The 262,711-nt window shown below is 39.2% G+C and overlaps 1 protein-coding gene and 2 long non-coding RNA genes across 6 annotated transcripts; 1 reads left to right on the top strand and 2 right to left on the bottom strand.

The window, feature by feature from the left end:
- Positions 1-50,391: 50,391 nt before the first annotated feature.
- LOC127536121 (uncharacterized) lies at positions 50,392-191,635 on the bottom strand. 2 transcript variants are annotated; one of them, XR_007945102.1, is made up of 5 exons: positions 191,527-191,635; positions 54,170-54,212; positions 53,545-53,600; positions 53,070-53,449; positions 50,392-52,963 (listed from the first exon to the last, which is right to left on the bottom strand). It is a non-coding gene; the product is annotated as an uncharacterized LOC127536121 (long non-coding RNA). The 2 variants fall into 2 exon arrangements; XR_007945101.1 differs by lacking the exon at positions 191,527-191,635 and adding an exon at positions 56,254-56,362.
- LOC127536113 (uncharacterized) lies at positions 162,609-182,793 on the bottom strand. 3 transcript variants are annotated; one of them, XR_007945086.1, is made up of 6 exons: positions 181,618-182,793; positions 180,837-180,897; positions 180,434-180,498; positions 179,290-180,189; positions 179,000-179,187; positions 162,609-162,690 (listed from the first exon to the last, which is right to left on the bottom strand). XR_007945086.1 is itself a non-coding variant. In XM_051955598.1 (5 exons), exons 4-5 carry the CDS (start codon positions 179,741-179,743, stop codon positions 178,178-178,180), a joined length of 1,464 nt encoding a protein of 487 aa, XP_051811558.1. In that variant the 5' UTR covers positions 179,744-180,189; positions 180,434-180,498; positions 180,837-180,897; positions 181,618-182,793; the 3' UTR covers positions 171,469-178,177. The 3 variants fall into 3 exon arrangements, 2 of the variants coding, with proteins under 2 accessions (XP_051811558.1, XP_051811557.1); XM_051955598.1 differs by lacking the exon at positions 162,609-162,690 and having other exon boundaries at positions 171,469-179,187; XM_051955597.1 differs by lacking the exon at positions 162,609-162,690 and having other exon boundaries at positions 171,479-179,187.
- Positions 191,636-219,613: 27,978 nt separating the features above from the next.
- On the top strand, positions 219,614-220,540 carry LOC127536266 (uncharacterized). The gene is made up of 4 exons (XR_007945261.1): positions 219,614-219,780; positions 219,898-219,985; positions 220,068-220,173; positions 220,452-220,540. It is a non-coding gene; the product is annotated as an uncharacterized LOC127536266 (long non-coding RNA).
- Positions 220,541-262,711: the final 42,171 nt, after the last annotated feature.

Below are 262,711 nucleotides of genomic sequence, written 5' to 3'. Positions count from 1 at the left end.
GTTTGGTTTGCTCCCTTTCCTGTCAATCAAAAATCTTCCAGCTCAGGCCTAGTTACGTAGATTTCGTACCCTTGGACCTTACGTGTTTTCTGTATGTGTTGCTTTGGTATAGCTTCGTAGTTAGCTGGCAACTTCTTTTGCTCTTTTTTGCAATCTTTTTTTACATAATGGCAGATAAAGACCCAGGGGGACCCAGCCGTAAAAGAAAGCCATTTTTTGAGGTCAGAGAAAATAAAAGACAACTGGATCGCGAGAATGCAAAAACAAAAGTGATTATAGGCGAGTCATTTGGGCGATGGCGTCAGCTCAAGCAACAAATGGACCTAAAGACAGATGCCTTGGTTGCTAAATTCCTTCTGGACAGGTGAAATGATATATTGATTATTGATTATACTGCGGCTGTAGGCAACTTCACGAGTGCTACGCAAGTTTCTGGAGGGGGCGTTTCTTCGTAAATGTTAAGAGGGGGGAGGTTAGAGCGGTGAGGGAGAGGTTGTATGTGCGCATGCGCATGCTACTTTCAAAGTCGTAGGAAATTAAATCTCCTCTAATGCCTTTAAAATAATCAGTTAAGATTAAAGATTGACTGTTGATTTCATTGCTCAGTTTATAACTGACATCTATCAACTGAACTTTTCATAGACTGAAATTAACACTGACATGGGTTAGTGTTTTTTGTTTGTTTAAACTTGCTTACTCTTAACCATGGTGATTAAAAAAACCACATTCATCAATTCATACACGAGGAAAGGAAAAAAAGTCAACTTTAAGGATGACTGAGTTGAGAGATGAAGTCAGATTAGCAACAGAACAAAAAAAAATTGAAATAAATTTTAAAAAATCACAATACATTTCATTATATTTACATGTCTCGCTTTTTAAAACAAATTGTCTTAATTGAAATGATGCACTACATTTACTTATATAAGTAATTAAAGAATCCGACTACTTCTTATTGAATAATCAAAACACATGCCATTTACATATAGAACTCATTTACACATGTAAGACGTTTTTAGATTAATTCTGATCATCATAGTACACAACAATATACTTACACACATAATGACACATAATTTATTCTAATTATTGTTTACCATTATATATTAACAACAATGTTTTCATGGAAATATTTTCCAAATAGTATCATTTCAATATCACCCGAGTTTCTATAGATCAAATGTATTTAAATACTAACTTTAAGTCTAGAAGGTATTTAGACCTAACACTGGCAGTCTGATGTTTGTCTCACATCAGAGACTTCAGTGGAAACTGAAAATTTGGCTCAAGACCCTCAAAGATGTTTAAATTATGATTTGAAATATTGGAAAACAAATTTCAATGAGAATGTGCAACCTTGAAGCGTCCGACATCTGAATCCTTTATTCTGATCCTTTTGTTTCCTTTTCCTTTCCTCTAAAACCAGGGTAACTAGTTTTCAATTGACGTCTAGATATATTACTAAATAGTTTTGATAACAGTCGAATTCATTTTTAATAAATAATTCTAAAGTTTGAATAAAATCTGCAAATACTTACTTTTATTAGGCAAGCTGAAACAAAAGGGCGCTGTTAAATGAGAAAGATCGTCGGTGCTGTGTTCACAGAGAACTTCCGCAGTCTGATTCTTGTTGTTGTTCCCAGTCTGTGTTTGCTCCACCACCTGGATACTCCCTGTGACGGTGCTCAGCAGCGTGACCAAAAAAAAAAAAAAAAAAAAGAATTTACTTCCTCTAGTCTTCAGACATGATTCATGAACGAGGTATTTCAAACTGTGCTGCCTTGCTAGTTTCACTGTATGTCTCCTGATTTACTTTAAGTTCTAAGCACAGTATGAAAAATACTACAGTGTTTGTATGAATTTTGCTCATGAAACTGATGCAACAACTGGTTAAAGTAAAAATGTAGCGAAATTCATTTTCTGAAACGGTTTGAAGTTCTTACTTGTACCTAGCCATTAAAACAAAACAAAACTTAAGTAATTAAACTTTTGCAAGCTTCTGGTTTCCACATAAGTTCTAATAATTATTATAAAAAGAATTAAACTATCCTTATAGTTGAGTCAACTGTTTAAAATAAAGTACATATATTGCTATTAATCCATCAGTAAAGGTTTTTAATATGTATTTACTACTGTTTTTAACAAGATAAATGTAGTTTTGTATGTGACAAAGAAACACAAGTATCTACCTTACAACAACTTGTCAGAACAAGTTTCCAGGTTTGTTCACTTATGTTTACTGCTGAATCATGCAACTGGTTTAGTCATGTGGCAAGGTTTCGAAATATCTCACTCTGAACACGTAGCACCACCCCAGTGCAGTGAAGGAGACTGGAAATATGTTTTATGTAAAATAAATATGTTGAAGCACAGATGATTTTGGAAAAATGTTTAGTCAGGATTTGTGTCAGAGGAAACTTGAAATTTGAGTAATAATATCCATAATGTTAACTGTCCCTGTAGTTGTCTATGTACATCATATGATTGGTAAAATTAACTGAAAAATACCAAACTGAGGCATATCAGGGTACGACTTCTTTACTCAAAGACTGATATTTTCAAATAGCTTCAATTTTACAACAGCATCATAGAATTCCGAGAAATAATTTCTGACTTTTTGTGTATCTGTACCACAACAGGATTTTCAGTGGCCCCATCTTGTTCTATGAAATGTTTCTGCGGGCCCCCGTTGCAAATATGAGATTTAGAAGGACTGATTTATTGAACTGAATGAGAGAAAATCAACACTGAGGAAATGTAACAGGGCTTGAGCAATGCTGACGGTGTTTACCTCCATGTTGTAAGTTTGCAGGTGATTCCAACAGTATGTGCCTGCAGAGCAGGAAGCTGCACCGACCTTACGGCCACACATTTAAAGCATCTTTATAGACAGTTACCACAATAGATAATCACTAAAGTGCACAATTTATGACTTAAACGCACAACATATGGTTTTATAGGATGATTTCACTCAAAATGTACTTAGAATTTAAGAGGTATATTCAAGGAGTATTTCACCTTTATTTTGGCCCCGGTAAGTTTGTCTACAGAGGCTGAACTTTCAGGACCACATCAAGTATTCTACACAAAGCACTACTTCATATCCTACCTAAGATTTTAAAGGTTTAATTCACTCAAATAGTACTCATTACAATATCATAAGTTGGTTGCTGAGAGCATTTGGATAATTTGTGTAATTATCAGATAAAATAAAAATGGAATCATCTGTAATGGCCTTTGTGGTGTCTAGATCTCAAACAGGACAGTCTGAAAGGACTTCCACAGCAAAATCTCTGATCTGTTACCTCCTGATAGACACAGAGACAGACATTAACATGCATAAGCAGATAAAGCACTGATCTATCTGATAAATGACACATATTTCACTTTTTTAACTTTGTAAAATATATTTTATTTTTGACATTTCATGCCACTATACTCCTGTCTGAAGTGAGCACCACCTCTTTATTTTTTCAACTCTTTTTCCAGTCTGCTACAAAATTCTTTCACTTCACTGAAATATTAGACAGACAACATTATCACTGCAGGGTTGACAGAAATAAAAATGTACATTCACTAACACTGGTACTCCTTAATTAAGGTGACAACTACTTCTATTGGTAAATACTTAAAAGCATTTTAGGACATTGTGTAAATTTTTAAAAATACATCTTTTACTTTCACCTTTGATGGTAAACCGGACCACAGACCTGCTCAGCCTCCTGTAAGGACAGATTTTACTGAACAGACAGACCATATATGATGAGATACCAACAGAAAATGGTTCATTTCTAAACAATGTTATTTATATATACCATTTTACAGCAGAACAAGCCATGCTAGACAGGTACATACACAAGTAGTGTCATGAAAGGTGCTATTCATACAGAAACAATTATTTTCTGGAATTCAGGTATTCTTTTAAAACGCAGCCACAAAATGTTATGTCCACTTGGTATAAAATTATAATTATGTTATGATTAAATGCTCTTTATAATTCCAAATTATCGTATAACTGTGTGACTGTGAACTCAAATAACCCAATGTACCCAGTAAATTTCCATGATCTAACTTTGACTATGAAAATATAACAAGTTGAAACTGGCTGCTCAGAAACTGATAATACCAGTTTAACTTGTTTATGTGCGTGCTTAAAAACTAAACTGTTTCCACCTATTGACAGTCACTCGTTCAGACTCTGCTCTGTCTTGCACAAGTAAAACTTTGTCTTGACCTGAGAGACGACTGTGAGTATTTATTTGGAGAAGTCAGGATTCCACTGGAGAATTTTTCCTGACACCACTGAAAATAATATTACTAACAAAGGCCCAAAGTGAATCTTTTCTGAGTCGGTCGTCAATGATGACAAAACAGGAACATTTTCAAAGTACCAATAAATGCTGCTCCGTTTCCTTTGACTGGACAATAAAGTCCAGCAGTCAGTGACAGTCTGCATGTGGAGAGGAACTTCCTGGGTAACGTCTCTCTGTAAACTGGTTTAAAGGTTCCCTGGAGCAAGCTTCTGGCTTCATCAGTCCAAACCTGTTGTCATGCCTTTCAAACAGCAAAATTCAATAAAATATTGAATGGGAAAAAGCTAATACATTGATGAACAAACTGACATGCATAAATACTCTCAACAAAGACTGCCATCTACTGCCTGATGAATTTAGTTTCCAGATGTTCTCTTGACATGGTCCTGATAGTGTGTTACTAGTTTGAGGGATCAATTTGCCGTTCCACTTTACTAAACTAGATAGATTTTATGAAATTGCGTTATATTTATGCACTATGGTTCAAAGGGAAATTTTATAGCATATTTGATTGTATTTTTGCGGTTACTTACACAAAACAGAAACAATCATGGAAAAAGAGATGAATATGACAAGTAATAAATGTTAACTTGTCAGAACTGAACTGCAACTCTGCAGCCCACATTTTACCCACAATCCACCAGGACACTCTTGATGGACCATACAGATATAATTTGTCAGGTTAGTTTCTGCTAATGCAGTGTACTGTGTTGAAAAAGTCATTGTAGTATCAGCGCAGTATGCAGTCCAATAAAGTGTCTGAACGTTTTCCTCCACAGTTTTTAACAAAACTAATGTCATGTTGTTTTATAGGTGACAGAGACAGAATGGAGAAGAGAGCAGTAAAGCGCAAACTGTAAGAACCTGTTTTATCTTTTTTTTAAAAATTCTGCTCAGACTGGTTTAAACAAGTTATCACATGTAACAGCACTCCCTTCGTTGGTATGAGTGATGTGAATAGTTTCATTGTGTTGTAAAGTTTTGAGATTTCTCTACTAAACTGAACATGTAGCCTCACCCAGTACAATTAAATGGGTGGAATTTGTCGCACTGCTGAAAGTGTGATCATTTTTTGAGGACTGAACCACTAAGCCTAGTACATTGAGACAGATTGATCAGAGGGTAAAACATACAAACAGAAATAAAGAAGTGTCATACCCATCAGTCCCACTCCCACTTCTTGTCAGTAGTTGTTGCCCTTCCTGTCTAGTTTCTACCCTTTAGGGACCGTCATATTTTATTGACCTTTAATCATTTCCTTGTGTATCTGTGTAAATATAAGATTGTATATAAATTATTGTTGTCTTAAATTATTGGTTAGCTATGTTTTGTCATCCTGTGTTTGCTCCTCTGACCTGCTCTGTAACAAGAGCTGAAATCTGTTTTAGTAAAGTCCATTAAAATAGCCTTTTCTATCTTTCAGTTCCACGGGTCAGCCTTTGCCTGATGTACCATCATGCAACAGAAAAAATGGTAGACGTCACACATCTTTTACATACAGTTGAAATGCAACACAAAGTGCTTTACAACAGTTAAAAACATAAAAAACAAGAAAACCCATCCTTCCCTCCCTCCATGTATACATATATGGACCATAGACTGTATATAAAGATATATACAGTCTATAATATGGAGACAACTACACATGCACACACATGCACGCCCACACACACACAGACACACGCACACGTGAGCACAACGTTGTGTAGACAAACAAGAAGTTCGGCATCACAAAAATAGCAGCAGCAGAAGAAACGCTGAACAAAATAAAGACGGAACAGACCACAAGGTGGCACTGCAGGACTACAATGTCTTCTTAATACATAAACAACACTGTGCAGGACAATAATAATACAGTTTATCAGACATTTACAATCACCATTGGTTGTTGATGGCGAGTTTATAATTTCACTAGATTTATAATACTGTATACTGTGTATGTAATAACGTGTCAATAATTCTTATAGTGTGTAGTTTTAGTTTTAATAACAATGCACATACTGTTTTAGACCTTGTCTTTTTTATTCATTATTGCTTGCCAAAGGTTTATTACATTTTAATATAGCACTATGAGCTGTGATGTTTTACGCAACGTAGTATAGGCAAAGGGGCAGTCAGGGCTGCTTCATTACAAAATTTCTGTCATATCAGAATCAGAAATACTTTATTGATCCCCAAGGGAAAATTGCTTGTGTTACAGCTGCTTCTATTCAAAAATGTTAAAATATATTCAGAAGTTCAAAATACAAGAATTAGTTAGTATCAAATATAAGCAGAGGTAAAAAAAAAAAAGAGCCAAAAGTATTAAAAAATAAAATTTAACTTTCTACTAGGATATATATGCATATACAGTGTAAAAATGACAAATTATGCATTATTGCTCAGAAGTACATGTTGCACATTTCACATTATTTGCACAGTTCAAATGAATGAATTATAACAGTTTTTTAAAAAAAATATATATATATATATATATTAACCAGGAAAATGCAACAGTGGACCTGTTTAGATGTGTATCAAAACCAAGAACATCAATTCTAATTGTGTGATGACCCAAGATAGACCTTTTCATTTAAAGACAGACTGATCATTTCAATGCTTTATGATACTGAAGGTGTTTCAAAAACTAAAAAGAAATAAGGACATACACCCAGCTCAGGACAACAAACAGAACACTGCACCAATATTTCTGGGTGCCATACTGTACATACCTGGACAACATTTAGTAGTATTAAAATAGTAAGGCTCTGACATTAATCTGCCATTCTTAATCAAACACGTGAAAGTTGGTATGTAATGTTGGAGCTGTATGTGCTACTCTGTAGACTAAAGCTGTGCAAACTGAAGCTTTTATCCTCTGCAATTTCTCTGCATTGTGGACTCATCTATATTCTAAAAGGTTGAGAAAAATTTCATCTGTATTGTATATCTTTACAATGTTCATAAATTGTATTTCCACGTAGGTCATCTTCCCCTCTGAGAAGGGGGCTGTCTTCTTAGATTCATTTGGGGAATCCCTCACCCAAATGAAGTCATGCCACGCAGTAACAAGGTAAATAATGCTACTTCTTAAAAAATATCTTAGCACATTGCATAGCACATATTCCAAACTGAATTTAAGACACGCTAAATATTGTTGTCTTTTGATTTTGTAGAGCATTCCTAAGAGGCAACAGATGCGATATATCCAGAGCGGCTGTGAGCACTCTACCCCACCCAATCCAAAAGGATTGTACATCATGTGGCTTGTTCTGCTGTAAAATGGCATATATAAATTACATTGTTTAGAAATGAACCATTTTCTGTTGGTATCTCATCATATATGGTCTGTCTGTTCAGTAAAATCTGTCCTTACAGGAGGCTGAGCAGGTCTGTGGTCCGACTTACCATCAAAGGTGAAAGTAAAAGATGTATTTTTAAAAAATTTACACAATGTCCTAAAATGCTTTTAAGTATTTACCAACAGAAGTTGTCACCTTAATTAAGGAATGCCAATGTTAGTGAATGTACATTTTTATTTCTGTCAACCCTGCAGTGATAATGTTGTCTGTCTAATATTTTAGTGAAGTGGAAGAATTTTGTAGCAGACTGGAAAAAGAGTTAAAAAATAAAGAGCTTGTGCTCACTTCAGACATGAGTATAGTGGCATGAAATGTCAAAAATAAAATATATTTTACAAAGTTAAAAAAGTGAAATATGTGCAGTTTATCAGATAGATCAGTGCTTTATCTGCTTATGCATGTTAATGTCTGTCTCTGTGTCTATCAGGAGGTAATAGATCAGAGATTTTGCTGCAGGAGTCATAGAGCTAATTTACCTTTGTGTGTCTAGCTTTTATTTTTATTTACTGTTGTATAAAATATATATCTGCCTCTGTGTGTACTGCCTCTTTCCAACCTTTCAGACTGTCCTGTTTGAGATCTCAACACCACAAAGGCCATTACAGATGATTCCATTTTTATTTTATCTCATAATTACACAAATTGTCCAAATGCTAGTCTTAGCAACCAACTTATGATATTGTAATGAGTACTATTTGAGTGAATTAAACCTTCAAAATCTTAGGTATTATATGAAGTAGTACTTTGTATAGAATACTCGATGTGGTCCTGAAAGTTCAGCTTCTGTAGACATCGGGGCCAAAATAAAAGTGGAATACTCTTTGAATAAACCTTTTCAATTCCAAGTATATTCTGAGTGAAATCAGCCTTTAAAACCATAAGTTGTGCGTTTAAGTCATAAATTGTGCACTTTAGTGATCATCTATTGTGATAACTGTCTATAAAAAATGCTCTAAATGTGCAGCTCGGTGCAGCTTCCTGTTCTGCAGACACATATATACTGGAGATTTTGTCAGACGTTCAAATCAGCAAGAGAGACAGATAATCAGTTGTAGACTGACAGAGATTTTTCTTGTTCATGCATGTAAAATTATGATGATTTATGCCCTCATGAGAAAATTTAAAAAAAAACTAATTACACCGGCTGATCTTCAATTCAGCAAATGCATCTGCGCGTACATCAGCCTAAACCATCGACTGTCGCCACAAAAAGAAAAAACAAAGAAAAACAATCTTCATTCCCCTAATGACACCTCTGATCAATCATAACTGAAGTCGTTGTTTGAGGTTGAAGTCGATGAAGGTGGTTCTGGTAATTCATCGCTTCCCTCAACGCAACAGGAGATCATGACGCACAAAAAAATGATTTTCTGTTTCCATAGTTTATTTATACTGAAAATAATTCACTGTTGGCTTCCAAACGTGAACTCATTTGTTTCATTTTCACTTTTAATTTTGTTCAGACAGAGCTTGAACACAACAAACAGAGACAGCTGGGATACAGATGATCGACAGAGTGATTTTTATTTATGTTGACAGTTTTTTAAAAAGAGGAAATGACACAAAGAGAAAACAGAACATGCTGAGTGTACAGAAAATAGAGCTTTAACATGAAACAATTTTTAAAAAAAATTAGAAATCATGTTTTTATTTAACTTGTGTCTCTTTGTTAGGGAGAGAAATACAGTTGCATAAACTACATAAAGTTTTTCTATATTTTACACACTCATGTAATGGTAATGCAGTCACATAGATAAATGTATGAACTCTGAGATTTAAAAAATCATGGTAGAAAAAGTCATCAGAGCATTCAAAAACAGGAATTTTTGTGATTTACAAAAACACACATTGCTGACAGAATGGCAGGAACAAAAGAAATGTTTGTGATGGAAACCTGAACTAAAGATCACATAGGGAAGGCTCACAATAAAGAACTTATGAGGACAGTTCTGCTTCAGTATTTATTTCAGATATAGTTGTTTTTTCTTCTTTCTTCTCTCATTAATCATGTGATGATTTATCTGCTGTCCCTGAATATCAAAGTGGATATAAAGTAGTTCAAACCTGCAGCAGCTGCAACAGGAACATGCTGCTGACACACTGATGCTTCAATATTAATTCAGTATTAATGATGAAATTTATGATAATATATCAGTAAAAATCTGTACTGTATATGCCATAGCAGTACTTTAACATTTTAACCATATTTTGCTGCAAATATTTATGGGCTTTTCCTTCAGTAAGATTTTCCAGGCAGTACTTTTACTTGTAATGAAGTATTTTTACATTGCTATTTTGCCATTTTTGCTGAAGTAAATTATCAAACTTTTTCTGCCACCTCTATAGTTGTGTTCTACTGAGGCATTTAGGATTACCATGATCAGCATCACTGACAACCTTAATGCAGATTGAAACAAAGAAAAGAACACACAAAGGCATCACAAATAGACATGGAAGTTAAAAATTCAACTTGAGACTGAAAATAAACTTGTGAAACATGAAGTGATGCAGGGTTTTTTTTTTTTTTAGGTTTTTTTGAACTTCAGAGGCACTTTGTGAATGACTCAAAATACAGTTTTGTGACGTTTAAAAATGTGAAATATAGTTTCTTTTGATAGATATGGAACTTAACAATTCTCAGAGTTAAATGAATTAACTGTGATCTTTTCAACTGTATTCTATCATTGTAGAAAACCATGTGATTGTCAGAGATTGTACTTTTGAGGGGACTGAATTTTCACACACTGTTACTGTAATATTTTAATAGATTTATCAGATTTCAATATCCAATAAATCCCTTTTTAAGCTGTCTTACTTCTAGGGGTGTAGAATTCACCATTCCATGTATTAAACTGGATCATGTTTAACACTTTCTTAAGTTCCTGAAGAACGTGTTTTACACGTATTTTACATGTTCTGCATTCACAATTTTGACAGGCTTGTTATGTTTGCGATCAATATATTCTGGACTGTTAGTAAGTACGAGGAGATGATAAATCGTGCTCTGTTAATTCTATGATTACACGGTGCAACAGTGGACTTTTCTTGATGACAACAGATGACATTATCCTCCCTCTTCGAGACTATTCTGCTTGAGGAATGTAGAAATGACCATCCCATTTGAAGTGGATCATGTTTAACACTTTCTTAAGTTCCTTAAGAACATCTTCTCTGGCTCTCTGTATGTTCTCAGGTGTCCATGTGTGAGATGTTGGTTGTGATTGCTGTTTAACTTCTCTTTCATTTTTTAGCAAGTTGCTCAAACTCTCAGCTTCAGCACAGTTTCCATAGGGCCACTCTCTAGTTTCATCTGTGTTCAAGCCAAACAAGTTACCACATGATCTGCAAGGAGGCATTTCCTCTATATTTCCTTCTCTTTTGAATTCAAAAGCCTGACACCTGACATAGGTAGGTATTTTGATGGTTCCATCAAAGTAATTCTTCTTAGAGTATTTCTTCTTTTCCTTTGGATTGTAGGTCATCACTGCACCAGCTACATAATCATCCCAGGCACTCAAGCATGAGGCAGCAATCATGATTCTCCCTGCAATACGACCAAAAGTGGGCATGGAGACTCCATAGTACCTGATTGAATCCTTGGATTTCTGAGAGACACAGATGCGGTTGGAAACCAAATGCTTTGATGGAACACCACCCTCCACATCACTGATGAACTGCTGCAGTTCGTTTTTTAGTTCCTCTTCATTCTCTTGTCCAACTAGGAGGACCATCTGAAAACAGTCACAAACAATGCCAAGCTGTGACTTTATGTTCACAAATTACAATGACGCACTTTAAAAGTTTATACAACATTACAACGAAGAATTTAATCATCTTCTGACAATCTATAACCTTACCATGTCAAGCACACATGAAAATGGACTCCTCCTGGGCAGTTGGCAGGAATAGAGTTCAAATGGACGAGGGTAGCAATACTTCAACGCCTCTAAAACACCATCATCTGTCAGAATACATTCTGGGGACATTGGTGGATCGTGGATCTTTCCCATAAAGAAGATGCTGTGAAGAATCTGTACTCACACACACCCACACACACACACACACACACACACACACACACACACACACACACACACACGAACATCACCATCTATGTTGTATCACATGTCCCATGTTGAATTATGACTCCATCCAACGTACCTCATCCACTAACAATGAAGTATTTTCTCGAGTCTGGACATTCAGTTCAGTCATTTTATCAATAATTACTCGAGCTTTCTTTCGGAACTGTTCGTCGCGTGGCAAAAATTCTTCCCTAAAATAACAAACATTGGTTAAATTAACAAGACTAAACAGCACAATGCAGTGATGAATGTTTGTGTTTTAGTAATTAGTTGACTTACCTTTCGTTCTCTCTCGCAGCCTGGTAAAAGTACAAATAATACAAAACATTATCAAATTACACAATTCTCTGACAATCAAAAACTCAATTAGCAATGTAGATTAACCATCAAGATATTTCTATCTATACATATATATAAATAAAACACTGACAAAAAAACATTGAATAGCAGCGACTCACCATTGTACGTTCCATGGAAATGAAACTATTTCCGTCCTTCCTCTTCATTCACTCTATGACTTCTACCTGGGCTGGTTTCCTTGATATGATGCAACTTGATCTGTGATGTATGTTTTCTGGAGGTGTGGCAAATTTACAGCAGCAGGAAAACACCTACCGGTACTTGTACAAATGAAATAAGTTCATACAACTTCTGAATCAGTCTGCTCTCCTCTTCTGCTAATTTTTCTCAAAAATCTCAAAAGTGAGTAAGTTGTGACTGAGCTACTTGGTAAGTTGATGTAGAAAAGACATCAATTTATTGTGGTTTGATTTGATTGAATTTCTCGACGGGGATAAATAAAGTTCTTGTTTTGTATTATGGTTTTCCAATTAGTGCATAAAAATTCAGAAGCAGAATTCAGAAAGTTAGACACTCAAAATTTCCTGGGCGTCTCATCACTTAACATGTTCCAAAAAACTTTCAAAAGAAACCTACGTTCATGACTGTGATGTGAACTTTATGCCTCACCTCACCCATCCCACCTACGCTAAATTCAATCCACAAATAGGATCATGAGAAATGGATTGCTTTACTGGAATGTCGTACCCCCTGTTTGCTCAACACTACGCAGAGTGGGAAGCCTCTGGTTCGTGTTGGGCAACACTGGCAAGAAATCATAGAAACATACGAAGACCACACACACCTGTCAGTTTCTCTGTTAAAAGAAAATGTGTTTACACCAAGAACACATTAACTGCTGGAGAAGTACAATAGAGTGATAAACATTAACATGAATATAAATGCACAATATACCAGGTTTTTTCCTGTGTGACAGAGGGTTTTGTGTAGCAGGGTGTGGTAGCAGGTAGATGCAAATAAACAGCAGATGTAAAATTATAGGTCATTTCTTCAGCATTCATGGGTACGAAGAAAGAAAACTGACTTGTGTTGTCAATGGTAAATCATTATAATGTATATTTATTATTCAGCATGGTGGCTGATGTTGAAGTTTTTCCAAACAATAAACATTTCACAGAGAGCTATATTCTATTTAGGGGAAATCCTGCAACTGATCAAACAGGTTTGGGAACTCCTCAGGTGTGAATCCTACTATAATCAAGCTCACTAGGGGTTAAGAGGGTTGTACAAGTTACACAAAAGACCTTATGGACAAAAACACGCCGTAAAATTCCTATTTATTAATATTATTTTCCACTTTCACCAAGTTGAATGTTTTAACCAACATTAGTCCCGTTCATTGTGACCAAATATTCATTGGATTCATCAGTATTTTAACCCTTTACAGTTTTTCTCGATCGGTAACACGCATTTGTTGAAACTGAAGTCACATGTTCAAAACTCTAAACACAGTCTGCAAAAACAGCAGTCCATGTGGACCCAACTGTGAATCACTTTCCATTGCTTTTACACAAAATGCATTCAGTGACCATGTGATGGATTGAAATACCTATAATACGAGCAGTATTATTTTTCAATCCCTGATCATTGAATCCTGCTAATTGAGAGAAACCAGTTTATGAATCCTGATAATTGAGGGCATCCAGTTGATTCCATGGTTCATTCTGTTTCAGTGAATGTTTGATGTTGATTGCAGAGGTCTTAGGACAGTAATTGTCATGCAATTATGATTTATGTCTAAGATACAATTGTAACAGCAGTTACCGGAGGATGCCAGCAGGGGGAGTTTCAATTTGTTGAGCAAGTTCACGGTACACTCCATGCTCCTCTCAGTCATTATACACACATGGCCAAGCAAAGATTGTGTCCGTGCATTCTTGACTCATTGCTCCCCTTTTCAGGTATGAACTCCTCAAAAATAATAGTTATTGTTCATAAGAATGTTGGTTGAATGTACAGACGTTACCAGGAGATGAGTTGTGATGTATATGACCATGTTTTGTGAAGTTGTGAAGTGAAATAACTGACGGCGATTCAGTGAGCCACATGAGCTAACCCGTTTCGATGCTAACAAGCTACATTGTCATCTTCAAGATGGTCTGTAGTTATGTTTATTCTTGTTGTGTTAAATGTTGGGCTATTGTAATGTTTAATAGAGTAGATTGATGGATTTACTGATGGTTTGATATGAGGATGATATGAGTTACACTGCAGTGCTTTGTGTTTTCCCGCATAGCCATTTTACCATGCTAGTATGTTTAGTTTGTATCGTCAGTCCTGTTGCTGCGTTGCTTGTGTTTCAGTCGTTATACACACATGGCCAAGCAAAGATTGTGTCCGTGCATTCTTGACTCATTGCTCCCCTTTTCAGGGCTTTTACAACCACAGCCACCAACATTCATGAACTCTTTTTTCAGTTACTAGTTCACCACCTGCAAAACACTAGACTTTTACAGAGTATTTTTCAAATGCTTACACACTCTGTTCAAAACTGTTAAAAACACAATCAAAACAGAATGATGGGGAAAAAACACGGGGAATTTCTGCTGCAGTCACAGTGAAAAATTGAAAATAAAAATAAATAAAAAGATTAGTTATTCCAAACACAGCTGAGTGTAGTTGTCAGCTGAAAACCGATTCAGGTGATCTGTGTTTGACCTCATCAGAAACCATATAAAAGGAGATTCTCAAAAAGGTTCTACCCACAGTGTATTGCCAGAGAAAACATGAGATGTGACGTGGATGGAAACATGAGTCCAAATGCAGACGACAGGGTGTGAATGTTACAGTATGCATGTGGTTGTTGGTTTTTTAGTTTTACCTCTTGGTTTCTATTCTGCCCCTTGAATTGTGAAATTCTGCATTTTTTTGTTTACAGTAAACTTTTAATTTTTTTGAAAAGTCCCAAAGTACCGATGCAAAGGCACAGAGAAAATATGTAAATGTTGAAGTAAACTGCTGCATTCCTGTTTCATTCTAGTTTCAATATATTACAATGATTGAGAACACTCAAAGTGCAAAGATCTTCTTTTATAGTAAAATACTGATTTATCTAAAAAGAAATCATTCAAACTTGAAAGATTAAAATTTCCTTTATGTAATGCTCTGTGTTGTTGGTATTTTGTGGTTCAGTGTCCTAAGAGTGACAGTGTTTGTTTCAAAAAATGAGACTATTTGCTGGTGTTGTGGTTGGATGAGCTTATTTTGAGACATGTATGAAGTGTTTTGTTGGTGAGAAACAGTTTTGGGGATGAGATTAACTCTTTAGCTGAGACACATTATGGAAATGCAGGCTGTGTTAAAAGTTTTAAAGATGTGACTTCAGTTTGGACCAATGCTCGTTAGCATTTGAAAAAAAACTGTAAATGCCAGTTTAGTTACAAGGTGTCACTACAAACACAAATGTTCTTTTATGCTCCAATTTATTTATGATCATCACAGTCTGATATGCTAACGAAAAGCAACGACGTCAGAACCACTTCCTCTAAGCTCATATGGATGTCTGGCAACATTCACCTAAATGTGGGCAAAAAAATGTGAGTGGATGGATGTCTTGTGATGTGCAGTCCATTTTAATTTTTAACTCTCTAAACGTACACCTAGACACAAACACACACTTCAGTGTAGACACACCACACTCTGACATCTCCGACAAACCATTTTAGTCACATACATGCAGTTACAGAAAGCAAACACAACAGCAACAATTTTTAATAATAATGAATTTTAATAATCAAAATACATTCTTTCATATTTACATATGTATTTTTTAAATTCTTAAAAGTAAATACAGTGCAACATTTTTATTAACAAAAATATTGCACTATATTTACTTATATAAATCATTTAGGAATCAGATCACTTTTTATTATCAGATCACTTTTTATTAAATATAATCTAAATGCATTACATGAACACATAGAATTTGCTTACTCAAGTAAGACATTTTTAGATTAATTATGAGAATCATAGTACACAACAATATACTTACATACACAATGACTTACATACACATTTTTTTCTAATTATTGTTTACTATCATTTATTATAAAAAATTTTCCGTGGAAATATTTTCAAATAGCATCATTTCAATATTACCAGTATATTACCAATTTTGTTTTTATTTGTAAGTGTGTGTGCACGTGTAAAAGTATTTGAGGCTCAAAATAATAAATAAATAAAACAAAAATAATAATAATAACTGAGATCTACCTTTGGTCGTCACATGATCCACGTAGATGTCCCTCACTGCCCAGACGTGTCCTGTAGCTCAGCGCTAGCACCGCTAGTCTAGAAACCGGAGACCCGAGGGAGGACTTCAACAACTGATGGTCCTGATGGTGAGCAGGTTTTGCAGCAGGATTCGTTTGTGCACGATGTATTCTCGATTACTGACAACATTATCACTGCAGGATTGACAGAAATACTGGTAACACTTAAAGAGGATACATTCACAGACATTGGTCCACTTTAACGAAGGTGGCAACTACTTGTATTAGTAAACAGTTAAAAAAACAAAAATATTTTAGTGCGTTGTGTAAATTTTAAAAAAAAATACATCCTTTACCCTTACCTTTGATGGTAAGCAGGACCACTGAAGAAGACCTGCTCAGCCTCCTGCAGGGACAGATTGTCCTGCATAGACAGGCCATATATGATGGCCTACCAAAAGAAAACGGTTCATGTTTAAGTAATATAATTGACATATACCATTTTACAGCAGAGCAAGCCATGCTAGACAGGCAAATACACAAATGGCGCCATAAAAGGCTTGCTATTTATGTAGCCTATAAAAGTGCAGGAGCAGAAACGTGTGTAATTGTATTACATGGCAAAGCCTACCTCTGGAAAGAGAACACCACAGATGAACAGCACTGCATCTGTAAAGCTCAGTTGTATTGGTATTCTGTGCAGTACAGTCTCTAAGAATGTAAAAAGCTTGTCCTGTTGTTCCTCACTATCCAGGTAGACAGGCATCTGGCAACAAGACTTCTGATGAATCCAAGTAGAGAATTTGCCACCAAGTACATCCTGAGGGCAACCCAAAGTACAGAAACAATGAATTTCTGGAACTCAGGAATTCTTTCAAAACACAGCCAAAAATGTTCTGTCCACTGATAATATTACTAACAAAGGCCCTAAGTGAATCTTTTCTGAGTCAGTCTGCAATGATGAGAAAACAGGAACATTTTCCAAATACCACCAAATGCTGCTCAGCTCCCCTTGACTGGATAATGAAGTCCATCAGTCGTGCTTCCTTTGCAGTGCACTCAGTCTCAGCCTGCATATGGAGAAGAACTTCCTCAGTGACAGCACCCCGCCTTGGCACTCTGTAAACGGACTTCAGGGTTCCTTGGAGCAGGCTTCTGGCTCCGTTAGTCCAAAAAGCGAACCTCTTGCCATACCTTTCAAACAACAAAATTCATCTAATATAAATAATGGTGGAAAAAAGCCAACACAGTGATGAAAAAAATGACATGCACAAATACTCTCGACAAAGACTGCCATCCAGTCTGATGAACTTAATGTAGTTACCAGATGCTCTACTGACATGGCACTAATAGTGTGTTATCAGTTTGTAGAAGTGGAAGTGAACCCCTAACTTGCAACTAAAATTCATATACACGTTTTGTTTCAGGCTGTCGTACCCCTCTGTTTGGAAACGCTCCATGACAAGAAGACACCACCACTTCTGTATCAAAGGCATGTCCATCTGAAAGCAGAGTGACAATAGAAAGAAAAAACTGAGTTCAAAATGTGTCCTTCTCTTCAAAATGAATAGTATGTGGCAACAACAAAAGCATTTGGAGAGAGCAGTTTCTTCTTTGTGTAAACTTTTTTAAAACTAACCTCCTGGAATTCAAACCCTTGGTTTGTGACAATGGAAAGTGTATACTGTAACAGATAAGATGGAAAACAAAGCATTTTATTTGCATTGTTGACAGAAGCTTAAACATACACGAAAACTGCTGCTTTCTCCATTACATGATGACTTCTATATGAAGTAAACAATAGTATTTTTGAGTAGCTAATTATGCTATTTTTGTCACCGCAATATCAACCCCAGTCTTCTCAGTCCAGCTCCCAGGATCAATTTGCTGAGCAAGATCTCTATAGAAAAAAAACACAAAATTGAATTAAAGGATGTTTTGAGATTGTAGTTCTTCAGTGCTGATGCAAGTAAGCCTACAATGGCTGCCACATGTTTCAAAATCTATTTTACAGACTAAAAGTTCTGTGTGAGGTTAAGTTTTAGCAGCACCATGAACAGATGTTCAAAAAAGATTAAGATTCTATCCTGAAATAAGTGAAAATATCATTGATAAGAAAAGACATTAAATCATATGAAACTGATGCTGTGACAACCACTGAGGCATACCACAATAAGAAAGTGGTGAAAACAAACCATTACAGCAGACCTGGGCATCATACGGCCCGCGGGCCACATCCGGCCCGCCGGATGACCCTGACTGGCCCGTATGACAGACCTGGGCATTGTACGGTCCAGGCCACATACATTTGGTTGACTCTGACCACCAGTGTAAGGTTAACTGGAAATTACAAAATAAATGTAGCACCCTCCCAGTAACAGGCATGAGGCATGAGGTCTTCAGTTTAAAACTGAGTTTACTCGATCCTCAGAAACCCGTGAGAACTGGGTTAAAGAGGAAAAAATAAAGAGTATAAATAAAAAGGAATGCAAGTATGTACAACTCAGCTACAGCACATCACAATCAGAACATCACAGATTAGCATACACATTCCCACACTACAATATTAACAGCTTACATTAACACTTACGCACGTCATAAAAGAACAATCTATAAATTTACCTCGTAGGCTGCCTTGCTCTAGTGGGGGTCTAAATCTTCCTCTTTGTCTTATCTTGTCCTTGTCTTGGTTTGTCTTTTATGTTCACCTGTTAATCTTTAGTTACTCTTAGTCTGCTTTCTTCTTCAAGTTTGCTTCTGTGGCGGAAACAAAGGTACGGCAGCAATTAGTTCTGCACGCCATAAACTAAAACTGCTGATGAGAGGCAGTTACAATAAACATACTTTCTAATTTCACCTCATTCATGGACTAAAGCTGCACTACTTTTACTAGGGTGACCATATTCTGTTTCTCTGAAAAGAGGACACACTTATAGCTCGGGGTTTTCCGTGGGTCAGGGGGCTTTCTGTGCTTCAAACTTAGTTAAACAGATATTCTGAATTCCCCAGAAAAGAACACTTTACCTGGATATGCAGAAAAATAGCCCAAAACACTCACAAACAGTTGCTTTATAAATAATATATTTATTAAAGCAATTCTCCTAAACAATATAATCAGTCACATACAAGTATGGCATACTCTAGTCTTTAATAGTTATTGACTCAAGTTGTGTAGGAACACATGTATTCAGATGTTTAACAAAATAAGAAATAATCATCTCTCTTAAGTCTGACACTTACACCTTAGTTAGGAAAAGTGAGGTAGAGTATCATTCTTCAAAATAACCTCCCAATTATCAATTATGTAAAAATAGAAATAATGCCTCAAAATATTAAACAAAAAGAAAAAAGAGAGGTAGCCTATTCTTCAATGTCCATTTAGCCCATTCTTCAAAATAATGTGTCTTATGGCAAATGAAAAAAATATAGAAATAATGCCTCAAGTCAACAGTCCTTTTTTCCTTCTTTTTCCTTTTCTTATTAGCTACAGAGACATAAGTCCCAGCTTTGCAGACTGTACATTCTGCCTCCCATTTGACACGACCCGGACGAAAACAGGGGTACTTTTTTTGCATTTCATCAGTGAAATGACATTTGCGTTTCGGCATTTTCTTTCGGTTCGAGTGTTCTCTCGCAGTGTGCCTACCTGCCTGTCAGCCTGCGAGGAAGCGAATCTCCAGCGCCGTGGCGCGCGCCGGCGCTTCAGAGACGCGGCGCTGGCGCTCCGCAGCGTGTGCAGTGGAAATTGTCTGATAGAAGAGAATGGGTTCTAAGTGCTGCGCAGTACGATTCAAGAGCGCGGCGCTGCGCAGCGCGTCGGTTTCGCGTTATGTGGAATTTAGGGGATCAAAAACCCGGACATTTGAAGGATTTTATAAACACAGGCCGGACAGCCTCTCAAAAGAGGACATGTCCGGGCAAAAGAGGACGTATGGTCACCCTACTTTTACTGTGAAGTTGTTTTTTGTTTTTTTAAATTATAGTGATGTAATACGTACATCACGTGATTGAATGTTATCACAAGACGACTTTAGCCCTCAAAACGTCCGCTCAGGCTAAAAAAAGAAAGTTATATACTGAATGTAGGATTTTCAACAAAAATTGGACAGCTAAGTATTTATTTGCTGAAGTTGGAGGTAAAGCCGTGTGTTTAGTTTGTAGGGAGCAGATCGCCGTGTTTAAGGACTACAATTTGAGTCGGCATTACCAGACGAAACACGGGGAGAAGTATAAAAATTTGACTGATGCTGACAAAGCGCGAACATCGGAAGCTTTGCTAGCTAAGCTGCAAATGCAGCAAGGCTTTTTTACCAAGCTCCATACATCCAGGGATGCAGCAATCAAGATCAGCTTTGTGATATTCCACAAAATAGCCAAAAACAGAAAGCCATTCTCGGAGGGTGAGTTTATGAAAGACTGCATGGTAGACTCTGCAGCACGAATATGCCCTGAAAAAAAAGCCGCATTCGAGCAAGTCCTGCTGTCCAGGCGAACCGTGACGAGAAGGATCGAAGACATTGCAGGGTACGGAATCTGGAGCTACAGATGCAAAGTGAAGTGCCAAGTTTTGACTTTTTCTCCTTGGCTTTGGATGAGAGCTGTGATGTCCGTGACCCAGCCCAACTACTGGTATTTATCCGTGGAATAATGCTGGACTTCAAGATTACGGAGGAGCTGGCAGCGATGCGGTCGTTAAAAGGGATGACGACAGGGAGTGGTCGTCTCTTCACGGAGGTAAATGTGTGTATGGACAAGATGGGACTGAAATGGGACAGACTGGCTGGTGTCACCACAGACGGTTATCCAAATCTTACAGGAAAAAATGTCGGACTTTTAAAACGTATGCAGGATAAAATGACTGAAATTGACCCAGATCAGAAATTGGTATTTTTACATTGTATTATACACCAACATGTGTTGTGCAAATCAGTGCTAAAAATTAACCATGTTATTGATGTTGTTACTAAAGTAGTAAACTTCATCAGGGCACGGGCACTAAATCCCAGACAGTTTGTACCACTTCTGGAGGAGCATGAGACTGAGCACAGTGACATTGGCTACCACACTTCTGTCAGATGGCTCAGCCTGGGCAAAGTGCTAAAAAGAGTATGGGACCTGAAAGCACAGATTTGAGAGTTTTTTGAGACGAAAGGCAAAGACATCTCAGAGCTTTCAGATGAGGACTGGATGGCAGATTTTGCATTTGCTGTTGATGTGACTGCACTGATGAATGAACTGAACACCAAGCTGCAAGGCAAGGGCCTTTTTGTTCATGAAATGCACACCCTGGTGAAGGCTTTCATGAGAAAGATACAGTTTCTATCAAGACACTCTCACTCACATGCAAACCCTGAAGGAAGTGACACCATCAGCTGATCACCCTGCAGGTACTCAGCCATGCTAGGAGCATTGCATGGTGAGTTTTCAAGGCGATTTGAGGATCTCAGAACAATGGAGGATGAAATGCACATGATTTCCTCTCCCTTTACCTGCAGTGTGTAAAATGCACCCAGTGATGTTCAGCTGGAACTCACTGACCTGCAGTCTGATGTAGTACTGGCAGACCACTTTAAGTCAGGATCTCTGCTGGATTTCTACTCTTCTCTCAAGGAGGAGAACTTTCCAAACATTAGAAGACATGCTGAGAAAATGTTTGTTCTCTTTGGCTCTACCTACATTTATGAACAAACATTTTCAGTGATGAAGTTTACAAAATCCAGATATAGATCCTCTCTCACTGATGATCATCTGTCAGCTGTCCTTTGCATCTCCACTTCAGACATTCAACCTGACTTTGATGCAGTCGCTAAAGCCCAGCAGAGATTAGATTTCTCTCACTGAACCAGAGAAAAGAATTTAAAAACACCAAATGAGGTAGTTAGACCACAAATGTATGCATGTTAAGGCACCAGATAGCAGTGAACTGGGACACTTTATTTGGAAGCCTCTTTCTCAAAATCACAGTTCAGTGACAGTTCAATATTTTGTTTCTTGCTTAATGTTTGGAGCACAAAGACAATATTGTGATGCCTTTAAAATGTTCAGAACCTTTACACAACTTTCCAACAGTATATGAAACTCAAAATGTGTTTTGGATTGAATGTGACTGAAATGTTCAGGAATATGAGTCACAAATAGTAAAAAATGTCAACATTTTGTCTACCATCGTTTTGAGAAATTTGAGTGAATAAATTACATTTTTTTGTAAGGGAACCTCACCTGTTCATTGCGTAACTTTACGGGTACGGCTATATTCGTGCAGTCTCTGGCTCTGCAGACATACGCTTCTCACGCAACTGCCTCTCATCAGTTATAGCCGCTTGTTAACCACACAGCGTGCTGAGAGAATAAAGTATGTCAGGCTTCTTTTAGTTTCTGTATGTTTCTATTGTCATGGGGAAAGTGCATCAGAGACATGTATTATTTTACTGTCAGTGAGCTGCAGTGTGTTTCCTGTGTTTCTAGAGGCAATGAGGCATAGGTTATTTTATTCTACTAAAAATATGTACATGCATTTTCACAGAATTCTGGACTATTGCAGTATAAATACAATAACAATGACAATCAGAAGAATTTGAATTGTGATTTTCTCAACCTCTCATTTAAACATATCAGTACTTGTTTATAACATTTGTATATATAGACACAAATTAAATATAATATGCATAAATATAAAGTATATAACTTTTATAACTTTGCTGTCTTGCACAAAGTGGATAGTCAAACTGAATAAAAGCACAAATACATTTAAATACATGATTTCTGTATCATTTATTTATTTTTTACTTCATTAGTAGCACTATATATAATAAAGAGAAGATTATGAATCAGCACCATGAAGCAAATTCATGGCTACACAGTATATGTCTGGGATAGGTATGACATTTAAAAGCAAGGACTCCAGGCAGAGCATCCACAGTTATACAGTCCAGTGTCTAATGGTGATCTAAATTCACCTTCAAAATAATAATTTGAAGGGCCCAATCATGGCCACATCAGGGTTTGAACTGCTGACCTTCAGAGCAGCAGTTCTAACACTTCACCATTGCACCACAGCTTCTACATTTCAGTGTTGATGAATATGGGTTGGTGAAAGTAGTTTTAAATTCTTGCCAGTACTATTACCAAAACCCTTGTCTCGCTCTAACTTCATGCATTTTAAAATAACAAAGTTAAAATACAAACAAATAAAAACATATTAATATTTTACTGTAGGCCAATGGAATAGGTAGGAATTAATAACACTTGAAAATATGGTAAACTTTTTGCTTTAATTGAAACACTGATAAACATCCAGAATACAAAGCTCGAAGAACAGACATGAGGTCACAAGCAAACACTCAGAATGGAACTAAATATCAAAACACATCGCCTAAAAGATTTACCACAGAGGCCTAAAATAGTTATAGTAGTAGTAGTTAGCTTCTGATTTTCTGTGGGTAACCCATCTTCAGTGTCCCTGTCTTTTCTTTTAATCAAAGAGGTTATTTTCCTCGCATTATTACTTTTGACAAAAAATTCTTGTCTGTTTTGTAGTGTTTCTCTCCGTTTTTATTTAAATGAGAGAAATTATAGAAGAAATGTTAACATCAATATCTTAATGTCTTTAAATAACCATAGAATGAAAATACAACACAACCTAAATGTGAACCATTAAAAAGTGTTTTGCTTTTTTTCTACCCTTCTTCTTTGTTGTGAGTTCAAACAAAGGTTTCCAAAACATTTTACAAGAAGCCTACTTATTAATTCACTCCATATGTCCATATTTTGTATTTATTTATGCAGTACATATTTTTACTGATATAATCAATTCCATCTCTAATGATTAATATTAAAGCATCAGTGTGTCAGCAGCATGTTCCTGTTGCAGCTGCAGGTTTGAACTACTTTATATCCACTTTGATATTCAGGGACAGCAGATAAATCATCACATGATTAATGAGAGAAGAACAAAGAAAAAAACAAGTATATCTGAAATAAAAGCAGAACTCTCCTTATAAGTTCTTTATAGTGAGCCTTCCCAAAGTGATCATTAGATCAGTTTTCCACCACAAACATTTCTTATATTCCTGCCATTCTATCAGCAACTCGGTGTGTTTTTGTAAATCACAAAAATTCCTGTTTTTGAATGCTCTGATGTCTTTTTCTACCATGATTTTTTAAATCTCAGAGTTACTACATTTACTGTATCTATGTGACTTCATTACCATTACATGAGTGTGTAAAATATAGATAAACTGCCGTGTTAGCTGTTCTGGGCTTCGGGGTCTTTCACACTTGCATGTTACATGTTTGATCAGGTCTCACCAGCTCCTGTCAAGTTCCACTGTTGAGCAGATGGTGAGACTCTTTTCAGAGTCTAAACTCACACTAAACCCACTCTCCTTTTCTCCAGTATCTTCTTCTGGCCTATTCTATTCTATACTGTCAAGACATCCACAACTATGGCGTTCAATACTGTTTATTTATTTTTGATGTTTTTTGTTTTGTTTGTTTGTTTTATTGATGGCTAATTAATAATCGGGAATAACACAGCACCTGACACTCTTCAACTGTAATAGCACCGCTTGCTAGTTCCTATCCCTGTCTGTCCTGTTTCATCCTGTCCACCCTTTATGGTAGGGAGGTTAAGTGACTTTTGACTTCAATTCATGATGCAAAGGCCCCCTTTGGTATGGAAGTACCTTAGGGTCATACAAGTAAATTTATACTAAGACACAAGTGAGATCACGCTTTGGCGGCCATTTTTAAAATGGCCACCGACCATCCTTGAAAGGCCCATATCTTTGCTTCTGTTATAGCTATAATGGCAAACTTGGTGCCAAAGTGTACATTTTTGGGGTCAATGAATCCAATAAAATAGGTTTCAAGACCAAAAAAAGAATGATATTCTCCTCACCATGACAACTGAAGGTAAAATATGCAATTTATGAAAAAAACACGTACCAAAAACACAGTCGAATCAAAACTCAATAATTTGCCCGTCCCAGCGCAAGCGGCGCTTGTTGACGTCTATTGACGAGTTGTGGGAAATGTCCCAGTGCAATAAATCAAGCACACCTACTTGCTATTGGCTGCTATTGGCCATAGCAGTTGCTGTGTTAGGGAAAGTAGACACACATGCGCACTCACGTACTGCTGATTGAACGGTACATAGCAGGCAGCCGGGCGGCGTACTCTTAGATAACGGTGGAAGAGCAGCGTACCATCACCTGGTCTTTTTCTGGTCCTGCGTACCGCCACCAGGTCTTTTCGCCGGAATGCAGTACCAGACCGTTCTGGCTTACTTTCACCCTTGTTGTTATATTGTGAGGTACGTTCCATGTGTCCCCTTTTAACTCTGAGCACCTGCCCCTGGAAAGGTCTCTGCATGGCCCTGTCCGGCAGGCTGCACAGTTCTGCAGTAATTGGTGCTGTTGTATCACGGCTCCTGGGTTCGAACTGGAGTCTGGTAACTTTCTTTGTGGAGTTAGCATATATTCTGTATGAGCAGACTGGTGTGTACTTTGCAGTGTACTTAGCATGTTGTCATCAAGGGGCCCACCTCCACGCAGCTGATGAAGCCTGGAGACAAGAGAGACTTGATGTCATACTGGATATTTAGCAATCTAGTATGAAACACCAAACTGAATCTTCCATTCATCCATCCATCATCAATGCACCGCCTAATCCTCATTTGGGTCACAGAGGGGGCTAAAGTCAATCCCAGTTGACTTAAGCCTGTTTTATGCTTACCGTGTCCACAAGGTCCGTGCCTCCTCGAGCGGCCCTTCTCATGCAGACAATTTCCGCGTCGTGCACCTCCACATTTTTCCAACTACGCTTACAGAGGCGCGTGGAAAAACATGGCAGAGCACCAGGACCTACTCGTAGCTGAAGTCCAGAAATACGTGCACGTATACCGTTCATCACACAGAGATCACCGTGACAACCAGGTTATGAACAATTCATGTGTGAAATAAAAACTAACTGCTGAAATGCAACTATTCTGTAAAATGCCATGTTGTAAGTGGGGTAAACAATGGCAAACTTCTTCTACTTCAGTTTAGTATTAGAGTAGACTAGGTAGACGTGTTTGCAGTACACTGCCCAATGCAGTTTGGGAGCAGATGCCACGCGGACTATAAAGTCACACAAGATGTGACAAACTACCACGATCACATTCACACCTATGGAAAGTTGTCTTGACAAAGTTTAACTCAAAGATTGAACTTCTCACCAAGCATAAAAAACACCCACCTCTGTTTCTCTTTGCCAAGTAGGAGGTTCTGCAGGAGTCTGGACTTCTTTGCTTTCACCCATTTCTGATGCTCTTGGTCCAACTTTTTGCCCACAGGACCTTTCCTCACCTCAGCCCAGTCCTTCTCAGTCTACACATATATATATCAGAAAAATGTTGTCAAGGACCATTTGTCAGGATAATCAATCATAAATAATCTTGTTGCTTGTTCCCAGTAAATGACTGTAACTTCTCACCATATCTTTGAAAGCCTCTCCCTTGTAAAAGGTCTTAGATGAGGGAAAATCTATTCCATCAGAACATAGCTGATCAAGGCTTGAAGCCACCAGATGCAGCTCCTCTCCATCGTAAGCGTAAATGTTTTCGTCCTCGCATGTCATCAGGACAAGCTGGTCACATGGACATGATGTTCCCTCCGCTACACCTACAACCTGCATGTTCACTATGTCTGGAAGGTAGAACTTTCCCCATCCGTTCACCTCATCATCCTTCTCACTGTAAATTGTGTCCTCCAGGTGACCTACTCTCAGTGTGGCACCAACTGGATTCTGTAAGACGAACCTCTTGTGTCTGTGTGTGGACATCCAGTCTGACACTGATACCAGGTATTCTGCACCTGTAACATATGGTGGACATGAAGATTGGATGAAAGATGGAAATTACATCAACAGTTCTTTTTTAAACAGCCAGTAAAAGATATGTGAAGTCTACCTATTTTTCCGCTGCATGATGGTAAATCAGACACAGCTAAAAGCTGACCTGTGGAACTGAAAGACAGAAAAGACAATATTAATGGATTTTACTAAAACAGATTTCACTTCTTGTTATGGAGCAGGTCAGAGGATCAAACACAGGACAACACACAGCTAACCAATACTTGAAGACAACAATAATTTATTTACAATATTATATTTACACAGATACAGAAAGAAATAATTAAAGGTCAATGAAAGATGATGATCACTGAAGGGCAGAAACTAGGCAGACAATACTGAGGGACAACAACGACTGATTAGAGCTGGGGGTGACGGACATGACACTTCTTTATCTGTGTTTATGTATTTTACCCTCTGATCAGTCTGTCTCAATGTACTAAGGCTTAGTAGTTCAGTTCTCAAAAAATTTCCACACTTCAAGCCATGCAACAAAAATTCCACCCACTTCCATTGTACTGGGTGAGGCTACATGTTCAGTTTAGTAGAGAAATCTCAAAACTTTACAACACAATGAAACTATTCACATCACTCATACCAGCGAAGGGAGTGCTGTTACATGTGATAACTTGTTTAAACCAGTCTGAGAAGAATTTAAAAAAAAGAAAAAACAGGTTCTTACAGTTTGCGCTTTACTGCACTCTTCTCCATTCTGTCTCTGTCACCTATAAAACAACATGACAGTTTTGTTAAAAACTGTGGAGGAAAACATTCAGACACTTTATTGGACTACATACTGCATCAATACTACTAGAACTTTTTAAACACAGTACACTGCATTAACAGAAACTAACCTGACAAATTATAGTTGTGATCAATTAAGAGTCTCCTGGTGGATTGTGGGTAAAATGTGGGCTACAGAGTTGCAGTTCAGTTCTGAAAAAAATGATGCATTTCATAAAATCTATCCAGTTTACTAAAGCGGAACGGAGAATTGATCCCTTAAAATGGAATTCTAATGTTGCAATAAAAACATCTGGAGGACTACTTTAAAGGCATTATGGAGGATGTTTTTGTTGTTTAATTTGTCTGATTCACATAAAATGAATATACTGACCTTTAGTGGACTTGTATGTATGGTTTCTAAAAGAATTTTAAAAAAAAATAACTGTGGACATGGCAGGACCTGAAAAACATCAGCCAATCAACACGCTCGGACCGAGGCGTTTGGTTTGCTCCCTTTTCTGTCAATCAAAAATCTTCCGGCTCAGGCCTAGTTACGTAGATTTCGTACGCCTTGGACTTACGTGTTTTCTGTATGTGTTGCTTTGGTATAGCTTCGTAGTTAGCTGGCAACTTCTTTTGCTCTTTTTTTGCAATCTTTTTTTACATAATGGCAGATAAAGACCCAGGGGGACCCAGCCGTAAAAGAAAGCCATTTTTTGAGGTCAGAGAAAATAAAAGACAACTGGATCGCGAGAATGCAAAAACAAAAGTGATTATAGGCGAGTCATTTGGGCGATGGCGTCAGCTCAAGCAACAAATGGACCTAAAGACAGATGCCTTGGTTGCTAAATTCCTTCTGGACAGGTGAAATGTAATATTGATTATTGATTATACTGCGGCTGTAGGCAACTTCACGAGTGCTACGCAAGTTTCTGGAGGGGGGCGTTTCTTCGTAAATGTTAAGAGGGGGGAGGTTAGAGCGGGGTGAGGGAGAGGTTGTATGTGCGCATGCGCATGCTACTTTCAAAGTCGTAGGAAATTAAATCTCCTCTAATGCCTTTAAAATAATCAGTTAAGATTAAAGATTGACTGTTGATTTCATTGCTCAGTTTATAACTGACATCTATCAACTGAACTTTTCATAGACTGAAATTAACACTGACATGGGTTAGTGTTTTTTGTTTGTTTAAACTTGCTTTACTCTTAACCATGGTTGATTAAAAAAACCACATTCATCAATTCATACACGAGGAAAGGAAAAAAGTCAACTTTAAGGATGACTGAGTTGAGAGATGAAGTCAGATTAGCAACAGAACAAAAAAAAATTGAAATAAATTTTAAAAAATCACAATACATTTCATTATATTTACATGTCTCGCTTTTTAAAACAAATTGTCTTAATTGAAATGATGCACTACATTTACTTATATAAGTAATTAAAGAATCCGACTACTTCTTATTGAATAATCAAAACACATGCCATTTACATATAGAACTCATTTACACATGTAAGACGTTTTTAGATTAATTCTGATCATCATAGTACACAACAATATACTTACACACATAATGACACATAATTTATTCTAATTATTGTTTACCATTATATATTACAACAATGTTTTCATGGAAATATTTTCCAAATAGTATCATTTCAATATCACCCGAGTTTCTATAGATCAAATGTATTTAAATACTAACTTTAAGTCTAGAAGGTATTTAGACCTAACACTGCAGTCTGATGTTTGTCTCACATCAGAGACTTCAGTGGAAACTGAAAATTTGGCTCAAGACCCTCAAAGATGTTTAAATTATGATTTGAAATATTGGAAAACAAATTTCAATGAGAATGTGTAACCTTGAAGCGTCCGACATCTGAATCCTTTATTCTGATCCTTTTGTTTCCTTTTCCTTTCCTCTAAAACCAGGGTAACTAGTTTTCAATTGACGTCTAGATATATTACTAAATAGTTTTGATAACAGTCGAATTCATTTTTAATAAATAATTCTAAAGTTTGAATAAAATCTGCAAATACTTACTTTTATTAGGCAAGCTGAAACAAAAGGGCGCTGTTAAATGAGAAAGATCGTCGGTGCTGTGTTCACAGAGAACTTCCGCAGTCTGATTCTTGTTGTTGTTCCCAGTCTGTGTTTGCTCCACCACCTGGATACTCCCTGTGACGGTGCTCAGCAGCGTGACCAAAAAAAAAAAAAAAAAAGAATTTACTTCCTCTAGTCTTCAGACATGATTCATGAACGAGGTATTTCAAACTGTGCTGCCTTGCTAGTTTCACTGTATGTCTCCTGATTTACTTTAAGTTCTAAGCACAGTATGAAAAATACTACAGTGTTTGTATGAATTTTGCTCATGAAACTGATGCAACAACTGGTTAAAGTAAAAATGTAGCGAAATTCATTTTCTGAAACGGTTTGAAGTTCTTACTTGTACCTAGCCATTAAAACAAAACAAAACTTAAGTAATTAAACTTTTGCAAGCTTCTGGTTTCCACATAAGTTCTAATAATTATTATAAAAAGAATTAAACTATCCTTATAGTTGAGTCAACTGTTTAAAATAACGTACTTATATTGCTATTAATCCATCAGTAAAGGTTTTTAATATGTATTTACTACTGTTTTTAACAAGATAAATGTAGTTTTGTATGTGACAAAGAAACACAAGTATCTACCTTACAACAACTTGTCAGAACAAGTTTCCAGGTTTGTTCACTTATGTTTACTGCTGAATCATGCAACTGGTTTAGTCATGTGGCAAGGTTTCGAAATATCTCACTCTGAACACGTAGCACCACCCCAGTGCAGTGAAGGAGACTGGAAATATGTTTTATGTAAAATAAATATGTTGAAGCACAGATGATTTTGGAAAAATGTTTAGTCAGGATTTGTGTCAGAGGAAACTTGAAATTTGAGTAATAATATCCATAATGTTAACTGTCCCTGTAGTTGTCTATGTACATCATATGATTGGTAAAATTAACTGAAAAATACCAAACTGAGGCATATCAGGGTACGACTTCTTTACTCAAAGATTGATATTTTCAAATAGCTTCAATTTTACAACAGCATCATAGAATTCCGAGAAATAATTTCTGACTTTTTGTGTATCTGTACCACAACAGGATTTTCAGTGGCCCCATCTTGTTCTATGAAATGTTTCTGTGGGCCCCCGCTGCAAATATGAGATTTAGAAGGACTGATTTATTGAACTGAATGAGAGAAAATCAACACTGAGGAAATGTAACAGGGCTTGAGCAATGCTGACGGTGTTTACCTCCATGTTGTAAGTTTGCAGGTGATTCCAACAGTATGTGCCTGCAGAGCAGAAAGCTGCACCGACCTTACGGCCACACATTTAAAGCATCTTTATAGACAGTTACCACAATAGATAATCACTAAAGTGCACAATTTATGACTTAAACGCACAACATATGGTTTTATAGGATGATTTCACTCAAAATGTACTTAGAATTTAAGAGGTATATTCAAGGAGTATTTCACCTTTATTTTGGCCCCGGTAAGTTTGTCTACAGAAGCTGAACTTTCAGGACCCCATCAAGTATTCTACACAAAGCACTACTTCATATCCTACCTAAGATTTTAAAGGTTTAATTCACTCAAATAGTACTCATTACAATATCATAAGTTGGTTGCTGAGAGCATTTGGATAATTTGTGTAATTATCAGATAAAATAAAAATGGAATCATCTGTAATGGCCTTTGTGGTGTCTAGATCTCAAACAGGACAGTCTGAAAGGACTTCCACAGCAAAATCTCTGATCTGTTACCTCCTGATAGACACAGAGACAGACATTAACATGCATAAGCAGATAAAGCACTGATCTATCTGATAAATGACACATATTTCACTTTTTTAACTTTGTAAAATATATTTTATTTTTGACATTTCATGCCACTATACTCCTGTCTGAAGTGAGCACCACCTCTTTATTTTTTCAACTCTTTTTCCAGTCTGCTACAAAATTCTTTCACTTCACTGAAATATTAGACAGACAACATTATCACTGCAGGGTTGACAGAAATAAAAAGGTACATTCACTAACACTGGTACTCCTTAATTAAGGTGACAACTACTTCTATTGGTAAATATAAGCATTTTAGGACATTGTGTACATTTTTAAAAATACATCTTTTACTTTCACCTTTGATGGTAAACCGGACCACAGACCTGCTCAGCCTCCTGTAAGGACAGATTTTACTGAACAGACAGACCATATATGATGAGATACCAACAGAAAATGGTTCATTTCTAAACAATGTTATTTATATATACCATTTTACAGCAGAACAAGCCATGCTAGACAGGTACATACACAAGTAGTGTCATGAAAGGTGCTATTCATACAGAAACAATTATTTTCTGGAATTCAGGTATTCTTTTAAAACGCAGCCACAAAATGTTATGTCCACTTGGTATAAAATTATAATTATGTTATGATTAAATGCTCTTTATAATTCCAAATTATCGTATAACTGTGTGACTGTGAACTCAAATAACCCAATGTACCCAGTAAATTTCCATGATCTAACTTTGACTATGAAAATATAACAAGTTGAAACTGGCTGCTCAGAAACTGATAATACCAGTTTAACTTGTTTATGTGCGTGCTTAAAAACTAAACTGTTTCCACCTATTGACAGTCACTCATTCAGACTCTGCTCTGTCTTGCACAAGTAAAACTTTGTCTTGACCTGAGAGACGACTGTGAGTATTTATTTGGAGAAGTCAGGATTCCACTGGAGAATTTTTCCTGACACCACTGAAAATAATATTACTAACAAAGGCCCAAAGTGAATCTTTTCTGAGTCGGTCGTCAATGATGACAAAACAGGAACATTTTCAAAGTACCAATAAATGCTGCTCCGTTTCCTTTGACTGGACAATAAAGTCCAGCAGTCAGTGACAGTCTGCATGTGGAGAGGAACTTCCTGGGTAACGTCTCTCTGTAAACTGGTTTAAAGGTTCCCTGAAGCAAGCTTCTGGCTTCATCAGTCCAAACCTGTTGTCATGCCTTTCAAACAGCAAAATTCAATAAAATATTGAATGGGAAAAAGCTAATACATTGATGAACAAACTGACATGCATAAATACTCTCAACAAAGACTGCCATCTACTGCCTGATGAATTTAGTTTCCAGATGTTCTCTTGACATGGTCCTGATAGTGTGTTACTAGTTTGAGGGATCAATTTGCCGTTCCACTTTACTAAACTAGATAGATTTTATGAAATTGCGTTATATTTATGCACTATGGTTCAAAGGGAAATTTTATAGCATATTTGATTGTATTTTTGCGGTTACTTACACAAAACAGAAACAATCATGGAAAAAGAGATGAATATGACAAGTAATAAATGTTAACTTGTCAGAACTGAACTGCAACTCTGCAGCCCACATTTTACCCACAATCCACCAGGACACTCTTGATGGACCATACAGATATAATTTGTCAGGTTAGTTTCTGCTAATGCAGTGTACTGTGTTGAAAAAGTCATTGTAGTATCAGCGCAGTATGCAGTCCAATAAAGTGTCTGAACGTTTTCCTCCACAGTTTTTAACAAAACTAATGTCATGTTGTTTTATAGGTGACAGAGACAGAATGGAGAAGAGAGCAGTAAAGCGCAAACTGTAAGAACCTGTTTTATCTTTTTTTTAAAATTCTGCTCAGACTGGTTTAAACAAGTTATCACATGTAACAGCACTCCCTTCGTTGGTATGAGTGATGTGAATAGTTTCATTGTGTTGTAAAGTTTTGAGATTTCTCTACTAAACTGAACATGTAGCCTCACCCAGTACAATTAAATGGGTGGAATTTGTCGCACTGCTGAAAGTGTGATCATTTTTTGAGGACTGAACCACTAAGCCTAGTACATTGAGACAGATTGATCAGAGGGTAAAACATACAAACAGAAATAAAGAAGTGTCATACCCATCAGTCCCACTCCCACTTCTTGTCAGTAGTTGTTGCCCTTCCTGTCTAGTTTCTACCCTTTAGGGACCGTCATATTTTATTGACCTTTAATCATTTCCTTGTGTATCTGTGTAAATATAAGATTGTATATAAATTATTGTTGTCTTAAATTATTGGTTAGCTATGTTTTGTCATCCTGTGTTTGCTCCTCTGACCTGCTCTGTAACAAGAGCTGAAATCTGTTTTAGTAAAGTCCATTAAAATAGCCTTTTCTATCTTTCAGTTCCACGGGTCAGCCTTTGCCTGATGTACCATCATGCAACAGAAAAAATGGTAGACGTCACACATCTTTTACATACAGTTGAAATGCAACACAAAGTGCTTTACAACAGTTAAAAACATAAAAAACAAGAAAACCCATCCTTCCCTCCCTCCATGTATACATATATGGACCATAGACTGTATATAAAGATATATACAGTCTATAATATGGAGACAACTACACATGCACACACATGCACGCCCACACACACACAGACACACGCACACGTGAGCACAACGTTGTGTAGACAAACAAGAAGTTCGGCATCACAAAAATAGCAGCAGAAGAAGAAACGCTGAACAAAATAAAGGCGGAACAGACCACAAGGTGGCACTGCAGGACTACAATGTCTTCTTAATACATAAACAACACTGTGCAGGACAATAATAATACAGTTTATCAGACATTTACAATCACCATTGGTTGTTGATGGTCAGTTTATAATTTGACTAGATTTATAATACTGTATACTGTGTATGTAATAACGTGTCAATAATTCTTATAGTGTGTAGTTTTAGTTTTAATAACAATGCACATACTGTTTTAGACCTTGTCTTTTTTATTCATTATTGCTTGCCAAAGGTTTATTATATTTTAATATAGCACTATGAGCTGTGATGTTTTACACAATGTAGTATAGGCAAAGGGGCAGTCAGGGCTGCTTCATTACAAAATTTCTGTCATATCAGAATCAGAAATACTTTATTGATCCCCAAGGGAAAATTGCTTGTGTTACAGCTGCTTCTATTCAAAAATGTTAAAATATATTCAGAAGTTCAAAATACAAGAATTAGTTAGTATCAAATATAAGCAGAGGTAAAAAAAAAAAAAGAGCCAAAAGTATTAAAAAATAAAATTTAACTTTCTACTAGGATATATATGCATATACAGTGTAAAAATGACAAATTATGCATTATTGCTCAGAAGTACATGTTGCACATTTCACATTATTTGCACAGTTCAAATGAATGAATTATAACAGTTTTTAAAAATATATATATATATATATATATATTAACCAGGAAAATGCAACAGTGGACCTGTTTAGATGTGTATCAAAACCAAGAACATCAATTCTAATCGTGTGATGACCCAAGATAGACCTTTTCATTTAAAGACAGACTGATCATTTCAATGCTTTATGATACTGAAGGTGTTTCAAAAACTAAAAAGAAATAAGGACATACACCCAGCTCAGGACAACAAACAGAACACTGCACCAATATTTCTGGGTGCCATACTGTACATACCTGGACAACATTTAGTAGTATTAAAATAGTAAGGCTCTGACATTAATCTGCCATTCTTAATCAAACACGTGAAAGTTGGTATGTAATGTTGGAGCTGTATGTGCTACTCTGTAGACTAAAACCATGCAAACTGAAGCTTTTATCCTCTGCAATTTCTCTGCATTGTGGACTCATCTATATTCTAAAAGGTTGAGAAAAATTTCATCTGTATTGTATATCTTTACAATGTTCATAAATTGTATTTCCACGTAGGTCATCTTCCCCTCTGAGAAGAGGGCTCTCTTCTTAGATTCATTTGGGGAATCCCTCACCCAAATGAAGTCATGCCACGCAGTAACAAGGTAAATAATGCTACTTCTTAAAAAAATATCTTAGCACATTGCATAGCACATATTCCAAACTGAATTTAAGACACGCTAAATATTGTTGTCTTTTGATTTTGTAGAGCATTCCTAAGAGGCAACAGATGCGATATATCCAGAGCGGCTGTGAGCACTCTACCCCACCCAATCCAAAAGGATTGTACATCATGTGGCTTGTTCTGCTGTAAAATGGCATATATAAATTACATTGTTTAGAAATGAACCATTTTCTGTTGGTATCTCATCATATATGGTCTGTCTGTTCAGTAAAATCTGTCCTTACAGGAGGCTGAGCAGGTCTGTGGTCCGACTTACCATCAAAGGTGAAAGTAAAAGATGTATTTTTAAAAAATTTACACAATGTCCTAAAATGCTTTTAAATATTTACCAACAGAAGTTGTCACCTTAATTAAGGAATGCCAATGTTAGTGAATGTACATTTTTATTTCTGTCAACCCTGCAGTGATAATGTTGTCTGTCTAATATTTTAGTGAAGTGGAAGAATTTTGTAGCAGACTGGAAAAAGAGTTAAAAAATAAAGAGCTTGTGCTCACTTCAGACAGGAGTATAGTGGCATGAAATGTCAAAAATAAAATATATTTTACAAAGTTAAAAAAGTGAAATATGTGTCATTTATCAGATAGATCAGTGCTTTATCTGCTTATGCATGTTAATGTCTGTCTCTGTGTCTATCAGGAGGTAACAGATCAGAGATTTTGCTGTGGAAGTCCTTTCAGACTGTCCTGTTTGAGATCTCAACACCACAAAGGCCATTACAGATGATTCCATTTTTATTTTATCTGATAATTACACAAATTGTCCAAATGCTAGTCTTAGCAACCAACTTATGATATTGTAATGAGTACTATTTGAGTGAATTAAACCTTCAAAATCTTAGGTATTATATGAAGTAGTACTTTGTATAGAATACTCGATGTGGTCCTGAAAGTTCAGCTTCTGTAGACAAACTTATCGGGGCCAAAATAAAAGTGGAATACTCTTTGAATAAACCTTTTCAATTCCAAGTATATTCTGAGTGAAATCAGCCTTTAAAACCATAAGTTGTGCGTTTAAGTCATAAATTGTGCACTTTAGTGATCATCTATTGTGATAACTGTCTATAAAAAATGCTCTAAATGTGCAGCTCGGTGCAGCTTCCTGTTCTGCAGACACATATATACTGGAGATTTTGTCAGACGTTCAAATCAGCAAGAGAGACAGATAATCAGTTGTAGACTGACAGAGATTTTTCTTGTTCATGCATGTAAAATTATGATGATTTACGCCCTCATGAGAAATTAAAAAACAAAAAAACTAATTACACCGGCTGATCTTCAATTCAGCAAATGCATCTGCGTGTACATCAGCCTAAACCATCGACTGTCGCCACAAAAAGAAAAAACAAAGAAAAACAATCTTCATTTCCCCTAATGACACCTCTGATCAATCATAACTGAAGTCGTTGTTTGAGGTTGAAGTCGATGAAGGTGGTTCTGGTAATTCATCGCTTCCCTCAACGCAACAGGAGATCATGACGCACAAAAAAATGATTTTCTGTTTCCATAGTTTATTTATACTGAAAATAATTCACTGTTGGCTTCCAAACGTGAACTCATTTGTTTCATTTTCACTTTTAATTTTGTTCAGACAGAGCTTGAACACAACAAACAGAGACAGCTGGGATACAGATGATCGACAGAGTGATTTTTATTTATGTTGACAGTTTTTTAAAAAGAGGAAATGACACAAAGAGAAAACAGAACATGCTGAGTGTACAGAAAATAGAGCTTTAACATGAAACAATTTTTAAAAAAAATTAGAAATCATGTTTTTATTTAACTTGTGTCTCTTTGTTAGGGAGAGAAATACAGTTGCATAAACTACATAAAGTGTTTCTATATTTTACACACTCATGTAATGGTAATGCAGTCACATAGATAAATGTATGAACTCTGAGATTTAAAAAATCATGGTAGAAAAAGTCATCAGAGCATTCAAAAACAGGAATTTTTGTGATTTACAAAAACACACATTGCTGACAGAATGGCAGGAACAAAAGAAATGTTTGTGGTGGAAACTTGAACTAAAGATCACATAGGGAAGGCTCACAATAAAGAACTTATGAGGACAGTTCTGCTTCAGTATTTATTTCAGATATAGTTGTTTTTTCTTCTTTCTTCTCTCATTAATCATGTGATGATTTATCTGCTGTCCCTGAATATCAAAGTGGATATAAAGTAGTTCAAACCTGCAGCAGCTGCAACAGGAACATGCTGCTGACACACTGATGCTTCAATATTAATTCAGTATTAATGATGAAATTTATGATAATATATCAGTAAAAATCTGTACTGTATATGCCATAGCAGTACTTTAACATTTTAACCATATTTTGCTGCAAATATTTATGGGCTTTTCCTTCAGTAAGATTTTCCAGGCAGTACTTTTACTTGTAATGAAGTATTTTTACATTACTATATTGCCATTTTTGCTGAAGTAAATTATCAAACCTTTTCTGCCACCTCTATAGTTCTGTTCTACTGTGGCATTTAGGATTACCATGATCAGCATCACTGACAACCTTAATGCAGATTGAAACAAAGAAAAGAACACACAAAGGCATCACAAATAGACATGGAAGTTAAAAATTCAACTTGAGACTGAAAATAAACTTGTGAAACATGAAGTGATGCAGGGTTTTGTTTTTTTTTTTAGGTTTTTTTGAACTTCAGAGGCACTTTGTGAATGATTCAAAATACAGTTTTGTCACATTTCAAAAATGTGAAATATAGTTTCTTTTGATAGATATGGAACTTAACAATTCTCAGAGTTAAATGAATTAACTGTGATCTTTTCAACTGTATTCTATCATTGCAGAAAACCATGTGATTGTCAGAGATTGTACTTTTGAGGGGACTGAATTTTCACACACTGTTACTGTAATATTTTAATAGATTTATCAGATTTCAATATCCAATAAATCCCTTTTTAAGCTGTCATACTTTCAGGGGTGTAGAATTCACCATCCCATGTATTAAACTGGATCCTGCGTAACACAGCCCTAAGTTCCTGAAGAACATCTTCTCTGACTCTCTGTATGTTCTCAGGTGTCCATGTGTGAGATGTTGGTTGTGATTGCTGTTTAACTTCTCTTTCATTTTTTAGCAAGTTGCTCAAACTCTCAGCTTCAGCACAGTTTCCATAGGGCCACTCTCTAGTTTCATCTGTGTTCAAGCCAAACATGTTACCACATGATCTGCAAGGAGGCATTTCGTTTCCATTTCTGAGGCTAAAAGCCTGACACCTGACACAGGCTGGTAATGTGATGGTTCCATCAAAGTATGTGTTTATGGACGTATTTGGATTGTAGGTCATCACTGCACCAGCTACATAATCATCCCAGGCACTCAAGCATGAGGCAGCAATCATGATTCTCCCTGCATTACAACCAAAAGTGGGCATGGAGAGTCCATAGTACCTGATTGAATCCTTGGATTTCTGAGAGACACAGATGCGGTTGGAAACCAAATGCTTTGATGGAACACCATCCTCCACATCACTGATGAACTGCTGCAGTCTGTTTCTTACTTCCTCTTCATTCTCTTGTCCAACTAGGAGGACCATCTGAAAACAGTCACAAACAATGCCAAGCTGTGACTTTATGTTCACAAATTACAATGACGCACTTTAAAAGTTTATACAACATTACAACGAAGAATTGAATCATCTTCTGACAATCTATAACCTTACCATGTCAAGCACACATGAAAATGGACTCCTCCTGGGCAGATGACTGGAATAGAGTTCAAATGGACGAGGGTAGTAATGCTTCAACTCCTTTAATAGGTTTTCATCCTCATCATCTCTCATAATACTTTCTGGAGACACTGGTGGTTTGCGGATCTCTCCTAAAAAGAAGATGCTGTGAAGAATCTGTACACACACACACACACACACACACACACACACACACACACACACACACACACACACACACACACACACACACACACACACACACACACACACATCACCATCTATGTTGTATCACATGTCCCATGTTGAATTATGACTCCATCCAACGTACCTCATCCACTAACAATGAAGTATTTTCTCGAGTCTGGACATTCAGTTCAGTCATTTTATCAATAATTACTCGAGCTTTCTTTCGGAACTGTTTGTCGCGTGGCAAAAATTCTTCCCTAAAATAACAAACATTGGTTAAATTAACAAGACTAAACAGCACAATGCAGTGATGAATGTTTGTTTTAGTAATTAGTTGACTTACCTTTCGTTCTCTCTAGCAGCCTGGTAAAAGTACAAATAATACAAAACATTATCAAATTACACAATTCTCTGACAATCAAAAACTCAATTAGCAGTGTAGATTAACCATCAAGATATTTCTATCTATACATATATATAAATAAAACACTGACAAAAAAACATTGAATAGCAGCGACTCACCATTGTACGTTCCATGGAAATGAAACTATTTCCGTCCTTCCTCTTCATTCACTCTATGACTTCTACCTGGGCTGGTTTCCTTGATATGATGCAACTTGATCTGTGATGTATGTTTTCTGGAGGTGTGGCAAATTTACAGCAGCAGGAAAACACCTACCGGTACTTGTACAAATGAAATAAGTTCATACAACTTCTGAATCAGTCTGCTCTCCTCTTCTGCTAATTTTTCTCAAAAATCTCAAAAGTGAGTAAGTTGTGACTGAGCTACTTGGTAAGTTGATGTAGAAAAGACATCAATTTATTGTGGTTTGATTTGATTGAATTTCTCGACGGGGATAAATAAAGTTCTTGTTTTGTATTATGGTTTTCCAATTAGTGCATAAAAATTCAGAAGCAGAATTCAGAAAGTTAGACACTCAAAATTTCCTGGGCGTCTCATCACTTAACATGTTCCAAAAAACTTTCAAAAGAAACCTACGTTCATGACTGTGATGTGAACTTTATGCCTCACCTCACCCATCCCACCTACGCTAAATTCAATCCACAAATAGGATCATGAGAAATGGATTGCTTTACTGGAATGTCGTACCCCCTGTTTGCTCAACACTACGCAGAGTGGGAAGCCTCTGGTTCGTGTTGGGCAACACTGGCAAGAAATCATAGAAACATACGAAGACCACACACACCTGTCAGTTTCTCTGTTAAAAGAAAATGTGTTTACACCAAGAACACATTAACTGCTGGAGAAAGTACAATAGAGTGATAAACATTAACATGAATATAAATGCACAATATACCAGGTTTTTTCCTGTGTGACAGAGGGTTTTGTGTAGCAGGGTGTGGTAGCAGGTAGATGCAAATAAACAGCAGATGTAAAATTATAGGTCATTTCTTTAGCATTCATGGGTACGAAGAAAGAAAACTGACTTGTGTTGTCAATGGTAAATCATTATAATGTATATTTATTATTCAGCATGGTGGCTGATGTTGAAGTTTTTCCAAACAATAAACATTTCACAGAGAGCTATATTCTATTTAGGGGAAATCCTGCAACTGATCAAACAGGTTTGGGAACTCCTCAGGTGTGAATCCTACTATAATCAAGCTCACTAGGGGTTAAGAGGGTTGTACAAGTTACACAAAAGACCTTATGGACAAAAACACGCCGTAAAATTCCTATTTATTAATATTATTTTCCACTTTCACCAAGTTGAATGTTTTAACCAACATTAGTCCCGTTCATTGTGACCAAATATTCATTGGATTCATCAGGATTTTAACCCTTTACAGTTTTTCTCGATCGCTAACACGCATTTGTTGAAACTGAAGTCACATGTTCAAAACTCTTAACACAGTCTGCAAAAACATCAGTCCATGTGGACCCAACTGTGAATCACTTTCCATTGCTTTTACACAAAATGCATTCAGTGACCACAGCCACCAACATTCATGAACTCTTTTTTCAGTTACTAGTTCACCACCTGCAAAACACTAGACTTTCACAGAATATTTTTCAAATGCTGACACACTTTGTTCAAAACTGTTAAAAACACAATCAAAACAGAATGATGGGGAAAAAACACGGGGAATTTCTGCTGCAGTCACAGTGAAAAATTGAAAATAAAAATAAATAAAAAGATTAGTTATTCCAAACACAGCTGAGTGTAGTTGTCAGCTGAAAACCGATTCAGGTGATCTGTGTTTGACCTCATCAGAAACCATATAAAAGGAGATTCTCAAAAAGGTTCTACCCACAGTGTATTGCCAGAGAAAACATGAGATGTGACGTGGATGGAAACATGAGTCCAAATGCAGACGACAGGGTGTGAATGTTACAGTATGCATGTGGTTGTTGGTTTTTTAGTTTTACCTCTTGGTTTCTATTCTGCCCCTTGAATTGTGAAATTCTGCATTTTTTTGTTTACAGTAAACTTTAAATTTTTTTGTAAGGTCCCAAAGTACCGATGCAAAGGCACAGAGAAAATATGTAAATGTTGAAGTAAACTGCTGCATTCCTGTTTCATTCTAGTTTCAATATATTACAATAATTGAGAACACTCAAAGTGCAAAGATCTTCTTTTATAGTAAAATACTGATTTATCTAAAAAGAAATCATTCAAACTTGAAAGATTAAAATTTCCTTTATGTAATGCTCTGTGTTGTTGGTATTTTGTGGTTCAGTGTCCTAAGAGTGACAGTGTTTGTTTCAAAAAATGAGACTATTTGCTGGTGTTGTGGTTGGATGAGCTTATTTTGGGACATGTATGAAGTGTTTTGTTGGTGAGAAACAGTTTTGGGGATGAGATTAACTCTTTAGCTGAGACACATTATGGAAATGCAGGCTGTGTTAAAAGTTTTAAATATGTGACTTCAGTTTGGACCAATGCTCGTTAGCATTTGAAAAAAAACTGTAAATGCCAGTTTAGTTACAAGGTGTCACTACAAACACAAATGTTCTTTTATGCTCCAATTTATTTATGATCATCACAGTCTGATATGCTAACGAAAAGCAACGACGTCAGAACCACTTCCTCTAAGCTCATATGGATGTCTGGCAACATTCACCTACATGTGGGCAAAAAAATGTGAGTGGATGGATGTCTTGTGATGTGCAGTCCATTTTAATTTTTAACTCTCTAAACGTACACCTAGACACAAACACACACTTCAGTGTAGACACACCACACTCTGACATCTCCGACAAACCATTTTAGTCACATACATGCAGTTACAGAAAGCAAACACAACAGCAACAATTTTTAATAATAATGAATTTTAATCATCAAAATACATTCTTTCATATTTACATATGTATTTTTTAAAATTCTTAAAAGTAAATACAGTGCAACATTTTTATTAACAAAAATATTGCACTATATTTACTTATATAAATCATTTAGGAATCAGATCACTTTTTATTATCAGATCACTTTTTATTAAATATAATCTAAATGCATTACATGAACACATAGAATTTGCTTACTCAAGTAAGACATTCTTAGATGAATGATGATAATCATAGTACACAACAATATACTTACATACACATTTTTTTCTAATTATTGTTTACTATCATTTATTATAAAAATTTTCCGTGGAAATATTTTCAAATAGCATCATTTCAATATTACCAGTATATTACCAATTTTGTTTTTATTTGTAAGTGTGTGTGCACGTGTAAAAGTATTTGAGGCTCAAAATAATAAATAAATAAAACAAAAATAATAATAATAACTGAGATCTACCTTTGGTCGTCACATGATCCACGTAGATGTCCCTCACTGCCCAGACGTGTCCTGTAGCTCAGCGCTAGCACCGCTAGTCTAGAAACCGGAGACCCGAGGGAGGACTTCAACAACTGATGGTCCTGATGGTGAGCAGGTTTTGCAGCAGGATTCGTTTGTGCACGATGTATTCTCGATTACTGACAACATTATCACTGCAGGATTGACAGAAATACTGGTAACACTTAAAGAGGATACATTCACAGACATTGGTCCACTTTAACGAAGGTGGCAACTACTTGTATTAGTAAACAGTTAAAAAAACAAAAATATTTTAGTGCGTTGTGTAAATTTTAAAAAAAAATACATCCTTTACCCTTACCTTTGATGGTAAGCAGGACCACTGAAGAAGACCTGCTCAGCCTCCTGCAGGGACAGATTGTCCTGCATAGACAGGCCATATATGATGGCCTACCAAAAGAAAACGGTTCATGTTTAAGTAATATAATTGACATATACCATTTTACAGCAGAGCAAGCCATGCTAGACAGGCAAATACACAAATGGCGCCATAAAAGGCTTGCTATTTATGTAGCCTATAAAAGTGCAGGAGCAGAAACGTGTGTAATTGTATTACATGGCAAAGCCTACCTCTGGAAAGAGAACACCACAGATGAACAGCACTGCATCTGTAAAGCTCAGTTGTATTGGTATTCTGTGCAGTACAGTCTCTAAGAATGTAAAAAGCTTGTCCTGTTGTTCCTCACTATCCAGGTAGACAGGCATCTGGCAACAAGACTTCTGATGAATCCAAGTAGAGAATTTGCCACCAAGTACATCCTGAGGGCAACCCAAAGTACAGAAACAATGAATTTCTGGAACTCAGGAATTCTTTCAAAACACAGCCAAAAATGTTCTGTCCACTGATAATATTACTAACAAAGGCCCTAAGTGAATCTTTTCTGAGTCAGTCTGCAATGATGAGAAAACAGGAACATTTTCCAAATACCACCAAATGCTGCTCAGCTCCCCTTGACTGGATAATGAAGTCCACCAGTCTTGCTTCCTTTGCAGTGCACTCAGTCTCAGCCTGCATATGGAGAAGAACTTCCTCAGTGACAGCACCCCGCCTTGGCACTCTGTAAACGGACTTCAGGGTTCCTTGGAGCAGGCTTCTGGCTCCGTTAGTCCAAAAAGCGAACCTCTTGCCATACCTTTCAAACAACAAAATTCATCTAATATAAATAATGGTGGAAAAAAGCCAACACAGTGATGAAAAAATGACATGCACAAATACTCTCGACAAAGACTGCCATCCAGTCTGATGAACTTAATGTAGTTACCAGATGCTCTACTGACATGGCACTAATAGTGTGTTATCAGTTTGTAGAAGTGGAAGTGAACCCCTAACTTGCAACTAAAATTCATATACACGTTTTGTTTCAGGCTGTCGTACCCCTCTGTTTGGAAACGCTCCATGACAAGAAGACACCACCACTTCTGTATCAAAGGCATGTCCATCTGAAAGCAGAGTGACAATAGAAAGAAAAAACTGAGTTCAAAATGTGTCCTCTCTTCAAAATGAATAGTATGTGGCAACAACAAAAGCATTTGGAGAGAGCAGTTTCTTCTTTGTGTAAACTTTTTTAAAACTAACCTCCTGGAATTCAAACCCTTGGTTTGTGACAATGGAAAGTGTATACTGTAACAGATAAGATGGAAAACAAAGCATTTTATTTGCATTGTTGACAGAAGCTTAAACATACACGAAAACTGCTGCTTTCTCCATTACATGATGACTTCTATATGAAGTAAACAATAGTATTTTTGAGTAGCTAATTATGCTATTTTTGTCACCGCAATATCAACCCCAGTCTTCTCAGTCCAGCTCCCAGGATCAATTTGCTGAGCAAGATCTCTATAGAAAAAAAAACACAAAATTGAATTAAAGGATGTTTTGAGATTGTAGTTCTTCAGTGCTGATGCAAGTAAGCCTACAATGGCTGCCACATGTTTCAAAATCTATTTTACAGACTAAAAGTTCTGTGTGAGGTTAAGTTTTAGCAGCACCATGAACAGATGTTCAAAAAAGATTAAGATTCTATCCTGAAATAAGTGAAAATATCATTGATAAGAAAAGACATTAAATCATATGAAACTGATGCTGTGACAACCACTGAGGCATACCACAATAAGAAAGTGGTGAAAACAAACCATTACAGCAGACCTGGGCATCATACGGCCCGCGGGCCACATCCGGCCCGCCGGATGACCCTGACTGGCCCGTATGACAGACCTGGGCATTGTACGGTCCAGGCCACATACATTTGGTTGACTCTGACCACCAGTGTAAGGTTAACTGGAAATTACAAAATAAATGTAGCACCCTCCCAGTAACAGGCATGAGGCATGAGGTCTTCAGTTTAAAACTGAGTTTACTCGATCCTCAGAAACCCGTGAGAACTGGGTTAAAGAGGAAAAAATAAAGAGTATAAATAAAAAGGAATGCAAGTATGTACAACTCAGCTACAGCACATCACAATCAGAACATCACAGATTAGCATACACATTCCCACACTACAATATTAACAGCTTACATTAACACTTACGCACGTCATAAAAGAACAATCTATAAATTTACCTCGTAGGCTGCCTTGCTCTAGTGGGGGTCTAAATCTTCCTCTTTGTCTTATCTTGTCCTTGTCTTGGTTTGTCTTTTATGTTCACCTGTTAATCTTTAGTTACTCTTAGTCTGCTTTCTTCTTCAAGTTTGCTTCTGTGGCGGAAACAAAGGTACGGCAGCAATTAGTTCTGCATAAACTAAAACTGCTGATGAGAGGCAGTTACAATAAACATACTTTCTAATTTCACCTCATTCATGGACTAAAGCTGCACTACTTTTACTAGGGTGACCATATTCTGTTTCTCTGAAAAGAGGACACACTTATAGCTCGGGGTTTTCCGTGGGTCAGGGGGCTTTCTGTGCTTCAAACTTAGTTAAACAGATATTCTGAATTCCCCAGAAAAGAACACTTTACCTGGATATGCAGAAAAATAGCCCAAAACACTCACAAACAGTTGCTTTATAAATAATATATTTATTAAAGCAATTCTCCTAAACAATATAATCAGTCACATACAAGTATGGCATACTCTAGTCTTTAATAGTTATTGACTCAAGTTGTGTAGGAACACATGTATTCAGATGTTTAACAAAATAAGAAATAATCATCTCTCTTAAGTCTGACACTTACACCTTAGTTAGGAAAAGTGAGGTAGAGTATCATTCTTCAAAATAACCTCCCAATTATCAATTATGTAAAAATAGAAATAATGCCTCAAAATATTAAACAAAAAGAAAAAAGAGAGGTAGCCTATTCTTCAATGTCCATTTAGCCCATTCTTCAAAATAATGTGTCTTATGGCAAATGAAAAAAATATAGAAATAATGCCTCAAGTCAACAGTCCTTTTTTCCTTCTTTTTCCTTTTCTTATTAGCTACAGAGACATAAGTCCCAGCTTTGCAGACTGTACATTCTGCCTCCCATTTGACACGACCCGGACGAAAACAGGGGTACTTTTTTTGCATTTCATCAGTGAAATGACATTTGCGTTTCGGCATTTTCTTTCGGTTCGAGTGTTCTCTCGCAGTGTGCCTACCTGCCTGTCAGCCTGCGAGGAAGCGAATCTCCAGCGCCGTGGCGCGCGCCGGCGCTTCAGAGACGCGGCGCTGGCGCTCCGCAGCGTGTGCAGTGGAAATTGTCTGATAGAAGAGAATGGGTTCTAAGTGCTGCGCAGTACGATTCAAGAGCGCGGCGCTGCGCAGCGCGTCGGTTTCGCGTTATGTGGAATTTAGGGGATCAAAAACCCGGACATTTGAAGGATTTTATAAACGCCGGCCGGACAGGCCGGACAGCCTCTCAAAAGAGGACATGTCCGGGCAAAAGAGGACGTATGGTCACCCTACTTTTACTGTGAAGTTTTTTTTTTTCTTAAATTATAGTGATGTAATACGTACATCACGTGATTGAATGTTATCACAAGACGACTTTAGCCCTCAAAACGTCCGCTCAGGCTAAAAAAAGAAAGTTATATACCGAATGTAGGATTTTCAACAAAAATTGGACAGCTAAGTATTTATTTGCTGAAGTTGGAGGTAAAGCCGTGTGTTTAGTTTGTAGGGAGCAGATCGCCGTGTTTAAGGACTACAATTTGAGTCGGCATTACCAGACGAAACACGGGGAGAAGTATAAAAATTTGACTGATGCTGACAAAGCGCGAACATCGGAAGCTTTGCTAGCTAAGCTGCAAATGCAGCAAGGCTTTTTTACCAAGCTCCATACATCCAGGGATGCAGCAATCAAGATCAGCTTTGTGATATTCCACAAAATAGCCAAAAACAGAAAGCCATTCTCGGAGGGTGAGTTTATGAAAGACTGCATGGTAGACTCTGCAGCACGAATATGCCCTGAAAAAAAAGCCGCATTCGAGCAAGTCCTGCTGTCCAGGCGAACCGTGACGAGAAGGATCGAAGACATTGCAGGGTACGGAATCTGGAGCTACAGATGCAAAGTGAAGTGCCAAGTTTTGACTTTTTCTCCTTGGCTTTGGATGAGAGCTGTGATGTCCGTGACCCAGCCCAACTACTGGTATTTATCCGTGGAATAATGCTGGACTTCAAGATTACGGAGGAGCTGGCAGCGATGCGGTCGTTAAAAGGGATGACGACAGGGAGTGGTCGTCTCTTCACGGAGGTAAATGTGTGTATGGACAAGATGGGACTGAAATGGGACAGACCGGCTGGTGTCACCACAGACGGTTGTCCAAATCTTACAGGAAAAAATGTCGGACTTTTAAAACGTATGCAGGATAAAATGACTGAAATTGACCCAGATCAGAAATTGGTATTTTTACATTGTATTATACACCAACATGTGTTGTGCAAATCAGTGCTAAAAATTAACCATGTTATTGATGTTGTTACTAAAGTAGTAAACTTCATCAGGGCACGGGCACTAAATCCCAGACAGTTTGTACCACTTCTGGAGGAGCATGAGACTGAGCACAGTGACATTGGCTACCACACTTCTGTCAGATGGCTCAGCCTGGGCAAAGTGCTAAAAAGAGTATGGGACCTGAAAGCACAGATTTGAGAGTTTTTTGAGACGAAAGGCAAAGACATCTCAGAGCTTTCAGATGAGGACTGGATGGCAGATTTTGCATTTGCTGTTGATGTGACTGCACTGATGAATGAACTGAACACCAAGCTGCAAGGCAAGGGCCTTTTTGTTCATGAAATGCACACCCTGGTGAAGGCTTTCATGAGAAAGATACAGTTTCTATCAAGACACTCTCACTCACATGCAAACCCTGAAGGAAGTGACACCATCAGCTGATCACCCTGCAGGTACTCAGCCATGCTAGGAGCATTGCATGGTGAGTTTTCAAGGCGATTTGAGGATCTCAGAACAATGGAGGATGAAATGCACATGATTTCCTCTCCCTTTACCTGCAGTGTGTAAAATGCACCCAGTGATGTTCAGCTGGAACTCACTGACCTGCAGTCTGATGTAGTACTGGCAGACCACTTTAAGTCAGGATCTCTGCTGGATTTCTACTCTTCTCTCAAGGAGGAGAACTTTCCAAACATTAGAAGACATGCTGAGAAAATGTTTGTTCTCTTTGGCTCTACCTACATTTATGAACAAACATTTTCAGTGATGAAGTTTACAAAATCCAGATATAGATCCTCTCTCACTGATGATCATCTGTCAGCTGTCCTTTGCATCTCCACTTCAGACATTCAACCTGACTTTGATGCAGTCGCTAAAGCCCAGCAGAGATTAGATTTCTCTCACTGAACCAGAGAAAAGAATTTAAAAACACCAAATGAGGTAGTTAGACCACAAATGTATGCATGTTAAGGCACCAGATAGCAGTGAACTGGGACACTTTATTTGGAAGCCTCTTTCTCAAAATCACAGTTCAGTGACAGTTCAATATTTTGTTTCTTGCTTAATGTTTGGAGCACAAAGACAATATTGTGATGCCTTTAAAATGTTCAGAACCTTTACACAACTTTCCAACAGTATATGAAACTCAAAATGTGTTTTGGATTGAATGTGACTGAAATGTTCAGGAATATGAGTCACAAATAGTAAAAAATGTTAACATTTTGTCTACCATTGTTGAGAAATTTGAGTGAATAAATTACATTTTTTTGTAAGGGAACCTCACCTGTTCATTGCGTAACTTTATGGGTACGGCTATATTCGTGCAGTCTCTGGCTCTGCAGACATACGCTTCTCACGCAACTGCCTCTCATCAGTTATAGCCGCTTGTTAACCACACAGCGTGCTGAGAGAATAAAGTATGTCAGGCTTCTTTTAGTTTCTGTATGTTTCTATTGTCATGGGGAAAGTGCATCAGAGACATGTATTATTTTACTGTCAGTGAGCTGCAGTGTGTTTCCTGTGTTTCTAGAGGCAATGAGGCATAGGTTATTTTATTCTACTAAAAATATGTACATGCATTTTCACAGAATTCTGGACTATTGCAGTATAAATACAATAACAATGACAATCAGAAGAATTTGAATTGTGATTTTCTCAACCTCTCATTTAAACATATCAGTACTTGTTTATAACATTTGTATATATAGACACAAATTAAATATAATATGCATAAATATAAAGTATATAACTTTTATAACTTTGCTGTCTTGCACAAAGTGGATAGTCAAACTGAATAAAAGCACAAATACATTTAAATACATGATTTCTGTATCATTTATTTATTTTTTACTTCATTAGTAGCACTATATATAATAAAGAGAAGATTATGAATCAGCACCATGAAGCAAATTCATGGCTACACAGTATATGTCTGGGATAGGTATGACATTTAAAAGCAAGGACTCCAGGCAGAGCATCCACAGTTATACAGTCCAGTGTCTAATGGTGATCTAAATTCACCTTCAAAATAATAATTTGAAGGGCCCAATCATGGCCACATCAGGGTTTGAACTGCTGACCTTCAGAGCAGCAGTTCTAACACTTCACCATTGCACCACAGCTTCTACATTTCAGTGTTGATGAATATGGGTTGGTGAAAGTAGTTTTAAATTCTTGCCGGTACTATTACCAAAACCCTTGTCTCGCTCTAACTTCATGCATTTTAAAATAACAAAGTTAAAATACAAACAAATAAAAACATATTAATATTTTACTGTAGGCCAATGGAATAGGTAGGAATTAATAACACTTGAAAATATGGTAAACTTTTTGCTTTAATTGAAACACTGATAAACATCCAGAATGCAAAGCTCTAAGAACAGACATGAGGTCACAAGCAAACACTCAGAATGGAACTAAATATCAAAACACATCGCCTAAAAGATTTACCACAGAGGCCTAAAATAGTTATAGTAGTAGTAGTTAGCTTCTGATTTTCTGTGGGTAACCCATCTTCAGTGTCCCTGTCTTTTCTTTTAATCAAAGAGGTTATTTTCCTCGCATTATTACTTTTGACAAAAAATTCTTGTCTGTTTTGTAGTGTTTCTCTCCGTTTTTATTTAAATGAGAGAAATTATAGAAGAAATGTTAACATCAATATCTTAATGTCTTTAAATAACCATAGAATGAAAATACAACACAACCTAAATGTGAACCATTAAAAAGTGTTTTGCTTTTTTTCTACCCTTCTTCTTTGTTGTGAGTTCAAACAAAGGTTTCCAAAACATTTTACAAGAAGCCTACTTATTAATTCACTCCATATGTCCATATTTTGTATTTATTTATGCAGTACATATTTTTACTGATATAATCAATTCCATCTCTAAATGATTAATATTAAAGCATCAGTGTGTCAGCAGCATGTTCCTGTTGCAGCTGCAGGTTTGAACTACTTTATATCCACTTTGATATTCAGGGACAGCAGATAAATCATCACATGATTAATGAGAGAAGAACGAAGAAAAAAACAAGTATATCTGAAATAAAAGCAGAACTCTCCTTATAAGTTCTTTATAGTGAGCCTTCCCAAAGTGATCATTAGATCAGTTTTCCACCACAAACATTTCTTATATTCCTGCCATTCTATCAGCAACTCGGTGTGTTTTTGTAAATCACAAAAATTCCTGTTTTTGAATGCTCTGATGTCTTTTTCTACCATGATTTTTTAAATCTCAGAGTTACTACATTTACTGTATCTATGTGACTTCATTACCATTACATGAGTGTGTAAAATATAGATAAACTGCCGTGTTAGCTGTTCTGGGCTTCGGGGTCTTTCACACTTGCATGTTACATGTTTGATCAGGTCTCACCAGCTCCTGTCAAGTTCCAGACCGGAATGCAGTACCAGACCATTCTGGCTTACTTTCACCCTTGTTGTTATATTGTGAGGTACGTTCCATGTGCCCCCTTTAACTCTGAGCACCTGCCCCTGGAAAGGTCTCTGCATGGCCCTGTCCGGCAGGCTGCACAGTTCTGCAGTAATTGGTGCTGTTGTATCACGGCTCCTGGGTTTGAACTGGAGTCTGGTAACTTTCTTTGTGGAGTTAGCATATATTCTGTATGAGCAGACTGGTGTGTACTTTGCAGTGTACTTAGCATGTTGTCATCAAGGGGCCCACCTCCACGCAGCTGATGAAGCCTGGAGACAAGAGAGACTTGATGTCATACTGGATATTTAGCAATCTAGTATGAAACACCAAACTGAATCTTCCATTCATCCATCCATCATCAATGCACCGCCTAATCCTCATTTGGGTCACAGAGGGGGCTAAAGTCAATCCCAGTTGACTTAAGCCTGTTTTATGCTTACCGTGTCCACACGGTCCGTGCCTCCTCGAGCGGCCCTTCTCATGCAGACAATTTCCGCGTCGTGCACCTCCACATTTTTCCAACTACGCTTACAGAGGCGCGTGGAAAAACATGGCAGAGCACCAGGACCTACTCGTAGCTGAAGTCCAGAAATACGTGCACTTATACCGTTCATCACACAGAGATCACCGTGACAACCAGGTTATGAACAATTCATGTGTGAAATAAAAACTAACTGCTGAAATGCAACTATTCTGTAAAATGCCATGTTGTAAGTGGGGTAAACAATGGCAAACTTCTTCTACTTCAGTTTAGTATTAGAGTAGACTAGGTAGACGTGTTTGCAGTACACTGCCCAATGCAGTTTGGGAGCAGATGCCACGCAGACTATAAAGTCACACAAGATGTGACAAACTACCACGATCACATTCACACCTATGGAAAGTTGTCTTGACAAAGTTTAACTCAAAGATTGAACTTCTCACCAAGCATAAAAAACACCCACCTCTGTTTCTCTTTGCCAAGTAGGAGGTTCTGCAGGAGTCTGGACTTCTTTGCTTTCACCCATTTCTGATGCTCTTGGTCCAACCTCCTGCCCACAGGACCTTTCCTCACCTCAGCCCAGTCCTTCTCAGTCTACACATATATATATCAGAAAAATGTTGTCAAGGACCATTTGTCAGGATAATCAATCATAAATAATCTTGTTGCTTGTTCCCAGTAAATGACTGTAACTTCTCACCATATCTTTGAAAGCCTCTCCCTTGTAAAAGGTCTTAGATGAGGGAAAATCTATTCCATCAGAACATAGCTGATCAAGGCTTGAAGCCACCAGATGCAGCTCCTCTCCATCGTAAGCGTAAATGTTTTCGTCCTCACATGTCATCAGGACAAGCTGGTCACATGGATTTGATGAGAACATCACTACACCTACAACCTGCATGTTCACTATGTCTGGAAGGTAGAACTTTCCCCATCCGTTCACCTCATCATCCTTCTCACTGTAAATTGTGTCCTCCAGGTGACCTACTCTCAGTGCGGCACCAACTGGATTCTGTAAGACGAACCTCTTGTGTCTGTGTGTGGACATCCAGTCTGACACTGATACCAGGTATTCTACACCTGTAACATATGGTGGACATGAAGATTGGATGAAAGATGGAAATTACATCAACAGTTCTTTTTTAAACAGCCAGTAAAAGATATGTGAAGTCTACCTATTTTTCCGCTGCATGATGGTGAATCAGACACAGCTAAAAGCTGACCTGTGGAACTGAAAGACAGAAAAGACAATATTAATGGATTTTACTAAAACAGATTTCACTTCTTGTTATGGAGCAGGTCAGAGGATCAAACACAGGACAACACACAGCTAACCAATACTTTAAGACAACAATAATTTATTTACAATATTATATTTACACAGATACAGAAAGAAATAATTAAAGGTCAATGAAAGATGATGATCACTGAAGGGCAGAAACTAGGCAGACAATACTGAGGGACAACAACGACTGATTAGAGCTGGGGGTGACGGACATGACACTTCTTTATCTGTGTTTATGTATTTTACCCTCTGATCAGTCTGTCTCAATGTACTAAGGCTTAGTAGTTCAGTTCTCAAAAAATTTCCACACTTCAAGCCATGCAACAAAAATTCCACCCACTTCCATTGTACTGGGTGAGGCTACATGTTCAGTTTAGTAGAGAAATCTCAAAACTTTACAACACAATGAAACTATTCACATCACTCATACCAGCGAAGGGAGTGCTGTTACATGTGATAACTTGTTTAAACCAGTCTGAGAAGAATTTAAAAAAAAAGAAAAAACAGGTTCTTACAGTTTGCGCTTTACTGCACTCTTCTCCATTCTGTCTCTGTCACCTATAAAACAACATGACAGTTTTGTTAAAAACTGTGGAGGAAAACATTCAGACACTTTATTGGACTACATACTGCATCAATACTACTAGAACATTTTAAACACAGTACACTGCATTAACAGAAACTAACCTGACAAATTATAGTTGTGATCAATTAAGAGTCTCCTGGTGGATTGTGGGTAAAATGTGGGCTACAGAGTTGCAGTTCAGTTCTGAAAAAAATGATGCATTTCATAAAATCTATCCAGTTTACTAAAGCGGAACGGAGAATTGATCCCTTAAAATGGAATTCTAATGTTGCAATAAAAACATCTGGAGGACTACTTTAAAGGCATTATGGAGGATGTTTTTGTTGTTTAATTTGTCTGATTCACATAAAATGAATATACTGACCTTTAGTGGACTTGTATGTATGGTTTCTAAAAGAATTTTAAAAAAAAATAACTGTGGACATGGCAGGACCTGAAAAACATCAGCCAATCAACACGCTCGGACCGAGGCGTTTGGTTTGCTCCCTTTCCTGTCAATCAAAAATCTTCCAGCTCAGGCCTAGTTACGTAGATTTCGTACGCCTTGGACTTACGTGTTTTCTGTATGTGTTGCTTTGGTATAGCTTCGTAGTTAGCTGGCAACTTCTTTTGCTCTTTTTTTGCAATCTTTTTTTACATAATGGCAGATAAAGACCCAGGGGGACCCAGCCGTAAAAGAAAGCCATTTTTTGAGGTCAGAGAAAATAAAAGACAACTGGATCGCGAGAATGCAAAAACAAAAGTGATTATAGGCGAGTCATTTGGGCGATGGCGTCAGCTCAAGCAACAAATGGACCTAAAGACAGATGCCTTGGTTGCTAAATTCCTTCTGGACAGGTGAAATGTAATATTGATTATTGATTATACTGCGGCTGTAGGCAACTTCACGAGTGCTACGCAAGTTTCTGGAGGGGGGCGTTTCTTCGTAAATGTTAAGAGGGGGGAGGTTAGAGCGGGGTGAGGGAGAGGTTGTATGTGCGCATGCGCATGCTACTTTCAAAGTCGTAGGAAATTAAATCTCCTCTAATGCCTTTAAAATAATCAGTTAAGATTAAAGATTGACTGTTGATTTCATTGCTCAGTTTATAACTGACATCTATCAACTGAACTTTTCATAGACTGAAATTAACACTGACATGGGTTAGTGTTTTTTGTTTGTTTAAACTTGCTTTACTCTTAACCATGGTTGATTAAAAAAACCACATTCGTCAATTCATACACGAGGAAAGGAAAAAAGTCAACTTTAAGGATGACTGAGTTGAGAGATGAAGTCAGATTAGCAACAGAACAAAAAAAAATTGAAATAAATTTTAAAAAATCACAATACATTTCATTATATTTACATGTCTCGCTTTTTAAAACAAATTGTCTTAATTGAAATGATGCACTACATTTACTTATATAAGTAATTAAAGAATCCGACTACTTCTTATTGAATAATCAAAACACATGCCATTTACATATAGAACTCATTTACACATGTAAGACGTTTTTAGATTAATTCTGATCATCATAGTACACAACAATATACTTACACACATAATGACACATAATTTATTCTAATTATTGTTTACCATTATATATTACAACAATGTTTTCATGGAAATATTTTCCAAATAGTATCATTTCAATATCACCCGAGTTTCTATAGATCAAATGTATTTAAATACTAACTTTAAGTCTAGAAGGTATTTAGACCTAACACTGCAGTCTGATGTTTGTCTCACATCAGAGACTTCAGTGGAAACTGAAAATTTGGCTCAAGACCCTCAAAGATGTTTAAATTATGATTTGAAATATTGGAAAACAAATTTCAATGAGAATGTGTAACCTTGAAGCGTCCGACATCTGAATCCTTTATTCTGATCCTTTTGTTTCCTTTTCCTTTCCTCTAAAACCAGGGTAACTAGTTTTCAATTGACGTCTAGATATATTACTAAATAGTTTTGATAACAGTCGAATTCATTTTTAATAAATAATTCTAAAGTTTGAATAAAATCTGCAAATACTTACTTTTATTAGGGAAGCTGAAACAAAAGGGCGTTGTTACCTCCGCATGAGAAAGATCGTCGGTGCTGTGTTCACAGAGAACTTCCGCAGTCTGATTCTTGTTGTTGTTCCCAGTCTGTGTTTGCTCCACCACCTGGATACTCCCTGTGACGGTGCTCAGCAGCGTGACCAAAAGAAAAAAAAAAAAGGATTTACTTCCTCTCGTCTTCAGACATGATTCATGAACGAGGTATTTCAAACTGTGCTGCCTTGCTAGTTTCACTGTATGTCTCCTGATTTACTTTAAGTTCTAAGCACAGTATGAAAAATACTACAGTGTTTGTATGAATTTTGCTCATGAAACTGATGCAACAACTGGTTAAAGTAAAAATGTAGCGAAATTCATTTTCTGAAACGGTTTTAAGTTCTTACTTGTACCTAGCCATTAAAACAAAACAAAACTTAAGTAATTAAACTTTTGCAAGCTTCTGGTTTCCACATAAGTTCTAATAATTATTATAAAAAGAATTAAACTATCCTTATAGTTGAGTCAACTGTTTAAAATAAAGTACATATATTGCTATTAATCCATCAGTAAAGGTTTTTAATATGTATTTACTACTGTTTTTAACAAGATAAATGTAGTTTTGTATGTGACAAAGAAACACAAGTATCTACCTTACAACAACTTGTCAGAACAAGTTTCCAGGTTTGTTCACTTATGTTTACTGCTGAGTCATGCAACTGGTTTAGTCATGTGGCAAGGTTTCGAAATATCTCACTCTGAACACGTAGCACCACCCCAGTGCAGTGAAGGAGACTGGAAATATGTTTTATGTAAAATAAATATGTTGAAGCACAGATGATTTTGGAAAAATGTTTAGTCAGGATTTGTGTCAGAGGAAACTTGAAATTTGAGTAATAATATCCATAATGTTAACTGTCCCTGTAGTTGTCTATGTACATCATATGATTGGTAAAATTAACTGAAAAATACCAAACTGAGGCATATCAGGGTACGACTTCTTTACTCAAAGATTGATATTTTCAAATAGCTTCAATTTTACAACAGCATCATAGAATTCCGAGAAATAATTTCTGACTTTTTGTGTATCTGTACCACAACAGGATTTTCAGTGGCCCCATCTTGTTCTATGAAATGTTTCTGTGGGCCCCCGCTGCAAATATGAGATTTAGAAGGACTGATTTATTGAACTGAATGAGAGAAAATCAACACTGAGGAAATGTAACAGGGCTTGAGCAATGCTGACGGTGTTTACCTCCATGTTGTAAGTTTGCAGGTGATTCCAACAGTATGTGTCTGCAGAGCAGGAAGCTGCACCGACCTTACGGCCACACATTTAAAGCATCTTTATAGACAGTTACCACAATAGATAATCACTAAAGTGCACAATTTATGACTTAAACGCACAACATATGGTTTTATAGGATGATTTCACTCAAAATGTACTTAGAATTTAAGAGGTATATTCAAGGAGTATTTCACCTTTATTTTGGCCCCGGTAAGTTTGTCTACAGAGGCTGAACTTTCAGGACCCCATCAAGTATTCTACACAAAGCACTACTTCATATCCTACCTAAGATTTTAAAGGTTTAATTCACTCAAATAGTACTCATTACAATATCATAAGTTGGTTGCTGAGAGCATTTGGATAATTTGTGTAATTATCAGATAAAATAAAAATGGAATCATCTGTAATGGCCTTTGTGGTGTCTAGATCTCAAACAGGACAGTCTGAAAGGACTTCCACAGCAAAATCTCTGATCTGTTACCTCCTGATAGACACAGAGACAGACATTAACATGCATAAGCAGATAAAGCACTGATCTATCTGATAAACGACACATATTTCACTTTTTTAACTTTGTAAGATATATTTTATTTTTGACATTTCATGCCACTATACTCCTGTCTGAAGTGAGCACCACCTCTTTATTTTTTCAACTCTTTTTCCAGTCTGCTACAAAATTCTTCCACTTCACTGAAATATTAGACAGACAACATTATCACTGCAGGGTTGACAGAAATAAAAATGTACATTCACTAACACTGGTACTCCTTAATTAAGGTGACAACTACTTCTATTGGTAAATACTTAAAAGCATTTTAGGACATTGTGTAAATTTTTAAAAATACATCTTTTACTTTCACCTTTGATGGTAAACCGGACCACAGACCTGCTCAGCCTCCTGTAAGGACAGATTTTACTGAACAGACAGACCATATATGATGAGATACCAACAGAAAATGGTTCATTTCTAAACAATGTTATTTATATATACCATTTTACAGCAGAACAAGCCATGCTAGACAGGTACATACACAAGTAGTGTCATGAAAGGTGCTATTCATACAGAAACAATTATTTTCTGGAATTCAGGTATTCTTTTAAAACGCAGCCACAAAATGTTATGTCCACTTGGTATAAAATTATAATTATGTTATGATTAAATGCTCTTTATAATTCCAAATTATCGTATAACTGTGTGACTGTGAACTCAAATAACCCAATGTACCCAGTAAATTTCCATGATCTAACTTTGACTATGAAAATATAACAAGTTGAAACTGGCTGCTCAGAAACTGATAATACCAGTTTAACTTGTTTATGTGCGTGCTTAAAAACTAAACTGTTTCCACCTATTGACAGTCACTCGTTCAGACTCTGCTCTGTCTTGCACAAGTAAAACTTTGTCTTGACCTGAGAGACGACTGTGAGTATTTATCTGGAGAAGTCAGGATTCCACTGGAGAATTTTTCCTGACACCACTGAAAATAATATTACTAACAAAGGCCCAAAGTGAATCTTTTCTGAGTCGGTCATCAATGATGACAAAACAGGAACATTTTCAAAGTACCAATAAATGCTGCTCCGTTTCCTTTGACTGGACAATAAAGTCCAGCAGTCAGTGACAGTCTGCATGTGGAGAGGAACTTCCTGGGTAACGTCTCTCTGTAAACTGGTTTAAAGGTTCCCTGGAGCAAGGTTATGCAACACACCAAAAAAAGGGGTTCACCAGCCACACGGGGAAGCAGCACCGCCACCGAAGACACCAATCCAGGTGCTCAGCCTCTGAACCAGTACAAAAGAAGCACAATTAACACTCAATCAAAAAGGAACCAAAGAATAAACTACAGGCGATAACAGTTGCCTGTAAAGTAATAACAAAATCAAAGAAAAACATATATGTGACCAAAAATATACAGAACACAAAATCATTTCTAAACCAAAGAAATAGGGAATCTAAACAAATTAAACCAATACAGGCCACAATCAGGCAACACGGAGGAAGCAGCAGTCTGCAGCAACCAAGGCGAACCGTAGCCACGGCAAAGCAGCAGCAGGATAACAGAGCCAAATGGCCACTAAACACCCAAGGGACACAGAAGACACATGTTAACAGTACAGCAAATATATAAGATGATGCCTCACCCCAAAAACAGACCATGTACCTCCTGAAGGCTGCGTACCACGCACACGCACGCACGCACACACACACACACACACACAAGGAAGAAGGAGCACATCAGAAGTGGGTTAGACGCCGTAGCTTCAGATATATCAGGCCTTTAACATGCAAGCAGGATCCTCTTCTAAACGAACAATGCGTAAAAAAAATGACCAGTGACCTACCCGCAGCAACTCAAACGCCGTTACTGAACACTCCAGTGAGACACCTGAAATGTCTGAACCTGTTGTGGTATTGTTCTACTCCCCAGCAGAATCTGACTCCCCTTCGTGCGACTTACGTTTCACTCTGTGGCCACTTAACGGCTTTTCTGTTGTACGTTTACTGTTTTTTTGTTGTTGTTGTTGTTTTTACTGGTTTTTGAGGTTAAATCTGGTTAAATAGTGAATTGCAGACATGTTTTCCTGTTAAATATGATGAGGTGACAGGTCTCTCCTCCTCTTCTCATCCGTACATTCGCACCACCAGTGTCTAAATGCCATCGGGGGAGATCCAGCTTCTCTCAGCTTCACTGGTAGGAGGACATCAGGACAGGGTGTAATCGCCAAATGTTGTTCATATTTTAGGGTGACCATATTCTGTTTCTCTGAAAAGAGGACACACTTCCAGCTCGCGCGATACACTGTACATGCATGTTATGCTTTCTGCACAAACTGTTGAAACTCAATACAATCCATGACTTTTTGAGTTATGCCATTAACAGACAGACAGACAGACACATGGCCTGGCGGAGGTCTGCGCTCTCCGAGTGCTTTTCTAGTTTCCTTCTTTTTCCTTTTCTTATTAGCTATAGAGACATAAGTCCCAGCTTTGCAGACTGTACATTCTGCCTCCCATTTGACACGACCCGGACGAAAACAGGGGTACTTTTTCGCATTTTATCAGTGAAATGACATTTGCGTTTCGGTATTTTCTTTCGGTTCAAGTGTTCTCTCGCAGCGTACCTACCTGCCTGTCAGCCTGCGAGGAGTGAGTGAGTGTGGAGCGCCTCTGTACTGCTTTGTGATCTGGGGTTCGGCTCAAACTCCGCCTCTCAGAGCGTGTTTCCAAAAAAACATTCAACGTGAATGATAAATACACTGGTCTGTGACGCGCTCAAGCGAGGCAAGATCAAAAACCCGGACATTTGAAGGAGTTTATAAACGCCGGCCGGACAGGCCGGACAGCCTCTCAAAAGAGGACATGTCCGGGCAAAAGAGGACGTATGGTCACCCTATCATATTTCATCAGTGTTGTCAATAAAATAATTGCTGACTGAGAAAACTTTCTCCTTATTTAAAATCAGACTCCCCTAAGAATGCAAGACGTGGCACCAAAATACTTACTTTGTACTTATATATAAAGTGTTTAGTAGTATAGTACTTATGTATAAAGTCATTTATTATTGTTGTTATTTTATTGCACCAGTTAACAACAGAATAGAAAAGAATAGAAAAGAACAGAAATACTTTATTTATCCCACACCTGTTAAATTATTAGCTACAACAGCAAAGACACCAAATCACAACAAGTTTAAAAAAAAGAACAGTGTAAATTACAGTCTGTAAAAACAGAATAATCAAATAAAGGGCTAAAGTGATCACAGTGTGGCAGATTAAGAGCAGAATGACTGTTTTGAAACTATAACAGAAATATACAGGTTGAGTTAATTGTGCAGGTTGTATGATATGAAATAATAAAAATGGAGTCAGATTTTGTTGGATCAGTTAACAAAGTCTGACTCCCCTTTATATTGGGAATAAGACATGACACCCTCCGATTTTTTTTTTAACGGGAACATCGGCACCTCTGCTGCTGTTGTATAAGGTCTTGTGTACATGGTGGCTGACACTGAGTTTTTTGCTTGGAAATTGAATAAATGTAACACAATGCTATCTGGGTGATAAAGGAAAATATGACAAAAGAAAGAAGTCAGTGGACCAATCACACTCCAAATGAAAGGATGCCATCTTAGTGAAAGTTCTGTTTTTCTTGTATGACAATGAAGTCAAACATAATTCTTTATAAACTATTTACACAACACACACACACACACACACACACACACACACACACACACACACACACACACACACACACACACACACACACACACACACACACACATCACCATCTATGTCGTTTTTTGTCATTGTGGGGACATACCATTGACTCCCATTCATATCTAACCCTCACCCTAACCTTAACCCAGACCAAAACAATGGCTAACCCTAAAGAAACGTTTTTGCACTTTAACTTTTTCAGTAACAACAACATGGCCAAGAAAACACTGTTTAAACTTGTGGGGAGCGAAATGAGGTCCCCACAAGTAACATTGTTTTCGGTTTTCCTACAGTTGTGGGGACATTTGGTCCCCACAAGTATAGCCAGCACCTGACCACACACACACACACACACACACACACACACACACACACACACACACACACACACACACACACACACACACACACACACACACACACACACACATCTCAGTAACACTGAATATTGTTAAATTTTACTGAAACATTTAACAAGCATTTCATCAGTAACATTTCAAGAGATTACCTATGATTTTATTCTGTATCAGCTTTTCAAATGGCTCACTTTACTTCACTCACAACAAATTCATATGAAAATTTGAGGATTTCCAAAAATAACCATGAACATATCGGTCCTTAATAGCAGCGTTTTAGCAATCTCAAAACGATGCCTTTCCAGGTCCTCAGCTGACATTTTGAATTTAATTTCATTCTCGCCCTTAATGATGCTCCCAGCAAACTGAAAATAGAAATTAGCAAATTATTTTTAAAAAGTAATGTATTTATCATTGTTTATAGACGGCATAAAAGATGTAGTAGTACAGAGAGTTCACATAGGCATAAATGTTAGTTGATTTTAACAGTTGAAATCATTATAATTCATGCTAACGACTGCTTTCCCAAAAACACATAATATTAATGACTGATTTAGGAGCATTGTCCAAGAACTAATGTAACACTTAACTTGAGGGTGAAGATCCCACATGATGTACAATCCTTTTGGATTGGGTGGGGTAGAGTGCTCACAGCCGCTCTGGATATACCGCATCTGTTGCCTCTTAGGAATGCTCTAAAAATAAAAAACAACAACAATATTTAGCGTGTTTTAAATTCAGTTTGGAATATGTGCTATGCAAAGTACTAAGATTTTTTTTTTAAAGTAGCATTATTTACCTTGTTACTGCGTGGCATGACTTCATTTGGGTGAGGGATTCCCCAAATGAATCTAAGAAGAGAGCCCTCTTCTCAGAGGGGAAGATGACCTACGTGGAAATACAATTTATGAACATTGTAAAGATATACAATGCAGATGAAATTTTTCTCAACCTTTTAGGAAATAGATGAGTCCACAATGCAGAGAAATTGCAGAGGATAAAAGCTTCAGTTTGCACAGCTTTAGTCTACAGAGTAGCACATACAGCTCCAACATTACATACCAACTTTCACGTGTTTGATTAAGAATGGCAGATTAATGTCAGAGCCTTACTATTTTAATACTACTAAATGTTGTCCAGGTATGTACAGTATGGCACCCAGAAATATTGGTGCAGTGTTCTGTTTGTTGTCCTGAGCTGGGTGTATGTCCTTATTTCTTTTTAGTTTTTGAAACACCTTCAGTATCATAAAGCATTGAAATGATCAGTCTGTCTTTAAATGAAAAGGTCTATCTTGGGTCATCACACGATTAGAATTGATGTTCTTGGTTTTGATACACATCTAAACAGGTCCACTGTTGCATATTCCTGGTTAATATATTTTTTTAAATGTTATAATTCATTCATTTGAACTGTGCAAATAATGTGCAATGTGTAACATTTAATTCTGAGCAATAATGCATAATTTGTCATTTTACACTGTATATACATATATATCCTAGTAGAAAGTTAAATTTTATTCTTTAATACTTTTGGCTCTTTTTTTTTAACCTCTGTTTATATTTGACACTAACTAATTCTTGTATTTTGAACTTCTGAATATATTTTAACATTTTTGAATAGAAGCAGCTGTAACACAAGCAATTTTCCCTTGGGGATCAATAAAGTATTTCTGATTCTGATATGACAGAAATTTTGTAATGAAGCAGCCCTGACTGCCCCTTTGCCTATACTACATTGCGTAAAACATCACAGCTCATAGTGCTATATTAAAATATAATAAACCTTTGGCAAGCAATAATAAATAAAAAAGACAAGGTCTCGAACAGTATGTGCATTGTTATTAAAACTAAAACTACACACTATAAGAATTATTGACACGTTATTACATACACAGTATACAGTATTATAAATCTAGTCAAATTATAAACTGACCATCAACAACCAATGGTGATTGTAAATGTCTGATAAACTGTATTATTATTGTCCTGCACAGTGTTGTTTATGTATTAAGAAGACATTGTAGTCCTGCAGTGCCACCTTGTGGTCTGTTCCGTCTTTATTTTGTTCAGCGTTTCTTCTTCTGCTGCTATTTTTGTGATGCCGAACTTCTTGTTTGTCTACACAACGTTGTGCTCACGTGTGCGTGTGTCTGTGTGTGTGTGGGCGTGCATGTGTGTGCATGTGTAGTTGTCTCCATATTATAGACTGTATATATCTTTATATACAGTCTATGGTCCATATATGTATACATGGAGGGAGGGAAGGATGGGTTTTCTTGTTTTTTTATGTTTTTAACTGTTGTAAAGCACTTTGTGTTGCATTTCAACTGTATGTAAAAGATGTGTGACGTCTACCATTTTTTCTGTTGCATGATGGTACATCAGGCAAAGGCTGACCCGAGGAACTGAAAGATAGAAAAGGCTATTTTAATGGACTTTACTAAAACAGATTTCAGCTCTTGTTACAGAGCAGGTCAGAGGAGCAAACACAGGATGACAAAACATAGCTAACCAATAATTTAAGACAACAATAATTTATATACAATCTTATATTTACACAGATACACAAGGAAATGATTAAAGGTCAATAAAATATGACGGTCCCTAAAGGGTAGAAACTAGACAAGAAGGGCAACAACTACTGACAAGAAGTGGGAGTGGGACTGATGGGTATGACACTTCTTTATTTATGTTTGTATGTTTTACCCTCTGATCAATCTGTCTCAATGTACTAGGCTTAGTGGTTCAGTCCTCAAAAAATGATCACACTTTCAGCAGTGCGACAAATTCCACCCATTTAATTGTACTGGGTGAGGCTACATGTTCAGTTTAGTAGAGAAATCTCAAAACTTTACAACACAATGAAACTATTCACATCACTCATACCAACGAAGGGAGTGCTGTTACACACGTGGACAAAATTGTTGGTACCCCTCAGTTAAAGAAGGAAAAACCCACAATTCTCACTGAAATCACTTGAAACTCACAAAAGTAACAATAAATAAAAATTTATTGAAAATTAAATAATCAAAAACAGCCATTACTTTTGAATTGTTGATTAACATAATTATTTAAAAAAACAAACTAATGAAACAGGCCTGGACAAAAATGATGGTACCTCTATAAAAGATTGAAAACTATTTGACCAGAGTGACATGATTAACTCAGGTGTGTCATTTAATTGACATCACAGGTGTTTCCAAACTCATAATCAGTCAGTCTGCCTATTTAAAGGGAGACAAGTAGTCACCCTGCTGTTTGGTGAAAAGGTGTGTACCACACTGAACATGGACAACAGAAAGCGAAGGAGAGAATTGTCCCAGGACATCCGAAAAAAAATTATAGACAAACATCTTAAAGGTAAAGGCTATAAGACCATCTCTAAGCAGCTTGAAGTTCCTGTGACAACAGTGGCTCATATTATTCAGAAGTTCAAGACCCACGGGACAGTAGCCAACCTCCCTGGACGTGGCTGCAAGAGGAAAATTGATGACAAATTGAAGAGACGGATCGTTGGAATTGTACCCAAAGAGCCCAGAGCAACCTCCAAAGAAATTAAAGGTGAACTCCAAGGCCAAGGTACATCAGTGTCAGATCGCACCATTCGTCGTTGTTTGAGCCAAAGTGGACTTCATGGGAGACGACCAAGGAGGACACCACTGCTGAAAAAAAACTCATAAAAAAGCGAGACTGGAATTTGCAAAAATGCATGTTGACAAGCCACAAAGCTTCTGGGAGAATGTCCTTTGGACAGATGAGACCAAACTGGAGCTTTTTGGTAAGGCACATCAACTCTATGTTCATAGACTCAAAAACCAAGCATACGAAGAAAAGAACACTGTCCCTACGGTGAAACATGGAGGAGGCTCAGTAATGTTTTGGGGCTGCTTTGCTGCATCTGGCACAGGGTGTCTTGAAAGTGTGCAAGGTACGATGAAATCTGAAGACTATCAAGGCATTCTGGAGAGAAATGTGCTGCCTAGTGTCAGAAAGCTTGGTCTCAGTCGCAGGTCATGGGTCTTCCAACAGGACAACGATCCAAAACACACAGCCAAAAACACCCAAGAATGGCTGAGAGAAAAGCGTTGGACTATTCTAAAGTGGCCTTCTATGAGCCCAGATCTGAATCCCATTGAACATATGTGGAAGGAGCTGAAACATGCCATTTGGAGAAGACACCCATCAAACCTGAGACAACTGGAGCTGTTTGCTCATGAAGAGTGGGCCAAAATACCTGTTGACAGCTGCAGAACGCTCATTGACAAATACAGAAATCGTTTAATTGCAGTGATTGCCTCAAAAGGTTGTGCAACAAAATATTAAGTTATGGGTACCATCATTTTTGTCCAGCCCTATTTCATTAGTTTGTTTTTTTAAATAATTATGTTAATCAACAATTCAAAAGTGATGGCTGATTTTGTTTATTTAATTTTCAATAAATTTTTATTTATTGTTACTTTTGTGAGTTTCAAGTGATTTCAGTGAGAATTGTGGGTTTTTCCTTCTTTAACTGAGGGGCACCAACAATTTTGTCCACGTGTGTACATGTGATAACTTGTTTAAACCAGTCTGAGCAGAATTTTTAAAAAAAAGAAAAAACAGGTTCTTACAGTTTGCGCTTTACTGCTCTCTTCTCCATTCTGTCTCTGTCACCTATAAAACAACATGACATTAGTTTTGTTAAAAACTGTGGAGGAAAACGTTCAGACACTTTATTGGACTGCATACTGCGCTGATACTACAATGACTTTTTCAACACAGTACACTGCATTAGCAGAAACTAACCTGACAAATTATATCTGTATGGTCCATCAAGAGTGTCCTGGTGGATTGTGGGTAAAATGTGGGCTGCAGAGTTGCAGTTCAGTTCTGACAAGTTAACATTTATTACTTGTCATATTCATCTCTTTTTCCATGATTGTTTCTGTTTTGTGTAAGTAACTGCAAAAATACAATCAAATATGCTATAAAATTTCCCTTTGAACCATAGTGCATAAATATAACGCAATTTCATAAAATCTATCTAGTAAAGTGGAACGGCAAATTGATCCCTCAAACTAGTAACACACTATCAGGACCATGTCAAGAGAACATCTGGAAACTAAATTCATCAGGCAGTAGATGGCAGTCTTTGTTGAGAGTATTTATGCATGTCAGTTTGTTCATCAATGTATTAGCTTTTTCCCATTCAATATTTTATTGAATTTTGCTGTTTGAAAGGCATGACAACAGGTTTGGACTGATGAAGCCAGAAGCTTGCTCCAGGGAACCTTTAAACCAGTTTACAGAGAGACGTTACCCAGGAAGTTCCTCTCCACATGCAGACTGTCACTGACTGCTGGACTTTATTGTCCAGTCAAAGGAAACGGAGCAGCATTTATTGGTGCTTTGAAAATGTTCCTGTTTTGTCATCATTGATGACCGACTCAGAAAAGATTCACTTTGGGCCTTTGTTAGTAATATTATTTTCAGTGGTGTCAGGAAAAATTCTCCAGTGGAATCCTGACTTCTCCAAATAAATACTCAGAGTCGTCTCTCAGGTCAAGACAAAGTTTTACTTGTGCAAGACAGAGCAGAGTCTGAATGAGTGACTGTCAATAGGTGGAAACAGTTTAGTTTTTAAGCACGCACATAAACAAGTTAAACTGGTATTATCAGTTTCTGAGCAGCCAGTTTCAACTTGTTATATTTTCATAGTCAAAGTTAGATCATGGAAATTTACTGGGTACATTGGGTTATTTGAGTTCACAGTCACACAGTTATACGATAATTTGGAATTATAAAGAGCATTTAATCATAACATAATTATAATTTTATACCAAGTGGACATAACATTTTGTGGCTGCGTTTTAAAAGAATACCTGAATTCCAGAAAATAATTGTTTCTGTATGAATAGCACCTTTCATGACACTACTTGTGTATGTACCTGTCTAGCATGGCTTGTTCTGCTGTAAAATGGTATATATAAATAACATTGTTTAGAAATGAACCATTTTCTGTTGGTATCTCATCATATATGGTCTGTCTGTTCAGTAAAATCTGTCCTTACAGGAGGCTGAGCAGGTCTGTGGTCCGGTTTACCATCAAAGGTGAAAGTAAAAGATGTATTTTTAAAAAATTACGCAATGTCCTAAAATGCTTATATTTACCAATAGAAGTAGTTGTCACCTTAATTAAGGAGTACCAGTGTTAGTGAATGTACATTTTTATTTCTGTCAACCCTGCAGTGATAATGTTGTCTGTCTAATATTTCAGTGAAGTGAAAGAATTTTGTAGCAGACTGGAAAAAGAGTTGAAAAAATAAAGAGGTGGTGCTCACTTCAGACAGGAGTATAGTGGCATGAAATGTCAAAAATAAAATATATTTTACAAAGTTAAAAAAGTGAAATATGTGTCATTTATCAGATAGATCAGTGCTTTATCTGCTTATGCATGTTAATGTCTGTCTCTGTGTCTATCAGGAGGTAACAGATCAGAGATTTTGCTGTGGAAGTCCTTTCAGACTGTCCTGTTTGAGATCTCAACACCACAAAGGCCATTACAGATGATTCCATTTTTATTTTATCTGATAATTACACAAATTATCCAAATGCTCTCAGCAACCAACTTATGATATTGTAATGAGTACTATTTGAGTGAATTAAACCTTTAAAATCTTAGGTAGGATATGAAGTAGTGCTTTGTGTAGAATACTTGATGGGGTCCTGAAAGTTCAGCTTCTGTAGACAAACTTACCGGGGCCAAAATAAAGGTGAAATACTCCTTGAATATACCTCTTAAATTCTCAGTACATTTTGAGTGAAATCATCCTATAAAACCATATGTTGTGCGTTTAAGTCATAAATTGTGCACTTTAGTGATTATCTATTGTGGTAACTGTCTATAAAGATGCTTTAAATGTGTGGCCGTAAGGTCGGTGCAGCTTTCTGCTCTGCAGGCACATACTGTTGGAATCACCTGCAAACTTACAACATGGAGGTAAACACCGTCAGCATTGCTCAAGCCCTGTTACATTTCCTCAGTGTTGATTTTCTCTCATTCAGTTCAATAAATCAGTCCTTCTAAATCTCATATTTGCAGCGGGGGCCCACAGAAACATTTCATAGAACAAGATGGGGCCACTGAAAATCCTGTTGTGGTACAGATACACAAAAAGTCAGAAATTATTTCTCGGAATTCTATGATGCTGTTGTAAAATTGAAGCTATTTGAAAATATCAATCTTTGAGTAAAGAAGTCGTACCCTGATATGCCTCAGTTTGGTATTTTTCAGTTAATTTTACCAATCATATGATGTACATAGACAACTACAGGGACAGTTAACATTATGGATATTATTACTCAAATTTCAAGTTTCCTCTGACACAAATCCTGACTAAACATTTTTCCAAAATCATCTGTGCTTCAACATATTTATTTTACATAAAACATATTTCCAGTCTCCTTCACTGCACTGGGGTGGTGCTACGTGTTCAGAGTGAGATATTTTGAAACCTTGCCACATGACTAAACCAGTTGCATGACTCAGCAGTAAACATAAGTGAACAAACCTGGAAACTTGTTCTGACAAGTTGTTGTAAGGTAGATACTTGTGTTTCTTTGTCACATACAAAACGACATTTATCTTGTTAAAAACAGTGGTAAATACATATTAAAAACCTTTACTGATGGATTAATAGCAATATATGTACTTTATTTTAAACAGTTGACTCAACTATAAGGATAGTTTAATTCTTTTTATAATAATTATTAGAACTTATTTGGAAACCAGAAGCTTGCAAAAGTTTAACTACTTAAGTTTTGTTTTGTTTTAATGGCTAGGTACAAGTAAGAACTTAAAACCGTTTCAGAAAATGAATTTCGCTACATTTTTACTTTAACCAGTTGTTGCATCAGTTTCATGAGCAAAATTCATACAAACACTGTAGTATTTTTCATACTGTGCTTAGAACTTAAAGTAAATCAGGAGACATACAGTGAAACTAGCAAGGCAGCACAGTTTGAAATACCTCGTTCATGAATCATGTCTGAAGACTAGAGGAAGTAAATTCTTTTCTTTTTTTTTGGTCACGCTGCTGAGCACCGTCACAGGGAGTATCCAGGTGGTGGAGCAACCACAGACTGGGAACAACAACATCAATCAAACTGCGGAAGTTCTCTGTGACTGTTATCAAAACTATTTAGTAACATTCAAGACGTCAATTGAAAACTAGTTACTCTGATTTAAGAGGAAACGAAAACTCCACAAACAGAAGGATCAAAATAAAGGATTCAGTTGTCGGACGCTTCAGGTTCCACACTCTCATTGAAATTTGTTTTCCAATATTTCAAATAATAATTTGAACATCTTTGAAGGTCTTGAGCCAAATTTCCAGCTTCCACTAAAGTCTGTGATGTGAGACAAACATCAGACTGCAGTGTTAGGTCTAAATAACTTCTAGACTTAAAGTTAGCATTTACATACATTTGATCTATAGAAACTCGGGTGATATTGAAATGATGCTATTTGAAAATATTTCCATGAAAACATTGTTGTAATATATAATGGTAAACAATAATTAGAATAAATTTCGTATCTAAGTCATTATGTGTGTAAGTATATTGTTGTGTACTATGATGATCAGAATTAATCTAAAAACGTCTTACATACATTTTCAGATCTGAGGTCAGACTTCACTTTACCTACTTCCCACTTGTTTCGTTATTTCCAACTCCGTCATTGTGCTTCTACTTTGTTTCCAAGCTTCCCTTATCTTCCTGCTAACCAGCCATGGGATGATCTTCTAACTTTGAAACTTGATCAAAAATCTCTTATATCGAAGATATATGCACAATTGATGACATTTGATGGTGGTGTGGCTGTTAAAGCACAAGCTGGTTGGTCGCAAGAGTTGGGTTTAGATCTCACTAATGAGTTGTGGGACAAAGCTGTCCTTAGCATACGGTCTAGCACACCTTGTGCTACTTTAGAACTCATCCAGTTCAAAGTGGTACACAAAGCCCATTTATCAAAATCTCGATTACCGGTATCTGAAATCTATTCCAATGTTGCAGACCTGTGCGAAAGATGCCATGGTTCTCCATGTAATTTAAGCCATATGATTTTCTCTTGTCCTAGGTTACAGAAATTTTGGAGTGATTATGCTACGATTATGTCTAAGACTTTGGGGAGAAATATTGTTATGGGTCCCTTCATGGCGATATTTGGGCTCTCTGTTGACTCCTCACATATTAATCATACTCAGTCAGACGTATTAGCCTTTACGTCTCTTTTAGCAAGACGTCGAATCCTTCTATCATGGAAATCCCCCAAACCTCCATCCATCTCCCTCTGGCTTCAGGATGTTATGTTCTGCCTTAAATTGGAAAAAATAAGGCTCTCTGTAAGAGGTCGTTCCTCTAAATTTGTTCATAAATGGAAATCCTTCATAGATTATTTCAAATCAATGCAAACTTTACCCCCAGATTGATTCTCCTCACCCCCTACTTCCCCCTTTTCCCTTTTTTTATGTAGGTTTATTCTGTTTATATATTTTTATTTATTTTTATTTATTTATTATTATTATTACTATTATTGTTAAATCTCATTTTATTTTTATTTTTTATTTTATATATGTTGCTACCAATACTGCTCACATTGCATATTTGTTACATTTTAATTTTATTTAATTGTACAGGGACTATGTTCTACTGTTCATGTTTTTGATCCCCCTTGTGTGGGTTTGGTGTTGTTTTGAGTTGGAAAGAAAAAAAAAGAGTGGGATGTATAAAACATGTATATCACTATGTTTCTATATGTATCTACTGTTGCATTTCCTGGAAAAAAAGATTAATAAAAAAAAACGTCTTACATGTGTAAATGAATTCTATATGTAAATGGCATGTGTTTTGATTATTCAATAAGAAGTAGTCAGACTCTTTAATTACTTATATAAGTAAATGTAGAGCATCAGTTTAATTAAGACAATTTGTTTTAAAAAGCGAGACATGTAAATATAATGAAATGTATTGTGATTTTTTAAATTTATTTCAAAAAAATTTTTTTGTTCTGTTGCTAATCTGACTTCATCTCTCAACTCAGTCATCCTTAAAGTTGACTTTTTTCCTTTCCTCGTGTATGAATTGATAAATGTGTTTTTGTATCAACCATGGCAAACATTAAAGCAAGTTTAAACAAACAAACAAACAAACAAACAAAAAACACTAACCCATGTCAGTGTTAATTTCAGTCTATGAAAAGTTGACAGCTGATAGATGTCAGTTATAAACTGAGCAATGAAATCAACAGTCAATCTTTAATTTTAATTGATTATTTTTTAAGTAGTCTTCCAGATGTTTTTATTGCAACATTAGAATTCCATTTTAAGGGATCAATTCTCCTTTCCACTTTAGTAAACTGGATAGATTTTATGAAATGCATCATGTTTATGTGCTATGATTCAAATGAAAATGTTATAGCATATTTTATTATATTTTGCTGTTATTTACACAAAATAGAAAAAACAATAATGGAAAAAGAGATAAATATGACAAGAAATAAATGTTCGCTGGTGTCAGAACTGAACTGCAACTCTGTAGCCCACATTTTACCCACAATCCACCAGGAGACTCTTAATGGATCACAACTATAATTTGTCAGGTTAGTTTCTGTTAATGCAGTGTACTGTGTTTAAAAAGTTCTAGTAGTATTGATGCAGTATGTAGTCCAATAAAGTGTCTGAATGTTTTCCTCCACAGTTTTTAACAAAACTGTCATGTTGTTTTATAGGTGACAGAGACAGAATGGAGAAGAGTGCAGTAAAGCGCAAACTGTAAGAACCTGTTGTTTCTTTAAAAAAAAAAATTCTGCTCAGACTGGTTTAAACAAGTTATCACATGTAACAGCACTCCCTTCGCTGGTATGAGTGATGTAAATAATTTCATTGTGTTGTAAAGTTTTGAGATTTCTCTACTAAACTGAACATGTAGCCTCACCCAGTACAATGGAAGTGGGTGGAATTTTGTTGCACGGCTTGAAGTGTGAAATTTTTTTGAGAACTGAACTACTAAGCCTTGTACATTGAGACAGATTGATCAGAGGGTAAAATACATAAACACAGATAAAGAAGTGTCATGTCCATCACCCCCAGCTCTAATCAGTCGTTGTTGTCCCTCAGTATTGTCTGTCTAGTTTCTGCCCTTCAGTGATCATCATCTTTCCTTTAATTATTTGTGTATCTGTGTAAATATAATATTGTAAATAAATTATTGTTGTCTTAAAGTATTGGTTAGCTGTGTGTTGTCCTGTGTTTGATCCTCTGACCTGCTCCATAACAAGAAGTGAAATCTGTTTTAGTAAAGTCCATTAATATTGTCTTTTCTCTCTTTCAGTTCCACAGGTCAGCTTTTTGCTGTGTCTGATTCACCATCATGCAGCAGAAAAATAGGTAGACTTCACACATCGTTTACTGGCTGTTTAAAAAAGAACTGTTGATGTAATTTCCATCTTTCATCAAATCTTCACGTCCACCATATGTTACAGGTGCAGAATACCTGGTATCAGTGTCAGAGTGGATGTCCACACACAAACACAAGAGGTTCGTCTTACAGAATCCAGTTGGTGCCGCACTGAGAGTAGGTCCCCTGGAGGACACAATTAACAGTGATGAGGATGATGAGGTGAACGGGTGGGGAAAGTTCTACCTTCCAGACATAGTGAACATGCAGGTTGTAGGTGTAGTGATGTTCTCATCAAATCCATGTGACCAGCTTGTCCTGATGACATGTGAGGACAAAAACATTTACATCTACGATGGAGAGGAGCTGCATCTGGTGGCTTCAAGCCTTGATCAGCTATGTTCTGATGGAATAGATTTTCCCTCATCTAAGACCTTTTACAAGGGAGAGGCTTTCAAAGATATGGTGAGAAGTTACAGTCATTTACTGGGAACAAGCAACAAGATTATTTATGATTGATTATCCTGACAAATGGTCCTTGACAACATTTTTCTGATATATATATGTGTAGACTGAGGAGGACTGGGCTGAGGTGAGGAAAGGTCCTGTGGGCAGGAGGTTGGACCAAGAGCATCAGAAATGGGTGAAAGCAAAGAAGTCCACACTCCTGCAGAACCTCCTACTTGGCAAAGAGAAACGGAGGTGGGTATTTTTTATGCTTGGTGAGAAGTTCAATCTTTGAGTTAAACTTTGTCAAGACAACTTTCCATAGGTGTGAATGTGATCGTGGTTGTTTGTCACACCGTGTGTGACTTTATAGTCCGCGTGGCATCTGCTCCCAAACTGCATTGGGCAGTGTACTGCAAACACGTCTACCTAGTCTACTCTAGTATTAAACTGAAGTAGAAGAAGTTTGCCATTGTTTACCCCACTTACAACATGGCATTTTACAGAATAGTTGCATTTCAGCAGTTAGTTTTTATTTCACACATGAATTGTTCATAACCTGGTTGTCACGGTGCTCTCGAGGAGGCATGGCTGCTAAAATGACGTAATATGTCTGCACGGAGCCGCATGGACCTTGTGGACATGGTAAGCATAAGATAGGCTGAAGTCAACTGGGATTGACTTTAGCCCCCTCTGTGACCCAAATGAGGATTAGGCGGTGCATAGATGATGGATGGATGAATGGAAGATTCAGTTTTGTGTTTCATACTAGATTGCTGAATATCCAGTATGACAACAAGTCTCTCTTGTCTCCAGGCTTCATCAGCTGCTTGGAGGTGGCCCCCTTGATGACAACATGCTAAGTCAGCCCGGTCTCACGGGGATTCGTGAAACTGTCACGTCAGTTTTTGTTTCGGTTTCGTGCACACCAACACGATGTCGTTTTTCGTGCCGCTCACCACGAGCGAAACCCGCTGTGGTAATCACATCTGAAAGTGGTTTATACCGGCGGATTCATGACGATTTAAGCTGTCCATCGGCGTTTGCGGCCGCCGCTGCGGCCGCCGCTTCAGCCGCCGGACATTCTTTAAATTCCTATGCAAATTCGGCGGATTCATGACGATTTAAGCTGTCCATCGGTGTTTGCGGCCGCCGCTGCGGCCGCCGCTTCAGCCGCTTCAGCCGCTTCAGCCGCCGGACATTCTTTAAATTCCTATGCAAATTCGGCGGATTCATGACGATTTAAGCTGTCCATCGGCGTTTGCGGCCGCCGCTGCGGCCGCCGCTTCAGCCGCCGGACATTCTTTAAATTCCTATGCAAATTCGGCGGATTCATGACGATCTAAGCTGTCCATCGGCGTTTGCGGCCGCCGCTGCGGCCGCCGCTTCAGCCGCCGGACATTCTTTAAATTCCTATGCAAATTCGGCGGATTCATGACGATTTAAGCTGTCCATCGGCGTATGCGGCCGCCGCTGCGGCCGCCGCTTCAGCCGCCGGACATTCTTTAAATTCCTATGCAAATTCGGCGGATTCATGACGATCTAAGCTGTCCATCGGTGTTTGCGGCCGCTGCCGCGGCCGCCATTGCGGCCGGATGTCTGGCGGCCGCAAACGCCGATGGACAGCTTAGATCGTCATGAATCCGTCGAATTTGCATAGGAATTTAAAGAATGTCCGGCGGCCGGCCGCAAACGCCGATGGACAGCTTAGATCGTCATGAATCCGCCGGTATAAACCACTTTCAGATGTGATTACCACAGCGGGTTTCGCTCGTGGTGAGCGGCATGATAAACATGACGACATCGTGTTGGTGCGCACGAAACCGAAACGAAAACTGACGTGACAGTTTCCCGAATCCCCGTGAGACCGTGTTGGCTAAGTACACTGCTAAGTACACACCAGTCTGCTCATACAGAATACAGAATATATGCTGACTCCACAAAGAAAGTTACCAGACTCCAGTTCGAACCCAGGAGCCGTGACACAACAGCACCAATTACTGCAAAACTGTGCAGCCCGCTGGACAGGGCCATGCAGAGACCTTTCCAGGGGCAAGTGCTCAAAGTTAAAAGGGGACACATGGAACGTACCTTGCAATATAACAACCAATATTCATCAACACTGAAATGTGGAAGCTGTAGTGCAATGGTTAAGTGTTAGAACTGCTGATCAGAAGGTCAGCAGTTCAAACCCTGATGTGGCCATGATTGGGCCCTTCAAATTGTTATTTTGAAGGTGAATTTAGATCACCATTAGACACTGGACTGTATAACTGTGGATGCTCTGCCTGGAGTCCTTGCTTTTAAATGTCATACCTATCCCAGACATATACTGTGTAGCCATGAATTTGCTTCATGGTGCTGATTCATAATCTTCCCTTTATTATTCATAGTGCTACTAATAAAAGTAAAAAATAAATAAATAAATGATACAGACATCATGTATTTAAATGTATTTGTGCTTTTATTCAGTTTGACTATCCACTTTGTGCAAGACAGCAAAGTTATAAAAGTTATATATTTTATATTTATGCATATTATATTTAATTTGTGTCTATATATACAAATGTTTTAAACAAGTACTGATATGTTTCAATGAGAGGTTGAGAAAATCACAATTCAAATTCTTCTGATTGTCATTGTTATTGTATTTATACTGCAATAGTCCAGAATTCTGTGAAAATGCATGTACATATTTTTAGTAGAATAAAATAACCTATGCCTCATTGCCTCTAGAAACACAGGAAACACACTGCAGCTCACTGACAGTAAAATAATACATGTCTCTGATGCACTTTCCCCATGACAATAGAAACATACAGAAACTAAAAGAAGCCTGACATACTTTATTCTCTCAGCACGCTGTGTGGTTAACAAGCGGCTATAACTGATGAGAGGCAGTTGCGTGAGAAGCGTATGTCTGCAGCTGCAGAGTCGGAGGCTGCACGAATACGGCCGTATGTTAATATGTGGAATGCAATTCCAAATTATATATTCAAAAAATTAGGAGGAATTCATTTTTTACTTAAATGTAATTATAAAAATGACAAGATACCAATTCAATTATCAAACTTCCATAAACAGGCATTGCTTTCCTGGGGGCTGATCTACAAATGCGGCTTCTCGTCATCCAGCTGCTACATATGGAACAACCAACATATACAGCACAGAAACAAAACAATATTTTACAAATCTTGGTTTGATCAGGGAGTATTATGGGTCAATCAGTTAACCGATGAACAAGGACAAATCTTACCGTACAACCAATTTATTAACAAATGCCATCTCAAAATCTCACAAACAGAATACATTATAATTTCCAATACAATACCAATAGAAATTCTGCAGCTCCTGAAAGATTCCCAATTCCACCCTCTTACTCAGAAAAATGATGCCAAATTATTCATCCATAACATAGACATAACAACCAAAGGCTGCTCAAATAAATGTATCAGGAATCTCATTAAACCCTCAAATCGACTGGCACCCAACTCTTACTGGAGTTCATTGTATGGGAAGATAAACTGGAGAGGAGCGTGGCTGGTTGGCGAGAAGCTGCTCATTCACAATCAAGTCAAAGAAATATCATACAAAATCTGTCACAATGTATATCCGGCAAAAAAAAAAAAAAAAAAAAACCCTGGAGAGGTTTAAATTAAATATAGACTACAACTGCAACTTTTGCCAAACAGAACCAGAAACCATCATTCACCTCTTTTATCAATGCTCATACAGTTAAAACATCTGGAATCATATACAAAACCTAATCCATAACAAAACCGGACACAGGATCGGCCTCCAGGAGAGCCACATCCTCTTTCAGTTTGAAAATCCCTCCATACCTTACAATCTTTCCCTTTTGTTGCAGACTATCATCATGCTGGGCAAATTTCATATTCACAAAATGAAATGGGCAAAGAAAAAACCAAAGGAAAATACTTTGAAAATGAACTCAAACAGTACTTTAATACAATAACATCATTATCAAACAACAAAGCCATAAAAATTTCAGACTTGTTTATTAAATACTTAAAATTCCCTGATTTAATATAAATTTGTTTATGTTATTAATTATTAGTTAATTTCATCCTCTTCTGTTCACATATGGTTGTAATACTCTCTTTATACGACTCCTTGTGTTTATGCCCTTCGGGGATGAATGAAGTAATTCTGATTCTGATTCTGAATAAGTTGTTGTCACCACTTTGTGTTATTTTCTATGATCATTCTAAGTTAACACCCTGTACATCCTCTTTGTGTTAAATTAAAAAACAAAACAAAAAAAATCATGAATACGGCCGTACCCTTCCGGTAAGTTTAGAGCACTTTTTAAAGACAGCGCCACTTACCGCAATGGATGATAACTACAGTGCACAATCTATGTTTTAAACTGTGTTGACGCTAAAGGAAGTAACCCCATTTATCGCCATGATTGACGACGGTAAAGACGTGAGTACTAACCGTGAATCGTTTTATTAGATTAACTTTATAAAACAAATAAACGATAGGTTAGACTACATTTTGGGCTATGTTCCTACAGCCTGTGATGCATGTTTTGGACTACGTTGTTATAGCATGTGATGCATGTTTTGTGCTCTGTTTTGATAGCCTGTAATGCCGGGGTGGGCAATTATTTTTTCCATGGGGCCACATAAGAAATAGAAAATATTGTGGAGGGCCGGGCCAAAAGGCTGAACTCAATTCTACTTAATATTTATTGTATTTATTTATAAAAAGCAGTAAATAGCATTGTTTTGACACGCTGGCAAGAGTATATGTTAAAGTTACGCAATGAACAAGTGAGGTTGCCTTACAAAAAAAATGCAATTTATTTTCTCAAATTTCTCAACAATGGTAGACAAAATGTTGACATTTTTTACTATTTGTGACTCATATTCGTGAACATTTCAGTCACATTCAATCCAAAACACAATTTGAGTTTCATATGCTGTTGGAAAGTTGTGTAAAGATTCTGAGCATTTTAAAGGCATCACAATATTGTCTTTGTGCTCCAAACACTTAACCTTGCCAGCAAGTTGATTTCTCGCGATATTTGTGAGTTCACAAATCTCTCAAGAAACCATCTTGTACCGCTCCCGCTTTCACTGTTCGGACAGAGCCAAGTTGGTACGGGCCAATCACGCAGCAGTATTCGTGTGTGGGGCGGGATATCCGGGTGTGAAGACGACACCAAGCGCCAGTAGATCAAAACAAACATGGCAACGGAGGACAACGATTGTGTAGATGCTGCTATTAAGTCAGTTTTAGCCGAATCTCCTATCGCTTCTTTGAAGGAAGAACAACGAGAGGCTCTTTGCGCATTTCTGGATGGTAAAGATGTTTGTGCTTTTTTACCTACGGGTTTTGGTAAGAGTTTAATCTACCAATTGGCTCCGCTCGTTGTGAAGATCCCGCGATTGGCTAAAAACAAACCTGTCAGAGGCGGGACATACTGTTGCATTGTCCAATCCGTGCCTCTTTCCTCCGAACGGATTTACATGGAGCGGTCCCAGATTGATATTGTGGAGTACTATCAAGTACTACACAATTATTAATCTGGCTATTGCCAGGTTACCAAACATTAAGCAAGAAACAACATATTGAACTGTCACTGAACTGTGATTTTGAGAAAGAGGCTTCCAAATAAAGTGTCCCAGTTCACTGCTATCTGGTGCCTTAACATGCATACATTTGTGGTCTAACTACCTCATTTGGTGTTTTTAAATTCTTTTCTCTGGTTCAGTGAGAGAAATCTAATCTCTGCTGGGCTTTAGCGACTGCATCAAAGTCAGGTTGAATGTCTGAAGTGGAGATGCAAAGGACAGCTGACAGATGATCATCAGTGAGAGAGGATCTATATCTGGATTTTGTAAACTTCATCACTGAAAATGTTTGTTCACAAATGTAGGTAGAGCCAAAGAGAACAAACATTTTCTCAGCATGTCTTCTAATGTTTGGAAAGTTCTCCTCCTTGAGAGAAGAGTAGAAATCCAGCAGAGATCCTGACTTAAAGTGGTCTGCCAGTACTACATCAGACTGCAGGTCAGTGAGTTCCAGCTGAACATCACTGGGTGCATTTTACACACTGCAGGTAAAGGGAGAGGAAATCATGTGCATTTCATCCTCCATTGTTCTGAGATCCTCAAATCGCCTTGAAAACTCACCATGCAATGCTCCTAGCATGGCTGAGTACCTGCAGGGTGATCAGCTGATGGTGTCACTTCCTTCAGGGTTTGCATGTGAGTGAGAGTGTCTTGATAGAAACTGTATCTTTCTCATGAAAGCCTTCACCAGGGTGTGCATTTCATGAACAAAAAGGCCCTTGCCTTGCAACTTGGTGTTCAGTTCATTCATCAGTGCAGTCACATCAACAGCAAATGCAAAATCTGCCATCCAGTCCTCATCTGAAAGCTCTGAGATGTCTTTGCCTTTCGTCTCAAAAAACTCTCAAATCTGTGCTTTCAGGTCCCATACTCTTTTTAGCACTTTGCCCAGGCTGAGCCATCTGACAGAAGTGTGGTAGCCAATGTCACTGTGCTCAGTCTCATGCTCCTCCAGAAGTGGTACAAACTGTCTGGGATTTAGTGCCCGTGCCCTGATGAAGTTTACTACTTTAGTAACAACATCAATAACATGGTTAATTTTTAGCACTGATTTGCACAACACATGGGTGTGTATAATACAATGTAAAAATACCAATTTCTGATCTGGGTCAATTTCAGTCATTTTATCCTGCATACGTTTTAAAAGTCCGACATTTTTTCCTGTAAGATTTGGATAACCGTCTGTGGTGACACCAGCCAGTCTGTCCCATTTCAGTCCCAGCTTGTCCATACACACATTTACCTCCGTGAAGAGACGACCACTCCCTGTCGTCATCCCTTTTAACGACCGCATCGCTGCCAGCTCCTCCGTAATCTTGAAGTCCAGCATTATTCCACGGATAAATACCAGTAGTTGGGCTGTGTCACGGACATCACAGCTCTCATCCAAAGCCAAGGAGAAAAAGTCAAAACTTGGCACTTCACTTTGCATCTGTAGCTCCAGATTCCGTACCCTGCAATGTCTTCGATCCTTCTCGTCACGGTTCGCCTGGACAGCAGGACTTGCTCGAATGCGGCTTTTTTTTCAGGGCATATTAGTGCTGCAGAGTCTACCAAGCAGTCTTTCACAAACTCACCCTCCGAGAATGGCTTTCTGTTTTTGGCTATTTTGTGGAATATCACAAAGCTGATCTTGATTGCTGCATCCCTGGATGTATGGAGCTTGGTAAAAAAGCCTTGCTGCATTTGCAGCTTAGCTAGCAAAGCTTCCGATGTTCGCGCTTTGTCGGCATCAGTCAAATTTTTATACTTCTCCCCGTGTTTCGTCTGGTAATGCCGACTCAAATTGTAGTCCTTAAACACGGCGATCTGCTCCCTACAAACTAAACACACGGCTTTACCTCCAACTTCAGCAAATAAATACTTAGCTGTCCAATTTTTGTTGAAAATCCGACATTCGGTATCTACCTTTCTTTTTTTAGCCTGAGCGGACGTTTTGAGGGCTAAAGCCGTCTTGTGATAACATTCAATCACGTGATGTACGTATTACATCACTATAATTTAAAAAGAAAAACAACAACTTCACAATAAAAGCAGTGCAGCTTTAGTCCATGAATGAGGTGAAATTAGAAAGTATGTTTATTTTGTAATTTCCAGTTAACCTTACACTGGTGGTCAGAGTCAACCAAAGGTATGTGGCCCGGACCGTACAATGCCCAGGTCTGTCATACGGGCCAGTCAGGGTCATCCGGCGGGCCGGATGTGGCCTGCGGGCCGTATGATGCCCAGGGGCCTGTTTCACAAAGAAGGTTTTTTGAAAATTCTGAGTTTCTTAACCCTGAAATGAGGGAAACTCAGAGTTTTCTGTTTCACGAACTGAGGTAACTCAACCCTGAGACAGAGGGGTAACTCGAGCCTGTCTCACAAAGAGGGGTAAAATACTGATGAATCCAATGAATATTTGGTCACAATGAACGGGACTAATGTTGGTTAAAACATTCAACTTGGTGAAAGTGGAAAAAAATATTAATAAATAGTAATTTTATGGCAAGTTTTTGTACATAAGGTCTTTTGTGTAACTTGTACAACCCTCTTAGACCCTAGTGAGCTTGATTATAGTAGGATTCACACCCAAGGAGTTACCAAACCTGTTTGATCAGTTGCAGGATTTCCCCTAAATAGAATATAGCTCTCTGTGAAATGTTTATTGTTTGGAAAAACTTCAACATCAGCCACCATGCTGAATAATAAATATACATTATAATGATTTACCATTGACAACACAAGTCAGTTTTCTTTCTTCGTACCCATGAATGCTGAAGAAATGACCTATAATTTTACATCTGCTGTTTATTTGCATCTACCTGCTACCACACCCTGCTACACAAAACCCTCTGTCACACAGGAAAAACCTGGTATATTGTGCATTTATATTCATGTTAATGTTCATCACTCTATTGTACTTTCTCCAGCAGTTAATGTGTTCTTGGTGTAAACACATTTTCTTTTAACAGAGAAACTGACAGGTGTGTGGTCTCCGTATGTTTCTATGATTTCTTGCCAGTGTTGCCCAACACGAACCAGAGGCTTCCCACTCTGCGTAGTGTTGAGCAAAAAGGGGGTACGACATTCCAGTAAAGCAATCCATTTCTCACGATCCTATTTGTGGATTGAATTTAGCGTAGGTGGGATGGGTGAGGTGAGGCATAAAGTTCACATCACAGTCATGAACGTAGGTTTCTTTTGAAAGTTTTTTGGAACATGTTAAGTGATGAGACGCCCAGGAAATTTTGAGTGTCTAACTTTTTCTGAATTCTGCTTCTGAATTTTTATGCACTAATTGGAAAACCATAATACAAAACAAGAACTTTATTTAAATTTATCCCCGTCTGGAAATTCAATCAAATCACAATAAATTGATGTCTTTTCTACATCAACTTACCAAGTAGCTCAGTCACAACTTACTCACTTTTGAGATTTTTGAGAAAAATTAGCAGAAGAGGAGAGCAGACTGATTCAGAAGTTGTATGAACTTATTTCATTTGTACAAGTACCGGTAGGTGTTTTCCTGCTGCTGTAAATTTGCCACACCTCCAGAAAACATACATCACAGATCAAGTTGCATCATATCAAGGAAACCAGCCCAGGTAGAAGTCATAGAGTGAATGAAGAGGAGGAACGAAATTAGTTTCATTTCCATGGAACGTACAATGGTGAGTCGCTGCTATTCAATGTTTTTTTTGTCAGTGTTTTATTTATATATATGTATAGACAGAAATATCTTGATGGTTAATCTACATTGCTAATTGAGTTTTTGATTGTCAGAGAATTGTGTAATTTGATAATGTTTTGTATTATTTGTACTTTTATCAGGATGCTAGACAGCAGACAAGGTAAGTCACCTAATTACTAAAACACAAACATTCATCACTGCATTGTGCTGTTTAGTCTTGTTAATTTAACCAATGTTTGTTATTTTAGGGAAGAATTTTTGCCACGCGACGAACAGTTCCGAAAGAAAGCTCGAGTAATTATTGATAAAATGACTGAACTGAATGTCCAGACTCGAGAAAATACTTCATTGTTAGTGGATGAGGTACGTTGGATGGAGTCATAATTCAACATGGGACATGTGATACAACATAGATGGTGATGTTCGTGTGTGTGTGTGTGTGTGTGTGTGTGTGTGTGTGTGTGTGTGTGTGGGTGTGTGTGTGCGTGTGTGTGTGTGTCTGTGTGTGTGTGTGTGTGTGTGCGTGTGTGTGTGTGTCTGTGTGTGTGTGTGTGTGTGTGTGTGTGTGTGTGTGTGTGTGTGTACAGATTCTTCACAGCATCTTCTTTATGGGAAAGATCCACGATCCACCAATTCCCCCAGAATGTATTCTGACAGATGATGGTGATTTAGAGGAGTTGAAGTATTGCTACCCTCGTCCATTTGAACTCTATTCCTGCCAACTGCCCAGGAGGAGTCCATTTTCATGTGTGCTTGACATGGTAAGGTTATAGATTGTCAGAAGATGATTAAATTCTTCGTTGTAATGTTGTATAAACTTTTAAAGTGCGTCATTGTAATTTGTGAACACAAAGTCACAGCTTGGCATTGTTTGTGACTGTTTTCAGATGGTCCTCCTAGTTGGACAAGAGAATGAAGAGGAAATAAGAAACAGACTGCAGCAGTTCATCAGTGATGTGGAGGGTGGTGTTCCATCAAAGCATTTGATTTCCACTGCCATCTGTGTCTCTCAGAAATCCAAGGATTCAATCAGGCACTATGGAGTCTCCATGTCCACTTCTGGTCCTAATGCAGGGAGAATCATGGTTGCTGCCTCATGCTTTAGCGCCTGGGATGATTATGTAGCTGATGCAGTGATGACCTACAATCCAAAGGAAATGAAGAAATACTCTAAGAAGAATTACTTTGATGGAACCATCAAAATACCTACCTATGTCAGGTGTCAGGCTTTTGAATTCAAAAGAGAAGGAAACATAGAGGAAATGAAGCCTTGCAGATCATGTGGTAACTTGTTTGGCTTGAACACAGATGAAACTAGAGAGTGGCCCTATGGAAACTGTGCTGAAGCTGAGAGTTTGAGCAACTTGCTAAAGAATGAAGCAGAAGTTAGAAAGAAGTCAAAACCAACATCTCACACGTGGACACCTAAGAACATAAAGAGAGCCAGAAAAGCTGTTCGTAAGGAACTTAAGAGCGTGTTAAACATGATCCACTTCAAATGGGATGGTGAATTCTATGTTCCTCAACAGGGGCGATTCTAGGATCAGAGGTTTAGGGGTGCTGAGCACCCAGAGGTGCCCAGCCAGGCAAGATAAATTTCTTCATTGTTTTGTACATTTTAATGCAGTTTCACTCCCACATTTGTGAAAGAAAAGCATAACACTTTTTGAAAAGGTCTGTGACTAAACCATCCAATCTGATAAAGTTTATTTAAATGCGGAATCACTGCAAAGGAGGAATGCAATGGAATCTTAAAAGAAACATATCGTAGTCCTAATTTCTGGGAAAAGACGACTCATTTAGATACAGCAGCTCCTTAACATACACATAAACAGCATGTATGTTTCTGGAGTAAACCAGCCCCCTATACCAAGCACCAAAAACAAAAAAGCAAAACCAAAAATGGACCTAGGACTTATTTTTTGACTTTTATTTGAAATGTGATGCACAGCATTTCTTTCCCTGGTCTGCATGCTCTCATCTCCCAGAGTCTCTCCTTGTTTTTCTTTGTCATCTTAACAGTTACTGTTTAGCTTGCCACTATTCTCATTTTGTTTTCTTACCTGGTTCTTCCTGACTTTGCACTCTCTCCTCTCCTCCCCCTTTTTCATCTCTTCCTCTTTGGACTGACAATCATACACAAATAGATTGTATTCAGCTCGAGGAAAAATTATACAAATATGAAAAAATACCAATAAGAATACAAATAAATAACGTCCTCTCTCTCTCTTTGTAATGTCAATCTAAAGGCAAATAACCAAACAATGTGTTTTATATCTGATAACAGATATAAACACTGATACATTGATCCAACTTACATTACTCTTGATAGATAAACCATTTGATCTTACACTCTTACCTGAACCTGGCTCTTCAAAAAAACAATCTTATGTCCATGATGAGGCTGTCTGTCTGCACACACACACAATAGGAGTTATAATGTTAATGGGAATCCGGTCCGTTAGCTAGTCAGTAGCACCTTGGCTTTAATATTAATTCATGCACTGACACAACAACTAGCTTCTCTCAGTCCAATTCAGACACTGACCACCTGTAACATTTGCTAGCTAGAAAAAACGTAAGCTAACTCCTACCTAACAACATAAACAGTAACCTTTGATTAAATGCAGCAAAAATGAGGACTGGTAACGATAATAATGTGTTGGTACTGAGTGGTAGAAGTTCAAACCAGGTACTCACACCACTACAGCATATTACCTTCTGTGGGGCAGCGCTTAGCTCTGCAGGTAGAGGCTCAGAGCCCGAGTTGGGAAAGTTGAGCAGGATCAAACCATTTTGAGGCAAGATGGGGGGAGGGGGTGCTGTATTTTTGTTGTTAAAACATTACGTATCAACCAAGTACTGTATGTTTTTTTTTTACACTTTTCTGGTTTGTTAAAAGAAGGACATGCGACACCAAAAATAAAAATAAAAATCTTTTAAATTTTAGGGGTGCTGGGATTCAATTTGGGGGTGCTGAAGCACCCCCAAAAATGGGCTAGAAACGCCTATGTTCCTCAAGCAGAATAGTCTCGAAGAGGGCAGATAATGTCATCTGTTGTCATCAATAAAAGTCCACTGTTGCACGATGTAATCACAGAATTATCAGAGCACGATTTATCATCTCCTCATACTTAGAATATATTAATCACAAAAGTCCCAAGCCTGTCAAAATTTTGAATGCAGAACATGTAAAATACGTTTAAAACATGTTAACAATAAAACCAAACTGTCACCTGAACCAGAGTCAGTGCTTTATTTTGAGGCCTTAGTGTCTGTTTCACATTATCAGATTTGAATAGGAAAATAATTTCTAAATCTCATAAAAAATGTAATTATTAGATATTGAAATCTTGTAGGTGTCATTACAGTTTTTCTCGATTGCTAACACGCATTGGTCGAAACTGAAGTCACATGTTCAAAACTCTTAACACAGTCTGCAAAACAGCAGTCCATGTGGACTGAACTGTGAATCACTTTCCATTGCTTTCACACAAAATGCATTCAGTGACCACAGTCACCAACATTCATGAACTCTTTTCTCAGTTACTAGTTCACCACCTGCAAAACACTCGACTTTTACAGCACATTTTTCAAATGCTAACACACTCTGTTCAAAACTGTTAAAACCACAATCAGAACAGAATGATGGGGGGAAAACACAGGGGATTTCTGCTGCAGCCACATTAAAATCTATGGAAAATCATATCAAAATATTGACAATAAAAATAAATTCAAAAAATTATTTAATTCCAAACACAGCTGAGTGTAGTTGTCAGCTAAAAACCGATTCAGGTGATCTGTGTTTGGCCTCATCAGAAACCATATAGAAGGAGACACTCAAAAAGGTTCTACCCACAGTGTATCGCCAGAGAAAACATGAGATGTGACATGGATGGAAACATGAGTCCAAATGCAGACGACAGGGTGTGAATGTTACAGTATGCATGTGGTTGTTGGTTTTTGACCTTTATCTCTTGGTTTCTATTCTGCCCCCTGAATTCTGAGATTCTGCATTTTTTTGTTTACAGTAAACTTTCTATTTTTTGTAAGGTCCCAAAGTACCTATGCAAAGGCACAGAGAAAATACGTCCATGTTGTTGAAGTAAACTGCTGCATTCCCAATTCATTCTTGTTGCAATATATTACAATAATTGAGAACACTCAAAGTGCAAAGATCTTATTTTATAATAAAATACTGATTTATCTAAAAAGAAATAATTCAAACTTGAAAGATGACAATTTATTTCATGTAATGCTCTCTGTTGTTAGTATTTTGCAGTTCAGTTTCCTAAGACTGACATCATTTGTTTCCAAAGTGAGACTATTTGCTGGTGTTGTGGTTGGATGAGCTTATTTTGAGACGCGTATGAAGTTTTTTGTTGGTGAGAAACAGTTTTGGGAACAAGATTTACTGTTTAGCTGAGATACATGATGGAAATGCAGGCTGTGTTAAGAGTTTTGAACATGTGACTTCAGTTTGGACCAATGCTTGTTAGCATTTGAAAAAAAAACTGTAATGTGGTTCTTGTGTTGTAGCATATTTCTTTATCAGTAAAGATTTGCAAGAATGACACCACTTCTATTATCAGGCAGTGAAGCTTTTTGTGGGCTTCATAAAATCAGAACTTTCAGTATATCTGGTTTTATAAGTACAAACTTCTGATGATTCAACTTCTTGAGATACATCTCTGTGTGTACTAAGAACAGAGATATAAATGCATTCATAGAAAACACTTATAAACAAAAATTATTGTGGTGCAATCTCAGATTCATTAGTTGTTTTGATTGTATCTTCATGTAAAGAAGCTATTGTTTAATGTTTGATGCATCTTTCCAACCAACCTGAACACATCTCTGTGTAATACCACTGAATGTTAAATGACTGAAAATTGCATCGACATACAATGTTTGTGTGTGTGTGTGTGTTTTTTAAGCTGTAGAGTACTAGATAATGTGCATAATTAACGAGAAACTGGTTATTAAAAATTCAGGCCCCAAAGTACATCCATCCATCCTCAAAACACCGCTTTATCCTCATTAGGGTCGCGGGGGGTGCTGGAGCCTATCCTAGCTGACTTGAGCGAAGGCAGGGGACACCCTGGACAGGTCGCCAGTCTGTCACAGGGCTACATATACAGACAAACAATCACACTCACATTCACGGCCCAAAAGTACAGGTTCTGCAAAATGCACAGACAGATGACACTGGGAGAATCATTAGGAAAAGACTGGGATGGTGGCACAAAGGTAGAAGAAAAGCCTGGTGAGGAACATGTGCAAAGGGGGGAGTGTATAAACACTGAGGCAGGGAAGACAATCACACATGGGTGGTAGGAAGTAAGTAGTATATAGAGGACACCTTTGCGTGTGCACATGAAAATGCGCGTGCGCGCGCGTGCATGTGTGAGGGTTGAAAATTATGAATTATGGAATATGAATTATGAATTATGGAATATGAATTATGAATATTATAATAATGATAATAATAAAATATTAAATAAATAAAATGAATAAAATAAAACCCATCCCCCACTGCATGTCACATGCACGCACGCACGCAAGCACACACACACACACACACACAGGCATGTCCGAACATGCCTGCGGGGGAGAAAGAACAGTAACCACTGTAAAATGTAATTTTGCCTGTTTGTTATCTTAGCATATTATTTTTTGTCAGTTTGACAAAACGTTACTGAATTTGTCATGATAACGTAAATTTTCAAGTTGATAGTATCTCAACTACATAAAAAAACTGAAATTGAAATTTTAAGTTCACCTGAATTAGTAATCTATGTCAACTTGACTTTTGATACGGCATCTGCGTCATCACGTATTTACGACCCCTGTCCAAGTGCATTATGGGACACTGTCGGGCCACTTCGTGCTCTTTTCATCGGAAGCCAACTGCTCTGGACTACAATACCTCAAGCTCTTTTTAAGGTGAGTAAAATTGGTTGTAACTTCTAATTTAACCCTTGCCACCCGAAAGACGCTCTGGAGCGTTTTCTTGTTGCGCCGCGGTAATCAAAACAAAGCAGGAAAATGAAGCATCGGCGAGTCTCCCTTTGAACGTGTGCTGAAAGTACAGATTTTGAACTTTCTACCAGTTTTTGAATCATGTTGATCGGCCAAGTAAAACCAGAGATATGATCAATAATAAACGCCACATTTTTTACCGAACTTCACCGGAGCTATTTCCAGCGTCTTTTATGCGCGGCGAAATTTTGAACTTTGGACTCAGCGGAGAGTCCTCTCTGCTGAAAGCATCTGGCGAGAAACACAGACCTTTGGAGTGATGCTTGGTGTAGGAAGGAAAATGTGGACCAGACCTTCACAAAACTGGCGTTCTCTGGAGTAAAAACGCGAACTGGATTTCCCCAAAGGTGACTGAGAAACTTGGAGCTGAGTGACAGAGACGCTCTGACGGGGAGCGGCCGCACAGACACGCCCCCAGTCTCTGTGTTCATAGTAAGAGAGTGGAATGTTCTATAACAGGGGTCGGCAACCCGCGGCTCCGGAGCCGCATGCGGCTCTTTCAGCCCTCTGTTGTGGCTCCCTGTAACTTTGGAAAATAAATTGTTCTGCCTTTCAGGCGCGTTTCAATGCATTTTAATGTAGAGTTTTATTGTGAAATTACCGCTCTTATTTTGCCGTGTCACTCCACCAGATGTGTTGCTGGGGTTTTCCCCTGTGACATGAGAGCGCAAATTGATGCAGAGAAACAACACGGAGCTTCAGATTCCCAGACGTTTCATGCCTTTTTTAAATTTTACTCCTGGAGAAGCAACACCTGTAGTTTCACATCGTTTTGTACTCAAGAATGGCAAGCCTGTATATTAAAGCTCCACTCCAAGAAAGACACGTCTTTGAGTCAAAAGTACTCATGATAGGGTAATACACGTTACTCGCAAGAACACGGCAGCAGGTCAGAGAGTCAGAGTGTCGTCTTGGAAAATAGGGCAGCGACTTACCGGAGAAAAGTTATTAGCTTAGGATAAATAGATTTTACAAGTTAAATAGACATTCACAAAATATTGATTTCTAGCTAACATTACGTAACATATGAGGTCCAGGAGCAAAAATGACATTAACCAAGTAAGATACATATTAGTGGAAGGACACAATTAAAAAAAGGAATCTATCTAATTAGAGGCTTTGTAATTAATTAATCACGACTGATTAACAAAGGTATAGAGGTAAAAAAGCCATGTATGCAGTGTTGTCTTCATTCTAAATGCCAAAAGGATTTTGCGGCTCCCGGTGTTTTCTTTTCTGTGGGAAACGGGTCGAAATGGCTCTTTGAGTGTTAAAGGTTGCCGACCCCTGTTCTAGAAATACACAGAGGAGAGATGGCCAAAGTGCGGATTTGGAACTTTCTATCATTTTTTATTTATTTTTTAGTCAGGTGATAGTTATAACTCTTTGGGAGAGCAGCATGTCCTTCATTGGCTTTGGCCACAGATCACTCTCTGCTAGACACCAAAGATGCACAGAAAATGAAGATTTTGTTTCCGATGGAATATATTACTGCTACTACTACTACTAATAATAATAATAAAATAATAATAACAACAATTATAATAAAAATAAAATAATAATAATAAAACAACAATAATAATAACATTCATAATAAACATATTCTAGCAATGGAGAACACCAGGACTCTGGATTCTCCCTGTGGTCCTAAAGACTGTTTCTATTGTTTTTGTCATTGTATAGATTGTGGTGGACAGAAAAAGCTTTTTAGAATGGTAAAAATTCATTTATGTAAAATTTTATTGTGACTCCTCATGATTTTGTAAATAGTTGTGCAAAAACGCCTAAAAAAAATTCCTGCATTTTAGTGCAAATAGTGGTATATAACTGTGTTAACTGCTAAATTTGTACATTATTTTATGACAAACAATTTATATTTACATTATAAGTTCTGAAAAAGATTCATTACACATGTTTATGGTGTCCACAGCATAAAAATCTAACTTTTTTCTACTCGGATTTTGTATTTTTTCTGCTATTTTAGGTCAAGTGTGTCCATTCATTATATCAAAATGTCTAAATAATTATAGAATCACACAGGTGAGGTTGTGCTGAAAAAAAGATACCAAGCAAAGCAAGATCAACAGCTTTTAAGGTGAAATATAAAGGTAAAATCAGAATTTGTCAAAAACGGACCTAAACCCCCCGACGGGCCCTAAGGGTTAACCCTTGTGCTCGGAGGGGGCGTAATCGACCCCAGGTTCCAAGGAGACCAGACGTGGACACCTTCAGAATGTGTTTTTTTTAACCCTTATGCTCGGTCCCACCTCGGTTGGGGGGTGTAATCGACCCCAGCTTCCTAGGAGACCAGACGTGGACACCTTCAGAACGTGTTTTTTTTTTTTTAAATTAAAGTAATATTTATGTAAAAATAAATATCATGTCTCTCGTGCACTTACTGGATAGAGAGAGAGAGAGAGAGAGAGGGTGTGTGTGTGTGTGTGTGTGTGTGTGTGTGTGTGTGTGTGTGTGTGTGTGTTTGTTTTTTTCTTTCCGTGCATGTGTGCGTTAGGGTGCATCAGATTTACATGAAAAAAAAAACACTTTTATTTTTTTTGTTGTGTTGTCGGTGTTTAAGTTTTGTTCCATTATCGCAAAGAACTGTTCTGGTAAAATATTTTGTAAATTGAAGCTGATTTAGAGGTCCCCCGAGTCCTTGTTCATCATAGTAGCCGCCATTTGAGCTAAAAAAAAAAGGTCATAATTCTTGTTGTTTCTCTACTGTTTTACAAAATAAATGAAGAGAATGAGTCAATAGCTGTTCTAAATGAATACATTTATTAAATATTGATATTATAAGCAAACACAAATTAATTACAGAAATAATAAAGGTCGGAATTCAAGTCATGTGGGATGAAAGCTGAGGTTCCAGGCTGCTTCTGTCCTTGTTTGTGTTGTTTTTTTCTTTTCTTTTGACTCAACAGCAGCAGCGGCAGCGGGAGCGGCAGCAGCAGCCGAAGCATATGTTTCTTCCTGAGAACTATGTGAGCTCTCTTCAGTGGCAGAGTCTTCACTAAAGATTCCTTCAGTTCCTAAAGGTAGTTGCTAGAGGTACGGACCCGTACCCGTAGCCTGTGGCCTACGGATACGGCACTTTCCTTTTGCCAATCAGATGTGCGAGATCTGGTCACGTGACTCCCGGTAGACGCTGGAGGTACGGACCTGTAGCATCGGTACTACAGGTACGGACCCTAAACCTGACCCTAACACTAACCCTAACCTTAACCTTTGCTTACCTTTCAACAGTTTGCAGTGGTTAGCAGCTTCTTGACTCGCGAGACTCGCGTACGGGTCCGTATCTGTCTGGCAAATGGAAAGTGCCGTATCCGTAGGCCACAGGCTACAGGTACGGGTCCGTATCTGTAGACACTACCGTTCCTAAATGTAGAATCGACCATTACCATACACGGTTCCGTTTCTTTCTGAGCACGAATCCGCCGTTCTTCTTCAGCCTTTTGGCGAAAGATTCTCCCGGAAAGCTTTCGGTCATACTTTTTATCAAATGAGCCAAAGGATGCTGCTCTGTCGCCCCGTGATCGACTCTAGAAATCCTAAGTCGTCCTCTAGGGTTTTCATCAGGCTCTCTACATTTGATGGTCAGATAACAAATGTTGACGCTAGCAGGCGCATCATGTCTTCGAGACGACAGCAGAGTTGCCGGTGAGTTACGACGACTCTTGTCAACAGCACGCAATTTATTGTTGTCATCAAGTAGCTTTAGAATTTTCTCACATGCCCAGTGTTCTGTGACCGTTGGAACATCAGCCTTGGTGAACTAGAATGTGGCTACCTGCTGCAAAACTAGCTTGGCTATTGTAAAGCGACTTGTTGACCATGTATACCCTGGTTTTCTACCACGAGCAGCTTTATTGCAATGATACATCATGCACCTCAGTACTTATGAACAAGTAGGCAGTCTAGAACCAGTTATTACTGCATCATCTTCACAAATTGCAGGGCCAAGTCCAAATAAGTTGGAAGCCTCACGAGTTTTTATAGTAGATCTAGCTGATTTTGGAGTCTTGTCGGACCGCTAGGACCGACAAAACAGGACACATCAGCCGGTCGGACTGCTCCAACCTGGTTGGACGGAGTATAAAGAAAAAAGAGCCGGTCGGTCGGGGAAAACGAAAACAATATAAACATGACAGTGTCCCCCCTACCACATCATCATCATCATCACCACCACCATCACTACCACTACTACAACTACCGCCACCGGCACCACCACTGCCGCCACCGCCGTCGTCTACACGTGAAAGACATTGACCGGATTTTGTTTCCTTTGTCCATTATTCATGACCATGGGGCTCTCCTCAGCCACGGATAGCAGGTCACTGATAGAGGGTGCGGCGACGACGACGACGACGACAAGGAGACGGGGATCCAGGATGAGAGGGAGGAAGAGGAGGACAACGTGCTCCTCGTGCTCACACCCCGCTCTCAGGACCTGGGGAGACCCTGAGGCCGCAGCTGCAGCTGCACAACAGCAACGTTGACAAAGACAACAACGCCGACAGCGGCAACTGAGACAAGAATGACGAGAACAACAAAGAGAACAACGAGAACGATGACAAGAAGAAGAAGAAGAACAAGAATGACGATGAATAAAACCTCGAAAACCCCTCGTGAACGGGGGAAAAATGGCCGCTGCAGCTGCACAATAGCAACGACACCACCGTCACTGTCACCACCACCAATACCACCGATACCACCACCACCAACAACAACAAGAACGAGAACCAGAACGGGAACGGGAACCATCTCCTCAGAGTCCTAGGAACGAAACGGCCTCCTCCTCCTCATCCTCCTTTGGCCCTCTGCCGCCGGAGTCGGACAAAAGAAGAACCACCGAGGTAGTGCTGCGATGGACAATGCTCCAGCAGCAGCGGCGGCGGCTCAATCCCCGAGACGAGTACATCGGATCGGAACTCCTAATCACCTCCTGCCTCCGAAACATTGTTAAAAATGTACTGCCTGATCATTTAGTCACAGTCACCAAAGACGCGGCCAAATACATAGTCTCCACGTTCCTGGTGTTCATCCGCCCGGCCCAGAGATCCAGGACACGGTCGTAGAGATGACCAATCTCGAGGTGGAGGGTAGTCGAGGCCGAGGCTCCGAAACGACTGGAGAACAATGGACGTGACGGACGTGGTTTCGAGCTTACCTGGGGCTCACTCATTTCTGTCCGGTGTGTACAGGTCCAGAGGCAAGGGCCTGCAGCAGCAGCGGCAGCGGCAGCGGCAGCAGCAGCGGCAGCAGCGGCAGCAGCGGCAGCAGCAGCGGCGGCGGCTCAATCCGTGAGACGAGTACATCAGATGAGGCGAACCGACCCTGAGGAGGAGGAGGACGAGGAGGAGGAGAAGCACTGCGCCCGACGACGACGATGGAGACGAGGACGAGGGTGGCCTTCTTCTTCTTCTTCTTCTTCTTCTTCGCATCCACCCGGCTCCGGGACCCACGGCCTTCAGTGGCAGTGAGCGTTACGAGATGTTAAAGAAGATCAACGATGGTCTGGAGCCGCTTGACAAGGAAAGCAAAAAGTCAAAGGTTTCGGTGAAACAAGAGGTTCCTTTGCCCTCCAGTAGAAAGAGACAGCAGCAGCGGCGGCACCGGCAGCAGCAGCGGCAGCGGCAGCAGCCAGTCACAAATAAGAAAGAAAATTGCATGAAGCTTAAGTAATGACACCATGGTTGGTTGGTGTCACTTTTGAGCAGATATGCAGACAAAAAAAGAGACAGATGGGGAATCGAGGCGGATGGGGAATCGAGGCGGATGGGGATAGAGAATGTGTCATGAGACGGTTGGGGAATCGAGGCGGATGGGGAATCGAGGCGGATGGGGAACCGAGGCGGATGGGGAATCGAGGCGGATGGGGAATCGAGATGGTTGGGGAATTGCGATTGATCCTGTTGGGATTCTATCGTATCTGGTGTTTGTGAAGGGTCTTAGATTTGTAACTGGTGTCAAGGTGTGAATTAAAGAGCACAAATGAATAGAATACACCTTTTCTCTCAGAACACTGTCTATGTCTCACTTTTTTTGTCTGTCCTGTGTTTGCTTAATGTTTCACTTGGGTGTGCACAGCCCTCAATGGCATAATGTAGGAAACAGCTTGAAATACAAATGATAGGTTAATTTGCCATGAGGGCAGGTGATGGTCACAGTCACAAATAAGAAAGGAAATTGCATGAAGCTTAAGTAATGACACCATGGTTGGTTGGTGTCACTTTTGAGCGGATATGCAGACAAACAAAAGAGACGGATGGGGAATCGAGGCGGATTCAGAATTGATGTTGTTTCTGTGAGTTACAGATCATGTTGTTCTTTTATGATGGTCTTTATTGTTCCAATCTCGTACTATTTGTTTTTGCCTGCTCAATAAAGATATGCTGATTATACCTGTTTCTGGCTATCACGGTCTCTTTTTTTTTCAGTTGCGTTGTTGTTGTTGTTGCTCTCACAGCGTAAGCGAAGAAGCTGACTCTCCTCTCCTACCTGCAGGGGGTCCAGAACGACCCCCACGACCCCTAAGAAACAGAGAGCCCGGCTGACCCCCTCCTTCTTCCCTTCCTTCTCCCTTCTCCTCCTCATTATCCTCTTCCTCCTCTGACCGCACCGGATGATGATGATGATGATGAGGAGGAGGAGGAGGAGAAGGAAGGGAAGTAGGAGGGGGTCAGCTGGGCTCTTTGTCAGGGGTCGTTCTGGACCCCCACAGGTGGGAGAGGAGAGTCAGCTTCTTCACTTCCACGGGGTCCGGAGGAGTCCAGAACAACCCCCCCCCAAAAAAAACACCACCACCCTGTAAGAAACAAAGACCCCTGGCAGAGCCTCCCTTTCCTCCTCCTCCTCCTTCTCCTCCTTCTCCTCCTCCTCCTGTGTACCAAGTGGGGTTGGGGGTCCAGATCAACCCCCTAGGGTACATAAGGGTTAATGCAGCTACGAAAGTTAGAGCATATTTTGAAGGGAGCTGGTGATTTTTTTTCCTATTGTAACGTTAATATTTCTATGTAGCTATACTAGGTTATGCCCAGTCTTGCCAGAGGGTTATGTCGAACCTAGCTCGGTGAATTACAATTGTATTTTGCTGAAATCACATTTGGTGATTATTGAAGTAATGAAAAGACTAGGGGAGGTGTTTTTTGGTGAGTTATAGTTCTGTTTGAGTTTAAATGAAGCCCGTTAACATGACTTAACATGACGGTTAGACTCGGGAGAGGTGGGGGAGGGTGGGGCAGAGTGTAGGGGGAGCGCGCGCACGCGCGGAGGGGTTGCAAAGTGCCAACCTGCTGTGCTTTAAAACCCATTCGTTTCTGTGTAGCACCGGTATGCCGCTACGCTTCGGAACACATTAATTTCTATTGCTCCGTGTAGCACCAGTATGCTGCTGTGCCGAGCAAAGCGCAGGTCGGAGAAAGAGAGTTACTCGGGGTCAGATAAATAAGACTAGATACGCTACGATACGCTGATTGATATCTATGGTAACGATCATCTCGCTGCTCGGAGGTCAAAGTGGAGGAAAAGCCGCTCCTGCGTGCCTGTGGTCTGAATTCCCCGAATCATGGTAACTTTTCAGTTGTGTTGAGACCCAGAGAAAAGTTTTCATTATATCAACAGCAGTGCACAAGTCTTGCCCTTTCTATGTGAAGTGCTATGACATGGCATATATTGTGAATTTGGGCTATGTACACAAAATTGAATGGTGCTAAGGCTTGCTGCGTACTAGCATGGCTAGTGCTAATACTGGCTACTTAGCGCGGAAAAAATACACATTAGTTGTTGAACTGTTTGCATCAAACTGATCGCTTCCAGACTGAGAGGATTTTTACCGCCCTGCTGGAAGTTTTGAAAACTCAATCTATTTTGCTCTCTGGTCTGCGGCTCCCAGGAGCTGAAACAGGTGGAGAGAGCAGAACATCCAGCGTCATGTGCGAAATCTGCTTACTCTACACAATCCTTTTAGTATATATTTTGCTATCTTTTAAATGTTCACATAGAGCCTCACTCTATCATTGGGGCAACTGCTTTGACTCAGTACGCTATTAAACAGCAACTCTCAATATGATATCTTCATGAATAAATGTGTTTATATGTCAGTCAAACATTTTGCCTATATATTGTCACTGTTGGGGACCTGTATCTCCATATTTTTGTCATTTTTACTGAGCATATTTTCACTGTTGATCATCCTTTGCATTTGTCTGTGGGTTTTAGAAGTATTAAACCAGCATTCAATTATTTGTACTCTTATTGTGAGCATGCAGGATTCCTGCCCACAGTGATGATATGTGATATATAAGCTTTAGTGCCATGCTGAATCTTAAATAGATAGTTCAGATTTTTTTTTCTGGTTTGTCTTTTGTGGGACAGTATGAGATACTTGACAGCATATTAGTTACAGTAGATGCTGATTGGCACACTTCCAGTTTGGAAAAGCAGCAGGGGTTCTGGTGCATGAAGTTAAGCTATGTGTTGCTGTGGATAAGGTCAGCGGCAGAATGTATTTTCGACACAAGAAAAGCTCACCTAAACTCTATTTCAGTTTAGTTGTACACTATGTTTTCACCATTTTTACCTTGCCAGCACACAGCCTGGCTTAGGAGAGAGTGATATTTGGCCTATATAATGTCACTTTCCTATTAAAACATGCTGTCTGGTGGCAAATCAAAGCCGTGAAAATATTCTAAATATGGTCCATCCATCCATTCTCTTCATGGGGGGGTGCTGGAGTCTATCCCAGCTGACTCGGGTGAAGGCAGGGGTCACCTTGGACAGGTCGCCAGTCTGTCGCAGGGCTACATATACAGACACACAATCACACTCACATTCACACCTACGGACAATTTAGAATAACCAGTTAACCTCAGCATATTTTTGGACTGTGGGAGGAAGCCGGAGTGCCCGGAGAAAACCCACGCATGCACAGGGAGAACATGCAAACTCCATGCAGTAAGATTTGAACCAGGGATCTTCTTGCTGCAAGGCAAAAGTGCTAACCACTATCCCACTATGCAGCCCCTTCTAAATATAGTGTCTGCTTAAAAAATAAACATCAGTTTTGGTGTCTAAAATACATTTTGCAGCCGACCCTGTACGGTGCTTCCTACACTAGGACTCCAGCTTCTTCAAACTGGGGGCATGTGAACTAACATTAAAAGTACTAATGAAGACACAACCCCACTTAAAAAAAAATCAAAACTAGGGATGGGGTCGATCCGATCCAGTATCGTATCAGGTTCTGATACCAACGTAATTCACGGATTGGAGACTTCTGATCCATGAGCCACATCTGTCTTTTAATATTGTCTGCTGAAATGACTCCACAAGTGATTCCATGCTGGGTGCTCTGCTTGCTGGCTGCAAACTGTGGAATGGTCCTGAACAGAGGCGTGTCTCAGTGAGATACAGAGTGATGGGATTCGTTCATGAAATCCATTCCACAGTTTACAGCCAGCGAGCAGGCGAGCATTGAGCAGCACCTTGGCTAACCCGTTTGTCATCACTACATGTCCACTGTGTGGAAATACAGTAGAATCACTAAAAATTAACATTAAGATAATTAGAGAATTTACTCAACATTTGTCAGGTTTTAAAGGGATTTTATTTAGGCTCAGCTGCTGAAATGTGTTTGAAATGGAGATATTAGCCCCTTTTTGAAGAAATGAAAATTTTCAGCAAACACCAAATGTTTTTTCTAACAAATTGTGTTAAAGAAGTTTACCCTTTGTGTGTATCTTTCTTGGATTTATTAAATGTTGACAGTCAATTTGAAACCCTTACAGTTGCATATTTGTTTTCAGGATGGGATTTTCCCTGTGAACAGGATGTCCTGTTTTTCTTACTTCCTTTTCTGACCTTATACTTACCTCGAGTTGCCTCTTGGGACATACATGCATACATTCGTACATAACATACTTGCCTGTAGAGAGGAGTTTATTACAGCCTCATATAAAAACCACCAATAATAATAATATTAAAGTAACCAGAGCTCTGTTATCGGAATAGTATCAGTATCAGCAGATATCCAAATTGAGGCATCGGGATCAGCTTGGAAGTGAAAAAATGTGGATCGGTGAATCCCTAATCTGAAATATCCCTTTAAATTCTGGATGTTGTATTTAATTATTTTTTGTAAAAATGTACACTTGTTCAAAGTGTTTAAGTACAGATTAAAGCATTCTTTTGGACCTTAACTTTTTTTGGCCTTCTTTCAACAGGTTGAGGAAGAGTTGCACTCTTTTACGTCTGTCCTGAGGCGTGCTCTTTGCTGGGTCAGTATCTGATGAGGTTCTTTGAGCTGTTCAAATCAGAGTTATGTAAATGTTTAAATGCTGTTCTTCCATGCCTCACTCATTTCCCACAAACATGAGACTTGCATGGGTCGCTAAGTTTATCCAGTTAAATGATCAGATATGCCTTGAACAAATTATTAATTGGAAATGTGTTATAAAAGTGGTTTTTAACTTTGGGGTGGGTACATCACAGACTGTTATGAGGGGATCAGTTTGGGTTGTAGGAAGGATACTAAAATAATTAACATGAAAAGAAAATGCAGAAATGTCCATTGAGGTAATCTTTTGTGCCTCACAATTTAACATTTTTGAATACATAAAGTCAAGATGGAAGTAAGAAGATTTGTGAGATTGATACATTGATTATGATTAAGGTTTTTTTGTTTCTTAAAGATGTAATATATTAATATTATCTGGTTGCAAAAGTATATGTAATATTTGGCTTGTGTTTTTGTTCTTTTTGAGACAGTTTCATTATGCTGCTGCGAATCATCCTTAGTGAAGAAGACATTAGAAGAGTTACTATTGACAGCTTGCCTGAGACCATTTATGACTTGCACTCACTCTTAAAAACAAAACTTGGATTGGAAGGTGACTTGATTGTTCAGTTTCAAGACCCTGAATTTGACAATCAACTTTGCAATTTAAGCAACATTTCAGAGCTTCCAAAAGATAAAGCCACTTTGAAAGTGCATATCAAGGCTTGTGAATCACACAACACACACACAACACTGGACACAGCAAGCCTGTCCTCTTCTTCACTTGACGAGGGTTCAAGTGGTACACAAAGTCGCCAGCTGCCTCAACCATTTGTCATTCCTACCTTTTCATTTGATGTTGAATTCAAACTGAAGCAAGGAAATGAAGCATACTATAGGGATGGGACCCTTCTTGATGTGTCAAAAGACATGAAAACAGACATCTTAGACAAGTTAGCAGAGGCCATATATGTTCACAACCCCTACCCAACAGGAGAAGAGTATGATCGTGTTGCCCAAGCTCTCATCAACAAGCATCCTTGTCTGAAGGAACCGGGTTCTCTCAATGGGTGGTATTGCTGGAAGTTCAGTTTAAAGTTCAAAATGGGCAACTTCCGGCAGAAGCTTCGAGTGGCTGGATGCTCCGAGCTCAGAGTCAATGCACGTACCTCTGGACCAAGTCCAAAAAGGCTAAAGCGGGCAAAAAAATCAGAGGTGAATTTTCTTCCTGATTTTCCAGAAGGAAAAGCTCAGAGTGACCTTGATATCGAAAGATCAGCCATGGCCATTGAGATGAAGAAAAAAAGATTGACTGGAAGGAAATTGATGACATGATGATGTAGCGATATTGCCTTATTAAACATTAATTTAATAAGTATGCACTCGTTGATTGTAGTTTATGAATCGGGGCACCACCTGACGTCTCGTCAGGAAATTATTAATTAACCTTAATAAAAATATTATTAATTGATTGAAAATTTGGATTAGTTAGTCAGTCTAATATCTGAATGTCGAGAATCCTCGAAAAACATTGACCCCAGTCAACACATATAAATGCAAAAGAGACTGTAAATTGGTTTAAATGAAAGATATTTATTGACTAAAACTAATAACAAAACAGTGATTAATACAGTAATAAGTATAATGAGTGTGTGTGTGTGTGTGTGTGTGTGTGTGTGTGTGTGTGGGTGTAGGTGATGATAGATGTGTGTGTGTGTGTGTGGGTGTAGGTGATGATAGATGTGTGTGTGTGGGTGTGTGTATGTGTGGGTGTGTGGGTGTTAATTATTCAGATTTGCATTTCTAACTAGGATTATGGACTGAGTAATCAGACCGCTGAAGGTATGATGAGATGATTAATAATTTGGAAAATGAACGACTGATAAGTGACTAAACGGAGTTATTGAAAGAAGATTTTGGAAGCTATTTAACCCTTTGGGGACTGCAATTTTAAAGGTTCGCCAGTACATACATTTGTATTTTGTTCATTCTGATGTCATTTCTTGGAATATCTTGAAATACCTAATATCCCTAGAATCCTTACAACTTAATCTAAAATGGTATACATATAAATAAACCAAAAACATTAGGTAAAGGTGTTCAAATTGTGTTATAAATAAGAAAATACATAAATCGGAAATGTTTTTTTAATTATAATTACTAAATATGCACACAAAACCCATTGATCGAAATGATTTCCACATGTAGAAAAATAAATAAGAAATTTCTGAACACACCAGTAGTGATTTAAACAAAATACCTATTTTAGTTTTTGAGATATGAACATTTTTGTGTAAAAACTGCAGAGGCGTTTTTTTAGTTTGATCACTACTGCAGAACTAAGGCAACACTGAACATAGAAAATTGAACAAAATATTTTTTCAACAATATTGTTTCAACTATATTGGTTCATTCATTCAGCATTCATCATTTATTCAACTATATTATATACTCACACACAATCTCTCACTAAATCACACGACTTTCTCTCACCTAATCAAACTACTCTCCCTAAATCACACTCTACAGTACCCAACTCTCCCTATCACAATTCTAATCAATCAGTCTATCTATCTATCTAGCGAGCTAGCTAGCTAGCTAAAGAAAGAGCAGGAGGTATAGTGAGAGAGCTCTAGATAGCTAGCTAGCTAGCTAGCTATCTATCTTGAGCTCTCTCACTATACCTCCTGCTCTTTCCTCCTGCTCTTTCTAACCTACTCGCCACAAAGGTATTTTGGCGCCACACAGTGGTGGCGCGGAACAATTCCCGGAGTAATCACTCGAGTTTTTTTTTTTTAACATGTTGTAATGACGTAAATCATGTCACTTGAAAGACGGAAGTCTGTGCTTTTTGCAGCAAAAAGAATGAGCATTCTAGCTAATGTGGTTTTTGAGTTATATCAGTTTAAGCAGACCCAGAGCCTTAGAGATAGTAAGAGTTGCGACACTCCCATAGGGTGCCGTTGTACGCTTTCTTTCGGTCTACTTCCGGGTTGTGGAGGCTTGTTTAGTTCCAAGCACGGCTTCGACAGTGATAGACACCGTTCATTTGCACTGCAGGTCGTTGAGTATATGTGGAGGTAAGTTGATGAAATGCCTACCTCTTTTGAATTGTCAACTGCCTATATTTTATCAGAGGCTCTTTATGATGCATATGCTGAGCTTTATTTGTATTTGCGCAGCGTAATTATATATATTTTTTTATCTTGGTAGACGACCGAATTTCTGCTACTTTTTTTAGCTCGACTCTGCTGTTAGCTGTGAAGTTATCTCCAGGGATATATTGACGGATTAATTGTTGATGAGTCGCTACCTCTTTTTAATTTTAACGTCTTTATATTGTATCAGAAGCCCTTTGTGGTGCATACATTTATCTGTATTTGTGAATATTGGCAGATGACCGACTTTCAGGCATTGCCATGTGCTTGTTAGCTCTTCTTTGAAAGCTCCCTAGCTACATCGCTACCTCTTTTTAATTGCCAAGACTACGTCCTTTATATGAGACCCTTTATAATGCATAAACTTATACTTGTAAGTATTTAACAAATATATTTATTAATATCTATCATATCTATCTATCCGCCAGTATCCCGAGAGCCCTCACTGAAGACACGAAGACCCTCATTGTTTCTCCCATTGTCAATAAAACATACTATTTCATTCATCAAAGCGTAATGAGTTGTTATTCTTGAATATATATTTTGTGTATGTCTTAAAATGGTTATAGTGAGTCAAGTCCTGCCTCATCAGAAATGCCTGGACACTATCTGCTGAATGGACTGTTGTGAATAACTCCCAGACTACGGGTAAGTGAATCAGAGAAATATAGACATTGTCTGGAAATACAATAATCCAGCTGGGCAAAAATTAACATCTTCAATCATCTTACATTTCTGTGTAAAAGTCGATTTTCCATGCTAACACGAATGTGAAACATTCCAAACTCCAAAACCCCAAAAGTGTCTTTAATATGTCACCTTACGGCTCAAAATGTAAAACGGACATTTACATACATATTCCAATGAATTAATAATCAAACAAGTACTTGGAGGTGTGATTTTATTCCTTTTTTACCGTAAAATCGCCGCTCTCAGTCCCATAGAAGGAAATGACAGCGCTGCCTGTTTGGAACTATTCAGGCTTACATGAACCATGTGACCGCCCCGCTGCGAGAGCATGAGTGTCGCAACTCTTACTATCTCTAGGGCTCTGAGCAGACCTATGTAGACAGCGCGGGGGGGCGGGGCCGCCCGCGGCCGCCCGCGGGATGTCCGTCCCTTGAGGGTTAAGGAAGATTTCAAGCTATTTTGAGACGTCAACCCAATAATCCAGATCACACCAATGCGTTTGCTGGCTTACTTTGTTGGAGAACGGGTCGCTCAGAGTTTGTCGCGGCTGGGACCATGTTGCGTCTTGAACGGAACTTCAATCCTTGGCGGATCCCCGAGTCATGAAGTCTGTCGCTATGGCAACGTCTTAGCATCCTGCCTGCTGATGCTTTTGAGCGCCTCTGGTTCGGTTTGGGCCAGCTGGGTGGATCTCAGCAGATGGTGGAGAGCACGCAGGAATCGTTCGTCTTTCTCTGGGGTTGACTTGACCGAAAAATAGCTTGATAAACAAAACAAAACCGCAGGCTCTTGTCTATCTCTCCCGGTAGTTTTGGCTGTAGAGCAGATAGGTAAAGAAGCCTCTAAAAAAACTGTCGGAGCCGTGAAATGGAATCGAAATAATTCTTGATTAAAAATAATTGTCGTCAAACAAAAATGGACTTGATTTGTTTAAGTAGTGAGCGAAGATATCTATTCTTTGATTAAAAGGAAAAAAATGATTAAGAGTCGTGGTTAACAGAGGCCCGCTCGGTAACCAGGATGAGCTTAGAATAAAGAGAACAAAAGAAAAGTAAAGGCGCCAAAGAAAAAAACAGAAGAATCGCTCGGACGTAGTTCTGTAAGCGAGTTAGGAAGAAGAAGCTAAAGACGTAAGAGAGCGAACAACATGAGATGGCTGGTTTTAAGGATTTTCTCTGAGAAGGGGCGTGGAAGTGTCGGCGGTGGAGCGCAGCCTCCTTTGGCTCAGAGGGGAGAGATGAAACCGGATCAAATAATGATTAAAAATATTAAAACGCGCAAAAAGAACGATCTGTTTACTCCTCCATGGTCCTTACAATATATTTTAACCGATCAAAGATAAAATAAAACTGATTATACAAGCTAGTCTAAGAATATGTGAGTTCTAGTTTCTATTCAGGGTTCTCGCCAGCGCATTTCAGCGTAACGGGCCGTTACGCTGTCATAACGGCCCCGTTACACTGTCTAACGGGCCGTTACGCAGTCTTAACGGCCTGTTACGCTCAGTTTAAAAGATTACGCTGTGATTAGGACCGCTACGCCAGCGCATTTCAAAGATTACGCTGTTGTTATGACAGTGTGTTGCTCCGTCATGAGCGAGGGAGAGAGAGCAGCGTGTGTGTGTGGGAGGGAGGGGGAGGGAGGGGGAGAGCGAGTGAGACGGACGGACGGGCAGTCGGTGCAGTCGGAGGAGCAGAGAAGGTGTATAGTTGCTGGTTTGGCGGCACTGTGCGGTTCAGCTGCTGTTTATAGACAATAAAGGCTGCAGTGTTCTTCGATACGGCTGGGCTCCTGTGTCTTTGCCTCTACGGCTGCTGATGAAGTGAAGGGGGTTAACCCCAGGCTTCCCGACCATGGTCGGGGCCGAACAGGAAGGGTTAACACTGTGATTAGGGCCGCTGCGCTGTTATTTTGACAGATAATGCCATGTGCGTTTGTTTTTATCGACTGGATGCCTATCTAGGTTAATTTATGTCTCCCCACCTCAGCCGTACTTTCCTGTCGATTGACCCGTTCCCGTCTATTGCGCGCGTGCGCGCATGCAGGAGGACTGCCGTTACGCTGAAAAAAATCCTGGCGAGAACCCTGCTATTTATATGTTCGTGTGCATTCTAATGGTTATTATATGTATCACAGTGAAGACATGGTAACATACGTTCATACAAGGCAGAATAAAACAGTTTTCACTTCTTTGAAACCTGGATAAAGCGAAGTTTTATGGTTAATACAGAAAGAAACCTTGATAATGTCATGGCATTCCGACGTCAATAGGGGGCAATGTTGAGCTGTGGAAGCAAAATGTACTGTTCTTGAATAACACAATAGGTTTGATAACTTTTGATTTAAGCCAGCTAGAAAAATGGGAATTGGTTCAAAACGCATGTTGACATCTCACTATATCTTTTGTAAACACAGAATAACAAAATACATTTCTGAATATGAGTTTTAAGAAGTTCGGTGACTGGACAAAGGAGAAAATCTCTGCCAGCCTCTGCAGAGGTGAGAAGCAGGTCATTAGAATATTTATGACCCTGCTTATCTGATGGCAGACCGGGAGAGCAGCAGAGGTCCAGCTGCGAGGACACTTAGTTCATCAAAGCAGTTCTGTCGGTGTGGACCACAAACATTTGAATGGTAATTAAATTTAAAGGTGTTAACAGAACTCTGAAAAAAAAGGGTCTGTCTGTGAAGTTAGAAATACATGAAAGCATACATGTCCCAATTTAATACAGAAATAGTGATAGTCTGCAAAAAGGAGTCTCTTAAGCAATGTCAGATGTCGTCATAAACATGACTCTAGGGTGTCCTGGTGAATGGTCCTGGGTCGCATCTGGGATGATACAGGGCTCTCTCTGGTCATAAAAAAGCACTTTGCGTGTTTAGTCTGTTTAAGCTTTCTGAGAGGGGAGAGTTTTGTGGTTATCTGAGGAGGGGATTTCCTGTGGAATGTTTTGTCACTTAAAGCTGGATGTCTGACTACAATGAAAAGCACATTCTCTTTACGGAGAAAAGAGATTGTTGAGGATGAACCCCTTGTGGCACAAAGAAAGATGGCCAGCCTTGTTCTTTGAACGGCAGATAAAGTATTTTTGATTTGTTTTCTTGAATAAGATTTTGTTTGACAGGATACTTAGATTCTTTGAAGTAGGGCTGTACGAGGTGCTTGTCCCTGGTCATTGTATCACCTGCAGTAGGCATTAGACAGCGTGCTTGGTGTGAGAAGCTAAGGAAAGTAATTATTGTGAACATGGTCGGTAGCAAAACACATTTTAGAAACCTTACCTGTCTAATGGGAAGGTAAAGTGATGAAATTATTTATATCATGGCTCACCCATAAGCTGATACTTTAGTGGCTGCATTTTGCTGCTACTTTTGCTCCACAACATGTACATTGTCTAGCTTCCTCCACCGGTACTCCTGCTGCTTCCTCAAACAAGGTGCATGCTGACCACCATCTGCTGTAGGTAATACACTGACAATGGGTAAGTATCTGGCTGGTGCTTTCCCATTTCAAAAAATCTAAACTATCCCTTTAAACTTAAATCGTGCATGAATTGTTTTACACAAAAAGGAAGACTCGACGTGTGGAGTTTATGCAATGTCAGAGCATGCTCTTTGACCTATTTTTTTTTTTTTGCCCTCTTCCAACAGATCGAAGCTGAATTTGCCCGCCTCACATCTGTTAACCTGAAAGGCTCCCTCTTTGCCGGGCTGGACCAATATCTGTCAAGATTCCTTGAGCTGTACAAGGCAAAGACTGGCATACTGGGACTGACGAGGCTCACACACTGCCTGGATGAAGATGTAAGTGTTTAAAAGTTATTCTTCCATCCCTCCCTCTTTTGTTGTTTCTATCTTCAAGATCATAAGTGTTATTTCCACACTGTTCTGCAGTACAGATGTAACAGGGTCGATTATACATTAATATATGTATGTGTATATGGAATACGGTATATTTTACTTTAGTTATTGTGATAATTACACAAAATCTGTGTCTGTGGATTTGTTTTTGTTTGTTTTTGTTTCAGTTAATGCCTGACTAGTTGAGCCTCCTTGTCAGTAAGCGGAACTTTGGTTCGGTTTGTATTACTACAGCCACATTCTATGTAACACTGTCCTCTATAAGTGGCGTTTTCGCGCCGATTTTCTCGCCTTTTGTCATGAATCTCTGTGGGAGAGGGGCATGTGTTGTCGCGATCACTGACAGGAGGATTTTCTGTTAATATTTACATGTCGGGAGCCGGAAAATAAATGGAGACTGCCTCCAAAGAGATGCACGCCTGAGTCTTTCATAACACAACGCAGAGACAGAAACAAGCCGGTCACACTTGGTGCCGTGACGACCCGTCGCATCTCCGATCAGCGCTCGTCTGGTCCCCGGGGTTCGGCTGCTGTCGCCGGGCTCCTGTCGGCTACTCCTCCGTCCTCCGTCCTCCGTCTGCTGCTCCGCGGCGTTGGAGTCTGCGCTCGCTTCTGCGGGTGTGAGAGGTTTGCTGACCGATTCAAGGGTCGTAAAACGGACACTCGCCACCTGTTTAGGAATGTGTTTTGTTTTTTTTCTCTTTATTATTTTTTTTATCTTCGTTTCTTTCTCCCGCCATTTTTTTGTCATGTTAGTTTATGCTGGCGATACTGCTGTGACCAGCCAGTGAATTGAAGGAATAGTTTGATCACTGTAGTGTGGAAGGACAAAAAATAACTGTGTGAAGGACTAGTATCTGTTATAACTGGGGCAGAAACCTTGTTTTGACAGTGGGTTTGTTGTTCTCATCATCTGTTTTAGTCAAATATTTGAGAGAACATTTAGGTACAAAAATATAGGTTTTTATATATTTTTTTTTGCTGGTATTGCACTTTTATTACTGTATTGGTGTAGCTCTTTGAGGTGGATATTTTTGAGGTTCATGTTATGGATGGAAATGTGAATAATGTCACTTTTGGTGTGGGGAGGGGCCGGCAGGTTGCTGGTAGGGGTTGGTCGTTGTCCCCGGTGTTCCCTCATACATAGCTGATCAGACAGTTAACCCACCTTTGACCCCCACTGCTAGTTCCACCCCTATTTCCCATGCAGATCCCATGCCCACACAAGTCATGCCGGCTGATTTTTATGGGGACATGATTGCAAATCTGGCTAAACAGATTGGAGAAAACATTTCAGCCAGCATTAACACTATGCGTCAGCCTAGTACCACTCAGCCTCAGTCTCCCACCACCTGTCAGCCATCCAGCGAGGCTGGTTTGTCACATTTGAAGGTTGTTGTGCAATCAGACACCAGACCTCCACCTTATTTCAGGGGTGATCATGCTGATGCGTTCTCTGTTCATGAATGGGAGGACATGATGAGATGTTACTTAAATAGGATAAAGTGTGACAGTCCCGCTGAAATGCTTGACCTGATAATATCGAGACTAACTGGCAAAGCTAGGGACGTAGTGAAGGTTTCGCTCCGCAGCCGTCCTGAACTGAGTATAGCTGACCCGCCCACAGCTGTGTTTGACATACTGAAAGGTAACTTCAGTGAGCTGTCATTCTCTAACTTACCTATGAAAGATTTCTACAGCACCGTCCCCTGTGTTGGTGAGAGTGCTATTGACTACTGGATTCGCCTTAACAAGTCCATTGATGCTGCCGATGAGTGTCTTCGGAGGCGGGGTAAATCTGTGGAGGACCCCAGTGCTGAGGTGGTCTCGATGTTTATTAATCATTGTCCTGACCCCAGACTCGCCATGTCATTCCAGCTGAAGGTGCCTGAGCAGTGGACTGCAGCTGGGGTCCAGGAGCGTCTGGATGCTCACATGAGGAATGTGAGACAGACAGCAGCCCAGTCCCAATGCACGGTGGGTTTGTCGGCCTACAGTCAGAGGCCCTTAGCTGATTCTTTTCACCCACCTGACCTTAGCGTGGCCCAGCCCGCCTTAGTAGTGCACCAGCCGCAGCCTCCTTCTAACCCTCTTCTGGCCTCTGCCCCGGCCTGTGGTCAGCCCCACTCATACGGTGTTGTAGTGAACTCACGTGAGCCTGCATCCTCGTCCCTGCCTCCTTCTGCCATCTCTGTCCCAGCTCACCCTGCTGTTGATTCAACTACTGCCGATTCTGGTGTTCAACAAGTTGTGGCGATGTTTGACAAAGTTCTGGCCTTGTGCAACGCTTCCCTTGGAACCACTCAGAGGCCAGTCAGCCATCAGGCAGGAAATCGTCAGCCCGCCCCCCATCGAACTGGTCGACCCCGTAACCTGCAGGCTTCTGAGACCTCAATATGCAGGGTCTGTAGTTCCAGGGACCACACTACCCATGCACACTGCAGGCTTTATAGATTGTGCCTAAACTGCTTCAGTCCTGGTCACATCAGAAGTCAATGCCCGCAGGTCTCCCTTTCCCCAGGCACGCCACCACCTTCTCCCTCCAATGCAGATTTAAACTAGCCCGCCCGTGTAGTGAGAGGGGTAACATGGGCGGTACTGCTGACACCCTCAGTGATGTAAATGACTTGCAATCAATCTATGTGAACTGCTGTAGTAATCTTTCTGCTGACAAAACCGTTATTGTTGTGGGTTCACATAGAGTAGAGGCAGCTAGTGACTTGTTTTATGCTCCAGTAGTTGTTGGGGGTCAGTCTACATTGAAAGGGATGCTTGATTCTGGGAGCACGTCATGCACACTCAGTGCAGAAGCAGAGTCTGAGCTTAGGGCCGCTGGTGTTCTCCCCAATCCTCAACCTGTGCCTGAGAGGGTGGTTCTTGTTGGCTGTGGTGGCCTTACAACGCAACCTTGGTGTATCTATGACCTAGAAATTAAGCTTTTTGGGTCCAAATTCAGTGTGCCAACGTTTCTTGTCCCGGGGCAGAAAGACAAGCTCATCATAGGGAGCAATGTCATTAGACCTGTGATACAGAAGATGAAATCTGATGAGAAGTACTGGGAGCTGATCCACTCAAACACTTCAGACCCTGATTGTGAGCAATTTCTTCAGCTGCTCAGCTGCATTACACGTTGGTCTGGTCCTGATCTGCCTGATAAAGTTGGCACAGTCAGGCTGCGGCAGGCTGTCACTCTTGCACCACAGGGCGAGCATTTACTGTGGGGAAAGCTGCCCAGTAGTGCTCCTGTGTCCCCTGGGAGCACTGTCATTGTGGAGCCCACCTCCTCCCGTTCAGCTCCTAAAAACATCATTGTGGGACGGGTTGTTGCACCCATGTGGGGGGATCGTTGGGTCCCGATGAAAATCCTTAACCCAACAATGAAACCTGTGACGCTGCGCCGCAATGCAAAAGTAGCTGATGTGTTTCCTTGTGTGGCAGTGGAGGACCTTCCTCTATCCCAGGGTGTGGTTAGGCCACAGGCAGGTCAGTCAACTGACCCTAACACCAACTCAGCTGCCACCTCCACCCCCTTTCAGCAGCTTAAGGACTGTGGGTTGGCGGACATCAACCTTGAAAGTTGTGAGGTGTCCGATGAATGGAAGCAGCGGCTAGCTGAACTTGTGCTCGCCTATGAGGATGTCTTCTCCAAAGGCAAGCTGGATTGTGGGGAAGCAAAGGAGTTTGTCCACCGAATCCACCTTACTGATGATCGCCCCTTCCGGCTGCCATATCGCCGTGTCCCTCCAGCACACTATCATAAACTGAGAGAGGTGCTGTCTGAGATGGAGTTGAAAGGCATCATCAGTAAGTCAGTTAGCGAATATGCTTCGCCACTGGTCCTTGTCTGGAAGAAGTCAGGAGAACTGAGGATCTGCACTGACTTTCGCTGGCTTAATGCCAAAACTGTCAAGGACGCCCACCCGCTACCTCACCAAGCCAACTGTCTCGCTGCCCTTGGGGGCAACTCCTTTTTCAGCACCATGGACCTCACATCAGGGTTCTACAACATCCCGCTCCATGAGTCCGACAGGCGGTACACGGCCTTTACGACACCCTTAGGCCTGTACAAATATAACAGACTCCCCCAGGGCTTATGCAACAGTCCCGCATCATTCATGCGGATGATGGTCAGTGTGTTTGGTGACTTGAACTTCTCCAGCCTCCTATGTTATCTGGACGACCTACTTGTCTTTGCCCCGTCCGAGGAAGAAGCCCTGAAACGGTTGGAGGCTGTCTTCTCACGTCTCCGAGCCAACAACCTGAAGTTAGCGCAGAAGAAGTGCTACTTCCTACGCAGGTCCGTGAGGTTTCTTGGCCATGTGGTGGACAGTAGTGGTGTCTCAGTCGACGAGGAGAAAGTAAAGGCTATCTCGGCTTTCAGGAGAGAGGACCTCATGAACGAGGATGGCTGCACTCCATCTCAACGGAGGGTCAAATCCTTCCTTGGGATGGTGCTGTTTTATCAGCATTTCATTCCGGGCTGTTCTTCCATCGCCAAGCCTCTCTACACCTTGACTGCGGGGCAGAAGAGGAAGGCCAAAGGCTCCTTTGGTCGGAGACGGGCTGGCACCTTCCGAGAACTGACTCCTCAGGATTGGACTCCCGCCTGTGAGAAAGCGTTTGAGGATCTGAAAAGCGCACTCCTCAATAGCGTGGTGTTGGCACACCCATACTTTGATAGGCCATTCATTCTTTCCACCGATGCTTCCCTTGACGGTCTGGGTGCTGTCCTGTCGCAGGTGCCTCCTGGTGAGGAGAAGGCAAGACCAATCGCCTTCGCGAGCAGAACCCTCGGTCGGAGTCAAGCCAACTATCCTGCCCACAGACTGGAATTCTTGGCTCTGAACTGGGTGGTCTGCGATAAATTTAGCCACTGGCTCAAGGGTCACAGGTTCACTGTCTGGTCCGACAACAATCCGCTCACATACGTTCTGACCAAGCCAAAACTTGACACCTGTGAACAGCGGTGGGTCTCTAAGCTGGCTCCGTATGCCTTTGAGATTAAACACATTCCCGGCAGGCTGAATGTGGTGGCAGATGCCCTCAGCAGAGACCCATTTGTCAAGCCTCTGAGGTAGCGGCTGCTGTACGAGCCATACTCCGAGCTGCTAGACCAAGCAGATGATGTCAGCGACAGGCGTGTGCAGGATGCCTTCCGCCTCACATGCCAGCCACAGTCACTAGGGGGCCCCTCTCACTCTGCTGCCATTGAGGGTTCAATGTCTGAGGATGATGTCTCCTCCCTCCTCTCTTCTTTGGATGAGTGGGACTCTGCCCCCAGGCAGCGTGCGGCGTCCATGGCTGACCACCTGACCACTTTTACACCCCCTGGCCAGGACATGTTGCCGTCCTTATCTCGCGCTGAGCTTCAGTCACACCAGCAGCAGGACCCAGTCGTCTCATGGGTCGCTCACTATGTCGACAGGAAACGCAGACCTTCCAGACATGAACGCTACAATGAGAGTCAGCCGACTCTGAGGGTCCTGAAGCAGTGGGATAGGTTAACACTTCTGGAAGGCATCCTCTATAGGGTCACTAAGGACCCCTTGACTAGACAGAAGAGGTTTCAGTTTGTTGTGCCTGAGTCCCTGAAGGCAGATGCGTTGTCTGGTGTTCACGACCACGCTGGTCATCAGGGTCAGCCCCGCACACTCTCTTTGGCCCGCCAGCGCTTCTTCTGGTGTGATATGGAAAGGGATGTCCGCAATCACGTGAAGCACTGCCTCAGATGTGTGCTCAGCAAGACCCCCGAGCCTTCAGCTAGGGCCCCACTGGAGAGTATTAAAACTTCTGCCCCTCTTGAGCTCGTGAGCATCGACTTTTGGTCTGCTGAGGACAATAACAACAAGTCTGTGGATGTACTGGTGATCACTGATCACTTTACGAAGTTGGCCCATGCTTTTCCCTGTCAGGACCAAACCGCCAAGAGGGTGGCCAAGAAGCTGTGGGACAACTTCTTCTGCATCTACGGCTTCCCTCAGCGCCTCCATTCTGACCAGGGAGCGAACTTCGAGAGTGAGTTGATTGCCGAGCTCTTAAAGTTGTCAGGAGTTGACAAGTCACACACCTCACCTTACCACCCTATGGGAAACGGCAGCACGGAGAGGTTTAACCGCACCTTGGGCAACATGTTGAGATCTCTACCCCTTCGCTCCGAACAGAAGTGGCCGCAAATGATCCAGACCATGACCTTTGTATACAATTGCACTGTACATGAGACCACCGGATTTGCACCCTTCTATTTGATGTTCGGGAGAGTCCCGAGGCTGCCGGTTGACCTTCTCTTCAAGAACGTGCTCCATGATGTGACTGTGTGTGACTATGATGCTTATGTGAAATCTCTTTTGGAGGACCTGCACTGTGCGATGGCATTGGCTCAGAAGAACTGCACAGCTGAGCAGAAACACCAGTGTAATCAGTACAACAAATGGGTCAAAGGTCAGCCTCTGTCTCTCGGTGACCAGGTGCTACTGGCAAACAAAGGCATAAAGGGGAAACGTAAGCTCTCTGACAAGTGGCTGCCTGTTGTGCATACTGTGGTGGCCTCAAAACCTGCCCTCCATATCTACCGGATCAGGGACCCTGAAGGAAATGAACGTGTAGTCCACCGAAACCTGTTGCTTCAGGTCAACTTCCTTCCACTGGAGGACGCTTTGGATGATGATGATGCTCCTATGTCCTTGCCCGCCCCTAGTATGGCCGATAACCCCCCCGAATCTGTTTGGCATGAGACTGATATGTCTGGTTTAGACACTGCAGCTGCAACGGCTGGGCCATCCCTTGCGGATTCTCTGTCGAGCATTGATGACTGGGATATTGGTCGCACTGCCTCATGGGTACGTGAGCAGTCCTCCACTGATGAGCCCCTTGGTTCAGACTGTCCGTCACTCCCTGTTTTAGCGACCTCACCTATTAATGGTGACCCCGCCACTGCTGTGGACCCCCCAACAGCTTCCCCAGCTCTCCTACCGCAACCACCACCTGCCAGTTTGCCTCGAGCGTCTGATATTGACGGCCAACTTACTTCACGGTTTGGCAGAGTCATTAAACCAGTGTGCCGATTGATTGAGTCTATGGCACAACTTGAGTCCATTCTAGGGGTCCAGTCAGGATCCCGTCCTGTTCTTCATGTGTGAAATGTGTGAATCAGGGTGGCGTGTTATGATAAGCTGCTCTTTATGTTATTATAGTCACATGTTGCTGTATAGGCCCTTTCTTTTTTTTTCCTCACTTGTATCATTGGCCTGTGTATGTGTGGTGTATAAGGCACCTCACCTTGTCTATGGAGTGTTGTGGGTTCTTGCTAGGTGCCGAGCAATTCCCTCATCCTCCAATCCTTTTAATAGGAAGCTCTTCTTGCTGGTTCACGTATTTGGTTGTGGTTCTTAATGGCCTGCGTGCTATTGACAGTTGTTTTGCTGCCCAGATGTTTGTGTAATTCTGGGGGGGTGAGTGTAACAGGGTCGATTATACATTAATATATGTGTGTGTATATGGAATACAGTATATTGTACTTTAGTTATTGTGATAATTACACAAAATCTGTGTCTGTGTAGTGAATCGTGTTCTGCGTTGTGTTTGAATTTCGTATTAAACAACACGAGGATGGTAGCTTCGAACGGGACATTTATTTTCCTTCCCATGAGGAGTCGCCATAAAAAGAGAAAGCAATCAGAACAAAACACCCAATGTTATAAACAGCTTGACAAAAACACAGACTATATTAACTAAACAAAACGTTCCATTAAGGAAGAAAAAAAACAAGAAAACACAGAGAGTGACAAAAACACATACCTTCCCATGAGGAGTCGCCATAAAAAGAGGAAGCAATACACCGCTTTTCAAAATAAAATACTGACCACACTTCCGGTGATTATTAATCCTCCTCCCTAATGGACATACTAAAAAACTCATAACCATAACCGTAGTTAACAAGTCTCCCCACAGGATGTGACCAATATTCAACATATTATTTAAAAAAACCATAAATACAATAAATACAAATATAAACAAAAATAAATACAAATTCATATAGCGCAACAACATCAATCTCATTCTATTACATCTGTGGATTTGTTTTTGTTTGTTTTTGTTTCAGTTAATGCCTGACTAGTTGAGCCTCCTTGTCAGTAAGCGGAACTTTGATTCGGTTTGTATTACTACAGCCACATTCTATGTAACACTGCCCTCTATAAGTGGCGTTTTCACGCCGATTTTCTCGCCTTTTGTCATGAATCTCTGTAGGAGAGGGGCATGTGTTGTCGCGATCACTGACAGGAGGATTTTCTGTTAATATTTACATGTCAGGAGCCGGAAAATAAATGGAGACTGCCTCCAAAGAGATGCACGCCTGAGTCTTTCATAACACAACGCAGAGACAGAAACAAGCCGGTCACACAGATATACAATACAGTAGCAGAACATTGATGTCTGTTAAATTGAGAAAAAAAAGGAGCCAGTGTATTTGATTGAACTTAGAATCAAATCTTGGATTTTTAGGTGCCATCACATCCCAAAACTGTTGTCATAATTTGTGATGTGATGACGTTATGGTGTTTTAACCTTTTTAGAAATCAGTAATGGTAGGTTGGAAACCGTTTTCTTTGTGCATGTTTTGATGGGTGTGACCAAATAGTAATATTGATCACATCACAGTTCTTCCAGGATTTTGCAGCCATTTTTCGAGATTGTTGTGGCCGAAAGTGCCTGAATTCATGGCTACTTCTCTAAAGAATTGCGGTGAAAGTTGTGGTGATTGGACCACATTGCAAGACCACGCAAAATTCGCAGAGATTGTTTTTTTTTTTGCGCGATCGCAACATCGCGAATTCCTGGAGGGGCTGACATTAGTTCTTTTTATTGGTAGTCATGTGATAACATTTCATAGAATCCTGAAAGAAAGGAGTGCAATTTAACTGTCCAAGGAGATGGTGGAAACAGTAACTGGTATTTTTTCTGTTTATTTGTTTGTTTGTTTTAAATCAGAGCTCCATACACAAGAAGAGGATGGTACTTCTGCTGGGCCTTCCTTATTTTCTCAAGGAGGACCCCTCTTGTTTTTTCAAGACTGTGGAGGTAAGCATTGTTAATTTTTTGTTACAAGGTTTTTTTTGAGTGGTTGGTAAACAAATTTAAATTTTACAGTTTTTCTCAGTCGCTTTGGTTCATTTCTCAGATCAGAATTAAAATTCTCTAAACTCCTTGTTCAATCTTCACATCATCGTGTCACTTGTGTACATCAAAAAAGCAGTTTCTCGTTTTTTTTCAGCAAGTTGCAAATGCTTTGGTCCATCCATGCAAATGATTCTGTATAATTCTCTGCTATTTCCTACATTATCAATTGCTTTTGTCATGTTGATCAAAATGTATTATCATGGGTCTCTGTTGAATAGTCTCAACTTCCACAACATTTAGGCATTAATTCATCGCTTAAGTCTTTACATGCAGAATGGTTGAACATGTTATCATAATATGTCAGGTTTCTATACATTTCTATACATACACACCAATTCAGGACAGATTTTTTAAAAAAAATCTAAGTCTGTCCTTAATTGGTTAATTGCTCCCAGGTGAATCTTGACTTTCTCTAATGAAGGGAAATGTGTGAAGGGTTTGAATTTTCTGAAATCGTTCAGAGACACAAGAGAATAAATTTCTGATGTGATGAGAATTTGTGTGTAATTCCTACAGCACTGGAAGTACAGTTCTCCCTGAGGAGATTGTCCTATGTTCACATTTCTACTTTTATTTTTTTGTTTTTTTTTCTTTGTGCTATGCAGCGCTGTTTTCCTTTCTGTATCACAATGATGTGGTCTGTCAACAAATTACTTTACGAACAGTAAAAATGTAAATATGAATCTTATCTAGTCTCTTGCAATCAATCTCCCACATACACTAAGGTGTAACTTACAAGTTACAATAATTGACATCAAAACTTTAGCCATAGTTTACATCAGAAAATCCCTCCAGAGAACACTGTTCTTATGAGAACAAGACTAAACATTTTGACTGTATTATCCATACACAATAACACAAGGACTTGTCATTCTGATGGAACTGACATGTTCATTGACACAGATATTTACTTTTGAGAGATGAACTAAAGATTTTGAGCAAGAGACTGGCTTTTGCAGGTCATCCGTGGTGTTTGCTATTTGTACAAATTGTTTTGAGAAATCCACTAACTGTTGTGCAAATATCAATTCTGATCTGAGAAATGAACTAAAGCGACTGAGAAAAACTGTAACTGGGAACAAATAGAAATTACAATAGAGATGCATTCACTCCCTAAATATTTTCACTTTAAACTGAGATCAAACCATTCCCTTTCTGGCTCCCTTATAAGTGCCACAGATATATGTATACATATGTGTGGATGTGTATGCATACATAAATGCAACAACAAACTAAGATGGATAAATATGTTTTTGTTTCCTTCAAATACTTGTGTAGGCCACTGTGCTGTAGGAACTTACCAAGGTAATGAAAGTCGGTATTGTGATGGTGAAAAAGGGAGAAGACATCATTGACACATCAGTGGTCCTTGAGGAAGCAGTGGTCCTGTTTGATCTGATGGACATCCCGAGTGCAATTGTGATGCTGATGGGTCTTCTTTTTGCTTTAAACATAAACTATCCAAAAGAACTAAGGTACACATTTGAGGTCATTCAGAAGGTCCTGATGAACATTGGTGGAGGACAGTGTTCCTCACATGTGCATGGCTTGAGAAACAGACTCCTTCGGAAAACCATGTAAGACTGTTCTCTAGTTTTGAGTTCTTTTGTTCAGAGATGAGGTGAAAGCATAGATGTTGATTTATACCTTCCACAGTCTCGGCGAACAGCTCTCGCCTTCTTCAGAAGTGTCTCACTGACAGTGTGTGACTGGTCAACCGGCAGGTTTTGACAGCCGGCATATGCAGCATGCCCAGTGGAGTTGCCAGATCCACTGGGCCAACCACGCCCACGCTGTAATGGCATGCCGTGGTGAGCTCAACAACCTGACCGCCCCACCAGGCACACTGTGATCCCTGCTGTCCTATTTCCTCTGGAGTAGAGTGTCCCAGGTGTGGGAGAGCACCAAGCCCCGCACCTCCTCCCTGTTCATGGCCCTTTCCACACGTCACATGATCTCCCAACCCGGTCTCACAAGGATTCGTGAAACTGTCACGTAAATTAATCTATGGTTACGTGTGCACCAACACGATTTCTCATATTTTACGTGTTGCTCACAACGAAATTCAAACCAATGTATTTCAAGCGGAGGACTTTTCATGCCACTCAGAACGTATTTCAAACGAATATTTTTAATGTAAAAGCATTGCGAATCCAACGCTATATTTTGCATTACATCGTCCCATATATATAATGTGATGCCTTTATTTTTGCTGCAGGATTTGAGTATTTGAGATTAAAAAACGTTAGTGTTTGTTTGTTTGCAAACGGGTTTGATTTTGTTTTCATATCTGAATCTTAATCACACCTGAATAGAACGTTTAATTAATCAAATATTCCTCGTGTGTCATGTTTCTCCTCGGTCAGATTTAAGCGAGTTACGTAGGGCATTTTGAATTGGTATATTATATTTTTAATGTAAAAGCATTGCGAATCCAACGCTATATTTTGCATTCGCAGGGGCCGGCAATTAGATGTGGCTTCGGGCCAAAATTTGTGTAAACATTATTTGGCCGTTTGACCGACGGGCCGGTGCGCTGGTATTTATTAAATAATTTTGATGAGTGGGTATCTGATGTCTGTATAGCTCAGCACGTTAAGCAGGTGACTCATGTACAAGAGCTGGTCTTGGATGTGGGTTTGATTCCGGTCTGCTTTATTATAATATTTTGGAAGTTTTTCATACACAAATGCAGATTTCTAAACGGACTGCTGTAAAACTTTTTAACATGATTGAAGATATCAAACTCATGGACAACTCCTAACCCATTGGACATTCATGCGGACAGACTCCTGTTTCAATTTAAAAAAAACAAAACAAAACAAAACAAAACGTGCAGCACTTCGGCACCTTTCTTCTTCGGTGGTGTCTGTATAAAACAATGTCCAACATGCAAACAGCACACCTAGCGCCATGAAGCACAAAATGCAGGTGTAAATCAATGGGGTGCTGAACATAATAATATTCATAGCGGAAATAATAGATAATAATAATAATGATAGGTAATAGAATATTCTGAAATTAAGCTCGACTGTAGACAGGTATTTTGCAAACACATATTTCTATATAAAACTATATATATATATATATATATATATATAATATCATTTTCTGACATATCTTTTTAATATATATGTATGAATTATATTGATAGTCTATATGTGATTTATATAATAATTTTCTCTGATATATAACTTATCTATTACATATATATATATATATATATATATATATGTGAATGATGTTGATACTCCATCTATGATTTATATGTATTCATTTTCTCTGATATATAACTTCTATCTATTGTTTTATATAAAAATATGTGTTCATTAGTCAGTATTTTGTTTATATATGTGTATATAGCGTAATCATATATTGTCTCTTCAAATTATTAAAATAATTGACTTTGCTGCCATTATCTGCTTCTCTAACATATATTAGTGTGTGTGTGTGTTTACAGTGTTTGCAAAATATCTGTCTACAGTCGAGCTTAATATCAGAATATTCTATTACTGTTAATCCCACTATGAATATTAAAATACGCCGAACCATTTGTCCTGTATCATAGCTACATGTATGACGTTTGCAGCAAAAAAATTAAAAAACGCGTGAAAATCAGTTGAATATTCAGAGTTAAGATGGATTAAATGCGCTGTCAAACAGCGCTGAGTGGAGCGGATGACCGGACCAAGATGGCGGCCCCACCGCTCGTCAGCCCCAATAGGCAGTAGCGGTCGATGCGGCGTCTACTCTTTATTATGTCTATGGTGCTGAATGCTCTGCCAGATGGTACCATGTTGAAGTTTGGAGAATGGAGAACACACCTACTCAGTCAAATATTAGGTACCATCTGAAGGGTGAAGCACTGTATCTGTTTTCAAGGGTCTAGCCCCACGGGAACCCGCGTTTTTCAGCAGTGAGGCCTAGTTGTACTGAAGAAGCCTGAGGCCTTCAGACATGTAAAAAAAATTCCTGCTCGGTCATTTTTGGGTCTAGTGACACCAAATCGTACACGCTCCTAGTAGACCACCTCCTGACCTTGCATATTTTTTTTCAGAGAGTTTACTCAAAAGGGGCTCGATCATGGCCCTGTTTCTTACTCTACGGTTAACCCTTTAACGTCCAAATGCTTCAAAATGGGCTAAAAAGGTCAAAATCTCGCACAATCCTAAACCAATTTGGACCAAACTGCACAGGTTCTATATACAGAGGCTAATGTGAACGCTCATGCACGTTTCAGACCTCCAGGGGCCCTGAAGAAGGAATGAGGGCCAAAAACAACACGTTTTTTCATAAATGTCCCTCTTTTGCTCTCATTTCTCTTCTGTAACACTCAGAGAGCTGAAACCTGGGATCTGGTACCTCTGAAACATCTAAAATCTAAATCCACTGGAACTGTTTTGCTAGCCCCTCCCAAACCGGAAGTAGCTCCAGGAACGACCTAGAGACTTGTGCTTCAAATCAATTGTTCACCAAGGTCACCTGAATCACCCCTAAAAATTTCAGCTCATTTGATGCAAAAATGACCGATTTGTGGGGCTTCACATTCCAAAAATGTCAAATTTTGACCCTGCGCCAGGGGTCACAGGAAGGTCACAGAGACACCAAACCAGCACAGTTCAGCTCCAAATATAGCCTAGTATAACATACTAAAAGATCAGCCCCAGGGTCCCAGTAGAAAAATCTGACCAAGTGTTCATGTTGGAAAATCAGGTCTTGTCAGACTTTTAAACCCTGAGAGCCTTCTGCCAGTGGAATTAGACCCTGTCGATCCTCAGGGCCAGTGACCCCCTGATTAACTTACTCAGCTGTCAGGGAATCACCGGACCAGCTCTCCATCCTTCGGGTCCGGTCCTACTGCCCCCTGAGATCTTACTCAGAGGGATGCTGCAGAACTGTTAAGCTGGTTGACGAGGAAAATTCGCCTAGCTGTCTCACTGCCTTCATCCCTGCTTCCTCTGATAATTAATTTAACCGAGTAGCCACTTCGGTATAGTTAAATTTAACCACCAGACACACCTGTTAACGGCAGCTTTTCCTCTCATAGATCTGGCACTTGGTAAGTTGCTAGGTTTAATTCAGAGGTTATGGACATATAGACAACCTCTAGGATATGTTTATACTGTGCCAACCTGGCCCCCATGACTAGGTAACCTTTCAGAACCTTTGCTATTGTTATGCACGCAGTAATCTGACTTTTTACATCCAGAGCTAGATGTATAAGTATTCATTCAGGGATAAAAATAGCACTTGCAATTTGTTGTCTTTAATTGCAGAATAATGCTTTATTAATATAGTTTTAGCAGGGCAAAAGCATAGCCAATAAATCATCAGACAGTTAATCAAACATCACTATTCTTTCAATTGTTTAACACGACTCATTAGTGGAACTATGCGTTCATAAAAGAGAAGTAATATTCACCCAGATTACATAATTTGGAGGGAGAGCAGCTCGGTGTGGCCACACCCGGCTGCTCACCTGAGACCCGACAAGTGTTTGAGACCCGCCGGGGCCCAGGGGGAAGTGGACGGGGGTCCGGACCAGATTTAGATCTGCATATATCCATTTTTGTTGTTTGGTCCAGTATTCCTCACATGGAAAATAGAGTTCAGTAATGTTCCTTCAGACAGCATTATTTCCAGATCACAGTTCAGTAATCCTCCAACACTGCAGGAAACGCAGTACTTTGGTCCATAATTCCATCAGAACAGTTATTCCTTTGCAGATCATGTTGAATTCCCTGTCCGAGTTACGTGGTAATCATCCCCTGTGCTCAGACTGATGTCTGGATTGCACCCAGGCAGATACCCGCAACAATCTCCCAACTTGCATCTCGATCAGATGTAATTTATAGTTTACTGTATCTTTACCCCCTCCCAACTCACACACTTGCCCCATACACTGACCGCATGATCACCTCCACTTTTAAGGAACTGAAACTGTCTGTTTTGGACTGTCCAGACAGCCCATCTTGCCCCCTTGATCTCCCCTGTCTGCAACTCAGCACAGGCTCCTGATCAGGAAATGGAAAAGCGGATGTCAGCCTCTAACTGTCGCTGGCATCCCATTGTGCAATCTTTTGGACAATGTGTACAGACTTATTAAAAAAACCCAATCTATTTTGAGTTTAGCAATCTTTACGGTGAACATTTGACCCTAGTTCACTTAACTCGTGACTTCTCACCTCTTTACCAGGTTAAAACCCTCTTATTTTAACAGTAGTCAAACCTCTTTCTAAAACATCTCAGTTTTCACAGTGAGCTGCTGTTCTGACCTCTACACTGTTTCAACATTAAAGAATGTAAGAAATAGACACTTGGTTAGTTCAAACTCATTCATTAGGTTATGGCATAATCTGATCCTAAATCACAGGTTATAATATCACAATGTTCCCTTATTTAGCTGTTGTTCTGTCAGAGTCTCCCCTTTGTGGCTGATTCTGGGATCTCATATCTCCATGCTTCACAACAACCCTCACCCTCATTTTTTACCCAAACGGGACGAAATCTTAACCACAAGTACTAGGGCCCCCGGTGAGTCGGTATGTACAATTTCAGCCTCCTTGGTCAACAGGGGGCCAGATGGTACCTAATATTTGACTGAGTAGGTGTGTTCTCCATTCTCCAAACTTCAACATGGTACCATCTGGCAGAGCATTCAGCACCATAGACATAATAAAGAGTAGACGCCGCATCGACCGCTACTGCCTATTGGGGCTGACGAGCGGTGGGGCCACCATCTTGGTCCGGTCATCCGCTCCACTCAGCGCTGTTTGACAGCGCATTTAATCCATCTTAACTCTGAATATTCAACTGATTTTCACGCGTTTTTTAATTTTTTTGCTGCAAACGTCATACATGTAGCTATGATACAGGACAAATGGTTCGGCGTATTTTAATATTCATAGTGGGATTAACAGTAATAGAATATTCTGATATTAAGCTCGACTGTAGACAGGTATTTTGCAAACACTGTAAACACACACACACTAATATATGTTAGAGAAGCAGATAATGGCAGCAAAGTCAATTATTTTAATAATTTGAAGAGACAATATATGATTACGCTATATACACATATATAAACAAAATACTGACTAATGAACACATATTTTTATATAAAACAATAGATAGAAGTTATATATCAGAGAAAATGAATACATATAAGTCATAGATGGAGTATCAACATCATTCATATATATATATATATATATATATATATATATGTAATAGATAAGTTATATATCAGAGAAAATTATTATATAAATCACATATAGACTATCAATATAATTCATACATATATATTAAAAAAGATATGTCAGAAAATGATATTATATATATATATATATATATATATATATATATATAGTTTTATATAGAAATATGTGTTCATTAGTCAGTATTTTGTTTATATATGCATATATAGCGTAATCATATATTGTCTCTTCAAATTATTAAAATAATTGACTTTGCTGCCATTATCTGCTTCTCTAACATATATTAGTGTGTGTGTGTGTGTGTGTGTGTTTACAGTGTTTGCAAAATACCTGTCTACAGTCGAGCTTAATTTCAGAATATTCTATTACCTATCATTATTATTATTATCTATTATTTCCGCTATGAATATTATTATGTTCAGCACCCCATTGATTTACACCTGCATTTTGTGCTTCATGGCACTAGGTGTGCTGTTTGCATGTTGGACATTGTTTTATACAGACACCACCGAAGAAGAAAGGTGCAGAAGTGCTGCACGTTTTGTTTTTTTTTGTTACTCTACGGTTAACCCTTTAATGTCCAAATGCTTCAAAATGGGCTAAAAAGGTCAAAATCTCGCACAATCCTAAACCAATTTGGACCAAACTGCACAGGTTCTATATACAGAGGCTAATGTGAACGCTCATGCACGTTTCAGACCTCCAGGGGCCCTGAAGAAGGAATGAGGGCCAAAAACAACACGTTTTTTCATAAATGTCCCTCTTTGCTCTCATTTCTCTTCTGTAACACTCAGAGAGCTGAAACCTGGGATCTGGTACCTCTGAAACATCTAAAATCTAAATCCACTGGAACTGTTTTGCTAGCCCCTCCCAAACCGGAAGTAGCTCCAGGAACGACCTAGAGACTTGTGCTTCAAATCAATTGTTCACCAAGGTCACCTGAATCACCCCTAAAAATTTCAGGTCATTTGATGCAAAAATGACCAATTTGTGGGGCTTCACATTCCAAAAATGTCAAATTTTGACCCTGCGCCAGGGGTCACAGGAAGGTCACAGAGACACCAAACCAGCACAGTTCAGCTCCAAATATAGCCTAGTATAACATACTAAAAGATCAGCCCCAGGGTCCCAGTAGAAAAATCTGACCAAGTGTTCATGTTGGAAAATCAGGTCTTGTCAGACTTTTAAACCCTGAGAGCCTTCTGCCAGTGGAATTAGACCCTCACCCTCATTTTTTACCCAAACAGGACAAAATCTTCACCACAAGTACTAGGGCCCCCAGTGAGTCGGTATGTACAATTTCAGCCTCCTAGGTCAACAGGGGGCCAGATGGTACCTAATATTTGACTGAGTAGGTGTGTTCTCCATTCTCCAAACTTCAACATGGTACCATCTGGCAGAGCATTCAGCACCATAGACATAATAAAGAGTAGACGCCGCATCGACCGCTACTGCCTATTGGGGCTGACGAGCGGTGGGGCCACCATCTTGGTCCGGTCATCCGCTCCACTCAGCGCTGTTTGACAGCGCATTTAATCCATCTTAACTCTGAATATTCAACTGATTTTCACGCGTTTTTTAATTTTTTTGCTGCAAACGTCATACATGTAGCTATGATACAGGACAAATGGTTCGGCGTATTTTAATATTCATAGTGGGATTAACAGTAATAGAATATTCTGATATTAAGCTCGACTGTAGACAGGTATTTTGCAAACACTGTAAACACACACACACACTAATATATGTTAGAGAAGCAGATAATGGCAGCAAAGTCAATTATTTTAATAATTTGAAGAGACAATATATGATTACGCTATATACACATATATAAACAAAATACTGACTAATGAACACATATTTTTATATAAAACAATAGATAGAAGTTATATATCAGAGAAAATGAATACATATAAATCATAGATGGAGTATCAACATCATTCACATATATATATATATATATATATATATATATATATATATGTAATAGATAAGTTATATATCAGAGAAAATTATTATATAAATCACATATAGACTATCAATATAATTCATACATATATATTAAAAAAGATATGTCAGAAAATGATATTATATATATATATATATATATATATATATATATACAGTTTTATATAGAAATATGTGTTCATTAGTCAGTATTTTGTTTATATATGTATATATAGCGTAATCATATATTGTCTCTTCAAATTATTAAAATAATTGACTTTGCTGCCATTATCTGCTTCTCTAACATATATTAGTGTGTGTGTGTGTGTTTACAGAGTTTGCAAAATACCTGTCTACAGTCGAGCTTAATTTCAGAATATTCTATTACCTATCATTATTATTATTATCTATTATTTCCGCTATGAATATTATTATGTTCAGCACCCCATTGATTTACACCTGCATTTTGTGCTTCATGGCGCTAGGTGTGCTGTTTGCATGTTGGACATTGTTTTATACAGACACCACCGAAGAAGAAAGGTGCCGAAGTGCTGCACGTTTTGTTTTGTTTTGTTTTGTTTTTTTTAAATTGAAACAGGAGTCTGTCCGCATGAATGTCCAATGGGTTAGGAGTTGTCCATGAGTTTGATATCTTCAATCATGTTAAAAAGTTTTACAGCAGTCCGTTTAGAAATCTGCATTTGTGTATGAAAAACTTCCAAAATATTATAATAAAGCAGACCGGAATCGAACCCACATCCAAGACCAGCTCTTGTACATGAGTCACCTGCAAACATGCTGAGCTATACAGACATCAGATACCCACTCATCAAAATTATTTAATAAATACCAGCGCACCGGCCCGTCGGTCAAACGGCCAAATAATGTTTACACAAATTTTGGCCCGAAGCCACATCTAATTGCCGGCCCCTGCGAATGCAAAATATAGCGTTGGATTCGCAATGCTTTTACATTAAAAATATAATATACCAATTCAAAATGCCCTACGTAACTCGCTTAAATCTGACCGAGGAGAAACATGACACACGAGGAATATTTGATTAATTAAACGTTCTATTCAGGTGTGATTAAGATTCAGATATGAAAACAAAATCAAACCCGTTTGCAAACAAACAAACACTAACGTTTTTTAATCTCAAATACCCAAATCCTGCAGCAAAAATAAAGGCATCACATTATATATATGGGACGATGTAATGCAAAATATAGCGTTGGATTCGCAACGCTTTTACATTAAAAATATTCGTTTGAAATACGTTCTGAGTGGCATGAAAAGTCCTCTGCTTTGATTCGCAACGCTTTTACATTAAAAATATTCGTTTGAAATACATTCTGAGTGGCATGAAAAGTTTTCCGCTTGAAATACATTGGTTTGAATTTCGTTGTGAGCAACACGTAAAATATGAGAAATCGTGTTGGTGCGCACGTAACCATAGATTAATTTACGTGATAGTTTCACGAATCCTTGTGAGACCGGGTTGGATCTCCATGGCCTCCTTAATCCAGCGTTTGTGTTTGTTGTCTTCTGTTCAGATGACTTCTACTCCGTCCCAGTCCCAGTCAGAGACATGATTGTATCTTTTGCAATGGTCTGATATTGCAGATTTGAGATTTTCCTGTAGTGCTTTTTCTTTCTGAGTTCTTGTGAGTCGTGTTGCTCTTACCTTTTTGCATTCTTTCTGATGCTCTTTTTTTGTTTCTTCTGATACCCTTTTTTCTCATGTAAAATGTTCTGTCTCCCCAATGTATGTGTTCTTGCAAGAGTTGCATGGTATTTCACATGTGACATTGCGCTTTTTTTCCAGCTCAGTTTTGTCTTTTGGGTGTACTAGAAGTTGGTGTGATTTTATGTGTAGTTTTGTAGAAAAAAAGTGTGTTTTCTTTATATATTTGTCTCTGTGAAACCACACCAACTTCCAGTACACCCAAAACACAAATCAATGTCATGAAATACCATGCGACTCTTGCAACAAGAAGACATCGGAGAGACAAGGAGAACATTTTACACAAGGAATCTCAATTTGAGATTCCTTGTGTAAAATGTTCTCCTTGTCTCCCTAATGTCAAGGAGAACATTTTAGACAAGGAATCTCAATTATTTTTACTCAGGGAATCTCAAATTGAGATTCCTTGTGTATAATGTTCTCCTTGTCTCCCTAATATCAAGGAGAACATTTTACACAAGGAATCTCAATTATTTTTACACGAGGAATCTCAAATTGAGATTCCTTGTCTAAAATGTTCTTCTTGACATTGGGGAGACAAGGAGAACATTTTACACAAGGAATCTCAAATTGAGATTCCTTGTGTAAAATGTTCTCCTTGTCTCTGACTGGGACTGGGACGGAGTAGAAGTCATCTGAACTGAAGACAACAAACACAAACGCTGGATTAAGGAGGCCATGGAGATCATGTGACGTGTGGAAAGGGCCATGAACAGGGAGGAGGTGGGGGGCTTGGTGCTCTCCCACACCTGGGACACTCTACTCCAGAGGAAATAGGACGGCAGGGATCACAGTGTGCCTGGTGGGGCGGTCAGGTTGTTGAGCTCACCACGGCATGCCATTACAGCTTGGGCGTGGTTGGCCCGGTGGATCTGGCAACTCCACTGGGCACGCTGCATATGCCAGCTGTCAAAACCTGCCGGTTGACCAGTCACACACTGTCAGTGAGACACTTCTGAAGAAGGCGAGAGCTGTTCGCCGAGACTATGGAAGGCATAAATCAACATCTATGCTTTCACCTCATGTCTGAACCAAAGTGTCAAACTGAATGAATCCTTAGCCTTGTGAAGATCAGCTGGAACAGAGTCATCATCACTATGGTCCAGTTTTCTGTTGGGTGGTTCTTCAGGTTCAGACTCATCGCTGGCTGACAGCTGAACATCTCACCATGTTCTCTGGAGTGCTCCTTATCACATATCTGATGCATTAATAAGACATGATGAATGTTTTTGAGTCGAGACTGTGTTCTGATGACTATTGTCACGTATCAGAGTTAAAATTGACACTGAAGTTCTTGTTTTGCTCACGTGTCTGAGAGTTAGAATTGATACTGAAGTTCTTGTGGCTTATTTCTAACTCCCAGTTGCACATTAGAGCTCTGAAACTGTTTGTTTTTATTTGTTTAAATGTTTGTTTTGGTCTGATGCTGTCACATAATTAAGCAGACGTGGAAGTCACTTTAATCCAAGTTTGCTGTCTGTTTTCCATATTTGCACGTTCTCTTATTTTTCTCATATTTTTCATTGTACATTGATTCAAGGTACCACACTCTAAAAAGGAAAGCAAGGGGGTAGTAAATTCAACTTAAAGTAGATGTGCAATTTCAATGCAAACATTTAAGTTTGCTGCATCTATTTTTATATCTAAGTAACCAACTTAATATATCTAGTTAAACCAAGTCGAAAATAAAAAATGATCCATACTCATTTTTATGTGTTATTTGACTGCATAATGGTGCATCAGCCCAACAAGACAGAAATATCAAGTTGGCATTACGCAATCTTTTATTCTGAAATTTAAAACATGCGAGTGCATGGCTTCTAAAGCCACGAGGCGCCAGGTGCAACCGTTTTGGAAAGCCGAGGCGTGCTGTCTGCTTGCAGAGAACTGCGCCAACTGCCTTGGAATCTCACGTCTTCAGTCTGCAGACTTTGGAACTGTGTATTATTGTTGACCTGGATCGCTGCGCTGCCAGGTTCTCTGTCGGGGCTTCCTGCTGTGTGGCTGCCGCCGCTTGAAAGGTGAGCACTCGGACCGCCATTTTAGCATTTCGTTAGCATTAGAGACAACAGCTACTGATATTAGACTTATTGATTCTGACTTGTTGCTTGGATTTGATAATTGCTAAGTAGTGATTTTGACGTTTTTGACTGAATCTGGGTGATAGCATTTTTTTTTTGCAATGAATTGGTGTTGTAAAATTTGCAAATATGAAACTCCCAGAAAGACCGAACTCTTAAAACACTACAGGCTACGGCATGTGCATGGTGGGCAATGTCTGCCGTGTCTCCATTGGGAATGCTATTGCTCTTTCAAAACATGGACCAGCCTTAAATCACACATGACAAGAAGTCATTCATCTCATAAAATGACTAAAGTGAACGATGTCTTTTAAATGTCCATGTTGTACCCTAAGCACCTTCAAAACAGAGAGGAAGTACTTTGAACATATTGGCCGTCATTTAAAAAACAAGAAACTGTCAAATGTGTTTTTGAAAATTGCCATTTCAAAACAAATATCTATGGTACTTTTGCCTCTCACACACTCCTCACTCACTGGATGACTTCAAAGCTGAGCTTTTACACAGGTATGTGAATGGTAAATGGTTGTATTTATATAGCGCTTTTATCCAAAGCGCTTTACATGATATGTCACATTTACCCATTCACACACTGATGGCGGGAGCTGCTATGCAAGGCGCTAACCACAACCCATCAGGAGCAATTAGGGGTTCGGTGTCTTGCTCAGGGACACCTCGACATGAGCACAACGGGCCGAGGATCGAACCAGCAACCTTCCAGTTACAAGACAGCCACTCTACCCACTGAGCTATGCCTCCCCTGTGAATCCTGTTAATGCAGGGGATGATCCTGCTGATGAGGAAGATGTTGATGTTGAGTATGGCGAGGGTTATGATGAAGACAGAAGAGATTTGCCTAACATAATTGAAGCAAATCTTGCCCATCTCTTTCTGAAATTGGAAAGCATATCTAATGTCCCCAAACAGTGTATTGATGAAATGGTGGAAGAACTAAACTTTATTTCAAGTTCAGCATCAGGTCCAGTCATGAAAGGAATTTTGCAGTCATGTTTAGAGAAGCATAAATGTCAACTTGATGATTCTGTGATCACTGACTGTTACGGGCTCAGTTCGGCCCTTGGTTAGTAACGCTGCCTCTAGTGATGGTCCTCTGATACCCAAGGCTTCAACACATGCGCGGTAGCTCATGAAGCAATCGTATCGAGCCACTGTGCCGATGCTTGATTTGGTCATGTGACTCGTGACGTTTGAATCACTTCAGTGACGTTTGAAGCACTCAACTGCTTCGAATCACCTGATTGGTTCGGTTTGTTTTGTGAATCACTCGGCGGGATTGAGTGTGTTCCGGGATAGGAGATCCCAGAGTGTCGTTTATTTGACTGATTTTCCGCAGAGTAGGTTGGTTTTGTTGCTGCCGTTCGTTGCTTTGACAGTTAGTAGTGTATAGCTAGCTAGCTAGCTAGCTAGCTAGTTAGATAGATAGATAGATAGATAGATAGATAGATAGATAGATCTGCAGCAGGAGCCAATCAGGAAAAGGTCCTGTGTATGGCATAATTTCCATTTGCTGCCTGATATCAAGGTAACTACGACTGTTAAAAAAACGAAAAGAGTGGAAAGAAGATCTAAAGATGGACATAACATCAGAGGACTGGGAACTGATTTGCACCAAAGCCCACACTCAATCAATCAATACCTGATTTAAATTGCTATAATACAAATGGTTGTTGAGAACATATACTACACCATTTAAATTAAATTAATTTAACAGCAACATCCCAGATTTATGTGTTAAATGTAATGAGGCAAACGGAACTTTATACCATTGTATGTGGGATTGCCCAAAGGTTAAAAAAATTCTGGGGGAAGATTTAACAAACAATAGAAAATATTATTTCTAAAAATATTACAATGAACCCTGCTCACTTTATTTTGGGACTTTATCCAAGGTGACATAAGTACACCAAGAGTGAGCGTATAATAATAGATTCAAGCCTCCTGCATTCAAAAACATTACATCACAACATTTTTTTGGAAAAAACTTGCATACCAAGATTAGTAGACTGGGTGAGGCAGATGTTAATAACCTTTCCTCTAGAAAGAGTGACACATGTATGAAAAGGGAGACAGGATTTGTTTGAGAAAGCGTGGGGACCCTTTATTGCTTTTTTGAAATCCATGAATTTAACAGATGAAAGTGATGAGGTGGAATGAACAGTTGTGATGTAAACCTCGTGGAACTGCCATAATGAGAGGAATGACAGGATTACCTGCTGTTCTGTATAAGCTACTGTATTTATGTATTTGCATGTATGAGAACATGTTTATTTCATTCCCCCCCCCCCCATCTTTTTCTCTTCATTTCCTTATTTTACGAGGATCTGTTTAATGTGCAAGTACCACATTATGGTTAAAAATATTTGCATAACTGAGTAAGTCTTGTAAGGTATACTGCAATGCATATATGTACCTGCATACAGAAACTGTTAATACATTGTTAAAAAAAAATCATATTCAGTTACACAAGCACACCCTCTTTACCAATTAACCCAAGACATACTTTGCCAAAATCCATAATATAATCTGTATTTGCACCAGCCTCATGTGAAAATTGCATCAGTCTGTACTTATAGAGCACATCTCATGAATGTAGCAGCACCATTTAAATGTTTCATAACACAGAATATCAGTGAAGAGTATATAGGGTTACAGACAGACATGGCAGATAAGAAACAGGCTCTTCAGTAGTTATTGTCATTATTATTGCTGGTAATATTATTATTATTGTAGCCACTAGAACAGATAAAATCATCTAATGTAGTGAAACAGGAACGTGCATGGCGAATCAAATCCAAAACAATCCATGAACCAATCAGAAACATGAATCAATTGCACTTCATTTTATTGACCACTAGATGTCCTACTCGAGCACTGAGTGTCAGTGAAGCCTCGAGTAATGAAGCAGGTATTGGATAAAGTGTTGAAGCTTCATCAAAGCCTCGATCTCCCATCACTAGCTGCCTCTCGTGCTTCTCTGCTTATTTTGTATGCAAATATGCTGCTTGAGACTCGTGTGTGGTGATTGGAGACGCTGTGGACCCCGTGAAATGTTGTGGCTCCTCCCTCCGGTCCTGGTTGGTTCCTGAGTTCCCGCCTTGGTTCAGTCCTGTGGATTGGCTTCTCCACCTGCCCTCAGCCAATCGTCTGTGGCCACCTGGTTCTGGCGCCCCTTTAAATATGAACTGTTTCCAGCTGCTCGCCAGCTGGGCTCATTTGGCCCAGTCCCTCGTTTGTGTTGTGTCTCCTCGTTTTGGTTCTGTCACCTTGGCTAGCCTTGTTATTTTGTGACTTGTATTTAGTTGAGACACTTGTTATGTTTAGTTTTCTTTAGCCTCTGTTATCTCCGTTAAAGAAGCTAAATGAGTTAAATCAGTTGAATTAGTTAAATCCTTATTTTTGTTATTTAATTAGTTACTTTTATTGTTTGTTAAATGTCATTTGTATTTACCCTTTTGGGACACCTTTTGTTGTATTTCTTACTTCATTGATTATTAAATTCACAATTTTAGTTTTCCATTTTACATCTTGGTTTTTCTTGTATTGTTTCCTGCCCCATACCCCTTAGCGCCACCAGCAGGACGTAATACTGACAAAATGGAAAAGACCTTTTCCATTCGGAGACAAGAGATTGTCACCCTGGCCCCACCTGTCAGTGACTTGAAGGAACGATGGCCTGCTCTATTTCTTCCTGCACAGGTTAATGCTGTTGTTGTTGTTGTAGTATTTGGAATAGTCAGTTAAGACTATGGGATATAGGTGTATGGTTTCAACTGAGTTTAATTCTGATATGCTGTATACCATGTTGCTTTATTTTGTGTCACAGATGGAACTTCTGAAGGTGCATGGTTTGATATTTACAATAGGAGAAACTAAACTAACCTCTCCCAAAAAAGTATATATTTGACCATTTTTCTTTTTGAATTCCCTTATCAGAACAACACCATTGAAACTCGCAGAGAGGCTGCCATTCGCTGCTTGGTGGTCTACCTTGGGGAAAACGAGGATAATCTTTTCGAATATGTGGTAAGTAAAACCGAATCCTCCTGCAACACCTTTCCCATGGACACACAGCACAGCTCATTGACATGCTTGAATTGTCTGATAAACTGGTCGTTAGACATTTCTATGTAGGAGTGAAATTGAAGTTATGCAACTGAAGCAAAATTGAACCTAACTTTCATGCGTTTTTTGTCATTAACTCACCGGTATCTGTGTGTAACTTGTTTTACTAAAGCGCATACCCTGAGCGGAAATGCAGTTAAAACAGTTTTTCTTGTCTCCAGAGCACTGTCACTATCATTTGCTTTCCACTGTGGTAACCCTCATGCTGTCCTCAAGACATGAAATGAATTGTAAATTGTAGGTCAAGGAAGGTCATTCTATTTGGTACAAAAAAGTTATCAAATATTTGAGACATTTTTACTCAAAGTGGCTGTTTTCTTTCTGTTAGCAAGTGGTTGATTGTGCCAGCAGTGACAATGAATACTGATTTGTTTCTGATATTCTCACATTCAGGATTCTGAGGGCCAAATTGGAGATCTTGACAGTCGAGTGATGAAGATCCTCGTCACCAAAGGCGACCCAGCATCTGATCCATCCAGTGCGATCATCGTGATAGAGGGCACAGAGGTCCTGCAGGGGTTGGATGTACCAAGAGCCTGTGCTTTGCTGATGGGCCTCATCGATGCCCTCAATCTGAGCTACCCACGAGAGCTGAAGTACACTTGCGAGGTATTTCAGAAATTATTCCTGAAAATAGATGATCAGAAAAGCAGCCCCAAAGTTACATCTCTAAAGCAAAAGCTGCTGGGAAAAGCCTTTGAACCTCATCGCTGAAAATCAAAACATGGACACCTCTCATTTGTGCTGTGATGGACTTGATGTTCCAGTTGTTCTTTCAAGATTACATGGTTAAATGTTATCCAGCTTGCATATGAGATGGTTACTGCTCCTGTTATTCCAGTCCTTTGAGGTGGATTGTCATGTCTGGAGAGCTGGAATATTGCGAAGTGTATTCTCTTCAAATGACCCAGAATGTTAAGCGTTTTTGATAGTGCTGGTCAGTGATATTTGCACTTTAGATCCAAAAACATAGTCACTAAGGAGTGACATCAAACCACTGTGAACCTCACAGAGGCAAAAGGACACTTCTACATCTTGGCCAACTCATGAACTGTGCCTTTATGTTTGTGGATCCAAAGTGCAAATATCACTGACAGCATTATCAAAAACATGCTACTCATAGTTCTCTGAATCTAGAGCTGTTCAACTCATTTAATCCCAAATTTTTAAGTGCATGCATATTAATCCTAGACCCCCTTACATATTACATTTATGTACTTTGTTCTTTTATTTTATGATGGTTAAGTTAATGAAAATTTAAGTTTTATCTTTGGTCACAATTGTGGCCGATGGGAAACAGCATAGTAAAACACACACAATAACATGGCACACACACTTGCACACCATACACACTAAACAAACACACACACACCACGCATACAAACACTACACACTAACACATTACATACACACACACAGTAACATACTTGTGACAAAAACTGACCAAAATGGCAGTATCAAGATCTTAAATAAAGGAAATTGATGTTTAACAGCTCTGATTCAGAGAACTATGAGTAGCAAGTTTTTGATAATGCTGTCAACCACATTTGCACTTATATTGGGCACAACCAGGTACCGTTCATGAGTTGCCAAAATGTAGAAGTGTTCTTTTACCTCTGAGGTTCACAGTTGTTTGATGTCACTGCCTCACCTCACTGTTAGATCACTGAATCAAGATAGATATGTCAAATTTCAAGTTTACAGGTGTTTACAAAATAAACGTTTGGAGCAGTGAATTGTGGTTCTTGTTTATTATTTCCCACAACTTGAGTAAAATGAGTTGCATATACTGTAATAAGTATGTTTACTTTTTGCATGGACATTTTTAAGTTGAAAACATTGACTAAATAAAGTTAGAACAACTTAAATTTGAATGATGAGATAACAGCCTTTGGAAGGAATATTCATTAATTTTAAAAAAGCATTACTTGATTTAGCTCTTGGATATATATGAAAATCGTAGTCATTGTACTTGATTTTTTGTTGTACTTAAAACATATATCAAGTACAACAAATGGGAAAATTCAATAGAATATACAGAAAATCAATTAGATTCAACTTAATACAGGTTTCTATTTGTGCAGATATTTAAGTTGGCCTTGTAATACTGGACTAGTACTGACTACTAAAAGAACACTGACGTTAGGACAACTTAAAAAGATCAATGCAAAAAGTAAACATAGCTTTTTAAGTAAGCACAGTACATTGTTTTTTTTAGAGTGCAGTTGGTACGACAGTGTTGAAATATTACGCATTCAGCCTCACAAGAATTTAGTGATGTGGAATTGGTTTAGATCGTACATAAGAAATGACAAGATGAATCAATAAATGTGACATTGATTAGATGTTAGTTGGTGGTTGTCATGTGTGTCTCAAAAACTAACGTGCCCCAATCATGTATAGGTTACTGTAACATTTATTTTGGTAAATCAGTTTTGGTTGATCTTTTTAATTGGGTTTTGCTCAACACAATTTGGAATGATTAGGTCATTTTTTTGACATCTTGACAAAGGTATTGTAGTTTAACAAATAGAAATGGAGTTGTGTCAATGTACAAATTTGAATGTACTAAGACAAACGCAACACAACATACCACTTCAGTTACGTTGACATGAATAATTTAAGTTCAGTAAATTTGTTAACTTAAATCATGTGAACAGACCTGTTTCATTAACCTGAATTACATTTACAAGTTCAAATAATTACCCTTAACAGTTGATTCAATTCAAAAACAAAAGTTCACACAACTATTTTAATTGACCTAAAATGGATTTGCAAGTTCAAACAACTACCCGAAAGAGTTCAATAAATTAACAATTCCAAGTTAACTAAACTCACACAAAGTGTTGATACAAGAGAGATTTAATCAAGATAACAAATAAGTTTGTTGACTTAGCTCAAAATTTTAAGGCAGCCCTTTCACTCATAATTTTAAGTTGAAACGTGTTACAGTTTACAGTGCAGTCTTTGCATCTTTAACCCTCTAAGACCAAAAAAATACAGAAAACTTAAAAATATACACATGTGAGAAAGAAATGATATAGAACAGTATGTAGAAAAATGAGCAAAAAAATAAAATTAAGTAAAACAAAAAGTTACTATAGATAAATCATTTTTAAAAATAATGTACGGGGACTGTATTTTTCCGGCAGTGGGTTTTACAGGGTTAAAAGGTATTTCTGTATTGAAATCACTATTTTTTAGATATCAGTTGTTCTACAGCTGCTTTAATATATATATATATATATATATATATATATTATGGCATGCCGTTTAGGAAATTATAGATATAATGAAAGTCGATATATACACACGTGGACAAAATTGTTGGTACCCCTCAGTTAAAGAAGGAAAAACCCACAATTCTCACTGAAATCACTTGAAACTCACAAAAGGAACAATAAATAAAAATTTATTGAAAATTAAATAATCAAAATCAGCCATCACTTTTGAATTGTTGATTAACATAATTATTTAAAAAAACGAACTAATGAAATAGGGCTGGACAAAAATGATGGTACCCATAATTTAATATTTTGTTGCACAACCTTTTGAGGCAATCACTGCAATTAAACGATTTCTGTATTTGTCAGTGAGCGTTCTGCAGCTGTCAACAGGTATTTTGGCCCACTCCTCATGAGCAAACAGCTCCAGTTGTCTCAGGTTTGATGGGTGTCTTCTCCAAATGGCATGTTTCAGCTCCTTCCACATATGTTCAATGGGATTCAGATCTGGGCTCATAGAAGGCCACTTTAGAATAGTCCAACGCTTTTCTCTCAGCCATTCTTGGGTGTTTTTGGCTGTGTGTTTTGGATCGTTGTCCTGTTGGAAGACCCATGACCTGCGACTGAGACCAAGCTTTCTGACACTAGGCAGCACATTTCTCTCCAGAATGCCTTGATAGTCTTCAGATTTCATCGTACCTTGCACACTTTCAAGACACCCTGTGCCAGATGCAGCAAAGCAGCCCCAAAACATTACTGAGCCTCCTCCATGTTTCACCGTAGGGACAGTGTTCTTTTCTCCGTATGCTTGGTTTTTGAGTCTATGAACATAGAGTTGATGTGCCTTACCAAAAAGCTCCAGTTTGGTCTCATCTGTCCAAAGGACATTCTCCCAGAAGCTTTGTGGCTTGTCAACATGCATTTTTGCAAATTCCAGTCTCGCTTTTTTATGAGTTTTTTTCAGCAGTGGTGTCCTCCTTGGTCATCTCCCATGAAGTCCACTTTGGCTCAAACAACGACGAATGGTGCGATCTGACACTGATGTACCTTGGCCTTGGAGTTCACCTTTAATTTCTTTGGAGGTTGCTCTGGGCTCTTTGGATACAATTCCAACGATCCGTCTCTTCAATTTGTCATCAATTTTCCTCTTGCGGCCACGTCCAGGGAGGTTGGCTACTGTCCCGTGGGTCTTGAACTTCTGAATAATATGAGCCACTGTTGTCACAGGAACTTCAAGCTGTTTAGAGATGGTCTTATAGCCTTTACCTTTAAGATGTTTGTCTATAATTTTTTTTCGGATGTCCTGGGACAGTTCTCTCCTTCGCTTTCTGTTGTCCATGTTCAGTGTGGTACACACCTTTTCACCAAACAGCAGGGTGACTACTTGTCTCCCTTTAAATAGGCAGACTGACTGATTATGAGTTTGGAAACACCTGTGATGTCAATTAAATGACACACCTGAGTTAATCATGTCACTCTGGTCAAATAGTTTTCAATCTTTTATAGAGGTACCATCATTTTTGTCCAGGCCTGTTTCATTAGTTTGTTTTTTTAAAATAATTATGTTAATCAACAATTCAAAAGTGATGGCTGATTTTGATTATTTAATTTTCAATAAATTTTTATTTATTGTTACTTTTGTGAGTTTCAAGTGATTTCAGTGAGAATTGTGGGTTTTTCCTTCTTTAACTGAGGGGTACCAACAATTTTGTCCACGTGTGTATATAATGAAACTTGATATATATATATATAATGAAAGTCGATATATATATAATGAAACTTGATATATATATAATGAAAGTTGATATATATATAATGAAACTTGATATATATATATAATGAAAGTCGATATATATATATAATGAAAGTTGATATATATATATATATATAATGAAAGTCGATATATATATAATGAAACTTGATATATATATATAATGAAAGTCGATATATATATAATGAAAGTTGATATATATATATATATAATGAAAGTCGATATATATATAATGAAACTTGAAATATATATATAATGAAAGTCGATATATATATAATGAAAGTTGATATATATATATATATAATGAAAGTCGATATATATATAATGAAAGTTGATATATATTGAATGAAAGTCGGAATATATGGAATGAAAGTCGGAATATAGAATGTTCAGATTTTCATTCCATCTATTCAAAGTTTCATTCCATATATTCAGACTTTTTCCTACTGAGCCCTGGAAGGACATGGCAAACAAAAACAGGAACCTTATTGGACATTTGCTCTTCAGATGAGCTCTTCTGTGATTATCTGTCTTCATGGTTGTCACAGGGAACGGCAACTACGTTTGAGAAAACAGGTAATTTTTAGAGATGTTTTGATTCTGAACACTGAACGTGTTAGCATTAGCTTAGCTACTTAGCTTCGACTACATTTGCATCCCTACATAGCTTAAAGGTTAAACACATTGTTGTGAAGCATGGAGATATGAGATCCCAGAATCAGCCACAAAGGGGAGACTCTGACAGAACAACAGCTAAATAAGGGAACATTGTGATATTATAACCTGTGATTTAGGATCAGATTATGCCATAACCTAATGAATGAGTTTGAACTAACCAAGTGTCTATTTCTTACATTCTTTAATGTTGAAACTTTAGAAGTCAGAACAGCAGCTCACTGTGAAAGCTGATGTGTTTGATAGATTTGAGTAAAAAGAGGAACTTATGCTTTATGAAATGGGAATGCTTTTAAGAGTTTTGACTACTGTTATGAGGTGAGAAGTCACGAGTTAAGTGAACTAGGGTCAAGTGTTCACAGTAAAGGTCTCTAGACTCAAAATAGATTGGGTTTTTTTAATAAGTCTGTACACATTGTCCAAAAGATTGCACAATGGGATGCCAGCGACAGTTAGAGGCTGACATCCGCTTTTCCATTTCCTGATCAGGAGCCTGTGCTGAGTTGCAGACAGGAGAGATCAGGGGGGGGGGCAAGATGGGCTGTCTGGACAGTCCAAAACAGATAGTTTCAGTTCCTTAAAAATGGAGGTGATCATGCGGTCAGTGTATGGGGCAAGTGTGTGAGTTGGGAGGGGGTAAAGATACAGTAAACTATAAATTACATCTGATCGAGACGCAAGTTGGGAGATTGTTGCGGGTATCTGCCTGGGTGCAATCCAGACATCAGTCTGAGCACAGGGGATGATTACCACGTAACTCGGACAGGGAATTCAACATGATCTGCAAAGGAATAACTGTTCTGATGGAATTATGGACCAAAGTACTGCGTTTCCTGCAGTGTTGGAGGATTACTGAACTGTGATCTGGAAATAATGCTGTCTGAAGGAACATTACTGAACTCTATTTTCCATGTGAGGAATACTGGACCAAACAACAAAAATGGATATATGCAGATCTAAATCTGGTCCGGACCCCCGTCCACTTCCCCCTGGGCCCCGGCGGGTCTCAAACACTTGTCGGGTCTCAGGTGAGCAGCCGGGTGTGGCCACACCGAGCTGCTCTCCCTCCAAATTATGTAATCTGGGTGAATATTACTTCTCTTTTATGAAAGCATAGTTCCACTAATGAGTCGTGTTAAACAATTGAAAGAATAGTGTTCGCCAGTCTAGCCTTTTTTAACCCTTGCCTCAGGTTAAAATTGGTTCAGCTCTCCGTTTAAAGGGTTAGATTCTATCTGCCTATTAGTATTTCCCCTAACAAGTTTCAGCAGAATAAATTAAGCTGGAATCGAGAGACACTCGCCCAGGTTCTAACTGCCTTGCATCCGAATGTCTCACCCCTCTTATCTGATAGATGCTATCCCACCAAGCAGCCTTTCTAAGTAGTAGAATTGATCTATCATTCACATTCGTTATCGGTCAGCTTCTCTCTTAAGGACTTGCCTGCACTTGGTGCTATTCCTGGGTTCGTTTTAGAGGTTTGGAAAGAACTAACCTCAGGGGTAATGTTTAAACACTCTCACTTTGGACTAAGTAACCTTTAAGAACCATTGGTTTGAATGCACACAATCAACTTAACTTTTTACCAATATGCAGATTTTCAGTGATTTATAATAATTTCATTAGGCTTCTCTTTAAATGCAATAGAGCATTTTATTGAGCAAATTTAGCAAGAGCACAGCATCAATTCATGATTAAACAATTAATTATTTCTGATTAAAAATGAGACTAAAGTAAATAAATTGAGCGTACCTGACAATCTTCTCTAATTAGTAAATTTAGGAGAGAGAGCGAACAGCGTGGCCACTACCGTATCACTCGGTCTTGTCTTGCGTCTGGGAAAAGCACTCAGTTGTCCGGAGGACTCGGTACGATGTCTTCTTTGTGGACAAAAGGATCTTATCCCTCGGCAGGGGGGAGCGGAGGAGTCCTGTAAGCCAATCGTGGTCTGGCAGTTATCCTCTGGAATTGGCTGGAACGTTAGTGCTTACGCCCCAGCTGTCTTCTCTGTGGTATGGTGGTGATGGAAAACCCTCGTCTATACAGGCTGTAGTGGGTCACTGGGTCTCCCAGCCCCGGGGAGGGGAACAGCCCGGTGCTGTTGCCTCCTTTGCCTCTTCGGGTGTAGTCGGTTCTTCCCTCTATTGGTTTCTTCTGGATAACTGCAGAACCTCTTAGGACTCTCCGTTTGGCAGAGTGTGGTCTTCGCTTGTTGAACAAAGTCAGAAAAAGACTTTGCTTTCCAACGATGTCCTCAGCGATCTCTGGAGCCTAAGTCCCGCGTCGTCTTCCCGTCTCTCGGGCAAAAGAGGAAGGTGAAGATTCTTCAGAACTCTGGCCAAGTTCCCTTTGCTGCTCTTCTGGCGGCTCCGGCGAACAACTCCCCAATAATGTCTCTGCTCTCCCATTCTTATACTTTCTCTAGACACACAAAACTGGCTAGGTACGCCCTCTGACACCGTCTAACTTATGCAATCAACTTTGTCATCACATACAGCAGTAATACAGAAGTCATGTTGTTACAGCAAATACACAGTGTCCACATTCTGTTTAACACACACACATTTCAGCCCACCCTTTTGGGTTTTTCCCAAACTTCCCTTTTTTCTGAGGAGGCTGCAATGTCATTGTGGCTGCCGAGTCATGGTGACTGTTGTTTACTGCACTTCTGCTTTCTTAAGGCCTGGACACACAAGCCTATGAGGCCTGTACGCACACACAGAGCCTAAACAAGGATTACTTCACACAGAATCACTTCTTAAATCATTCTTCTCAATCTGAACATAATAAATCATCTGAATCATTACTTCAATCAAATCAACACTTCAAAAAAATATATGTGTATATTTTAGCAAGCATAATCATATGATTAACTTATAATGTTTCTTCTTAAAGATCTTTATTTGTCTGCTTCAAAACCTTTGTTACCTTAGGGCCGTAATGAGCCTGAGTTCTCTCTGAGACCTCAACATCTGCATCTTACTTGACAATAGTGATGTTTGATTAACTGTCTGATGATTTATTGGCTATGCTTTTGCCCTGCTAAAACTATATTAATAAAGCATTATTCTGCAATTAAAGACAACAAATTGCAAGTGCTATTTTTATCCCTGAATGAATACTTATACATCTAGCTCTGGATGTAAAAAGTCAGATTACTGCGTGCATAACAATAGCAAGGTTCTGAAAGGTTTCCTAATCATAGGGGTCAGGTTGGCCCAGTATAAACATATCCTAGAGGTTGTCTATATGTCCATAATCTCTGAATTAAACCTAGCAACTTACCAAGTGCCAGATCTATGAGAGGAAAAGCTGCCGTTAACAGGTGTGTCTGGTGGTTAAATTTAACTATACCGAAGTGGCTACTCGGTTAAATTAATTATCAGAGGAAGCAGGGATAGGCATCTGGATGAAGGCAGTGAGACAGCTAGGCGAATTTTCCTCGTCAACCAGCTTAACAGTTCTGCAGCATCCCTCTGAGTAAGATCTCAGGGGGCAGTAGGACCGGACCCGAAGGATGGAGAGCTGGTCCGGTGATTCCCTGACAGCTGAACAAGTTAATTAGGGGGTCACTGGCCCTGAGGATCAACAACATGCACCATATGTTGATGATAATAATATCTATGTTTATCTTTATAGCTGGTCTTAAGGCTAATTACGAGGCAGAGGTCAGCTGCTGCCTGGACACATCCATGATCACGCCACTGGTGGGACACAATTGTACTGGATTTCAGCTGAAGGCTGCTGTTCTGTCCAAACTGAGACATTTTTATTGTGACATACCCTCCACTGTTGTTAGCTTTTGATTCAATAATTTTTTTTGAGATGAGGAAATCACTATTGCATGTTTCTAGTTAAATACCCTACTTTTATGATATATCACTACAGCATGCACTTTTTATATTTTCCATCAATTTCACCCAAAAGTTGAATAACTATTTGTGAGCAGTGTATGTAGACACATAATAGAAGCACATTTCAATAATATATCTGCTGCAGTAGTGCAGTTTATCTACCTAGTTTGGTGTAACAGTAAAAAAAACAACATATGCTTTTGATGTTTCTGACTAAAATCTGCTTGAAAAGTACAACTGCTTATCTGTCAAAATGTGTGTAACAAAAGTGTGCACTGAACACTGAATAAAGTCTCTGTAGATTATAGACAAAATTTGCATCTCTCTTCACAAATTTCTGTTTATTCACCCAAAGTGCATGAGTAAAATACAAAACAGGTGAAGTACTAAAAAAGATTTATTTTCTAGAAAAGCCAATAGTCAACAATGCAGTTTAATTCTGGGACAGTTGCTCCAGCACCGACACCATGCGTCCCATCAGTGCAACCAAGGTTTTCATTCATCTTCTGGATGTTCTGGAGCATGGCAGAGGTCACGTCTTGGTGTCTTCTGATCTGTTCCAAGAACCGTTCCTCTGACCTCTCCAGACACTGCAGAGGATCCACAGCAGCTTCCTGGTTCCCTTTTCCTGCATAAAAGCACCAAAAAGTACCAGTTGTCAGCAATTATTTTCTATTTTCATAAACACAGTTAACTTAAAGTAAATGTTCTATTTTGTGATTTTAGGATGGGTCAAAAGATAACATACTGATCATGTTGATGTCTGCATAGTCTAAACAGATCTGACTAGATTTGGTCTGTAGAGAGGAGGACGGCGTGGAGGAGCTGCAGGACGGAACCAGTAAGCTGCAGACTAGTGCTCCTGGTAACTGGACCTCATCATCCAAGGCCGACAACTAAATAAAATGAACAAGACATCCTGTTGATAGCATCTGTAATACAAATGATTTTATCCATTAACTGATTTATTGCTTTGTCCATACAATGTTAGAAAGTGTTACAAATAATACCTGTAATAATTTCCAACAGTGATAAATGCCTTGTTTTATTTTACAACAAAAAACACCAAAAGCATCTGTGTATAAGAAATCAGTGCATTGGATTTCCACATCTGCAAAGCTAGAAAATCACACATCAGAATTTTACCTTGAAATTATGAAAATAGCTGCAGATTACCAGTACTCTTTACTTCATTGTGTTAACTTGATCATTTGAATCAGTTTTTTAGACTTGTATTACTGATACGAAACATAATCAACACATAAATTAAAATGTGTTCGCAAAGAGTTCACTGGTTCTTCAAGGAAAATTTCAATGATAACCATATAGTTCAGTAATATGATTAATGGGTCATTGTGTAACAGCGTGGGAGGTTCTGAATACAGGTCTTGGACTGAAATATTGCTGCTGCTTTCCTCCGGTTTTATAAGGAGTTGTTTCATAGCTTGTTAGCTTACCAGCGGCTAACTGGCTGGCAAACAATAGTTCAACGCCAACCTCTAATCAGTGATCCGGTGTCCGGACCGCGTTAGCTGGCGGAACGTTCATAATACTGATGTGGGACTGTTGTAGCTAGCGTATTCATAGTAGGATAACAGCAGGATGTTGGAGAAATAAAACTTACCATTATCAGGATCGCTGGTCTGCATGGCAGACTCTTAGCGCATCGCACTGCTTGAATGTCTGTGTGTTTCAGGCCGATTTCAAAATAAAACTCAATAAAATTCTCGTCCGGGTGAGTGTCCTTCATTGTGGCTTCGCCATACGGACATGTCCCTTCCGGGGCTCGGTAGGAAAAAAGATTTGATATATATATAATGAAAGTTGATATATATATATAATGAAAGTCAATATATATATATATATAATGAAAGTTGATATATATATAATGAAAGTCGATATATATATATATATATATAATGAAAGTTGATATATATATATAATGAAAGTGTATATATATATAATGAAAGTGTATATATATATATATATAATGAAAGTTGATATATATATATATATAATGAAAGTTGATATATATATAATGAAAGTCGATATATATATATATATAATGAAAGTTGATATATATATAATGAAAGTCGATATATATATATATAATGAAAGTTGAGATATATATAATGAAAGTCGATATATATATATATATATATATATATATATATATATATATATATATATAATATTGAGTGTTTTTCTCCATTTTATATGATTTTATTGGAAATGCTCAATCAATTAATCCAAAAATACACAAGATTATCACTTGCAGTCGACGTCTGATATCCAGTAATAGGAACCAAGGAGTTTTATTTAGTGAAAGTGGCAAGAACTTCAAGAAAACTCCATCTTTAAAACACACATTTAAGACATTTCTTTTGCATTAGCATCTGCTTCAAAAACAATTTACACTTAAGAAAGACTTTATTTTTGGAAATTCTAGTAATATTGAATGTTTTTCTCTATTTTATATTATTTGCAGACTTTTATGAAATGGAGGAAAGAATTTATAGGAGCCAAAACTCTACAGCTTTATGTTTTCATGCGCAAGATGTCACTTTTTGTTTCGTAAAAGTGTCAAAAACCTCAAGAAAACGAATAATATTTTAATAACATTTTACTATTAGCAGCTGTTTAGATAAGAATTGAGAGATGACACTTCATTTGTGTGTCTTAGAGCATAAACATCTGACTTAACTTTCTATAAACATGTATCTTTTATTTTACAGCTGACAGACAGATAATCTGTCATTTATAAAGACAGATGTGCTGTTCTTCTCTGCTTTAAAAACAAATTAATTAAAAAAAATTAAAGATTATCGGTTCCCGTAGACGTCTAATGTCCAATAATAGGAGTGGAATCTCTGCTGCTTTCTGTTTTTATGCCTAAATTGTCAGTTTTGTTGAGTAAATATTTGAAAAACCTCAAGAAAACTCCGTCTTGACCCGTTAAACTCCTTTAAAACAAAATAAAAGTCTTTTTTGTGCATGCAACAGTAAAATCTGATTTCTTTTTCTGTATTTTCTGTTTTTAAATCACTTTTTTGGTTTTTGCATAACAACAACAGAACAAAGGAGCTTGTTTTTTGCAATTATCTAGTTTTTAAAAAGGCATAAAAATAAATATAAATGAAGAGAACTGGTTGTATCTAGTTACAGACAGGATTTTTTAAAATCTTTTTTGCACTTTTTGTGGAAAATATGAACTTTTCAATGAGGCAATCATCATAAACAATGACAATCTGTTCCTCAATAAAGTCTTAAATTCAAATTTAAAACTGATGTTTTCACCAAATATATTATTTATCTTATAAATATAAGTTCGCTGATGTCGTTTCTCTACGAGTCTAGTAAAATAATCTTTCCAGCAGAACTCTCTCCATGTATCAACTGTCGCTGTGATATTCTACACACATCCAACCTTTTCCTTCACGTTTCCAACTTTCTTCTGTATAAATTCTGTGTTATTTATTCTGAAACTCCTGCAGGAACCACGACACCACCTTTACCTCAAAGCATCTTTTTAGGTTTTGGGTCAAATATCCGATAAAGTCGCCTGAATTTAACCTAAAGCTCTGAAAATGAGGTTAAAAGTTTTATTTCTAGAAGCATTTATTTTCTAAAAGTAACTAAAAGAAGCTGATTTCGGTTAGAAACAGTTGGCTGTTTATTTTTTACATGTTTTATTAACGTAATCTTAATGAACGACTCAGTTAAGATGGAGATTTAAGAGCATTTTGTACACTTAAACGCACAACTAGCAGCTAAAAGGCAACACATTTATGCCCGAAAACATTCAGTAAGTCTGTAATTAAGAAGAAAAAAATCATTCTTTAATGTAAATTCTCATTTAAACGGATGCTAATGCTAAAAAAAAAGGAGTTTAATGCACCAAGATTAAATTTTCTGGAGGTTTTTCCCACCTTTACTGAATAAAAACTGAAATTTTGTGCATAAAAACATGAAGCTGCAGAGTTTTGGCTCCTATTGTTGGATACCTGCAGCTGATAATCTTTAGTTTTTAAGCCGAGGAAAACAGCATATTTTCTCTTTTGACGAGGTAAAACCTTCCGTCTTTATAAATAACATATTGTTTGTCTGCCAGCTGAAAATAAATGCAACCTGTTTCTACCTGTTTATATCAGTGTTTCTAATTCTATAAATCCAGATGTGGATCTCGTGCTTTGAGTCAGAAGCAGTGAAATGCTTCTACAGCTGAAACACAACAAGTTCATGAAACTCTCCTCTAAGTTTATATTCTCATCTAAGCAGCTGCTAATACTAAAGAAAAGTCTTAAATGTGTGTTTTAAAGGATTTTAATGGGAAAAGAATGTAGTTTTACATTTTATTTTTTATTAAATAAAAGGTTTTGTGCATAAAGCAGCAGAGATTTGGCTCCTGTTGTTGGATACCTGCGGCTGATAATCTTTAATTTTTATGCATTAGCTGATTCAACATTTAAAATTAAAATCATACAAAGTGGAGAAAAACATTGAATATCACTACATGTAAATTTCAAGAATAAAATCTTACTCAAGTTTAAATTCCCATTTAAACAGCTGCTACTGCTAAATAAATGTCTAAAGTGTGTGTTTTAAAGGAGTTTAACGGGTCAAGACGGAGTTTTCTTGAGGTTTTTCAAACATTTACTCAACAAAACTGACAATTTAGGCATAAAAACAGAAAGCAGCAGAGATTCCACTCCTATTATTGGACATTAGACGTCTACGGGAACCGATAATCTTTAGTTTTTTAATTAATTTGTTTCACTAAATAAAACTCCTTGGTTCCTATTACTGGATATCAGACGTCGACTGCAAGTGATAATCTTGTGTATTTTTGGATTAATTGATTGAGCATTTCCAATTAAAATCGTATAAAATGGAGAAAAACACTCAATATTACTGTAATTACACTGAATAAACTCTCTCTTACTGTTAAATTTTCATTTGAACATCTGCTAATACTGAAGAAATGTATTAAATGTATGTTTTAAAGAAGTTTAATGCACCAAGATGAAGTTTTATTGAGTTTTTTCCCAATTTTACTCAATGAAACTCACAATTTATGCATAAAAACATGAAGCTTAGTGATCTATAATTGATGTCAGATGTCACTTTGGACTCCATTTTTTTTTTTGCATGAACTAATTAAAACCATATAAAGTGGAGAAAAACATCACATTTTCTCTTTATTTTTCATCATCTGTGATTCTATGTAACAATAATCTCTATTTCCAGCAGTTACACCTTAAAACCAGCTAAATCCTACTGAATGTGAGTGTGTGTTTGTGTTTTCTTACTCAGCAGAGCTCCAGGTTCAGGGAAAAAGTCTCCGAATTGGTGGTTGAAGATGCGAGCAAGATCCTGAGCCAGCTCCAGATGCTGGACCTGGTCCTCTCTGGTGGGGACGTGAGTCGAACTGAAGGAGAGAAAAAGACAAAAACAATCCAGAAAGACGATGTGAAGCTTCCCCAACGGACGAACAAAGGAGTGAAGAAACAAATTGGAGCCACTCGGAGTCACAGCTGGAGGATTCGTTTCAAGTGTGACTCTGCAGGAAGAGATCGTTCCATTCCCTCTCTAATAAAGCCCGTTTCTCCCATACGTATGTTCACAGGAAATTAGACGGAGGTTTAATAATTACTCAAACAGACATATATGAAGATCTAAATGTGGATTCACCTCACATCAGCATCCACTGATGGAGGGAAGGCTGCACCGCCTCAGATCGACTCCACCACTAAAATCTGACATTTATACAAACATGTCGGCTTTAGGGTCGAAAACGAGAAGTTCTGCATCACATAAATGATATAAAACCGTATTTTCTGAGCATTTACATATGTGGTTATGGTTTTATGTGGAGATATGTGTTACATTTCTGCCTCCATGGTGAATTTATTTTGTATTCAACAGCCATATTTATTTACAGACACACTGTCCGAATTACTGGAAATAAACACCAGCACACACAGAAAAGTCAGATTTTGTTGTAGATTCCTCACAGTAATAGAAAACTAGACAAGCCCTCAGTAGAGGGCAGAACCACGCCCTCTACTGGCGAAAACCCTGTCCTCCCTATACAAATGATGCAATATGTATCAATTTTGATCATCGTACGTATCTCCCTTCCTACTTGATCTGCTGACCTGAAACTCCACAACTGAGCAGGGGACCTTAGACTGATCTTCAGTGCCAAGTTTGATTATCCTGACTTCAGCACTTGCAGAGATATCGGAACGGACATAGCCACATACATACATACATACATACTTACCCCAGCCAGCCAGATACCGCACCGAATGCAGTAACCCCGCTGACGTTCGTCAGGCGTGGTTAACTACCTCTGGAAAAACGCTGTGAGTAGCAGAAACTGAATTATTTCTATTGGAATGCAGATAAAAACCTCAAAATAAACCGCAAAATGATCTGATTAACTGTAAAAAATGCACTTTTGTTTGCTTTTCATGTCTAAAACAGGTGAATTCTCCATCTAAGTCATCTTTAAATGGTTTTACTGCAATAAATATTTATTCATTGATTTCAAACTAACTGAAAAACTGGATTTCAAACCCAGTAGATGCTTCAGATCTGACAAAATACAAAGTAGCACTTAAATTTAATATAATTTACTCACTTTTGAATTTACAGAATCTGGAAATATCTGCACCTACTTCCTCATACACTTTGTATTTATTTACTGAAACTACATATTTACATGCAAACTGCACCTTCTATGTAATTTCTGCACTATTTTTCATTATTATGTTGTCATACATGTGCAGAAATGTGCAGCTAAACTGCTGTTTTTCTTTGGGATTTATCTGTGTATTTAAAAAAAGGAATAGAAATAAAAGTAAATATCTGATACCACATAAGTTCCAGTAAAATGGGAGTTTATAGGTTTTATAGTCTACTTATGCTGATAAGTGCCTCATGTTAAATCAATCTGTTTATCTATTTCTACTTTGAACTATTTTCTTGTGATGCCTTCTTTTACTTGCTGCCAATAACAGTAATTTTTTGTCATTAATATTTCTTTTTTCAAACAATATATCACCAAAAACACAATTTTACATTTAAAAAAGTGATATTTACACTAGATATATTATTATTTTGGGTTATTTACAACCTTTAGTATAACAAATAAGCATCTATAAAGGTTTCTACAGTTGTAAATGAGATTTTTCTTCGATATTTATTCCACTTTGCTTCATATTTGCAGGTTTCTTGCTGTGCCATTAGTAATATCATCTGATTTTGTTTCATCTGATTGCTTAATCTCGTTGTACACACAGAATACATGCAGTAAAATATATATGTAAAAGGTACCTCTGCATGCCTACCGTTAAATGAATTCACAGGGCATGTTTGGACATGCAAGTCTAAAACTTATTCAAAAGATCAAACTAACACAATGAAGTGAGGAGTACTGGTAATGTGCAGCTATTTTTATAATTTCAAGGTAAAATGCTGATTGTTCTGTGATTTTCCAGCTTTGCAGATGTGGAAATTCAATGCATTCATTTCTTATACACAGATTTCTTTGATGGTTTTTAGTTGTTGCTCAAATATAACAAGGCATTTAGCACTGCTGGAAATTATTACAGGCATTTTTTGTAACATTTTCTAACATCGTACGGACAAATTAATAATTAATGGAGAAAATGGTTTTAAAATACAGATGCTATCAACAACATTTCTTGTTAATTTTATTTAGTTGTCGGTCTTGGATGATGAGGTCCAGTTACCAGGAGCACTAGTCTGCAGCTTACCGGTTCCTTTCTGCAGCTCTTTCATGCTGTCCTGCTCTCTACAGACCAAATCAAGTAAGATCTGTTTAGACTATGCAGACATCAACATGATCAATATGTTATCTTTTGGCCCATCCTAAAATCACAAAGTACAACATTTATTTTAATCAATTAATCAATCAAAGTTTATTTCTATAGCACTTTTCATACATAAAGTAGCACAAAGTGCTTAAGTTAAAAACAAACAATAAAAAGACAATGCCCCACATCCCTCCTAACTCCCGCCCCCATCATACTCCCTATCAACACACACACATACACACGCAGACAGTCACACACATGTGTGTGTCTTGCTATCATTGTGGGGACAAACCATTGACTCCCATTCATATCTAACCTTAACCCTAACCCAGACCAAAACAATGGCTAACCCTAAAGAAACGTTTTTGCACTTTTACTTTTTTTCAGTAACAACAACATGGCCAAGAAAACACTGTTTAAACTTATGGGGACCAAAATGAGGTCCCCACAAGTGACATAGTTTTCGGTTTTCCTACAGTTGTGGGGACATTTGGTCCCCACAATATAGCAAAAACATGGGCACAGCCACACACACACACACACACACACACACACACACACACACACACACACACACACACACACACACACACACACACACACACACACACACACACACACACACACACACACACGGTGCTTTTATGCAGGATAAAGGAAGCAGGATGCTACTGTGAATCTGCTGCAGTATCTGGAGACATCAGAGGAACGGTTCTTGGAACAGATCTGAAGACACCGAGACCCGACCACTGCCCGGCTCCAGAACATCCAGAGGACGGATGAAAATTCAAACACCTTGGCTGGACTGTTGGGACGCATGGTGTCGGTGCTGGAGCGACTGTCACAGAAATAAACTGCATTGCCCACTATTCCTGCCTTTTTTAGAAAAAATAATCGTATTTTTTGTAAATTCTTTTCCTTCTTAGCTATTTAAGTACACTGGTATTTTACTCTTGCACTTTGGGTGAATACAAATATATTTGTGATGAAAGATGCATGTTTTGTCTCTAATCTACACAGATTTTATTCAGTGTTAACTGCACACTTTTGTTACACACATTTTGACAGATAATCAGTTGTGCTTTTCAAGCAGATTTCAATCTGAAACATATCAGCAACATACCAGTATGTTGTTTCTTACAACATATGTCACACCAAGCTAGATAAACTGCACTACTGCAGCAGATATATTATTGAAGTGTGCTTTCGTGACGTGTCTACATAAACTACTCGCAAAAAGTTACTAAACTTTGAGGTGAAATTTATGGAAATTGTAAAAATGAATGCTATGGTGATATTAAATCATGAAAGCAGGGCATTTCAGTAGAAACATGCAATAGTGATTTCCTCATCTCAAACAATTTATTAAAACAAAAGCTAAAAGCAGTGGAGGGTATATCACAATAAAAGAGTCTCATGACAGTTTGCACAGAACAGCAGCCTTCAGCGGAAATCCGGTACAGTTGTGTCCCACCAGTAGCGTGATCACAGATGTTCCCAGACAACAGCTGACCTCTGTCTCGTAATTAAGATCATCTATAAAGGTAAATATAGATACTATCATCAATTTATTGCGTTCGTTTAACTGCTCTGTAGGTTAGCCGCAGTAAGACAGAGTATCTGTGTGTGAATGAGAGGGACCCAAGTGGAAGAGTGAGGTTACAGGGAGAAGAGATCAAGAAGGTGGAGGATTTTAAGTACTTAGGATCAACAGTACAGAGCAATGGAGAGTGTGGAAAAGAGGAGAAGAAACATGTACAGGCAGGCTGGAACGGCTGGAGAAAAGTGTCAGGTGTGATGTGTGATAGAAGAGTTTCAGCTAAAATGAAAGGAAAGGTTTACAAAGCTGTGGTGAGACCAGCCATGCTGTTTGGTCTGGAGACAGTGTCCCTGAGGAAAAGACAGGAGGCAGAGCTGAAGATGCTGAGGTTCTCTTTGGGAGTGACCAGGATGGATAGGATCAGGAATGAGTACATCAGAGGGACAGCACATGTTAGAGGCTTTGGAGATAAAGTCAGAGAGGCCAGACTGAGATGGTTCAGACATGTCCAGAGGAGAAAGAGTGAATATATTGGTAGAAGGATGCTGAGTTTCCCACTGCCAGGCAGGAGACCTAGAGGAAGACCAAAGAGGAGGTTTATGGATGTGGTTAAAGAGGACATGAAGGTAGCTGGTGTGAGAGAAGAGGATGCAGAAGACAGGGTTAGATGGAGGCAATTGATTCGCTGTGGTGACCCCTGAAGGGAAAAGCCGAAAGGAAAAGAAGTTTAACCGCTATGTAATGGATGCAAATGTATTTGAGGCTAAGTAGCTATAGCTAAATGAATTATGGAATAATAATGAACATCAGAAGAACTGCAGCCTAGTGGCTTGGGGCTGTGAAGCCTGAGAACCTAATTCAAATATAATAATAATAATAATAATAATAATAATAACAGGGTAAGTTTATCCCCGTGTTTTGGAACAATAGCGCCATCAGCTGGAACTGAACAACTACACGACGCGCTCATGTTACGCGTTATGCTGCACACGGTGCAGATCAACAACTATTGTGTACAATCTGAAATTGCGACTGCACGGGTGTGTGAACGTGTCACAGTATTTGTCAAACAGTGAGAGACAGGCGTGTACAGGCTGCTTCATATGAATGCAGCTTCTTGTTACGCATGACAGAGTTCACGCACGTCATTTCCGCGTACGCGTGAGCGAGTGAAAAAAATGTTCTATTATCTTCATGTGAGTGTTAATGCGTGCGTTTATAAAAAAAACGCATAAATGTTACGCGTGGCCGCTCTGCGTAGTGTGAATGCCAGTGCGCAGCAATGAGCACACGTGAACGTGTGCCTGAACGGGAGGCCATTATAAGTCAATGGGGAAACTCCATTACGCGTCAGGCGCACAGGCGTCAAAGCACGCGCGTGTGACACGTTCAGTTGATAGCTGCGCACGCCTTTTGAAACGATTCTGACGCCATAGTGTGTGTGTGTGCGCACGCGCGTGCGTGTGTGTGTGTGTGAGTGTGTGTGTGTGCGTGCGTGCATGTGACATGCGGTGGGGGATGGGTTTTATTTTATTTATTTAATGTTATTATTATCATTATTATAATATTCATAATTCATAATTCATATTCCATAATTCATAATTTTAACCCGCGCGTTAAAATTGTAAAAACTGTAAAAGATGTGTGACGTCTACCATTTTTTCTGTTGCATGATGGTACATCCGGCAAAGGCTGACCCGTGGAACTGAAAGATAGAAAAGGCTATTTTAATGGACTTTACTAAAACAGATTTCAGCTCTTGTTACAGAGCAGGTCAGAGGAGCAAACACAGGATGACAAAACATAGCTAACCAATACTTTAAGACAACAATAATTTATATACAATCTTATATTTACACAGAGACACAAGGAAATGATTAAAGGTCAATAAAATATGACGGTCCCTAAAGGGTAGAAACTAGACAGGAAGAGCAACAACTACTGACAAGAACTGGGAGTGGGACTGATGGGTATGACACTTCTTTATTTATGTTTGTATGTTTTACCCTCTGATCAATCTGTCTCAATGTACTAGGCTTAGTGGTTCAGTCCTCAAAAAATGATCACACTTTCAGCAGTGCGACAAATTCCACCCATTTAATTGTACTGGGTGAGGCTACATGTTCAGTTTAGTAGAGAAATCTCAAAACTTTACAACACAATGAAACTATTCACATCACTCATACCAACGAAGGGAGTGCTGTTACATGTGATAACTTGTTTAAACCAGTCTGAGCAGAATTTTTAAAAAAAGAAAAAACAGGTTCTTACAGTTTGCGCTTTACTGCTCTCTTCTCCATTCTGTCTCTGTCACCTATAAAACAACATGACATTAGTTTTGTTAAAAACTGTGGAGGAAAACGTTCAGACACTTTATTGGACTGCATACTGCGCTGATACTACAATGACTTTTTCAACACAGTACACTGCATTAACAGAAACTAACCTGACAAATTATATCTGTATGGTCCATCAAGAGTCTCCTGGTGGATTGTGGGTAAAATGTGGGCTGCAGAGTTGCAGTTCAGTTCTGACAAGTTAACATTTATTACTTGTCATATTCATCTCTTTTTCCATGATTGTTTCTGTTTTGTGTAAGTAACCGCAAAAATACAATCAAATATGCTATAAAATTTCCCTTTGAACCATAGTGCATAAATATAACGCAATTTCATAAAATCTATCTAGTTTAGTAAAGTGGAACGGCAAATTGATCCCTCAAACTAGTAACACACTATCAGGACCATGTCAAGAGAACATCTGGAAACTAAATTCATCAGGCAGTAGATGGCAGTCTTTGTTGAGAGTATTTATGCATGTCAGTTTGTTCATCAATGTATTAGCTTTTTCCCATTCAATATTTTATTGAATTTTGCTGTTTGAAAGGCATGACAACAGGTTTGGACTGATGAAGCCAGAAGCTTGCTTCAGGGAACCTTTAAACCAGTTTACAGAGAGACGTTACCCAGGAAGTTCCTCTCCACATGCAGACTGTCACTGACTGCTGGACTTTATTGTCCAGTCAAAGGAAACGGAGCAGCATTTATTGGTACTTTGAAAATGTTCCTGTTTTGTCATCATTGATGACCGACTCAGAAAAGTTTCACTTAGGGCCTTTGTTAGTAATATTATTTTCAGTGGTGTCAGGAAAAATTCTCCAGTGGAATCCTGACTTCTCCAGATAAATACTCACAGTCGTCTCTCAGGTCAAGACGAAGTTTTACTTGTGCAAGACAGAGCAGAGTCTGAATGAGTGACTGGCAATAGGTGGAAACAGTTTAGTTTTTAAGCACGCACATAAACAAGTTAAACTGGTATTATTAGTTTCTGAGCAGCCAGTTTCAACTTGTTATATTTTCATAGTCAAAGTTAGATCATGGAAATTTACTGGGTACATTGGGTTATTTGAGTTCACAGTCACACAGTTATACGATAATTTGGAATTATAAAGAGCATTTAATCATAACATAATTATAATTTTATACCAAGTGGACACAACATTTTGTGGCTGCGTTTTAAAAGAATACCTGAATTCCAGAAAATAATTGTTTCTGTATGAATAGCACCTTTCATGACACTACTTGTGTATGTACCTGTCTAGCATGGCTTGTTCTGCTGTAAAATGGTATATATAAATTATATTGTTTAGAAATGAACCATTTTCTGTTGGTATCTCATCATATATGGTCTGTCTGTTCAGTAAAATCTGTCCTTACAGGAGGCTGAGCAGGTCTGTGGTCCGGTTTACCATCAAAGGTGAAAGTAAAAGATGTATTTTTAAAAATTTACACAATGTCCTAAAATGCTTTTAAGTATTTACCAATAGAAGTAGTTGTCACCTTAATTAAGGAGTACCAGTGTTAGTGAATGTACATTTTTATTTCTGTCAACCCTGCAGTGATAATGTTGTCTGTCTAATATTTCAGTGAAGTGGAAGAATTTTGTAGCAGACTGGAAAAAGAGTTGAAAAAATAAAGAGGTGGTGCTCACTTCAGACAGGAGTATAGTGGCATGAAATGTCAAAAATAAAATATATTTTACAAAGTTAAAAAAGTGAAATATGTGTCATTTATCAGATAGATCAGTGCTTTATCTGCTTATGCATGTTAATGTCTGTCTCTGTGTCTATCAGGAGGTAACAGATCAGAGATTTTGCTGCAGGAGTCATAGAGCTAATTTACCTTTGTGTGTTTAGCTTTTATTTTTATTTACTGTTGTATAAAATATATATCTGCCTCTGTGTGTACTGCCTCTTTCCAACCTTTCAGACTGTCCTGTTTGAGATCTAGACACCACAAAGGCCATTACAGATGATTCCATTTTTATTTTATCTGATAATTACACAAATTATCCAAATGCTCTCAGCAACCAACTTATGATATTGTAATGAGTACTATTTGAGTGAATTAAACCTTTAAAATCTTAGGTAGGATATGAAGTAGTACTTTGTGTAGAATACTTGATGGGGTCCTAAAAGTTCAGCTTCTGTAGACAAACTTATCGGGGCCAAAATAAAAGTGGAATACTCTTTGAATAAACCTTTTCAATTCCAAGTATATTCTGAGTGAAATCAGCCTTTAAAACCATAAGTTGTGCATTTAAGTCATAAATTGTGCACTTTAGTGATCATCTATTGTGATAACTGTCTATAAAAAATGCTCTAAATGTGCAGCTCGGTGCAGCTTCCTGTTCTGCAGACACATATATACTGGAGATTTTGTCAGACGTTCAAATCAGCAAGAGAGACAGATAATCAGTTGTAGACTGACAGAGATTTTTCTTGTTCATGCATGTAAAATTATGATGATTTACGCCCTCATGAGAAATTAAAAAACAAAAAAAACTAATTACACCGGCTGATCTTCAATTCAGCAAATGCATCTGCGCGTACATCAGCCTAAACCATCGACTGTCGCCACAAAAAGAAAAAACAAAGAAAAACAATCTTCATTCCCCTAATGACACCTCTGATCAATCATAACTGAAGTCGTTGTTTGAGGTTGAAGTCGATGAAGGTGGTTCTGGTAATTCATCGCTTCCCTCAACGCAACAGGAGATCATGACGCACAAAAAAATGATTTTCTGTTTCCATAGTTTATTTATACTGAAAATAATTCACTGTTGGCTTCCAAACGTGAACTCATTTGTTTCATTTTCACTTTTAATTTTGTTCAGACAGAGCTTGAACACAACAAACAGAGACAGCTGGGATACAGATGATCGACAGAGTGATTTTTATTTATGTTGACAGTTTTTTAAAAAGAGGAAATGACACAAGGAGAAAACAGAACATGCTGAGTGTACAGAAAATAGAGCTTTAACATGAAACAATTTTTAAAAAAAATTAAAAATCATGTTTTTATTTAACTTGTGTCTCTTTGTTAGGGAGAGAAATACAGTTGCATAAACTACATAAAGTGTTTCTATATTTTACACACTCATGTAATGGTAATGCAGTCACATAGATAAATGTATGAACTCTGAGATTTAAAAAATCATGGTAGAAAAAGTCATCAGAGCATTCAAAAACAGGAATTTTTGTGATTTACAAAAACACACATTGCTGACAGAATGGCAGGAACAAAAGAAATGTTTGTGATGGAAACCTGAACTAAAGATCACATAGGGAAGGCTCACAATAAAGAACTTATGAGGACAGTTCTGCTTCAGTATTTATTTCAGATATAGTTGTTTTTCTTCTTTCTTCTCTCATTAATCATGTGATGATTTATCTGCTGTCCCTGAATATCAAAGTGGATATAAAGTAGTTCAAACCTGCAGCAGCTGCAACAGGAACATGCTGCTGACACACTGATGCTTCAATATTAATTCAGTATTAATGATGAAATTTATGATAATATATCAGTAAAAATCTGTACTGTATATGCCATAGCAGTACTTTAACATTTTAACCATATTTTGCTGCAAATATTTATGGGCTTTTCCTTCAGTAAGATTTTCCAGGCAGTACTTTTACTTGTAATGAAGTATTTTTACATTACTATATTGCCATTTTTGCTGAAGTAAATTATCAAACCTTTTCTGCCACCTCTATAGTTCTGTTCTACTGTGGCATTTAGGATTACCATGATCAGCATCACTGACAACCTTAATGCAGATTGAAACAAAGAAAAGATCACACAAAGGCATCACAAATAGACATGGAAGTTAAAAATTCAACTTCAGACTGAAAATAAACTTGTGAAACATGAAGTGATGCAGGGTTGTTGTTTTTTTTTTAGGTTTTTTTGAACTTCAGAGGCACTTTGTGAATGACTCAAAATACAGTTTTGTGACGTTTAAAAAATGTGAAATATAGTTTCTTTTGATAGATATGGAACTTAACAATTCTCAGAGTTAAATGAATTAACTGTGATCTTTTCAACTGTATTCTATCATTGTAGAAAACCATGTGATTGTCAGAGATTGTACTTTTGAGGGGACTGAATTTTCACACAGTGTTACTGTAATATTTTAATAGATTTATCAGATTTCAATATCCAATAAATCCCTTTTTAAGCTGTCTTACTTCTAGGGGTGTAGAATTCACCATTCCATGTATTAAACTGGATCATGTTTAACACTTTCTTAAGTTCCTGAAGAACGTGTTTTACACGTATTTTACATGTTCTGCATTCACAATTTTGACAGGCTTGTTATGTTTGCGATTAATATATTCTGGACTGTTAGTAAGTACGAGGAGATGATAAATCGTGCTCTGTTAATTCTATGATTACACGGTGCAACAGTGGACTTTTCTTGATGACAACAGATGACATTATCCTCCCTCTTCGAGACTATTCTGCTTGAGGAATGTAGAAATGACCATCCCATTTGAAGTGGATCATGTTTAACACTTTCTTAAGTTCCTGAAGAACATCTTCTCTGACTCTCTGTATGTTCTCAGGTGTCCATGTGTGAGATGTTGGTTGTGATTGCTGTTTAACTTCTCTTTCATTTTTTAGCAAGTTGCTCAAACTCTCAGCTTCAGCACAGTTTCCATAGGGCCACTCTCTAGTTTCATCTGTGTTCAAGCCAAACATGTTACCACATGATCTGCAAGGAGGCATTTCGTTTCCATTTCTGAGGCTAAAAGCCTGACACCTGACACAGGCTGGTAATGTGATGGTTCCATCAAAGTATGTGTTTATGGACGTATTTGGATTGTAGGTCATCACTGCACCAGCTACATAATCATCCCAGGCACTCAAGCATGAGGCAGCAATCATGATTCTCCCTGCATTACAACCAAAAGTGGGCATGGAGACTCCATAGTACCTGATTGAATCCTTGGATTTCTGAGAGACACAGATGCGGTTGGAAACCAAATGCTTTGATGGAACACCACCCTCCACATCAGTGATGAACTGCTACAGTCTGTTTCTTATTTCCTCTTCATTCTCTTGTCCAACTAGGAGGACCATCTGAAAACAGTCACAAACAATGCCAAGCTGTGACTTTATGTTCACAAATTACAATGACGCACTTTAAAAGTTTATACAACATTACAACGAAGAATTGAATCATCTTCTGACAATCTATAACCTTACCATGTCAAGCACACATGAAAATGGACTCCTCCTGGGCAGTTGGCAGGAATAGAGTTGAAATGGACGAGGGTAGAAATACTTCAACGCCTCTAAATCACCATCATCTGTCAGAATACATTCTGGGGACATTGGTGGATCGTGGATCTTTCCCATAAAGAAGATGCTGTGAAGAATCTGTACTCTATTCTGTCCCTTGAATTGTGAAATTCTGCATTTTTTTTTTTGTTTACAGTAAACTTTTAATTTTTTTGTAAAGTCCCAAAGTACCGATGCAAAGGCACAGAGAAAATATGTAAATGTTGAAGTAAACTGCTGCATTCCTGTTTCATTCTAGTTTCAATATATTACAATGATTGAGAACACTCAAAGTGCAAAGATCTTCTTTTATAGTAAAATACTGATTTATCTAAAAAGAAATCATTCAAACTTGAAAAATTAAAATTTCCTTTATGTAATGCTCTGTGTTGTTGGTATTTTGTGGTTCAGTGTCCTAAGAGTGACAGTGTTTGTTTCCAAAAATGAGACTATTTGCTGGTGTTGTGGTTGGATGAGCTTATTTTGGGACATGTATGAAGTGTTTTGCTGGTGAGAAACAGTTTTGGGGATGAGATTAACTCTTTAGCTGAGACACATTATGGAAATGCAGGCTGTGTTAAAAGTTTTAAATATGTGGCTTCAGTTTGGACCAATGCTCGTTAGCATTTGAAAAAAAACTGTAAATGCCAGTTTAGTTACAAGGTGTCACTACAAACACAAATGTTCTTTTATGCTCCAATTTATTTATGATCATCACAGTCTGATATGCTAACGAAAAGCAACGACGTCAGAACCACTTCCTCTAAGCTCATATGGATGTCTGGCAACATTCACCTACATGTGGGCAAAAAAATGTGAGTGGATGGATGTCTTGTGATGTGCAGTCCATTTTAATTTTTAACTCTCTAAACGTACACCTAGACACAAACACACACTTCAGTGTAGACACACCACACTCTGACATCTCCGACAAACCATTTTAGTCACATACATGCAGTTACAGAAAGCAAACACAACAACAACAATTTTTAATAATAATGAATTTTAATCATCAAAATACATTCTTTCATATTTACATATGTATTTTTTAAAATTCTTAAAAGTAAATACAGTGCAACATTTTTATTAACAAAAATATTGCACTATATTTACTTATATGAATCATTTAGGAATCAGATCACTTTTTATTATCAGATCACTTTTTATTAAATATAATCTAAATGCATTACATGAACACATAGAATTTGCTTACTCAAGTAAGACATTCTTAGATGAATGATGATAATCATAGTACACAACAATATACTTACATACACATTTTTTTCTAATTATTGTTTACTATCATTTATTATAAAAAATTTTCCGTGGAAATATTTTCAAATAGCATCATTTCAATATTACCAGTATATTACCAATTTTGTTTTTATTTGTAAGTGTGTGTGCACGTGTAAAAGTATTTGAGGCTCAAAATAATAAATAAATAAAACAAAAATAATAATAATAACTGAGATCTACCTTTGGTCGTCACATGATCCACGTAGATGTCCCTCACTGCCCAGACGTGTCCTGTAGCTCAGCGCTAGCACCGCTAGTCTAGAAACCGGAGACCCGAGGGAGGACTTCAACAACTGATGGTCCTGATGGTGAGCAGGTTTTGCAGCAGGATTCGTTTGTGCACGATGTATTCTCGATTACTGACAACATTATCACTGCAGGATTGACAGAAATACTGGTAACACTTAAAGAGGATACATTCACAGACATTGGTCCACTTTAACGAAGGTGGCAACTACTTGTATTAGTAAACAGTTAAAAAAACAAAAATATTTTAGTGCGTTGTGTAAATTTAAAAAAATACATCCTTTACCCTTAACTTTGATGGTAAGCAGGACCACTGAAGAAGACCTGCTCAGCCTCCTGCAGGGACAGATTGTCCTGCATAGACAGGCCATATATGATGGCCTACCAAAAGAAAACGGTTCATGTTTAAGCAATATAATTGACATATACCATTTTACAGCAGAGCAAGCCATGCTAGACAGGCAAATACACAAATGGCGCCATAAAAGGCTTGCTATTTATGTAGCCTATAAAAGTGCAGGAGCAGAAACGTGTGTAATTGTATTACATGGCAAAGCCTACCTCTGGAAAGAGAACACCACAGATGAACAGCACTGCATCTGTGAAGCTCAGTTGTATTGGTATTCTGTGCAGTACAGTCCTTAAGAATGTAAAAAGCTTGTCCTGTTGTTCCTCACTATCCAGGTAGACAGGCATCTGGCAACAAGACTTCTGATGAATCCAAGTAGAGAATTTGCCACCAAGTACATCCTGAGGGCAACCCAAAGTACAGAAACAATGAATTTCTGGAACTCAGGAATTCTTTCAAAGCACAGCCAAAAAATGTTCTGTCCACTGATAATATTACTAAAAAAGGCCCTAAGTGAATCTTTTCTGAGTCAGTCTGCAATGATGAGAAAACAGGAACATTTTCCAAATACCACCAAATGCTGCTCAGCTCCCCTTGACTGGATAATGAAGTCCATCAGTCGTGCTTCCTTTGCAGTGCACTCAGTCTCAGCCTGCATATGGAGAAAGATAAGATAAGATAAGATAGACTTTATTAATCTCACAAAGGAGAAATTTAACATTACAGGGCTCTTAGAAACAAAAAACAGAGGAGTGCAAAAGTCACGAAAGTGCAAGAACAAGATAATAAATATTGCACATAATAACAACTACACAGTAGTGTTATATAGTCTGATGGCAGTGGGGATGAAGGACCTGCGGTAGCGCTCCTTCTTGCACTGAGGGTGTCTGAGTCTCGTGCTAGAGGAGCTGCTCAGCTCCACTACAGTCTGGTGCAGTGGGTGGGAGCTGTTGTCCATGATAGATGAGAGCTTGGTCAACATCCTCCTCTCACCCACCTCCATCACAGAGTCCAGTGGGCAGCCCAGGACAGAGCTGGCCCTCTTGGTCAGCTTGTTCAGTCTCTTCATGTCCCGCTCTGTGCTGCCCGGGGCCCAGCAGACGACAGCATAGAGGAAAGCAGAGGCTACCACAGTGTCGTAGAAAGTCCTTAGTAGAGGTCTGCACACTCCGAAGGACCTCAGCCTCCTCAGAAGGTGGAGGCGACTCTGGCCCTTCTTGTACAGAGCATCAGTGTTGTGGGACCAGTCCAGTTTATTGTTGAGGTGAACACCCAGGTACTTGAAACTGTCCACTGTTTCAATGTCCTGCCCCTGGCTGTTCACAGGTGGATGTGGGATTGTCCTTCTCCTGAAGTCGACCACCATCTCCTTCGTCTTACTGGTGTTGAGGCACAGACGGTTGCGCTCACACCAGTCCACAAAGTCCATGATGACCGACCGATACTCCAGCTCATTCCCCTCAGACACACGGCCCACAATGGCGGAGTCATCGGAGAACTACTGGAGATGGCAGCTGTCCGTGTTGTAGGTGAAGTCCGAGGTGTAGATGGTGAAGGGGAAGGGCGAGAGGACGGTGCCCTGGGGCGCCCCCGTGCTGCAGACTACCACCTCTGACTCACAGCCGCGCAGCCGCACGTACTGTGGACGGTCAGTGAGGTAGTCAGTGGTCCAGGCAGCGAGATGTCCATCCACTCCCGCGTCCACCAGCTTCCCCCGCAGCAGCGCCGGCCTGATGGTGTTGAAGGCGCTGGAGAAGTCAAAGAACATGACTCTCACAGCGCTGCCGGCGCTCTCCAGGTGAGTGAGCGCTCGCTGCAGCAGGTAGATGACAGCGTCTTCTACCCCCATGTTGGGCCTGTAGGCAAACTGCAGCAGGAGTAGTATATAGAGGACACCTTTGCGCGTGCACGTGAAAATGCGCGCGCACGTGCGCGGGCGCGGGGGGAGGGGTGAAATTACGAATTATGGAATATGAATTATGGAATATGGAATATGAAATATGAATATAATAATAATGATAATAATAATAACAATGATAAAATATTAAATAAATAAAATATTAAATAAATAAAATAAAATAAAACCCTTCCCCCCGCTGCATGTCACACACACACACACACACACACACACACACACACACACACACACACACACACACACACACACACACACACGCAGGCACGCATGCGCACACACACACACACATACAGACGCATGCACGCACGCAGGCACGCATGCGCACACACACACACACACACACACATACAGACGCATGCACGCACGCAGGCATGCGTGCGCGCGCGCACACACACACACACACACACACACACACACACACACAAAGGCATGTTCGCCTGTGGGGGAGAAAGCACAAAATTTAAATTTGAATCTCACCTTTTGGTTTTTAAGAACACATTTGCTACTGTTACATACCAGCATCTGGCTCTGAAAGACTGCTGAGAGTTTGTCTTTGCTTCTTTAACCCTCTAAGATCAGAAAAGCCAGTCTTTGCTTCTTTAACCCTCTAAGACCAAAAAATAAAGACAACTTTAAAAGTTTCTATAAATAAATAATGTAAGGAGGCTGTATTTTTGCAGCAGTGGGTTTTACAGGGTTAATAGGGATTTCTGTATTGAAATCACAAGTATTTAGATGTCAGTTGTTCTACAGCTGCTTAAATATATAGTTTGTTAAATTAGGCTCCATAAACCCAGCTCTAAATGAGGTCAACTTAAGCCTCTCAATAACTACCCTCAATGCCTTAAGGAATGTCTGATTGAGTATTTATTTATTGTTTTTCTATTTATTAACTTGTGTTGTCTTTTTAATGATGCACTGACTGTCTGGTACTTTTAAATGTTGTTGTACTGGTTACAATGACAATAAAGGACTATTCTATTCTATTCAGTGGGGTTTTACAGGGTTAAAAAGATATTTCTGTATTGAAATCACAAGTATTTAGATATCAGTTGTTCTACAGATATATAGTTTGTTAAATTATGCTCCATAAACCCAGCTCAACAAAAGAAAAAGTTAGAACTTGCTGGCACAAGCACAGACATGTCGAAACATGTTTGAGCTCAACAAAAGAAAAAGTTAGAGTTCGCACGCACAAGCTCAGGCATGTCGAAACATGCCCTGTGACGAAAGTACAGTAGCCAATCAGGTTCATCCCTGCTAAACCCCTCCTTGCAGGCACGCATTGGTGGTGTATATATACATGGGATTTTATCACAAGGACATCCTCAACTTCTCTGACGGCGAAGCTACGTTGAGCTGAACTCTGTTTTTACTTCGACGACCGCTCATATTCTACAAGACTCTTCTACTACCATGTCTTCCTGCATCAGCACCAGCGGCGGCTCCGATTATCCAGGTATGGCTGATGACACTGCGACGGTTGGGGATGGTCGTGCCCCTTACAAGAAAAGGAGACGTGTAGGAAGCGAGCTCGTTACACCAGAGAATCGTGAATTTGAGCAAGAGCTGGAGGGGGTTAATGGGTATGTTTACAATGTTAAATATCATGACTCTGTTGTTACACTCAACGCGGGCATCGCTCGCGGTGTGATTCCATGCGTTGAAACATGGTCGGTCAGTTTGTCGCATAGAGATTGGAATCTGTTTTGGGGAGAAGTCTGCTCTGACCTAGACCAACCCGGATTCCCGGAGAGTATTTACGTCTCACAGTGGGTCAGCAAAACGGGTGGTGAGCTGTTCCGTGTCGAGATGGATCGTTTTAACAGACGGCGGGAGGACTTTATTTTTCTCAGTGTGTGCAAAGATCGAGAGTCTGTGATCGCGACCAGAGGACGCTATGCATGGGGGCAGCAGCCCTACCCTCTTACGCTTCAAGAGCGTGACGAGTGGTTTAAACCTGTTTTTTTATCCAGTGGTGTGACTGGAGATCTCTGCAGAAATTGTTTCACAAAGCTGACAAGGGCATCAGAAGAGACAGGATCCTCTCTTCTTATCAGAGTGTTAGAAAACGTCTTCTTTTCGCTGATGCGGCGTCTAATGCGCCGGGTAATCACAGCCCTTCCCTGTGCAGGCCAAAAATCTTCAGACACGACGACTACTGATATAGACTAGGTTATCATAACTTTTTTCTTTTTAAAAATGATAATAATAATGATAATAATCTAAAATCATGTTAAATTGTGTGTAATATTTTAATGTCTTTTTTTCTATTGTTTTGCAGCTAGTGTCTTTATCAACACCCATGACAATGATACTAGAGACTGTTGGGAAAACGATTATGCTGATGTGAAGAAGAAGGAGGAAGAGAAGGGACATGTCCTGACACGGCCCCTGACAAAAGACGACTTGGACACAATCAAACAGTTTCTATCACGGTGTCAATACTATGCAGGGTGGGATAAAACAAGAGATCTCTGCAACGGATGCAAAATCCAGCACCCGAGTCAGCTTCAACACTCATGCTTGTTTGAATTTGATCAGATCAGATGTATGTATTTTGATCAGATTCTTGACTCTGTATTCAAGCCGTCTTTAGGAAAAGCTCTACATTACCTGTTTGCTCAGATATCGCCAGAGCCTTTCTCACAAGACAAGCTTTTAGGAGCGGCCGAGACTCTGAGACATTATCTCAGACCCGGGTGTGACGGAGTATCTGCTGAAGAGGAAAATGAGCCAGAGGTGGACCACAAGCACGAGACAGCTTTACGCAACGCCTTCAACCTTTGGACCAAGCGCAACATATTGACAGATTTGTAATACTTTACCTCAGAAAATGATGTTATTTGTCTTTGCACATTTCTTTGTGTGTTTTTGATGATTAAAAACGGTGTGCCATTAGATGTTTGTGATGTAGTTGAGCACCTAGTATGCAACACGATAGACAGAGATGTGACGGTGTGTGTAAAAAATACCTCAATTGTTTTGAAAAAAAAATAAATACAAGACGCTGTGTCTACCTCCTCTTGACCACTTGTGATGTTGTGTGAATATGGAGCGCACACCAGACAAGATTTATCACGACCCTGCACACCCGGGGGGTCTTGGAGGTGTGCAAAAACTTCGCGACGCTGTGACAAAATGCACTGGGGAGGCTCCAAAGATGTCTGAAGTAAAGCGATACTTACATGGGCAAGATGTGTACACCCTCCATGCTAACGCGGGTGTACACTTCCCTAGAAATAGAGTGTTGGTCAGTGGTATTGACAAACAGTTCCAGGCCGATCTGGTGGACATGGGTGAATATTCAGCAGAAAATGACAATGCGCGCTACCTCCTGACATGTATTGATGTATTTCTAAATTTGCATGGGTTAGGTGTCTTAAAAACAAGACCGGTACATCTGTTGCAAATGCGTTTGAAGATATTTTGAACGAAGGGCGCATACCTGTGAAACTGCAAACAGATCAGGGGACAGAGTTTTATAACAAACACTTTCAACAACTAATGGGGGTGTACAAAATTAAACATTTCTCTACTTTACACGAGACCAAGGCTAGCACGGTTGAACGTTTCAACAGAACATTTAAGACACGCATGTGGAGATATCTGACATCTGTTAATTCGCGTAGATATGTTGATGTCGTCCAGGACCTCGTCAACGCATACAACAAGTCTCATCACAGATCGATAAAGATGGCCCCAGCCGCCGTAAACAAAGACAATGAGAGGCTTGTCTTTAACACGCTGTACAAGCAGAAGAAACCGCAGAGGATCATATCGTTCAAATATAATGTGGGGGACACTGTGAGAATATCAAAACTCCGTGGAGTGTTTAGAAAAGGCTATGAACAGACATTTACTGACGAGTTTTTTACAATAACTAGGCGCATAGCCCGGGACCAGCCTGTGTATAGAATATCAGATTGCTCGGGTGAAGAGGTAAAAGGCACATTTTACGAGCCTGAGCTACAGCCGGTAATCATTGACAAAAAAAAGGTGTATAGAGAAAATAATATCCAGAAAAACTATAGCGCGGAAAAAGATGGTGCTGGTGAAATGGTTGGGGTGGTCTGAGAAATTTAACTCGTGGGTCTCTGAAAAGGACATTGTTGATGTGTAACATATATATATATATATACATATATATATATATATATATATATATATATATGTATATATATATATATATATGTTTACACCATCAGTCTGGAATTGACACACGTTCCAACCACATCGCGAAGATGGAGAACAAGAACGGATTTTATGTCACTTTGCCAAGTAATGCATCGCTACATGTGTATCCTAATAACAAGATATGGCGCTACCGAACAAAATTAGCAAAACCGATCGTTCTGAGTGAGCCGTACGAGGTGGGGGTTATTGAACTTCAGTACCCTAGGGTTTGGTCAACATTCCCTGCTTCTGATGCAGACGTGGTAATATACGATAGCAAAACCAACAATACGGAGACTATAACACTGTTTGTGGGGTTTTATGACTCCATTCCCAGAATACTAAAAGAATTTAATGCCAAATGCATTGTTAACCCGATAACATCGCGCTTAGCTCTTCAATATAACAGCATTACAAATCATGTTTATTTTTCGGGAGGAGAAGGTTATGAGGTGACGTTCAGTGGGAAATTGGCAGAAATATTGGGTTTTAAACCCTACGAACCATTTGAGATACCTGTGACCCCTGCTTTTAAGAAAATCTACGCCGCTCCTCACCCAGCAGATATTTTTGGGGGAGTTTATAATATATACGTCTACAGCGATATTGTTGATTATCAACTAGTGGGAGACAGCTACGTACCGCTCCTGCGATGTATAAATATAACACCGGAGGTAGGTCGTATGCCCACTCTGACCTATGACAAGCCACACTATACATCGCTCTGCAAATCAGTTATTGACGATATTGAGATATCGTTAAAAAACGATCAAAACCAGTATATACCATTCTCATACGGAAAAGTGGTTGTTAAACTTCACTTTAGACCTGTGAAGCAGTATTTCTAGATCAGGGGAGAATGGCTTACACACCATATGTCCGTGACGATGGTCGATATATGACATATTACATGAACCAAGCGGGTGGTGAATTACCCGGATTTATAGGTTCAAGTACACAATATGGTAACGGTTTAGGCGGTATATTTCGCAGCCTGCTTAGAATGGCTGTACCGTTATTTAAAAAAGGATTCAGCATAGCCAAGCCTCATTTGAAAAACGCAGCTGTAAATATTGTAGGGGACATGGCGTCCAACATTGCCAGAAGCTCTGTATCGAGACGACAGGAAGGAAACGGGATGTTGGTGATCAGAAAAAGATCATCCAAAAGACCACCCTCGTCCTCCTCGAGGGGTAGCACCTCCACCAGGTCCAAAAAGCGTAAAACCACCGTCAAAGTGACTGGACGCATCAGAAAGAAGTCGAGAGCCAAGAGAAGCACAACTTCCAAAAGACGCTCTGCGATGCAGCGTAAAGACATATTCTAGTCTGAGAAGAGAAAACAACAACAACAACTATGGCTCTCATACACAACCAGTCAGAAGAATGTGTGAAGACGGAGCTGGATCTGTTCACAGTGCCGTACACACAGACGTCCATTGAAAAATCTACATTTGTCGAAATACCCCCGGTTTCGGCATTACGGGATGCTGGACCTCTGGAATTTTTTATATCAGCATGCGGGGAGGATTACATTGATCTAAATGATACCTACTTGTACATGCGCGTTAAAATCACAAACGCTGATGGAAGCCAACTGGCCCAGGCCGCAGATGTGGGTTTTGTAAACTACCCCGGGTGTACGTTATTCTCCCAGGTGGATATCATGTTAGGAGACAGGCTCATAACCCAATCTTCCAACACATACCCGTACCGTGGGATAATTGAGTGTTTAATCAACTACGGAATGGACACCTTGGATACACAATTTAGCAGCAGTCTGTTTTTGAAAGACACAGCAGAACACATGAATACACAGTCCATAGTCGGAGATAACGAAGGCCTAGCCGAAAGAGGAAGATACACTGTCAACAGCCGCATTGTGGAATTAATAGCCCCGATACACTCAGATTTGTTTTTTCAGGAAAAGTTATTGCTAAACGGTATAGACATTTCCTTAAAATTTATTCGATCAAAGAACGAGTTTTCCTTGATGACTGGGCAAAATGATCAATACGCTGTGAAGATCGTTTCGGCTAGTTTATTTGTGAAAAAGGTGTCGGTTGCACCAGCCATTAGATTGGCGCATAGCAGGGCGCTGCATCACACTAACGCTAAATACGCTATTGACAGAGTGGCTCTGAAAACATTCTCCATACCTGCAGGAACAAGGGTGTCCAACCAGGAAAATCTTTTCATGGGACAAATCCCTAAATTTGTTATTATAGGTTTTGTTGACCACGAGGCATATTCGGGGAGCTATAACCGGAACCCCTTCTTTTTTCATCATTACGATACAGAGTTTATTAGCCTGTACGCAGACGGACAGTCTCACCCTGCAAAGCCCTTTCAACCATTATTTCAGAGAGACCAGTATGTGAGAGAGTATTTCCAACTGGTGCAAACTACAGGACGTCATTTAAAAGACAGGTCTCTGGCTATATCTCGCAAAGATTTCGGGAATGGTTACACATTATTCTGCTTCAATCTGGAACCGGACGACGGTCGTGGAGGGAATGTGTCACTTATTAGAAGTGGTAATGTGAGGTTGGAAGCCCGTTTCAGAGTACCCCTACCGCACACCATCAACCTTGTGTGTTATGCGGTTTATGATTCTGTTATCGAAATATCAAACAAGAGACAAGTGCTTTTGGATCATTACTAAAAAAAAGAAGAGGAGCTAGTATCAGCCATGAACACTATAGAGTTGACCACCATCCTCAATAAAAAAATCATTAACGGGACAGATTTTCTAGGAGTTCTGGCATGCGACCAACTATCAAATCATAAACCCACAAAGTCCCCGGCCATGCTGGTTGTGAATACACATCCCTCTGACATGCCCGGTGAACACTGGCTCGCTATTTATATTACAAAACAGAATCAAGGATATTTTTTCGACAGTTTTGGAAACCCTCCCGACAGTGTCAAATTTCCACCAGAGATACGTAATTACCTCGTTGAAAACTGTGCAGACGTGTATTATTCCCGGAGCCAGATTCAGAACAACTACTCTACAACCTGTGGACAGCATTGTATCTTTTTTTCTGTGTCATATACAAAGAGGAATTCCTTTTACAAGTTTGTTAAACATGTATACTGCTAATCTAGCACGCAATGACGCTATGGTGTGCAAGTTTGTAAACAAAATACAACCCTCTGCATGTCGTGGATATAATTTCACATGTGTACAGTGTGGTAACATGTTGTGTCACCGTGAATAATTGTCATAAATAAAAAGAGAGAGAAAGCGTGATCTGCTGTTCAGACATTCCATTTATTACTAAACACAATTTTAGAAAAACATTCAGGCAGTCAATAATCACATTGTAGAAAACATTCAAGTAGTCAAAAAAACACATTTGTAGAAAACATTCAAGTAGTCAATAATCACAGTTGTAGAAACATTCAAGTAGTCAATAAACACATTTGTAGAAAACATTCAAGTAGTCAAAAAACACATTTGTAGAAAACATTCAAGTAGTCAATAATCACAGTTGTAGAAAACATTCAAGTAGTCAAACACATTTGTAGAAAACATTCAAGTAATCAAGAAATTTAATAACGAAAAAATACAAAATATTTAAAAAGAAAGAAAGAAATCAGAACATTTTGTAACAAATTTCACACCCACACACTTTTATTAAAAATACTCCCACTGTGAAGTGGTTAGTCTGCGAGGTAGTGAACGTTTTGAAGCAGGTGTCCTTAGTGCGGTGTCAAAGTACCCCTGTGAGTCTGTTACAGATTTTCTTTTCCCCTTGCCTTTATACTCAGCTATACCCTCACGCACGTTTTTGTTAGGGATGGCCATTAAAGGTATGTTTAAATGGGCTAGGGTTTTTAGGAACACGTCCCACCCGTGTGGTCTAGAAATGTCCGAAATATTATGTTGCGCCGTGACACTTTTCACCAGGTCATACAAATGAGTACTGTGCAGGGTACGACCATTAACAACAATTTCAGCGTTGTCTGTCCAGGATAAAACATGCTTTGACTGCCTAATGGCATCTAGGATGTATTCTGCATTTCTCCGGCTTCTTTTGGGCATGTGTTTTAACACACCCTCTAAAACCTTATCATTTTTATACCCATCATCCTCGTCAGGTTTGGTGTCGTCAGGCTTAATTTCTGTGTCGGGCAATGACAGGGTCAGGACACTTTTTTCCCGCTCACCCTGTCTCACCAATGCCAAATAACGCTGCAGTACTTGAGAGTATTTTTTGGCCTTTTCATATACGTCTGTGTCCGGCAGTTTCAATATGTCAGACATGGCTCGGTCGAGGTCACTTTGTACTACCTGTCTTATGCTTGCAGTGTTTTGGTCCTGATACTGCGGGTGGTGCTGTTGGTGTTTTAACATGTCAAGCTGGTGCTGGGGAACCAAAAACATCTTCTGCGCATGCTCCATATTCTTAACCTCTGCTTATCAGACTTGTAATAAATGGTATAGCTGCTCCAAGTAGTGGTAATAAAAACCCGCCGCTCTGCTTAATCGCCTTTTTCTTTTTTAAATGTTTAACCTTTTTGTCAGCAACCAGTCTGATGATGCTTCTCTTCTTCTTTAACTGTGCGTACTGTTTTTCTGTCAAAGGGATGTCACCCCTCAACACATTTAAAGCTATTTCGCAGAGTGCATCGATAAAGTCCGCACCAGAGCCACACACAATGACCCTTCTCACACCAGGCGTTGCTTTATATAACATCTCCATCATGGGTAGATGTCTCTGCACGCGTGACGACATTATTTAGCCCTTTGATTTTTTAGGCATATAAACAACGTGTTGATTTGATAACAAAGCGGTTCTGAGCCTCAAGTGGTCTGGAGTGGCAGCTTTATAGTCGATGAGGAGATACCCGTATGCAGAACTAGTGGCATCGTTAAACGCCTCTAAAAAATATTTACTGTTTCCAGGAAACATCTGTTTGCCCAGAAGTGTAACTTGATATTTATCCCTAGGGTTTTTGAACAAGACAAGGTAGTTTGTGTTTAAACTTATGGTTCTGCTAGCCTTGCCTTGTATAAACAAATTTTGAACCAGATATATACAACTGAGATTTCTATGGTGGACATATTTGGTGAATACATTCTGAACTTCTATATCGTTACTGGCGTCATTCATTAAATCGTCTATGACGAGTAGATTAGTCTTGTCCGGGGGTAATAACTCGTCGTCACACAGGGAATCAGGTAACCCTTTAACAAAGTTGATGTCTCTTAATTTAAGGAGTTGGTCGTATAAAGGCTACCAGCATGAGTATACATACACCAAATTATCAATGTTTTGTGAAATAATTGTAGATGCATTTTCAATAAGCCCCTTGACAAAATATGTCTTTCCGCAATTCGATGGACCACTCACCACCAAACTAAACGGATGCTGCAGTCTCGGGTCAAAAGAGGTGTTAGTAGCCATAAGGTAGCGTGGTGTAGTCTGGCATGACTCGGCGCTTGTTGTACACTACCTTGACTTTTTTGTGTACTGTGTCATTTTTGAGGTGAAACTTCTTTTTATCGCGTCTGACGGTTTCCACCTCTGTGATCACATGCTGCTGCTGCTGGTTCTGATTGGTCAGAAAAGACTGGACCAACCCCTTCAGTGACTCGTGAGTAACCACCGCCGCATTTTTGACGTTAAGTGTGACACCCTTGCATTTAACCTGTGTTTTACCACGCTTTGTGCAGTAGGCGTAACACTTTGGACCCCCAGAAACAAACTCTGTGATGAAATCTTCCTCTGGGAGCCCACACACATCACCGTCATTGATCTCATCCGTTAAGTCACCCAAGTATGGGCCTAGCGGCGGAACCCAATCACCCGGACCGGACGTGAAAATGACGCTATCTGTGTCACAGTAGAGCACACGCTCCTGTAGCCTGTCTAACAGGTCATACAGCATCAGTCGCGCATAGGCAGTGGTCATAGCCCCTATAAACACATTCACATCACTCACTCGAGACGCCCTGCCATCTGCGTGACGCCACTGGACAATAGCCACGTCATCGGATATAAATCCAAACTGTCGCACGTCATATTGGTCGCTGAACATGAGCTGGGTGAATCTCTCCGGTTCTGTGATTAACTCGCAGGAGGGCATGTTACTCCGCATGCTGAATCTACCCCACAAAGAATTCAGGAGAAGCTTATTACAATTCCTGACTGCCTTGTTGACACAGATTTTGTCAGCATCGAGCAAAATCCCCTCCTTTTCATGGTAGTCCTGTATATACTGCGCTTTTTCTGCTGGGGTAATGACATGTCTGGGGTAGCCTGACGCCTCTTGCTTGCACTTCAAAAATGTCTTGACATATTCCGTGAACAAAGTGTCTGTCTTGTTTGGGAAATGCCACACTTCATCAATGCAAACAATCTGGTACCCCTTCTGGACAGCTTTCTGGAGCTCAAATGAGACCCACACACCTGACAGACGACGCTCGGCGTCAGTATGCAGGCAAGCAGTGGTCTGGTTTAACTCCTCAGCACATCTGCCACACAAAGGAAACATAAGCCTTTTGTGACATCTGTAGGGCAGTACAGGGTGATACAGACCTCTGGGGGGAAGCACTGTACACTTTACAAAGCCAAAATAATTTTCTAACGGGGCAAAATCTCGGTGGATAATTTGAGGGTGTCCAACCGGGTATTGTTTTTTTGCCTGTACAGTGGGGTACAAGCTTGTGAAATCATAGTACCCGATTTTCTCATCTGTGTTATCAGTCTCGTGGTACAGTTTGATGGCGTTTGTACGTCCTCCAAAGAGGGCTTGTCGTGGGTCAAGGCGTTCTTTTGGCTTGTATGTGATGAGGTGCGCCTGAACAGATGGGTCTGAAAGTTTCAGCGCTTCCCACTCACACTCCCACATCACCACCACACGCACACCATGCACACTTTTCAGTGTTGATATTTTTTCACAGAATGAGTGGTACTGACTGCCGTAGGTTTTTTTGGTGACAGGATTCACCTCGGTCTGGACGTGACACCTGACACACCCGTGAAAAAAACATCCTGCAAACTCGTAGCAAGTGTTTGTGGCTCTGTTATAACCGTCCACAATAAAATCCCCAAATCGCTGCTCACCGTGGTTCAAAGCATGTCTAATCTCAGAGCCTTCTGCCTTGGCCATGAATTCCAGCCACTGCATAGACACATCAGAATAGGTTTTATTCTGCCGCGTGTATGCGCCTTCATATGTGAGGACGAGGGTGTCTTTGGGCAGAAAACGTGTTTTGAAAACGCCCATGCAGCTTGAGGGCAGTGTCGTAAACGCAAACGGGTCGAGGTCTGTGCAGCTGATAAATGTCTCACGATAAATGAGACAGGCCTTGCGAAGCACTTCCACATCGTTACTGCAGTAGTGCTGGATTTCTGTCTGAAAATCAAATGTTTTCTCACGGACAGAGTCGTACCAAGCCATGAACCTCTGCTTATCGCTGTCAGACATGCTGTCGTAGCCGTAATAAGAGGGGTCGGGGTATTTACCCACATAGTATTCGTTCGGTGGGGTGTTGAACTTGTGCGGGAAATACCCCTTCTCCAGGTCCTCAAAACCCATGGCAGCCGGTGTTCTGGATAAACGCATGGGTAGAAAGCTGAATGAATCGATCCAGCGTTGCTGGAATGCCTTGTCATACATCAGAATGACCCTACTGCCACGCATGGTTACAGTGGGAGGGATCCCCTGTTGCACAAAGTATTCCAGCAGTATGTAATTGTCAAACCCAGAGGCATTGTGGGCAATAAATGTGTACCCCTTATATTTTGGCTGACGGTACTGTTTAACAAACGCGTCAACACATTTCACGGTGTTAAAACAGAATTTGTTTCCCTCCGTGTCCATAGCACACACATAGTTTGCTTCGTGCTTGCCCTCGTGGTAACGTGTCTCAAAATCAAAAAATATGTATTTGGTGTGTAGGGTTGGTTTTTTCAGTGGTTGGATAAAACAATCGTGTGCCACATCACTGTCATTTAGGGTCTCACCGCAGTGTGTACACTTTGGTAGTGTGCATTTATGTTGGTTTCTTCTCACATTATATGTTTTGCCACACTCTTCGCAATATTTCACTTTGTCACACGGGGGTGCGCCATGTTTAGAGTGAGCGTGTTTATGCTGATTATAGCACTGTATGGAGTTGCAGATGCGTTTACAGTCTGCACATTTTACACTAGCCCCTCTATGCATGTGACACTGTGTATAACACACGTTGCAGAGGTATTTACACACATGCTTAAACGCCTCTGCGTATGAAGCGTAACAGTAGTCACACACATAGGCACCGCCAAAGAAACCACATTTATTTAAAATCAGGTAATAATGCTCATTGTGCAGGTACATCCACACAGTGGTGGCGTGTGCTGCGTCGTGGGTTTTATAACATTGGAGGTTTTTACGCCCCGGACTATGATGGAATACTACTATTTTTATGTTTAAATGATTTTCAAATTTAGTGATATCAGACAGAGATACCTTGTGTGTTTCATAAAATCCCACGGCGTTATGAAGTTGTTTAGCATACTTCATTTTATCAGCGGGTGACAACGTTTTATTAACAAAATGGGCTAGACAGAGAGAGAAACAAAGATTGTTCTGAGACCCGTCATTTTCGGGGTTATACAGATGCCGTTCTTTCTTAGATAAAATTTCATCATAAGGGACGTTTCCTAGCCGCAGTCTAGAACCACCACTACTATTACGGGCCACGCTCACAACCAGCTCCAGATCATCATCTGTCAGCGACATGTCATTACTCTGCACAACTTGAGAGATCACCTCCAAAAACTCGTCAACGTTATACGCATTGTCAGAGCTTAAAACAGCCTGCACATCGCTGGCTAGAGATGGTCCTCTCAACACCACATTTAAAACACTACCTCTAATGCAGCACCAATCACCCCAGACAACCTCTCTCTAACAACGTCAATCGCCTGGGTTATATTATCGAGACAAACATCCCTGAAATCGACCCTCTGGCGAAATTCGATGCTATTGAATCTAGGTATGTCACGGGTATGCATCGGTGCAGCGCGTGCACTGGTAGATGGACCGTCAGGTGTTCCTTCTACCTGATTTCCTGCACCGTGTTGACAGACCACAGAGTCACTCACAGAACTGACAGGGGCAGTACCATGTTCAACAGACCCCTCACGATCATGCACCACCACACCATCAGCAATAGCATCATCTGCAGCAACCGCCGCATCAGCAGGTGTAATACCCATCGAGGTATTAGCAGTGATAGATGAACATGGTGAGGCTATATCATCATTAACAACGATTTCTACAACATCACCAGCAGCAGCAGCAGCAATAGAGGGGGTAACACCTGTGATATTAACTGTAGCAGCACCATTATTAACTGTAGCATGTGTATCAGATGTAATGGGGACAGAAACAGCAGCACCAACACCAGCAGGAGCAGCAGCAGCAGCAATAGAGGGGGTAGCACCTGTGTTATTAACTGTAGCAGCACCATTATTAACTGTAGCATGTGTATCAGATGTAATGGAGACAGAAACAGCACCAACACCAGCAGGAGCAGCAGCAGCAGCAATAGAGGGGGTAGCACCTGTGTTATTAACTGTAGCAGCACCATTATTAACTGTAGAGACTTGTTGTAACTGTAGCATGTGTATCAGATGTAATAGGGACAGAAACAGCACCAACAGCAGGAGCAGCAGCAATAGAGGGGCTAACACCTGTGATATTAACTGTAGCAGCACCATTATTAAGTGTAGCATGGGGACAGAAACAGCACCAACACCGACAGCAGGAGCGCAAGCATATGATAATGATGAGGGCGAAATTCTGTCTCTTAAAAACAATGATGTTCTCTTCTCTAGCCCTAACATTCTTTTCATCAAGTATCTGGACCAACGCATAACATTGTGGCGACTGGCCATTATAGCTACTTCAAAGGGTGGGTTAAAGTCATCACTGTCATCGGTGTCATAACGAGCATCACGAGCTGATTGCTCATTCGTTTTTAAAAATTTCTTCGGTGGTGGCATTATATCGGTGTAGATGGAATGTACTCGTATTGTTTTTTAAGACAATGCGTTTACGAGGTTATTTATCGATGTTGTGGTAATGTGTTGCGCTTTAATTAAAGTGGCGACGGTCTGTTTAAGCAGCTGGAGCTGTTTTTTGATGCCTCTGTATCGTCGCTCGTTCCTTTTACTGTGCCTAGCCTGCCGGAGGTATCTTGTTTTCTGACGCTTGATTTTGAGCTGATTGACCTCTCGTGTTAGCACGGCCGCTGAGGTGGGGGAATTATAAGGTGTAGGAGGGATAGATGGTGGTGGGGTAGTGGTGGGTTGGAGCGGAAGGTTCAACACACCCTCAACAGCAGCATCAACAACATCAGCAGCTGAAGGAGGCAGGGTGATGGATTGAGGAGGGGTTGGAGGCGGGGTAGAGGCCTGACCAGGATAAGATTCAACATATACTATGCTGTCATCATCAGTAACATCAGCAGGAGCAGCAGCAGTAACAGAGGGGGGAGGGATGGTGGTAGGAGGGGGGGATGGATGGGCTTGATACGAGTCGACAAATATTACACTCTCATCAAGATCATCAGGAGCACCAGCAATAGAGGGGGTAGCATGAGGGAGAGGAGATGAAACGTGTATAGGGGATAATGTCAGTAAATCGAGTAAGTTTGTGTGTCCGTAATCACCAGTGCTGTCTAACAGATCATCAAAATCAGGAATAGACTCATGACCTCTCAATATTGTGGGAATTGTGGGAAGATCCCCCACACGCACAACTCTCCCCGCGGCGTGAGCAGAAGCAGTAGCACCAACAGTAGCAGCACCAGCAGCACCAGACTTCACAGGCGTGCTTGTAGAAAATAGATCTATGCTTACTTCGTGGTGGTGCTGTAGGGTCCTGTCCTGTGATGGGAATAGCGGGTCCTGGTGATCTGCCAAAGCTTGCATTAATATGTCTGTGTCCAGTACTGCCACGTCCTGCTCACAGCGAGTCGTCAAGGCCTGAAGTAGTAGCTCTGTGTCCTGTGATGGGAATAGCTGGTCCTGGTGTCTCCTCGAAGCCTCTGTAGATATTCCCAGAAAAATAAATTCATTAGGTTTTAGAATATAATAATACTAATAATGAAAAATAATTAAACACACAATGAAATGCTGTTTTAACTTACCAATGTTTTTGCCACGGGGTACAGGGGCACGGTTTTCGGGCACGGCGCTGTGGAGTCTTTCACACGCTGTCCCTGCATGAGCTGATGGTGGGATGTATACGCAAAACACAATCACGTGCGAGAACTCCCTTGGTAGATAATACGGCCGCAGCGCCACCATAAGCATCTCCAAGTCCCGCGTGCACAGCTGTTCCTTCACATGCACGTTTGCTGGGTTACACCACCGCTCATTCACGTACACAGCCAGTCCTCCCCCAGACTTTTTGCCGCTTCCCACCGCGTTCCGGTCCGTGCGCGCGAGTGTAAATCCGTTCAGGGAAACCACAGAGTCCGGTGTATGTCCATTCAGCCACGTCTCCGTGAAACACATGAGGCTACACTCACGATGCTCCTTCAGCCGCGTCAGCGTGGCCAGCTCCTCTACCTTGTTGGTGATGGAGAGGACGTTCCCCATGATGATAGAGGGAAAATAAGTCCTGCACTTTCGCCGTCCTCCTCTGCAGCCTCTCCGTGTAGAGAAAGGATGAGCTGCGGAGGCCGAGAAGGGTCTCACGTGTGTAGCGTCTTTGTTCCTCAGAGCGGCCGCCACTGTGTCCAGAGGGCTCACCTGAAGCAAGTCCAAAAAGTGCAAAAAACAGCACAACTCCGAATAAAAGTGTGATAAAAGTGGGTTTCCTATATGCACGATTGCACAAAGCTTCACCCACTTTAAGGAAAAATAGGAAAAAGTGCCTGTTTACAATAGAAAAAACGAAAAGTAAGAAAAAAGGGTTAAGAGCTCCCGTAACCAGCTGCTGCTCGGTGACAGCACCCCGCCTTGGCACTCTGTAAACGGACTTCAGGGTTCCTTGGAGCAGGCTTCTGGCTCCGTTAGTCCAAAAAGCGAACCTCTTGCCATACCTTTCAAACAACAAAATTCATCTAATATAAATAATGGTGGAAAAAAAGCCAACACAGTGATGAAAAAAATGACATGCACAAATACTCTCGACAAAGACTGCCATCCAGTCTGATGAACTTAATGTAGTTACCAGATGCTCTACTGACATGGCACTAATAGTGTGTTATCAGTTTGTAGAAGTGGAAGTGAACCCCTAACTTGCAACTAAAATTCATATACACGTTTTGTTTCAGGCTGTCGTACCCCTCTGTTTGGAAACGCTCCATCAGAAGAAGACACCACCACTTCCGTATCAAAGGCATGTCCATCTGAAAGCAGAGTGACAATAGAAAGAAAAAACTGAGTTCAAAATGTGTCCTTTCTCTTCAAAATGAATAGTATGTGGCAACAGCAAAAGCATTTGGAGAGAGCAGTTTCTTCTTTGTGTAAACTTTTTTAAAACTAACCACCTGGAATTCAAACCCTTGGTTTGTGACAATGGAAAGTGTATACTGTAACAGATAAGATGGAAAACAAAGCATTTTATTTGCATTGTTGACAGAAGCTTAAACATACACGAAAACTGCTGCTTTCTCCATTACATGATGACTTCTATATGAAGTAAACAATAGTATTTTTGAGTAGCTAATTATGCTATTTTTGTCACCGCAATATCAACCCCAGTCTTCTCAGTCCAGCTCCCAGGATCAATTTGCTGAGCAAGATCTCTATAGAAAAAAAACACAAAATTGAATTAAAGGATGTTTTGAGATTGTAGTTCTTCAGTGCTGATGCAAGTAAGCCTACAATGGCTGCCACGTTTCAAAATCTATTTTACAGACTAAAAGTTCTGTGTGAGGTTAAGTTTTAGCAGCACCATGAACAGATGTTCAAAAAAGATTAAGATTCTATCCTGAAATAAGTGAAAATATCATTGATAAGAAAAGACATTAAATCATATGAAACTGATGCTGTGACAACCACTGAGGCATACCACAATAAGAAAGTGGTGAAAACAAACCATTACAGCAGACCTGGGCATCATACGGCCCGCGGGCCACATCCGGCCCGCCGGATGACCCTGACTGGCCCGTATGACAGACCTGGGCATTGTACGGTCCAGGCCACATACATTTGGTTGACTCTGACCACCAGTGTAAGGTTAACTGGAAATTACAAAATAAATGCAGCACCCTCCCAGTAACAGGCATGAGGCATGAGGTCTTTAGTTTAAAACTGAGTTTACTCGATCCTCAGAAACCCGTGAGAACTGGGTTAAAGAGGAAAAAATAAAAAGTATAAATAAAAAGGAATGCAAGTATGTACAACTCAGCTACAGCACATCACAATCAGAACATCACAGATTAGCATACACATTCCCACACTACAATATTAACAGCTTACATTAACACTTACGCACGTCATAAAAGAACAATCTATAAATTTACCTCGTAGGCTGCCTTGCTCTAGTGGGGGTCTAAATCTTCCTCTTTGTCTTATCTTGTCCTTGTCTTGGTTTGTCTTTTATGTTCACCTGTTAATCTTTAGTTACTCTTAGTCTGCTTTCTTCTTCAGTTTGCTTCTGTGGCGGAAACAAAGGTACGGCAGCAATTAGTTCTGCACGCCATAAACTAAAACTGCTGATGAGAGGCAGTTACAATAAACATACTTTCTAATTTCACCTCATTCATGGACTAAAGCTGCACTACTTTTACTGTGAAGTTGTTTTTTGTTTTTTTAAATTATAGTGATGTAATACGTACATCACGTGATTGAATGTTATCACAAGACGACTTTAGCCCTCAAAACGTCCGCTCAGGCTAAAAAAGAAAGTTATATACCGAATGTAGGATTTTCAACAAAAATTGGACAGCTAAGTATTTATTTGCTGAAGTTGGAGGTAAAGCCGTGTGTTTAGTTTGTAGGGAGCAGATCGCCGTGTTTAAGGACTACAATTTGAGTCGGCATTACCAGACGAAACACGGGGAGAAATATAAAAATTTGACTGATGCCGACAAAGCGCGAACATCGGAAGCTTTGCTAGCTACAGACCTTGGGTCAGTAGCTACAGACCAGCATCCTCCAGTTCAACTTCAAACCTGGGGCTACATGGCCTAACCAGATAACACATTAAAAAATAGAAAAGCACTCGGAGAGCGCAGACCTCTGCCAGGCCATCTGTCTGTCTGTCTGTCTGTTTACAGCATAACTCAAAAAGTTATGGACGGATTTTCACCAGTTTTTTACAGAATGCCCGGAAGAGCAAAAGTAACAATCGATTAGATTTTGGAGGTGATCCGGATCGCAGTCTGGATCCAGAAAAAAATCCTGGATGCAGGATCCTGGATCCAGATGGGTTTTTTTTTTTTCAAAAAAATCCTGGATCCAGACGTGTGGAGGTGTGGATCCAGGTGTGTTGTTAGCTTCGGCTAACGAGAGGACAATCGAGTTTGGTAACTTTACTCCAATATGCAGCAAAAAACAGTAACATGTTCCACTGCACGCTCTCACTCCAGAACAGTGTCTACCCCAGAAAAACACACAGATTCGGTCCTGTCTGGATTTGCGCCCCGGGCGAACCATCCTTTGCCGCCGGCGCCCGTCCGCCCGAGCGGACAGAATGAATGAGTCCGGAACGAAAACACATCCGGGTGGAAACAACTGACGGCTAACAACACACTGGCATCCTCCAGTTCAACTTCAAACCTGGGGCTACATGGCCTAACCAGATAACACATTAAAAATCAGACGTAGTGACATTAAACACTAACATTTTCACTTACTTTCTCGTTCGTTTTCCAAGTCGTACTCCTGTTCTTGTTTGTACTTCTTCTTCTTCGTCTTCTTCTTCTCACACCGGTGTATCGGCAAAAATAATCCCCAGTAATCCACTTCCGTTGTGGCTTTTTATTTGCAGCGTTTCTTTTTTATTTGCAGCAGCGTTTCTGTTTGTTTGCAGCCTTTGTTTTATTTGCAGCGATGGCGGGTCTCGGCCACCATTTGTATGTACGTACATGAACAAACATTTTCAATGATGAAGTTTACAAAATCCAGATATAGATCCTCTCTCACTGATGATCATCTGTCAGCTGTGCTTTGCATCTCCACTTCAGACATTCAACCTGACTTTGATGCACTCGCTAAAGCCCAGCAGAGATTAGATTTCTCTCACTGAACCAGAGAAAAGAATTTAAAAACACCAAATGAGGTAGTTAGACCACAAATGTATGCATGTTAAGGCACCAGATAGCAGTGAACTGGGACACTTTATTTGGAAGCCTCTTTCTCAAAATCACAGTTCAGTGACAGTTCAATATTTTGTTTCTTGCTTAATGTTTGGAGCACAAAGACAATATTGTGATGCCTTTAAAATGTTCAGAACCTTTACACAACTTTCCAACAGTATATGAAACTCAAAATGTGTTTTGGATTGAATGTGACTGAAATGTTCAGGAATATGAGTCACAAATAGTAAAAAATGTTATAATTTTGTCTACCATCGTTTTGAGAAATTTGAGTGAATAAATTACATTTTTTTGTAAGGGAACCTCACCTGTTCATTGCATAACTTTACGGGTACGGCTGTATTCGTGCAGTCTCTGGCTCTGCAGACATACCCTTCTCACGCAACTGCCTCTCATCAGTTATAGCCGCTTGTTAACCACACAGCGTGCTGAGAGAATAAAGTATGTCAGGCTTCTTTTAGTTTCTGTATGTTTCTATTGTCATGGGGAAAGTGCATCAGAGACATGTATTATTTTACTGTCAGTGAGCTGCAGTGTGTTTCCTGTGTTTCTAGAGGCAATGAGGCATAGGTTATTTTATTCTACTAAAAATATGTACATGCATTTTCACAGAATTCTGGACTATTGCAGTATAAATACAATAACAATGACAATCAGAAGAATTTGAATTGTGATTTTCTCAACCTCTCATTTAAACATATCAGTACTTGTTTAAAACATTTGTATATATAGACACAAATTAAATATAATATGCATAAATATAAAGTATATAACTTTTATAACTTTGCTGTCTTGCACAAAGTGGATAGTCAAACTGAATAAAAGCACAAATACATTTAAATACATGATTTCTGTATCATTTATTTATTTATTTTTTACTTCATTAGTAGCACTATATATAATAAAGAGAAGATTATGAATCAGCACCATGAAGCAAATTCATGGCTACACAGTATATGTCTGGGATAGGTATGACATTTAAAAGCAAGGACTCCAGGCAGAGCATCCACAGTTATACAGTCCAGTGTCTAATGGTGATCTAAATTCACCTTCAAAATAATAATTTGAAGGGCCCAATCATGGCCACATCAGGGTTTGAACTGCTGACCTTCAGAGCAGCAGTTCTAACACTTCACCATTGCACCACAGCTTCTACATTTCAGTGTTGATGAATATGGGTTGGTGAAAGTAGTTTTAAATTCTTGCCAGTACTATTACCAAAACCCTTGTCTCGCTCTAACTTCATGCATTTTAAAATAGCAAAGTTAAAATACAAACAAATAAAAACATATTAATATTTTACTGTAGGCCAATGGAATAGGTAGGAATTAATAACACTTGAAAATATGGTAAACTTTTTGCTTTAATTGAAACACTGATAAACATCCAGAATACAAAGCTCGAAGAACAGACATGAGGTCACAAGCAAACACTCAGAATGGAACTAAATATCAAAACACATCGCCTAAAAGATTTACCACAAAGGCCTTATTTTCTGTGGGTAACCCATCTTCAGTGTCCCTGTCTTTCCTTTTAAAGGCATTAGAGGAGATTTGAACGTAGCATGCGCATGCGCACATACAACCTCTCCCTCACCCCCTCTAACCTCCCCCCTCTTAACATTTACAAAGAAACGCCCCCCTCCAGAAACTTGCGTAGCACTCGTGAAGTTGTCTTTTACGGCTGGGTCCCTCTGGATCTTTAGCTGCCATTATGTAAAAAAAGATGAGCAAAACAAGTCGCCAGCTAACTACGAAGCTGTACCAAAGCAACACATACAGGAAACACGTAAGTCCAAGGCGTACGTAATCTACGTAACTAGGCCTGAGCCGGAAGATTTTTTGATTGACAGGAAAGGGAGCAAACCAAACGCCTCGGTCCGAGCGCAATGATTGACTGATGTTTTTCAGGTCCTGCCATGTCCACAGTTATTTTTTTTAAATTTTTTTATTTTTTTAGAAACCATACATACAAGTCCACTAAAGGTCAGTATATTCATTTTATGTGAATCAGACAAATTAAACAACAAAAACATCCTCCATAATGTCTGTAAAGTAGTCCTCCAGATGTTTTTATTGCAACATTAGAATTCCATTTTAAGGGATCAATTCTCCGTTCCACTTTAGTAGACTGGATAGATTTTATGAAATGCATCATGTTTATGTGCTATGATTCAAATGAAAATTTTATAGCATATTTTATTATATTTTGCTAACCTGCTAACTATATTATTCCTTATATACATCTTACATGTGAAAAGTAATCCCACGAGCTCTTGTTTCCTTACAGCGCTCATTAGAACATCCATAGGCTGAACAGAAGTCCGGAATCTTTAAATAACTATGCTGGAGTCAGAGGGAGATGGTGTGTAGCTTAAGTGTTGAGTGGCAAAACAGCATTGTAAAAAATATCCGAGCACCTTGTATAGTAGCTACACGTGTGACGTTTCTAAAAATCAAACAGTTTGGCAATCGGTTCAAAATTCAGCGAATAATTCCACTTTGAGATTCAGCAGTACCTCTTGCCTCCATAGATGTCTATGCACCGCTGCCTCCGCTGGCCCCGTTCCGAGATGGCGGCGCTGCAGGCACGTCTCTCGACAGCCTATGAGGCGTCTACGTATGTTGACCGTGCGCCAGGAATCATGGGAGGTTAATGACATACAAAATGACTGTCCCCATGAAGAAAACATAGGCGGTTCAGCTCGGTGATTTTCGGCTAAAACTTGGATTTGGAGGTCAGTCGCCAAAATCAAAATATTTTAGCCCCTAACCAGGGTGGTTTTTGTCATTTTTGGTCGCCAAAATCGGTTTTTAGTCGCAAATGGCGACCTGGCAACCGTCTAAATCGAGCGCTGTATTGGCTGCTATTGGCCATAGCAGTTGCTGTGTTAGGGAAAGTAGACACACATGCGCACTCATGTACTGCTGATTGAACGGTACATAGCAGGCAGCCGGGCGGCGTACTCTTAGATACCGGTGGAAGAGTGGTGTACCATCACCGGGTCTTTTTCTGGTACCGCCACCAGATCTTTTTGCCGGAACGCAGTACCGGACTGTTCTGGCTTACTTTCACCCTTGTTGTTATATTGTGAGGTACGTTCCATGTGCCCCCTTTTAACTTTGAGCACTTGCCCCTGGAAAGGTCTCTGCATGGCCCTGTCCAGCGGGCTGCACAGTTCTGCAGTAATTGGTGCTGTTGTATCACGGCTCCTGGGTTCAAACTGGAGTCTGGTAACTTTCTTTGTGGAGTTAGCATATATTCTGTATGAGCAGACTGGTGTGTACTTTGCAGTGTACTTAGCATGTTGTCATCAAGGGGGTCACCTCTACGCAGCTGATGAAGCCTGGAGACAAGAGAGACTTGATGTCATACTGGATATTCAGCAATCTAGTATGAAACACCAAACTGAATCTTCCATTCATCCATCCATCATCGATGCACCGCCTAATCCTCATTTGGGTCACAGAGGGGGCTAAAGTCAATCCCAGTTGACTTAAGCCTGTTTTATGCTTACCGTGTCCACACGGTCCGTGCCTCCTCGAGCGGCCCTTCTCATGCGGACAATTTCCGCGTCGTGCACCTCCACATTTTTCCAACTACGCTGACAGAGGCGCGTGGAAAAACATGGCAGAGCACCAGGACCTACTCGTAGCTGAAGTCCAGAAATACGTGCACTTATACTGTTCTTCACACAGAGATCACCGTGACAACCAGGTTATGAACAATTCATGTGTGAAATAAAAACCAACTGCTGAAATACAACTATTCTGTAAAATGCCATGTTGTAAGTGGGGTAAACAATGGCAAACTTCTTCTACTTCAGTTTAGTATTAGAGTAGACTCGGTAGACGTGTTTGCAGTACACTGCCCAATGCAGTTTGGGAGCAGATGCCACGCGGACTATAAAGTCACACATGATGTGACAAACAACCACGATCACATTCACACCTATGGAAAGTTGTCTTGACAAAGTTTAACTCAAAGATTGAACTTCTCACCAAGCATAAAAAACACCCACCTCCGTTTCTCTTCGCCAAGTAGGAGGTTCTGCAGGAGTCTGGACTTCTTTGCTTTCACCCATTTCTGATGCTCTTGGTCCAACTTTCTGCCCACAGGACCTTTCCTCACCTCAGCCCAGTCCTCCTCAGTCTACACATATATAAATCAGAAAAATGTTGTCAAGGACCATTTGTCAGGGTAATCAATCATAAATAATCTTGTTGCTTGTTCCCAGTAAATGACTGTAACTTCTCACCATATCTTTGAAAGCCTCTCCCTTGTAAAAGGGCTTAGATGAGGGAAAATCTATTCCATCAGAACGTAGCTGATGAAGGCTTGAAGCCACCAGATGCAGCTCCTCTCCATCGTAGGCGTAAATGTTTTTGTCCTCACATGTCATCAGGACAAGCTGGTCACATGGACATGATGTTCCCTCTGCTACACCTACAACCTGCATGTTCACTATGTCTGGAAGGTAGAACTTTCCCCATCCGTTCACCTCATCATCCTTCTCACTGTAAATTGTGTCCTCCAGGTGACCTACTCTCAGTGTGGCACCAACTGGATTCTGTAAGACGAACCTCTTGTGTCTGTGTGTGGACATCCAGTCTGACACTGATACCAGGTATTCTGCACCTGTAACATATGGTGGACCAGCCCGGTCTCACGGGGATTCGTGAAACTGTCACGTCAGTTTTTGTTTCGGTTTCGTGCGCACCAACACGATGTCGTCATGTTTTTCGTGCCGCTCACCACGAGCGAAACCCGCTGTGGTAATCACATCTGAAAGTGGTTTATACCGGCGGATTCATGACGATTTAAGCTGTCCATTGGCGTTTGCGGCCGCCGCCGCGGCCGCCGCTTCGGCCGCCGGACATTCTTTAAATTCCTATGCAAATTCGGCGGATTCATGACGATTTAAGCTGTCCATCGGCGTTTGCGGCTGCCACCGCAGCAGCCATTGCAGCCGCCAGACATCCGGTTGCAGCAGCGGCCGCGGCGGCGGCCGCAAACGCCGATGGACAGCTTAAATCGTCATGAATCCGCCGGTATAAACCACTTTCAGATGTGATTACCACAGCGGGTTTCGCTCGTGGTGAGCGGCACGAAAAACATGACGACATCGTGTTGGTGTGCACGAAACCGAAACAAAAACTGACGTGACAGTTTCACGAATCCCCGTGAGACCGTGTTGGGTGGACATGAAGATTGGATGAAAGATGAAAATTACATCAACAGTTCTTTTTTAAACAGCCAGTAAAAGATGTGTGAAGTCTACCTATTTTTCCGCTGCATGATGGTGAATCAGACACAGCTAAAAGCTGACCTGTGGAACTGAAAGAGAGAAAAGACAATATTAATGGACTTTACTAAAACAGATTTCACTTCTTGTTATGGAGCAGGTCAGAGGATCAAACACAGGACAACACACAGCTAACCAATACTTGAAGACAACAATAATTTATTTACAATATTATATTTACACAGATACAGAAAGAAATAATTAAAGGTCAATGAAAGATGATGATCACTGAAGGGCAGAAACTAGACAGACAATACTGAGGGACAACAACGACTGATTAGAGCTGGGGGTGACGGACATGACACTTCTTTATCTGTGTTTATGTATTTTACCCTCTGATCAGTCTGTCTCAATGTACTAAGGCTTAGTAGTTCAGTTCTCAAAAAATTTCCACACTTCAAGCCATGCAACAAAAATTCCACCCACTTCCATTGTACTGGGTGCGGCTACATCAGTCTAGTAGAGAAATCTCAAAACTTTACAACACAATGAAACTATTCACATCACTCATACCAGCGAAGGGAGTGCTGTTACATGTGATAACTTGTTTAAACCAGTCTGAGCAGAATTTTTTTTAAAAAGAAACAACAGGTTCTTACAGTTTGCGCTTTACTGCACTCTTCTCCATTCTGGCTTTGTCACCTATAAAACAACACGACAGTTTTGTTAAAAACTGTGGAGGAAAACATTCAGACACTTTATTGGACTACATACTGCATCAATACTACTAGAACTTTTTAAACACAGTACACTGCATTAACAGAAACTAACCTGACAAATTATAGTTGTGATCCATTAAGAGTCTCCTGGTGGATTGTGGGTAAAATGTGGGCTACAGAGTTGCAGTTCAGTTCTGACACCAGCGAACATTTATTACTTGTCATATTTATCTCTTTTTCCATTATTGTTTTTTTCTATTTTGTGTAAATAACAGCAAAATATAATAAAATATGCTATAAAATTTTCATTTGAGTCATAGCACATAAACATGATGCATTTCATAAAATGTATCCAGTCTACTAAAGTGGAACGGAGAATTGATCCCTTAAAATGGAATTCTAATGTTGCAATAAAAACATCTGGAGGACTACTTTAAAGACATTATGGAGGATGTTTTTGTTGTTTAATTTGTCTGATTCACATAAAATGAATATACTGATCTTTAGTGGACTTGTATGTATGGTTTCTAAAAGAATTTTTTTTTAAAAAATAACTGTGGACATGGCAGGACCTGAAAAACATCAGCCAATCAACACGCTTGGACCGAGGCGTTTGGTTTGCTCCCTATCCTATCAATCAAAAATCTTCCAGCTCAGGCCTAGTTACGTAGATTTCGTACGCCTTGGACTTACGTGTTTTCTGTATGTGTTGCTTTGGTATAGCTTCGTAGTTAGCTGGCAACTTGTTTTGCTCTTTTTTTGCAATCTTTTTTTACATAATGGCAGATAAAGATCCAGGGGGACCCAGCCGTAAAAGAAAGCCATTTTTTGAGGTCAGAGAAAATAAAAGACAACTGGATCGCGAGAATGCAAAAACAAAAGTGATTATAGGCGAGTCATTTGGGCGATGGCGTCAGCTCAAGCAACAAATGGACCTAAAGACAGATGCCTTGTTGCTAAATTCCTTCTGGACAGGTGAAATATAATATTGATTATTGATTATACTGCGGCTGTAGGCAACTTCACGAGTGCTACGCAAGTTTCTGGAGGGGGGCGTTTCTTCGTAAATGTTAAGAGGGGGGAGGTTAGAGCGGGGTGAGGGAGAGGTTGTATGTGCGCATGCGCATGCTACTTTCAAAGTCGTAGGAAATTAAATCTCCTCTAATGCCTTTAAAATAATCAGTTAAGATTAAAGATTGACTGTTGATTTCATTGCTCAGTTTATAACTGACATCTATCAACTGAACTTTTCATAGACTGAAATTAACACTGACATGGGTTAGTGTTTTTTGTTTGTTTAAACTTGCTTTACTCTTAACCATGGTTGATTAAAAAAACCACATTCATCAATTCATACACGAGGAAAGGAAAAAAGTCAACTTTAAGGATGACTGAGTTGAGAGATGAAGTCAGATTAGCAACAGAACAAAAAAAATTGAAATAAATTTTAAAAAATCACAATACATTTCATTATATTTACATGTCTCGCTTTTTAAAACAAATTCTTAATTAAAATGATGCACTACATTTACTTATATAAGTAATTAAAGAATCCGACTACTTCTTATTGAATAATCAAAACACATGCCATTTACATATAGAACTCATTTACACATGTAAGACGTTTTTAGATTAATTCTGATCATCATAGTACACAACAATATACTTACACACATAATGACACATAATTTATTCTAATTATTGTTTACCATTATATATTACAACAATGTTTTCATGGAAATATTTTCCAAATAGTATCATTTCAATATCACCCGAGTTTCTATAGATCAAATGTATTTAAATACTAACTTTAAGTCTAGAAGGTATTTAGACCTAACACTGCAGTCTGATGTTTGTCTCACATCAGAGACTTCAGTGGAAGCTGGAAATTTGGCTCAAGACCCTCAAAGATGTTTAAATTATGATTTGAAATATTGGAAAACAAATTTCAACGAGAATGTGTAACCTTGAAGCGTCCGACATCTGAATCCTTTATTCTGATCCTTTTGTTTCCTTTTCCTTTCCTCTAAAACCAGAGTAACTAGTTTTCAATTGACGTCTAGATATATTACTAAATAGTTTTGATAACAGTCAAATTCATTTTTAATAAATAATTCTAAAGTTTGAATAAAATCTGCAAATACTTACTTTTATTAGGGAAGCTGAAACAAAAGGGCGTTGTTACCTCCGCATGAGAAAGATCGTCGGTGCTGTGTTCACAGAGAACTTCCGCAGTCTGATTCTTGTTGTTGTTCCCAGTCTGTGTTTGCTCCACCACCTGGATACTCCCTGTGACGGTGCTCAGCAGCGTGACCAAAAAAAAAACCCCACCTAAGTATGACTTTACCTCCTCGAGTCTTCAGACATGATTCATGAACGAGGTACATTTCAAACTGTGCTGCCTTGCTAGTTTCACTGTATGTCTCCTGATTTACTTTAAGTTCTAAGCACAGTATGAAAAATACTACAGTGTTTGTATGAATTTTGCTCATGAAACTGATGCAACAACTGGTTAAAGTAAAAATGTAGCGAAATTCATTTTCTGAAACGGTTTTAAGTTCTTACTTGTATGTAGCCATTAAAACAAAACAAAACTTAAGTAATTAAACTTTTGCAAGCTTCTGGTTTCCACATAAGTTCTAATAATTATTATAAAAAGAATTAAACTATCCTTATAGTTGAGTCAACTGTTTAAAATAACGTACTTATATTGCTATTCATCCATAGGAAAAGGTTTTTAATATGTATTTACCACTGTTTTTAACAAGATAAATGAAGTTTTGTATGCGACAAAGAAACACAAGTATCTACCTTACAACAACTTGTCAGAACAAGTTTCCAGTTTTGTTCACTTATGTTTACTGCTGAGTCATGCAACTGGTTTAGTCATGTGGCAAGGTTTCGAAATATCTCACTCTGAACACGTAGCACCACCCCAGTGCAGTGAAGGAGACTGGAAATATGTTTTATGTAAAATAAATATGTTGAAGCACAGATGTTTTTGGAAAAATGTTTAGTCAGGATTTGTGTCAGAGGAAACTTGAAATTTGAGTAATAACATCCATAATGTTAACTGTCCCTGTAGTTGTCTATGTACATCATATGATTGGTAAAATTAACTGAAAAATACCAAACTGAGGCATATCAGGGTACGACTTCTTTACTCTAATATTGATATTGTTTAAAAATAGCCTCAATTTTCCAACAGCATCATAGAATTCCTAGAAATAATTTCTGACTTTTTGTGTATCTGTACCACAACAGGATTTTCAGTGGCCCCATCTTGTTCTATGAAATGTTTCTGCGGGCCCCCGTTGCAAATATGAGATTTAGCAGGACTGATTTATTGAACTGAATGAGAGAAAATCAACACTGAGGAAATGTAACAGGGCTTGAGCAATGCTGACGGTGTTTACCTCCATGTTGTAAGTTTGCAGGTGATTCCAACAGTATGTGTCTGCAGAGCAGGAAGCTGCACCGACCTTACGGCCACACATTTAAAGCATCTTTATAGACAGTTACCACAATAGATAATCACTAAAGTGCACAATTTATGACTTAACGCACAACTTATGGTTTTATAGGATGATTTCACTCAAAATGTACTTAGAATTTAAGAGGTATATTCAAGGAGTATTCCACCTTTATTTTGGCCCCGGTAAGTTTGTCTACAGAGGCTGAACTTTCAGGACCCCATCAAGTCTTCTACACAAAGCACTACTTCATATCCTACCTAAGATTTTAAAGGTTTAATTCACTCAAATAGTACTCATTACAATATCATAAGTTGGTTGCTGAGAGCATTTGGATAATTTGTGTAATTATCAGATAAAATAAAAATGGAATCATCTGTAATGGCCTTTGTGGTGTCTAGATCTCAAACAGGACAGTCTGAAAGGACTTCCACAGCAAAATCTCTGATCTGTTACCTCCTGATAGACACAGAGACAGACATTAACATGCAAAAGCAGATAAAGCACTGATCTATCTGATAAACGACACATATTTCACTTTTTTAACTTTGTAAAATATATTTCATTTCATGACATTTCATGCCACTATACTCCTGTCTGAAGTGCGCACCACCTCTTTATTTTTTCAACTCTTTTTCCAGTCTGCTACAAAATTCTTTCACTTCACTGAAATATTAGACAGACAACATTATCACTGCAGGGTTGACAGAAATAAAAATGTACATTCACAAACATTGGCATTCCTTAATTAATGTGACAACTACTTCTATTGGTAAATACTTAAAAGCATTTTAGGACATTGTGTACATTTTTAAAAATACATCTTTTACTTTCACCTTTGATGGTAAACCGGACCACAGACCTGCTCAGCCTCCTGTAAGGACAGATTTTACAGAACAGACAGACCATATATGATGAGATACCAACAGAAAATGGTTCATTTCTAAACAATATAATTTATATATACCATTTTACAGCAGAACAAGCCATGCTAGACAGGTACATACACAAGTAGTGTCATGAAAGGTGCTATTCATACAGAAACACTTGGTATAAAATTATAAGTATGTTATGATTAAATGCTCTTTATAATTCAAAGCTACTGCATAACTGTGTGACTGTGAACTCAAATAACCCAATGTACCCAGTAAATTTCCATGATCTAACTTTGACTATGAAAATATAACAAGTTGATCCTGCAAGCAGCCGGTTGAAACTGGCTGCTCAGAAACTAATAATACCAGTTTAACTTGTTTATGTGCGTGCTTAAAAACGAAACTGTTTCCACCTATTGCCAGTCACTCATTCAGACTCTGCTCTGTCTTGTGCAAGTAAAACTTTGTCTTGACCTGAGAGACGACTGTGAGTATTTATTTGGAGAAGTCAGGATTCCACTGGAGAATTTTTCCTGACACCACTGAAAATAATATTACTAACAAAGGCCCAAAGTGAAACTTTTCTGAGTCAGTCATCAATGATGACAAAACAGGAACATTTTCAAAGTACCAATAAATGCTGCTCCGTTTCCTTTGACTGGACAATAAAGTCCAGCAGTCAGTGACAGTCTGCATGTGGAGAGGAACTTCCTGGGTAACGTCTCTCTGTAAACTGGTTTAAAGGTTCCCTGGAGCAAGGTTATGCAACACACCAAAAAAAGGGGTTCACCAGCCACACGGGGAAGCAGCACCGCCACCGAAGACACCAATCCAGGTGCTCAGCCTCTGAACCAGTACAAAAGAAGCACAATTAACACTCAATCAAAAAGGAACCAAAGAATAAACTACAGGTGATAACAGCTGCCTGTAAAGTAATAACAAAATCAAAGAAAAACATATATGTGACCAAAAATATACAGAACACAAAATCATTTCTAAACCAAAGAAATAGGGAATCTAAACAAATTAAACCAATACAGGCCACAATCAGGCAACACGGAGGAAGCAGCAGTCTGCAGCAACCAAGGCGAACCGTAGCCACGGCAAAGCAGCAGCAGGATAACAGAGCCAAATGGCCACTAAACACCCAAGGGACACAGAAGACACATGTTAACAGTACAGCAAATATATAAGATGATGCCTCACCCCAAAAACAGACCATGTACCTCCTGAAGGCTGCGTACCACGCACACGCACGCACGCACACACACACACACACAAGGAAGAAGGAGCACATCAGAAGTGGGTTAGACGCCGTAGCTTCAGATATATCAGGCCTTTAACATGCAAGCAGGATCCTCTTCTAAACGAACAATGCGTAAAAAAAAATGACCAGTGACCTACCCGCAGCAACTCAAACGCCGTTACTGAACACTCCAGTGAGACACCTGAAATGTCTGAACCTGTTGTGGTATTGTTCTACTCCCCAGCAGAATCTGACTCCCCCTTCGTGCGACTTACGTTTCACTCTGTGGCCACTTAACGGCTTTTCTGTTGTACATTTACTGTTTTTTGTTGTTGTTTTTTACTGTTTTTTGAGGTTAAATCTGGTTAAATAGTGAATTGCAGACATGTTTTCCTGTTAAATATGATTAGGTGACAGGTCTCTCCTCCTCTTCTCATCCGTACATTCGCACCACCAGTGTCTAAATGCCATCGGGGGAGATCCAGCTTCTCTCAGCTTCACTGGTAGGAGGACATCAGGACAGGGTGTAATCGCCAAATGTTGTTCATATTTCATCAGTGTTGTCAATAAAATAATTGTTCACTGAGAAAACTTTCTCCTTATTTAAAATCGGACTCCCCTAAGAATGCAAGACGTGGCACCAAAATACTTACTTTGTACTTAAATATAAAGTGTTTAGTAGTATAGTACTTATGTATAAAGTCATTTATTACTGTTGTTATTTTATTGGACCAGTTAACAACAGAATAGAAAAGAATAGAAATACTTTATTTATCCCACACCTGTTAAATTATTAGCTACAACAGCAAAAACACCAAATCACAACAAGTTTAAAAAAAAGAACAGTGTAAATTACAGTCTGTAAAAACAGAATAATCAAATAAAGGGCTAAAGTGATCACAGTGTGGCAGATTAAGAGCAGAATGACTGTTTTGAAACTATAACAGAAATATACAGGTTGAGTTAATTGTGCAGGTTGTATGATATGAAATGATAAAAATGGAGTCAGATTTTGTTGGATCAGTTAACAAAGTCTGACTCCCCTTTATATTGGGAATAAGACATGACACCCTCCGATTTTTTTTTTTAACGGGAACATCGGCACCTCTGCTGCTGTTGTATAAGGTCTTGTGTACATGGTGGCTGACACTGAGTTTTTTGCTTGGAAATTGAATAAATGTAACACAATGCTATCTGGGTGATAAAGGAAAATATGACAAAAGAAAGAAGTCAGTGGACCAATCACACTCCAAATGAAAGGATGCCATCTTAGTGAAAGTTCTGTTTTTCTTGTATGACAATGAAGTCAAACATAATTCTTTATAAACTATTTACACAACACACACACACACACACACACACACACACACACACACACACACACACACACACACACACACACACACACACACACACTATGTTTTTCGATCATTGTGGGGACATACCATTGACTCCTATTCATATCTAACCCCTAACCCTTACCCTAACCCTAACCAAACCCTAACCCAGACCAAAACAATGGCTAACCCTAAAGGAACATTTTTGCACTTTTACTTTTTTCAGTAACAACAACGTGGCCAAGAAAACACTGTTTAAACTTGTGGGGAGCGAAATGAGGTCTCCACAAGTGACATTGTTTTCGGTTTTCCGACAGTTGTGGGGACATTTGGTCCCCACAAGTATAGCCAGCACCTGACCACACACACACACACACACACACACACACACACACACACACACACACACACACACACACACACATCTCAGTAACACTGAATATTGTTAAATTTTACTGAAACATTTAACAAGCATTTCATCAGTAACATTTCAAGAGATTACCTATGATTTTATTCTGTATCAGCTTTTCAAATGGCTCACTTTACTTCACTCACAACAAATTCATATGAAAATTTGAGGATTTCCAAAAATAACCATGAACATATCGGTCCTTAATAGCAGCGTTTTAGCAATCTCAAAACGATGCCTTTCCAGGTCCTCAGCTGACATTTTGAATTTAATTTCATTCTCGCCCTTAATGATGCTCCCAGCAAACTGAAAATAGAAATTAGCAAATTATTTTTAAAAAGTAATGGATTTATCATTGTTTATAGACGGCATAAAAGACGTAGTAGTACAGAGAGTTCACAAAGGCATAAATATTGGTTGATTTTAACAGTTGAAATCATTATAATTCATGCTAACGACTGCTTTCCCAAAAACACATAATATTAATGACTGATTTAGGAGCATTGTCCAAGAACTAATGTAACACTTAACTTGAGGGTGAAGATCCCACATGATGTACAATCCTTTTGGATTGGGTGGGGTAGAGTGCTCACAGCCGCTCTGGATATATCGCATCTGTTGCCTCTTAGGAATGCTCTAAAAAAAAAAACAGCAACAATATTTAGCGTGTTTTAAATTCAGTTTGGAATATGTGCTACACACGTGGACAAAATTGTTGGTACCCCTCAGTTAAAGAAGGAAAAACCCACAATTCTCGCTGAAATCACTTGAAACTCACAAAAGTAACAATAAATAAAAATTTATTGAAAATTAAATAATCAAAAACAGCCATTACTTTTGAATTGTTGACTAACATAATTATTTAAAAAAACAAACTAATGAAACAGACCTGGACAAAAATGATGGTACCTCTATAAAAGATTGAAAACTATTTGACCAGAGTGACATGATTAACTCAGGTGTGTCATTTAATTGACATCACAGGTGTTTCCAAACTCATAATCAGTCAGTCTGCCTATTTAAAGGGAGACAAGTAGTCACCCTGCTGTTTGGTGAAAAGGTGTGTACCACACTGAACATGGACAACAGAAAGCGAAGGAGAGAATTGTCCCAGGACATCCGAAAAAAAATTATAGACAAACATCTTAAAGGTAAAGGCTATAAGACCATCTCTAAACAGCTTGAAGTTCCTGTGACAACAGTGGCTCATATTATTCAGAAGTTCAAGACCCACGGGACAGTAGCCAACCTCCCTGGACGTGGCCGCAAGAGGAAAATTGATGACAAATTGAAGAGACGGATCGTTGGAATTGTACCCAAAGAGCCCAGAGCAACCTCCAAAGAAATTAAAGGTGAACTCCAAGGCCAAGGTACATCAGTGTCAGATCGCACCATTCGTCGTTGTTTGAGCCAAAGTGGACTTCATGGGAGACGACCAAGGAGGACACCACTGCTGAAAAAAACTCATAAAAAAGCCAGACTGGAATTTGCAAAAATGCATGTTGACAAGCCACAAAGCTTCTGGGAGAATGTCCTTTGGACAGATGAGACCAAACTGGAGCTTTTTGGTAAGGCACATCAACTCTATGTTCATAGACTGAAAAACCAAGCATACGAAGAAAAGAACACTGTCCCTACGGTGAAACATGGAGGAGGCTCAGTAATGTTTTGGGGCTGCTTTGCTGCATCTGGCACAGGGTGTCTTGAAAGTGTGCAAGGTACGATGAAATCTGAAGACTATCAAGGCATTCTGGAGAGAAATGTGCTGCCTAGTGTCAGAAAGCTTGGTCTCAGTCGCAGGTCATGGGTCTTCCAACAGGACAACGATCCAAAACACACAGCCAAAAACACCCAAGAATGGCTGAGAGAAAAGCGTTGGACTATTCTAAAGTGGCCTTCTATGAGCCCAGATCTGAATCCCATTGAACATATGTGGAAGGAGCTGAAACATGCCATTTGGAGAAGACACCCATCAAACCTGAGACAACTGGAGCTGTTTGCTCATGAGGAGTGGGCCAAAATACCTGTTGACAGCTGCAGAACGCTCATTGACAAATACAGAAATCGTTTAATTGCAGTGATTGCCTCAAAAGGTTGTGCAACAAAATATTAAGTTATGGGTACCATCATTTTTGTCCAGCCCTATTTCATTAGTTTGTTTTTTTTAATAATTATGTTAATCAACAATTCAAAAGTGATGGCTGATTTTGTTTATTTAATTTTCAATAAATTTTTATTTATTGTTACTTTTGTGAGTTTCAAGTGATTTCAGTGAGAATTGAGGGTTTTTCCTTCTTTAACTGAGGGGTACCAACAATTTTGTCCACGTGTGTATGCAAAGTGCTAAGATATTTCTTTTAAAAAGTAGCATTATTTACCTTGTTACTGCCTGGCATGACTTCATTTGGGTGAGGGATTCCCCAAATGAATCTAAGAAGAGAGCCCTCTTCTCAGAGGGGAAGATGACCTACGTGGAAATACAATTTATGAACATTGTAAAGATATACAATGCAGATGAATTTTTTCTCAACCTTTTAGAATATAGATGAGTCCACAATGCAGAGAAATTGCAGAGGATAAAAGCTTCAGTTTGCACAGCTTTAGTCTACAGAGTAGCACATACAGCTCCAACATTACATACCAACTTTCACGTGTTTGATTAAGAATGGCAGATTAATGTCAGAGCCTTACTATTTTAATACTACTAAATGTTGTCCAGGTATGTACACTATGGCACCCAGAAATATTGGTGCAGTGTTCTGTTTGTTGTCCTGAGCTGGGTGTATGTCCTTATTTCTTTTTAGTTTTTGAAACACCTTCAGTATCATAAAGCTGTTGAAATGATCAGTCTGTCTTTAAATGAAAAGGTCTATCTTGGGTCATCACACGATCAGAATTGATGTTCTTGGTTTTGATACACATCTAAACAGGTCCACTGTTGCATATTCCTGGTTAATATTTTTTTAAACTGTTATAATTCATTCATTTGAACTGTGCAAATAATGTGCAATGTACAACATTTAATTCTGAGCAATAATGCATAATTTGTCATTTTTACACTGTATGTACATATATATCCGAGTAGAAAGTTAAATTTTATTTTTTAATACTTTGGCTCTTTTTTTTAACCTCTGTTTATATTTGACACTAACTAATTCTTGTATTTTGAACTTCTGAATATATTTTAACATTTTTGAATAGAAGCAGCTGTAACACAAGCAATTTTCCCTTGGGGATCAATAAAGTATTTCTGATTCTGATATGACAGAAATTTTGTAATGAAGCAGCCCTGACTGCCCCTTTGCCTATTCTACGTTGCGTAAAACATCACAGCTCATAGTGCTATATTAAAATGTAATAAACCTTTGACAAGCAATAATGAATAAAAAAGACAAGGTCTAAAACAGTATGTGCATTGTTATTAAAACTAAAACTACACACTATAAGAATTATTGACACGTTATTACATACACAGTATACAGTATTATAAATCTAGTCAAATTATAAACTCGCCATCAACAACCAATGGTGATTGTAAATGTCTGATAAACTGTATTATTATTGTCCTGCACAGTGTTGTTTATGTATTAACAAGACATTGTAGTCCTGCAGTGCCACCTTGTGGTCTGTTCCGCCTTTATTTTGTTCAGCGTTTCTTCTTCTGCTGCTATTTTTGTGATGCTGAGCTTCTTGTTTGTCTACACAACGTTGTGCTCACGTGTGCGTGTGTCTGTGTGTGTGTGGGCGTGCATGTGTGTGCATGTGTAGTTGTCTCCATATTATAGACTGTATATATCTTTATATACAGTCTATGGTCCATATATGCATATATGGAGGGAGGGAAGGATGGGTTTTCTTGTTTTTTATGTTTTTAACTGTTGTAAAGCACTTTGTGTTGCATTTCAACTGTATGTAAAAGATGTGTGACGTCTACCATTTTTTCTGTTGCATGATGGTACATCAGGCAAAGGCTGACCCGTGGAACTGAAAGAAAGTGTAGTGAATTCTGTGGCAGGGGGGGATTCCCTGCGCTCTGATCCCTTGGGGCGGAGATTCTGTGATCAGCTGCGCTGATTGTAATTGTTCTCAGCTGATGAAGGGAAGACGCTACTAAAAGGAGGGCTGAGTGGTGGTGTGGGGAGGTACCAGACAAGGACTGGAAGTGCCAGAAAAGCCCGAGGCGGAGGTTTAGGAGGCGCCGCGCTGGAAAGTGTGGCTGAAGGCTGCGGTCTTCTCAGCTCGGTGCTGTTCGCCACCTTTAGGGTGGCCGGCAGCGAAGACAGTTAGTTAGGGGAGCTGTTCCTGTGAGAGGAGGGGATGCTGTGTGCCTCCTGTAGATAGAGAGCGGGGGGGGATTAGACGTTGCCTCTGCCGGGCAAGTTCAGTGGTGAGCTAGGGGAAAAACAAGGACAGAATCTTCCACAGCAGAGCAGAGTGCTGCAATCCGACTCTACTCCAGCCTGCATCTGCTGTTGTGCAGCCACCGTTCCAGATGCCTCATCCAGACCCCATGGAGGGGTCTCGTTGGCCAGGGAAGGCTAAGTTTTAAAAACGCACCACTACACTTCCATTGACTGTCGTATTTTGTGTTTCTTTTAGCTATCTTTAACCATTTTGATGTCGGCCCATTCAGTTTAGTTCCATCAGGGTTATTTAAAGTTTAGAGCGGTCCTTTGGCTCCCTCTAGTGTTGGGTGGGTGGGTTCGACCTCGGTTTTAGTGGGTCTGAGTGTGCAGTGCCAGCCCGATCTCACGAGGATTCGTGAAACTGTCACGTAAATTTTTGTTTCGGCTTCGTGCGCACCAACACGATTTCGTCATGTTTTTCGTGCCGCTCACCACGAAATGCACACCAATGTATTTTAAACGGCGGACTTTTCGTGCCACTCAGAACGTATTTCAAAAGAATGTGTATATTATATTTTTAATGTAAAACCGCGGCGAATCCAACGCTATATTTTGCATGACATTGTCCCTAAACATAACCCTAACCATAATCCTAACCATAACCTAACCATAACCTAACCATAAGCCGGTGGTACACTTACCAATTTGCATAGGAATTTCAAGAATGTCCGGCGGCCGGCGGCCGCAAACGCGATCACACAAGCAGTATACGCCGATGGACAGCTTAGATCGTCATGAATCCGCCGGTATAAACCACTTTCAGATGTGATTACCACAGCGAAAAACATTTCGTGGTGAGCGGCACGAAAAACATGACGAAATCGTGTTGGTGCGCACGAAACCGAAACTAAAACTTACATGACAGTTTCACGAATCCCCGTGAGACCGGGTTGGCAGTGCAGTGGTGTGGTGGTTGTGTGCAGTGTGTGTGTCTTTTATAAGGGTCTTGTGTGTTCACGGGGCTTGGGTGGGGCCACCCGGGCCAAGAATGATCCTGTGGGGATTTCTTTGAACTGTTGGTGCCAGCCATCATTTTATGTGTCCTCAATAAAGATTGTGTACTTGTATCTGTCTGCCCCTTGGTTATCCTTCTGGGTTTTACCTGACACCGGACCAGACCGGGTAAAAAAAAGGTGGTGGCAGCAAAAACTCACGCTACCGTAGCATATAGACTGCCATGCTATAAAAAAAATATTACAATAGAAAAGGCTATTTTAATGGACTTTACTAAAACAGATTTCAGCTCTTGTTACAGAGCAGGTCAGAGAATCAAACACAGGATGACAAAACATAGCTAACCAATACTTTAAGACAATAATTTATATACAATCTTATATTTACACAGAGACACAAGGAAATGATTAAAGGTCAATAAAATATGACGGTCCCTAAAGGGTAGAAACTAGACAAGAAGGGCAACAACTACTGACAAGAACTGGGAGTGGGACTGATGGGTATGACACTTCTTTATTTCTGTTTGTATGTTTTACCCTCTGATCAATCTGTCTCAATGTACTAGGCTTAGTGGTTCAGTCCTGAAAAAAATTTCACACTTTCAGCAGTGCAACAAATTCCACCCATTTAATTGTACTGGGTGAGGCTACATGTTCAGTTTAGTAGAGAAATCTCAAAACTTTACAACACAATGAAACTATTCACATCACTCATACCAACGAAGGGAGTGCTGTTACATGTGATAACTTGTTTAAACCAGTCTGAGCAGAATTTTTAAAAAAAGAAAAAACAGGTTCTTACAGTTTGCGCTTTACTGCTCTCTTCTCCATTCTGTCTCTGTCACCTATAAAACAACATGACATTAGTTTTGTTAAAAACTGTGGAGGAAAACATTCAGACACTTTATTGGACTGCATACTGCGCTGATACTACAATGACTTTTTCAACACAGTACACTGCATTAACAGAAACTAACCTGACAAATTATATCTGTATGGTCCATCAAGAGTGTCCTGGTGGATTGTGGGTAAAATGTGGGCTGCAGAGTTGCAGTTCAGTTCTGACAAGTTAACATTTATTACTTGTCATATTCATCTCTTTTTCCATGATTGTTTCTGTTTTGTGTAAGTAACCGCAAAAATACAATCAAATATGCTATAAAATTTCCCTTTGAACCATAGTGCATAAATATAACGCAATTTCATAAAATCTATCTAGTTTAGTAAAGTGGAACGGCAAATTGATCCCTCAAACTAGTAACACACTATCAGGACCATGTCAAGAGAACATCTGGAAACTAAATTCATCAGGCAGTAGATGGCAGTCTTTGTTGAGAGTATTTATGCATGTCAGTTTGTTCATCAATGTATTAGCTTTTTCCCATTCAATATTTTATTGAATTTTGCTGTTTGAAAGGCATGGCAACAGGTTTGGACTGATGAAGCCAGAAGCTTGCTCCAGGGAACCTTTAAACCAGTTTACAGAGAGACGTTACCCAGGAAGTTCCTCTCCACATGCAGACTGTCACTGACTGCTGGACTTTATTGTCCAGTCAAAGGAAACGGAGCAGCATTTATTGGTACTTTGAAAATGTTCCTGTTTTGTCATCATTGATGACTGACTCAGAAAAGTTTCACTTTGGGCCTTTGTTAGTAATATTATTTTCAGTGGTGTCAGGAAAAATTCTCCAGTGGAATCCTGACTTCTCCAGATAAATACTCACAGTCGTCTCTCAGGTCAAGACAAAGTTTTACTTGCACAAGACAGAGCAGAGTCTGAATGAGTGACTGGCAATAGGTGGAAACAGTTTCGTTTTTAAGCACGCACATAAACAAGTTAAACTGGTATTATTAGTTTCTGAGCAGCCAGTTTCAACTTGTTATATTTTCATAGTCAAAGTTAGATCATGGAAATTTACTGGGTACATTGGGTTATTTGAGTTCAGTCACACAGTTATACGATAGCTTTGAATTATAAAGAGCATTTAATCATAACATAATTATAATTTTATACCAAGTGGATATAACATTTTGTGGCTGTGTTTTAAAAGAATACCTGAATTCCAGAAAATAATTGTTTCTGTATGAATAGCACCTTTCATGACACTACTTGTGTATGTACCTGTCTAGCATGGCTTGTTCTGCTGTAAAATGGTATATATAAATAACATTGTTTCGAAATGAACCATTTTCTGTTGGTATCTCATCATATATGGTCTGTCTGTTCAGTAAAATCTGTCCTTACAGGAGGCTGAGCAGGTCTGTGGTCCGGTTTACCATCAAAGGTGAAAGTAAAAGATGTATTTTTAAAAATGTACACAATGTCCTAAAATGCTTTTAAGTATTTACCAATAGAAGTAGTTGTCACCTTAATTAAGGAATGCCAATGTTAATGAATGTACATTTTTATTTCTGTCAACCCTGCAGTGATAATGTTGTCTGTCTAATATTTCAGTGAAGTGGAAGAATTTTGTAGCAGACTGGAAAAAGAGTTGAAAAAATAAAGAGGTGGTGCTCACTTCAGACAGGAGTATAGTGGCATGAAATGTCAAAAATAAAATATATTTTACAAAGTTAAAAAAGTGAAATATGTGTCGTTTATCAGATAGATCAGTGCTTTATCTGCTTATGCATGTTAATGTCTGTCTCTGTGTCTATCAGGAGGTAATAGATCAGAGATTTTGCTGCAGGAGTCATAGAGCTAATTTACCTTTGTGTGTTTAGCTTTTATTTTTATTTACTGTTGTATAAAATATATATCTGCCTCTGTGTGTACTGCCTCTTTCCAACCTTTCAGACTGTCCTGTTTGAGATCTCAACACCACAAAGGCCATTACAGATGATTCCATTTTTATTTTATCTGATAATTACACAAATTGTCCAAATGCTCTCAGCAACCAACTTATGATATTGTAATGAGTACTATTTGAGTGAATTAAACCTTTAAAATCTTAGGTAGGATATGAAGTAGTGCTTTGTGTAGAATACTTGATGTGGTCCTGAAAGTTCAGCCTCTGTAGACAAACTTACCGGGGCCAAAATAAAAGCAAGTATATTCTATACAAGTATATTCTGAGTGAAATCAGCCTTTAATACCATAAGTGTCATAAAATGGGAGTTTGAATCCAAGCAGCAGGTGTAGGAGGAGTGTGACAATAAGTTGTGCGTTTAAGTCATAAATTGTGCACTTTAGTGATTATCTATTGTGGTAACTGTCTATAAAGATGCTTTAAATGTGTGGCCGTAAGGTCGGTGCAGCTTCCTGCTCTGCAGGCACATACTGTTGGAATCACCTGCAAACTTACAACATGGAGGTAAACACCGTCAGCATTGCTCAAGCCCTGTTACATTTCCTCAGTGTTGATTTTCTCTCATTCAGTTCAATAAATCAGTCCTTCTAAATCTCATATTTGCAGCGGGGGCCCACAGAAACATTTCATAGAACAAGATGGGGCCACTGAAAATCCTGTTGTGCTACAGATACACAAAAAGTCAGAAATTATTTCTCGGAATTCTATGATGCTGTTGGAAAATTGAGGTTATTTGAAAACAATATCATGATTAGAGTAAAGAAGTCGTACCCTGATATGCCTCAGTTTGGTATTTTTCAATTAATTTTACCAATCATATGATGTACATAGACAACTACAGGGACAGTTAACATTATGGATGTTATTACTCAAATTTCAAGTTTCCTCTGACACAAATCCTGACTAAACATTTTTCCAAAATCATCTGTGCTTCAACATATTTATTTTACATAAAACATATTTCCAGTCTCCTTCACTGCACTGGGGTGGTGCTACGTGTTCAGAGTGAGATATTTTGAAACTTTGCCACATGACTAAACCAGTTGCATGACTCAGCAGTAAACATAAGTGAACAAAACTGGAAACTTGTTCTGACAAGTTGTTGTCAGGTAGATACTTGTGTTTCTTTGTCACATACAAAACTTCATTTATCTTGTTAAAAACAGTAGTAAATACATATTAAAAACCTTTACTGATGGATTAATAGCAATATAAGTACGTTATTTTAAACAGTTGACTCAACTATAAGGATAGTTTAATTCTTTTTATAATAATTATTAGAACTTATGTGGAAACCAGAAGCTTGCAAAAGTTTAATTACTTAAGTTTTGTTTTGTTTTAATGGCTACATACAAGTAAGAACTTAAAACCGTTTCAGAAAATGAATTTCGCTACATTTTTACTTTAACCAGTTGTTGCATCAGTTTCATGAGCAAAATTCATACAAACACTGTAGTATTTTTCATACTGTGCTTAGAACTTAAAGTAAATCAGGAGACATACAGTGAAACTAGCAAGGCAGCACAGTTTGAAATGTACCTCGTTCATGAATCATGTCTGAAGACTAGAGGAGGTAAAGTCATACTTAGGTGGGGTTTTTTTTTTGGTCACGCTGCTGAGCACCGTCACAGGGAGTATCCAGGTGGTGGAGCAACCACAGACTGGGAACAACAACATCAATCAAACTGCGGAAGTTCTCTGTGACTGTTATCAAAAATTTTCGTAACATTCAAGACGTCAATTGAAAACTAGTTACTCTGGTTTTAGAGGAAACGAAAACTCCACAAACAGAAGGATCAAAATAAAGGATTCAGTTGTCGGACGCTTCAAGGTTACACACTCTCATTGAAATTTGTTTTCCAATATTTCAAATCATAATTTAAACATCTTTGAGGGTCTTGAGCCAAATTTCCAGCTTCCACTAAAGTCTGTGATATGAGACAAACATCGGACTGCAGTGTTAGGTCTAAATACCTTCTAGACTTAAAGTTAGCATTTACATACATTTGATCTATAGAAACTCGGGTGATATTGAAATGATGCTATTTGAAAATATTTCCATGAAAACATTGTTGTAATATATAATGGTAAACAATAATTAGAATAAATTTTGTATCTAAGTCATTATGTGTGTAAGTATATTGTTGTGTACTATGATGATCAGAATTAATCTAAAAACGTCTTACATGTGTAAATGAGTTCTATATGTAAATGGCATGTGTTTTGATTATTCAATAAGAAGTAGTCGGATTCTTTAATTACTTATATAAGTAAATGTAGTGCATCATTTTAATTAAGACAATTTGTTTTAAAAAGCGAGACATGTAAATATAATGAAATGTATTGTGATTTTTTAAAATCTATTTCAATTTTTTTTTTCTGTTTGTTAATCTGACTTCTACGGTGGCCGAGACCCGCCATCGCTGCAAATAAAACAAACGCTGCAAACAAAAACAAACGCTGCTGCAAATAAAACAAACGCTGCAAATAAAAAGAAACGCTGCTGTAAATAAAAAAGAAACACTGCAAATAAAAAGAAACGCTGCTGCAAATAAAAGAAACACTGCAAAAAAAGAAACGCCGCTGCAAATAAAAAGAAACGCTGCAAATAAAAAGCCACAGCGGAAGTGGATTACTGAGGATTATTTTGCCGATACACCGGTGTGAGAAGAAGAAGACGAAGAAGAAACAAGAACAGGAGTAAGACTTGAAAAACGAACGAGAAAGTAAGTGAAAATGTTAGTGTTTAATGTCACTACGTCTAATTTTTAATGTGTTATCTGGTTAGGCCATGTAGCCCCAGGTTTGAAGGTTTGAAGTTGAACTGGAGGATGCCGGTGTGTTGTTCGCCGTCAGTTGTTTCCACCCGGATGTGTTTTCGTTCCGGACTCATTCATTCTGTCCGCTCGGGCGGACCACAGATATATACAAACACTTGATGTCTCAAGACGGAGTCTGCGGCGTCGTCACTTGGCGGCCATCTTAGGACAGGGGACTGCTCTGGCGCACTGTACTGTAGTCAATGGTAAGGTGGATGATTTCCTCACTTTAACACTCACAACTCGCTCAATTCTTGATTGATTTACAAACGGTTTAGTTTATTACAAACCTTATTAACGTGGCTATGATTCAGGCTCAATTCCGAAATCGCAGCTTTTCGTTTTGAAAAATGCGGCATAGTTGTGTGTCTTTTCTGCCTGGCTACTCACATTGAAGATGGTGTCACTCACAATCTGATTTTCAATTATTAGGTTTTCCTGAGACCAACGTTTTTTGAGAACCGAATCTTTAGGCGAAATTACATTCTTTGTGGTTGTGGTTGTATTTATTTGCTTGTTAAGAGACTTTGATTGAGACCTTAGACTTATTGTTTGTATACATCTATGCCTGGATTAGTTAGCCTGCAGCCGAAATGCATTGTGGTGATCGAGCAGCCCTGTCCCAAGATGGCCGCCATGTGGCGACGTCGCTCCCCATAGGCTGACAGCGCTCATGTATGGAAGCGAATGTGACTCAAAACTCAAATTCAAAAGCATTAGCAGAAATGCTTTTGCATTTCAAAGTCATGGCTGCACTATTTGACTCAAAACTAAATGAAAAAGCAATTTTCCAAAATGCAATTTCATTTTCTTCTTCAGCACTGCTCATTCTGTGACTAAATGAAAAAGCAAAAGCAAATCACATTTGACATTTAATTTTCAAAACGTTCACCAGCAAAAAGGTAACAAAATTCAATTTGAAATGTAAAATTCGAAAATGCAAAAGCATTAGCAGAAATGCTTTTGCATTTCAAAGTCATGGCTGCACTATTTGACTCAAAAATGAAATGAAAAAGCAATATTCCAAAATGCAATTTCATTTTCTTCTTCAGCACTGCTCATTCTGTGACTAAATGCAAAAGCAAAAGCAAACTCAGAAATGCTTTTGCATTTTCGTGTTCCCCCGCAAAAAGTGTCTCATAATTCAAATGCAAATACATTCTCAAGTGGCGCAGGAAAGTGACGTCACTTTTTATGTTCTTCCTCCAAACCCATTTTATGATTGGGATTTCAGGCAATTCTTTAGGACTGCTCTCACATAATTGAAATGTTACTAAACAATGTTATACTGATCAAATTAAATAACTTTGGTCTCCAGAATATTGGCTACTTCTGTTCTTGTCCTTTGTCCTTTAGTCCTTTAGTAGCATGATTTATTTTTAGATATGCTGTTGTGTACAGACATATACTTTTTTGTCTATTGTTTTTACTCCATGTAGGTTTCCCAAAGACTTTCGGCTGAGGAGGAAGTCACATAGTGTCATAGAGTCATACCCACCCACTTACTTAAAAATACAGACAACTGAACATCTGACTGTAGAATAGTTTGCAAAGAAGGTTATTCACATTTTAAGCAGTTTTGGTTCATTATCAACAGATATGCATCAAAATAGGAGTTTTGTTGAAGAAAGGTTGGAAGAAATTTGAAGGAAGAAAACCTCTTGACCTCTTTTTACGTTTTGATTTTGAAGGTGATGTGATGTGTGCCGTTCAAGCTTGGTCAGAGATGCTGTACCATCATTTAACAAAAGCTACCACCTTCTAGCTCTGAAAAACAATGGCGGCCTACTGATTCCATCATAAGGCACAATGAAGGTTTGATTTTATCATCTTATTTTTTTTATCTTTGCATGTTAAAGTTGCTTTGTTCTTTGTTATTTTCTCTGTACTGTAAACTGTCTTTTAGCACTGTGTAAAGCGCTATATAAATGTAATTATTTTTATTATTGAGAGTTGCAGAGAGGGTGATTCGCCAGGCATCAACAAAACAAGCTCCAAAGGTGTCAACAGTCACACACATCGTCCGGGAGGAGATTGGAATGGATGATGTTTTTCTGCTTGGGGAGCACATTGAAGAAACACATCATTCCAGCTTGTTGTCATTGGTTGTGTTTGCCAAACTTACCTATACCTTGACCCGCAGAAAGGGAGCACGAGAAAGAAGCTCTGCAAAACAGTCCTTTCATCGGTTTTAGCTGTAAAACGTTTGTACATGTGTAAATGTGGTTTGGGGCAGGGATGTCATGTTCTTGTGTTAATACAATAACATCATCATCAAACAACAAAGCCATAAAAATTTCAGACTTGTTTATTAAAGTACTGTTTGAGTTCATTTTCAAAGTATTTTCCTTTGGTTTTTTTCTTTGCCCATTTCGTTTTGTGAGTATGAAATTTGCCCAGCGTGATGATAGTCTGCAACAAAAGGGAAAGACTGTAAGGTATGGAGGGATTTTCAAACTGAAAGAGGATGTGGCTCTCCTGGAGGCTGATCCTGTGTCCGGTTTTGTTATGGATTAGGTTTTGTATATGATTCCAGAGGTTTTTACTGTATGCGCATTGATAAAAGAGGTGAATAATGGTTTCTCGTTCTGTTTGGCAAAAGTCGCAGTTGTAGTCTATATTTAATTTAAACCTCTCCGGGTTTTTTTTGCCGGATATACATTGTGACAGATTTTGTATTCAATTCAATTCAATTCAATTCAATTTTATTTATTTATTTGGTTGTTATGTCTATGTTATGGATGAATAATTTGGCATCATTTTTCTGAGTAAGAGGGTGGAATTGGGAACCTTTCAGGAGCTGCAGAATTTCTATTGGTATTGCATTGGAAATTGTAGTGTATTCTATTTGTTAGATGGTATTTGTTAATAAATTGGTTGTACGGTAAGATTTGTCCTTGTTCATCGGTTAACTGATTGACCCATAATACTCCCTGATCAAACCAAGATTTGTAAAATATGGTTTTGTTTCTGTGCTGTATATGTTGGTTGTTCCATATGTAGCAGCTGGTTGGCGAGAAGCCGCATTTGTAGATCAGCCCCCAGGAGAGCAACGCCTGTTTGTGGAAGTTTGATAATTGAATTGGTATCTTATCAATTTTATAATTACATAAAACATATAAAAAATGAATTCCTCCTAATTTTTTGAATAAATTATTTGGTATTGCATTCCACATATTAACATTTTCTCTTATGAGGCGACATAACCAATTAATTTTGAACATATTATTCATAGTTTCAAAACTTAAAACTTCCAGCCCTCTATTTCCCCTCTGGGTACAGAGAATCTCTTTTTTTAGATTATATATATATATATATATATATATATATATACATATAACAAGGAGCTAGACTAGAACGGGATAGAGTTTATTTACATTTACAATACACAGGTACATTGTTGTAAGCAACACTTCACACCCCACCCTGTCAAACTCATCAGGTTTAAAATGTTTGCTGCAGAGCACCGACTCATCACTTGCAGCAAACCCCACTCTCCTCAAAGCTGCTTCCTACTTTCTCCTCAGCCGAAAGTCTTTGGGAAACCTACATGGAGTAAAAACAATAGACAAAAAAGTATATAAGTCTGTACACAACAACATATCTAAAAATAAATCATGCTACTAAAGGACAAAGGACAAGAACAGAACTAGCCAATATTCTGGAGACCAAAGTTATTTAATTTGATCAGTATAACATTGTTTAGTAACATTTCAATTATGTGAGAGCAGTCCTAAAGAATTGCCTGAAATCCCAATCATAAAATGGGCTTGGAGGAAGAACATAGATGCTAATCTGGATATATATGAGTTAGGCTTTATAACTACTATTGGTAGTACTGGTGGTATTAATAGTAATGCGACTACTAGTAGTAGTAGCAATACACCAGCTACTGCTGCTGATACTGTCACTGCTATTACAACTTGTAATACTATTACAAATGCTGACACTTCTACTACTCTAACGGCTATTTATACTACTACTGCTGCTTGAACTTTTGGTATTACTATTACTGCTGCGTGTACTTTTAGTATTACTACTACTACTGCTTGTACAGCTATACTACAGCTACTAATAATCATCTGGTGTTTGGTTGTCCAGCTGTTAGCTTGCGTTAGTGTTTTGCTAGCGGCTAACTGGTTAGCTCTCATAGACTCTGAACAAGATTTAACAATGAAAAAAGAACCAAAAAAAATTCTTACCTATGGAAAGTTATTCCAAGTTTCCTTGTCTCCAACGTTCGATGTAGTGTGCAATTAAATGCAGCGCAGTGAGCAGGTGTTGTGCCAAAATGGGATTTTTGCCAGAAACTGATTTCCGATACACGGGAGCGCGCACGCACAGCCGTCACAGTTGAAAAGCGCAGCGAAGCGCAACCAGTTTGTTTATAATCATCTAACGGTGATTATTTGTGTTTGCGTTTTATAGCCTCCTGTACGTCTACTTGCCTTATATCGCTGTGCAATAGGCTAGTTGGTGATTTCAATCTGCCGTGTATTTGTGCTAATAAAGATATGTGTCGCCGAGGGAGAGTCTTTTTTCTGCACCAACATTACATTAGATCCCTCAGCAGAAAAATTGACCCCACACAGTGCTTTGTACGGTTTGAAATATGAGAAAAAGGACATTACAATGTGAAAATCAGCTTATTTTGCTTGCCAAAACATGATTGATGCCTCTGGTATTGTACATAGGTGGATATTTTGACCTAAAATGACTTTATATAACACAACACAGTAATATTTACAGGATTTGTCTCCAACCAGTATTTTTTTACCCCTTAAAAATGAGAAAAGGGAAATTACAATGTAAAAATCAGCTTATTTCACTTGCCAAAAACTGATTCATGCCTCTGATGTTGTATGTACATGAATATTTTGCCCCAAAATGACTTTATATAACACATCAGAGTGACATTTGCAAGACTTGACTCCAATCAGTGCTTTATACCACGTGAAAAATACATAAAGGGCCATAACAATGTAAAAATCGGCCTTTTTGCTTGCCAAAAACTGATTCATGCCTCTGGTGTTGTATGTACATGAATATTTTGCCCCAAAATGACTTTATATAACACATCAGAGTGACATCTGCAAGACTTGACTCCAATCAGTGCTTTATGCCACGTGAAAAATACATAAAGGGCCATAACAATGTAAAAATCGGCCTTTTTGCTTGCCAAAAACTGATTCATGCCTCTGGTGTTGTATGTACATGAATATTTTGCCCCAAAATGACTTTATATAACACATCAGAGTGACATTTGCAAGACTTGACTCCAATCAGTGCTTTATGCCACTTAAAAAATACATAAAGGGCCATAACAATGTAAAAATTAGCTTATTTCACTTGCCAAAAACTGATTCATGCCTCTGGTGTTGTATGTACATGAATATTTTGCCCCAAAATGACTTTATATAACACATCAGAGTGACATCTGCAAGACTTGACTCCAACCAGTGCTTTATGCCACTTAAGAAATAAGTAAAGGGCCATAACAATGTAAAAATCAGCTTATTTCACTTGCCAAAAACTGATTCATGCCTCTGGTGTTGTATGTACATGAATATTTTGCCCCACAATGACTTTATATAACACATCAGAGTGACATCTGCAAGACTTGACTCCAATCAGTGCTTTATGCCACTTAAGAAATAAGTAAAGGGCCATAATAATGTAAAAATCGGCCTTTTTGCTTGCCAAAAACTGATTCATGCCTCTGGTGTTGTATGTACATGAATATTTTGCCCCAAAATGACTTTATATAACACATCAGAGTGACATTTGCAAGACTTGACTCCAATCAGTGCTTTATGCCACTTAAAAAATACATAAAGGGCCATAACAATGTAAAAATTAGCTTATTTCACTTGCCAAAAACTGATTCATGCCTCTGGTGTTGTATGTACATGAATATTTTGCCCCAAAATGACTTTATATAACACATCAGAGTGACATCTGCAAGACTTGACTCCAACCAGTGCTTTATGCCACTTAAGAAATAAGTAAAGGGCCATAACAATGTAAAAATCAGCTTATTTCACTTGCCAAAAACTGATTCATGCCTCTGGTGTTGTATGTACATGAATATTTTGCCCCACAATGACTTTATATAACACATCAGAGTGACATCTGCAAGACTTGACTCCAATCAGTGCTTTATGCCACTTAAGAAATAAGTAAAGGGCCATAATAATGTAAAAATCGGCCTTTTTGCTTGCCAAAAACTGATTCATGCCTCTGGTGTTGTATGTACATGAATATTTTGCCCCAAAATTACTTTATATAACACATCAGAGTGACATCTGCAAGACTTGACTCCAATCAGTGCTTTATGCCACTTAAAAAATAAGTAAAGGGCCATAATAATGTAAAAATTAGCTTATTTCACTTGCCAAAAACTGATTCATGCCTCTGGTGTTGTATGTACATGAATATTTTGCCCCAAAATGACTTTATATAACACATCAGAGTGACATTTGCAAGACTTGACTCCAATCAGTGCTTTATGCCACTTAAGAAATAAGTAAAGGGCCATAATAATGTAAAAATCGGCCTTTTTGCTTGCCAAAAACTGATTCATGCCTCTGGTGTTGTATGTACATGAATATTTTGCCCCACAATGACTTTATATAACACATCAGAGTGACATTTGCAAGACTTGACTCCAATCAGTGCTTTATGCCACTTAAGAAATAAGTAAAGGGCCATAATAATGTAAAAATCAGCTTATTTCACTTGCCAAAAACTGATTCATGCCTCTGGTGTTGTATGTACATGGATATTTTGCCCCACAATGACTTTATATAACACATCAGAGTGACATTTGCAAGACTTGACTCCAATCAGTGCTTTATGCCACTTAAGAAATAAGTAAAGGGCCATAATAATGTAAAAATCGGCCTTTTTGCTTGCCAAAAACTGATTCATGCCTCTGGTGTTGCATGTACATGAATATTTTGCCCCAAAATGACTTTATATAACACATCAGAGTGACATTTGCAAGACTTGACTCCAATCAGTGCTTTATGCCACTTAAGAAATAAGTAAAGGGCCATAATAATGTAAAAATCGGCCTTGTTGCTTGCCAAAAACTGATTCATGCCTCTGGTGTTGTATGTACATGAATATTTTGCCCCAAAATGACTTTATATAACACATCAGAGTGACATCTTTCACGCTTTTTACGTAGCAGTTGGGGCGACATTTCCAGCGCCCCATCGGCGTTAAATTTGGCGACGTCGATAGGCCAATTATCAGTAATTTTCCCCGAGCAACCATAACCTGATTGGCTATTTAGCTGATCATGCACTCAACGCATGGCATTTTGACGCTATATATAGTCTAATTAAGCACCATTACACACAGTTGACTGAGACGTCAAGGTGCAAGCTTTTGACCTTCATGTTGAAAGCCAGTCTTTGGAGTCGTCATAATGGATCCCGTTGTTTTTAACAACATAATGTCCTACTTCAGTGATGGAACCATCCCTGATGGACTGACTAAGGTCCAAGAAAATAATTTCCGTCGAAAGACAAAAAATTACGACTTGCAAGGTGAGTTGGATCTTCTTAAATGGAATAGACCTGTAGGCCTTTTCGAGTTAGCCTACTATTCTATCTTGTCTTTTTTTCTTTTTCTTTATTTATTGAACAGTTTTATGCACTTGTTTATGTATTCGTTTTTTTTATTGGTTTATTTCCAACATGAATAACCGCCTGTGTATGAGTGTCTTTTAACCGTTGCGGTTCAGCGGCCCGCGGGTGGGCCGTTTTGATATCTGCATAAACATTTTTCGAAATAGAACGACACTGCCAACTCGATGATAGAAACATTATACGCCGATGGAAAGCTTAGAATCTCATGAATCCGCCGGTATAAACCACTTTCAGATGTGATTACCACAGCGGGTAATGTAAACATATTTGTCCGACAAACAACGAATATCCATCCATCCGTTCTCTATACACGGCTTCAACGTACACAGCGCGACTCACATTTGCAGGTTCATTATTACACACAGATGAAAATATTCCACAAAAAACGGCCATAATCCTACCTTGGACATCCAGACGACACAAGCCAGTAAACTATTTTGTCCAAAACATGTCTTGAAGTCGGTATATAATCCACGAAAACGGAAATGCACCTTGCGATGCACGTCCAATATTCCCTGTATTTCTCGTCATATTTTTATTTACAAATAAAATATTGGCGATTTTTTTTTGTACTGAAAATGGCTGGAATTGACTACCTTGTAGGGCTACATGCCCCTTGGGGACAAATAAAGTTTTAGAGATTGTGCGTTACTCCGAGTGAGTCACTGACTTGGAGCTGTCCGGTGCTGAACTGCAGATTTACAATGATGGCAACTAGTTAGTTTACTCATCTAAAATGTAAGAAAAAAACAATAAGATTTAGATATAATTAACAGTACTGTAAGCTTCAATTGTCACCTACTGCTTTGTAAATTATATGGCTTTAGAGGAAATGTCGGAATGGCGAGAAGCTTTTTCTTTTTTTAACCGTCATTCCGACCATAGGACGCAAAAATTGTCGGAATGATGGGAGGTTTGAAAGAAATTTAAGTGTTGCCATTTAGACAATTGGGAGCCCATATCAGAGTGGAGGGATGTCGGAATGGCGGTTGCCTCCTGTTTTGGGGTGGGGTGGTTCGTGATAGACTTATGCCTGCAGGCTTAAAAAGAAAAAAAAAACACTCATGTATCTTGTTTGACTATTTCGTCTTTTTCAAATTTACTTTATTTATTATTGTGTGTGCACAGGCCTTTAGAAACAGACTGCATAGTTCTAGGCTTTCTCAAGTGGCTTTTATATAGAAGGGCTATGATATAGTCATGGAGTTAATCAGCATGTCTGCAGTGTGTGTGTGTGTGTGTGTGTGTGTAGGTAGTAAGTCAGTCAGTAAATAAGTGTCCATGTGCTTATGTTCAAGGTACATTTGTTTCCTTGTTGGTCTTTTTTTTAAATTAAGACATAACTAAACCACACCAAGCCAAACATATATAAACTAGATAAGTAGGGCATATCCAAACATAAATAAATAAATTTACTGTAGCCTACTTTATTACAATTCATCTCTGATTTATTTATCTTTTTATAGATGGACATTTATACTATATAAGGCATAAAGGACAGCCCAATTCCACCAGGGTGAAAGTTCTTTGTGGACAAGAGGAGGCCAACAATGTCTTCATAGACTTTCATGCCAGCAGCCATGGTGCACACTGTGGGCAGAAGAAAACCAGAGAGGCCATCTCTCTGAGGTTTTACTGGCCTGGAATGTCTGAGGACATTCATCAGTGGGTCAGTATAAGCATATGCTTTCTTGTCTTTCCAATAAGCTATTGTTACATGCCCTGTGTGTTTGCTGTGCTGCTTGTTCTCTCTCCCTCTCTCTCTCCAGACTCCTCTGCTGCTGTGAAGGTGTGCAAGTGCTGCTGAATTAGTCTGATTAAGCATGAGTCTATATGTAGCTGGAGAGAGCAGTGGTCTTTCTCTCTCTTTGGCCACTTCTCGCAGCTGTCCTGTGTGGAGCAGTGGTACCTGTCAGCTTTGTGGAGCTGTTTGTGAGCTTTGCAGGCTTCCAGTGGCTGAGGAGCTTGCAGTAATTTGGTTGTTTCCTTTGTCCTTCTGTTTTTAGGTTTACCAGGTGGTTCATTGGTTTTCTTGTTTGCTTTATTTAGTTATCTAGTTGTGTGGATAAACATTCATCACCTTTCATTTCATAATTTGTCTCAATTTTCTTTATTTTAACCTGGGTTTTAAATCATTGTTACGTTCCTCATACCCTTTAACATCTTTTAGTTTGTAACAGCTATGCTGAAGTTAAAACATTTTCCCATTTTGTCAAGGGCTCACAGATGGTATAAGGAGAGTAATTTTTATGGTTCTGTTGGTTTTTCTTTTTACTGTTAGGTTGCCCAATGTCCTGAATGCCAGGCCAATAGTGTGGTGATTAAACAAGAAGTCATTAATCAACCCATTAAAGTAAGAAAAAAATTGAAACTTTACATCATCTTCTTCTTTTAGACAAAAAGGAAAGTTAATAGGAGAAAATGACAATTTGCTGGAAGTATGATACACATTTAATGAGTTATATTTTATGGGTTACAGAACAGAAAATTGAATTTAAGCCATGTGGGCCTTAACAGTAGTGTAATAACTCATCTATCAGACAATGTAGCCCAAACTTTGTGCATTATACATCAGCCTGTTCACGATGTATCAGCCACTGATAATGGATTCGTTATCCCTCAATCAGACGTCTGAGACCCGCACACACACAGCGAGCTCGGTCTCGCCCCAAACATTGAATATCCCACCCACTCAATAATGACCAATCAGATTTGCTTTCCTTACTTGGGTAAACTTGTGTGGGAATTCATGAAAATTCTACATACCAAACAGGACAAACTGCCATTTCTGTACACCTTTAATAGCTTTTAACTAAGAGCAATGTAGTGCTTTAACAGGGATTTGATTTAATTGCTGTTTAATTTGATTTTTATTTCATTTGAAAGGTGGATAGCAGTGTAGAGGACAACCTCTCTGTTGAGGAAGTCACAAAAAACATCCGTAAACTGGATGATGCACTTCAAAGTGCCATCCAAAACATCAGCAACAGCCCCAAACCCAGGAAGACTAAAAAAAGTGCTGTCAAACTTCAGGTTGGCATGAAGGTGCTAAGAATGAATGTGAGGAGCCAGCAGAGGAAAGGAGGAAAATTAGAGGCACATTATCTTGGGCCCTACACAATTTCCTCCATCACTGGCAAAAGTGTGGATCTTGTAGACCCAAGTGGGACTACTATCCCCAAAATTAATATGGATCACCTTGTCCCTTATATTGAGGGTAAAGACAGAGTTCCACACAAACTCTCCACCGGTCCCACAGCAGCTCCAGCTTCCACTGCAGGTCCCACAGCAGCTCCAGCTTCCACTGCAGGTCCCACAGCAGGTCCCACAGCAGCTCCAGCTTCCACTGCAGGTCCCACAGCAGCTCCAGCTTCCACTGCAGGTCCCACAGCAGCTCCAGCTTCCACTGCAGGTCCCACAGCAGCTCCAGCTTCCACTGCAGGTCCCACAGCAGGTCCCACAGCAGCTCCAGCTTCCACAGCAGGTCCCACAGCAGCTCCAGCTTCCACTGCTGGTCCCACAGCAGCTCCAGCTTCCACTGCAGGTCCCACAGCAGGTCCCACAGCAGCTCCAGCTTCCACAGCAGGTCCCACAGCAGCTCCAGCTTCCACTGCTGGTCCCACAGCAGCTCCAGCTTCCACCGGCCCCCAAGTTGCTGCAGCTTCCTCTGTTTTGCCAGCTGCAGCATCCAGTGATGGGTGAAGGACCACAGCCATTTCAGGTTATATAAACCTCCCCTACACGTACTCCACAGTGCACACCCCTATCAGCAAGCATATGTTTTCTCATAGACAAACAGACTATAGCATTTCAAATGTATTTTTGTACTGACAGAATTACATTATTACAACTTTAAATTTGTCTTTTCCAGATGTGAGAGATGCATGGGGGGGGGGGGGGGGGGGGGGGGGGGGAAACCATACGTCCTGCTCTCCAAAGTGGGTCCCTATAAGATATTTTACCATGATATCTTTAACACGGGTCCTCAAATGGAGTTTGAGAGTGAGGTGAAGTTTTAACGCTTTTTTATTTTACATTGATTTCCTATTTTAAATACATTCAGGTAGATACATGCATCTCTTTTTTATATTTTTCTCTGCAAAAAGAGGTTTAACTTTTTTTAAATTACAGGTTATAAATGCATATCTCACAAAACTTGTGGAGAGGTATAACCAAAACAACACCACAAGGGCATTTGCCATTGACACATTTGAAATGACACGGATTTGGGAGGGAAAGAAACCTAAAATTAAGGTAATAAAATATATTCTCTCATGTTTTTGTACTAATAAATACAACAGAATAAAAAAATATCACAAGACATCTTTTGTGTATTATCTTATGTTACAGATCATCCCACAGCATTACGAATTCATTTTGGGCGTGGTTAATCAGGCACATCACTGGATGCTGGTGGTAAGTTCACAACACATTTTGTGTGTGTGTGTGCGTGGGTGCACATGTGGGGGTGTGCATGCATGTGTGTGTATCACTACACAGGTATTGTTATGGCATTGAATTTGTATCTTGTAGGTAATCTTACCAGCCAAAAAGATGAGCCTGTTTCTGGACCCACTTGGGGAAAAAAAAATGCGGCCAATCAGTGCAAGGATGTCACAAGGTAATATTTTAAGCAGTCATTTGTTGTCACGTATTTTGTAGTTCATAAATGTGCCATTTCAAATCATGTGTATTTGTGGTAGATCATTCATGAGACAAAGGGGGTTAAATCCTTCAAGGTGGGCGTGTGAAACAAGGACCCACTCCATTCAGAAAGATGCCACGTCTTGTGGGGCTTTTGCATTGAAGGTATATTCTAACATCAGGAATATTATTCATCATTGCTCTGAACCTTGCTTAGCTGTTTGTTGTAACACACAAGCATGTTTGGTAAATATGGACACTGACATTATTTTACTTGATATGTAAGAGATGTGTAAGATAGGAGAAAGAAAGTGAAATATGTTTTTTGGGGGGATTTACTGTTAAGTGTTACTTACACAAACATTAATGCGATTGTCTATTTTGCACATTTGATGATGTTCAAATATAATACAGAAATACATTGTTGCATCTATTATTTACAGTTTGCTGAATGCATCTTGGATGGGTTGCCTCTGGTGTTTGACACTTCACCATCCAGTGTCAACAATATAAGAGAGGAAATAGCGATCTATCTTCTTATGAATACAGGTGTGTTTTTAAATCTTACTTTCTAATTCTAATACCACTACTCTGACAAACATGACTGACTGACCCCTTTTTCTTTTTATTGCAAGATGACCTGACAGACCTCTGTCATTTCTGTGGGGAGCACACAGGGGACACTTCGTGGGTAAGTGTTTTACCCATCCTTTCTAAATTTGGCTTTGATTAAAAAATGATTAAATATCACAATTTCCAAACAATATAATCATCACTCATTTTGTTTTTGTTTTTTTTAGATCGGGTGTGAGGTGTGTCCAAGATGGTACCACAAAAGCTGTGTGAAATACCCCAAAAAGGGAAGGAGGCCATATGTGTGTGAAGCATGCCAGTAGTGTGGGTGTGTGTGTGCGTGGCAGTGTGGAAGGGAGAGTGGATGTCTGTCATACATTTGGCTGTTTGCCTGAACAACTGTCCATAATAAATATATTTGTTCTCAAAATTCATGAATTCTATCATAATTTAAAGCAAGTTGACACTTTCAACATCTTGTTCTTAAAATAGTAAGATGTCAAATGAGGTCTTGTCATTGTGATATTAGAGGCATGAATGAGTCTTTGGCAAGCAAAAAGGCCGATTTTTACATTATTATGGCCCTTTACTTATTTTTTAAGTGGTATAAAGCATTGGTTGGAGTCAAGTCTTGCAGATGTCACTCTGATGTGTTATATAAAGTCATTTTGGGGCAAAATATTCATGTACATACAACACCAGAGGCATGAATCAGTTTTTGGCAAGCAAAAAGGCCGATTTTACATTATTATGGCCCTTTACTTATTTCTTAAGTGGCATAAAGCACTGATTGGAGTCAAGTCTTGCAGATGTCACTCTGATGTGTTATATAAAGTCATTTTGGGGCAAAATATTCATGTACATACAACACCAGAGGCATGAATCAGTTTTTGGCAAGCAAAAAGGCCGATTTTTACATTATTATGGCCCTTTACTTATTTCTTAAGTGGCATAAAGCACTGGTTGGAGTCAAGTCTTGCAAATGTCACTCTGATGTGTTATATAAAGTCATTGTGGGGCAAAATATTCATGTACATACAACACCAGAGGCATGAATCAGTTTTTGGCAAGCAAAAAGGCCGATTTTTACATTATTATGGCCCTTTACTTATTTTTTAAGTGGCATAAAGCACTGATTGGAGTCAAGTCTTGCAGATGTCACTCTGATGTGTTATATAAAGTCATTTTGGGGCAAAATATTCATGTACATACAACACCAGAGGCATGAATCAGTTTTTGGCAAGTGAAATAAGCTGATTTTACATTGTTATGGCCCTTTATGTATTTTTTAAGTGGCATAAAGCACTGATTGGAGTCAAGTCTTGCAAATGTCACTCTGATGTGTTATATAAAGTCATTGTGGGGCAAAATATTCATGTACATACAACACCAGAGGCATGAATCAGTTTTTGGCAAGCAAAAAGGCCGATTTTTACATTATTATGGCCCTTTATGTATTTTTCACGTGGTATAAAGCACTGATTGGAGTCAAGTCTTGCAAATGTCACTCTGATGTGTTATATAAAGTCATTTTGGGGCAAAATATTCATGTACATGCAACATCAGAGGCATGAATCAGTTGTTGGCAAGTGAAATAAGCTGATTTTTACATTGTAATTTCCCTTTTCTCATTTTTAAGAGGTAAAAAAATACTGGTTGGAGACAAATCCTGTAAATATTACTGTGTTGTGTTATATAAAGTCATTTTAGGTCAAAATATCCACCTATGTACAATACCAGAGGCATCAATCATGTTTTGGCAAGCAAAATAAGCTGATTTTCACATTGTAATGTCCTTTTTCTCATATTTCAAACCGTACAAAGCACTGTGTGGGGTCAATTTTTCTGCTGAGGGATCTAATGTAATGTTGGTGCAGAAAAAAGACTCTCCCTCGGCGACACATATCTTTATTAGCACAAATACACGGCAGATTGAAATCACCAACTAGCCTATTGCACAGCGATATAAGGCAAGTAGACGTACAGGAGGCTATAAAACGCAAACACAAATAATCACCGTTAGATGATTATAAACAAACTGGTTGCGCTTCGCTGCGCTTTTCAACTGTGACGGCTGTGCGTGCGCGCTCCCATGTATCGGAAATCAGTTTCTGGCAAAAATCACATTTTGGCATGTCACAGTGACATGGCACAACACCGGCATTGTTTAAAATGCCGTAAAATGCAGAAGGGGCCAGAACGAGGGGGGGTCCGTGACGTCACTTTCCTGCGCCACTTGAGAATGCATTTGCATTTGAATTATGAGACACTTTTTGCGGGGGAATGTCGGTGTCGGAACACGAAAATGCAAAAGCATTTCTGAGTTTGCTTTTGCTTTTGCATTTAGTCACAGAATGAGCAGTGCTGAAGAAGAAAATGAAATTGCATTTTGGAATATTGCTTTTTCATTTTAGTTTTGAGTCAAATAGTGCAGCCATGACTTTGAAATGCAAAAGCATTTCTGCTAATGCTTTTGCATTTTTGAATTTTACATTTCAAATTGAATTTTGTTACCTTTTTGCTGGTGAACGTTTTGAAAATTAAATGTCAAATGTGATTTGGGACGGACAAGGGTCAGGGGCCAAAAGTATAATCTGTTTTTCTGACCAAACCAACAAACGAAAAAGGGAAAAACAGCTCAATTTTCATTTTTTCGTTTTCAACCAAAAACGAAAAAACGTTTTTTTCCTTTCTCAATTCAAAACCAAAAATGAAACCAACACAAGCAAATTACCCCCGAATTTCGTTTTTTGGATTTCAATTTTCCGTTTTTTCATTTCAGGTCTCAAAACGAAAAAACGGAAGCACGTGACCCGTGACTGTCACGGGTCAAATGGACTCCCTCCCAAAAGAAAAGCCTTACTGATAAATGGGTGATAAAAGATAAATTACGTTAAATAGCGTTTTTATTTTTGCACAGTATTTATTATATACACTACTAGGCTTGTGATAATGTTAGAAAATAATAATAATAATTATTAACAACAATACTACTACTACTACTATAATAATAATAATAATAATAATAATAATAATAATAATAATAATTACAGGTCTGCTGCCTGGCCTGGATACATCTAATGAGCGGACACGAGATCGTTAAGTGTTCACCTTTGCGATAAGTGTGACATCAACCGGCACTCCGGTTGATGCTATGTCTGTTGATCATAAAATACATGGCTCATTTTAACTTTGTGACATGTCAGCTGCATGGCGTGTGCTGATGAGAAACTCGGTCGTCCAGGGGCCTGTTTCACGAAGCAGGTTCAAGAAACTCTGAGTTTCATCCTCAACTCTGAGTTGATCTACTCTGAGATAGAAAACTCTGAGTTTTTGGTTTCACAACGGCTGATTTGAGTTGAGTTAATCAACTCGGAGTAGTTTGACCCGGAGTTAAGGGCGTGCACCGCAACTCTGAAAAGACAGCATGGAACCCCGATTCGACGAGTCACCATGGAAACGGGGAAGCGAAAGGCTGCGTTTTTGAACTGGAAGTTTTTAACGCGCTCATATGGCGAGTTTGAACATGTTTTTAGAAAGAAGTGCAACACATCTGCAGCTGCAAAAGAGAGAGAGACGGCGTAGAGAACACTGCTGCCCGGATCAATGCGTAAAGTTTAAATGTAGTCCTTTGTAATCGTAATAATATTACAGGGAATAACTGTCTGAATGGGAGCCTAGAAAGTTAAAGGAAACGGTTCTTTTCGAGCTGCCTCATACAGCTGTTCTCAACGCGTAAAGCGGCATGGAGGAGCAGCAGTTCTACTCCAAGCTCCTCCCGGACGACCGAGTTTCTCATCAGCACACGCCATGCAGCTGACATGTCACAAAGTTAAAATGACCCATGTATTTTATGATCAACAGACATAGCATCAACCGGAGTGCCGGTTGATGTCACACTTATCGCAAAGGTGAACACTTAACGATCTCGTGTCCGCTCATTAGATGTATCCAGGCCAGGCAGCAGACCTGTAATTATTATTATTATTATTATTATAGTAGTAGTAGTAGTATTGTTGTTAATAATAATAATAATTATTATTTTCTAACATTATCACAAGCCTAGTAGTGTATATAATAAATACTGTGCAAAAACATAAACGCTATTTAACGTAATTTATCTTTTATCACCCATTTATCAGTAAGGCTTTTATTTTGGTAGGGAGCCCATTTGACCCGTGACGGTCAGGGGTCACGTGCTTCCGTTTTTTCGTTTTGAGACCTGAAACGAAAAAACGGAAAATTGAAATCCAAAAAACGAAATTCGGGGGTAATTTGCTTGTGTTGGTTTCGTTTTGGGTTTTGAATTGAGAAAGGAAAAAACGTTTTCTCGTTTTTGGTTGAAAACGAAAAAATGAAAATTGAGCTGTTTTTCCCTTTTTCGTTTGTTGGTTTGGTCAGAAAAACAGATTATACTTTTGGCCCCTGACCGGACGGACAAGTTACGTTTTATCCGTTTGTTTCCTGGCTATAAAAGAAACAAGCAGAAACAAAAAATCAAGCCGTTTTTTCGTTTTTTCGTTTTGAGCAAAAAACAAAAAAACAGGAAACGGTTCGTTTTTTCGTTTTTTCGTTTTGAACAAAAAAACAAACAAAACAGGAAACGGTTCGTTTTTTCGTTATTTCGTTTTCACCCCCAAAATGAAAATCCGACTCAATATTCCGTTTCATTGGTGGGCGGGGCTTCGGAGCCTGCCAGTGCACAATAAAGCTCCTGCCCATCACAATAAAGCTCTTGCGCTGGCATTCATAGACAGACTGATTTTCATTGTATTGCCTGCCCCCACTGCACTTCCCCTAACTCTAAATCAAAGCAAGTCGTGTACACAGTAATGACAGTCATAACCAGTGGTGTAGTCTAGTTTTTCTACTGGGTATACTCCAATCTCATAAACCAAAGCCAGGTCAGGTTCTCATATATGTGCGCGTGCACTCACACACACTCACACACACACACACACACACACACACACACACGCACACACGCACACACGCACACACACACACACACACACACACACACACACACACACACACACACACACACGCAGCAGCAGCAGCTCCTTTATTTCAAACTACCAATTAGATACTTATAGACATTATAGCGTCAGCAGCTCCTCCTCCTGCCATCAGGTAGACCTGATGTTTCCTCTCCATCAGGTAGAGCTGATGTTTACTCTTCATCAGGTAGACCTGATGTTTCCTCTCCATCAGGTGGAGCTGATGTTTCCTCTTCATCAGGTAGAGCTGATGTTTCCTCTTCATCAGGTAGACCTGATGTTTCCTCTTCATCAGGCTCCCTTTCCTAAACGTTAACCTTAGCTCCAGCTGTAGTGTTTCCTAAAGTGGCAGTATTCACAGGACAAGCACCAGGCTTATTAAAACACTGAAATAGTTTCATTTAGCTTTGCTTTCTTTTTCTTATTTTTTCTCCACTGACTGATGTTGGGTCATTAGAAGTTCTAGACTCATGTTCCTCTTCTTCTAAGCCAGGGGTATTCAGCTAAAATTCAGAGAGGTCCAGTCAGCAAAGGTCCAGAACATCATAATGTCTAACTTGAGTTACTGTGATATATGCTGATGTAACCTGGTAGTTTTATTAGAGTCTGACTGTAATCAAAAACTGACAGTCAGATAAATTCAGTATGGTTCTAAAACATTTTGACATTTATTAATAAATAACTTATATATAACTGTATATCTTAAAATAAAGTGCAGAACTTAAAAAAGCATGACTGAACAACCTGAATCAACTTCTATACATCTTTAACAATAATTAAATCTCATAAATGTAAACATTTGAACACTTTTACATTTTTTTCTGTCTCATATCACTCCCCTAATATCTCTGCAGCTTAATGGGAGAACTGAGCTGCTGCTTGTTTGAGCCGTTCTCAAAACATATTTTGATTATGTTCATAGTTGAGAAAGCTGCCTTACAGCTGTTTGCTGAGCCAAACATGGTCAGCATGTGACCACAGTCTGTCCTCTAGAGATGTATAAGGCACAAAAGATACGACTCTCAGAGCCGATGCTTTGTAGTGAATCTGAAGAGCCGACTCCTAACGTATTTAATGGAGTATGGAGTTTAACACTGTCCTAGCAGAAAACATGTTACTGGATCCTAGATTAAAGAAGCTTGCCTTCAGTGACAACAGAGCTGTTGATGAGAAACTTCAGAGAATAAGAGCAGCAGCCTGACACCTCCACCATTAGAGGACCAAGTGGAGGAGGAACCTCAAACTTCTGCTGTGTGGAGCCTCTTTGATGGAAGAGCTACAGGAGATGATTCAGGAGAAATCCTCCAGCTGATGTGGTAATGGAGGATCATATCTAGAGGAAGCCCTCATCCAACCAGCAGATGACCCACTGAGCTGGAGCAGGACAAGGCCTCAGTCTGCCCCACCTGTATGGAATAAGATTACTGTCAAAAGTATTCATCCACGATTCTAACCATTCGTATTCGTAATGTTAAACATTTGTATGTTAATAAAAAATGTGTACACAAAATTCTGCTGTCATATGCATGAGTTTGATAAATTAAGGGTTAGGATTGTTTTTACGAGTATGAACCTAAAAGTTGTGAGTGCAACTCTAATTTCTACGACTACGAAGTCTTCCCTGTGAGGACGAATTCAAGTTTATGGGTACGAGTAGAAAAATACTGGAATGACGTCACATAGGTCACAGGGGAAGGTAATCGAACACAGATTGCTCCAAACGCGCATGCGCCATTTATAAAGAGTAGACGCCGGGTGGACCCGGTGGACCTACCGGGGCAGGTGACGCCTCACAGGTCAAGTAAATAACACATCCAACTTCTTGTAATTTATTTATTTCATGAAACTGTACTGTTTTAATTGATATACAGTTTATGGACGAAAGACGATACTGCTTAGCTTGCACGCTAACGAGCCGGGCCGGTGACACATTAGCCTTCTAATGCAAGGAGGCTAATGAGGAGGCTAAGGAGGCTTAATAACAAAACAAACATAATTTGAGATTATGAATCGTGGCAATTGGCGTATGAATCAGCCCATTGTACAGCCTAAATTGCTGTAAATTAAGTCCAGTTTTAGTTCTTTGCAAACTCAGACACGTGCATTAGTTTAGTTTACAATGAATCTGGCGGAGTTCCGTAAAGTTGGAAAGATATTCACAGATTCGGACTTCCGGCATCAATAACTCATGAGATATATGTTGTCAAAACATGAACGATGCCTCTTTCAAATCGTTGTAAGGTAGACAATGTGCTACAAGGCCAATTTTATCAAAAGTCGCTGTATTTCAAGCTACAGAAATAACATTGGCGTCTATGAGCAGCCGGCGGTGCAACGAGTGAACAGGGACCGTCTGCAAATAGCAAAACCGCTGCAACAGCGAAAAGAGACACTACACATATATTCAATAACTTCACTGTAGAGCCACCAAAATCACTGGAGCCATGAATGGGCTCTTGCTGGTCAAACTACAACTCTTGCTTTGGCGCTAAATTAAAAATCTGAATTTTAAGGAATTTTTATGTTTTGTATGATTATTTTATGAGTATTAAAATGGCACTTTTCTTCATGTATGTGGTATATTTTATATAACACACAGGAAAAATGGCATAAGGGCATAGTGTACTTGCTGTGACCTGTGCTGGTCAGACCGTCAGGTTTATTACCTCCAAGTATTGTCTGTACAGTCCTTAACTAGAAAAATATTACTCTCAATTTAACATTATGGTATAAATGAATCAATTGACACTGAAACTTTGCAATAAAGTGTCTTATCGTCTTTCTTCTCAATCATCAGTACTTGAGGTGACAGTCTAAACAGTTTGTTTGGTATATTGGCGTTATCTGATACTCTTCTTTGGTAAGGATTGTAAATTCCATTACTATACAGAATTATGTGTTTGGACAAACAAGTACACTATGCCCTTATGCCATTTTTCCTGTGTGTTATATAAAATATACCACATACATGAAGAAAAGTGCCATTTTAATACTCATAAAATAATCATACAAAACATAAAAAATCCTTAAAATTCAATTTTTCATTTAGCACCAAACAAAGAGTTGTAGTTTGACCAGCCGCAGCCGATTCATGGCTCCAGTGATTTTAGTGGCTCTACAGGGTACAAGAGTAAAGTTACTGAATAAATGTGCAGCGTCTCTTTTCGCTGTTGCAGCGGTTTTGCTATTTGCAGACGGTCCCTGTTCACTCGTTGCACCGCCGGCTGCTCATAGACGCCAATGTTATTTCTGTAGCTTGAAATACAGCGACTTTTGATAAAATTGGCCTTGTAGCACATTGTCTACCTTACAACGATTTGAAAGAGGCATCGTTCATGTTTTGACAACATATATCTCATGAGTTATTGATGCCGGAAGTCCGAATCTGTGAATATCTTTCCAACTTTACGGAACTCCGCCAGATTCATTGTAAACTAAACTAATGCACGTGTCTGAGTTTGCAAAGAACTAAAACTGGACTTAATTTACAGCAATTTAGGCTGTACAATGGGCTGATTCATACGCCAATTGCCACGATTCATAATCTCAAATTATGTTTGTTTTGTTATTAAGCCTCCTTAGCCTCCTCATTAGCCTCCTTGCATTAGAAGGCTAATGTGTCACCGGCCCGGCTCGTTAGCGTGCAAGCTAAGCAGTACCGTCTTTCGTTCATAAACTGTATATCAATTAAAACAGTACAGTTTCATGAAATAAATAAATTACAAGAAGTTGGATGTGTTATTTACTTGACCTGTGAGGCGTCACCTGCCCCGGTAGGTCCACCGGGTCCACCCGGCGTCTACTCTTTATAAATGGCGCATGCGCGTTTGGAGCAATCTGTGTTCGATTACCTTCCCCTGTGACCTATGTGACGTCATTCCAGTATTTTTCTACTCGTACCCATAAACTTGAATTCGTCCTCACAGGGAAGACTTCGTAGTCGTAGAAATTAGAGTTGCACTCACAACTTTTAGGTTCATACTCGTAAAAACAATCCTAACCCTTAATTTATCAAACTCATGCATATGACAGCAGAATTTTGTGTACACATTTTTTATTAACATACAAATGTTTAACATTACGAATACGAATGGTTAGAATTGTGGATGAATACTTTTGACAGTAATCTTACTCCATACACCTGGTGAAGGTGATGGAGGAGAGACAACTTCTTCCATCTGAGAGAATCTTCTCAAAAACACGGCAGATATTCACTGAAAGAACAAATGTATCAGCCCATCCAAGCTCAGCCATCTGATTTTTCTGAATGTCAGCCTGCTCTGAGGACATTTATACTGTTTGAATACTGAGTCTGGTTCTGGTTCTGTTCTGGTTCTGTGGGTTCATGTGCAGAGTTTTGTTCATTTATTTTTTGTGCAAAAAAGTTTGGTTGAAATAATAAACAAAAGCAAGAATACCTGTTTTTGTAACAGAGCACATGTACAAAATGAGTCAATTATAAGGCTTCTCATAAAAACACTGAATGAAAAAGAGTTTGTCAAAACACAAATGATTCATATTTGCCAGGTTAGGCAAAAACATGAGGCTACAAAGAATAATAAATTAGGAGCCATTTGGGAGCCGAAAGAACCGGCTTTTCTTTGGAAGCAGTGCCAAAAGCTCTCTAAAAAAGAGCCGAACTTCCATCACTACTGTCCTCTCTGTCCCTCATCTCTCAGCTGCTTTTTGAAGGCAGAGCTGCGATGCGATTCAGCGACGTCATTGGCTGAGTAGCGTCACGTGGGATGCCTGAACTCGTACATAATTGGTCTGTGCGTTTCTGAGCCGATAGACCAATGATAAACACTGGAAAGCTGCACCGGTAAAATAGAAGCGACCTGTAAAATTTACACCCGTATAGACGGCGTCTGGGTCCGGATCCGGACCGCGGTTGGCCTTTAGTGAGCCTTGTTCTAAACCAGACACCTTCCCCGCCCCATCCAGCTTCACCGCTTCCTGACACAGAGAAAAATGAACGTTATGTCAAAAAAACATACTAATACATGTGTTTGCGCATTTTTAAGTGGTTATATGGAAATTCGGACCATATCTTTTGTGCCTTATACATCTCTAGAGGACAGACTGTGGTCACATGCTGACCATGTTTGGCTCAGCAAACAGCTGTAAGGCAGCTTTCTCAACTATGAACATAATCAAAATAGGATTTTTTTGAAGGACTCTGTACAATTGAGATGGCCTTCAATTGTACAAAGTCCTTCAAAAAAAATCCTGGATCCAGACGGTGATCCGGATCACCTCCAAAATCTAATCGATTGTTACTTTTGCTCTTCCGGACATTCTGCAAAAAAAATGGTGAAAATCCGTCCATAACTTTTTGAGTTATGCTGTTAAAAGACAAACAGACAAACTCCGATGATTACATAACCTCCTGGCGGAGGTAATTAGACGTAGTGACATTAAACACTGACATTTTCACTTACTTTCTCGTTCGTTTTCCAAGTCGTACTCCTGTTCTTGTTTCTTCTTCTACTTCGTCTTCTTCTTCTCACACCGGTGTATCGGCAAAAATAATCCCCAGTAATCCACTTTCGTTGTGGCTTTTTTATTTGCAGCGGCGTTTGTTTTTGTTTGCAGCGTTTCTTTTTTATTTGCAGCGGTGTTTCTTTTTATTTGCGGTGTTTCTTTTTATTTGCAGCGTTTCTTTTTTATTTGCAGCGTTTCTTTTTTATTTGCAGTGGTGTTTCTTTTTATTTGCAGCGTTTCTTTTTATTTGCAGCGTTTCTTTTTTATTTGCAGCGGTGTTTCTTTTATTTGCAGCGTTTGTTTTATTTGCAGCGTTTGTTTTATTTGCAGCGTTTGTTTTATTTGCAGCGATGGCGGGTCTCGGCCGTAGTGATTTAGTGCCCGTGCCCTGATGAAGTTTACTACTTTAGTAACAACATCAATAACATGGTTAATTTTTAGGACGGATTTGCACAACACATGGGGGTGTATAACACAATGTAAAAATACCAATTTCTGATCTGGGTCAATTTCAGTCATTTTATCCTGCATACATTTTAAAAGTTCAACATTTTTTCCTGTAAGATTTGGACAACCGTCTGTGGTGACACCAGCCAGTCTGTCCCATTTCAGTCCTGACTTGTCCATACACGCATGTTTGCGCTTTGTCGGCATCAGTCAAATTTTTATATTTCTCCCCGTGTTTCGTCTGGTAATGCCGACTCAAATTGTAGTCCTTAAACACGGCGATCTGCTCCCTACAAACTAAACACACGGCTTTACCCCCAACTTCAGCAAATAAATACTTAGCTGTCCAATTTTTGTTGAAAATCCTACATTCGGTATCTACCTTTCTTTTTTTAGCCTGAGCGGACGTTTTCAGGGCTAAAGTCGTCTTGTGATAACATTCAATCACGTGATGTACGTATTACATCACGATAATTTAAAAAGAAAAACAACAACTTCACAATAAAAGCAGTGCAGCTTTAGTCCATGAATGAGGTGAAATTAGAAAGAATGTTTATTTTGTAATTTCCAGTTAACCTTACACTGGTGGTCAGAGTCAACCAAAGGTATGTGGCCCGGACCGTACAATGCCCAGGTCTGTCATACGGGCCAGTCAGGGTCATCCCGTGGGCCGTATGATGCCCAGGTCTGCTGTAATGGTTTGTTTTCACCACTTTCTTATTGTGGTATGCCTCAGTGGTTGTCACAGCATCAGTTTCATATGATTTAATGTCTTTTCTTATCAATGATATTTTCACTTATTTCAGGATAGAATCTTAATCTTTTTTGAACATCTGTTCATGGTGCTGCTCCAACTTAACCTCACACAGAACTTTTAGTCTGTAAAATAGATTTTGAAACATGTGGCAGCCATTGTAGGCTTACTTGCATCAGCACCGAAGAACTGCAAAAGTTATATTCTTAATCTCAAAACATCCTTTAATTCATCCATTCTCTATACACCGCTTTATCCTCACTAGGGTCGCGGGGGGTGCTGGAGCCTATCTCAGCTGACTCAGGCAAAGGCAGGGGACACCCTGGACAGGTTGCCAGTCTGTCGCAGGTCTACATATACAGACACACAATCATACTCACATTCACACCTACGGGCAATTTAGAATAGTCAATTAACCTCAGCAACCTCCCACGCATGCACAGGGAGAACATGCAAACTCCATGCAGAAAGATCCCGGGCTCAGGCCGGGACTCAAACTAGGGATCTTCTTGCTGCAAGGCGAAAGTGCTAACCACTACCACACCGTGCAGCCCTCCTTTAATTCAATTTTGTGTTGTTTTTTTTCTATAGAGATCTTGCTCAGCAAATTGATCCTGGGAGCTGGACTGAGAAGACTGGGGTTGATATTGCAGTGACAAAAACGCATAATTAGCTACTCAAAATACTATTGTTTACTTCATATAGAAGTCATCATGTAATGGAGAAAGCAGCAGTTTTCGGGTATGTATCTAATCTCGTCTGTTTTATTTATTTTAGGGCCTGCCACGCCAGATGTACGGAAATAACTGTGGAATTTTTATGCTTATGGTAAGGCCACATTTTTAAATTAAGTATGTTCAAGCTTCTTTTTTTTATTATTAATTTGTTTATTGAAACACTTATCATCATTTGCATGACAATTGCACATATATGTGTGTTTTATTTTTTGAAACCACAAACAAACAAACAACAGCAAATTTACAGTCAAAAGCACCCCCCCCCCACACACACACACACACACAGGTCTTCCATGTCTAAACAGTCATTCCAATTTTAACATTCATCTTAAGGTAAGAGCACAGCTGGGTTCACATAAAATAAATAAATAAACAAATAAAAAGAAAAAAGAAAAGAAAAGCATCTGAGCGCATTATTCAGTCCTGCTCCATAGAAGTTGTAGTTTCATTGTCAAAATATAAGATAAGAGGCTGCCATGTAGTATGAAATTTATCAGTCGATCCTCGAAGTGAGAATTTGATTTTCTCCAACTTAAGAAATGACATTAGATCAGTCTGCCAGGACTGTTCTCCTGGAGGTTTAGCCAACTTCCAGTGTAGAAGGATACGTCTGCGAGCAATCAGTGAGGCAAATGCTAAAATATTCAGTATCTTGTTACTAAAATCTGAATAATTGGGAGGGACTCCAAAGATCGCAATGAGAGGACAAGGGGTGATAGCTCTACCTGTAACCTCTGAGATAATCTTGAAAAAACTCTTCCAAAACCCTGTCAGTCTTGAGCATGACCAGAAAGTATGGGCCAAGTCCGCTGGGACAAAGGCACATCTATTGCAGGCCGCACTAGTCTAGCTAGTTCTAGCTAGTCGTGCTTTGCTGAAATGAATCCGATGCAGCACTTTAAATTGTATTAAATTAAGACGGGCACAGGATGAGGAGCTATTCACTTGTAATTTGGCTCTCTCCCACCAAAGATCATGGAGTTGAATTCCCAATTCTTTTTCCCACTCCTGTTTAGTTGTGGACTGTGATGAAGGGTTTGCCGTGAGAAGTCCTGTGTACAGTTTTGATATAATTTTTGTCCAAGACTCTGGTCTGGCAAGAATTTTAGGCAGGTCTCCTGGCAACTGCGGAAATGTGCTGCAATGACCCATAACAAATCTGCGCACCTGGAGATAACGAAGAAAGTTGGTCTGAGGCAAACCATGTCTTTGAGACAGGTCTTCAAAATCAACAAATGTGCCATTTAAAAACAAGTCTTGGAACAAAATTATACCCTTCTTTTTCCAAAATGCAAATACAGAGTCAAATTTAGAAGGTAAAAATGCATGGTTGTTGCATAGTGGACCTAAGAGGACAAGATCGGCCAAGTTGAAATGTTCACGGAACTGTGTCCATATCTTCAGAGTCGACAGAGTCACAGGGTTAGAGGTAAAATTCGAAAAAGAGAGTGGCAGAGGAGAACATGTCAGGGCCATTAATGATGAGGTGTGGCAGGAGAGGGACTCCATTCTGCACCAAACCAAGTCACTCTGCTGCCACCAGCTGAGTACCTTTTGTATATTTGCTGCCCAGTAATATAACATAAAGTCAGGTAGGCCTAGTCCTCCCTTTGGCTTTGCCATCTGTAGGGTGCTTTTCTTAATCCTTGCTACTTTGCCTGCCCACACAAAGGAAAGGATAATTTGATCAAGTTTTTTAAAGAATGCTTTTGTCTGGAAGAGAGGTAAACACTGAAAAAGGAACAGAAACCTTGGTAAAGTATTCATCTTTATACACTGAACCCTGCCTGTCAATGATAGTGGCAGCTTGGACCATCTCTCCAGGTCAGTTTTGACTTTATCTATCAGTTTATCAAAGTTATTCTTATGCAGGCCCTTAAGAGTGTGGGTGATATTGATTCCTAAATACTGAAAGCCCTCTCGGGAGAGATTGAAAGGAATCAGTCCCTGCGTGAGTGCCCTGGCTTTTAACTGGGAAGCATACCGTTTTTTGAAAGTTGATCTTATAGCCTGAAAATGCACCAAAATCATTTAGCATCTGCATCAGGTTGTTGACACATTTAGCCGGATCAGTTATATAGATTAATAAATCATCTGCGTACAATGAAACACGATGCTCCATGTTTACCCGCTTAATACCTTGCAGATGTGTAGAAGATCTCAGCCATATAGCAAGCGGTTCGATAGCAAGGGCAAAAAGTAATGGTGACATTCGGCAGCCTTGACGAGTACCACGGGACAGGGGGAAATATGAAGAGTATTGCCTATTTGTATTAACACTGGCAAGGGGTGAGGTGTAAAGAAGGCGTATCCATGCAATAAAGTTATCCCCAAAATAACATTTTTCAAGCACTTTGAATAGGTACCCCCATTCCAACCTATCAAAGGCTTTCTCTGCATTTAAGGAAAGCACTATTTCAGGTTTTATTTCGTTAGATGGGGAAAGAATAATATTTAATAGCCGTCTGATATTTGAGGATAACTGACGAGTTCCAATGAAGCCAGTTTGATCGTCGGAGATTATTGAATGGAGACATGTTTCCAGTCTTTTCGCCAAAACTTTTGCTAAAATTTTTACATCCACATTTAAAAGAGATATTGGCTGATATGAACTGCAATCAGCAGGGTCCTTATCCTTCTTGAGAATAACAGAAATAGTCTCCTCAGTTAAAGTTTTTGGTAAAACACCTACACGCAGGGAATGATTAAACATATCTAACAATAATGGGCCTAGCTCAGTAGAAAAGCTTTCATAAAATTCAGATGGCAGGCCATCAGGTCCTGGTGTTTTAGAGTTATTCATCTCCTTAATGCCCATAAGTATTTCCTCTAACGTTATTGGCCGATTTAGTGACATCTGTGTTGCTGTATCTATAGTGGGTATTTCTATGCTATCAAAGAAAGCATTCATGTTCACGTCTGTTTGAGGGGGCTCAGAAGTATATAGATTGGAATAGAAGGATTTAAATGCTGCATTCATCTCCACAGGAGATGTCATGAGACCAGCCGACTGGGTGGTGATTTGAGGAATGTGTCTTAATGTCGCTTGCTGCTTGAGCTGAAGAGCCAGCAGCCGGCTGGCCATGTTCAAGCTTCTGTCAACAATGCAAATAAAATGCTTTGTTTTCCATCTTATCTGTTACAGTATACACTTTCCAGTGTCACAAACCAAGGGTTTGAATTCTAAGAGGTTAGTTTTAAAAAAGTTTACACAAAGAAGAAACTGCTCTCTCCAAATGCTTTTGTTGTTGCCACATACTATTCATTTTGAAGAGAGGACACATTTTGAACTCAGTTTTTTCTTTCTATTGTCACTCTGCTTTCAGATGGACATGCCTTTGATACAGAAGTGGTGGTGTCTTCTTCTGATGGAGCGTTTCCAAACAGAGGGGTACGACAGCCTGAAACAAAACATGTATATGAATTTTAGTTGCAAGTTAGGGGTTCACTTCCACTTCTACAAACTGATAACACACTATTAGTGCCATGTCAGTAGAGCATCTGGTAACTACATTAAGTTCATCAGACTGGATGGCAGTCTTTGTCGAGAGTATTTGTGCATGTCATTTTTTTCATCACTGTGTTGGCTTTTTTCCACCATTATTTATCTTGGATGAATTTTGTTATTTGAAAGGTATGGCAAGAGGTTCGCTTTTTGGACTAACGGAGCCAGAAGCCTGCTCCAAGGAACCCTGAAGTCCGTTTACAGAGTGCCAAGGCGGGGTGCTGTCACTGAGGAAGTTCTTCTCCATATGCAGGCTGAGACTGAGTGCACTGCAAAGGAAGCAAGACTGGTGGACTTCATTATCCAGTCAAGGGGAGCTGAGCAGCATTTGGTGGTATTTGGAAAATGTTCCTGTTTTCTCATCATTGCAGACTGACTCAGAAAAGATTCACTTAGGGCCTTTGTTAGTAATATTATCAGTGGACAGAACATTTTTTGGCTGTGTTTTGAAAGAATTCCTGAGTTCCAGAAATTCATTGTTTCTGTACTTTGGGTTGCCCTCAGGATGTACTTGGTGGCAAATTCTCTACTTGGATTCATCAGAAGTCTTGTTGCCAGATGCCTGTCTACCTGGATAGTGAGGAACAACAGGACAAGCTTTTTACATTCTTAGAGACTGTACTGCACAGAATACCAATACAACTGAGCTTCACAGATGCAGTGCTGTTCATCTGTGGTGTTCTCTTTCCAGAGGTAGGCTTTGCCATGTAATACAATTACACACGTTTCTGCTCCTGCACTTTTATAGGCTACATAAATAGCAAGCCTTTTATGGCGCCATTTGTGTATTTACCTGTCGAGCATGGCTTGCTCTGCTGTAAAATGGTATATGTCAATTATATTACTTAAACATGAACCGTTTTCTTTTGGTAGGCCATCATATATGGCCTGTCTATGCAGGACAATCTGTCCCTGCAGGAGGCTGAGCAGGTCTTCTTCGGTGGTCCTGCTTACCATCAAAGGTAAGGGTAAAGGATGTATTTTTAAAATTTACACAACGCACTAAAATATTTTTGTTTTTTTAACTGTTTACTAATACAAGTAGTTGCCACCTTCGTTAAAGTGGACCAATGTCTGTGAATGTATCCTCTTTAAGTGTTACCAGTATTTCTGTCAATCCTGCAGTGATAATGTTGTCAGTAATCGAGAATACATCGTGCACAAACGAATCCTGCTGCAAAACCTGCTCACCATCAGGACCATCAGTTGTTGAAGTCCTCCCTCGGGTCTCCGGTTTCTAGACTAGCGGTGCTAGCGCTGAGCTACAGGACACGTCTGGGCAGTGAGGGACATCTACGTGGATCATGTGACGACCAAAGGTAGATCTCAATTATTATTATTATTTTTGTTTTATTTATTTATTATTTTGAGTCTCAAATACTTTTACACGTGCACACACACAAGTAAAAAACAAAATTGGTAATATACTGGTAATATTGAAATGATGCTATTTGAAAATATTTCCACGGAAAAATTTTTATAATAAATGATAGTAAACAATAATTAGAAAAAAAATGTGTATGTAAGTATATTGTTGTGTACTATGATTATCATCATTCATCTAAAAATGTCTTACTTGAGTAAGCAAATTCTATGTGTTCATGTAATGCATTTAGATTATATTTAATAAAAAGTGATCTGATAATAAAAAGTGATCTGATTCCTAAATGATTTATATAAGTAAATATAGTGCAATATTTTTGTTAATAAAAATGTTGCACTGTATTTACTTTTAAGAATTTTAAAAAATACATATGTAAATATGAAAGAATGTATTTTGATGATTAAAATTCATTATTATTAAAAATTGTTGCTGTTGTGTTTGCTTTCTGTAACTGCATGTATGTGACTAAAATGGTTTGTCGGAGATGTCAGAGTGTGGTGTGTCTACACTGAAGTGTGTGTTTGTGTCTAGGTGTACGTTTAGAGAGTTAAAAATTAAAATGGACTGCACATCACAAGACATCCATCCACTCACATTTTTTTGCCCACATTTAGGTGAATGTTGCCAGACATCCATATGAGCTTAGAGGAAGTGGTTCTGACGTCGTTGCTTTTCGTTAGCATATCAGACTGTGATGATCATAAATAAATTGGAGCATAAAAGAACATTTGTGTTTGTAGTGACACCTTGTAACTAAACTGGCATTTACAGTTTTTTTTTCAAATGCTGACAAGCATTGGTCCAAACTGAAGTCACATATTTAAAACTTTTAACACAGCCTGCATTTCCATAATGTGTCTCAGCTAAAGAGTTAATCTCATCCCCAAAACTGTTTCTCACCAACAAAACACTTCATACATGTCCCAAAATAAGCTCATCCAACCACAACACCAGCAAATAGTCTCATTTTTGGAAACAAACACTGTCACTCTTAGGACACTGAACCACAAAATACCAACAACACAGAGCATTACATAAAGGAAATTTTAATCTTTCAAGTTTGAATGATTTCTTTTTAGATAAATCAGTATTTTACTATAAAAAAAGATCTTTGCACTTTGAGTGTTCTCAATTATTGTAATATATTGCAACAAGAATGAAACAGGAATGCAGCAGTTTACTTCAACATTTACATATTTTCTCTGTGCCTTTGCATTGGTACTTTGGGACCTTACAAAAAAATTTAAAGTTTACTGTAAACAAAAAAAATGCAGAATTTCACAATTCAAGGGGCAGAATAGAAACCAAGAGGTAAAACTAAAAAACCAACAACCACATGCATACTGTAACATTCACACCCTGTCGTCTGCATTTGGACTCATGTTTCCATCCACGTCACATCTCATGTTTTCTCTGGCAATACACTGTGGGTAGAACCTTTTTGAGAATCTCCTTTTATATGGTTTCTGATGAGGTCAAACACAGATCACCTGAATCGGTTTTCAGCTGACAACTACACTCAGCTGTGTTTGGAATAACTAATCTTTTTAATTATTTTTATTTTCAATTTTTCACTGTGACTGCAGCAGAAATTCCCCGTGTTTTTTCCCCATCATTCTGTTTTGATTGTGTTTTTAACAGTTTTGAACAAAGTGTGTCAGCATTTGAAAAATATTCTGTGAAAGTCTAGTGTTTTGCAGGTGGTGAACTAGTAACTGAAAAAAGAGTTCATGAATGTTGGTGGCTGTGGTCACTGAATGCATTTTGTGTAAAAGCAATGGAAAGTGATTCACAGTTGGGTCCACATGGACTGCTGTTTTTGCAGACTGTGTTAAGAGTTTTGAACATGTGACTTCAGTTTCAACAAATGCGTGTTAGCGATCGAGAAAAACTGTAAAGGGTTAAAATCCTGATGAATCCAATGAATATTTGGTCACAATGAACGGGACTAATGTTGGTTAAAACATTCAACTTGGTGAAAGTGGAAAATAATATTAATAAATAGTAATTTTATGGCAAGTTTTTGTACATAAGGTCTTTTGTGTAACTTGTACAACCCTCTTAACCCCTAGTGAGCTTGATTATAGTAGGATTCACACCTGAGGAGTTCCCAAACCTGTTTGATCAGTTGCAGGATTTCCCCTAAATAGAATATAGCTCTCTGTGAAATGTTTATTGTTTGGAAAAACTTCAACATCAGCCACCATGCTGAATAATAAATATACATTATAATGATTTACCATTGACAACACAAGTCAGTTTTCTTTCTTCGTACCCATGAATGCTGAAGAAATGACCTATAATTTTACATCTGCTGTTTATTTGCATCTACCTGCTACCACACCCTGCTACACAAAACCCTCTGTCACACAGGAAAAAACCTGGTATATTGTGCATTTATATTCATGTTAATGTTTATCACTCTATTGTACTTTCTCCAGCAGTTAATGTGTTCTTGGTGTAAACACATTTTCTTTTAACAGAGAAACTGACAGGTGTGTGGTCTCCGTATGTTTCTATGATTTCTTGCCAGTGTTGCCCAACACGAACCAGAGGCTTCCCACTCTGCGTAGTGTTGAGCAAACAGGGGGTACGACATTCCAGTAAAGCAATCCATTTCTCACGATCCTATTTGTGGATTGAATTTAGCGTAGGTGGGATGGGTGAGGTGAGGCATAAAGTTCACATCACAGTCATGAACGTAGGTTTCTTTTGAAAGTTTTTTGGAACATGTTAAGTGATGAGACGCCCAGGAAATTTTGAGTGTCTAACTTTCTGAATTCTGCTTCTGAATTTTTATGCACTAATTGGAAAACCATAATACAAAACAAGAACTTTATTTATCCCCGTCGAGAAATTCAATCAAATCAAACCACAATAAATTGATGTCTTTTCTACATCAACTTACCAAGTAGCTCAGTCACAACTTACTCACTTTTGAGATTTTTGAGAAAAATTAGCAGAAGAGGAGAGCAGACTGATTCAGAAGTTGTATTAACTTATTTCATTTGTACAAGTACCGGTAGGTGTTTTCCTGCTGCTGTAAATTTGCCACACCTCCAGAAAACATACATCACAGATCAAGTTACATCATATCAAGGAAACCAGCCCAGGTAGAAGTCATAGAGTGAATGAAGAGGAGGAACGAAATTAGTTTCATTTCCATGGAACGTACAATGGTGAGTCGCTGCTATTCAATGTTTTTTTTGTCAGTGTTTTATTTATATATATGTATAGACAGAAATATCTTGATGGTTAATCTACATTGCTAATTGAGTTTTTGATTGTCAGAGAATTGTGTAATTTGATAATGTTTTGTATTATTTGTACTTTTATCAGGATGCTAGACAGCAGACAATGTAAGTCACCTAATTACTAAAACACAAACATTCATCACTGCATTGTGCTGTTTAGTCTTGTTAATTTAACCAATGTTTGTTATTTTAGGGAAGAATTTTTGCCAATTGACGAAGGGTTCCGAAAGAAAGCTCGAGAAATTATTGATAAAATGACTGAACTGAATTGGTTGACTCGAGAAGATACTTCATTGTTAGTGGATGAGGTACGTTGGATGGAGTCATAATTCAACATGGGACATGTGATACAACATAGATGGTGATGTTCGTGTGTGTGTGTGTGTGTGTGTGTGTGTGTGTGTGTGTGTGTGTGTGTGTGTGTGTGTGTGTGTGTGTGTGTGTGTGTACAGATTCTTCACAGCATCTTCTTTTTGGGAAAGATCCACGATCCACCAATTCCCCCAGAATGTATTCTGACAGATGATGGTGATTTAGAGGCGTTGAAGTATTGCTACCCTCGTCCATTTGAACTCTATTCCTGCCAACTGCCCAGGAGGAGTCCATTTTCATGTGTGCTTGACATGGTAAGGTTATAGATTGTCAGAAGATGATCAAATTCTTCACTGTAAAATTGTATAAACTTGTAAAATACATCATTGCAAAATGTGAACACAAAGTCACAGCTTGGCATTGTTTGTGACTGTTTTCAGATGGTCCACCGAGTTGGACAAGAGAATGAAGAGGAACTAAAAAACGAACTGCAGCAGTTCATCAGTGATGTGGAGGATGGTGTTCCATCAAAGCATTTGATTTCCACTGCCATCTGTGTCTCTCAGAAATCCAAGGATTCAATCAGGCACTATGGAGTCTCCATGTCCACTTCTGGTCCTAATGCAGGGAGAATCATGATTGCTGCCTCATGCCTTAAGGCCTGGGATGATTATGTAGCTGGTGCAGTGATGACCTACAATCCAAAGGAAAAGAAGAAATACTCTAAGAAGAATTACTTTGATGGAACCATCAAAATACCTACCTATGTCAGGTGTCAGGCTTTTGAATTCAAAAGAGAAGGAAATATAGAGGAAATGCCTCCTTGCAGATCATGTGGTAACTTGTTTGGCTTGAACACAGATGAAACTAGAGAGTGGGACTATGGCAACTGTGCTGAAGCTGAGAGTTTGAGCAACTTGCTAAAAAATGAAACAGAAGTTAAAAAGCAGTCACGACCAACATCTAAGATGTGTACACCTGAGAACAGAGAGAGAGCCAGAGAAGATGTTCTTAATGAACTTAAGAAAGTGTTAAACATGATCCACTTCAAATGGGATGGTGAATTCTATGTTCCTCAAGCAGAATAGTCTCGAAGAGGGCAGATAATATCATCTGTTGTCATCAATAAAAGTCCACTGTTGCACGATGTAGTCATAGAATTAACAGAGCACGATTTATCATCTCCTCATACTTACTAACAGTCTAGAATATATTAATCACAAAAGTCCCAAGCCTGTCAAAATTTTGAATGCAGAACATGTAAAATGTGTGTAAAACATGTTAACAATAAAACTGTGACCTGAACCAGAGTCAGTGCTTTATTTTGAGGCTTTAGTGTATGTTGCACATTATCAGATTTGAAAAGGAAAGTAATTTCTAAACCTCATAAAAAATTGAATTATTCGATATCGAAATCTTGTAGGTGTCATTAATATGGTTCTTGTGTTGTGGCATATTTCTTTATCAGTAAAGATTTGCAAGAATGACTCCACTTCTATTATCAGGCAGTGAAGCTTTTTGTGGGCTTCATAAAATCAGAACTTTCAGTATATCTGGTTTTATAAGTACAAACTTCTGATGATTCAACTACTTGAGATACATCTCTGTGTGTACTAAGAACAGAGATATAAATGCATTCATGGAAAACACGTACAAACAAAAATTATTGTGGTGCAATCTCAGATTCATTAGTTGTTTTGATTGTATCTTCATGTAAAGAAGCTATTGTTTAGTGTTTGATACATCTTTCCAGTACACAACCAATCTGAACGCATCTCTGTGTAATACCAGTAATGTAATGTTAAATGACTGAAAATTGCATCGGCATACAATGATTGTTTGTGTGTGTGTGTGTTTTTAAAGCGTAGAGTATTAGATCGTGTGCATAGTTAACAAGAATCTGGTTATTAAAAATTCAGGCCCCAAAGTACAGGTTCTGCAAAATGCACAGACGGACGACACTGGGAGAATCATTAGGAAAAGACTGGGATGGTGGCACAAAGGTAGAAGAAAAACCTGGTGAGGAACATGTGCAAAGGGGGGAGTGTATAAACACTGAGGCAGGGAAGACAATCACACACAGGTGGTAGGAAGTAAGCAAACAAGACCTAAGAGCTGGAGCTGTACATGAAGTACCCTCCCTCTTAGGTTTGGCACCTGATGGCCTGGGCTTCTTGGATGACCAAGGCAGATGGAACCTCAAACTCCTGTATCTGGGCAGAACCAAAGGTGCACTGGAAGGAGGAGGCTGGTGGAGGAGCAAGGCAGGGTGTTGTGGGCACATCAACCCAGATGAATTGTTTCCTCCATGAGGTGGAATCAATGAGAAGACTGGTCTCTAACTCCTGGTATTAGCCATGATATCCAGAGGACAGGCTCACTGAGGGCCCCAACAGCCAGCAGAACACCTTCCAGAACTGGTAGATGAACTGTGGACCCCGATCAGACAGTCTGTGCAATCTGAACACATGACAGAGCATGATTTCCACAATCTGTTCGGTACATGTCCATTTGGTTAAAGATATCAGACTGGAGGAAGTAAGGAAGTTTCTTCAGCTTTGGTTGATTTTACATGGAAATCACCACACATTTTTATCACAAGACACAACTTTACACATGACTATGCTGTAGCTGATCAGAAATGAGATTAATTCCTAACCACAGTTTGAGAATCACTGGTCTGGTTCCCTGCATTATTCTGAGTTTAAAGATCCAGTACTGTTCCCATTTTCAGCAAATTAATCTCAAAGCTGACAATACTGCAAATATGGTGTCGGTTGTCAGTGAGATCTTGTCGTTATTCTTTTCCCTCGCTGAGCAGAGAAAAAAAAGAGAAAGAAACGTTTCTGTCTTCTAAGATGAGTTATGTTATCATCTGAAACAATGTGTCACAATTTAGGAAATCCTTCCAACCTCAACTGGTTCTGGTTGCTTCATATGTTGGTAGCACTTTATAATAACTATACACTATTAAGCATTAGTTAAGCATTGGTTAAGCATAATTTCAGCATTAGTTAATCCTTAAATCCTCATGAACTCATCATGAATTCACCATTACTAATGCATTACAAAGCATTAGTAAAGACAGTTTTAAATGTTCAACCAACACATTATTAAGCATTAGTTAAACATTAGTAAAGTGCTTAATTCATCGTTAACTCATCATTTGTAACTAATTAGTTATACGTGCATAATTAATCATGAATTCATGATCTGTATGACATTTATTATGCATTACTAAGCACTTAATAAATCCGGTTAAAAATGTTTTGTTGCTCATTGATAATCTCAGATGTTAATACTTTATAAAGGGTTAGCAACTGTGTTAGTATATGATTTACAAACACATATTCATCCTCAATGAATAACTTATTAATGCGGTTACTACTCATTAGTTCAGTATATTCCGTGAGCCCATCTAAAGTGAGGACTATCTATGCTTTATAAAGCATTTATAAAGGACACAGAAGCAAAGATATACAAAGTGTCAGTTTTATTGGTCCCAAACAATACAAGCTCTTTTAAATACACACTTTAAACAAATACAATCTATAAAATTTCAAGTAAACTTGACAAACATCTTCAAATAACAACAGTCTGTGATCGAATAAAATAGAAAAATAAAATACAAGCTCTTTTAAATACACACTTTGCAATCCTTAACATTTCAAGTAAACTGGTGAACTATCTCTTCAGGGCACACACACACCAGAGGTAAGTGGCTGCCTGATTCTGGGATTCCGCCAGTGCATTTCAATGGTGTGCCCTTGAAGTGCACAAAGTGCTTTACAGTAAAACAAATATACCGTTTTCAAATATTGCAAGATAACACTAGATAATTTCTGCAACCTGTTTGCCTCTACGATCAGCTGCCATCTCCCCAGCGTGATATGGCTCTCTCTCCGACTTCCGCATTTCAGAAAAATTAAAAAAAAAAACGCGCGGTCTCGCTCTCCAGAACCGCGGAGGAGGCTGGGACTTGTAGGACTCTGGGACGTGTAGGACGCTACTGCGCATGCTCTTACCGTCAAAAATGCTAGTGCGCATGCTCCAAAATCCCAGAGTCCCAGAGTCCTACCAGTCCCAGCCTCCTCCACGGTTCTGGAGAGCGAGACCGCGCAGGTTTTTTTTAATTTTTCTGAAATGCGGAAGTCGGAGAGAGAGCCATATCACGCTGGGGAGATGGCAGCTGATCGTTGAGGCAAACAGGTTGCAGAAATTATCTAGTGTTATCTTGCAATATTTGAAAACGGTATATTTGTTTTACTGTAAAGCACTTTGTGCACTTCAAGGGCACACCATTGAAATGCACTGGCGGAATCCCAGAATCAGGCAGCCACTTACCTCTGGTGTGTGTGTGCCCTGAAGAGATAGTTCACCAGTTTACTTGAAATGTTAAGGATTGCAAAGTGTGTATTTAAAAGAGCTTGTATTTTATTTTTCTATTTTATTCGATCACAGACCGTTGTTATTTGAAGATGTTTGTCAAGTTTACTTGAAATTTTATAGATTGTATTTGTTTAAAGTGTGTATTTAAAAGAGCTTGTATTGTTTGGGACCAATAAAACTGACACTTTGTATATCTTTGCTTCTGTGTCCTTTATAAATGCTTTATAAAGCATAGATAGTCCTCACTTTAGATGGGCTCACGGAATATACTGAACTAATGAGTAGTAACCGCATTAATAAGTTATTCATTGAGGATGAATATGTGTTTGTAAATCATATACTAACACAGTTGCTAACCCTTTATAAAGTATTAACATCTGAGATTATCAATGAGCAACAAAACATTTTTAACCGGATTTATTAAGTGCTTAGTAATGCATAATAAATGTCATACAGATCATGAATTCATGATTAATTATGCACGTATAACTAATTAGTTACAAATGATGAGTTAACGATGAATTAAGCACTTTACTAATGTTTAACTAATGCTTAATAATGTGTTGGTTGAACATTTAAAACTGTCTTTACTAATGCTTTGTAATGCATTACTAATGGTGAATTCATGATGAGTTCATGAGGATTTAAGGATTAACTAATGCTGAAATTATGCTTAACCAATGCTTAACTAATGCTTAATAGTGTATAGTTATTATAAAGTGCTACCCATATGTTTTCTGCAATTGAAATAGACATGACAGAAAAGTGTCTGGATTTGAGAGTTTTGCAGTGAGTTCAGTCTCGGGTTTCTAGCAGCACAAATGCACCACAAGATGGCAGCACAACCACATTAGTTAAAATCTGCTGCCAGATCCAAATCACATTTCAGCAACTTTCAAACGGTTTTGTTTAAATTTCACAGCAAAATTACATTTTCTCATCACACCCTGGATTTGACTGGGCATTTGACTGGAAGTTTTGATATTATGGACTTGCTGCTCCTCTTCACACACCTTCTTCAGCTTCATCTCCAAAAGGCCTGTTTCTTTGACATCCAACAAAGACAGGAAACATGCTGTGGTTGACAGAATTATTTTACATCTCTGAAAGGAAAGACAGAAATCACACTGCAGCAGAAAGAGCAAATAATTCAGGCGAGGAAATACAGCCTTCGAATGCATGAATTTATCCAAATCAGCGAAGAAGTGCAATCGGGACAGTTGAATTAATCCTTTCTGCTGTCCTGCTTGTGTGTATATTTATGTGTTGCCAAGGAGGTCATTCCTGAGCCTTCTCAGCCTTGAAAAACAAACAAAATGCCATTCTTCAGGAAAGCTTTAATGTCTGGTGAGTGATGGGAAAAGCGATTTATTTTCAGCTGCTACGTCACAGACGCTTTGTCTGGCTTTTCCTGTGGCCCTTTCTCCAATAACATGTTTGTTTTCAGGTTTATATTTGTATAGCCAACTGCTACCGGTGGGGGAAATCCTGTCTGACCTCTCAGCCTGTTCTGATGAAAACACGGGCACTTGGTGACGTCCAGGAGACAGAATGAGAATTTTTCTTCAAACCTTATGTAATTCGCGGCTCTAATCTTTGTTTAAACAGATAATCCTCACCGCTTTACAGGAATATAAGGACGTGGAAACGGATGCCCTGGTGGGACTCTCAAACATTCTTTACTATGAGAACACACACACACACACACACACACACACACACACACACACACACACACACACACACACACACACACACACACACACATACAGATGATTAATGCTACATCACACATGCGTACACACACAGAAACACACACAGATGGTTGCAGTTAGACTGTAATATTTTCAGCGAAGTTGCCCTTGGTGTTTCGTGTCGGAAAATCTGAGTCATCTTTATTTGACAAATCATCTCTGATCTAATGTAGGCTTTGTTTAATCGCCCTGTAATGCATTAAAACATGTTTGCAAGTGAAACAAAAGCACAGATAGTTACCACACATCACATCACAGCACTCATATACATTAGAAGGGTGCACTTATACACTGTGTTATGTCGCACCTCTTTCTCTGTGGGCCTCTCAATAATCAGACCTTCCCCACAACCCTGGTTTTAGTCACATTTACAGTCAAATGAAGCACCTTTCATTAAAATGGAGCTTATTCTTCAAGATGACTTCTACTATGATGGCATATCCTTTTCTGTGAACATGTTCTTATGTTTAACTAAGCTGCATGGTCTACCATTTCCTAAATTATAGTAAATTTGATGACACATACAGTACATTCTTTAGATTGTTGGCAGTTTACAAGTTACTTGGATTTGTACAGAACGTTGCATGTTTTAAGTAAGTTGTCATCGACGTAGACTTGTTGGAAGGTTTTATAACTGACTTAAAGGGGAACTTTGTTTTTTTTCTACCTGAGGTCTGTTTCCATATGTAATTTCATACATGTGAGTGATGGAGAAATTAATTTTCGACATAGCTCCAGTATTTAACCAGACAGGCAGCTTAGCAGCTCAGCTAGCGAAAAGTATGGGGCAGCTGGCCCCCCCGCGTCAAAGTCCGCCCTAACGTGCTTTTTGCCCCACACTGACCGGCTCGGATAGTCTCAACGAGTGTCCCACAACATACTAGAGATGAGAAGTGAACGAAAACCTCCACATTACCTGGCGATTGCTCTTTGTTGTGGTCTGTCTCCAAATCTCAGGATGCTCGAAAGCAAATCTCGTTCCGAAATTGCGCGATAGCTTGCGCCAGAACACCGGTTTTGACGTGAGCTCTTGCGCAATTTCGCGAGCTCTCGCGCGATTTTGGAACGAGATTTGCGTTCTAGCGTCCTGAGATTTGGATACAGACCACAACAAAGAGCGACTGTCAGGTAATGTGGAGGTTTTCGTTCACTTCTCATCTCTAGTATGTTGTGGGACACTCATTGAGACTATCTGAGCCGGTCAGTGTGGGGCAAAAAACACGTCAGGGCGGACTTTGACGCGGGGGGCCAGCTGCCCCATACTTTTCGCTAGCCGAGCTGCTAGCTGAGCTGCTAGCTGAGCTGCTAAGCTGCCTGCCTGGCTAAATACTGGAGCTATGTCGAAAATTCATTTCTCCATCACTCACATGTATGAAATTACATATGGAAACAGACCCCAGGTTGAAAAAAACCGAAGTTCCCCTTTAATGTGATGTACCTTCCATGAAGAGGGTTTGGAGAGTAATGTGAGAAAAGTCTTGTGTCAGTCAAGTGTAGGTGTGATCTACCAGCCGTGGTTGCTGATGTGCGACACCTGTTCTAAAGCCCCTCCTCCACTTAGAATTTCTCTCCCAAACAGTAGTCTATCTATCCATCTCTCCATCCATCCATTATCTGTACACTGCTGAAGGGTATCGGGGGACTGGAGCCTATCCCAGCTGACTGAGGGTAAAGACAGGGGACATCCTGGACAGGTCAGTAGTCTATCACAGAGAGACAGCCAAGCACACTCACATTCACACCTACAGACAATTTAGAATCACCAATTAACCTCAGCATGTATTTGAACGGTGGCACCGATACGGTTAATTTAACTGTCCTACACTAGAAAAAATGCCCCTCTCAAAACAAGAAAAAACCCTTTATTTCAAGGAACTTTCACCTTGAAATCAGTGAAAAAAATTCTGCCAATAGAGCAAGTGAAAAATGGCTTGGTGAGATTTCTTGAAATAAGATATGATATTTTGAATCCTGAGATCTTAAAATTAGGTGGGGAAACTTATTTTAAGCTATATTTTACCAGGATTGTCAAGCTTAAGTGTCCTAAAATAAGCCAGACATGCTAAAAAAACTGTAGTTTTTCACTCGAAAATAGATTTTTGCTTTCATGTAACGTCCTAATTTGAGATGTATAAACCCTCCTGCTGTCTTCATTTACGGGCTACAAAAAATATTGTTTCCTTGTCTGAAAAAAAAATCCAAAAAATCGGCAAAAAAATTTCCCCAAATTTCAGAAAATTTGCAAGACCTTCAGGAAGAAAACTCCAATAATTCCTTCGAAGTTTTGTTTCAAAAAATCCCCCAAATTTGGCAAGAAAATTTTTGCAAATATTTCCAAAAAATGAGTAAAAATCTTCAAAAAAAGTAAATATCTAAAATGACAACATATATGTCAGTAAATCTTATATTTTCTTAAGAACATTCACATAAAAATCAACCAAAATCCAGCAAAATTCACTGGATTTTGGTTGATTTTTATGTGAATGTTCTTAAGAAACATTTTTAACATTTCTTTTTTTCCACCAAAAAATGTTCAAAGATTTCCCGAAAATGTTGAAATGTGGACAGAAGTTTCTCTGAGAAAATATATATTTTCCCCACATTTTCAAACTTTAAAATTGATCAATTTGACCCGCAGGACGACACAAGGGTTAAACTTATTTTGAGTTTTCTTGTAAAATTCAACTCAAATCAAGATCATTTCAAGATTGTTTGACTTAACAACATATTTAAGATGTGTTGTCTGAAAACAAGTCCCTCCATCTTGCTGAAATGTCACTTGTTCAATAAATTTATCTTAAATTAAGTGGGATGAGACATTTTGACTATAAATTAAAAAAATAGACTTGGTAAGATTTTGAGTTTTTGCAGTGTTTTGTCAGTTCAATCACTCATGAGATTTCATGTGTGGAGATAATTTAGATGAGAGTAGAAAACTGAAATCACGCAACATCTTTACTACGGTTTTCTTTAATTCCTGAAAAAGGAAGTCATCCCATCAGATCTAGTTTCCTGTGAAAATGGGCTTCAGTGGACCCAGTAGTGTGCTACTCTGTGCACAAAGCCTTTTGTAGTACTAATGCTAAGCTTTTCTTGGTATGTGCAATCCTACTGGCAGCCCTGTCAACAGTATGTTTGTTTGGGTATAAACACTGCAGCGGAGAAGCTGAGAACAATTTTCCTCGTGTGTGTGTGTGTGCGTGTGTGTGTGTGTGTGTGTTATGAGGGATATAGTAGCGTAGTAAGTTTGTTTTGTTGATGTTGGGACGTACTGAAACAGGCCATCGCTCGCTACAAACATCCCACATTGTTAACAATAGCTTTTGTGAATGAACATATGTGAGTCTGTCTGTAACCACTGTTCCAGACAGTCCAAGGCCAGGCAGCGCAGCAGGGGGTTTGAAGAACCACCAGACCACCACTTCCCATCATGCCGTTCAGTGTGGCCAGTTCTGAATGGGTGACTCAGCAAAGCCGTTGATGGACATTTTCATGTCACTGCTCTGTGACAAAGAAAGGAAAGCAACATAATGCTCCCCGTGGTGTGTGTGTGTGAAAGAAGTCGGGGCTTCCCCACCAATCAGGTGTTGCTTATACAGTCTCAAATGAAGACTGAATGTGTGATGTGTAATCGGCTGTGATTGTGTATGCTTTTCTGCACTGATGTGTTTTACTTTGTTTTTCCTGAGCAAAATCCTGTTTTTAATGCGTCACATTTGATCAGCCTTGCATCCAGGGCCCTTCTTGTCACTGAGAAAAACAGGAATCAGAAGGTGCGTGTGACTGGAGCAGAACGTGGGAAGGCTTTCTGCTCTTTGGCACATAAATCCTAACATGAAATCATTTATAAAGTGTTGCTGCTGGAAAATATAGCAAACTAACCAGCGTCACTGGAGGTCTTATATAACAGGCCGTATACAGAGCAAATGGGCCCCAGCCTTAGTGAAGCTGTCATCTGCTGGAGTAGTAAAACAATAGGAGTGAAGGGTGAGAGATAACAGAGCCCTACCCCTGCTGTGATAATAACACTGTGCGATGGCTATATTTAGGGGCTCACTTTGACAAAATTGCTCGCTGCGGCGGTATACGCTGCGCTGCCCAGAGCTCAGAGCTATGCAGTGCCACAACAGCTCATAATTTAACCTCGCCAGTAAAAATCACTTTCAAATGCACTAATGTGTGCAGTTCCCCCTCCTGCTGCATTATAGATATGTGCTGTCAAATAAAAGATAGGTGGCTAGTTTTATTTTACAGCCAGGACTTAATTTCTATGCTTGTTCCTTTTAAAACCATCCCTACATACTGTATAAAATGATGTTTACTGTGAGTCCACCTCGTAACAATTCACTTCAAATAGACAGTGGATACACTGATTCGAGGGATGGTTGTGTTCACTCCAGGGCCTCCAAACGCACACTCTCAGTTTTAAATTTGACCTTTTCGTAAAAGGACATTGTGGCCTTTCCCCCACATTCTCAGGCCGAAGCACTCCACTCATTAAACCAGCACCAGAGCTGGCTACAAAGACCCTTCTCCCAATAAAACACAGCTCCAGCCCGGACAGCAGAATAATGACTTTTCACTAGATTTTCACTCAGGTTTAGGGCCAGCTGATGCATTTACAGAGAGTGCAATAAGGCTCCTCTGCTATTCGTTCTTTTCCTGCACTACAAATACAAATAGGCTCCAGCACCCCCGCGACCCTAGTGAGGATAAAGCGGTGTATAGAGAATGGATGGATGGATGATTTTCTGCTATGACAACTCAAGTCTCTACATAAAAGATGGTCATAGTGGCCTGTTGTCTATTGTTTTGAAGCCTGTCTGTTCCCATCTTGCTCTTAAAAGCACGTGACAATCAAGGGATGGGAATCGCAACTCATTAAACTCATCAGGAAAATGCTTATTGAGGTGATAAATCTGAGGATAAGTAGGGAAATTTTCTCATACACTCACTGTTTTTGCAACCACAAGAGTCGCCCCCTGCGGGCCAATAGTAGGAAGACAGATTTAAGTCGTTTCTATGTCACCTTTCAAACCCAGATGTTGTCCATCTTTGATAAACAGTCTACAGTCAAAAGTTGCTTGACATAACTAGGTATCAATAAGAGAAGAGTGCTCATATTGAAACTGAGCAGCAACCTCCAGGGCTGAGAAGTACCAACATGAAAATGCTAAAAACTGCAGTTCCTCAAAAGGCCACTAGAGGCAGACTCCAGATGTTAGTCAATTCTCAAAGACCTCGATGTTGAAATGCTCAGCTTTAGAGCAGAAATGAACATGTTTACAGACAGGTACAAAAACTGTTTTGGTCTCTATAGGTAATTTCCCTATTCATGAAAACTATACAGGGGTTAAATTTTTATCTGGCTCACTTGTTTAGATTGCATTAAGGCTCAGAGTTATGTATAATTAAGGGAGTGGCTGTTTTGAGTGACAGATGGTTGCTGTCATAGGGTAGTCCATGACTGAGAAACATTCACGTGGCTTCCCTCGGCTCATTCTCTAACCAGGGGCACCATACTGAACTTCTAAACCTCTCTTCAGTAAACCTATGGGCGACGCCACAGAAGATTCATCTATCATTATTATTTACAGTCGATGATTTAAACAGCCAATACACCCACGCTGCACTGCCAAATTGTGCTTTCGCTTGTCTTCGCTCATCAGACCACCTCACAGTTGTGGTATTTTTTGTTCCAACTGTCGAGCTGCACAATTTATCTGTTTATTTCCTCTAGAATTTAGAACCAGCGAAAAAGAAATACGTAGCTGCACTGACCCCCGATCCTCGCTCAACGTCACATGTTGTACTTGTTGTGGCCACACCTGACAGTGATGTAGTGTGTCCCGCTACATCACTTCTGCACAGGGTGTGGAAAAATCATGCTGTCACCTCTGGCAGGGAAACCAGTATTATGAGACTGACTGCAGTTCCTCTGAACCCAAAGTTTGAAAGCCTATAGCTGCATCCATCTTTCTTTAATGCTTGTATTTTTTTCAGTGCACATCAAAGGTAAACATGATACATATTTCCTGGATATGATTGCCAAAATAAAGTCAGCAGGGAAGAAACAGGCTCATAATTGGATGAAAATTCATAATTGGATGAAAATACATCAAGATATGACTCCTATGTCCCTGCACCATTATTTGTACATGGATTGTGGCGACTTTACTGAACCCTAGGACAAATCAGTCCACCTTAAACTTGAGCAGAGGTCTGGATAAAGAGAGGTCTTTTTCTCAACAAGCTAAGTACCATAAATTAACCTGCCTTAATTGATTTTGGGTACTCAGTGGCAACGCAACAAGCACAAACACAACACTTACATTTGTATGGCTTGTACAGCTGTCCATGTGAACTCTAGTTGGAGTTAAACAGTTAAAATAAGAGTATACAGCCATCAGTTCATTGACAGGTGAAGTAAAAAGCATTGATCAACTTGTTATAATGCAATGTTCTGCTGGGAAACCTCGAGTCCTGTTTGACAAGCACCACCCACCTAAACATTTCAGGTCAATCAACTCCCAACCTCCCACGTCAACAGCAGTCCTTGATGCCCTTAGCGGGACAGTGCACCCCGACACACCACAAAAACTGCTCAGGAGTGGTCCGGGGAACATGACAGAGCTATAGTGTTCATCCGGGTTCCACACTCCCCAGATCCAAATATTACTGAGGATCTGTGGGATGTACCAGGATAAGCCTGATTTAGATACATCCCGCCCTACAGCTCACAGGACCCACAGAATTCACTGTCACCGTGCCGGTACCACAGGACATCCCCAGAGGTCCAGAGTTTTAGCAGCATAAAGGGGACCAACAAAATATTGGGCAGGTGGTCGTAATGTTATGCCCGATCAGTGTATTTGTGAAAAAACACATCCTCTGAGGAGAACGACAAGGTCTAGCAAGTAATGACAGGCGGTATGTACTGTACAGACCTCAATATGTCACACTCCTCACAGGTTCACTCCTTTGCCGTGTCTCAGCACAACATGTTTTCTTGCCATTGACTGGGGCAGAGTGTTCCGTCCTCTGTTTTTATTGGCTGGCAACCAGGTTTTGTGAAGCCATCATGAAGAGATAAGCCAATCAGAGTGGCCAGGTTAACCTCAGGGTTATCGGCGCTACTGTTTACCTAACCCTGTTCACCAGAGATAGTCAGCACGTGTGGATGTGTGTGCGTGTTCCAGCATGCGTTGTGAACAGTGTGTTATTGCTGATATATGAAATGAGCCATCAACTATCAGACTCATAGGTATTATGGGATGTACCAAGCTTTTAGACATTAGGACAAGTCAACGCACACACATACAAACACACACTGTGTCTTTCTTTTGCACGCGCCGCCCCTCCTCCTCCCTCTCTTTTTGTCTTCAGATTCTGGACAGATGTGTCAGGCTTTGGGGAAATGCCAGTTCCAGAGATATTAGAAGTTCAGACACGGCCCTGCAGAACAGACTCATGCACACACATGAGCACACTCACACAGAAACACACAAACCGCCCCCCCCCCCCCCCCCCCCCTTCCTGTTGGATTTTGTTCCTGCTGTTCTGAGAAAAATGAGGCTTGACTTTTAAAAGGGAACGTTCTGGACCTTGTCAGCAGGGTTTAGTACCGCTCGTCCAGCCACAGTCGGCCGGTACAAACTCTCAGTCTTGCATGTTACATCATGCTTTCCGGGTTTGCTCCTGTTTGACCTTTTACTGCCACCTCCAACAGAAAGTCCTGCTGGGCTTAGAAAAAGTAATAATCCGAACTCCTCTGAAATTACTTTTGATCTTAAACCAAAGAGGTGACTGATCGGTTTTGTAGCAAAAGCTGGAATCTGAGTTGTATCAGTTTGCAACAAAACCTTCTCACCGTTTCTGGTGAGATGCTCCGCAAAATCCAGCAGACAATCCATCAAACAGTTTCCCCTGCAGCCAAGTGAGTGGACCAACAGTGGCTCCTTCAGTTCTTCATAGCTGCCATCAAAAATGATTTGACAAAGACTGTTAATAGCTAAAAATAAGTGGATATGCACAAAAACATGACCTTATTTCTATGTCCACTGAATCCTGTGCACTAGATGTCACTGTTTTACACAGAGACACCTCTACTAACAATCTGTACTTGGATTATAGTCCTCAGGCTCACAGAGGCATCACAAGACTGTTAGCACAGCTATGCTCACACGTTACATGAAGAATAGCATGCACACTAAACATAAAAGGCACTTTAAATGGACTCTTGAACATAATGATAAATGTCTGATTTAAAGTGATCACTGGAGATTAAATGGCTCAAAAAGCTCTTGGCTTCTTGGTCTTACAGTTAATCTTTGTGCTGCAGGGCTCACAAATCACCCTCACTCCAGCTTGGCGAGCTCGACTTGCTGACGCATGTACAGTGCACTCGCCCTCACCAAGTTTAAATGATTAACCTCTTCAATCGACTTTTCCATCTGAAGCAGTTAGAACATCGGAGGTCTGTTTAGTTTATCTCTCATTCCTCTTTACGCTTCCAGAGTCACTTTAGTTTCTCCGTATTGTTTAATGGACGCTGAGCTCAGCCTTGACCTAAACAAATGTGGTTTAGATTCTAGGAGTGTTGCTATTAATATCCAGTCAGACTTTTGGCAGCAGATAGCTGATACTTACAGAGGGAGACAGGGCATGATGGGAGGGAGCTGCCCGCCTGTCTGCCTAGTGCACAGGGGAAAATCTTTTCATAACCTAAGAAAACTTTGTTTTAATCTGTGAAACAGATTAAGTCAACAGCTTAATATATTTGGAATCTGCAATTACACAGCAACATTTTCAGTGGTATGAAGTGTCTGAACCATAGTTGAGGATAAGTGCTGACTAGAGCGCAGTTTCTTCATTTGTATGAGTCTATAGAGTAAGCTAAAGTGTTAAATAATTGCATTGTCTGCTCTAAGCTGTGGCAAAGTGTGGATTTTATCCACTATATACTAAGGATGACTTAGCAGTTATGATTGAAGCCTAATCCAGACAGATGTTCGTGGTCTGAGAATGAGAACACTTAATGACAAGCTGAAAGATTAACATAGAAAAACACCTTTCTGTTTATTACTCCTAAAATCTCATTTACACTCCTCACGGTGTTTGTTATTATATTTATCTTTGATTTGACAAAACGGATTCTTCATGCCAGCCTCACTCTCAGGATTCATTTGCTCTGCTCATAATGAAAATCTCCGGTGCCAGGACCAACTCTGAGGTGCAATGCAAACATTCCAAGTGATTTAGCCGAGGCTAAATTAAATTCCTCAAATGATTATTGCTCAAGTCTATTTTTTTTCTGGTGCACTCATAAAGGAAAACACTTGGAGATGCAGGAACGTTCTTCCATCATGCTATCGCTATTGAAAGGGGAGTTGTGTTCCCTGCTTTTTCACTGCTCTATTCCTGTAGCCTACGGAGCCTGAGCCAGATGCAAGGGTGGCGTTCCACCACACGGCGATCCAACCCAAACATCTGCCTGGCAACGGCCGAGGCCTGCTCCCTGAGACAAAACACAGGCCTGCTCTGTGCGATACCATTACAAATGATTTCTCTGTTTGATGGGAAATAGCTGCTACAAGCTGCTTCCGGCAGCGAGATGTTAGGTTTGGAAATAAATTTCAGTCAGACCTGATGTTTCACCTTCTCCATCCCTCAGTCAACCATCGCCCAGCCTCGTAGAAAAGGTGTAGAAAGACATGGAAGCAGCTTATGTGGCCAAGAGACATTTCTGAAGCTTGGATTCACCACTTGTGTATTCTCAAGTCACATGAGTTAGACAAAAACACAAAACATTTGCAACATGACTTTTAACTTTCACGCTTTCCCTCAGACTTTGGCAATATGACTTGGAATGATTTCCTCCCAAAGTCAGGCCATTTAAACAGTATTTCCCTTTTAAATGGTCTGTTTTTAGTGCACATCATTCTGTTAACTTTACTCCACAGGATATTCAACGACATGTCTTGCACCAATCACCTACACTTACACACGTGGACAAAATTGTTGGTACCCCTCAGTTAAAGAAGGAAAAACCCACAATTCTCACTGAAATCACTTGAAACTCACAAAAGTAACAATAAAAATTTATTGAAAATTAAATAATCAAAATCAGCCATCACTTTTGAATTGTTGATTAACATAATTATTTAAAAAAACAAACTAATGAAATCGGGCTGGACAAAAATGATGGTACCCATAACTTAATATTTTGTTGCACAACCTTTTGAGGCAATCACTGCAATTAAACCATTTCTGTATTTGTCAATGAGCGTTCTGCAGCTGTCAACAGGTATTTTGGCCCACTCCTCATGAGCAAACAGCTCCAGTTGTCTCAGGTTTGATGGGTGTCTTCTCCAAATGGCATGTTTCAGCTCCTTCCACATATGTTCAATGGGATTCAGATCTGGGCTCATAGAAGGCCACTTTAGAATAGTCCAACGCTTTTCTCTCAGCCATTCTTGGGTGTTTTTGGCTGTGTGTTTTGGATCGTTGTCCTGTTGGAAGGCCCATGACCTGCGACTGAGACCAAGCTTTCTGACACTAGGCAGCACATTTCTCTCCAGAATGCCTTGATAGTCTTCAGATTTCATCGTACCTTGCACACTTTCAAGACACCCTGTGCCAGATGCAGCAAAGCAGCCCCAAAACATTACTGAGCCTCCTCCATGTTTCACCGTAGGGACAGTGTTCTTTTCTTCGTATGCTTGGTTTTTGAGTCTATGAACATAGAGTTGATGTGCCTTACCAAAAAGCTCCAGTTTGGTCTCATCTGTCCAAAGGACATTCTTCCAGAAGCTTTGTGGCTTGTCAACATGCATTTTTGCAAATTCCAGTCTGGCTTTTTTATGAGTTTTTTTCAGCAGTGGTGTCCTCCTTGGTCGTCTCCCATGAAGTCCACTTTGGCTCAAACAACGACGAATGGTGCGATCTGACACTGATGTACCTTGGCCTTGGAGTTCACCTTTAATTTCTTTGGAGGTTGCTCTGGGCTCTTTGGATACAATTCCAACGATCCGTCTCTTCAATTTGGCATCAATTTTCCTCTTGCGGCCACGTCCAGGGAGGTTGGCTACTGTCCCGTGGGTCTTGAACTTCTGAATAATATGAGCCACTGTTGTCACAGGAACTTCAAGCTGTTTAGAGATGGTCTTATAGCCTTTACCTTTAAGATGTTTGTCTATCTTTTTTTTTCGGATGTCCTGGGACAATTCTCTCCTTTGCTTTCTGTTGTCCATGTTCAGTGTGGTACACACCTTTTCACCAAACAGCAGGGTGACTACTTGTCTCCCTTTAAATAGGCAGACTGACTGATTATGAGTTTGGAAACACCTGTGATGTCAATTAAATGACACACCTGAGTTAATCATGTCACTCTGGTCAAATAGTTTTCAATCTTTTATAGAGGTACCATCATTTTTGTCCAGGCCTGTTTCATTAGTTTGTTTTTTTAAATAATTATGTTAATCAACAATTCAAAAGTAATGGCTGTTTTTGGTTATTTAATTTTCAATAAATTTTTATTTATTGTTACTTTTGTGAGTTTCAAGTGATTTCAGTGAGAATTGTGGGTTTTTCCTTCTTTAACTGAGGGGTACCAACAATTTTGTCCACGTGTGTATGTTAAGTTGTGGACTTAAAAGGAGCTGAATATTTGTGTAGTCACTTATTTTACAGTTTGCATTTTTAATTCATTGAGATTACTTTGGCATGAATGAGTCTTTTTTTGGGTAAATTCTTGTAAAAAAAAAAAAAAAAAGCACAATTATAGTCAACATGGTTCAATATTGAATAGCAATGAAAGGGAAAACCTTAAATGCTTTAATGCTTTATATACAGTTACAGATGAAAGTATAGGAACTCCTGGAATTTTTCCAGAAAATACACCATTTCTCCCAGAAATTGCTGCAATTACAAATGTTTTTGGTATAGATGTGTTTATTACGTTGATGTGCATTTTAAAACCACAAAAAAGCAGAAGAAAAAAGCCAAAATTGACATAATTTTTCATAAAATTCAAAAAAAGTGGCCCAAAATTCCATTTGAGAGTTGTAGGAAGCCTGTTGATGGTTATAGAAAGTGAATTCTGTTGTTTCTTCGAAAGGGTGTGCAGCCAGACATTGAGTTGAAGGTGCCAACAATATTGTCCGGGACATTTTTTGGGCTTTCTGTAAAATGATGTCAGTTTTGGCTTTTTTTTTCTCCTGCTTTTTTGTGTTTTTCCAACGCACATCAAGTAAATAAACACGTGCATACCAAAAGCATTTGTAATTGCAACAATTTCTGGAAGTAATGGTGTATTTTCTGGAAAAACTAAAGGGGTGCCAATTCTTTCATCCATGACTGTAGGTGTGGCATGACTGAAATTGGGCGTCAATGTTCTAATAAACTGTGCGCCGCATCAAGTCTTCATTCTCTTGACAACACGGACAGCAGGCAATCATATTGCATCAACAAGAGTGAGAGGTGCATTCTGCAGATCAGCAGACAGGCAGAACATGATACCTTGGAATATCGTATTCAGATGGGGAAAAAAAAGACCCAGAAAAACAAAAACCAATCTCACAGTGTAGCATTGTTGTGTATTGTGTAGATATATAATATTTTGCAGCTGTGTTTAAACTCAAACCCAAAGGTCTGGTTTGAAATCCGTGTGTTGCTGTGACTGTTGAGGCTCGGTGGCACTGACGTACCAGGCAGCCAGAATGAAAAGAATGTTCTGTTATTAGTGGAAAAGCTCCTGTTATGTGGATTAATCTACAGCTTTGACTTTGATCTCCTGACTCACTCTAAGCGACTTTGGAGGGGAGGGGGGGGCAGTACACATTTCAGTAACACACACACACACACACACACACACTGTGAACATGCTGTGAATAATGGCCATCATGAGCCATGTAATCTGGGTTGAAAACACTGTTAATTCTTTCGGAAAAAAAAAGTCAAAATAGTTGGTCGGATTTCTCAGTGTTTAGTTAAATAACAAAAACGCAGAATAATGTTGACCCTGATAGTGACACTTCTTCTTGTAAACTGCCTCCAAGAAATGAAACTAATACAATTACTCGGTCAATTAGCAGAAATGGTCCTTTGTTCAGCCCTGAAGCTGAGATCAGTGGAGTTTTTTTGCTGTTACTGAAAACAATTAAAATGTACTTGTCTCTCTGAATGTGTGCGTGTGCCTGTGTGTGTGTGTTTGTGTGCGTGCGTGCATTTGAGGGCTTAGTTGTGGAACTAAAATCTCTGAAACTCAGCACAGTGTTCCAAGCTCTTAATAAGATTTAGGTTTGTAATGTAGATGCCTGATTATAGCTCAATCCCACGTTGAGTGAAAAGAGTGAAAAAAAGAAATTATTTTGTCACTAATTTAGATTTAATGATTACCAAGGTGTTAGGGATTAATATGGCTTGAAACTGTAATAACAACCAGGGTTTGCTGTAAAGCAACAGTAAAGTCCCAATATGTTTTGGAGAGCAATGAGCTGAAAATATCAATATATGATTGGCTAATTAAGGGCACGAATGTGTGGAAGGCGATACATCACAACAAAACGCAAACTTCAAACTGCAAGTTGGGAATATCAGTAGTGAAAAAAACAATTAGGCTTGCCAAATTTCCAAAAAAATGCATATAAGTTTTCATTACGATGTCTGCTAACAATTAAATGAATTCATCCCCAGTGATTTTCTACTAGCTTCCAATCGTGTAGTTGTTGTGGTGCCGATGCTTTCTGTGTAATATTTTAATTTGAATGAACCTGTCACCCGCTTCTTGTACATGGTGAGAATGTTCTTTAAACATGATTTACAAATCTAAATTGGATTGTTGATTATGCTGTTTCTCTGTTTGTGTTAGTATTGGTCCTGCAATGTACTGGTGACCGCCCACTGTCTGCAACCTTCCAGCAGTAATAGCTAATGGATGGATGAAAACATAACATCCACAGGAGACAGCCAGCTGTCCTGTCCAGTGTATCTGGACCTTGAGTGAGGGTCACATAATAGTTCCTACAATGAGTGATAGATCTTGGCAGTGGTGCCCCTACTGTACATGACAGCTGTTCATCTCTGGGCTGCCTATGTGTCTATGGGCGAGCTAAACAACATTTGATAGCTAGACTGGACATATATGGCAGATATTTGTAATCCAGTTCCTCATATTAAAAAAGAACATTTCAAGTGCCCACGATATCATTACATCTGCAAAGTGAATTGTAGATATCGATAACTTCATCATGACTGGTTGTAATTCCAGTTTCAGACATCTACAGACCCTACTGGGTCAAAGATATACACACGTGGACAAAATTGTTGGTACCCCTCAGTTAAAGAAGGAAAAACCCACAATTCTCACTGAAATCACTTGAAACTCACAAAAGTAACAATAAATAAAAATTTATTGAAAATTAAATAACCAAAAACAGCCATTACTTTTGAATTGTTGATTAACATAATTATTTAAAAAAACAAACTAATGAAACAGGCCTGGACAAAAATGATGGTACCTCTATAAAAGATTGAAAACTATTTGACCAGAGTGACATGATTAACTCAGGTGTGTCATTTAATTGACATCACAGGTGTTTCCAAACTCATAATCAGTCAGTCTGCCTATTTAAAGGGAGACAAGTAGTCATCCTGCTGTTTGGTGAAAAGGTGTGTACCACACTGAACATGGACAACAGAAAGCCAAGGAGAGAATTGTCCCAGGACATCCGAAAAAAAATTATAGACAAACATCTTAAAGGTAAAGGCTATAAGACCATCTCTAAACAGCTTGAAGTTCCTGTGACAACAGTGGCTCATATTATTCAGAAGTTCAAGACCCACGGGACAGTAGCCAACCTCCCTGGATGTGGCCGCAAGAGGAAAATTGATGACAAATTGAAGAGACGGATCGTTGGAATTGTATCCAAAGAGCCCAGAGCAACCTCCAAAGAAATTAAAGGTGAACTCCAAGGCCAAGGTACATCAGTGTCAGATCGCACCATTCGTCGTTGTTTGAGCCAAAGTGGACTTCATGGGAGACGACCAAGGAGGACACCACTGCTGAAAAAAACTCATAAAAAAGCCAGACTGGAATTTGCAAAAATGCA

This window comes from Acanthochromis polyacanthus, chromosome 11 (genome assembly GCF_021347895.1).
Source record: "Acanthochromis polyacanthus isolate Apoly-LR-REF ecotype Palm Island chromosome 11, KAUST_Apoly_ChrSc, whole genome shotgun sequence".
NCBI lineage: Eukaryota > Metazoa > Chordata > Actinopteri > Pomacentridae > Acanthochromis > Acanthochromis polyacanthus.
The sequence above is the reverse complement of the archived record's forward strand: the minus strand, read 5'-3'. Positions and strand labels throughout refer to the sequence as shown.

What these genes read in the sequence shown, in the direction of transcription:
- LOC127536113 (XM_051955597.1), bottom strand. Translation starts at nt 176,873, where the DNA reads ATGTCGCTGACAGATGATGATCTGGAGCTGGTTGTGAGCGTGGCCCGT.